Source organism: Zophobas morio, unplaced genomic scaffold (genome assembly GCF_036711695.1).
Source record: "Zophobas morio isolate AGI-343-1 ecotype UQ-CSIRO unplaced genomic scaffold, CSIRO_AGI_Zmor_V1 ptg000021l, whole genome shotgun sequence".
NCBI lineage: Eukaryota > Metazoa > Arthropoda > Insecta > Coleoptera > Tenebrionidae > Zophobas > Zophobas morio.
The window spans coordinates 25287156-25527262 of NW_026972126.1; the positions used below are offsets into that span (position 1 = coordinate 25287156).

The 240107-nt window shown below is 33.4% G+C and overlaps 15 protein-coding genes and 3 non-coding genes across 19 annotated transcripts; 17 read left to right on the plus strand and 1 right to left on the minus strand.

The window, feature by feature from the left end:
- The first annotated feature begins 23931 nt into the window (after positions 1 to 23931).
- On the plus strand, positions 23932 to 229851 carry LOC135132064 (synaptotagmin-15-like). Of its 2 annotated transcripts, none has more exons than XM_064059990.1 (10): positions 23932 to 24024; positions 75325 to 75564; positions 91901 to 92066; positions 92123 to 92259; positions 92308 to 92518; positions 99098 to 99191; positions 99339 to 99500; positions 99549 to 99656; positions 221014 to 221224; positions 229343 to 229851. In XM_064059990.1, the coding sequence occupies exons 2-10, from the start codon at positions 75369 to 75371 to the stop codon at positions 229468 to 229470; spliced, it is 1413 nt and encodes a 470-aa protein (XP_063916060.1). In that variant the 5' UTR covers positions 23932 to 24024; positions 75325 to 75368; the 3' UTR covers positions 229471 to 229851. The 2 variants fall into 2 exon arrangements, with proteins under 2 accessions (XP_063916060.1, XP_063916061.1); XM_064059991.1 differs by having other exon boundaries at positions 221014 to 221218.
- Trnag-ucc (transfer RNA glycine (anticodon UCC)) lies at positions 25378 to 25449 on the plus strand. The gene has a single exon. It is a non-coding gene; the product is annotated as a tRNA-Gly (tRNA).
- Positions 31763 to 31834, plus strand: Trnaq-uug (transfer RNA glutamine (anticodon UUG)). The gene has a single exon. It is a non-coding gene; the product is annotated as a tRNA-Gln (tRNA).
- Positions 48390 to 53430, plus strand: LOC135132255 (uncharacterized). The gene is made up of 2 exons (XM_064060282.1): positions 48390 to 48550; positions 48906 to 53430. The coding sequence occupies exon 2, from the start codon at positions 48982 to 48984 to the stop codon at positions 53416 to 53418; it is 4437 nt and encodes a 1478-aa protein (XP_063916352.1). The 5' UTR covers positions 48390 to 48550; positions 48906 to 48981; the 3' UTR covers positions 53419 to 53430.
- Trnag-ucc (transfer RNA glycine (anticodon UCC)) lies at positions 53507 to 53578 on the minus strand. The gene has a single exon. It is a non-coding gene; the product is annotated as a tRNA-Gly (tRNA).
- Positions 123772 to 125525, plus strand: LOC135132403 (aldehyde dehydrogenase, dimeric NADP-preferring-like). Its single transcript, XM_064060478.1, has 2 exons — positions 123772 to 124216; positions 124282 to 125525. The coding sequence occupies exons 1-2, from the start codon at positions 123772 to 123774 to the stop codon at positions 125382 to 125384; spliced, it is 1548 nt and encodes a 515-aa protein (XP_063916548.1). The 3' UTR covers positions 125385 to 125525.
- LOC135132148 (aldehyde dehydrogenase, dimeric NADP-preferring-like) lies at positions 131184 to 132781 on the plus strand. Its single transcript, XM_064060123.1, has 2 exons — positions 131184 to 131602; positions 131650 to 132781. Exons 1-2 carry the CDS (start codon positions 131221 to 131223, stop codon positions 132729 to 132731), a joined length of 1464 nt encoding a protein of 487 aa, XP_063916193.1. The 5' UTR covers positions 131184 to 131220; the 3' UTR covers positions 132732 to 132781.
- Positions 137529 to 139400, plus strand: LOC135132932 (aldehyde dehydrogenase, dimeric NADP-preferring-like). Its single transcript, XM_064061153.1, has 3 exons — positions 137529 to 137559; positions 137868 to 138278; positions 138328 to 139400. The coding sequence occupies exons 1-3, from the start codon at positions 137529 to 137531 to the stop codon at positions 139380 to 139382; spliced, it is 1497 nt and encodes a 498-aa protein (XP_063917223.1). The 3' UTR covers positions 139383 to 139400.
- Positions 143910 to 145535, plus strand: LOC135132934 (aldehyde dehydrogenase, dimeric NADP-preferring-like). The gene is made up of 3 exons (XM_064061154.1): positions 143910 to 144291; positions 144340 to 145414; positions 145481 to 145535. The coding sequence occupies exons 1-3, from the start codon at positions 143910 to 143912 to the stop codon at positions 145533 to 145535; spliced, it is 1512 nt and encodes a 503-aa protein (XP_063917224.1).
- On the plus strand, positions 150705 to 152334 carry LOC135132632 (aldehyde dehydrogenase, dimeric NADP-preferring-like). The gene is made up of 2 exons (XM_064060775.1): positions 150705 to 151086; positions 151135 to 152334. Exons 1-2 carry the CDS (start codon positions 150705 to 150707, stop codon positions 152211 to 152213), a joined length of 1461 nt encoding a protein of 486 aa, XP_063916845.1. The 3' UTR covers positions 152214 to 152334.
- On the plus strand, positions 158741 to 160572 carry LOC135132150 (aldehyde dehydrogenase family 3 member B2-like). Its single transcript, XM_064060127.1, has 2 exons — positions 158741 to 159396; positions 159442 to 160572. Exons 1-2 carry the CDS (start codon positions 159012 to 159014, stop codon positions 160548 to 160550), a joined length of 1494 nt encoding a protein of 497 aa, XP_063916197.1. The 5' UTR covers positions 158741 to 159011; the 3' UTR covers positions 160551 to 160572.
- Positions 168092 to 170532, plus strand: LOC135132822 (aldehyde dehydrogenase family 3 member B1-like). The gene is made up of 2 exons (XM_064061023.1): positions 168092 to 168530; positions 168582 to 170532. The coding sequence occupies exons 1-2, from the start codon at positions 168146 to 168148 to the stop codon at positions 169676 to 169678; spliced, it is 1482 nt and encodes a 493-aa protein (XP_063917093.1). The 5' UTR covers positions 168092 to 168145; the 3' UTR covers positions 169679 to 170532.
- On the plus strand, positions 175955 to 178057 carry LOC135132469 (aldehyde dehydrogenase, dimeric NADP-preferring-like). Its single transcript, XM_064060579.1, has 2 exons — positions 175955 to 176877; positions 176931 to 178057. The coding sequence occupies exons 1-2, from the start codon at positions 176493 to 176495 to the stop codon at positions 178013 to 178015; spliced, it is 1470 nt and encodes a 489-aa protein (XP_063916649.1). The 5' UTR covers positions 175955 to 176492; the 3' UTR covers positions 178016 to 178057.
- Positions 178155 to 179765, plus strand: LOC135132468 (aldehyde dehydrogenase family 3 member B1-like). The gene is made up of 2 exons (XM_064060578.1): positions 178155 to 178610; positions 178664 to 179765. The coding sequence occupies exons 1-2, from the start codon at positions 178226 to 178228 to the stop codon at positions 179761 to 179763; spliced, it is 1485 nt and encodes a 494-aa protein (XP_063916648.1). The 5' UTR covers positions 178155 to 178225; the 3' UTR covers positions 179764 to 179765.
- LOC135132467 (aldehyde dehydrogenase, dimeric NADP-preferring-like) lies at positions 179925 to 181574 on the plus strand. The gene is made up of 2 exons (XM_064060577.1): positions 179925 to 180311; positions 180366 to 181574. Exons 1-2 carry the CDS (start codon positions 179930 to 179932, stop codon positions 181490 to 181492), a joined length of 1509 nt encoding a protein of 502 aa, XP_063916647.1. The 5' UTR covers positions 179925 to 179929; the 3' UTR covers positions 181493 to 181574.
- LOC135132249 (aldehyde dehydrogenase family 3 member B2-like) lies at positions 190653 to 193188 on the plus strand. The gene is made up of 2 exons (XM_064060273.1): positions 190653 to 191257; positions 191312 to 193188. Exons 1-2 carry the CDS (start codon positions 190873 to 190875, stop codon positions 192403 to 192405), a joined length of 1479 nt encoding a protein of 492 aa, XP_063916343.1. The 5' UTR covers positions 190653 to 190872; the 3' UTR covers positions 192406 to 193188.
- On the plus strand, positions 211489 to 220922 carry LOC135132063 (aldehyde dehydrogenase, dimeric NADP-preferring-like). Its single transcript, XM_064059989.1, has 2 exons — positions 211489 to 212160; positions 219753 to 220922. The coding sequence occupies exons 1-2, from the start codon at positions 211755 to 211757 to the stop codon at positions 220859 to 220861; spliced, it is 1515 nt and encodes a 504-aa protein (XP_063916059.1). The 5' UTR covers positions 211489 to 211754; the 3' UTR covers positions 220862 to 220922.
- A 9010-nt stretch (positions 229852 to 238861) lies between the features above and the next one.
- On the plus strand, positions 238862 to 239736 carry LOC135132146 (troponin C). Its single transcript, XM_064060121.1, has 3 exons — positions 238862 to 238972; positions 239115 to 239535; positions 239585 to 239736. Exons 1-3 carry the CDS (start codon positions 238970 to 238972, stop codon positions 239611 to 239613), a joined length of 453 nt encoding a protein of 150 aa, XP_063916191.1. The 5' UTR covers positions 238862 to 238969; the 3' UTR covers positions 239614 to 239736.
- The last annotated feature ends 371 nt before the right edge of the window (positions 239737 to 240107 follow it).

The following is a 240107-nucleotide window of genomic DNA, read 5'->3' on the forward strand; positions in this document are numbered from 1 at the left end:
TTTCATCGCATTTTTTCTCCTAGTTCTTCACCATTTGTTTTGTGGATTTTTCACCGCCTTTTTTGTGTTCTTTTTCTCGTATTTTTGTTTTTTTTCTTACTGTCCTTTTTCGCGATTTTCTCCACTTTTTTTGTCGTTTTTTTTCGCATTTTTGTGAATTTTTACCATCCCTTTTTTACGTCTTTGGTTGTTTTTTTCTTCACTTTTTTTTTATTAACTTTTTTGATTTTTTGTGGGTTTTTTCGTCCTCTTTTTACGGACTTTTGCATTTTTATTTTGAATTTTGTTATTGTTTTTCTTTTGTCAGCTCTTTTTTTTTCGTTTTTCTAACGTCGTTTTTTTTCGCTTTTTTTTCTTTTTATTTGAATTTTTTGTGGACCTTTTTTTTAATCATCTTTTTTATCGCTTTTTTATCTTTTGTTCCATTTTTGTCGCTTTTTTGTCGCCTCTTTTTTGGCGTTTTTTGCCACCTTTTTTCTCGGATTTGTTTGTTACCTCTTGATTCGTCGTTTTTCATTTGTCGGCTTTTTCTTTGTCACCTTTCTTTTGGTTTTTTTGTATCCTTTTTTGGACTTCCCACAACAAAAAATAAGCAAAACAAGCAGAACCATGAGCTTTTCAATGTTTTTTAACATTTTTTTTCTTTTTATACATATTTGCTTTTCTTTTGCCACTTTTTACTTCCCGAGCGTAAGCAAAGGAAGTATTGTAATCGAGTCCGTCGGTCGACTCTCTACTTTTACGTTTTCTCGATCTTTCATGACCCCTAGAAGACGAAGAAATAGGTCTCCCATTTCCGTCTGTCTGTCCGTCTGTCCGTCTGTCCGTCTGTCCGTCTGTCCGTCTGTCCGTCCGTCTGTCCGTCTGTCCGTCTGTCCGTCCGTCTGTCCGTCTGTCCGTCTGTTGTCCCGGATTTTTATTAGACAGATAATCTCCGAAAGTACTCGACCGATTGTTGTGAAATTTTGTACTTATATTAAGAATATCATGTAGATGGTAAAACGCTAACCAAAATTTGTCTAATCATCCCCACCACTAATGCGATGACGTCACTTCAAAATTGTACATAGTAAATGGGTTTTCAATTGTATAAAATAACATAGTCCTACACATGTAGTTTACAACTCTGAATCGACTTTTCACCCGAAACGTCCAGATTTTTGGAAAAAAAATCAAAATTATAAAACAATATTTTGAAATTTAATTTTTAATCTGCTAACCAGAATGCTTTGAAATGTTGCAGATGTTTTAAGGCTATAAAGAGCATCATAAATCTTTAGTCAAAAAATATTTACTTATCCCCTCCAAAAACTTGATGACGTCAGCTTAAAAGTTCGTGGAATAAATCATATCTAAAATGTACAAAATATGATGAGTCTGTACTTGTGATCTATCACTCCATTCATATTTTTTGGATTTGCATATACAGGGTGACTCAAAAAAATTAATGAATGCGTAAATATATTTTATTGATTTAATCAGGAACTACAAAACCGAATGCTCTGAAATCTTGCAGATGTTTTAAGGCTATAAAGAGCATCATAAATGTTTACTCAAAAAATATTTGCTTATCCCCTCCAAAAACTTGATGACGTCAGCTCAAAAGTTTGTGGAATAAATCATATCTAAAATGTACAAAATATGATGAGTCCGTACTTGTGATCTATCACTCCATTCATATTTTTTGGATTTCTATATACAGGGTGACTCCAAAAAATTAATGAATGCGTGAATATATTTTATTGAGTTAATCAAGAACTACAAAACCGAATGCTTTGAAATCTTGCAGATATTTTAAGGTTATAAAGAGCATCATAAATCTTTAGTCAGAATATAGTTGGTTATCCCCTCCAAAAACTTGTTGACGTCAGCTCAAAAGTTTGCCGAATAAATCCTATCTAGAATATACAAAATATGATGAGTCTGTACTTGTAATTTATCATTCCATTCATATTTTTTGAATTTGCATATACCGGGTAACTCAAAAAAAAAATATATGAAATCTACTGCGAAAAAAAACACAATAGGCATGCAGTCGTCACGTTTCCAACAGCGAGGGAAGTACTGGCTAAACTCTTTAGACCAATTTTTTTCTGATATATTTTTGTGGCCTTTTTTAGTATTTTTTGACGTACCTTGTGGTGTTTTTTTCTTTTTACTTCCCGAGCGTAAGCAAAGGAAGTATTGTAATCGAGTCCGTCGGCCGACTCTCTACTTTTACGTTTTCTCGATCTTTCATGACCCCTAGAAGGCGAAGAAATAGGTCTCCCATTTCCGTCTGTCTGTCCGTCTGTCCGTCTGTCCGTCTGTCCGTCTGTCCGTCTGTCCGTCTGTCCGTCTGTCCGTCTGTCCGTCTGTTGTCACGGATTTTTATTAGACAGATAATCTCCGAAAGTACTCGACCGATTGTTGTGAAATTTTGTACTTATATTAAGAATATCATGTAGATGGTAAAACGCTAACCAAAATTTGTCGAATCATCCCCACCACTAAAGCGATGACGTCACTTCAAAATTGTACATAGTAAATGGGTTTTCAATTGTATAAAATAACATAGTCCTACACATGTAGTTTACAACTCTGAATCGACTTTTCACCCGAAACGTCCAGATTTTTGGAAAAAAAATCAAAATTATAAAACAACATTTTGAAATTTAATTTTTAATCTGCTAACCAGAATGCTTTGAAATGTTGCAGATGTTTTAAGGCTATAAAGAGCATCATAAATCTTTAGTCAAAAAATATTTGCTTATCCCCTCCAAAAACTTGATGACGTCAGCTCAAAAGTTTGTGGAATAAATCATATCTAAAATGTACAAAATATGATGAGTCTGTACTTGTGAACTATCACTCCATTAATATTTTTTGGATTTGCATATACAGGGTGACTCAAAAAAATTAATGAATGCGTAAATATATTTTATTGATTTAATCAGGAACTACAAAACCGAATGCTCTGAAATCTTGCAGATGTTTTAAGGTCATAAAGAGCATAATAAATGTTTAGTCAAAATATATTTGCTTATCCCCTCCAAAAACTTGATGACGTCAGCTCGAAAGTTTGCCGAATAAATCATATCTAAAATGTACAAAATATGATGAGCCTGTACTTGTCATTTATCACTCCATTCATATTTTTTGGATTTGCATATACAGAGTGACTCAAAAAAAATAATGAATGCGTAAATTTATTTTATTGATTTAATCAGGAACTACAAAACCGAATGCTTTGAAATCTTGCAGATGTTTTAAGGTTATAAAGAGCATAATAAATTTTTAGTCAAAATATATTTGGTTATCTTCTACAAAAAACTGATGACGTCAGCTCAAAAGTTTTCCGAATAAATCGTATCTAAAATGTACAAAATATGATGAGTCTGTACTTGTGATTTATCATTCCATTCATATTTTTGGATTTGCATATGCAGGGTGACTCAAAAAAATTAATGAAGGCGTGAATTTATTTTATCGATTTAATCAGGAATTACAAAACCGAATGATTTGAAATCTTGGGAATATTTTAAAGTTATTATAAGCATGGCAAACTTTTGTTCAAAATGTATTTGTTCATCCCTCCTAAAAAAATTGATGACGTCACCCTTAAATTTTGCTGAATAAATCCTATCTAAAATGCAAAAAATATGATGAGTTTGTACTTGTGATTTATCATTCCATTCATATTTTTTAGATTTTCTTAAGAGGTGGTTCAAAAAAATTAATGAAGTCAATTTATTTTATTGATTAAATTAAAGGCAACACTTATTATTAGTATTACACCCCAACCAACCCAATTTGGTAGACACAAAATTTGTTAAAGGAAAAACTCGGTTGAAACATAAGGGTAGCACGCTTATTTACATCGACTTTAACATTACAGACCTGCATTTGTTTTATGCGTTCACTTGATTCCGCGAATGTGAAATAGACATGTTTATAATCAACCAATTGTGAATTTCACCGTCAAGAATTAAAATAAAACCCAATGTTTTATATAATAAGCGGAAGTCGAAGCAATAAAACCGACGGTCGTTTTGTTTACAGTTTCTGTGTTTGGCTCTCACGTATGCTGTTACGCCTGTCATCTTAAATTAACAATGTTTATACATACACGATTTTCAGTTGCCTCTGATACGTAGGTATACGTGAGTAAATTGTTTCGTTATTTTATTGATTATTACAAATCAATATTCAAACGACCCAATTCATTTTCCCGAAAATTTGAGAATATAATAATTTTATTCTTAGTATTACACTACATCTATCCCAACTGATATACGTGTCTTTGCAAAAATGTTGATGACGTCATCGCAATTTTTTTTTAAATTCCCACTACAAAAATGTAATGAGAAAAAAAACACAATAGGCATGCAGTCGTCAAGTTTCCGACAGCGAGGGAAGTACTGTCTAAACTCTTTAGACCAATTTTTTTTTCTCGTATCTTTATCATCGTGTTTTTTCGCCTTTATTGTGTGGCTATTTTATAGCAGTTTGTGATTTTTTTTGTTGTACTTTTTTACATTTTCTCACATTTTTTTAGATTATCTTGTTGTGTTTCTTTTGGCGCATTTTCTGTCTTATTTTTTTTAGCATTTTTGCGGACTTTTTTCGTGTTCCTTTCATGTTTTTTTACTTCCCGAGCGTAAGCAAAGGAAGTATTGTAATCGAGTCCGTCGGCCGACTCTCTACTTTTACGTTTTCTCGATCTTTCATGACCCCTAGAAGACGAAGAAATAGGTCTCCCATTTCCGTCTGTCTGTCCGTCTGTCCGTCTGTCCGTCTGTCCGTCCGTCTGTCCGTCTGTCCGTCTGTCCGTCCGTCTGTCCGTCTGTCCGTCTGTCCGTCTGTCCGTACGTCTGTCCGTCTGTCCGTCCGTCTGTCCGTCTGTTGTCCCGGATTTTTATTAGACAGATAATCTCCGAAAGTACTCGACCGATTGTTGTGAAATTTTGTACTTATATTAAGAATATCATGTAGATGGTAAAACGCTAACCAAAATTTGTCTAATCATCCCCACCACTAATGCGATGACGTCACTTCAAAATTGTACATAGTAAATGGGTTTTCAATTGTATAAAATAACATAGTCCTACACATGTAGTTTACAACTCCGAATCGACTTTTCACCCGAAACGTCCAGATTTTTGGAAAAAAAATCAAAATTATAAAACAACATTTTGAAATTTAATTTTTAATCTGCTAACCAGAATGCTTTGAAATGTTGCAGATGTTTTAAGGCTATAAAGAGCATCATAAATCTTTAGTCAAAAAATATTTGCTTACCCCCTCCAAAAACTTGATGACGTCAGCTCAAAAGTTTGTGGAATAAATCATATCTAAAATGTACAAAATATGATGAGTCTGTACTTGTGATCTATCACTCCATTCATATTTTTTGGATTTGCATATACAGGGTGACTCAAAAAAATTAATGAATGCGTAAATATATTTTATTGATTTAATCAGGAACTACAAAACCGAATGCTCTGAAATCTTGCAGATGTTTTAAGGTCATAAAGAGCATAATAAATGTTTAGTCAAAATATATTTGCTTATCCCCTCCAAAAACTTGATGACGTCAGCTCGAAAGTTTGCCGAATAAATCTTATCTAAACTGTACAAAATATGATGAGTCTGTACTTGTAATTTATCACTCCATTCATATTTTTTGGATTTGCATATACAGGGTGACTCAAAAAAATTAATGAATGCGTAAATTTATTTTTTCGATTTAATCATGAACTGCAAAACCGAATGCTTTGAAATCTTGCAGATGTTTTAAGGTTATAAAGAGCATAATAAATGTTTAGTCAAAATACATTTGCTTATCCCCTCCAAAAAATTGATGACGTCAGCTCGAAAGTTTGCCGAATAAATCATATCTAAAATGTACAAAATATGATGAGTCTGTACTTGTGATCTATCACTCCATTCATATTTTTTGGATTTGCATATACAGGGTGACTCAAAAAAATTAATGAATGCGTAAATTTATTTTACTGATTTACTCAGAAACAACAAAACCGAATTCTTTGAAATCCACTGCGAAAAAAAAAACATAATAGGCATGCAGTCGTCACGTTTCCGACAGCGAGGGAAGTACTGTCGAAACTCTTTAGACCAATTTTTTTCTCGTATCTTTGTGGCGTGTTTTTTCTGATCTTTTTTTGTCATGTACTTTTGTTGCTTTTTTAGCGTTCTTTTTGTCTTTATTTGGGCCGTTTTTATCTTTTTTGTCGCTTTTTATGTCCTTTTGGTGGCTTTTTTCGCAATTTGTAGACTTTTTGCCGTCTTTGCCGTTTTTTAGTACCTGTCAAGATAAGACCGATTTTGGTAGATGACGTACCTTTTAAAAAATAAAGGGTGGGTGGGTGGGGCTAGTACTTGCTAAGATAAGATTTATTTTGGCAAATGACTTATCCTCCAAGAAAACAGAGGGTGGGTGGGCGGGGCCAATATTTGCTAAGAGAAGACTAACTTTGGTAAATGCCATACCCTCTAGGAAAATAGAGGGCGGGTGGGCGGTGCTAGAATTTGGTAAGGTAAAACTGAACACTATTAAGAATAGTCACTGGAATGAATAAGGGGTGGGTGGGCGGGGCTATTGTTTGCTCATAAGACTAGAAAAAATGCTAAACTTAGCCCCGCCCTGAACTTTTTCAATTATATTTAAGTACATAAAAAATAAAAAATATAAAATATTAATGTGTATTTTCATCTGGAAGTTACGATTCTGCTTTTACTTTACCAATTACAATTATTTTTCCTCCATACTCTTCTTAATTTTTTAGACGTCATTAATTTCTCCCAAGAATTAACAAATAATTTAAGCAAAATTTTTGGACGTCATCAATTTTCGTAAAATAAATAAAATAATTTTTTAAACTTTGTTCTGGATATCCAAAGTAAAAATCGAAGCGAATTCATAAATCACAAGTATGTTATTCCAAAATTTAAATAAGATTTACGTTGCAAGATCTTGAGATCACGAAAAAAGAAATAAAAAATGCGAAAAAAGGTGGCAGAATTTCAAGAGAAAGTTGAACAGGGAGAAAAATATGCAACAAAAAGAAAATCGACAATAAACGACTCAAATAGAGAAGTAAAAAAGGCGACAAAAAATTAATCTTTTTTTTGAAAATTTTTGAAAATTTTGAATTAACTTTTAGTGTTTATTGGAATAGTTATCGTGGCGGCGAATTCAGATCTACAACTGGCGGAAGATCTTCTACAATTTGACACCAATTTTCGGTCGATTGAACCTATTTTTACCATGTTTTTGGAAAATTTTTGAAAATTTTGAATTCATTTTTCACGTTTATTCGACTAAATGTCATGGTGATGATTTCGGATTTGTAAATGGCGAAAGATTATCTACAATAGAATCAGTTTTTGGTCGAAATTTTTGAAAATTTTGAGTTCAGTTTTCATGTTTTTGGAACAGATGTCGTGACGGTGATTTCAGATTCGTAACTCGCGGAAGATTATTATCTACAGTTTGACACCAATTTTCGGTCGATTGAACCAATTTTGAACATTTTTTTGGAAATTTTTTGAAAATTTTGAACTCATTTCTCGTGTTTATTGCATCAGATACCGTAACGGCGATTTCAGATTTGTAAATGGGGGTAGATTATCTACAATTTGACACCAACTTTCGGTCGATTGAACCAATTTTGAGCATTTTTTTGAAAAATTTTTGAAAATTTTGAACTCACTTCTCGTGTTTATTGCATCAGATACCGTAACGGCGATTTCAGATTTCTAAATGGGGGAGGATTATCTACAATTTGACACCAATTTTCGGTCGATTGAACCTTTTTTAACCATGTTTTTGTAAAATTTTTTAAAATTTTGAATACATTTTTCACGTTTACTCTACTTAATGTCATGGCAATGATTTCGGATTTGTAAGTGGCGAAAAATTATGTACAATAGACATCAGTTTTTGATCGAAATTTTCGAAAATTTTGAGTTCACTTTTCATGTTTATTGGAACAGATGTCGTGACGGCAATTTAAGATTTGTAACTAGCGAAAGATTATCTACAATTTGACACCAAGTTTCGATTGATTGAACCAATTTTGAGCATTTTTTTGGAAAATTTTTGAAAATTTTGAACTCACTTGTCCTGTTTATTGCAACAGATATCGTAACGGCGATTTCAGATTTGTAAATGGGGGAATATTATCCACAATTTGACACCAACTTTCCGTCGATTGAACCAATTTTGAGCATTTTTTTGGAAAATTTTTGAAAATTTTGAACTCACTTGTCGTGTTTATTGCAACAGATGCCGTAACGGCGATTTCAGATTTATAAATGGGGGAAGATTATCTACAATTTGACACCAATTTTCGGTCGATTGAACCTATTTTTACCATGTTTTTGTAAAAATTTTTGAAAATTTTGAATTCATTTTTCACGTTTATTCTACTTAATGTCATGGCGATGATTTCGGATTTGTAAGTGGCGAAAAATTATCTACAATAGACATTAGTTTTTGATCGAAATTTTTGAAAATTTTGAGTTCACTTTTCATGTTTATTGGAACAGATGTCGTGACGGCAATTTAAGATTTGTAACTAGCGAAAGATTATCTACAATTTGACACCAAGTTTCGGTTGATTGAACCAATTTTGAGCATTTTTTTGGAAAATTTTTGAAAATTTTGAACTCACTTGTCCTGTTTATTGCAACAGATATCGTAACGGCGATTGCAGATTTGTAAATGGGGGAATATTATCTACAATTTGACACCAACTTTCCGTCGATTGAACCAATTTTGAGCATTTTTTTGGAAAATTTTTGAAAATTTTGAACTCACTTGTCCTGTTTATTGCAACAGATATCGTAACGGCGATTTCAGATTTCTGAATGGGGGAATATTATCTACAATTGGACACCAATTTTCGGTCGATTGAACCAATTTTGAGCATTTTTTTTTGAAAATTTTTGAAAATTTTGAACTCATTTGTCGTGTTAATTGGAACATATATGGTGACGGCGATTTTAGATTTGTAACTAGCGTAAGATTATCTTTTTCAAAAATGAAATTTTCCGCAATTCGACGATTTTCGAAATTTTTAAAAATTTCACAAAAATCGAATGTTTCGAAAATATTGCTCTGTGACCCTAAAGGCGCTATATTTCTCGACGTGCTGATGCACGTCGAGATCCATAAAAACATCTTTCGTAACATATTTACCACTTAATTTATCATTTGATAATAGTGAAATTTTATTTACATTTTCCTTATTGGTGAATGAAATGACGTCACCGATTTTTTGCAGTATGTGCATTCCAATCCAAGTTCAGCGAACTAAAAAAAACGAGTACGGCGATAATTGCAAACAGTGTGTAGCGCCTAAGGTCAGCGGAGAAAGTGCCACATTTCCCCGCACTTACTCTCATTGCCGACGTCACCGCGTCCACTGCCCCACTCGACCTTACGCGATTTTCATCGGCTTCGTTAAGCCTCCTTTGTGCCAAGAGTCGAGCGGTCCTTTCACTTCTGATTGGTTTTTGTAAATCAATTACTTATTTTATCGCTCCTAAAGCGGCTTTATTACCATGAAATGATCGCTCTCGTAACTCCCGCCCGAAAAAGTTCCCTTTCGCGCCATTGCGCCTTGCAAAATCGCTAAAAATAGACGACTCATATTTATTTAAAATTCCGCCGGCTCCGCGCCAAGTAATTACAATATGCATTAGCGAATTAATTATTTATGGAACCATCTCGGGCATGATTAGGACGACGCGACATTCGCTGTCGCAATAAATGTCCATCGGGGCGGAAAAACAACGACGAATTATCTTGTTACGTTGTGTTGTTATCGGCGTCGTAGGTTATGCGGTGCCGGGCCGGGAGGAGGGTTAATAAGGCCGGGATTAGGCTTCATTAGTGGCGAAAAATCCCAAGCCGATGTTCGATATTCGCGTTTGCAGCTTTTAAGCTCGTTTGGGGCCCGGGACCTGTTTGAACCACTTTCGGGCCTTATTGTTATGGTAATGGCGACTCTCGAGCGTTTATTTAAAGCTCATCTTTTGTTGGAAAGTTGAACTTTTTTAATAACATGTTGGAGTTTTCGACTTGGCGAACGGCGGTTTGGAGGCGGGGAAATTTAGCGATGGGGAAAAAAAGAAGCGGAGTTTGGGGAGGTTTGCAGTTTTGGTTGGTAGGATGGGTTTGGGGCGCTTGGATGCTCGGGAAATTTTAGCGCGGGTCCCGTTTCCGTCTGACCGTCCGCGGTTATCGATCATATAAGTTAATCTTTAATAACTTATAATAAAAATTTGATGTTACGATAAATTAAGAAGAGTTTCCAGGAAAAATAATCTCTTTTTTTAATGGTTTTTTGTCACTTTTTTCTGTTCTTTACTGTGTTTTTTTGCTTACATGTTTTCCCCCTTTTTTCCTCGTTTTTCTCTTCGTTTATAATTTATCGCCCTTTTTCGGAACGTTGTTTGTTGCTTTTCAGTCGCGTTTTTTGTTGATTTTTTCATCGCTGTTTTTTGTCCACTATTTTCAAAAATTTTCAAAAAAAAATGGTTAAAATTGATTCAAACGACCGAAAATTAGTGTCAAATTGTAGATAATTTCCCGCTAGTTGCAAATCTGAAATCGTCGCCATGACATCTAGTCTAATAAAGTGAAAAATGAATTGAAAAATTAAAAAAAAATAAAAAAAAATGTAAAAATAGGTTCAATACACCGAAAATTGGTGTCAAATTATAGATAATCTGAAGATCTGAATTCGCCGTCACGATAACTATTCCAATAAAAGTTAATTCAAAATTTTCAAAAATTTCTCAAAAAAAAAGATTAATTTTTTGTCGCCCTTTTTACTGCTTTATTTTTGTCATTTTTTCTCGTTTTTCTTTTTGTTGCATATTTTTCTCCCACTGAAACTCTATCTTAAATTTCTGCCACTTTTTTCGCATTTTTTGTTTTTTTTTCGTTTTTTATTTTCTCCTTCTGATAATTTTGTTTGTAGTATTTTGTCGCATTTTTTGTGCCGCAAAAAACGACAAAGGCGGCAAAAACTCTACAAATTGCGAAAAAAATAAAAATGACCTCAAATAAAGACAAAAATAACACTAAAAAAGCAAGAAAAGTATACATATGATAAAAAAAGATCAGAAAAAACACGGCACAAAATTACGAGAAAGAAACAAAAAAACAGGATAAATGTCCGTAAAAAATGATAAAAAATGCGACAAAAGAAACACAACAAGACGGCAAAAAAGAGTCATAAAAAGTCCTCAGAAAACGCCAAAAAAGTTCGACAAAAGACGCCATCAAGACGAGAAAAAAGTTAGTAATAAAAAACACGTCACAAAAAATACAAAAATACGACAAAAAGACTAAAATATGATATCCAAAGCGGCAAAACAAAGCGTCAAAAAACTCCAAAGAAAGGTCCTTGAAATTGGAAAAAAAGGCGAAGAAAAAAATTATGTTACAAAGACGAGAAAAAATGTGACAGAAACGAAGACGACAAAAAAACGACAAAAAAGACTGTAAAAAAACAAAACAACAACAAAATTCGAAAAAAATGCAAAAAAAAACATTAAAAATAATGAAAAAACATTTTAAAAAACTACCAATAAAAACACCACAAAATTTTACAAAAAAAAAAGATTAATTTTTTGCCGCCCTTTTTACTTCCCTATTTTAGTCGTTTTTCTTTTTGTTGCATATTTTTCTCCCACTTAAAATTTTATCATAAAATTTTGCCACCTGTTTTTTATTTTCTTTATATTTACTCCTAATTTAGTCGGTTTTTTGTCACAAGTTGATTACGTGATCTCAAAATTTTGCAGTGTAAATCTTAATTAAATTTTGAAATAACACACTTGTGATTTATGAATTCGTTTCGATTTTTACATTGGACATCCAGAAAAAAATTAAAAATTTGATTTTATTTATTTTGCGAAAATTGATGCCGTCCAAAAATTTTGCTTAAATTATTTGTTAATTCTTGGGAGAAATTAATGACGTCTAAAAAATTAAGAAGAGTTTGGAGGAAAAATAATTGTAATTGGCAAATGAAAATACGCATTAATATTTTATATTTTTTTTTTTTTTTAAATATAAAATAAATATAAGTAGAAAATTTCATTTTTTGAAAAAGTCGTCTGAAAATTCTCAAAAAATTCAGGGCGGGGCTAAGTTTAGCTTTTTCTAGTCTTATGAGTAAGTAATAGCCCCGCCCACCCACCCCTTCTTCATTTCAGTGACTATTTTTAATACTGTTCAGTTTTATCTTACCAAATTCTTTATTTTCTATTTTCTTAGAGGGAAAGTCATTTGCCACCTTCAATCTTATCTTAGCAAATATTAGCCCCACCCACCCACCCTTTATTTTTTTAAATGGTTTGTCCCTTACCACAATCGGTCTTATTTTGACAGGTACTAACCCCACCCACCCTCTTCTCATTCTAAAGAATTTATTTTATTTCTGTTCAGTATAAGATCCACCTTTAATTCTGACTAGGTAAAATGATCACTGAAATACAGGTGGGGTGGGTGGGCGGGGCAAAGTTTAATTTTTTCCTTGAGTTTTTTTATAAAGGTATTGCTCCCTCCCAACCACCCCCTCCTCATTCCAATGACCACTATTAATATTATTATTAAGTCAGTTATCTAAATCAGTCTTATTTTAGCAGACACTAGCCCCGCCTACCCACCCTGTTCTAATTCTAACGATCTTTTTTCAGTTCAGTACAAGATCCACCTTTGATTCAGTCTAGATAAAGTAAAGTAAATCACTGAAATAGAGGAGGGGTGGGTGGGCGGTGTTAGTTATATGTTCTTTTCTAGAATGGAAAAGGGAACTAACAGAACGTGGGCTGATGAGAAAACGGGTGTGTGGGAGGGGTTAAGTTTATTTTTTTCCTATAATCTTTTATAAGCAACCAATAGCTCCTTCCACCCACCCTTTTTTCATTCCAGCGACTGTTCTTAATAGTGTTCAGTTTTCTCTTAGCAAATATTAGCCCCGCCCATCCGCCCTATATTATCTTAGAGGGTTTGGCATTTCCCAAAATTAGTCTTCTCTTAGCAAATATTAGCCTCGTCCACCGGCCCTCTAATTTTTTAGAGGGTAAGTCATTTGCCAAAATCAATCTTACCTTAGCAAGTACTAGTACTACTTTGAAAAAGTCGTCTAAAAATTCTCAAAAAATTCAGGGCGGGGCTAAGTTTAGCTTTTTCTCTAATCTTATGAACAAGCAATAGCCCCGCCCACCCACCCCTTCTCCATTCCAGTAACTATTCTTAATAGTGTTCAGCTTTATCTTACCAAATTCTTTATTCTCTATTTTCTTAGAGGGTAAGTCATTTGCCACCTTCAATCTCATCTTAGCAAATATCCTATTTCCTTAGAGGGCATGGCATTTGCCAAAATTAGTCTTCTCTTAGCAAATATTAGCCCCGCCCACCCGCCCTCTATTTCCTAAGTGGGTAAGTCATCTGCCAAAATCAATATTATCTTAACAAGTACTAGCCCCACCCACCCACCCTTTATTTTTTTTAGAAGTCTCTCATTTACCAAAATTGGTCTTATCTTAACAGGTACTAACCCCACCCATCCTCCCTGTTCTCATTCTAACGAATTCATTTCTGTTCAGTATAAGATCGACATTTAAGTGTGAGTAGATAAAAATAATCACTGAAATAGAGACGGGGTGGGTGGGCGGGGTTAATTATGTGTTCTTTTATAGAGTGGAAATGGAAAAACGGATGGGTAGGCGGGGCTAAGATTAGTTTTTTCCTACAGCCTTTTTTGAGCAACCAATAGCTATTTCCACCCACCCCTTTTTCCTTCCAGTGACTGTTCTTAATAGTGTTCAATTTTATCATAGCAAATTCTAGTACCGCAATCCGCCCTCTATTTTCTTACAGGGTGTGACATTTGCCAAAATTAGTCTTCTCTTAGCAAATATTAGCACCGCCCACCCGCCCTCTATTTTCTTAGAAGGTAAGTCATTTGCCAAAATCAATCTTATCTTAGCAAGTACTAACCCCACCCACCCTCCCTGTTCTCATTCTAACGAATTCATTTCTGTTCAGTATAAGGTCGACATTTAAGTCTGAGCAGATGAAATGAATCCCTGAAATGGAGTGGGGTGGGTGGGCGGGGTGAATTATGTGTTCGTTTGTAGAGTAGAAATGGAAACTAATAGAACGTGGACTGATGGAAAAATGGATAGGTAGGCGGGGCTAAGTTTAATGTTTTCCTACAGTCTTTTTTAAGCAACCAATAGCTCCTTCCACCCACCCCTTTTTCATTCCAGCGACTGTTCTTAATAGTGTTCAATTTTATCATAGCAAATTCTAGCACCGCCCATCCGCCCTCTATTTTCTTACAGGGTTTGGCATTTGCCAAAATTAGTCTTCTCTTAACAAATATTAGCCCCGCCCACCCACCCTATATTTTCTTAGAGAGTAAGTCATTTGCCACAAACAATCTTATCTTAGCAAGTACTAACCCCACCCATCCTCCCTGTTCTCATTCTAACAAATTCATTTCTGTTCAGTATAAGGTCGACATTTAAGTCTGAGCAGATTAAATGAATCCCTGAAATGGAGTGGGGTGGGTGGGCGGGGTTAATTATGTGTTCTTTTGTAGAGTGGAAATGGAAACTAATAGAACGTAGGCTGATGGAAAAACGGATGGGTAGGCGGGGCTAAGTTTAGTTTTTTCCTACAGTCTTTTTTGAGCAACGAATAGCTATTTCCACCCACCCCTTTTTCCTTCCAGTGACTGTTCTTAATAGTGTTCAATTTTATCATAGCAAATTCTAGCACCGCCCATCCGCCCTCTATTTTCTTACAGGGTTTGGCATTTGCCAAAATTAGTCTTCTCTTAGCAAATATTAGCCCCGCCCACCCACCCTCTATTTTCTTAGAGAGTAAGTCATTTGCCAAAATCAATCTTATCTTAGCAAGTACTAACCCCACCCACCCTCCCTGTTCTCATTCTAACGAATTCATTTCTGTTCAGTATAAGGTCGACATTTAAGTGAGTAGATAAAATGAATCCCTGAAATGGAGTGGGGTGGGTGGGCGGGGCTAATTATATGTTTTTTTTATAGCGTGGAAATGAAAAACTAATAGAATGTAGGCTGATGGAAAAACAGATGGGTAGGCGGAGCTAAGTTTAATTTTTTCCTACATTCTATTTTAAGCAACCAATAGCTCCTTCCAAACACCCCTTTTTCATTCCAATGACTGTTCTTAATACTGTTCAGTTTTATCTTAGCAAATTCTAGGACCGCCCATCCGCCCTCTATTTTTTTACAGGGTTTGGCATTTGCCAAAATTAGTCTTCTCTTAGCAAATATTAGCCCCGCCCACCCACCCTCTATTTTCTTAGTGAGTAAGTCATCTGCCAAAATCAATCTTATCTTAGTAAGTACTAACCCCACACACCCTCCCTGTTCTCATTGTAACGAACTAATTTCTGTTCAGTATAAGGTCGACATTTAAGTGAGTAGATAAAATGAATCCCTGAAATGGAGTGGGGTGGGTGGGCGGGGCTAATTATATGTTTTTTTATAGCGTGGAAATGAAAAACTAATAGAATGTAGGCTGATGGAAAAACAGATGGGTAGGCGGAGCTAAGTTTAATTTTTTCCTACATTCTATTTTAAGCAACCAATAGCTCCTTCCAAACACCCCTTTTTCATTCCAATGACTGTTCTTAATACTGTTCAGTTTTATCTTAGCAAATTTTAGGACCGCCCATCCGCCCTCCATTTTTTTACAGGGTTTGGCATTTGCCAAAATTAGTCTTCTCTTAGCAAATATTAGCCCCGCCCACCCACCCTCTATTTTCTTAGTGAGTAAGTCATCTGCCAAAATCAATCTTATCTTAGCAAGTACTAACCCCACCCACCCTCCCTGTTCTCATTCTAACGAATTCATTTCTGTTCAGTATAAGATCAACATTTAAGTCTGAGTAGATAAAATGGATCCCTGAAATGGAGTGGGGTGGGTGGGCGGGGCTAATTATATGTTTTTTTATAGCGTGGAAATGAAAAACTAATAGAATGTAGGCTGATGGAAAAACAGATGGGTAGGCGGAGCTAAGTTTAATTTTTTCCTACATTCTATTTTAAGCAACCAATAGCTCCTTCCAAACACCCCTTTTTCATTCCAATGACTGTTCTTAATACTGTTCAGTTTTATCTTAGCAAATTCTAGGACCGCCCATCCGCCCTCTATTTTTTACAGGGTTTGGCATTTGCCAAAATTAGTCTTCTCGTAGTAAGTATTAGCCCCGCCCACCCACCCTCTATTTTTTTAGTGGGTAAGTCATCTGCCAAAATCAATCTTACCTTAGCAAGTACTAACCCCAGCCACCCTCCCTGTTCTCATTCTAACGAATTCATTTCTGTTCAGTATAAGATCAACATTTAAGTCTGAGTAGATAAAATAGATCCCTGAAATGGAGTGGGGTGGGTGGGCGGGGTTAATTATGTGTTCTTTTGTAGAGTGGAATTGAGAACTAATAGAACGTAGTCTGATGGAAAAACGGATGGGTAGGCGGGGCTAAGTTTAGTTTATTCCTACAGTCTTTTTTGAGCAACCAATAGCTCCTTCCAAACACCCCTTTTTCATTCCAATGACTGTTCTTAATACTGTTCAGTTTTATCTTAGCAGATTCTAGGACCGCCCATCCGCCCTCTATTTTTTACAGGGTTTGGCATTTGCCAAAATTAGTCTTCTCTTAGCAAATATTAGCCCCGCCCACCCACCCTCTATTTTCTTAGTGAGTAAGTCATCTGCCAAAATCAATCTTATCTTAGCAAGTACTAACCCCACCCACCCTCCCTGTTCTCATTCTAACGAACTCATTTCTGTTCAGTATAAGGTCGACATTTAAGTGAGTAGATAAAATGAATCCCTGAAATGGAGTGGGGTGGGTGGGCGGGGTTAATTATGTGTTCTTTTGTAGAGTGGAAATGGAAAATAATAGAACGTAGTTTGATGGAAAAACGGAGGGGTAGGCGGGGCTAAGTTTAGTTTTTTCCTACAGTCTTTTTTGAGCAACCAATAGCTCTTTCCACCCACCCCTTTTTCCTTCCAGTGACTGTTTTTAATAGTGTTCAATTTTATCATAGCAAATTTTAGCACCTCCCATCCGCCCTCTATTTTCTTACAGGGTTTGGCATTTGCCAAAATTAGTCTTCTCTTAGCAAATATTAGCCCCGCCCACCCACCCTCTATTTTCTTAGTGAGTAAGTCATCTGCCAAAATCAATCTTATCTTAGTAAGTACTAACCCCACACACCCTCCCTGTTCTCATTGTAACGAACTAATTTCTGTTCAGTATAAGGTCGACATTTAAGTGAGTAGATAAAATGAATCCCTGAAATGGAGTGGGGTGGGTGGGCGGGGCTAATTATATGTTTTTTTATAGCGTGGAAATGAAAAACTAATAGAATGTAGGCTGATGGAAAAACAGATGGGTAGGCGGAGCTAAGTTTAATTTTTTCCTACATTCTATTTTAAGCAACCAATAGCTCCTTCCAAACACCCCTTTTTCATTCCAATGACTGTTCTTAATACTGTTCAGTTTTATCTTAGCAAATTTTAGGACCGCCCATCCGCCCTCCATTTTTTTACAGGGTTTGGCATTTGCCAAAATTAGTCTTCTCTTAGCAAATATTAGCCCCGCCCACCCACCCTCTATTTTCTTAGTGAGTAAGTCATCTGCCAAAATCAATCTTATCTTAGCAAGTACTAACCCCACCCACCCTCCCTGTTCTCATTCTAACGAATTCATTTCTGTTCAGTATAAGATCAACATTTAAGTCTGAGTAGATAAAATGGATCCCTGAAATGGAGTGGGGTGGGTGGGCGGGGCTAATTATATGTTTTTTTATAGCGTGGAAATGAAAAACTAATAGAATGTAGGCTGATGGAAAAACAGATGGGTAGGCGGAGCTAAGTTTAATTTTTTCCTACATTCTATTTTAAGCAACCAATAGCTCCTTCCAAACACCCCTTTTTCATTCCAATGACTGTTCTTAATACTGTTCAGTTTTATCTTAGCAAATTCTAGGACCGCCCATCCGCCCTCTATTTTTTACAGGGTTTGGCATTTGCCAAAATTAGTCTTCTCGTAGTAAGTATTAGCCCCGCCCACCCACCCTCTATTTTTTTAGTGGGTAAGTCATCTGCCAAAATCAATCTTACCTTAGCAAGTACTAACCCCAGCCACCCTCCCTGTTCTCATTCTAACGAATTCATTTCTGTTCAGTATAAGATCAACATTTAAGTCTGAGTAGATAAAATAGATCCCTGAAATGGAGTGGGGTGGGTGGGCGGGGTTAATTATGTGTTCTTTTGTAGAGTGGAATTGAGAACTAATAGTACGTAGTCTGATGGAAAAACGGATGGGTAGGCGGGGCTAAGTTTAGTTTATTCCTACAGTCTTTTTTGAGCAACCAATAGCTCCTTCCAAACACCCCTTTTTCATTCCAATGACTGTTCTTAATACTGTTCAGTTTTATCTTAGCAGATTCTAGGACCGCCCATCCGCCCTCTATTTTTTACAGGGTTTGGCATTTGCCAAAATTAGTCTTCTCTTAGCAAATATTAGCCCCGCCCACCCACCCTCTATTTTCTTAGTGAGTAAGTCATCTGCCAAAATCAATCTTATCTTAGCAAGTACTAACCCCACCCACCCTCCCTGTTCTCATTCTAACGAACTCATTTCTGTTCAGTATAAGGTCGACATTTAAGTGAGTAGATAAAATGAATCCCTGAAATGGAGTGGGGTGGGTGGGCGGGGTTAATTATGTGTTCTTTTGTAGAGTGGAAATGGAAAATAATAGAACGTAGTTTGATGGAAAAACGGAGGGGTAGGCGGGGCTAAGTTTAGTTTTTTCCTACAGTCTTTTTTGAGCAACCAATAGCTCTTTCCACCCACCCCTTTTTCCTTCCAGTGACTGTTTTTAATAGTGTTCAATTTTATCATAGCAAATTTTAGCACCTCCCATCCGCCCTCTATTTTCTTACAGGGTTTGGCATTTGCCAAAATTAGTCTTCTCTTAGCAAATATTAGCCCCGCCCACCCACCCTCTATTTTCTTAGTGAGTAAGTCATCTGCCAAAATCAATCTTATCTTAGTAAGTACTAACCCCACACACCCTCCCTGTTCTCATTGTAACGAACTAATTTCTGTTCAGTATAAGGTCGACATTTAAGTGAGTAGATAAAATGAATCCCTGAAATGGAGTGGGGTGGGTGGGCGGGGCTAATTATATGTTTTTTTATAGCGTGGAAATGAAAAACTAATAGAATGTAGGCTGATGGAAAAACAGATGGGTAGGCGGAGCTAAGTTTAATTTTTTCCTACATTCTATTTTAAGCAACCAATAGCTCCTTCCAAACACCCCTTTTTCATTCCAATGACTGTTCTTAATACTGTTCAGTTTTATCTTAGCAAATTTTAGGACCGCCCATCCGCCCTCCATTTTTTTACAGGGTTTGGCATTTGCCAAAATTAGTCTTCTCTTAGCAAATATTAGCCCCGCCCACCCACCCTCTATTTTCTTAGTGAGTAAGTCATCTGCCAAAATCAATCTTATCTTAGCAAGTACTAACCCCACCCACCCTCCCTGTTCTCATTCTAACGAATTCATTTCTGTTCAGTATAAGATCAACATTTAAGTCTGAGTAGATAAAGTGGATCCCTGAAATGGAGTGGGGTGGGTGGGCGGGGCTAATTATATGTTTTTTTATAGCGTGGAAATGAAAAACTAATAGAATGTAGGCTGATGGAAAAACAGATGGGTAGGCGGAGCTAAGTTTAATTTTTTCCTACATTCTATTTTAAGCAACCAATAGCTCCTTCCAAACACCCCTTTTTCATTCCAATGACTGTTCTTAATACTGTTCAGTTTTATCTTAGCAAATTCTAGGACCGCCCATCCGCCCTCTATTTTTTACAGGGTTTGGCATTTGCCAAAATTAGTCTTCTCGTAGTAAGTATTAGCCCCGCCCACCCACCCTCTATTTTTTTAGTGGGTAAGTCATCTGCCAAAATCAATCTTACCTTAGCAAGTACTAACCCCAGCCACCCTCCCTGTTCTCATTCTAACGAATTCATTTCTGTTCAGTATAAGATCAACATTTAAGTCTGAGTAGATAAAATAGATCCCTGAAATGGAGTGGGGTGGGTGGGCGGGGTTAATTATGTGTTCTTTTGTAGAGTGGAATTGAGAACTAATAGAACGTAGTCTGATGGAAAAACGGATGGGTAGGCGGGGCTAAGTTTAGTTTATTCCTACAGTCTTTTTTGAGCAACCAATAGCTCCTTCCAAACACCCCTTTTTCATTCCAATGACTGTTCTTAATACTGTTCAGTTTTATCTTAGCAGATTCTAGGACCGCCCATCCGCCCTCTATTTTTTACAGGGTTTGGCATTTGCCAAAATTAGTCTTCTCTTAGCAAATATTAGCCCCGCCCACCCACCCTCTATTTTCTTAGTGAGTAAGTCATCTGCCAAAATCAATCTTATCTTAGCAAGTACTAACCCCACCCACCCTCCCTGTTCTCATTCTAACGAACTCATTTCTGTTCAGTATAAGGTCGACATTTAAGTGAGTAGATAAAATGAATCCCTGAAATGGAGTGGGGTGGGTGGGCGGGGTTAATTATGTGTTCTTTTGTAGAGTGGAAATGGAAAATAATAGAACGTAGTTTGATGGAAAAACGGAGGGGTAGGCGGGGCTAAGTTTAGTTTTTTCCTACAGTCTTTTTTGAGCAACCAATAGCTCTTTCCACCCACCCCTTTTTCCTTCCAGTGACTGTTTTTAATAGTGTTCAATTTTATCATAGCAAATTTTAGCACCTCCCATCCGCCCTCTATTTTCTTACAGGGTTTGGCATTTGCCAAAATTAGTCTTCTCTTAGCAAATATTAGCCCCGCCCACCCACCCTCTATTTTCTTAGTGAGTAAGTCATCTGCCAAAATCAATCTTATCTTAGTAAGTACTAACCCCACACACCCTCCCTGTTCTCATTGTAACGAACTAATTTCTGTTCAGTATAAGGTCGACATTTAAGTGAGTAGATAAAATGAATCCCTGAAATGGAGTGGGGTGGGTGGGCGGGGCTAATTATATGTTTTTTTATAGCGTGGAAATGAAAAACTAATAGAATGTAGGCTGATGGAAAAACAGATGGGTAGGCGGAGCTAAGTTTAATTTTTTCCTACATTCTATTTTAAGCAACCAATAGCTCCTTCCAAACACCCCTTTTTCATTCCAATGACTGTTCTTAATACTGTTCAGTTTTATCTTAGCAAATTTTAGGACCGCCCATCCGCCCTCCATTTTTTTACAGGGTTTGGCATTTGCCAAAATTAGTCTTCTCTTAGCAAATATTAGCCCCGCCCACCCACCCTCTATTTTCTTAGTGAGTAAGTCATCTGCCAAAATCAATCTTATCTTAGCAAGTACTAACCCCACCCACCCTCCCTGTTCTCATTCTAACGAATTCATTTCTGTTCAGTATAAGATCAACATTTAAGTCTGAGTAGATAAAGTGGATCCCTGAAATGGAGTGGGGTGGGTGGGCGGGGCTAATTATATGTTTTTTTATAGCGTGGAAATGAAAAACTAATAGAATGTAGGCTGATGGAAAAACAGATGGGTAGGCGGAGCTAAGTTTAATTTTTTCCTACATTCTATTTTAAGCAACCAATAGCTCCTTCCAAACACCCCTTTTTCATTCCAATGACTGTTCTTAATACTGTTCAGTTTTATCTTAGCAAATTCTAGGACCGCCCATCCGCCCTCTATTTTTTACAGGGTTTGGCATTTGCCAAAATTAGTCTTCTCGTAGTAAGTATTAGCCCCGCCCACCCACCCTCTATTTTTTTAGTGGGTAAGTCATCTGCCAAAATCAATCTTACCTTAGCAAGTACTAACCCCAGCCACCCTCCCTGTTCTCATTCTAACGAATTCATTTCTGTTCAGTATAAGATCAACATTTAAGTCTGAGTAGATAAAATAGATCCCTGAAATGGAGTGGGGTGGGTGGGCGGGGTTAATTATGTGTTCTTTTGTAGAGTGGAATTGAGAACTAATAGAACGTAGTCTGATGGAAAAACGGATGGGTAGGCGGGGCTAAGTTTAGTTTATTCCTACAGTCTTTTTTGAGCAACCAATAGCTCCTTCCAAACACCCCTTTTTCATTCCAATGACTGTTCTTAATACTGTTCAGTTTTATCTTAGCAGATTCTAGGACCGCCCATCCGCCCTCTATTTTTTACAGGGTTTGGCATTTGCCAAAATTAGTCTTCTCTTAGCAAATATTAGCCCCGCCCACCCACCCTCTATTTTCTTAGTGAGTAAGTCATCTGCCAAAATCAATCTTATCTTAGCAAGTACTAACCCCACCCACCCTCCCTGTTCTCATTCTAACGAACTCATTTCTGTTCAGTATAAGGTCGACATTTAAGTGAGTAGATAAAATGAATCCCTGAAATGGAGTGGGGTGGGTGGGCGGGGTTAATTATGTGTTCTTTTGTAGAGTGGAAATGGAAAATAATAGAACGTAGTTTGATGGAAAAACGGAGGGGTAGGCGGGGCTAAGTTTAGTTTTTTCCTACAGTCTTTTTTGAGCAACCAATAGCTCTTTCCACCCACCCCTTTTTCCTTCCAGTGACTGTTTTTAATAGTGTTCAATTTTATCATAGCAAATTTTAGCACCGCCCATCCGCCCTCTATTTTCTTACAGAGTTTGGCATTTGCCAAAATTAGTCCTCTCTTAGCAAATATTAGCCCCGCCCACCCGCCCTCTCTTTTCTTAGAAGGTAAGTCATCTGCCAAAATCAATCTTATCTTAGCAAGTACTAACCCCACCAACCCTCCCTGTTCTCATTCTAACGAATTCATTTCTGTTTAGTATAAGATCAACATTTAAATCTGAGTAGATAAAATGGATCCCTGAAATGGAGTGGGGTGGGTGGGCGGGGTTAATTATGTGTTCTTTTGTAGAGTGGAAATGGAAACTAAGTACCTAATAGAACGTAGGCTGATGAGAAAACTTTTAAGCAAGCTATGGTCCCTCCCATCCAGCCCCTTCTTATTCCAATGACTACTCTTAATGTTGTTTAGTTATTTATCAAAATCTGTCTTACTTTAGCAGATACTAGCCCCACCCACCCACCCGGTTTTCATTCTAACGATCTTATTTCTATTCAGCATAAGACCCATCTTTCATTCAGACTAGATAAAGTAGATCACTGAAGTAGAGACGGGTGGGTGGGCGGGGTTAATTATATGTTCTTTTGTAGAGTCGGAACGTAGACTGTTAAAAAAAGCGCTAATCGTAAATTTTTTGAACATATTGTGCATTATTTTATTTACCCTCAAATATCCACCTAATTACTCCTAATCAGTATAGCTTTGTTAAGGATTTTTTGGATAGACTTCTTCAAAGCTTTCGATATAAAAATAATTGTTTAGTTAAAAAACGTGAAAAACTAGGACTTTCAGGTTCTCTTCAGCTTTGGTGGAATAGTATTTAGAAAATCGTTCTTAGTATGTAATACGATGTGGAGTAGCACAAGGTTAAGTGCTGAGACCGCTCATCTTTAATATATACGTAAGCGACATCATAAACAAAGTGACATTCAAGCGTTTAATGTATGCAGACGATTTAAGTTTATTTTTAGAAAGTCATTCATCTCAGCCCCTAATCGGGACTAATTCCCTAAATCCCTTCGCAACGACCCATCTTGTACCTTTCACTTCCTGAAGACCGCCACAAATTGGGCAGTATTTACCCAAAATTAGCCTAAGCAAACGTTTTCCGAAGGTCGTATCGTTCCGGAGTGTTTCGACTCCGGCCGCTCCGGCAAGTGCGTGGGCGGTAAATCTCAGTCGACTCCGGACTCCGGCGCTCGCAGAGTATCACCCTTCGTTCCGGCGCGACGGTTCTGCGAAACTCCGGGCGCACTTCCGCGAAACAGAAACTTTTCTTCCAGGCGTCAAAGGTAAGAAGCATTTTACGAGAAATACGACTTTTTTAACATTTTTCATGCTTCAATAAGCGATTTAATTTACTACAAAAAAAAATTGTGTTTGTAACGTACAATGGGAATGCATTTTCGGGAAAAATTCTTCCGGGAATACATGATGACACAAGTTCCGGTGGCTTAATTATCTACACACGTAATCTAGGTTGGCAGACGAGCTAATTAATTAGGGGAAGTTTATAGCGGAGATTTATTAGCCGGGTTGATTTATAATTAAGTTATTAGTTAATTGCTGCGGTTCAAGATGGCGATACTCCGCAACAATAAATAATCGCGCTCTGACGGGTTCAAAGTTCCGTTTACCGTTTATCAGCGATTGATCGCTTCGTTTGCGTAAACGCGGCTTTGACAAGTCCTCAAGTTTCATGTGCATCTGCCTGTGACAGTCTCATTTGGGTTATTGTGGAAGAAGTCCGTTTTTCGTGTCGCTTTAATGAAAAGCGACGCAGTAATAATTTTACGGCTCTGCGTGGGGGTGGAGGTTTAATCATGTTTTTATGGGGGCGGTTAAACTCTTGTGTTCGTATAGCAACTTAGACGATGATAATATTTTCGGCGATCACGGATCCAATAAAAAAATTTATTCTAACACTCCACCTAAATTAGTTACCTTCACACCGTGACAAAGCATCTCCAAAATTCGCAATTTAATTTAATGAAGAGATTAGCGATTTCATTTCGCCGTTTCCAAGTCACTAACCGTCTCACCACTTCTGCGAATGGCGCGCGATATCGTCTTTCGCCCGGATTTGGACTTTTAATTAGGATTTAAATAATTACGCGAAAACAGAACAATTCGCGCGGGAGCGGTAATAATCATCGGAAAAAGAGGTTTTTGGTTGCGTCGAAGCCGTAAACGCACTCCATAAAGGTTAATCAAATTACCGAGTCGTCGAAGGATCAAATTCGAAATTTAAGTTTACGGATTGCGTTTCGTGACCCAATTTGGAAGAGATATAAAGTTTTGGTGAAACGCTCCAACTGTCGTAAAGCTGGAGCGTACACAAGCCGTGCTAAGCTACGGTGCGTTGTAATTGGGATGATTTAAATGAGCTTTACGCACGTGGGATAAAGTTAATTGGTGCAGTAAGAGGGATATTTTGAGACGGTTTGTGAATATTGTGGACTAATTCGGAGTTAGTGCTGGTTATTAATGGATCAAAGAGGAGTCTATTGGTGTTAAATTGAGAGAAATAGTTGCTGTGATTACATCTTGTACTTATAATCATTGATGTTGAAAATCTGAAATCTGCTTCTTCCACCGCTTCCACGGTTCTTGCATTACGTACTAAGATTATACCAAATAAACGTGCGATGGTGGTGTAATGGTCAGCATAGTTGCCTTCCAAGCAGTTGATCCGGGTTCGATTCCCGGCCATCGCATCTTTTTTTCTTATTTAAAAAACCTATATTATATGCTTACAACAATTTATAAACTATCTACATAATAGTTCTTTATTTTTTTTTTACAATAGACTAAATAGTCTCGTAATCGTACTATAGCCCCGCTCACCCACCCCCTTCTCATTCCAGTGACTACTCTTAATATTTATTGTTCAGTCATTTACCAAAATCAGTCTTATCTTAACAAATACTAGCCCCGCCCACCCGCCCTCTATTTTCTTAAAGAGTACGTCATTTGCTACAAGCAAGTACTAGCCCCGCCCACCCGCCCTGCTCCATTCTCATTTTGTTTCAGTGCAGTATTATATTCCAAAAATGGTAGAAATTGGTTCCAAAGATTCCAGAGAATCTTCTAGATTGTAGAGTATTTAAAGGTTCTAAATTTTGAGTCTATCGATTCCAGCCATTCTAGAAATTCTAAAAATTCTGGATACTTTAAAGACTGTAAAGATTTTGGAGAGTCTAGAGATTCTAGAAATTGCAGATATTCCAAATATTCAAGTATTCCTAGACATTCTGAAGATTCCAAAGATTCTAGAGATTCTAAAAATTTGAGAAATTCAAATTAAATAATTAAAATTAATTATTTTTAAAATTCTAGAGGATATTCTCGAAATTTTGAAGATTCTGAAGTTCTAAACATTCAAAAAAAAATCCGGAGATCCAAAGATTTTGATTTTTTGGAGAATTTAGAGATTTTGGAGATTCTTAAGGTTCGAGAAATTCGCGAAATTCTAAATATTCTAGAGATTGTGAAGAGTCTGGAGGTGCTAAATATTCTAGAGATTCTAAAATTTTCATGAAATCTAAAATTTTCGAGGCTAATGGCGCCAGCAATTCTATAGATTCTAGAGGTTCTGGAGATGTTGTGGATGCTACAGATTTTGGAGATTCTAAAGAAGTAGTAGTTTTCAGAAACTTTAAAATCTTCAGAATCATTAGAATCTCTAAAATCTAGAATCTCTAGAACTTCTAGAAACTCAGAATTTTAAGAACTTTTACAATTGCTGGAATCGTTAGATTCTAAAACTTCGAATTTTTGGATTGTTTAGAATTTATAGAATTTTTAGAACCTTCTGATTCTCAAAAATCTCTAGAACCTGTAGAATTCCTAGAATCTTTAGAATCTCTATAATTGGAATTTTTAGAATCTGTAGAATATTTAACATTTTAGAGATTTTAAAAATTCGAGAAATTCGAGAATTTCCCAAAATTCTGGAGATTCTAAAAATTCTAGAGGTTTTAGATATTCTCGAGATTCTGAAGATTCTGGAGTTTTTAAAGATTCTACAAATTCAAAAAAAATCCGAAGATTGCAGAGATTTGGATTTTTTGGAGATTCAAATGATTCTGGAAATGTTAAAAATTTTAAAGATTCTAGAGGTTCTAGAACTAGAAATTCTCTAGAGGTTCTGAGGATTCTGGAGGTGCTAAATATTCTAGAGATTCTAAAGATTTCAAGGAATCTAAAGTCTTACAGTCTAGTGGTTCCAGCAATTCTAGAGATTCTAGAGGTTTTCGAAATTCTAGATGTTCTGGAAATTTTGAAAATGCTACAGATTTTGGAGATTATAAAGAAATAGTAATTTTCAGAAACTATAGAATCTCTAGAATCTTTAGCATCTACAGAATCTCTAGAACTTCTAAAATTTACAATCTTTAGAATCTTTCGAATCTTCAAAATGTCTAGGACTGCTGAAACTGTTAGACTCTAAAATTTGTACAATCTCTCGAATCTCTAAATTCTTTACAATGTTGAAAGTTTAGAATTTATAGAATTTTTAGAATCTCCTGATTCTCAAGGATCTCTAGAACCTGTAGAATTCCTAGAATTTTTAAAATCTATAATCCTTGAAAACTTCAGAATCTTTGGAATCTTTAGAATCTGTTGAATATTTAACATCTTAGAGATTTTAAAAATTTGAGAAATTGAAGAAATTCCAAAAATTCTAGAGGTTTTAGATATTCTCGAGATTCTGAAGATTCTGGAGTTTTTAAAGATTCTACAAATTCAAAAAAAATCCGAAGATTGCAGAGATTTGGGTTCTTTGGAGGTTCAAGAGATTCTGGAAATGTTAAAGATTTTAAAGATTCTAGAGGTTTTAATGCTAGAAATTCTCTAGAGGTTCTGAGGATTCTGGAGGTGCTAAATATTCTAGAGATTCTAAAGATTTCAAGGAATCCAAAGTCTTAGAGTCTGGTGGTTCCAGCAATTCTAGAGATTCTAGAGGTTTTACAGATTCTAGATGTTCTGGAGATTTTGGAAATGCTACAGATTTTGGAGATTCTAAAGAAATAGTAGCAGAATCTTTAGCATCTACAGAATCTCTAGAACTTCTAAATTTAGAATCTCTAGAATCTATTGAATGGTCAGAATGTCTAGGACTGCTGAAACCGTTAGGCTCTAAAGTTTTTACTATCTCTAGAATCTCTAAATTCTCTCCAATGTTGATTGTTTAGAATTTATAGAATTTTTAGAATCTCCTGATTCTCAAGAATCTCTAGAATTCTTAGAATCTTTGGAATTTTTAGAATCTCTAGAATATTTAACATCTTTGAAATACCTAGAAAGTTTAAAATCTCTAGGATGTTTAGAATCTCTAGAATTGCAAGAACCGGTATACCCCAGAACTGTGAATTGCTTTGAACCTTTAAATATTTAAAATCTCCAAAATTTTTAAAAAGATTTGGAATGTTCCGAATATTCCCGAAACTGGTTTAAGATTTGGAAGATACCAGAGATTTCGAAGATTCTAGTAGTTCTAGAGATTGTGGAGTATTTAGAGATTTTTAATTTAGTACAAACTTTGGACTCTAGCGGTTCAAGCCATTCTAGAGATTCTAGAAATTTTCTAAAGATTTTGGAGAATCTAGAGATTCTAGAAATTCCAAATATTCCAAATATTCAAGTATTCCTAGAGATTGTGGAGAATTTAGAGATTCTAGAGATTGTAAAAGTTTTAGAGTCTAACGGTTTCAGTAGTCCTAGACATTCTGAAGATTCGAAAGATTCTAAAGTTTCTAAAAATTTGAGAAATTCAAGAAATTCCAAAAGTTCTAGAGAATCTGACGATCCTGGGCTTTCTAAAGATTCTAAAAATACAAAAAAATCCGAAGAATGCAGAGATTTGGAGTTTGTGGACATTCTAGAGATCTTGGAGATTCTTAAGGTTCGAGAAATTCGCGAAACTTTAAATGGTCTAGAGATTCTGGAAATGTTTACGATTTTAAAGATTCTAGAGGTTCGGGAGATTCTGGAGATGCTAAATATTCTAGGGATTCTAAAAATTTCAAGAAATCCAAAGTTTCAGATTCTAGTGGTTCTAGAGATTCTAGAGATTCTAGAGGGTTTAGAAATTGTAGAGTTTCTGGAGATTTTGGAAATTCTAAAAAAATAGTAGTTTTCAGAAACTTTAGAATCTCCAGAATCTCTAGAACCTCTAAAATTTTGAATTTCTAGAACCGTTAGAAAACTCAGAATTTTAAGAATCTTTACAATTTCTGGAATCGTTAAGACTCTAAAACTTTTGGAATTTTTAGAATGGTAGAATTTACAGAACCTTTAGAATCTCCTGATTCTCAAAAATCTCTAAAACCTGTAAAATAGAATATTTAGAATTTCTAAAATTGCAGGAACCGCTATTTCGAATGTTCCAAACATTCCAAATATTCCCGAAATGGTTTAAAGCTTTGGAAGATTCCAGAGATTTCGAAGATTCTAGTAGTTCTAGAGATTGTGGAGTATTTAGAGATTTATAATTTAGTACAAACTTTGGACTCTAGCGGTTCTAGCCATTCTAGAGATTCTAAAAATTCTAGATACTCTAAAGATTCTAAAGATTTTGGAGAGTCTAGAGACTCTTGAAATTCCAGATATTCCAAATATTCAACTATTCCTAGAGATTGTGGAGAATTTAGGGATTCTAGAGATTGTAGAAGTTTTAGAGTCTAATGGTTGCTGTAGTCCCAGACATTCTGAAGATGCGAGAGATTCTAGAGATTCTAAAAATTTGAGAAATTCGGGGAATTCCAAAAATTCTAGAGATTTTAGATACTCCCGAAATTCTGAAGATTCTGGGATTTTTAAAGATTCTAAAGATAGAAAAAAACCCGAAAAATGCAGAGATTTGATTTTTTTGGAGATTCTAGAGATTTTGGAGATTCTTAAGGTTCTGAAGATTCTGAAGATGCTGATTTTAGAGACTTCAAGAAATCCAAAGTTTTAGGGTCTAGTGGTTCCAGCAATTTTAGAGGTTCTGGAGGCTCTGGGGATTTTGGAGATTCTAAGGAAATAGTAGTTTTCAGAAACTTTAGAATCTCCAAAAACTCTAGACGCTCTCCAGAATTTTTAAAAAGATTTCGAATGTTCCAAATATTCCAGATATTCCTCAAACTGGTTTAAATATTCGGAAGATTCCAGAGATTTAGAAGATTCTAGTAATTCTGGAGATTGTAGACAATCTAGAGGTTCTAACTATAGCAAAAGTTTGGGAGTCTAGTGATTCCAGCCATTCTAGAGATTCTAAAATTTCTAGATACTCTAAAGATTGTAGCGATTTTGGAGATTCTAGGGATTATAGAAATTCCGGGGATTCCAAAGATTTTAGTATTCCTAAAGATTGTAGATCGGTTCTAGAGATTCTGAAGTTTTGAAAAAACCTAGAGAACCTACAAATTTGAGAAATCTTAGAAATTCCAAAAATTCTAGAGATTCCAAAGATTTTAGATGCTTTTTCTGGAATTTCGTTGACGTCCGGATCACTGTTCACAGTCTATTTTATTCCCGGAGATTCCTCAAACGTGGCATTTCCACCAATTCTCGAACGCCTTTCGCCTCTTCCACATTCTCTGGATCTTTATCCGCGTTTTTCACCCTTTGGGGAATCGGATCCACGTCAGTTTGGACCCCGGAACACCGAATTTCGTCCGCTTGGTGATAAAACACCAACTCGTCTTCCGTTTTCTTCGGGATGTTGTCCAAGTCTTCGGCGTACCGAAGGGGCGAGTACGGGTTGATGGTAGGGTCGTTGTAATAAGGGTACTTCGGCTTGGTTACAACTTGTTCGATTTGGGGAAGCCGGTGGTTGATCTTGTCGATGAAGTCCGTATCGACGACCATTTTCGGAAAGTCGTTGGTGTATTGTTTTTGGCGGTTTCTGTTGTAGTTTACGACACTTTGCGTTTTTGCAATACCGTCGTTAGTCTCAGGCGTCACTTTATCGTACCTATACACTTTGGGAAAAATTTTGACAAACTTGTGCGTCTTGGTTTCGTTATTAGGAGTGTGCAAAACTTTAACTTGACTCGAAACTTCCAATTCCGTGTTCTTGTCGTCTTTTTTCAATAGTAGTACTAGTTAAGATAAGACTGATTGTGGCAAATAATATACTCTCTAAGAAAATAGAGGGCGGGTGGGCGGGGCTAACATTTGCTAAGATAAAAAGGCAGGACAAAATGTTGTAAGTCTTCGATTTGAAAGACATTTTTAAAAATCAAAATAATTGTCAAATTACTCGGGAACTTCCTGGAAAATGGTAGGAATGGATAGTTTGACCTCAACTCCGGAAAAACTCTTTACCTGAAAATGTTGTCAAAGCTCATGTTTGTGCAACAGCGAAAAATAATCCAAAGTCAATACGCGTTCCAACACACTCTGATCATATTTAAAACACATTATTTAATTAGTTAATCACTATAAAAAAAGTCATGTGTCTGTTTAAGCGTGATTTATGTTCATACCAGAACTTTCTCCGCGACCTCTGACATATCAAGCCGCCATAACATAATTACGCTCGAGTTTTATCATAAGCGAGTGGGATGCGATGTGTCTGTGCTAATTTATGGCCACCGATTAATTTGACGAACGAGCGTTTCTTAATTCCAGTAATTAATGCCGCCAAATGAAGTTTTCGTCTGTTAAAATCGCCGAAGCGGGTTTCACTTAGCCGACTCGGAAAGTTCGAAGGCTGAATCGGGTCGCCACATTTTTCTGTCGAATTTAATTAAGGGGGAAAAAGGACGTCAACCGCCGTTACTAATTTGGTTTTGACGTAACGAGATGGGGTTTTTTCGGACCGTAAAAAGAGATTGCACAAGAACTTGTCAAATGGGTAATGGGGTTGAGGCTGCAGATGAAGTCGAAATCGTTTCGGTTAACAGCGGCGAGATAAAAATCATTCTCGAGAGCGGCGTTTAATCAAGAAATTTCAGTTGTTTGTGTCAAATTTCAATTTTAGTTTGGAGCATCGTGCGTGAGCCTGAATACAAACACTGACGATGCGACCAATCAACAGGTTCCATGGTGTAATGGTTAGCACTCTGGACTTTGAATCCAGCGATCCGAGTTCAAATCTCGGTGGAACCTCAAATTTTTTTTTCGTTTTTTGTTCAACTCAGCCTCCCATCAATCACCTCAAAACAAATAAAACCACCCACGCTGCTCAATATTTCAGACGCGTATTACATTATTCTTGTTTACCTGTTCTTTTGACAAAAACAAACCCTCAAGAAATTTATTTTGTTGGATGGATGTTGTGCAATTAGATTAGCCGCCTCCGGGCGCGCAAATAGACTCGATTCACCTCGTACCGGCAACCCACGTCCCGTCGGCACCTGTTTGCAAAAATTTCAGGAATTTATAATTACGAAGATTGGGGTAATAAACTTGATGATTTTATGGAAGTGAGGTGTTAAATTAAGTCTGCGAAGTGTCGGTTCGCGTCAAAGGTAATTTCAATTAGGTGCTCGCTTTGCTTGAAATTATTTTAATTTTTTACTCGGCTTTGGTGCGAAGGGGAAGTGCGAACAATGGACGGTGCGGAGATAAGGCGTGTTCCGAGGATTTCTCGGTTTAGAGTGGACGGAAAAAGTTATCAGCTCGACAAGATAAATATCCACTTATGGAAGTAAATAAAAGAGGATTATTAAAGTGGAATTTCTGCTTTTCTCTTTGCTGTGAGAAAATAGCAAATAAGTCGTGTTTTGTTTTTGTTTTTTGCGTCCAGAGCTAGAGGTTGTTAGACGATGTGACAGGAAAAAATTACACATTTATGGCGTACTTAATTGAAACTTGTTTAATGTGTAAAAATTACCGCGATGACGTCACGCATGAACCCTCGGGAACCGAAACCAAAATTTTGGTCCCTTTATGAAATTTTTGGTTCCATTTAGGGTTTTTTAAGAAAATAGACTTGAAAATACCAGAATTCTTTTGCAATTTTTAGGCAATTTTTTCATAAGCTCAAGCTCTTATGAAAATTTCGGCCCTTTTTCGACCATTTTGGAAATTAGGTGAAGACATTTTCTTGTAGATTTCGATTTCTAGAAGTTACTTTCAGTTTATTTCCCCGGAAAATCCCTACCTTTTTTCCAGAATCGCCTTCATGAATAATTGCAATTTTTAGGATTTTTAAAAATTCGGGTCTCAAATCTCCTAAATTTTAGTCCCTTTATGAAATTTTTGGCTCCATTTAGGGTTTTTTAAGAAAATAGACTTGAAAATACCAGAATTTTTTAGCAATTTTAAGGCAACTTTTTCATAAACTCAAGCTCTTATGAAAATTTCGGCCCTTTTTCGACAATTTTGGAAATTAAGAGAAGACATTTTCTTGTAGAGTTCGTTCTATAGAAGTTACTTTCGGTCTATTTCCCTGGAAAATTATTACCATTTTTCCAGAATCGTCCACAAGAAAAATTGCAATTTTTAGGATTTTAAAAAATTTTGCATTTCAAATCTCGAAAATTTTGGTCCCTTTATGAAATTTTCTACCTTCTCGGAAATTAGCGAAAGAGATTTTCTTGTAGATTCCGACTTATAGGAGTTATTTTTGGCTCCACTTAGGATGTTTTAAGAAAAGAGAATTTCAAAATACCAAAATTTTTGGGAATTTTTAGGAAACTTTTTCATTAGCTCAAGCAGTTATGAAAATTTCGGCCCTTTTTCGACCATTTTGGAAATTAGGTGAAGACATTTTCTTGTAGATTTCGATCTCTAGAAGTTACTTTCAGTTTATTTCCCCGGAAAATCCCTACCAATTTTCCAGAATCACCTTCATGAATAATTGCAATTTTTAGGATTTTTAAAAATTTAGATCTCAATTCTCCAAAATTTTGGTCCCTTCATGAAATTTTTGGCGCCATTTAGGGTTTTTTAAGAAAATAGACTTGAAAATATCACAGTTTTTTAGCAATTTTTAGGCAAATTTTCATAAGCTTATCAAAATTTCGGCCCTTTTTCGCCTATTTTGGAAATCAGGTAAAGGCATTTTCTTGTAGAATCGATCTCTAGAAGTTACTTTCAGCCTATTTTCCTGGAAAATTTTTACAATTTTTCCAGAATCGTCCACCAGAAAAATTCCAATTTTTAGGATTCTAAAAAATCTTGTATTTCAAATCTTGAAAATTTTGGTCCCTTTATGAAATTTTCTACCTTCTCGGAAATTACTGAAAGAGATTTTCTTGTAGATTCCGACTTACAGAAGTTATTTTTGTCTCCACTTAGGGTTTTTTAAGAAAATAGAATTTCAAAATACCAAAATTTTTGGGAATTTTTAGGAAACTTTTTCATTAGCTCAAGCAGTTATGAAAATTTCGGCCCTTTTTCGACCATTTTGGACATTAGGTGAAGACATTTTCTTGTAGATTTCGATCTCTAGAAGTTACTTTCAGTTTATTTCCCCGGAAAATCCCTACCAATTTTCCAGAATCACCTTCATGAATAATTGCAATTTTTAGGATTTTTAAAAATTTAGATCTCAATTCTCCAAAATTTTGGTCCCTTCATGAAATTTTTGGCGCCATTTAGGGTTTTTTAAGAAAATAGACTTGAAAATATCACAGTTTTTTAGCAATTTTTAGGCAAATTTTCATAAGCTTATCAAAATTTCGGCCCTTTTTCGCCTATTTTGGAAATCAGGTAAAGGCATTTTCTTGTAGAATCGATCTCTAGAAGTTACTTTCAGCCTATTTTCCTGGAAAATTTTTACAATTTTTCCAGAATCGTCCACCAGAAAAATTCCAATTTTTAGGATTCTAAAAAATCTTGTATTTCAAATCTTGAAAATTTTGGTCCCTTTATGAAATTTTCTACCTTCTCGGAAATTACTGAAAGAGATTTTCTTGTAGATTCCGACTTACAGAAGTTATTTTTGTCTCCACTTAGGGTTTTTTAAGAAAATAGAATTTCAAAATACCAGAATTTTTGGGAATTTTTAGGCAACTTTTTCATTAGTTGAAGCACTTATCAAAATTTCGGCCCTTTTTCGCCCATTTTGGAAATCAGGTAAAGGCATTTTCTTGTAGATTTCGATCGCTAGAAGTTATTTTCGGTTTATTTCCCCGGAAAATTTCTATCATTTTTCCAAAATAGCCTTCATGAATAATTGCAATTTTTGCCCCCCTTTATGAAATTTTTGGTTCCATTTAGGGTTTTTTAAGAAAATAGACTTGAAAATACCAGAATTTTTAAGCAATTTCTAGGCAACTTTTTAATAAGCTCAAGCTCTTATGAAAATTTCGGTCCTTTTTCGACCATTTTGGAAATTAGGAGAAGACATTTTCTTGTAGATGGATGGAAAATTATTACCATTTTTTCAGAATCGTCCACAAGAAAAATTGCAATTTTTAGGATTTTAAAAAATCTTGTATTCAAATCTTGAAAATTTTGGTCCTTTTATGAAATTTTCTACCTTCTCGGAAATTACCGAAAGATATTTTCTTGTAGATTCCGACCTAAAGAAGGTATTTTTGGCTCCATTTAGGGTTTTTTAAGAAAATAGAAAACTAAAAAGCGAGAAACTTAAAAATCGCAAGGAATTAATGAATCGGAAAATTGGAATGATGAAAAACCGAATCAAATCGAAAAACTAGAAAACCTAAAATCGAAAAGTTATAGAATCGCCAAAACTATAATAAAAAAACATTGAAAAATCGAAAAAATAAAATATCGGAAAAAATTGAAAAATCGGAAAAAATTTAAAAATAAAAAAAATGCCAAAATCCAAAGAGTGGAAAATCGAAAAAATGGAAAGAAGAACATAAGAATCGAAGTTTTCATTTTATACTCTTTCGTTTTTCATTTTTGATTTTCCAATTCTACAGTTTTGCATGTTTGTAGATTTTTTGATTCGAAAAGTTGAAAAATCAAACGGAAAAACTAAAAAATTGAAAAATCTAAACACTGAAAAAACGAAAAATTGTAAAATCGAAAAAGTGGGAAAACAATTGAAGAAACAAAAAATTGAAACATTAGAAAACTAAAAATCCCAAAGAATTAGTGAATCGGAAAATTTGAATGAAGAAAAACCGAATCGAATTAAAAATTGGAAAACCTGAAATCGAAAATTTAGAGAATCGTCAAAACTGCAGTCGAAAAAAATTGAAAAATCGAAAAAAATTGCAAAATCAAAATGTGGAAAATCGAAAAATTGAAAAGAAGAAAAAACGAATCGAAGTCTTCATTTTACACTCTATCGATTTTTCATTTTAATTTTTAAATTATATAATTTTTCAATTTTTTCCGTTTTTTGATTCGAAAAGTTGAAAAATACAAAATTTCAAATGGAATTGAAAAATCTAAAAACTGAAAAAACCAAAAATTGCAAAATTGAAAAATTGGAAAATCTAAAATCGAAAAGTTATGGACACATCAAAATTGTAGTCAAATAAATTGAAAAATCAAAAAATTGAAATATTGGAAGACATCGAAAAATCGACAAAAAATCGGAAAAATATTGCAAAATCGAAAAAGTGGAAAATTGAAAAATAGGAAAGAAGAAGAAAATACTCGAATCGGGAAGTTGAAAAACCTAAAATCAAAAAGTTATAGAATCGTGAAAACTGTAATAAAAAACATTGAAAAATCGAGAAAATAAAATATCAGAAGAAATTGAAAAGTCGGAAAAAATTGAAAAATCAAAAAAAAAGGCAAAATTCGAAGAGTGGAAAATTGAAAAATTGGGAAGAAGAACAGAACCGAAGAATCGAAGTTTTCATTTTATATTCCTTCGTTTTTTCATTTTTGATTTTTCAGTTTTACAATTTTGCAAATTTTCCAGTTTTTTTGATTTTGAAAATTGAAAAATCTAAAAACTGATAAAACGAAATATTGCAAAATCGAAAAGTGGAAAAACAATTAAAGAAACAAAAAATTGAAACATTAGAAATCTAAAAATCCCAAAGAATTAGTGAATCGGAAAATTGAAATGAAGAAAAACCGAATCGAATTAAAAATTGGAAAACCTGAAATCGAAAATTTAGAGAATCGCCAAAACTGCAGTCGAAAAAAATTGAATAATCGAAAAAAATTGCAAAATAGAAAATGTGGAAAATCGTAAAATTGGAAAGAGGAAAAAACGAATCGAAGTTTTCATTTTATACTCTTTTGTTTTTTCAAGTTTGATTTTTAAATTATGCAATTTTACAATTTTTCCAGTTTTTTTTATTCGAAAAGTTTTAAAAAATTTTAAATCGAAAAACTAAAATATTGAAAAATCTAAAAACTGAAAAAACCAAAAATTGCAAAATTGAAAAATCTAAAATCGAAAAGTTATGGACTCATCAAAAATGTAGTCAAAAAAATTGAAAAATCAAAAAATTAAAATATTGGAAGACATTGAAAAATCGAAAAAAAATCGGAAAAATATTGCAAAATTGAAAAAGTGGAAAATCAAAAAATTGTAAAGAAAAAACGATCAAAGTTTTCATTTTATACTTTTTCGTTTTTTGATGGAAAAACTAGAAAATTGAAAAATCTAAGAACTGAAAAATTGAAAAATTGAAACACCCAAAATCGAAAAGTTATAGAATCGTCCAAAATTTGGGTCAAAACACATTTAAAAATCGAAAAATTAAAATATCTTAATCAAAATTTCGGCCATATTTTGTTGATAACTTTCATCATTTTTCCTGAATCGGCAAGTGAAAAGTGGCAAATTGTAGAATTATTTGAAAAAATTAAATTTTCAACCAGATATTTCTAAATTTTCACTCCGGGACTGTAAACACGCCTTGTTTTTGAAATCAGAATTGTTTGGAAATTTGAGAAATTGTCTCAAAAACTCAATTTTAAAATATTTTATGAAAATCTCGAGCCTCTTCCAACCATTTTGGAAATTTAGTCAAAGAAAATTTTGCTCTGGAATTATAAACACTATATATTTTTGGTAGATTTCGATTTCCCAAAGGAATTTTCGGCTTGACTTTTCCAAAACTTCCTACCCATTTTTCCAGAATCGCCAAAACCAAATGCCACAAATTTTGAGAAATTTTAAATATTTGTCTTTGAACCCAATTATCTACACAATTCCTTAATTCATACAAGTCATTAAAAAAATCACCGGTTTTTATACCGTGTGTGCTACTAATAGTAGCAAAACTCCACGTGTTAACATTCCACCTCGCCTTCTCCGCGCTCCACAACCCGAACCCCGACCCGACCTCTCCGGAGCGCGATCTGTGTTAATCTCCGGGCGATTATCCGGCGCAGCTTTTCCGTGCAATGTAAACGTGTCACTTCTTATGTCGCACATCTAACGGTAACGAATGCAGCGTTTATTATCCGTACCGAAATTGCATCATGCAGTGACGACCCGCCAATCCCCGTTATTTTACAATTACCCCGGAATTTCTAGACCCGGAGCAATTAACTTATTCGCCTCGACTTTTGTCCAACACATGGCGCGAATTTACATTTCAACGAATCCAATTACAAATGGTTGAATAGCAACCTGGGACAATGGGTCTGGACGGCCGCTGGTAACATTTTCCGGGGCGTCAGTCCGATTTGACAGGAGAGCGGTTGTTGGTGGAACAATCTCGTCCGGTTAATTACTGTATTTATCGGAATTGTCGGGAATGCGGTTTTTATTGCTGAGGGTCGTTGTGCCCTGAGGGTGATGGTTTTTATAATCTAAATGAAAGTGAAAATAACAATAGATTAAAATTAATAAACGTGTGTTGTCGATAGGTTTTTAAAGAATTTAAAATTCCTCGTCATTATTGTTGTGTCCTGCCTCTTCACGGCTTGTTGAGGACGCGGAAGTGCGCCAAGCGGTCGTTTTCGGCTCGGCTGCCTCGGCAGGACGCTTTCCTGCTGTCGCCCGCTTCGCAGGAAAAGTAAACGTGCATCGTTCGATCGCTCTGATTTGAATTGTTGGAGCAAAAACGAGTGATTGTTTGGCTGTGGAGGTATCTGAAGCGTGGCGCTTGTCGGATGGAATCGGAGGAATGTTTGTCAAAGAGATATTCGGGCGCTGGAGGTGGCCGCGGAATGTTGTAATTATTGCCATTTTTGAGATGGTTTCTTATTTGTGGGATTACGTAAGCGTTTTTTCGATCGGTAAATTTCGTTTCTAATACATAACTTTCATCGACGAGTGGTAATGTCAAGACGAAGCGTCCGCAAATGCTGGCCAGGGGCGACTCGAGTTTCGGTAGAAAAATGTTTCCTTTGTTAGGACAGTTTTATACCTAGAGGAGGATCTCTCAACATCACACAATATTAAAGGAGAATATGTAAAATTAGAAATTTCGTCTTTTGTCCGTTGCTGTTCACTCGACAGAACATAATTAGCCCCGCCCACCACCCCTTCGTGATTAATTTTATCCGATCTGAATGGATTTGATTAGATAAGTCTGTTTTTGGCACTTTTGACATTTTAGACCATTTTTCAACTATTTCTATTGTTTTTCCAAAATCGCTAATTGAAGTACAGCAATTTTACTTCCCGAGCGTAAGCAAAGGAAGTATTGTAATCGAGTCCGTCGGCCGACTCTCTACTTTTACGTTTTCTTGATCTTTCATGACCCCTAGAAGACGAAGAAATAGGTCTCCCATTTCCGTCTGTCTGTCCGTCCGTCTGTCCGTCTGTCCGTCTGTCCGTCCGTCTGTCCGTCTGCCGTCCCGGATTTTTATTAGACAGATAATCTCCGAAAGTACTTGTGAAATTTTGTACTTATATTAAGAATATCATGTAGATGGTAAAACGCTAACCAAAATTTGTCTAATCATCCCCACCACTAATGCGATGACGTCACTTCAAAATTGTACATAGTAAATGGGTTTTCAATTGTATAAAATAACATAGTCCTACACATGTAGTTTACAACTCTGAATCGACTTTTCACCCGAAACGTCCAGATTTTTGGAAAAAAAATCAAAATTATAAAACAACATTTTGAAATTTAATTTTTAATCTGCTAACCAGAATGCTTTGAAATGTTGCAGATGTTTTAAGGCTATAAAGAGCATAATAAATTTTTAGTCAAAAAATATTTGCTTATCCCCTCCAAAAACTTGATGACGTCAGCTCAAAAGTTTGTGGAATAAATCATATCTAAAATGTACAAAATATGATGAGTCTGTACTTGTGATCTATCACTCCATTCATATTTTTTGGATTTGCATATACAGGGTGACTCAAAAAAATTAATGAATGCGTAAATATATTTTATTGATTTAATCAGGAACTACAAAACCGAATGCTCTGGAATCTTGCAGATGTTTTAAGGTCATAAAGAGCATAATAAATGTTTAGTCAAAATATATTTGCTTATCCCCTCCAAAAACTTGATGACGTCAGCTCGAAAGTTTGCCGAATAAATCATATCTAAAATGTACAAAATATGATGAGCCTGTACTTGTCATTTATCACTCAATTCATATTTTTTGGATTTGCATATACAGACTGACTCAAAAAAATTAATGAATGCGTAAATATATTTTATTGATTTAATCAGGAACTACAAAACGGAATGCTCTGACATCTTGCAGATGTTTTAAGGTTATAAAGAGCATAATAAATGTTTAGTCAAAATATATTTGCTTATCCCCTCCAAAAACTTGATGACGTCAGCTCGAAAATTTGCCGAATAAATCATATCTAAAATGTACAAAATATGATCAGTCTGTACTTGTGATCTATCACTCCATTCATATTTTTTGGATTTGCATATACAGGGTGATTCAAGAAAATAAATGAAAGCGTAAATTTATTTTACTGATTTACTCAGGAACTACAAAACCGAATGATTCGAAATCTTGAAGATATTTTAAAATTATCATAAGCATGGTAAATTTTTGATCAAAACGTATTTGGTCGTCCCCCCTAAAAAATTTATGACGTCACCACAAAATTTTGCTGAATAAATCCTATCTAAAATGTACAAAATATGGTGAGTCTCTTCTTGTGATTTAACATTCCATTCAAATTTTTTCGATTTGCATATACAGGGTGACTCAAAAAAATTAATGAATGCGTAAATTTATTTTATTGATTTAATCAGGAACTACAAAACCGAATGCTTTGAAATCTTGCAGATGTTTTAAGGTTATAAAGAGCATAATAAATTTTTAGTCAAAATATATTTGCTTATCCCCTTCAAAAACTTGATGACGTCAGCTCGAAAATTTGCCGAATAAATCGTATCTAAAATATACAAAATATGATGAGTCTGTACTTGTGATTTATCATTCCATTCATATTTTTGGATTTGCATATGCAGGGTGACTCAAAAAAATTAATGAAGGCGTGAATTTATTTTATCGATTTAATCAGGAATTACAAAACCGAATGCTTTGAAATCTTGGGAATATTTTAAAGTTATTATAAGCATGGTAAACTTTTGTTCAAAATGTATTTGTTCATCCCTCCTAAAAAAATTGATGACGTCACCCTTAAATTTTGCTGAATAAATCCTATCTAAAATGCAAAAAATATGATGAGTTTGTACTTGTGATTTATCATTCCATTCATATTTTTTAGATTTTCTTAAGAGGTGGTTCAAAAAAATTAATGAAGTCAATTTATTTTATTGATTAAATTAAAGGCAACACTTATTATTAGGATTACACCCCAACCAACCCAATTTGGTAGACACAAAATTTGTTAAAGGAAAAACTCGGTTGAAACCATAGAAATAATATTATATGGAAGTAACTTAGAGAGAGACGCCCGTTGTCAACACAGTGGGACAGAGATAGGGCTCTCTTTTTTTTACTTTTTTACATCCTAGATTCTATTATTGGTTGCCACTCCCACTCAACAGAAGAACATGATTAGCCCCGCCCATCTTCCTGTCTCCTTCTCAATGATTAATTTTATCCGATCCGAATGAAATCAATGATCTTATACTGAACAGAAATAAAACTAGTCGTCAGAATGAGAAGAGGGGGTGGGCGGGGCTAGTACTAGCTAAGATAAGACTGATTTTGGCAAATCACATATTCTCCAAGAAAACAGAGTGTGGGTGGGTGGTTCTAGTATTTTGTAAGATAAGACTGACTAACTTGGCACTTTTGACATTTTCGACCATTTTTCAACCAGAAGTCATTTTCGGCTGCGTTTATATTATTAGTTGTCACTCCCTCTCGACATAACAACATGGTTAGCCCCGCCTACCCCCCTGCCTCCTTCTCAATGATTAATTTTATCCGATTCGAATGAAATGAATAATCTTATACGGAACAGAAATAATATTAGTCGTTAGAATGAGAAGAGGGGAGTGGGCGGGGCTAGTACTAGCTAAGATAAGACTGATTTTGCCAAATCACATATTTTCAAAGAAAACAGAGGGTGAGTGGGCGGGGTTAGTATTTGATAAGGTAAGACTGATCTTTGCACTTTTGTCATTTTCGACCATTTTTCAACGAGAAGTCATTTTTGGCTTCGTTTCTATTATTAGTTGCCACTCCCTCTCGACAGAAGAACATGATTAGCTCCGCCCAGCCTCCTGCCTCCTTCTCAATAATTAATTTTATCCGATCCGATTGAAATGAATTATCTTATATGGAACGGAAATAAAATTAGTCGTTAGAATAAGAAGAAGGGAGTGGGCGGGGCTAGTACTTGCTAAGATAAGACTGATTTTGCAAATCACATATTCTCCAAGAAAACAGAGGGTGGGTGGGCGGGGCTAGTATTTGATAAGACAGGACTGATTTTGGCAAATCACATATTCTCCAAGAAAACAGAGGGTGGGTGGGCGGGGCTAGTATTTGATAAGATAAGACTGATTTTGGCAAATCACATATTCTCTAAGATAACAGAGTGTGTGTGGGTGGTTCTAGTATTTTGTAAGATAAGACTGATTAACTTGGCACTTTTAACATTTTCGACCATTTTTCAACCAGAATTCATTTTCGGCTTCGTTTATATTATTAGTTATCACTCCCTCTCGACAGAAGAACATGATTAGTCCTACCCACCCCCTCTGCCTCCTTCTCAATGATTAATTTTATCCGATCCGAATGAAATGAATGATCTAATTCGGAACAGAAATAAAATTAGTCGTTAATGCTAAGATAAGACTGATTTTCACAAATCACGTATTCTCTAAGAAAACAGAGGGTGGGTGGGCGGGGCTAGTATTTGATAAGACAAGACTGATTTTGGCAAATGATATACTCTCTAAGGGGCCAATTCCAAGTTGGTGGCGCAAGTCACTGGTGCAGCGCAACTTTATAATGCTAATTTGGGTATCAAATGCTGGTTGCTAGGGGTGACGGAATAAACAAGCGCAATTTTTCGAGATAAATTGCGCCAACTTGCACTGCCTACTAGAGGTGCCGCAACTCCATGGTGCAAATTTCAATGGAAAGTTCGACAAAACTGCGTTTGTTGATTCCGTCACCCCTAGCAACCAGCATTTGATACCCAAATTAGCATTATAAAGTTGCGCTGCACCAGTGACTTGCGCCACCAACTTGGAATTGGCCCCTAAGAAAATAAAGGGTGGGTGGGCGGGATTAGTATTTGATAAGATAATACAGATAAATCTTTAGTAAGATTTGTTTTGTGAATGTTCTTATTTTCATGTTGATGAAGATGGCACTTTTTGGCATACAATGTACAACAACACATTTTAATTATTTATTTATTTATTATTCAAAAATTGATATATTATTATGAGAATTTATGGAATTAATTTCACAACTAGTTTTGCAATTTGCGAATTGTCCTACATTAATAATTTATATTTGCAAATTTCCCACGTCTTTTTTTGTCGTGTTTTCATTCCCTTAACTTGTGCTTTAAATACGATTTGAGTTGGACCATTTTTAAAAATTGCACAAAATACTAGATGATAAACAATTTCTAAAACACTCTTACACCTATGAACTTCACTTTACGAAAACGCAACAAGAACTAATTGATACAGGAAGAACTCGAAAAGAAAGTTGTAGGAGGGCTTGGTGTATTTAACACGTCAAAGCTCTTGCTACAAAAGCAAGAGACAACTTCTATTGGGGTTTTTGCATTGAGAAATTAGTTTCTAATTCACTGATTTGCACATTGGCGGAATGAACGAAATAAATTTCAATATTAATCAATATTCATTTTATAACTCTTCTGTAATATTATCTACTATTGTCTCAACTGCTTCTTTTTAATGTAAAACCTCATCAGGGGCCCCAAATGGCTTTTTTTTTATGTAAAACTTTTTCGGAGGTCCCATCTGTTTTTTTTTTAATGCAAAATCTTCTCAAAATGGTCTTTTTTAGAATGTGAAACTTTCTCGAAGGTCCCAATTGTCTTTTTTTTAATGTGAAATCTTCTAGGGAGTCCCAAATGGCCGTTTTTAATGTAAAACCTTCTCGGAAGCGCCAAATGGTTTTTTTTTAAATGTGAAACCTTCTCGAGGGTCCCATTTGTCCTTTTTTTAATGTGAAATCTTCTTGGGTGTCCCAAATGGCTTTTTTTTAATGTAAAACCTTCTCGGAGGTCCAAAATCGTTTTTTTTAATGTGAACCCTTCTCGGGTGTCCGAAATGGCTTTTTTTTTAATGTAAAACCTTCTCGGGAGTTCCAATTCGTTTTTTTTTTAATGTAAAACCTTCTCGGGGGCGCCTAATGTAAATTTTTTTTTTAAGAATGTGAAACCTTCTCGAGGGTCCCAATTCTCTTTTTTTTTAATGTGAAACCTTCACAGGGGTCCCAATTTTTTAAATGTAAAACCTTCTCGGGGGCCCCAAACGGCTTTTTTTTAATGTGAAACCTTCTTGGAAGTCCCAACGGTTTTTTTTTTTCTAATTCAAAACCTTCTCAGGAGGCCCAAACGGTTTTTTTTTTAATGTGAAACCTTCTCGGGTGTCCCAAATGGCGTTTTTTTAATGTAAACCCTTCTCGGAAGCGCCAAATGGTCTTTTTTAAAATGTGAAACCTGCTCGAGGGTCCCATTTGTCTTTTTTTTAATGTGAAATCTTCTCGGGTGTCCCAAATGGTTTTTTTTTAATGTAAAACCTTCTCGAAGTTCCCAAATCGTTTTTTTTTAATGTGAAACCTTCTCGGGTGTCCGAAATGGCTTTTTTTTAATGTAAAACCTTCTCGGGGGTTCCAATTCGTTTTTTTTTAATGTAAAACCTTCTCGGGGGGCCCAAACGGCTTTTTTTTAATGTGAAACCTTCTTGGAAGTCCCAACGGTTTTTTTATAATTCAAAACCTTCTCAGGAGGCCCAAACGGTTTTTTTTAATGTGAAACCTTCTCGGGTGTCCCAACTGTCTTTTTTCTAATGCAAAACGTTCTCGGGGACCCCAACCGTCTTTTTTAAAAATGTAAAACCTTCTCTGGGGCCTCAAACGGATTTTATTTTAATGTGAAACCTTCTCGAGGGTGCCAACTATTTTTTTTTTAATGTAAAACCTTCTCAGGAGCCCCAAACGGCTTTTTTTTATGCAAAATTTTCTCAGGGGCGCCAAATGGTCTTTTTTAGAATGTGAAACTTTCTCGAAGGTCCCAATTGTCTTTTTTTTAATGTGAAATCTTCTCGGGTGTCCCAAATGGCCTTTTTTAATGTAAAACCTTCTCGGAAGCGCCAAATGGTCTTTTTTAAAATGTGAAACCTTCTCGAGGGTCCCATTTGTCTTTTTTTTAATGTGAATTCTTCTCGGGTGTCCCAAATGGCTTTTTTTTTAATGTAAAACCTTCTCGGGGACGCCTAATGTAATTTTTTTTTAAGAATGTGAAACCTTCTCGAGGGTCTCAATTCTCTTTTTTTTTAATGTGAAATCTTCTCGGGGGTCCCAACTGTTTTTTTTTTTAATGTAAAACCTTCTCGGGGGCCCCAAACGGCTTTTTTTAATGTGAAACCTTCTTGGAAGTCCCAACGGTTTTTTTCTAATTCAAAACCTTCTCAGCGGCCCCAACCGGCTTTTTTTTAATGTGAAACCTTCTCGGGTGTCCGAAATGGCTTTTTTTTAATGTAAAACCTTCTCGGGGGTTCCAATTCGTTTTTTTTAATGTAAAACCTTCTCAGGGGCCCCAAACGGCTTTTTTTTAATGTGAAACCCTCTTGGAAGTCCCAACGGTTTTTTTTATAATTCAAAACCTTCTCAGGAGGCCCAAACGTTTTTTTTTTTAATGTGAAACCTTCTCGGGTGTCCCAACTGTCTTTGTTTAATGTAAAACCTTCTCGGGAGCTCAACCGACTTTTTTAAAAAAGTAAAACCTTCTCAGGGGCCCCAACCGGCTTTTATTTTAATGTGAAACCTTCTCGAGGGTGCCAACTATCTTTTTTTTTAATGTAAAACCTTCTCAGGAGCCCCAAAGGGCTTTTTTTTATGCAAAATTTTCTCAGGGGCGCCAAATGGTCTTTTTTAGAATGTGAAACTTTCTCGAAGGTCCCAATTGTCTTTTTTTTAATGTGAAATCTTCTCGGGTGTCCCAAATGGCCTTTTTTAATGTAAAACCTTCTCGGAAGCGCCAAATGGTCTTTTTTAAAATGTGAAACCTTCTCGAGGGTCCCATTTGTCTTTTTTTTAATGTGAATTCTTCTCGGGTGTCCCAAATGGCTTTTTTTTAATGTAAAACCTTCTCGGGGACGCCTAATGTAATTTTTTTTTAAGAATGTGAAACCTTCTCGAGGGTCTCAATTCTCTTTTTTTTAATGTGAAATCTTCTCGGGGGTCCCAACTGTCTTTTTTTTTAATGTAAAACCTTCTCGGTGGCCCCAAACGGCTTTTATTTTAATGTGAAACCTTCTTGGGAGTCCCAACGGTTTTTTTTCTGATTCAAAACCTTCTCAGGGGACCCAAACGGCTTTTATTTTAATGTAAAACCTTCTCGGGTGTCCCAATTGCCTCTTTTTAAATGTAAAACCTCCTCAGGTGCCTCAAACGGCTTTTTTTTAATGTGAAACCTTCTCGGAGGTCCCAACTGTCTTTTTTTTTAATATGAAACCTTCTCGGGGGTGCCAACTGTCGTCTTTTTAATGTGAAACCTTCTCAGGTGTCCCAACTGTCTTTTTTCTAATGCAAAACGTTCTCGGGGACCCCAACCGTCTTTTTTAAAAATGTAAAACCTTCTTTGGGGCCTCAAACGGATTTTATTTTAATGCGAAACCTTCTTGGGAGTCCCAACGGTTTTTTTTTTCTAATGCAAAACCTTCTCAGGGGGGCCAAACGACTTTTTTTTAATGTAAAACCTTCTCAGGCGCCCCAAACGGATTTTTTTAAATGTGAAACCTTCTCAGGGGCCCCAAACGGCTTTTTTTTAATGTGAAACTTTCTCGGGTGCCCCAACTGTCTTTTTTCTAATGCAAAACCTTCTCAGGGATCCCAACCGTCTTTTTTAAAAATGTAAAACCTTCTCAGAGGCCCCAAACGGATTTTATTTTAATGCGAAACCTTCTTGGGAGTCCCAACGGTTTTTTTTTTTTCTAATGCAAAACCTTCTCAGGGGGCCCAAACAACTTTTTTTTTGTAAAACCTTCTCAGGGGCCCCAAACGGCTTTTTTTTAATGTGAAACCTTCTCTGGGGTCCCAACTGTCTTTTTTAAAAATGTAAAACCTTCTCGGGGGTCCCAACCGTCTTTTTTTGAAAACGTGAAGCCTTCTCGAGGGTCCCAATTGACTATTTTTTCATGTAAAACCTTCTCGGAGCCCCAAATGTATTTTTTTAAGAATGTGAAAGTCGCGGCGGTCCCAACTGTCTTTTTTAAAATAAGGCGAAACCTTCTCGGGGTCCCCAAATGTCTTTTTTAAGAATATTAAATCTTCTCCGGGCTCCCAACTGTCTTAGAGACGCAGTATTTGTTGGACTGTACTTCCGAAGCCAGGGAAGTTCTGTCGAAATAACTACTGACCATTTTTGTAAGTAACCCGATTCATTTGTTGCCGAGCCGCCACTGGCTGGGAGTTGTGGTTTGCGGTGTTGGTATTGAAATTACTTCCGTTGTTGTATGTAATTATGTGTAAGTGGATTTTTTGAGGAGGATGTAAAGGTTTTCATTGTTTTTGTTGGTTTATTAATTTTTCGTTTAGAAGAACGGACGCACTTTAAATTGGTTTGGAATTGGGGTTCAGCAGGGGTGGGGTCTGGGACATCCGCTTTTTTTTATATAGAGCGGTGACTTTTCTACACTGCGACAATTACTGCACCGGTCTAAACCGACTGGCATTTACTCAGCATATAATTTAATCAACCTTCAGCCACTTTCTACGATTGCTAATAAATAACGCTAATTTGGAGCTCAGGTGGAAATGCGGTAATTTGGTCTCCAATTATTCAAGAATGAGTTTAAAGTAACGGATTTTATCACTGCATTATTGCAATTAAAGTAAAAAGGATGACACAAAATCAACACAACTACATATATGTTTAATTTTTTTCTACTTTTGTAACGACAAACTTCCGTGTTAATTTTAATTTAGAAAATGACCAAAAGGATTTGATGATCAAGAACTAAAAGTGCTAAGATAAGACTCGTCGAGTCATCCCCACTACAAAGTTAGTGACGTTATCACTAAATTTTGCTAAGTATTCCATTAAAATTGCACAACAATGCCGTCGTAATATAGCATAATAATGCAAATACCCGAAAATGGGCAAAAATCGGCTCCCCCCGCCTCCAGATAAATATTATTACGAGTCACTTTCACCTCACTCGGCTACCGTTCCACATAAACTAAACTCGCTTAAGGCTTTTTGTCGGTCCGCGTTTCCTCCAAGTAGACCGTGAACCTACATAAACCACTACTTTATTCTAAACTTCTCATTTTCGCCAGAGCCAGTTGCCGGTCAGTTTATTATGTGACACGCCGCGAAAGTGATAGTTGCAGCCTTTGGACAGTGCAATCGCCGTCGAGGTGTGTACGACCTTCTCTGGGATTGTTCGAATTTTTCCGCAAATCGGCACCGCGTGACGCAGCTGCCAGCCCGCCAAATCCGGCTCGCGCCGCCCCCGGTCGCTCCGGCGGCGTCCCCGGGGACTTGTGGCGGCGCTCGTTGAAACCGAGGAGAGTGTGCTTCCCAAGTGGGGCACTTTTTCGGGCGCGGCTTACTTCACCCGAGGCGGCGATGCGTAAAACACAAATTGATTGTGATAATAATAGGCGTCGAAATCGAGTCGAATCAATTACGACAAGTTGCCGCACGAGTGCCGATTTCGTCGAAATTCGAACAATCCCCGACTTTCGCTGGACTAAGTGGTGGTTGTTGCAGGGTGCCGTCGCCATGTTGGATTAGGGCGGCCTTGAACTTGTGTCCCGGTTAATGATGAACAGTGACGCTTTCTAAAATGAAGTTAGCTGTCGTGATCATAATCGGTGTGTTTACCGTGACGTCGGCCATCCGAGTGCCGACTTCTTGGAAGAAGAATGGACAGACGCATGCTAGATTCAGGACGGGGGAAATCGCGCCAAATGTGCAAACACACGAACGAGTCAATAGGAACGAAGAGGCTCGACATCATAACCTCAAAAAGCCAGAGGTTAAGAAGGAGTTTAGAGCTAGTGCAACGTTGGGGGAGTGGAAGCCGGTTTTTCCCTCGTTCCATGGGTTTCTACCAGCGCCGACTTTCCCTGGATACCGAAAACAACAAAAACCGGCCAAAACGTCACCGTTGTATAAAAACTACCGCGATGACGTCACGCATGAACCCTCGGGAACCGACGAACACGTAGGTTACGAAAAACCGAAACCGATAAGTGTGCACGAAGTACCTCTGGACGTTCCAACGCGTCCCATATACCCAGGGGAAGGACAGTGGGCTAAAAAGGGCAAAAAACATAGACCTTTTATTAGTAAACACGTGTTCACCCCACCCGAGCGCGAAGAAAACGAAGAAAAACCAGACGGCTACGAAACGTTCGAGAAGAATAAGCAACTCTTCGAGCGACATCGCCAGAAATTCGGGCACGCCAAAGACGACGACAATGAAGAAGACGAAGAAGACGAATACGACGACGACGACGAAAAACAGGAGTTCGTCCCGACGAAATTGTACACCCAGGTGCGACGCAGCGAGTCCGAACAACACCTTCCGACGTTAGTCGAAGACCCACGACTGCGCGAAGTGATCAAAGATTCGAAGATACAGACTGTGTACACCGAAGAAGGGTACGAAGATCTGGCTTATGATCACGCCGGCCACGAGAAGACGGCCGAAGAAGATGAAGGCTACGCCGAGTTTGATAAAGAAATCGAAAGCGAGAAGACCAAGAGTGGCAAGACCGGCGACAGTGAAGCGCAAGGGTCGCACCACCACGTCGTCAAAAAACCCAAAATGAAGAAAAACAAGTTGATGAAGAGCGAAGAAAGCAAAACTCTGTCTGTGAAAAAAGACGACAAGAACACGGAATTGGAAGTTTCGAGTCAAGTTAAAGTTTTGCACACTCCTAATAACGAAACCAAGACGCACAAGTTTGTCAAAATTTTTCCCAAAGTGTATCGGTACGATAAAGTGACGCCTGAGACTACCGACGGGATTGCGAAAACGCAAAGTGCCATAAACCACAACAAGAGACGCCAAAAACGCTACACCAACGACTTTCCGAAAATCGTCGTCGACACGGACTTCATCGACAAGATCAACCACCGGCTTCCCCAAATCGAACAAGTTGTAACCAAGCCGAAGTACCCTTATTACAATGACCCTACCATCAACCCGTACTCGCCCCTTCGGTACGCCGAAGACTTGGACAACATCCCGAAAAAAACGCAAGACGAGTTGGCGTTTTATCACCAAGCGGACAAAATCCGGTGTGCCGAAGTCCAAACTGACGTGGATCCGATCCCCCATAGAGTGAAAAACGCGGACAAAGATCCCGAGAACGTGGAAGACGCGACAGACGTTCAAGAATTGGTGCAAATGCCACGTTTGATGAATCTCGGGGACAAAATAGACTGTTTTAAGATCAAGTTCTTCGGGGAAGATCCTCTAGACAGCCCGATTTTTAAAGAGGAGATTGGTCCGGTCCTTCCGATTTTCAAAGTTTTCAAAAAGGTGAACACCGACCCGGACGTCAACGAAACCCGAGAGAAGAAAAAGTACTCGGCGAAGATTCCTCAACCCGTTGACGATAAGTCGGGGCTTAGAGACCACGAGTTGACTATTTTGGCGGACGTGATCAACCAGTTTAACAAGTCGCGGGAGTCGCGGGAGACCGAAGTGACCACGGTACGACCTGAAGTTACCGAAAACCAGACCGAGGTTTCCGTCATTTCGATAATCACGACTCCGAAGTACACTATCGATTTGAAACCGAAACACATATATCACCAGATCGAGTTACTAGAGTACTTACCGCAGTACTCGAAAATCGACAATAGCACCGACAACGACGCTCCTATCGTCGATCGCATGGGTAAAAGTCTGGACGAACCGACAACCACGAGCGCACCAATCGAAGAATCTCCCCCCGAAAGTCAAGCTTTGAAACACAGGAGACGACCAAGACCCAGACGCCCCTACTACCAGGTTTTCGACGTCAATCAGTACCTTCCACGGAACACCTACTCGCTTTTGAATCGGGTCATCCGCACAAGCACGGTACTACCGCGCGGTGGTACCGACTACAAAAAAGATATTAAAGCTAGCGAACAACTCAACGTTTTTGCCGACGTCATCAACAACATCAAGAGTTCCGGCAAAAACCCCTACCAGGTGGGAGCGTCTTCGAATCGGGTGTCCGTCAAGACCAATCTTCTCGACAATTATCGAAAAATCCCGGTTTTTGAAGCCGTTGACGATATCGAAGAGAGCGCCTATTCCACGACTGTGGCTCCCAGAGGCACGATCAAGTATTCCTCCTACAAAAACAAAGAGCAACTGTTTGAAAACATGGCCAACCGCGACAAAACCAAGTACGAGAATTTGGAACTCTTGAAGATCAAGAAGAGGTTGACGACGACGACTGAACCGTACGCGTCGGATACAAGAGTGTCTTCGTCTGTCGAAGACGAGGACGACGACGAAGAGGAAGAAGACGATGACGAGGAGTCAGTTGTGGGTTTGGTGCCTCCAGTCCCGAACAAATACACGACGATTTTCACTAAACCGTTGTCAAAAGAAACGAGAATGAATCTCTTCTACGTTCTAGGAATGAAGCCGCCGTCTCCGAAACAGAAAGTTTACGTCTACTCTGATTTTAAGCGACCGTTGAAAAGCAAGTACCGTAGAAGCAAACGCAGCGCTGTCAGACCCGCCTACTCCGAAGTGGTCCGAAATAGAAACAAACCCATAGATGTAGACGACGTAACTGAAGCTGTAATTGAAGAAGACGACGATTATGTTCCTCATCGTCCGAAAAATTATCACTATGACGAAAAAACGGGACGCATTGTTTACGATAAAACGGAAAAGGAGACAGAAGCGCCTGACGAAGAGTACATAGAGGTGACAGAAGCGCCGATACCGAAACCGACGAGACGAAACTCAGTGACGACGGTGAAGTTTGAAGAATTCACTGGTCCTTCGTACGTCGAGTTTATTAAGAAGTTGAAAAGTAATCCGAATTATCAAGAAATCACTGATCCTCCTCCGACGGAAAAAGGGGAAGAGGTGACCACCACGAGTACGACTACGACGAAACCGGTTTCCACTGATCCTCCTGAGTTTTTGAGCTTTCTGGCAAAGGTTAGAAGCGACTCTAGCTATAAAGCCATCCCTGATAAAACGACGAGTAAGACGACGACGACGACCGAAGCCGCTGAAGTGGTAGAAGACGAAGAGGAAACGCAGCTCGAGAACGTGCAGAATTCACCTGGAGGACAGAGCAGCGGACAGGGATTTCAGATTTTCGACATCAACGACTACTTGCCCAAAGTCAAAAATTACACCCCTACTACTTCCATTGACTATTCCAAGTATAAAACGATCGAACGGACACACGTTCCCTTGCGCCACAATTTGAGCAGTCGTTACAATTCCGACGAAGAAGACCCGGAGGACGTAAGAACCAGTAGAGTACCAGTTATTTTGGAAGACAAAGACGACACGAAAGACGACAATTTGGAGATTAATCCCGTGATGAGTGAGAGTAAGAGGGAGGAAGTGGAACCTAGTACTACCACTAGTACGACGACGACGACAACCGAACCACCGCCAAGTACTAGACGAAGAACGCGCCCGAAAAGCAGAGGTACTAGAAGACCTACGACTGCCACCACGTCGTCCTCCACAGAAGACAACAACCCGGCGGTCCACAGCAAAACCAAGCGCGTTTTCCCCAGACGCCGTCCTTCTCGAATCAAACTCAACAGAGCCACAACCGAAGCACCTGACTCAGAAATAGAAGAATCCGCTTCAGCTAAAGTCGTACGACGACGACACCAAAAAAGCGACAATCTAACCACCAAAGCAGAAGTACCAGAAGACACCAAAACGAACCAAACCCAAAATGCGACGTTGAAGAAAGACGGCGACGTGCAAGTTTTCCAGAAGTACGACCAGAAGAAGAGGCACGGTGGTGCTTATACGAAAGAATTGGAAGAAAAAAGACTGACCGACGTCGTCGCTAAACCTTCTTCTTATTTTACAGATCCGAAGCTTCCGAAGAAGATTAATCAGCTGGTGGAGGGCAAAGGGGGCGGGGTGGAGGAAGAGGTGACCGGGAGCGATGAGACAGAGGAGGAGTACGACTATGAGGGGTCGGAGGAGAAGGCGGCGACGACGAAGAAGCCGGTTTTTGTTAAAGATCCCGCCAAGAGGTTGTACTATTATGCGCCTATTTAATTTAATGAAGAACTGTTATGTAGATAGTTAATAAATTGTTGTTAATATAATAATAGTGTTTTTAATTGAGAAAAATTAAAAAAAAAGATGCGATGGCCGGGAATCGAACCCGGATCAACTGCTTGGAAGGCAACTATGCTGACCATTACACCACCATCGCACGGTGCTTGGGTACCACGTTAGTACCGTCTTACGAAATAAACAGTGGTGGTACCTTCACCCGCGACACCAGAATACTTTTCAATGAACATATTCGGCGTAATGATGTTGTTTCAAGTTCTTCATTTTTTTTATATCATTTTCCCGATTTTTTAATTTTCATTTTCTGGATTTTATATCACAATTTTTCGTTTATTCAATTTTTCACATTTTCAATTCCTCGATTTTCCAATTTTCAATATTTAGATTTTACCATAATTTTCGTGTTTTCGACCGCAATTTTTAGATCTTCAAGTTTCTCAATTTTTAATCTTTCGATTTTTGAATTTTCCGTTCCTTCAATTTCTCAAGTTTTTAGATTTCTCGAAGCTTTCCTTTTATACTTTTGCGTTTTTTCATTTTGAGTTTTCAATTTTACAATTTTTCTATTTTAGAACTTTTCCATTTTGTTTATTCGAAAAGTTAAAAACTCAAAAAAGTGAAAAATTGAAACAATGCAAAACTAAAAACCGAGAAACTTAAAAATCTAAAAAAAATTAATGAATCGAAGAATGGGAAAGAAGAAAAACCCTTCGAATTGAAAAATTGGAAAATCCAAAAATTGTAAAATCGAAAAATTATAGAATCTTGAAAACTGTAAAGTCCAAAAACTGTGACATTCAAACACCGAAAAATTGAAAAATTCCAAAAACGAAAAACTGAAAAAGTGAACAACTTTAAAAATTATAATTATTAGAAGTGTTACATAATTAAAATAACTCTAAAATTTGAGACATCTAAAAGTTGCAAAATCTAAAACTGAAAAATCGAGAAATCGAAAATTTTCAAAACTGAAAAGTCGAAAGATTGAAAAATCGAAATTTTGGAAAATCGAAAAACCGAGGAATTCAAACTGAAAAAAGATCGAGAATTGAAGATGTCGAAAAATCTAAATATCTAAAATTTAAAAAATAGACAAATTACAATAACGAAAAATTTAACATTAAAAAAAAACACAAAATTAACAAGTCGAAAAATCGAGAAATCGAGAAATGGAAAAATGAAAATTTAGAAAAACCAAAGATTGAAAAGCATAACAAAAATTAAAATCGGGAAATCGGAACGTAAAAAAAATTAAATCGAAAAATTGAAAAATTTTAAATTTAAAAATTCGAAAACTTGAAAAACCGAAAAACTGAAGAAATGAAAAACTAAAAAATCGACAAATTGAAAAATCTCAAAACTGAAAAGTCGGAAAATTGAAAAACCCAAAAATTGATTTCCGGGAAGTCGAAAAATCAAAATTTAAAAAGTTAAAAAATGAAAATATCAAAAAACTGAAAAATGTAAGACATTCTCAAAATTGAAATGTTGAAAAATTGAGAAATCGAAAACTTGAAAAATCCAGAAATCGAAAAAAAGAACGAAAAGTAAAAACATTTTAAAATCGAAAAAACGAAAAATTAAAGAAACGGAAAACTGAAAGTCGAAAATTGAAAAAATAAAGAAAATTAAAAACCCACACGAAAAATTGCAAATCGAAAAATTGACGAAATTAAAAACTGAAAACTCGTGAAATTTGCAAACTCTAAAATTTGAGACATCTAAAAGTTGCAAAATCTAAAACTGAAAAATCGAGAAATCGAAAATTTTCAAAACTGAAAAGTCGAAAGATTGAAAAATCGAAATTTTGGAAAATCGAAAAACCGAGGAATTCAAACTGAAAAAAGATCGAGAATTCAAGATGTCGAAAAATCTAAATATCTAAAATTTAAAAAATAGAAAAATTACAGTAACGAAAAATTTAACATTAAAAAAAAACACAAAACTAAAAAGTCGAAAAATCGAGAAATCGAGAAATGGAAAAATGAAAATTTAGAAAAACCAAAGATTGAAAAGAATAAAAAAAATTTAAATCGGGAAATCGGAATGTAAAAAAAATAAAATCGAAAAATTGAAAACTTTTAAATTTAAAAATTCGAAAACTTGAAAAACCGAAAAACTGAAGAAATGAAAAACTAAAAAATCGACAAATTGAAAAATCTCAAAACTGAAAAGTCGGAAAATTAAAAAACCCAAAAATTGATTTTCGGTAAGTCGAAAAATCAAAATTTAAAAAGTTGAAAAATGAAAATATCAAAAAACTGAAAAATATAAGACATTCTCAAAATTGAAATGTTGAAAAATTGAGAAATCGAAAACTTGAAAAATCCAGAAATCGAAAAAAAGAACGAAAAGTAAAAACATTTTAAAATCGAAAAAACGAAAAATTAAAGAAACGGAAAACTGAAAGTCGAAAATTGAAAAAATAAAGAAAATTAAAAACCCACACGAAAAATTGACGAAATTAAAAACTGAAAACTCGTGAAATTTGCAAACTCTAAAATTTGAGACATCTAAAAGTTGCAAATCTAAATCTAAAAAATTGGAAAAGTGAACAACTCTAATAAAAATTATAATTATTATTACATATCTAAAATGAAAACTAGAAAACCTGCAAATCAAAAATTGAAGAAACGAAAAATTGCAAAATCGATATAACGGAAAATCGAATGGAATTTGTTTTTACGATTTTTTAACTTCGATTTTTTTTTTAATTTTTCAATCTGTATTTCAATTTTTCGATTTTTGGAATTTTCTGTTTATCGATTTTGTTAGTTTTTCCATTTTTCCGTTTATCTTTTTTTTAAGTAAATATTTCAATTTTGAATTTTCCGATTTCGGCCTATTTCGATTTCTCGATCTTTTGAAGTCTCAAGTTTTCGATTTCGATTTCTTGGTTTTTCGATTTTCAAAATTTTCGATTTTTCTAGTATATATTTTAAATTTTCGATTTTTTTAATTTTCCATTTTCGCTTTTATAATCTTTATGTTTCGATTTCCCGATTTTTATTTTTTAATGTGTTTCAATTTTTCCATTTTTGGAATTTTCGATTTCTCTCAATTTTCCAATTTTAAAAATTTTTCGATTTCTCGATTTTTAAATTTTTGGCGATCTCAATTTTTCAACATCGCAATTTTGGGAATTTTTCAATTTCTATATTTTTCAGATTTTCCATATTTTCATTTTCCCGATTTTGAATTTTCATTTTCTTGATTTTATATCACAACTTTTCATTTTACCATTCCCTTTATTTTTTCAATGTTTCTTTGGATTTTATAATTTTTTGTTTATTCAATTTTTTACATTTTCAATCTTTGATTTTTTAAGTTCTTGATTTACAATTTTTTTATTTTCCGAAGCTTTCATTTTGTACTTTTTCAGTTTTACAATTTTTCTATTTTATAATTTTTCGATTTTGTTTATTCGAAAAGTTAAAAACTCGAAAAAGTGAAAAATTGACACAATGCAAAACTAAAAACCGAGAAACTTAAAAATCTAAAAAAAATTAATGAATCGAAGAATAGGAAAGAAGAAAAACCATTCGAATTGAAAAATTGGAAAATCCAAAAATTGTAAAATTGAAAAATTATAGAATCTTGAAAACTGTAAAGTCCAAAAACTGTGACATTCAAACACCGAAAAATTGAAAAATTCCAAAAACGAAAAACTGAAAAAGTGAACAACTTTAAAAATTATAATTATTAGGAGTGTTACATAATTAAAATGAAAACTAGAAAAACTGTAAATGAAAAATTAAAGAAACGGAAAACTGAAAGTCGAAAATTGAAAAAATAAAGAAAATTAAAAACCCACACGAAAAATTGCAAATCGAAAAATTGACGAAATTAAAAACTGAAAACTAGTGAAATTTGCAAACTCTAAAATTTGAGACATCTAAAAGTTGGAAAATCAAAAACTGAAAAATCGAGAAATCGAAAATGTTCACAACTCAAAAGTCGAAAGATTGAAAAATCGAAATTTTGGAAAATCGAAAAACCGAGGAATTCAAACTGAAAAAAGATCGAGAATTCAAGATGTCGAAAAATCTAATTATCTAAAATTTAAAAAATAGAAAAATTATAGTAACGAAAAATTTAACATAAAAAAAACACACAAAATGAAAAAGTCGAAAAATCGAGAAATCGAGAAATGGAAAAATGGAAATTTAGAAAAACCAAAAATTGAAAAGCATAAAAAAATTAAAATCGGGAAATCGGAACGTAAAAAAAATAAAATCGAAAAATTGAAAAATTTTAAATTTAAAAATTCGAAAACTTGAAAAACCGAAAAACTGAAGAAATGAAAAACTAAAAAATCGACAAATTGAAAAATCTCAAAACTGAAAAGTCGGAAAATTGAAAAACCCAAAAATTGATTTCCGGTAAGTTGAAAAATCAAAATTTAAAAAGTTGAAAAATGAAAATATCAAAAAACAACAGAAAAATATAAGACATTCTCAAAATTGAAATGTTGAAAAATCCAGAAATCGAAAAAAAGAACGAAAAGTAAAAACATTTTAAAATCGAAAAAACGAAAAATCGAGATGTAAGAAATCGAAAATTCCAAAATCGAAAAATCGGAATACACATTAAAAAGGTTAAAATCGGGACATCGAAGCATTACAAAACATAAAATCTAAAAACTTGAAGAAATAAAAAATTGAAAAATGGAAAAGCCGAGAAATCGAAATTAAAAAATTGAGACATCAAAAGATCCGTGAGATGGAAAAATCGAAATAGCCCGAAATCGAAAAACCGGAAAATTTAAAACTGAAATACACATTTAAACTTAAAAAAAAACGATAAATCAAAATATTCAAAATTCGAAAAATCAGAAATTTTAAAAATCGAAACATCGAGAAATCGAAATATCAAAAAAGTGAAAAATTTTAAATTAAAAAATTGGAGATATTGAAAAATCCCAAAATTGGAACAACGAAAACTTCAAAAATCGATAAATTGGAACGAGGAAAAATCGAAAAATCAAAGAATTGATTAATAGAGAAATTGAGAAATGTAAAAATGAAAATTTAAAAAAGGCAAAAGTTGAAAAATTGTAAAACTGAAATATCGAAAAATTAAGTAAACTAAAAATCGAGAAATCAAGAAATCGAAAAATTGTAATTCAATTTTGTTTTGTTTTTCAACAAAAATTTCGATGTCGAAGATAAAAATTCAACACGGATGCATAAACCATAGGTACACTGTTACTTTTTTTTAATTTATATAACATTTATTTGACAAAACTGTAGAACTGAAGAAACGAAAAATAGAAACATTGAAAAACTAAAAATCGAGAAAAAATTAATGAACCAAAGAACGAATTAAATCGAAAAATGTGAAGTCCAAAAACTAACATTCAAAGATCGAAAAATTAAAAAATTCCAAAAACGAAAAATTGAAAAAGTGAACAACTCTAATAAAAATTATAATTATTATTACATATCTAAAATGAAAACTAGAAAATCTGCAAATCAAAAATTGAAGAAACGAAAAATTGCAAAATCGATATAACGGAAAATCGAATGGAATTTGTTTTTACGATTTTTTAACTTCGATTTTTTAAATTTTTTAATCTGTATTTCAATTTTTCGATTTTTGGAATTTTCTGTTTATCTTTTTTTTTAAGTAAATATTTCAATTTTGAATTTTCCGATTTCGGCCTCTTTCGATTTCTCGATCTTTTGAAGTCTCAAGTTTTCGATTTCGATTTCTTGGTTTTTCGATTTTCAAAATTTTCGATTTTTCTAGTATATATTTTAAATTTTCGATTTTTTTAATTTTCCATTTTTCGCTTTTATAATCTTTATGTTTCGATTTCCCGATTTTTATTTTTTAATGTGTTTCAATTTTTCCATTTTTGGAATTTTCGATTTCTCATATCTCAATTTTCCAATTTTAAAAATTTTTCGATTTCTCGATTTTTAAATTTTTGGCTATCTCAATTTTTTAACATCGCAATTTTGGGAATTTTTCAATTTCTATATTTTTCAGATTTTCCATATTTTCATTTTCCCGATTTTGTAATTTTCATTTTCTTGATTTTATATCACAACTTTTCATTTTTCCATTACCATTATTTTTGCAATGTTTCTTTGGATTTTATAATTTTTTGTTTATTCAATTTTTTACATTTTCAATCTTTGATTTGTTAAGTTCTTGATTTACAATTTTTTAATTTTCCGAAGCTTTCATTTTGTACTTTTCCAGTTTTGCAATTTTTCTATTTTATAATTTTTCGATTTTGTTTATTCGAAAAGTTAAAAACTCGAAAAAGTGAAAAATTGAAACAATGCAAAACTAAAAACCGAGAAACTTAAAAATCTAAAAAAAATTAATGAATCGAAGAATGGGAAAGAAGAAAAACCATTCGAATTGAAAAATTGTAAAATCCAAAAATTGTAAAATCGAAAAATTATAGAATCTTGAAAACTGTAAAGTCCAAAAACTGTGACATTCAAACACCGAAAAATTGAAAAATTCCAAAAACGAAAAACTGAAAAAGTGAACAACTTTAAAAATTATAATTATTAGAAGTGTTACATAATTAAAATGAAAACTAGAAAAACTGTAAATGAAAAATTAAAGAAACGGAAAACTGAAAGTCGAAAATTGAAAAAATAAAGAAAATTAAAAACCCACACGAAAAATTGCAAATCGAAAAATTGACGAAATTAAAAACTGAAAACTCGTGAAATTTGCAAACTCTAAAATTTGAGACATCTAAAAGTTGGAAAATCTAAAACTGAAAAATCGAGAAATCGAAAATTTTCAAAACTGAAAAGTCGAAAGACTGAAAAATCGAAATTTTGGAAAATCGAAAAACCGAGGAATTCAAACTGAAAAAAGATCGAGAATTCAAGATGTCGAAAAATCTAAATATCTAAAATTTAAAAAATAGACAAATTACAATAACGAAAAATTTAACATAAAAAAAAACACAAAACTAAAAAGTCGAAAAATCGAGAAATCGAGACATGGAAAAATGAAAATTTAGAAAAACCAAAGATTGAAAAACATAAAAAAATTAAAATCGGGAAATCGGAACGTAAAAAAAATAAAATCGAAAAATTGAAAATTTTTAAATTTAAAAATTCGAAAACTTGAAAAACCGAAAAACTGAAGAAATGAAAATCTAAAAAATCGACAAATTGAAAAATCTCAAAACTGAAAAGTCGGAAAATTGAAAAACCCAAAAATAGATTTCCGGTAAGTCGAAAAATCAAAATTTAAAAAGTTAAAAAATGAAAATATCAAAAAACTGAAAAATATAAGACATTCTCAAAATTGAGAAATCGAAAACTTGAAAAATCCAGAAATCGAAAAAAAGAACGAAAAGTAAAAACATTTTAAAATCGAAAAAACGAAAAATCGAGATGTAAGAAATCGAAAATTCCAAAATCGAAAAATTGGAATACACATTAAAAAGGTTAAAATCGGGAGATCGAAGCATTACAAAACATAAAATCTAAAAACTTGAAGAAATAAAAAATTGAAAAATGGAAAAGCCGAGAAATCGAAATGAAAAAATTGAGACATCAAAAGATCCGTGAGATGGAGAAATCGAAATAGTCCGAAATCGAAAAACAGGAAAATTTAAAACTGAAATACACATTTAAACTTAAAAAAAAACGATAAATCAAAATATTCAAAATTCGAAAAATCAGAAATTTTAAAAATCGAAACATCGAGAAATCGAAGTATCAAAAAAGTGAAAAATTTTAAATTAAAAAATTGGAGATATTGAAAAATCCCAAAATTGGAACAACGAAAACTTCGAAAATCGATAAATTGGAAAGAGGAAAAATCGAAAAATCAAAGAATTGATTAATAGAGAAATTGAGAAATGTAAAAACGAAAATTTAAAAAAGGCAAAAATTGAAAAATTGTAAAACTGAAATATCGAAAAATTAAGTAAACTAAAAATCGAGAAATCAAGAAATCGAAAAATTGTAATTCAATTTTGTTTTGTTTTTCCACAAAAATTTCGATGTCGAAGATAAAAATTCAACACGGATGCATAAACCATAGGTACACTGTTACTTTTTTTTTATTTATATAACATTTATTTGACAAAACTGTAGAACTGAAGAAACGAAAAATAGAAACATTGAAAAACTAAAAACCGAGAAAAAATTAATGAATCAAAGAACGAATTAAATCGAAAAATGTGAAGTCCAAAAATTAACATTCAAAGATCGAAAAATTAAAAAATTCCAAAAACGAAAAATTGAAAAAGTGAACAACTCTAATAAAAATTATAATTATTATTACATATCTAAAATGAAAACTAGAAAACCTGCAAAGCAAAAATTGAAGAAACGAAAAATTGCAAAATCGATATAACGGAAAATCGAATGGAATTTGTTTTTACGATTTTTTAACTTCGATTTTTTAAATTTTTTAATCTGTATTTCAATTTTTCGATTTTTGGAATTTTCTATTTATCGATTTTTCCGTTTATCTTTTTTTTTAAGTAAATATTTCAATTTTGAATTTTCCGATTTCGGCCTATTTCGATTTCTCGATCTTTTGAAGTCTCAAGTTTTCGATTTCTTGGTTTTTCGATTTTCAAAATTTTCGATTTTTCTAGTAGGTATATATTTTAAATTTTCGATTTTATAATCTTTATGTTTCGATTTCCCGATTTTAATTTTTTAATGTGTTTCAATTTTTCCATTTTTGGAATTTTCGATTTCTCATATCTCAATTTTCCAATTTTAAAAATTTTTCGATTTCTCGATTTTTAAATTTTTGGCTATCTCAATTTTTCAACATCGCAATTTTGGGAATTTTTCAATTTCTATATTTTTCAGATTTTCCATATTTTCATTTTCCCGATTTTGTAATTTTCATTTTCTTGATTTTATATCACAACTTTTCATTTTTCCATTACCTTTATTTTTTCAATGTTTCTTTGGATTTTATAATTTTTTGTTTATTCAATTTTTTACATTTTCAATCTTTTGTTATTTTCCGAAGCTTTCATTTTGTACTTTTTCAGTTTTACAATTTTTCTATTTTATAATTTTTCGATTTTGTTTATTCGAAAAGTTAAAAACTCGAAAAAGTGAAAAATTGAAACAATGCAAAACTAAAAACCGAGAAACTTAAAAATCTAAAAAAAATTAATGAATCGAAGAATGGGAAAGAAGAAAAACCATTCGAATTGAAAAATTGGAAAATCCAAAAATTGTAAAATCGAAAAATTATAGAATCTTGAAAACTGTAAAGTCCAAAAACTGTGACATTCAAACACCGAAAAATTGAAAAATTCCAAAAACGAAAAACTGAAAAAGTGAACAACTTTAAAAATTATAATTATTAGGAGTGTTACATAATTAAAATGAAAACTAGAAAAACCGTAAATGAAAAATTAAAGAAACGGAAAACTGAAAGTCGAAAATTGAAAAAATAAAGAAAATTAAAAACCCACACGAAAAATTGCAAATCGAAAAATTGACGAAATTAAAAACTGAAAACTCGTGAAATTTGCAAACTCTAAAATTTGAGACATCTAAAAGTTGGAAAATCAAAAACTGAAAAATCGAAATTTTGGAAAATCGAAAAACCGAGGAACTCAAACTGAAAAAGATCGAGAATTCAAGATGTCGAAAAATCTAAATATCTAAAATTTAAAAAATAGAAAAATTACAATAACGAAAAATTTAACATTAAAAAAACACAAAATTAAAAAGTCGAAAAATCGAGAAATCGAGAAATGGAAAAATGAAAATTTAGAAAAACCAAAGATTGAAAAGCATAAAAAAAATTAAAATCGGGAAATCGGAACGTAAAAAAAATAAAATCGAAAAATTGAAAAGTTTTAAATTTAAAAATTCGAAAACTTGAAAAACCGAAAAACTGAAGAAATGAAATTTAAAAAATCGACAAATTGAAAAATCTCAAAACTGAAAAGTCGGAAAATTGAAAAACCCAAAAATCGATTTCCGGTAAGTCTAAAAATCAAAATTTAAAAAGTTAAAAAATGAAAATATCAAAAAACTGAAAAATATAAGACATTCTCAAAATTGAGAAATCGAAAACTTGAAAAATCCAGAAATCGAAAAAAAGAACGAAAAGTAAAAACATTTTAAAATCGAAAAAACGAAAAATCGAGATGTAAGAAATCGAAAATTCCAAAATCGAAAAATTGGAATACACATTAAAAACGTTAAAATCGGGAGATCGAAGCATTACAAAACATAAAATCTAAAAACTTGAAGAAATAAAAAATTGAAAAATGGAAAAGCCGAGAAATCGAAATTAAAAAATTGAGACATCAAAAGATCCGTGAAATGGAGAAATCGAAATAGCCCGAAATCGAAAAACCGGAAAATTTAAAACTGAAATACACATTTAAACTTAAAAAAAACGATAAATCAAAATATTCAAAATTCGAAAAATCAGAAATTTTAAAAATCGAAACATCGAGAAATCGAAACATCAAAAAAGTGAAAAATTTTAAATTAAAAAATTGGAGATATTGAAAAATCCCAAAATTGGAACAACGAAAACTTCAAAAATCGATAAATTGGAAAGAGGAAAAATCGAAAAATCAAAGAATTGATTAATAGAGAAATTGAGAAACGTAAAAATGAAAATTTAAAAAAGGCAAAAATTGAAAAATTGTAATTCAATTTTGTTTTGTTTTTCCACAAAAATTTCGATGTCGAAGATAAAAATTCAACACGGATGCATAAACCATAGGTACACTGTTACTTTTTTTTAATTTATATAACATTTATTTGACAAAACTGTAGAACTGAAGAAACGAAAAATAGAAACATTGAAAAACTAAAAATCGAGAAAAAATTAATGAATCAAAGAACGAATTAAATCGAAATATGTGAAGTCCAAAAACTAACATTCAAAGATCGAAAAATTAAAAAATTCCAAAAACGAAAAATTGAAAAAGTGAACAACTCTAATAAAAATTATAATTATTATTACATATCTAAAATGAAAACTAGAAAACCTGCAAATCAAAAATTGAAGAAACGAAAAATTGAAAACAAAAAAAAATGAAAAATCCAAAAACTGAAAAATTTCAAATTGAGAAAAAGAAAAATATAAAAACTCGTTCCTCGCGCGTTAAAATATCTCGATTATTAATCGCCTTTATTAACAAACTTGTTCGTTAAATAGCTGTTAATTTACCTGATCTCATTTTCAATTCCAATGAAAACCCCTTCTTTAAAAATTGCATATTTTAAAAAAATATATCGGTTACGATTTGCGGGGTCTGCGGGGGTGCTATTTACGCTATTGCAAACCACACAGATTCCTCGGTCACACTTATAATAAATTTATAATTACAACTTTTACTCTTGGATAATGATAAGTTTTGCGAGAAAATGCCAACACAAAGAGTGTGGGAAAGAAAAAGTAGGCAAGAAATAAAAAGTACCGTTATGTCGATTCCCGTACTATCTAAGTACTCATTTAAATCTGCTTCCACATAAATCGTGCGTTTTCGATTTCTCCAAGAATTCCATCGAGTTTCAACCAAGTCCTCGCCGCCGTCCCCGGGAAATAAAAATAACACCGCCCCCGTTACACAAACACGACGTGCACGGAGCCGCCTCACACGGCCTCTCCATCAATAAAAACCGCTTAATCTAATCACGGCGTAACGCGAGAGAAATTGCCTCCAAGTTCAATGCCGTCTATTGATTTATGAAAGTACATAATCACACATTGCACAAAACCGCGTTCGTTTCATTTCACTGCGAGAAAATCGTAAGAACGTGAGGGAAAAAAGCGCCTCGAATGCGATAGTTTTTGCATTATGGATAGTTAGATCGGAAAATCGGCGCTTCGTATGCGACTCGACGATTTTCTTTGTTTGTTTGATGGGGGTTTGATGGGTGAAGTTGCAGGTCGGTGGCGGCTGGAGTGAAACATTTATGGGGGCGCTTTGAAGTGTGGGAGGGTGGAGTTTAGTTTGGGGCGAAGTGAGGCGTGGGAATTTGTAAGGGCTCGAGTGGCGGCTCGAGGAGGCGGTGCAAAAAATAGACATACATGGAGAAGACGTTCAAATTAACGTACATAGGTTGAGTTTCAAAAGGTTCTTTTACAGTATAGTAAACTTCGTAGATTTACTAAATCCTCTCTAGCTTCTCCAATTTCTAAATTGTCCAGATGGTCTAGGTTTTTTTTGAGTCTCCATATTCTCTAAAATCTGTAGACCGTTAATCGATTTTATAGATTTTCTGGGATTTCTAACTCCTGCAAACTCTTTAACGCATCTAGATTCTAGATCTTTCAAACTATCTCGACAGTTTATCGATTTTTCAGTTTTTCGTTTGTTCAATTTTTGATTATCAATTTTTCTAGTTTTCATTTTAAATATGTAATAATAGTTAAATAACTTACAAAATTCTTCACTTTTTTAATGGAATGTAATGTTTATTAATGGATGGTTAACATAGTTAAATTTTTGATTTTTCAATTTCTCACTTTCTGGAATAAATGATTTTTTGGTTTTTCGACTTTTAATTTCACGATTTTAGAATTTTTTCATTTCTCAATTAGTGGATTGTGAATTTTATCATTTATTCGATTTTTCACTTTTTCGATTTTTAATTTTTCACTATTTTTCACTTTCTCGATATGTCGATTTTACAATTTTTGGTTTTTCCAATTTTTCGATTCGATTCGTTAACTTTTTTTGACTTTTTAAGTTTCTCGATATTTAGTTTTTCACTGTTTCAATTTTTCAGTATTTTTCGATTTACTTACCTTTCGATTTTTCGACTTCTCGGTTTTAGGTTTTTCGGTTGTCCAGTTTTTCGATTTAAAAAATTTTTCATTTTCCGATTTTTCAATTTTTGGTGTTTCTCAATTTTTGATTTTTCAATTTCTCAATTTCTGCAATAGTTTTTTGGTTTTTCGACTTTCTAATTTCTGGACTTCTCGAGTTCCCGATTTTTCAGTTTTTGTTCGATTGTTCCATTTTTCGAATTTTCAGTTTTGGGATATTTTATATTCCTATTTTTCTGTTTTTCGATTTCTCGATTTTTTACTTTTTCGATTTTTAAATATTAGATTGTTCAATTTTTCGATTATCCCATTTTGGATATTTTAATTTTTCATGTCTTCAATTTTTCCATTTGCAATTTTTCCGTTTCGATTTATATTTTCTTTATTTTATTCAGTTTGTCGGTTTTCCAATGTTCTGATTTTATAATTTTTCTTTTTTCAATGTAAAATTTTTCAATTTTTCGTTTGTTCAGTTTTTGGTTTGCAATTTTTCTAGTTCTTGTTTTAAATATCATGTAATAATAATTACAATTTAAAAAATTCTTCACTTTCGCAATTTTACGATCTTAGAATTTGTTGATTTTTCGATTATTGGATTGTTAAAATTTTTTTATTTATTTTTCGTTTTCGATTTTTAATTTTTCACTTTCTCGAAATTTCGCTTTTACAAATTTTGGTTTTTCCAATTTTTCGGTTCGATTCATAAATTTTTTGCGATTTTTTAAGTTTCTCGATTTTTAGTCTTTCAGTGTATCAATTTTTCGGTATTTTAGTTTTGAGATTTTTTAATATTTTGATTTTCCAACTTTCCGAGTTTTCGATTTCTCGAATTTTTATTTTTCCGATTTTTAAATTTTAGATTTTTCAATTTTTTCTATTATTTTTGATGTTTCGATTCTCTTCCGATTTTTCGACTTCTTGGTTTTAGATTTTTCGGGTTTCAGTTTTTCGGTTTAAAAAATTTTTTGTTGCTCCGATTTTTCAACTTTTCATGTTTCTAAATTCTCGATTTTTCAGTTTTTCAATTTCTGGAATAAACGATTTTTTGGTTTTTGGCTTTTTCAATTTTTCGATTTCTCAATTTTTGTTCGAATTTTTATTCTCTTTATTTTTTTCAGTCTGTCGGTTTTCCAATGTTCTGATTTTATAATCTTTTTTTTTCAATGTGAATTTTTAAATTTTTGGATTTTTCAATTTTTAAATTTTTCGTTGTTTCAATTCAAAATTTCCCGATTTATCAGTTTTTCGTTTGTACAATTTTTTTTCTAAAACCAAGAAGTCGAAAAATTGAAAGATCCACAAATCGAGACATTAAAAAATTGAGAAATTGAAAAATGAAAGAAAATTTTAAGGATCGAAATGTTGAAAAATTATAAATCAAAAAACTAAACATTTGCAAAAAACTGGAAAATATTCGATTCTTCGATTTTTCAGGTTTCTCGATTTTTCAATTTTTCAATGTTTCAGTTTTATGAATTTTCAATTTTTGGACTTTGAAATTTTTTTGATGTCAGTTTTGGGATTTTTTTAATATTTCGATTCTTTATATACTCGACTTTTACTTTTTCAATTTTTCAAAATTTTGATTTTTTAAGTTTTCAATTTTTAAACTACTACACTTTTGAATTTTCCGGTTTTTCAATTCTTCAATTTTATTTTACAATATTTAGAATTTCTAAAATTTAGATTTTTAAATTTTTCAGTTTCTCGATTTTTAAGTTTTTCGTTCATTTTAAATATGTAATAATCATAATTTAAAAAATTCTTCATCTTTTTAATTCTTAGATTTTTCAATTTTTCAATCTTCTTGATGATTGGATTCTTGATTTTCCGACATCTGGATTTTAGATTTTTCGGTTTTTCAGTTTTTCGATTTTTAGAATTGGCAATTTTTCGATTTTTCAATTTTAGTCGTTTCTAAATTTTAGATTTTTCAATTTCTCGATGTCTGTAATAATTGGTTTTTCGATTTTTACATATTAGATTTTTCAATTTTTCGTTTGTTCAGTTTTTGGTTTGCAATTTTTCCAGTTCTTGTTTTAAATATCATGTAATAATAATTATAATTTAAAAAATTCTTCAGTTTGGCAATTTTACGATCTTAGAATTTGTTGATTTTTCGGTTATTGGATTGTTAAAATTGTTTTATTTATTTTTCGTTTTCGATTTTTAATTTTTCACTTTCTCGAAATTTCGCTTTTACAATTTTTGGTTTTTCCAATTTTTCGGTTCGATTCATACATTTTTTCCGATTTTAAGTTTTTCAGTGTATCAATTTTTCGTTTTTTCAGTTTTAGTTTTTAGATTTTTTAATATTTTGATTTTCCAACTTTCCGAGTTTTCGATTTCTCGAATTTTTATTTATCCGATTTTAAATTTTCGATCTTTCAATTTTTCAATTATTTTTGATGTTGCGATTCTCGATCTTCTGATTTTTCGACTTCTTTGTTTTAGATTTTTCGGTTTTTCAGTTTTTCGACTTTAAAAATTTTGTGTTGCTCGGATTTTTCAATTTTTCGCGTTTCTAAATTCTCGATTTTTCAGTTTCTCAATTTCTGGAATAAACGATTTTTTGGTTTTTCGACTTTTTCAATTTTTCGAATTTTTATTCTCTTTCAGTCTGTCGGTTTTCCAATGTTCTGCTTTTATATATTTTTTTTCCAATGTGAATTTTCCAGTTTTTGGATTTTTCAATTTTTAAATTTTTCTGTTTCAATTTAAAATTATTTAGTTTCTCGATTTTTCAGTTTTTCGTTTCTTCATTTTTTTTTTTTTTTCTAAAACCAAGAAGTCGAAAGATCGAAAGATCCACAAATCGAGACTTAAAAAATTGAGAAATCGAAAAATTGAAAAATCGAGAAACCGAAACATCAAAAAAATTGAAAAATTAAAATATATAAAAAATCGAATAAGTACCTAAAAAACCAAAAAATTGAAGAATCGACATATTAAAAAATCGCAAAATTGAAATACCGAAAAACTGAAAAATGAAAGAAAATTTTAAGGATCGAAATGTTGAAAAATTATAAATCAAAAAACTAAACATTTGCAAAAAACTGGAAAATGGAAAAATTGCAAATCGAAGAACTGAAGAAACGAAAAATCTAAAACCTGAAAAACTGATTAAATGAAAAAATGATACAATCCAATAATTAATTGCAAAATCAAAAAAATTCCAAAATCATAAAATTGAAAAAGTCAAGAATTTTTTAAATTATAATTATTATAACATATTTAAAATGAAAATTAGAAAAAAATTGCAAATCAAAAATTGAACAAACGAAAATCTCAAAAATCGAGAAACTGAAAAACTTTAAATTGAAAAAAAAAATAAAATTAAAAAAATTAATATTGAAAAAGTTCACGTTGAAAAAAAGAATAATTATAAAATCAGAACAGTGAAAAAGGGGCAAACTGAAAAAAGTAAAGGAAATAAAAATCCGAAAAATTGAAGACATGAAAAATTAAAATAGCCAAAATGGGATAATCGAAAAATTGAAAAAAAGTAAAAAACCGAGAAATCGAAGAACCGAAAAACTGAAGAATAGAAATATAAAAAATCGAAAAACTGAAATTTTGAGAAATTGATCAATCGAAAAAAAAATTGAGAAATCGGAAAATGCAAAAATCGAGAAATCGAGAAGCCCAGAAATCAAATAATCGAAAAACCAAAAAATCGTTTCTTCCAGAAAATGAGACAATGAAAAATCGAAAATTTAGAAACGTCAAAAATTGAAAAATCTTAAAATCAAAAATTTTTAAAATCGAAAAATCTAAATCCGAAAAGTCGAAACATCAAAAAAAATTGAAAACTCTCAAATATAAACCTCCCATAAATAAACAATCAAAAAGTCGAAGAGTCGAAAAATCGAAAAACTGAAGAATCGAAATACTGAAAAATCTCAAAACTAAAATACCGAAAAATTGAGAAATCAAAGAAAAATTTAAGAATCGGAAAAAACTGAAAAAATGAAAAATTGCAAATCGAAGAAAAACTAAAACACTGAAAAACTAAAAATCAAAAAATTCTAAAAAATTGAAAAAAATAATGAATCGAATCGAAAATGTATGTTTACAAATATGACGTGTACAAAACCAATGTAGTGTTAAAGTACAAACAAAATTATTTTATTTTATTTTATTTTAAAAATTGGAAAAACCGAAAATTGTAAAATCTAAATATCGCGAAAATGAAAAATTGTAATCGATTTTTCACTTTTTCGATTTTTAATTTTTCACTTTCTTGATATTTCGAGTTTAGAATTTTTGGTTTTTCCAGTTTTTCAATTCGATTCGTTAATTTTTTCGATTTTTAGTTTTTCAGGGTTTCAATTTTACGTTTCTTCAGTTCTTCGATTTTCAATTTTTCGTTTTTTCAGTGTTTTCCATCCTTAAGTTTTTCTTTGATTTTTCAATTTTTCGGTATTTTGGTTTTGAGACTTTTCAATATTTGGATTCTTCAATTTTTCGATTTTCCGACTTTTCGATTTTTCGATTTCTCGATTTTTTACTTATCCGATTTTTCAATTTTTCAATTTTTTTTTGATCTTTCAGTTTTAGATTTTTCGGTTTTCCAGTTTTTTGATTTAAACATTTTTTGATTTTCCGACTTTTCAATTTTGACGTTTCTAAATTTGCTATTTTTAATTTCTCAATTTCTGGAATAAATGATTTTTTGGTTTTTCAACTTTGATCTCTGGACTTTTCGTTTTCTCGATTTTTCAATTTTTGGATTTCTCAAAATTTGTTCGATTTTTCAATTTTTCGATATTTCAGTTTTGGGACTTTTATAATATTTCTATTCTTCAGTTTTTCGATTTTTTACTTCGATTTTTAAATATTAGAGTTTTCAATTTTTCGTTTATCCAATTTTGTATATTTTAATTTTTCTAATTTTAAAATTCATATTAAACTTGGATTCTCGAATTTTCAGTTTTTGGATATTTCTATTTTTCAGTTCTTTGGATTTTTAAATTTTATATTTTTTCATGTTTCTAAATTTTAGATTCTTCGATTTTTCAGGTTTTTGGCTTCTCAATTTTTCCGCTTTTTAATTTTCGATTTTTCGATTTTTCGATTTCTCAATTTTTCAATGTTTCAGTTTTATGAATTTTCAATTTTTGGACTTTTGGAATTTTTTCAATGTCAGTTTTGGGATTTTTTTAATATTTCGATTCATTATATAGACGATTTTTACTTTTTCAGTTTCGAAATTTTAAATTTTTCAATTTTTCAAAATTTCGATTTTTTAAATATAAGATTTTGTAATTTTTCGATTTTTTGATGTTTTCATTTTTAAAATACTGCACTTTCGGTTTTTCCGGTTTTTCGGTTCTTCCATATTTCGATTTTACAATAATTAGAATTTTTAAAATTTAGATTTTTAAATTTTTCAGTTTAAGTTTTTCGTTTGTTCAATTTTTAAATGCAATGTTTCTAGTTTTCATTTTAAATATGTAATAATAATTATAATTTAAACAATTCTTGACTTTATTTTACGATTTTTTGAAGATTTTTCGTTTTTTAAATTTTAGATTTTTCAATTTTTCAATCTTCTTGATAAATTTCCGAATTTTCAGGTTCTCGATTTCTGTAATACTTAAATAATCGGTTTTTCACTTTTTCCATATTTCGATCTGTAATTTTTGCTTTCTATTTTTTCCAAATTTTTGTTTTTCGACTTATAATTTTCCGACATTTCTAAAATATGGAAAAATACAAAATTATAAAATTGAAAATTTCAAAATGAAAAAGGAAAAAGTATAAATTGAAAAATCCAAAAAATAGAAATCGAGAATTTGAAAAACTGAAGAAACGAAAAATTCAAAAATCGAAAAATAAAATGTGTCGTAAAATGGAAATATTCACAATTAAAAAAATCGGAAAATCCTTATTTATGAGTATTTTTGGGGGAAAAACTGAGTGTGGCTAATTAATTAAGTCATTTCATTTTACCACTGATGCTTGTAATCTGAACGTGCTAACAGTCGAATTTTTACGAAGTATAAACATAAACAGTCGAAGTTAAGCATGTATTCAGGCACTGAGAAAATATTTCTATTCTTCAGTTTTCGGTTCTTCGATTTCTCGGTTTTTTACTTTTTCGATTTTTACATATTAGATTTTTCAATTTTTCGATTATCCCATTTTGGATATTTTGATTTTTCATGTCTTCAATTTTTCGGATTTTTATTTTTTTATTTTTTCAACGTGAAGTTTTTCAATATTAAATTTTTTAATTTTATTTTTATTTCTATTTAAAGTTTTTCAGTTTCTCGTTGTTTCAGATATTCGTTTGTTCAATTTTTCATTTGCAATTTTTTTTCTAATTTTCATTTTAAATATGTTATAATAATTGTAATTTAAAAAATTTTTCACTTTTTCAATTTTATGATTTTGGAATTTTTTTGATTTTGCAATTAATTATTGGATTGTAACATGTTTTCATTTATTCAGTTTTTCAGTGTTTCAATTTTTCGTTTCTTCAGTTCTTCGATTTGCAATTTTTCCATTTTCCAGTTTTTTCCAAATGTTTCAACAAACGAAAAACTGAAAAATCGAGATACTGAAAAATTTTAAATTGAAACAACGAAAAATTTAAAAATTGAAAAATCCAAAAATTGAAAAATCAAAAACATTGTAAAACCGACAGACTGAAAAAAATAAAGAGAATAAAAATTCGAAAAATTGAACAAACAAAAATTGAGAAATCGCAAAATCGAAAGATCCAGAGTCGAAACATCAAGGAAAAATCTAAAATTTAAAACTCGCATAAGTAAAAAATCCAGAAATCGAAGAAAAGTCGGAAAATCGAAAAACTGAAGAATCGAAATACTGAGAAATCTCAAAACTAAAATACGAAAAATTGCAAATCGAAGAAAAACTAAAACACTGAAAACTAAAAATCAAAAAAATTACAAAATTGAAAAAAAATAATGAATCGATTTTTCAATTTTTCAATTTTTTTTGATGTTTCAGTTTTAGATCTTTCGGTTTTCCAGTTTTTTGATTTAAAAATTTTTTGATTTTCCGATTTTTCAATTTTTGACGTTCCTAATTTTGCTATTTTTAATTTCTCAATTTCTGGAATAAATCATTTTTTGACTTTTCAACTCTTTGATCTCTGGTCTTTTGATTTCTCGATTTTTCAACTTTGAATTTCTCAAAATTTGTTCGATTTTTCAATTATTTGATATTTCAGTTTTGGGATTTTTTAAATATTTCATTCTTCAGTTTCTCGATTTTTTACTTCGATTTTTAAATATTAGAGTTTTCAATTTTTCGTTTATCCAATTTTGGATATTTTAATTTTTCTAATTTTAAAATACATATTAAACTTGGGTTCTCTATTTTTCAATTCTTCGGATTTTTAAATTTTTAATTTTTTAATTTTTTCATGTTTCTAAATTTTAGATTCTTCGACTTTTCAGGTTTCTAGTTTTTCAATTTTTCGGCTTTTTAAGTTTTCGATTTCTCGATTTTTCAATTTTTCAATGTTTCAGTTTTATGAATTTTCAATTTCTGGACTTTGGAAATTTTTTCGATGTCAGTTTTGGGATTGTTCAATATTTCGATTTTTGTTTTTTGAATTTTTCAAAATTTCGATTTTTTAAGTTTTCAATTTTTAAATTTAAGATTTTGTAATTTTTCGAATTTTTGATGTTTTAATTTTTAAAATACTACACTTTTGGATTTTCTGATTTTTCAGTTCTTCGATATTTCTATTTTACAATATTTAGGATTTTTAAAATTTAGATTTTAAAATTTTTCATTTTCTCGATTCTTAAGTTTTTCGTTTGTTCAATTTTTGAAATGCAATTTTTCTAGTTTTCATTTTAAATATATAATACTAATCATAATTTAAAAAATACTTCACTGTTTTAAATTTACGATTTCTGAAGATTTTTTGCTTTTTCGGATTTTTAATAAGGAAAAAAAAATACAAAATTATGAAAAATTAAAAATGAAAAAGTATAAAATTGAAACATCTAAAAAATAGAAACCAAGAATTTGAAAAACCGAAGAAACGAAAAATTCAAAAATCGAAAAAGTGTAAAATCGAAAAAATAAAATGTGTCGTAAAATGGAAATCGTAAAAATAAATCGGAAAATCCTTATTTATGAGTATTTTTGGGGAAAAAACTGAGTGTGGCTAATTAATTAAGTCATTTCATTTTACCACTGATGCTTGTAATCTGAACGTGCTAACAGTCGAATTTTTACGAAGTATAAACATAAACAGTCGAAGTTAAGCATGTATTGAGACCCTGAGAATATCTACACATCGAGCCGCCCCTGCATTCCACTAATCTAATTTTGATAAAATATGTCCGCCTGTCCCCAAAATCGCCCATTTATATTCACAAATCCCCATCCATTCCAGGTACAATCTGTCCTCGCCCGACTAAAGAGTCATTGAATTTTTGCGGACGCCAGTTTATTCCCAATATTCCCGAAAACCGATCTTTTCTCTCAAAGGGTCTGAATTTTAATCAAAGCATAAGAAACTCGATCGGTCCTCCGAGATTTCAAGGAAAGGAACGCCCCACCATTTCCAACCCGACAAAACAAAGCCGGTCGACAAAAATCGCGTAATTATCAGGACAAACGAAAGCAATTAAACCGTTTTTAAATTATGCAACTCGACCAAAGTAAGAGTTTAATAAAAATTCGCCCGTTTCAGCAATCCGTCGATATCGCCACCTCACCTCGCGAAAAAAACAATTAAAAGAATTAAGAAAACGACAGTGTAGGTGTGCACTATAGGAAATTACGGTGGCAATTACGGAAATGGGAGCGCTTTTTGCGACGACGTAAAACGCGAAAATCGCAAAATTACAATACTTCACACCTCCCAATCCGGAAACGCGGCACAATGTCGCGGAATGAAACCGTGCAGCGGCTTTCGATAATGGCTTAATTGACTTTAAACGAAATCGCTAAATTTCCATTTCGAAATTAATTAGAACCCGGAAGATGAAAAGCGCGAAACGATTTAGTTTGCATTGTAACCGCGCGGCCTTGAACCCGCAACCACGCAAAAATCCGTGCGTATCTCTGGTTGCCTACTTGATTCAGTCCGACTGGATTGAGTGCTCTTATCTTGTTTGATTGTTTCAGATTTGATTAAAATGTGAATCTCTAATGAGGCTCGAGTGAACACAATGGAAAATCAATTGTGGAAACGAGAACTATTCACCACTTGGCATAAAGATCAACATGGCGCTAACAAATGGCCGATTCTGAGGAGTGCGAGGTCGTCGGCGACCCCTCCGGGGGACTATCCGGCGGCTCCCACGGGAGAGACCTTCAAGGAGTACGTGGTGTCGGAACAAACGCCGGGGGATTACCAGGGGCATGGTGAGTAGGGTAATGAATGGGGGGTGTTCTGGCTGTGTTCCGAAATCCGACAAAAAACTTTCTAAATTATGTATGAATCGATCAAAGTTACCCCATTTTTGTCCCATTGTGTTACTGGCGCACGACCTGTGAATTTTCCGCTCCGAGTGTCAGGTATTAATAAGCATTGGGAACTGTCTCACATCGCATTCCTTTAACTTCGCCCGAATTCCAATTCGGGTTTATTGGGCCGAAACGAAGACAGGGGATGGCGGAATCGGATAAAGGGCGGTCTTTCTGTCCTGGTTCAGGTATCCATCAGGGAGTTCTAATTAATTCCCTCAGAAAGTGTTTTTAAAATTAAACAGTGAAAGTTCTAAAATTTAAAATTCCCTCTAGATATACTTACATTAAAATTGGTAAAATACCTAATTCTAAAGTTTATTCATTTATTTTCCAAAAAGTTAAACTTTGAAAGTTTTAAAATCTAAAATACTCTGTATTAAGGGGATAAAATTGTTGACAGTCATTAAGAAAACGGACATTTTTTTCAATCTTTACCAAAAATATATAACTGCAAAATTTCCTTAAAAAAACATGGGAATATCGATAAATCGAGAAAAATCGAAATCCAGAAGCTGAAAAATTCCCGAATTTGAAATGTTGAAAAACTGAGAAATCGAAAACTTGGAGAAATCGTAAAATCGAAAAATTGAAAAGTCGAAAAATGTAATATTGAAAATATGGAAAAATGGAAAAATCAAACTGAAAAGTCGAAAATTTAAAAGTTCGAAAAATTGAAAATTAGACATCGAAGAAATGAAACATCGAAAAATATAAAAATCGAGAGAGGGAAATCAAAAAATTTTAAATCGAAGTATCGAAAAACTGAAAACTCCAGAAATTGAAAAGTCGAATATCGATAAATCGAGAAACTGAGAAATCAGTATATTTTAAAAATTGAAAATTTTAAAAACCGAAATTCGAAAAGTCTAAAAATCGAAAGACTGAGCGATTGAAACATCAAAATATCGAAAAATTGGGCAATCTAAAAATTGAAAAATTCTCAAAATTGAAATGTTGAAAAACCAAGAAATTTAAAAATCGAAAAGTCGAAAAATTTTTAAAATCGAATTTCAAGAAATCAAATCAAAAAATCCTAAAATCGAAAAACTGATAAATCCAAAACTTAAAAATTTGGAAAATTGAAAAATATACATCGAAGAAATGAAAAATCGAAAAATTGAGAAATTGTAAAATCGACAAATTGAGAAATCGAGATATTGAAAAAACTGAAAAATCTAAAAATTGAACAATCTAAAATTTAAAAATCGAAAAATTGAATATACCTAAGTAAAAACTCCAGAAATTGAAAAGTCGGATATCGATAAATCGAGAAACTGAAAAATCAATACATTTTAAAAATTGAAAATTTTAAAAACCGAAATCCGAAAAGTCTAAAAATCGAAAGACTGAGCGATTGAAACATCAAAATATCGAAAAATTGGGCAATCTAAAAATTGAAAAATTCTCAAAATTGAAATGTTGAAAAACCAAGAAATTTAAAAATCGAAAAGTCGAAAAATTTTTAAAATCGAATTTCAAGAAATCTAATCAAAAAATCCTAAAATCGAAAAACTGATAAATCCAAAACTTAAAAATTTGGAAAATTGAAAAATATACATCGAAGAAATGAAAAATCGAAAAATTGAGAAATTGTAAAATCGACAAATTGAGAAATCGAGATATTGAAAAACTGAAAAATCTAAAAATTGAACAATCTAAAATTTAAAAATCGAAAAATTGAATATACCTAAGTAAAAACTCCAGAAATTGAAAAGTCGGATATCGATAAATCGAGAAACTGAAAAATCAATACATTTTAAAAATTGAAAATTTTAAAAACCGAAATCCGAAAAGTCTAAAAATCGAAAGACTGAGCGATTGAAACATCAAAATATCGAAAAATTGGGCAATCTAAAAATTGAAAAATTCTCAAAATTGAAATGTTGAAAAACCAAGAAATTTAAAAATCGAAAAGTCGAAAAATTTTTAAAATCGAATTTCAAGAAATCTAATCAAAAAATCCTAAAATCGAAAAACTGATAAATCCAAAACTTAAAAATTTGGAAAATTGAAAAATATACATCGAAGAAATGAAAAATCGAAAAATTGAGAAATTGTAAAATCGACAAATTGAGAAATCGAGATATTGAAAAACTGAAAAATCTAAAAATTGAACAATCTAAAATTTAAAAATCGAAAAATTGAATATACCTAAGTAAAAACTCCAGAAATTGAAAAGTCGGATATCGATAAATCGAGAAACTGAAAAATCAATACATTTTAAAAATTGAAAATTTTAAAAACCGAAATCCGAAAAGTCTAAAAATCGAAAGACTGAGCGATTGAAACATCAAAATATCGAAAAATTGGGCAATCTAAAAATTGAAAAATTCTCAAAATTGAAATGTTGAAAAACCAAGAAATTTAAAAATCGAAAAGTCGAAAAATTTTTAAAATCGAATTTCAAGAAATCTAATCAAAAAATCCTAAAATCGAAAAACTGATAAATCCAAAACTTAAAAATTTGGAAAATTGAAAAATATACATCGAAGAAATGAAAAATCGAAAAATTGAGAAATTGTAAAATCGACAAATTGAGAAATCGAGATATTGAAAAACTGAAAAATCTAAAAATTGAACAATCTAAAATTTAAAAATCGAAAAATTTAATATACCTAAGTAAAAACTCCAGAAATTGAAAAGTCGGATATCGATAAATCGAGAAACTGAAAAATCAATACATTTTAAAAATTGAAAATTTTAAAAACCGAAATCCGAAAAGTCTAAAAATCGAAAGACTGAGCGATTGAAACATCAAAATATCGAAAAATTGGGCAATCTAAAAATTGAAAAATTCTCAAAATTGAAATGTTGAATAACCAAGAAATTTAAAAATCGAAAAGTCGACAAATTTTAAAAATCGAATTTCAAGAAATCAAATCAAAAGATCCTAAAATCGAAAAACTGAAAAATCCAAAACTTAAAAATTTGGAAAATTGAAAAATATACATCGAAGAAATGAAAAATCTAAAAATTGAGAAATTGTAAAATCGACAAATCGAGAAATTGAGAAATCGAGATATTGAAAAACTGAAAAATCTAAAAATTGAACAATCCAAAATCGAAAAACTGAGCGATTGAAACATCAAAATATCGAAAAATAGGGCAATCTAAAAATTGAAAAATTCTCAAAATTGAAATGTTGAATAACCAAGAAATTTAAAAATCGAAAAGTCGAAAAATTTTAAAAATCGAATTTCAAGAAATCAAATCAAAAAATCCTGAAATCGAAACACTGAAAAATCCAAAACATAAAAATTTGGAAAATTGAAAAACATACATCGAGGAAATGAAAAATCTAAAAATTGAGAAATCGTAAAATCGACAAATCGAGAAATTGAGAAATCGAGATATCAAAAAACTGAAAAATCTAAAAATTGAACAACCTTAAATTTAAAAATCGAAAAATTGAAAAATGGAATAAGTAAAAACTCCAGAAATTGAAAAGTCGGATATCGATAAATCGAGAAAATGTCCATCGAAGAAATGAAAAATCGAGAAATTGAGATATCGAGACATCGAAAACCAGAAAAATTGAAAAATCTAAAATTTAAAAATCGAAAAATTGAAAAATGAAAAAAGTAAAAACTAAAGAAATTGAAAACTCGAATATCGATAAATCGAAAAACTGAGAAATCAATTAATTTTAATAACTGAAAATTTTTAAATCGAAAAATCAAAAATTTTAAAAATCGAAAAACCGATATACCAAAAAATGGAATAAAAAATCCTAAAATCGAAAAATTGAAAAATGTAAAATTTAAAACATCGAAAAAGGAAAAATTAAACCGAAAAATCAAAAATTTGAAAGTTTGAAAAATTGAAAAATATGCATCGAAGAAATGAAAAACCGAAAAATCGGGAAATTAGGAAATCGTGATATCGAAAACCAGAAAATTGAAAAATGGAAAAAGTAAAAACTCCAAAAATTGAAAACTCGAAAATCGATAAATCGAGAAACTGAGAATTCAATTGATTTTAATAACTGAAAAATTTTAAATCGAAAAATCAAAAATTTTAAAAATCGAAAAACCGATATACCAAAAAATGGAATAAAAAACCCTAAAATCGAAAAATTGAAAAATGTAAAATTTAAAACATCGAAAAAGGAAAAATTAAACCGAAAAATCAAAAATATATAAGTTTGAAAAATTGAAAAATATGCATCGAAGAAATGAAAAACCGAAAAATCGGGAAATCGTGGTATCGAAAACTAGAAAAATTGAAAAATGGAAAAAGTAAAAACTCCAAAAATTGAAAACTCGAAAATCGATAAATCGTGAAACTGACAAATCAATAGATTTTAATAACTGAAAAATTTTAAATGGAAAAATCAAAAATTTTAAAAATCGAAAAACCGATATACCAAAAAATCGAATAAAAAATCCTAAAATCGAAAAATTGAAAAATGTAAAATTTAAAACATCGAAAAAGGAAAAATTAAACCAAAAAATCAAAAATTTAAAAATTTGAAAATTGAAAAATATGCGTCGAAGAAATGAAAAACCGAAAAATCTGGAAATTAAGAAATCGACATATCGAAAAACTGAAAAATGGAAAAACTTAAAAATTTAAAATTTAAAATTCGAAAAATTGAAAATACGAAAAATTGAAACTCCAGAAATTGAAAAGTCGAATATCGATAAATTGAGGAAAGTGAGAAATCAATAAATTCTAGTAAACCGAAAACCCTTAATACCAAAAATTCGAAAAATTGAAAGACCGAGCGATTGAAACATCAGAAAGTCTAAAAATTGGAAAATTTTAAAAATCAAAAAATCCCAAAATCGAAGTGTTGAAGAATCGAAAAATGTAAAATTTAAAACATTGAAAAATGGATAATCAACTGAAAAATCAAAAATTAAAAAACTGAAAAATTGAAAAACATTCATCGAAGAATCGAAAAATCGAAAAATTGAGAATTCGAAAAATCGAGAACTCGAGAAGTTGAGAAATATCGAAAAATTAAAAAACTGAAAAGTCAAAAAATTGAAAAATCTAAATTTTAAAAATAAATAATAAAAATATCCGGGAAATTAAGTGATTTTTTAAAAACTGAAACATTAAAAAATCGAAAAATTGAAAAATCCTAAATCTAAAAGTCGAAAAATTGAACAAGTTAAAGAGCGAGAAATTAAAGCGAAAAACTGAAAAATCGAACAAAAATTCAAAAGTCGAAAAATTAAAAATTTCCAAAACTGAAACATCGAAAAATTGGGAAATCGAAAAACTGAAAAATCGAAAAGTTGAAGAATCCAAAATGTAAAAAACCGAAAAATTGTAAATCATAGACTTGAAAAAACGAAAAATTAAAGAATTGAAAAATCAAAAAGTCGAAAACCCAAAAAATCGATTATTTCAGAAATATAGAAATCGAAGAATTGAAAATTTAGAAACGTCAAAAATTGAGAAATCAAAAACTGAAAAATCGATATATCGAAAAATCCTGAAATCAAAAAGTCGAAAAACCAAATAATCGTTTATTCCAGAAATTGAGAAATAGAAAAATCGCAAGCTTAGAAATATCAAAAATTGAAAGACCGGAAAATCAAACATTTTAAAAATCGAAAAACTGAAAAACTGAAAAATCTAAAACCGAAAAGTCGAAAAATCCAAAAAAATCGGGATTTCAAAGACGGAAAAATCTAAAACTTAAAAATCCGAAAAATTGAAAAATTAAAAATTCAAAAATTGAAAAAATTGGAATAGAAAATTGAAATATTGACAAATTGAAAAATCTAATAATTAAATTAAAAAATCGAGAAATTGAAGAATCGAAAAGTTAGTCGATAAACCAAAAAATCGTTTACTGCAGAAATTGAGAAATTGAAGAACTGAAAAGCGGAAAAATCTAATACCGAGAAGTCGAAAAACCGAGAGATCAAGAAATGGAAACATCAAAAATTGAATAAAAAAAAAAATCGAAAAATCGAGAAATTGTAGAATCGAAATATTGAAAACCCCAAAATTGAAATATTGAAAAACTGAAAAATCAAAGAAAAAACTGAAATAGTGAAAAATCAAGAAATCGAAAGTTAAAGAATCGACAAATCAAAAGATTGCTCTACAATGTTGACACTCTTTCGATGTTTCAATTTTTCGATTTTGCACCATTTCGAATAAAAAATGGAGAAATTGCAAAATTATAAAATTAAAAAAGGAGAACGTATAAGATGAAAACTTTGAAAAATCCAGAAATTGGAAATCAAGGTATTGAAAAATGGCGGAAACGAAAGAATAAAAATTGAGAAACTGAAAAAGGAAAAATGAAAAATTGTAATATTGAAAAATTGAAAAATTGAAAACTTGCAAATCGAATAGTTGTAGAACCGAAAAATTGAAAAAGTTGGAACTTGAAAAATTGAAACTGTTACATTTAACCAATATAAAATCCCATTTGATGAAATATTGGACCCTATTCAGTTACAACTGGCTTGCAGATTCCAAGACTTTGAAAAACTAAGATTTTATATCTCGTGGATTCAGAATATTCAAATAAATTTTCCAGTTTATTATTAACAGAATTAACACGGATTCTCAGTTTTAAAATTCAAACCTTGTAAAACAGTTGAATTTAATTTGCTCTGCTTTTAAACACACATTTAATGAAACTCAAAAACTTTTATCGCTGATTATAATTATTCCAGTTACCAGTGTTACGAGGAACAGAATTCAAGATTCTTGGCTCACTCGGCTCGAACCTCCCGAGCCGCCACTGTTTTGTTCTTGGAGTGTTGTTGACTAAGTTGACTTGTAGGGTGTGTTAAAAGGTCGTCGCGGGGTGTCGTACAATCTATTTCTATTTGTCTGGTTAGCTTCACTCGAATACCAATTACTCACTTCTGAACTGGAACGCAAATCCCTTAAGTCTTTTATCTAGATTTAAACTCCATCTGGATCTATTTCTGGCTGAGGAAATGGCTCGTTGGTGGCAAATCGAGGGAAATCGTTTCAATTTCGAATCGAACGTGTCCCCGTGGCCTTCACTTCGCTTATTTTAGAAGGCTAGATTGGATTGTGTTCGAGCGAAGCAACAACAAATGCACAATAGACAGACATTCCAAAAATTTCCAAAGAGATTAAACGCCATTTCCAGGAGGACTAGGTGACCGTAATTAGAGACTCTAAATGTAAATTGGTCCATTTCCATTATGTCCCGGAATTGTGGATCTCTAAAGAGTTTTACATGTTTTCACCGCATTCAATTACGTGTTGTGGGGAAAGGGAAAAACGGGAACAGATTGCGGTAATAAAGTAATAGCGTGAGTAAGCAAAATCCATTAAAAACGGACTTTAACGATCGATCAACATGATACGGTTTGTAAAATGCGCAAACGGCTTTATGAGGCTGCAGTTATCGGCGATGATATTAATTCTGGCGCAGGTAATTTTGCGTCCACTAAAATTTTATGATCTGATTACGAGCTGTAAGAGTTGAGAAAATCCTTCAAGTCAGCCGAACCTCGTATTTTGCCTCATCAGCCGCCTCTGTTCCTACAAATCCCTCGAATAATTTCACAATATCCGGAGATCAATGGAGCCGGGCTGCTACTAAAATCTGATTCTTCCAATCCCCGATTTACTGTGGCCCGAACTCCGATAAATGACAAGCCGGTGATTCAGTTTTAATTTCACGGTGTTTCCGCTACAAATCCACAGGTAAACACCCCTATGAAATAATAATCGATGAACCTTCACCACATGCTCGAGTTTTTATTTTTACTATAAATTTTATAGGGAACTTGTGTAAATTTTTTAAAATTTCTCTATTCATTGCATATTCAACGTTTTTTTTAGGAAATTTTGTGTTAGGCATAGAACAAGAATGTTGGATTAAAAAAGTTGTCTAAAAATTGCGAAAAAATTCATGAACGTAGATCTCGACATGCTGATTACAAAAATATAGTGTATTGATGGTCACGGAGCAACATTTTCGAAAGAATCGGTACGGAATTCGAATTTTTGAGGATTTTAAAAAATTTCGATATTTCAACAGTCGATTCCGGAAAAACGGTTGCAGTTATCAAAGAAACGAGGCCGGAAGTGAGTTCTAGAGCTCGAAATCTACAAGAAAATGTGTTTAGTTAAGTTTCGAAAATGTCAAAATTTGGCCGAAATTTGAAGAAGGGGGGACCATTGGAAAAATTTCACTTTTAAAAAAGTTGTCTAAAAATTGTGAAAAAATTCAGGGACGTGGATCTCGACATGCTGATTCCAAAAATATAGTGTGTTGATGGTCACGGAGCAACATTTTCGAAAGAATCGATACGAAATGCGAATTTTTGAGGATTTTTAAAAAATTCGATATTTCAACGGTCGATTCTGGAAAAACGGTTGCAGTTAACAAAGAAACGAGGTCGGAAGTGAGTTCTAGAGCTCGAAATCTACAAGAAATTGTGTTAAGTTGAGTTTCGAAAATGTCAAAATTTGGCCGAAATTTGAGGAAGGGGGGACCATTGGAAAAATTTCACCTTTAAAAAAGTTGTCTAAAAATTGTGAAAAAATTCAGAGACGTAGATCTCGACATGCTGATTCTAAAAATATAGTGTGTTGATGGTCACGGAGCAACATTTTCGAAAGAATCGGTACGAAATGCCAATTTTTGAGAATTTTTAAAAATTTCGATCATTCAACAGTCTACTCCGGAAAAACGGTTGCATTTAACAAAGAAACGAGGTCGGAAGTGAGTTCTAGAGCTCGAAATCTACAAGAAAATGTGTTTAGTTAAGTTTCGAAAATGTCAAAATTTGGCCGAAATTTGAAGAAGGGGGGACCATTGGAAAAATTTCACTTTTAAAAAAGTTGTCTAAAAATTGTGAAAAAATTCAGGGACGTGGATCTCGACATGCTGATTCCAAAAATATAGTGTGTTGATGGTCACGGAGCAACATTTTCGAAAGAATCGATACGAAATGCGAATTTTTGAGGATTTTTAGAAATTTCGATATTTCAACGGTCGATTCCGGAAAAACGGTTGCAGTTATCAAAGAAGCGATGCCGGAAGTGAGTTCTAGAGCTGGAAACCTACAAGAAAATGTGTTTAGTTAAGTTTCGAAAATGTCAAAATTTGGCCGAAATTTCAAGAAGGGGGGACCATTGGAAAAATTTCACTTTTAAAAAAGTTGTCCAAAAATTGTGAAAAAATTCAGGGACGTGGATTTCGACATGCTGATTCCAAAAATATAGTGTTTTCATGGTCACGGAGCAATATTTTCGAAAGAATCCGTACGAAATGCTAATTTTTGAGGATTTTTTAAAATTTCGATATTTCAACAGTCGATTTCGGAAAAACGGTTGCAGTGATCAAAGAAACGATGCCGGAAGTGAGTTCTAGAGCTGGAAATCTACAAGAAAATGTGTTTAGTTAAGTTTCCAAAATGTCAAAAATTGGGCGAAATTTGAAGAAGGGGGGACCATTGGAAAAATTTCACTTTTAAAAAAGTTGTCTAAAAATTGCGAAAAAATTCAGGGACGTAGATCTCGACATGCTGATTCCAAAAATATAGTGTGTTGATGGTCACGGAGCAACATTTTCGAAAGAATCGGTACGAAATGCGAATTTTTGAGGATTTTTAAAAATTTCGATATTTCAACGGTCGATTCCGGAAAAACGGTTGCAGTTATCAAAGAAACGATGCCGGAAATTAGTTCTAGAGCTCGAAATCTACAAGAAAATGTGTTTAGTTAAGTTTCGAAAATGTCAAAATTTAGCCGAAATTTGAAGAAGGGGGGACCATTGGAGAAATTTCATTTTTGAAAAAGTTGTCCAAAAATTGTGAAAAAATTCAGAGACGTAGATCTCGACATGCTGATTCCAAAAATATAGTGTGTTGATGGTCACGGAGCCACATTTTCGAAAGAATCGGTACGAAATACGAATTTTTGAGGATATTTTAAAATTTCGATATTTCAACAGTCTATTCCGGAAAAACGGTTGCAGTTATCAAAAGAACGAGGCCGGAAGTGACTTCTATAGCTGGAAATCTACAAGAAAATGTGTTTAGTTAAGTTTCGAAAATGTCAAAATTTGGCCGAAATTTGAAGAAGGGGGGACCATTGGAAAAATTTCACTTTTAAACAAGTTGTCCAAAAATTGTGAAAAAATTCAGGGACGTAGATCTCGACATGCTGATTCCAAAAATATAGTGTGTTGATGGTCACGGAGCAACATTTTCGAAAGAATCTGCCCGAAATGCGAATTTTTGAGGATTTTTAAAAATTTCGATATTTCGACGGTCGATTCCGGAAAAACGGTTGCAGTTATCAAAGAAACGAGGCTGGAAGTGACTTCTAGAGCTCGAAATCTACAAGAAAATGTGTTTGGTTAAGTTTCGAAAATGTCAAAATTTGGCCGAAATTTGAAGAAGGGGGGACCATTGGAAAAATTTCACTTTTAAAAAAGTTGTCTAAAAATTGTCAAAAAATTCAGGGACGTAGATCTCGACATGCTGATTTCAAAAATATAGTGTTTTCATGGTCACGGAGCAATATTTTCGAAAGAATCGATACGAAATGCGAATTTTTGAGGATTTTTAAAAATTTCGATATTTCAACAGTCTATTCTGGAAAAACGGTTGCAGTTATCAAAGAAACGATGCCGGAAGTGAATTCTAGAGCTCGAAATCTCCAAGAAAATGTGTTTAGTTAAGTTTCGAAAATGTCAAAATTTGGCCGAAATTTGAAGAAGGGGGGACCATTGGAAACATTTCACTTTTAAAAAAGTTGTCCAAAAATTGTGAAAAAATTCAAGGACGTAGATCTCGACATGCTGATTCTAAAAATATAGTGTGTTGATGGTCACGGAGCAACATTTTCCAAAGAAGCGGTACGAAATGCGAATTTTTGAGGATTTTTAAAAATTTCGATATTTCAAAGGTCGATTCCGGAAAAACGGTTGCAGTTATCAAAGAAACGAGGCCGGAACTGAGTTCTAGAGCTGGAAACCTACAAGAAAATGTGTTTAGTTAAGTTTCGAAAATGTCAAAATTTGGCCGAAATTTCAAGAAGGGGGGACCATTGGAAAAATTTCACTTTTAAACAAGTTGTCCAAAAATTGTGAAAAAATTCAGGGACGTAGATCTCAACATGCTGATCCCAAAAATATAGTGTGTTGATGGTCACGAAGCAACATTTTCGAAAGAATCGGTACGAAATGCGAATTTTTGAGGATTTTTAAAAATTTCGATATTTCAACATTCTATTCCGGAAAAACGGTTGCAGTTATCAAAGAAACGAGGCCGGAAGTGAGTTCTAGAGCTCGAAATCTACAAGAAAAGGTGTTTAGTTAAGTTTCGAAAATGTCAAAATTTAGCCGAAATTTGAAGAAGGGGGGACCATTGAAAAAATTTCACTTTTAAAAAAGTTGTCTAAAAATTGCGAAAAAATTCACGGACGTAGATCTCGACATGCTGATTCCAAAAATATAGTGTGTTGATGGTCACGGAGCAACATTTTCGAAAGAATCGATACGAAATGAGAATTTTTGAGGATTTTTAGAAATTTCGATATTTCAACGGTCGATTCCGGAAAAACGGTTGCAGTTATCAAAGAAGCGATGCCGGAAGTGAGTTCTAGAGCTGGAAACCTACAAGAAAATGTGTTTAGTTAAGTTTCGAAAATGTCAAAATTTGGCCGAAATTTCAAGAAGGGGGGACCATTGGAAAAATTTCACTTTTAAAAAAGTTGTCCAAAAATTGTGAAAAAATTCAGGGACGTGGATTTCGACATGCTGATTCCAAAAATATAGTGTTTTCATGGTCACGGAGCAATATTTTCGAAAGAATCCGTACGAGATGCTAATTTTTGAGGATTTTTTAAAATTTCGATATTTCAACAGTCGATTTCGGAAAAACGGTTGCAGTGATCAAAGAAACGATGCCGGAAGTGAGTTCTAGAGCTGGAAATCTACAAGAAAATGTGTTTAGTTAAGTTTCCAAAATGTCAAAAATTGGGCGAAATTTGAAGAAGGGGGGACCATTGGAAAAATTTCACTTTTAAAAAAGTTGTCTAAAAATTGCGAAAAAATTCAGGGACGTAGATCTCGACATGCTGATTCCAAAAATATAGTGTGTTGATGGTCACGGAGCAACATTTTCGAAAGAATCGGTACGAAATGCGAATTTTTGAGGATTTTTAAAAATTTCGATATTTCAACGGTCGATTCCGGAAAAACGGTTGCAGTTATCAAAGAAACGATGCCGGAAATTAGTTCTAGAGCTCGAAATCTACAAGAAAATGTGTTTAGTTAAGTTTCGAAAATGTCAAAATTTAGCCGAAATTTGAAGAAGGGGGGACCATTGGAAAAATTTCATTTTTGAAAAAGTTGTCCAAAAATTGTGAAAAAATTCAGAGACGTAGATCTCGACATGCTGATTCCAAAAATATAGTGTGTTGATGGTCACGGAGCCACATTTTCGAAAGAATCGGTACGAAATACGAATTTTTGAGGATATTTTAAAATTTCGATATTTCAACAGTCTATTCCGGAAAAACGGTTGCAGTTATCAAAGAAACGAGGCCGGAAGTGACTTCTAGAGCTCGAAATCTACAAGAAAATGTGTTTAGTTAAGTTTCGAAAATGTCAAAATTTGGCCGAAATTTGAAGAAGGGGGGACCATTGGAAAAATTTCACTTTTAAAAAAGTTGTCCAAAAATTGTGAAAAAATTCAGGGACGTAGATCTCGACATGCTGATTCCAAAAATATAGTGTGTTGATGGTCACGGAGCAACATTTTGAAAGAATCGGTCCGAAATGCGAATTTTTGAGGATTTTTAAAAATTTCGATATTTCAACAGTCTATTCCGGAAAAACGGTTGCAGTTATCAAAGAAAGGAGGCCCGAAGTGACTTCTAGAGCTCGAAATCTACAAGAAAATGTGTTTAGTTAAGTTTCGAAAATGTCAAAATTTGGCCAAAATTTGAAGAAGGGGGGACCATTGGAAAAATTTCACTTTTAAAAAAGTTATCTAAAAATTTTGAAAAAATTCAGGGACGTAGATTTCGACATGCTGATTCTAAAAATATAGTTTGTTGATGGTCACGGAGCAACATTTTCCAAAGAATCAGTACGAAATGCTAATTTTTGAGGATTTTTAAAAATTTCGATATTTCAACGGTCGATTCCGGAAAAACGGTTGCAGTTATCAAAGAAACGAGGCCGGAAGTGAGTTCTAGAGCTGGAAATCTACAAGAAAATGTGTTTAGTTAAGTTTCGAAAATGTCAAAATTTGGCCGAAATTTGAAGAAGGGGGGACCATTGAAAAAATTTCACTTTTATAAAAGTTGTCCAAAATTGTGAAAAAATTCAGGGACGTAGATCTCGACATGCTGATTCCAAAAATATAGTGTTTTCATGGTCACGGAGCAATATTTTCGAAAGAATCGATACGAAATGCGAATTTTTGAGGATTTTTAAAAATTTCGATATGTTAACGGTCGATTCCGGAAAAACGGTTGTAGTTATCAAAGAAACGATTCCGGAAGTGGGTTCTAGAGCTCGGAATCTACAAGAAAATGTGTTTAGTTGAGTTTCGAAACTGTCAAAATTTGGCCGAAATTTGAAAAAGGGGGGACCATTGGAAAAATTTCACTTTTAAACAAGTTGTCCAAAAATTTTGAAAAAATTCAGGGACGTAGATTTCGACATGCTGATTCCAAAAATATAGTGTTTTCATGGTCACGGAGCAATATTTTCGAAAGAATCGGTACGAAATGCGAATTTTTGAGGATTTTTAAAAATTTCGATATTTCAACGGTCGATTCCGGAAAAACGGTTGCAGTTATCAAAGAAACGATGCCGGAAGTGAGTTCTAGAGCTCGAAATCTACAAGAAAATGTGTTTAGTTAAGTTTCGAAAATGTCAAAATTTGGCCGAAATTTGAAGAAGGGGGGACCATTGAAAAAATTTCACTTTTAAAAAAGTTGTCCAAAAATTGTGAAAAAATTCAGGGACGTAGATCCCGACATGCTGATTCCTAAAATATAGTGTGTTGATGGTCACGGAGCAACATTTTCGAAATAATCGGTCCGAAATGCGAATTTTTGAGGATTTTTAAAAATTTCGATATTTCAACAGTCTATTCCGGAAAAACGGTTGCAGTTATCAAAGCAACGAGGCCGGAAGTGACTTCTAGAGCTCGAAATCAACAAGAAAATGTGTTTAGTTAAGTTTCGAAAATGTCAAAATTTGGCCGAAATTTGAAGAAGGGGGGACCATTGGAAAAATTTCACTTTTAAAAAAGTTGTCCAAAAATTGTGAAAAAATTCAGGGACGTAGATCTCGACATGCTGATTCCATAAATATAGTGTGTTGATGGTCACGGAACAACATTTTCGAAATAATCGGTCCGAAATGCGAATTTTTGAGGATTTTTAAAAATTTCGATATTTCAACAGTCTATTCCGGAAAAACGGTTGCAGTTATCAAAGACACGATGCTGGAAGTGAGTTCTAGAGCTGGAAATCTACAAGAAAATGTGTTTAGTTAAGTTTCGAAAATGTCAAAATTTGGCCGAAATTTGAAGAAGGGGAAAAATTTAATTTTTAAAAAAGTCGTCCAAAAATTGTGAAAAAATGCAGGCACTTTGATGTCGACATGCTGATTCCAAAAATATAGTGTGTTGATGGTCACGGAGCAACATTTTCGAAAGAATCGGTACGAAATGCGAATTTTTGAGGATTTTTAAAAATTTCGAATTTTTAACGGTCGATTCCGGAAAAACGGTTGTAGTTATCAAAGAAACGATTCCGGAAGTTAGTTCTAGAGCTCGAAATCTACAAGAAAATGTGTTTAGTTAAGTTCCGAAAATGTCAAAATTTGGCCGAAATTTGAAGAAGGGGGGACCATTGGAAAAATTTCACTTTTAAAAAAGTTGTCTAAAAATTTCGAAAAAATTCAGGGACGTAGACCTCGACATGCTGATTCCAAAAATATAGTGTGTTGATGGTCACGGAACAACATTTTCGAAATAATCGGTCCGAAATGCGAATTTTTGAGGATTTTTAAAAATTTCGATATTTCAACAGTCTATTCCGGAAAAACGGTTGCAGTTATCAAAGACACGATGCTGGAAGTGAGTTCTAGAGCTGGAAATCTACAAGAAAATGTGTTTAGTTAAGTTTCGAAAATGTCAAAATTTGGCCGAAATTTCAAGAAGGGGGGACCATTGGAAAAATTTCACTTTTAAAAAAGTTGTCTAAAAATTGTGAAAAAATTCAGGGACGTAGATCTCGACATGCTGATTCCAAAAATGCAGTGTGTTGATGGTCGCGGAGCAACATTTTCGAAAGAATCGGTACGAAATTCGAATTTTTGAGGATTTTTAAAAATTTCGATATTTCAACGGTCGATTCCGGAAAAACGGAAGAAACGAGGCCGAAAGTGACTTCTAGAGCTCGAAATCTACAAGAAAATGTGTTTGGTTAAGTTTCGAAAATGTCAAAATTTGGCCGAAATTTGAAGAAGGGGGGACCATTGGAAAAATTTCACTTATAAAAATGTCGTCTAAAAATTGTGAAAAAATTCAGGGACGTAGATCTCGACATGCTGATTCCAAAAATATAGTGTGTTGATGGTCACGGAGCAACATTTTCGAAAGAATCGGTCCGAAATGCGAATTTTTGAGGATTATAAAAATTTTGATATTTCAACAGTCTATTCCGGAAAAACGGTTGCAGTTATCAAAGAAACGAGGCCGGAAGTGACTTCTAGAGCCCGAAATCTACAAGAAAATGTGTTTAGTTAAGTTTCGAAAATGTCAAAATTTGGCCGAAATTTGAAGAAGGGGGGACCATTGAAAAATTTTCACTTTTAAAAATGTTGTCCAAAAATTACGAAAAAATTCAGGGACGTTGATCTCGACATGCTGATTCCAAAAATTTGTGTGTTGATGGTCACGGAGCAACATTTTCGAAAGAATCGGTACGAAATGCGAATTTTTGAAAATTTCTAAAAATTTCGATATTTCAAGGGTCGATTTCGAAAAAATGGTTACAGTTATCAAAGAAACGACGTTGGAAGTGAGTTCTAGAGCTCGAAATCAAAAATTGCAAATCAAAAAACTGCTTTGAGAAATCGGCTTTAATGTGCATCATCCGACGAGCCGCCGCTGAAACCCCCAAAAAACCCACTCCGAGCCCCATCTGCATAATTGGTTGCCTACATTACCCACACGTGCCTATCCCATCTCAATTCCCATCGAAATAACTTCATTATCCGCCTTTCTTTCGCCAGATCTGCTCTACGTTTCGCTGGCCGTGGGCGCCATCCTCCTCCTCTTCGGCGCCGCGGCCGCCCTCGCCGTCATCCGGCGCCGAAGGACCAAGAACGCCGACGAAGAGCACGCCGCCGCCAGCATCCTGGTCTACCCGTCGCAGCAGGGGACGGCGCCCCAGTTCCTGTAAGTATTCAACCCAGAAGAAAGAAGTGCCCTAAGTGAGAAAAAATTTGTGGCAGGACCAAGGAAATCCACTTCAGTCTTCCGCCGCTGAGGAGCACGTCGCTGGGGGACCTCACTGAGCCCGACGACTCCGACGTGGACACGGAGTCGCTGCTGGTGCCGACGGTCAGCAACCAGCGCTCGAACTCTTTCAGTAAGGCCTGAAAATGGGTCCCAATTGGGGTTAACTGTCGGTTCGCAGGTTGCTACGGCCTGGGGGTGATAGAGCCGGCGCTGTACAAGAGCACGTTGGACCTGGACGAAATCCACTGGCCGGAGGGGCACATCGGCCGGATTTGGTTCTCGCTGCGCTACGAGCCCTCGACCGAGAAACTCCTCGTGTCGTTGCTGAAAGCCAAGAACTTGCCGTCTCGGACTCTGGGGACTGTGAATAGTTGCGATCCTTTCGTGCGGTGAGTTTGACCCACATCTTGTTAAATCGTAATCAGGTGGCTTTGTGGGGGCAAATTCGATTTTTGCGGGCGGAGGAGGCAGGCCGAGTCGGTCTATGGTTGTAAGTTGTAATGAAAAGATGAGGGAAGCATAGTGGAAAGGCTTTGTATGGGTTCTGTTAATAAAAAGAAAGGTTAAAGGTTATTTTGGCAGAGCCAAAATCAACAAAATCAGTGACGTTAACTCCTGCTTCCGAGGCTAATATGTAAAGCATAAAAAAAAATCAATAAATCGAAAAATAGAAAAATAGAAAATAGACATACATATGTATGTAAAATTTGAAAATTCGAAAAATTGAAATAATAAAAAATTAACAAATCGAAAAACCGAGAAATCAGAAAATCTAAAATTTAAAAAATGGAAAAATTGAAACATCAAGAAGGCAAAACATGAAAACATCTAGAAATTGAAGAGTCGTCAGCTCAACAAAATGTGAAATCGGAATGCCCCAAAATCGAAAATGTAGAATTAAAAAAAAAAAAATACCGAAAAATTAAAAAACCTGGAAATTGAATAATCGAATAATCGAAACGTCGAAATCTTGGTAAATCGAAAAAGTGAACAATTAAAAAATCGAAAACTCAAAAACCGAAAAATATAAAACCGAGAAATCGAAAGATCAAAAATTCTAGAAATTGAAAAACAGAAATATCAAAGAACAGAAAAATCGGGAAATCGAAAAATGAAACCATCAAAAAATGGAAAAATTTACAAATCTAAAATTTAAAAATCGAAAAAAATTGAAAAAGCGGAAAAGTAAAAAATCGAGAATTTGAAAAGTCAACAAATCGAAAAAAAAAGAAGAAACAAAATATTGAAAAATCCGAAATCTGAAAAAACAAAATATTAAACAATACCAAAACCGATAAATCAGAAAATCTAAAATTTAAAAAATCGAAAAATTGAAACATCAAGAAGGCAAAACATGAAAACATCTAGAAATTGAGAAGTCGTCAGCTCAACAAAATGTGAAATCGAAATGCCCCAAAATCGAAAAATTAGAATTAAAAAAAAAAATACCGAAAAATTAAAAAACCTGGAAATTGAATAATCGAATAATCGAAACGTCGAAATCTTGGTAAATCGAAAAAGTGAACAATTAAAAAATCGAAAACTCAAAAACCGAAAAATATAAAACCGAGAAATCGAAAGATCAAAAATTCCAGAAATTGAAAAACAGAAATATCGAAGAACAGAAATATCGAAGAACAGAAAAATCGAGAAATCGAAAAATTAAACCATCAAAAAATGGAAAAATTTACAAATCTAAAATTTAAAAATCGAAAAAAATTGAAAAAGTGGAAAAGTAAAAAACCGAGAATTTGAAGTCAACAAATCGAAAAAAAAGAAGAAACAAAATATTGAAAAATCCGAAATCTGAAAAATCAAAATATTAAACAATACCAAAACTGAAATATCGAAAAATTGCAAACTCAAAGAAAAATTGAATAATCGGGAAATCGAAACATAAAATTGAAAAATCGAGAAATTGAAAAATTGAACTCAAAAATGTAAAACCGAGCAACCGATAGATCGGACAAAATTTGTTTTTGACAAATCGAGAAATCGAAACATCAGAAAATCGAAAAATTGAAAAATCGAGAAATCCAAAAATGGGAAAAGTAAAAAATCTGAGTATAAAAATTCAAAATTTAACAGATCGAAAAACTGAAAAATCAAAAACGTGAAAAATCGAAGAATTGAAGAATCGAAATATTGAAAAATTCTTAAACTGAAATATTGAAATAATGATAAATCGAAGAAATATTGAGGATTCGAAGACTGGAAAATCGAAAAATTGAAGAATTGAAAAACTGAGAAATCGAAAAAAATCACGAAATCGGGAAGTCCAGAAATCGAAAATTCGAAAAACAAAACAAAAAATAGATTAATCGAGAAATCGGGAAAGTTTGGGAACGTCAAAAATTGTAAAACTGTAAAATTGAAAAATTGGGAAATCTAAACATGAAAAAATAAAAAAATCGAAAAGTCAAAAATTTAGAAACGTCAAAAATTGAAAAAACGTAAAATCGAAAAATTAAAAAATCAAAAAATTCAAAAATCCAAAAATGAAACAATAAAAAATCGAAAAATTGAAAAATCAAAATTGTGAAAAATCGAAAATTTGAAGAATCGAAATAGTGAATAATCCCAAAATTAAAATATCGAAAAATTGAGAAATCAAAAATCTGAAAAATTGTGAAATCAAAAATCTGAAAATCTGTGAAATCGGAAAGCCAAAAATCGAAAATCAAAAAAGGAAAAAATTCAAAAATATGAAAAATCAAAGGATTGAAGAATCACACTAATGAAAAATCCTAAAACTGAAATATGGAAATACTTGATGAAAAATCAAAGAAAAATTGAAGTTTCGAAAACAGAAAAATCGAAAAATTTAAGAATTGGAAAACTAAAACAACGAAAAAATAGCGAAATTGAAAAGTCTAGACATCGAAAACCAAAAAAATCAATTAATCGAAAATTTAGAAACGTCAAAAATTGAAAAATTGTAAAACTAAAAAATTTAAATATCGAAAAATTGAAGCATGAAAAATTCAAGAAACCGAGAAATCGAAAGATCAAAAAATGGAAAAATTGAAAATTCGAAAAACGAAAATTTGAAAAAACGAAGAAGTGAATAATTAGGAAATCGAAAAATTGTGAAATCGCAAACCTGAAAAACTGTGAAATCGAAAAGTCAAAAATCGAAGTCAAAAACTCGAAATTTAAAATACGGAAAAATTGAAAAGTCAGAAACCTGAAAAATCGAAGAATTGAAGATAATGAAAAATCCTAAAACTGAAATATGGAAATAATGAAAAATCGAACAAAAACTGAAACTTCGAAAACAGAAAAATCTAAAAATTGAAAAACTGAAACACCGAAAAAATAGTGAAATCGAGAAGTCGAGAAATTGAAAATTCGAAAAACCAAAAAATCGATTAATCGAGAAATTAAGAAATCGAAAATTTAGAAACGTCAAAAATTGAAAACGAACAATTTAAAAATTGAAAAACTGAAGAACCGAAAAATTGAAAAATCGAAAAGTCGAAAAATCTAAGTATAAAAATCGAAAATTTAAGATCGAAAAATTGAAAAATCAAAAACGTGAAAAATCGAAGAATTCAGGAATCGAAATAATGAAAAATCCTTTAACTGAAAAATTGAAATAATGAAAAATCGGAGAAATATTGAAGATTCGAAAAGTGGAAAATCGAAAAATTGAAGAATGGGAAAACTGAGAAATTGAAAAAATCGCGAAATCGGGACGTCGAGAAATCGAAAAACAAAACAAATAATAGATTAAACAAGAAATTGAGAAATACAATAAATCGAAAGTTTGGAAACGTCAAAAATTGTAAAATTGTAAAATCGAAAAATTTAAGAATCGAAAAATTGGGAAATCGAGAAACCGAAACATCAAAATATCAAAAAATCGAGAAATTGAACAATCGTAAATTTGAAAAACGAAAATCGAAAAATAGAAGAATTTCAAACCTAAATATCGAAAAATTGCGAAATCTAAAAAATAAAAAATCGTAAAATCGAAAAGTCAAAAATCGAAGTCAAAAAATCGAAAAATCGCAAAATTGGAAAATCATAAGCCTGAAAAATTGAAAAATGGAAAAACTGAGGAACTAAAAAAATAAAAAGTTGGAAAATAGAGAAATCGAAAACTGGAAGACCAAAAATTAATCAATCCAGAAATTCAGAAATCGAAACATCGAAAATTTAGAAACATCGAAAATTGGAGAAACGAAAAATTGAAAAATCAAGAAATGAAAACATCAAAAATTGAAAAATCAAAAATTTAGAAAAGTCAAAAATTGAAAAATTGCGAAATTGAATAATTAAAGAATCGAAAAACTGGCGAGTTGAAAAATCGAAAATTTAAAAAAATAAAAAAAATTGAGAAATCGAAAAGTGAAAATATTGAAAATTTAAGAATCGAAATAATGAAAACTCTTACAACTGAAATATTGAAATAACGAAAAATCGAAGAAAATTGGAGATCGGAAAACTCAAAAATCGAAAAATTGAAGAATTGAAAAAGTGAGAAAGTGAGATAGTCGCGAAATCGAAAAATCGTAAATTCGAAAAACAAAAAAAATCGATTAGTCGAGAAATTGAGAAATCGAGAAGTCGAAAGTTTGGAAACGTCAAAATTTGTAAAATCGAAAAGTTGAAGATTCGAAGAATTGAAAAATCGAGATATCGAAATATCAAAAAATCGAAAAATTGAAAAATCAAAAATTTAAACACCTCAAAAATTGAAAAAATCAAAAAATTGAAGAATCGGATTATTGAAAAATCCAAATATTGAAATATCGAAGAATTGCGAATTCGAAAAACCGAAAAATCGTGAAATCGAAACGTCAAAAATCGAAAAATCGCAAAATTGAAAAGTCATAAACCTGAAAAATTGAAAAATGGAAAAAATGAAGAATTAAAAAATAAAAAGTCGGAAAATCGAGAAATCGAAAACTGGAAAACCAAAAATCAATCAATCCAGAAATTCAGAAATCGCAATATCGAAAATTTAGAAACGTCAAAAATTGGAGAAACAAAAAATTTAAAAATCGAGAAATTGAAAAATCAAGAAATCAAAATATCAAAAATTGAAAAATCCAAAATTTAGAAAAGTCAAAAATTGAAAAATTGCGAAATTGAAAAATTGAAGAATCGAAAAACTGACGAATTGAATAACGGAAAAAGCGAGAAATCGAAACATCAAAAAATTTAAAAAATTGGGAAATCGGAAAGTCGAAAAATCGAAAATTTAAGAATCGAAATAATGAAAACTCCTACAACTGAAATATTGAAATAACGAAAAATCGAAGAAAAATTGGAGATTGGAAAAACAAAAAAAAAAAAATCGATTAGTCGCGAAATTGAGAAATCGAAAAGTCGAAAGTTTGGAAACGTCAAAATTTGGAAAATCGAAAAGTTGAAGATTCGAAAAATTGAAAAATCGAGATATGGAAATATCAAAAAATCGAAAAATTGGATGGAAAAATCGGATTATTGAAAAATTCAAAAATTGAAATATCAAAGAATTGCGAATTCGAAAAACCGAAAAATCGTGAAATCGAAACGTCAAAAATCGAGAATTTAAGAAATAAAAAATCGAAAAATTAAAAAATTAAAAACCTCAAAAATGAGATATCGAAAAATTGAAAAATCGAAAAGCCGAAAAATCGAAATTAAGAAATACAAAAATTGGTATATATCTACAATTTTGATTTTTTTCCCAAAAATCTCGACGCCTCGGGTAAAAATTCAACACGTATTCATAAAGCACAAGTTCAGGATAAAATTTGATTAACAATGTATAACGTTTCTGATAACCTTAAGAGGTTTGAAGATTTAAAGATTCGATTTTTTAAAAAATGCGGAAGGTAAAAACTCCATTGTTGGTAAGGATGAGCAGACAAATTTTGGTTAGCGTCTTACCATCTAGGAGGTATTTCTAGCATATATACAAAATTTGAAAACAATCGCTCCGGTGGTTTCGGCGATTATCTATCTAATAAAAATCGGGACAAATGGAAACGGAAGACCTATTTTTTCGCACCCCAGCGGCCATAAAACATCGAGAAAACACGAAACTAGCCAGTCGCCTGAATTACGTTACTTCGTTATCTTACATTCCGGAAGTAAAAAGAAGCGTCGGAGGTGAAAATTCCTTCAATCAGTCCATTCGTGTCCCTAAAGGGATTACTGCCGGATTGCTTCAAAGAACCTCCTAGAACTAGGCCACGACTGTCTGGACTCAAATACGAGATCTGCCCACACGAATAATTAGGCAGCTTTTCCGTCCCGCGGAGCAAAGGGAGGAATTTGTTGATGTTTTATTTTCGCTTGAGACGTGGGTAACGACTAAATTACACGAAACAGAATGTGAAATTTTTATTATGGAACCGTGCCTCGCTCCGGAATTTGTATCCGGGCTCGGGACATCACACTCTAATTTCAGCTGACGTTCTTGTGATGTTTTTTTAACGATCGAGATAGCGTTGTGTTTTTGCCCGACGCAGACGGTTTTATCGCGAACAGTTCGTTCCTGGAAGGGTTGCTATCAAAATAAAATAAAATTTCCAAAAGGAAAAAGTTTGGCAAGCACTGATGTTGATTGAGGACTCCGAGGACCGTTCGACACTCCTTTTCCAGCGACATTACTGGACGATCGCCCACGATCGCCTTCCTCTTGAAACTTTCATTCTTTCCAGCCAAGCGGAAGTTCCTGAAAGTCGTCAAATAACATGAACTTCCGGGTCGAACCGCCCCCGGCGCTGCAAAACTAATTAGCGACGCATTGGGGCCACGCAAAAACACTAAAACAGCCCCACGCCAAAGACCGTTCTAAATTAATAACTTGTCTCTCATTTTCCGCAAACCGCGCTCTAATAAAATCCGCCATAAATAATTTATCGTCTGAATTTGCACAAATTCGTCTTCTCCGAATGGAAATGTGCTCACTCGCCCCTCTTTAATATTTATCGCGAGACGAACACTCATCTACGATTTTCTCCTTTCAGCTTACACTTAATGCCCGACGAACGACGCTACTTACAGTCCAAACAAAAGAAGAAAACTTGCAACCCCTACTTCGACGAAACTCTGGTCTTCCAAGTAAGTACACGGGCACGTCCTTATCGCTCGAACCGAATTTAAACCGAATTTAAACCGCACGTACAGCGTAAGCGGCAATCGAGTTGCGAAAATGGCGCAGTCGGTAGGATTCGATTCGTATTTTTCGTTAATTTGGTAAAATTTCAGGTTTCTCAGCGGGACATGTCGGACCACATCCTCAAACTCACCGTGATCGACGGCAGCCGCGCCAAGAGGCGCTCTGAAATCGGACACGTCACGTTTCCACTCAAGGAACTCGAAATCGGAGACGGCACCGAGCAGCAACTTTTTAAATTAGACTTGGAGAAGGTCGGTTGCGCTAGTTCGAGGGGTAATAATTCGGGGGTTTTTCTTTAGGAGCCTCAGGAGATCAAGTCGAACTTGGGGGAGCTGCTGGTGTCGCTGGTCTACAACGAAAATCTCGGCAGGCTGACGGCCACGGTCATCGAAGCCAGAGGGCTTAAGGTAAGTTACGACGCGCTCAATTTTTTCGAAAAAAATGTGTGTAATAGTGCGATAAATACTGTTATTAAAGCGGCACTTGTTGAGGCGCTCATCACCCTCTTTGTTTACGGAGCGTCGTAAACAAATTAAATTAATTACGTTCCGGACTTCAGCAATCTGCGGAATGCATGTCGTAGTAAAAAATTCCGGTTCATCCAAGTCTAATTTGACGCCGGATCAATAAACTCAGTGTTCTCGCTCCTTCATTTATCATTCAGTGTGTTTTCCGCTATTCTTTGCGTCAAACTCCGGTTTAGACAGATACAGTCATACGCGGTTGTATTAATGGCGCGGGATTTAGCTTTATTTATTATACCATGTGTCTGGAAAAAGGCGGATTAACTCTTCAAAAAAAAAATAAATAAAAAAATGAAAACCATACGAAAACCATTTAATTATTTATAAATTATAAACAAAAACAAAACCAACAAAAGAAAAATCCATTCAAGCTTAAGCAACTAAACACTAGAAAAGATGCTCAAAATTCCTGGCTTGTTCATATAAGCTCGTAATATTGCCAAATTTTGATCATTTTTTGTAAAAGTTAGTCATCAGTAAGACTAATTTTGGCAAATGAGAGATCCTTTAAGAAAAGAGAGGGTGGGTGGGCGGGGATACTACTTGCTAAGATAAGACTAATTTTGGCAAATGAGATAGCCTCTAAGGTGGGCGGGGCTAGCACTTGCTTAGATAAGACTTATTTTGGTGAATGACATACTTTCTAAGAAAAGGAGGACGAGTGGGTGGGGCTAGTACCCGTTAAGACTGATTTTGGAAAATGACATATTCTTTAGGAAAATAGAAGCAAGTAATGAAGTAAATTAGCGTCAAAAAAGGAGCAAAAATATCGTTATAGTTGGTCAGGTCAAGTCAAGACAAGTCAGGCCAGGTCGGGGCAGATTAGGCCAGGTCTAATCAAGGCAGGTCAAGTCAAGTAAAGTCAGGGCAATTCAAGTCAAGTTAAGTCAGGTCGTTTCAAGTCATGATTCCTTCCGAAAATGTTTCAGATCAGGCCAAGTCAGGTCAAATTAATCCTTTCAGAGATTTTTTCATGTTAGATCAAGTCAAGTCGGGTCGGGTCAGGTTAGACCATAATTTCTTCTGAAATTTCTTCAATCAGGTCAGATCATAATTATTTTTGGGATTCTTTCAGGATGGTGCTAAACTAAGTACTGTTTCAGAATCACGAATCTGTCCTTATTTTTGCTCTACGGGTTAGAACAGAGAAAATCCCACTTTTGGAAAGTTTGAAATATATAGCTGAAATCGGTCCGAAAACTGAAAATTTCATCAGGATCAAGAATCTGTGCTTCTAGATCCGTCTATATCCTTCCATATCCGTCTATATCTGTCAATATACGTTTGTGTGTTTTTATGTCCTTGTTGATCCGTCTCTATCTTCATCTATATCGATCTATGCCCATCTATTTCCATCTCCCCATGTCCGTCTATATCTATCTAAATCCTTCCATATCCTGCTAAATCTTTCTATTTTTCTATTTCTTACGATCTGTGCTTGTATATCCTTCTAAATTACTCTATATCTTTCTATATCTGTCTATATCCTCCTATATCTATGTGTATCCTTCTATACTCTTCTATGCCAATCTATACCTTTGTATATCTTTCCATTTGCGTCTTTTTATTTCGGTCTATATCTTCTATATCATACTATATTCTTCTATATCGGTTCGAAGGCACTTTTATCCTATCGGAATTCTTTTAAGATCATGAACCTGTGGTTCCATTTCCTTCTATATCCATTTGTACCCTGCTATATCAATCTATATCCGTTTATATTCTGGTATATCGTTGCAGAGAAACGTTTATCTTCTCGGAATCTTTTTAGGATCACGAATATCTACTTCTATTTCTTTCTATATCCATCTGTTTCGATTTATATCCTCTCACATTCTTCTATATTTCTATATCTGTATCTGTCTATATCCTTCTCCATCTGTTTATATCCTCCTATACCGGTCCGGAGAGACGTCTGTCTTATTGGATTTTTTTACAATCACGAATCTGTACATCTATTTCCAAAAAAAATCGAAAATTTAAAAGACCGAAAAATTGAAAAATCAAAAACCTGAAAACTTGAAGAATTGAAGAACTGAAATAATGAAAAATCCTAAAACTGAAATATTGAATTAATTGAAAATCGAAGAATTGGAGAACTGGAAACCAAAAAAAATGGATTAATCTAAAAATTGAGAAATCGAAAGGTCGAAAATTTAGAAACATCCAAAATTGAAAAATTGTAAAATCAAAAATTGAAAAATTGAAAAATGGAAAAATTTAAAAATCGAGAAATTGAAAATTTGAGAAATCGAATCATTAAAAAATCGAAACATTGTAATAATCGAGATTTCGAAAAGTTGAAAAATCCAAGTTGAAAAAAAAAAATCAAAAACCTGAAAAATTGGAGAATTGAAGAATCAAAAACATAATGAAAAATCTTAAAAATGAAATATTGAAATAAGGAAAAATCGAAGAAAAATTGTTGATTCGAAAACTGAAAAATCGAAAAAATCCCGAAAACGAGAAATCGGAAGTTTGGAAACGTCAAAAATTGTAAAATTGTAAATTCGAAAAATTTTGAAAATTGAAAAACTCAAGAATCCAAAAATTGAAAAATCGAGAAATCGAAACATAAATTGAAAAATTAACAATTTAGAAATGCCAAAAATTGAAAAAATGGAAAATAGAAAAATTTAAAATCGAGAAATTGAAAAATTGAAAAGTTGAAAAATCTAAGCCTAAAATCGAAAACTGAAAAATCAAAAACCTGAAAAATTGGAGAATTGAAGGATCAAAATAATGAAAAATCCTAAAAATGAAATATCGAACTAATGAAAAATCAAAGAAAAATTGTCGATTCTGAAAAATCGAAGAACTGAAAGACTGAGAAATCAAAAAAATCGCGAAAAAGAGAAATCGTAAATGAGAAAAACAAAAAAATCGTTTAATCGAGAAATTGAAAAATCGAAAGTTTGGAAACGCCAAAAATTGTAAAATTGCAAAATCGATAAAATTTTAAAAACTGAAAAAAAGAATTCAAAAATCGAGAAATCGAAACATAAGAAATTGAAAAATCAACAATTTAGAAATGGCAAAAATTGAAAAATTGAAAAATAGAAAAATTTAAAAATCGAGAAATTGAAAAATCGAAAAATTGAAAATTCGGGAAATCGAATGATCAAAAAGTCGAAAAATTGAAATAAACGAGATATCGAAAAGTTGAAAAATCTGAGTCTAAAATCGTAAATTGAAAAATGAAAAACCTGAAAAATTGGAGAATTGAAAAACTGAGAAATCGAAAAAATCGAGAAATTGAGAAATCGAAAGTTTGGAAACGTCAAAAACTGTAAAATTGTAAAATCGAAAAATTGAAAAATCAAAAATTTAGAAACGCCAGAAATCGAAAAATTGTAAAATCCAAAAATTGAAAAATCAAAAAATTGAAAAATCGTGAATTTGAAAAACGAAAATTTGAAAAATCGAAGTAAAAATTCAGGAAATCGAAAAATCAAAAATTGAAGAATTCAAAATCAGGAAATCGAAAAGTCAAAAATCAAATTTAAGAATCGAAAAATCGAAAAATTGATAAATCAAAAATCTGAGAAATTGAAAAATTGAAAAATGGAAAAATTGACAAACTGAAAATTCTAAAATCCAGAAATCGAAATATCGAAAATTTAGAAACGTCAAAAGTTGAAAAACCCCAACACTGAAATATGGAAAAATTGAGTAATCAAAAAACTGAAAATTGGAAAACTGAAGAATAAAAGAACTGAAAAATTCCAAAACTGAGATCGAAAAATTGAGAAATTGAAAAATCGAGAAATTGAAAATTCGGGAAATCGAATCATCAACAAATCGATAAATTGAAATAATCGAGAATTCGAAAAGTTGAAAAATCTAAGGCTAAAATTGAAAACTGAAAAATCAAAAACCTGAAAAATTGGAGAATTGAAGAATGAAAATAATAATGAAAAATCCTAAAACTGAAATATTGAAATAATGAAAAATCGAAGAACTGAAAGACTGAGAAATCGAAAAAATCGCGAAAAGGAGAAATCGTAAATTCGAAAAACAAAAAAAATTCGGTTAATCGAGAAATTGAGAAATCGAAAGTTTGGAAACGTCAAAAATTCTAAAATTGTAAAATGGAAAAATTAAAAAATCAAGAAATCGAAATGTCAAAAATCGAAAAATTGAAAAATCAAAAATTTAGAAACGCCAGAAATTGAAAAATTGTGAAATCGAAAAATTGAAGAATCAAAAAATTGAAAAATCGATAAATCGTAAATTTGAGAAACGAAAATTTGAAAATCGAAGTAAAAATTCAGCAAATCGAAAAATCAAAAATCGAAAATTTAAGAATCGAGAAATCGAAAAATTTTAAAATCAAAAACTTGAGAAATAAAAAAATTGACAAACTGAAAAGTCAAAAAATCGAGAAATCGAAAACTGAAAAAACCGAAAATCGATTAATCTAGAAATTGAGAAAACGAAATATCGAAAATTTAGAAACGTCAAAAATTGAATAATTCCAACACTGAAATATGGAAAAATTGAATAATCAAAAAACCGAAAATTGGAAAACTGAAGAATAGAAGAACTGAAAAATTCCAAAACTGAAATCGAACAATTGAGAAATTGAAAATTCGAAAAACTGAGAAATATAAAACTTGTTGTATAAAAATTCAACACGGATTCATAAACCACAAGTTCGGGACTATGTTAATTTTAACATTTAAATAACATTTATTCTACATAATCGTAAGACGACGTCATCAATTCCTGGGGAAGAGGGTATGAACGAGTAAAATTTGAGCAGACAAATTTTTGTTAGCGTTTTACTATCTACATGATATTCGTAACACACATTTTTATCCAGTAATTTCGGACCGATTGTTAATGTCTGTCTAATAAAAATCCGGACAAGTTAGTGGAAACAGGGGACCTATTTTTTCGTACTCTAGCGGTTATAAAACGTCGCAAAAACACGAAATTAACCAGTCACCCGATGTACTGAAATATGTTACTTCGTTATCTTACATTTTGGAGGTAAAAAGTCCATCATTCTTCCATATACATCTATATCTTACTATATTCGTCTATATGATTCTACATTTGTCTGTATCTTTCTATATCATATTATATATCCTTTTATATTGGTTCGGCGAGACGTTTATCTTATCGGAAAGTTTGTTAGGATCACGAATCAGTGTTTTTATATCTATCTATATCCTTCCATATCCGTCAATATCGGTCTTTACCATTTTATGTCTTGCTGTATTCTTCTATGTCTTTCTATAACCATCTATATCCTTGTACTACTACTATATTCGTTCATAATCTTCTATATCCATCTATACCTTTGTATATGTTTCCACTTCCGTCTAAACCTTATTATACGCGTCTATATCTTTCTATTTTAGCAAGTACTGATGACAAAATTTTACAAAAAATGATTTGGAAACATTACAAGCTTTAATGGATTTTTCTTTTGTTGGTTTTGTTTTATTTTTGCTTATAATTTATAAATGTCGTATTAAATGTTTTTTTGGATTAATTATTTATTAATGACAAATTATATACAATGAGTGATATTCATAATGATTCATTAATCTTCATATGTTTAAGATATACTCTTATTATAACTATTATTATTAATGGCGCAGTCGGTGGGATTCGAACACGATTTATTTTTCATTTTTAAATGGCGCAAATTTTCGCTGTCGCAGGGATTTTCGTCTCAAAAGACACTGTCACGCCGGATCAATAGGACTTTTCGCGTTTCACACGTCCATTTATCATTCCTTCGTACTTCGGCTTCCTTTTCCCGTCCATTACCTGCAAGAATTTGCAGTTTTGTTGTGCTTTAATTTCCCGTTTTTATGAAGAAGACGCTCAGCGGACTTGCGAATTTGTGCTTTTATTCGCATTATGTGAATAAAATATCAAAGGGCTTGCATTTTTCCATTGTTTTCTATTCATGTCGGCGGTTTTAAATTAAACTTTTTTGTGTTTGTGGCGGATTTGTATGAACAAATATTTTCGGAAGAGATTGTACGTAAACAACAAAAACAGTGGCGAATTTCAGGTCCGTGTATATTCCTGATGCGATTTTGCGGGTGAATTGTGTTCTCGTGAAAATCCGGCGTGATGTTCCTAATAGGTATCCATTAACGGTAACATAATTTGTCGAATACTCCAATAGAGAAAATCGATGCCGAAACAGAGCACGATTTAATTCAGTTTTGGCTGTTATCGTTCCTAATATATAACACTATAAAAATGCGATGTTATCGCTTAATTTCCCGTAAAACGACTTTCCATAACCTTGCCTATAACTCTTCTAATCTCGATCTACAACTCGTAACAAATTACGTGGAATAAAACCCTAATAATAAACTCTAATAACATAGAAGGTTTATTTTTCCACACATCCTTCACTTTTGCCAAGGGACTCATTAGGAGCGAGTTTGTTGTCATAGAAATATGAGCGTCACAGACAGCAAACAGAAAAGTCTCGCTTCATGTTTAAAAACCCGTTTTTACTATTGTGCACAACGCTGTTGCCATGTAAATCGAGTTACAAGTGTTTTCTGGCGCAATCGATACAAAGCGGGTTTGCTTGTTGCAGTCGTTTATTAAAAATTTTTCATGGAGGAGCTGTCACTGGCGGAAGAGACTTCATAAATCTTACACCTTAATCTCGTCCAAAAAACTGTTTACTCTAACAAGGGATTGCGTTTTGATGAATTGGGGAAGGTGAATTGGCATAACGTGAATTGTGAGGGATGGAATTAAGCGCTCGAATGCGAAATGATAGGGATGAAATTTTAAAGAGGATTGATAATAGGATGGATGCGAAACAGATCGATTATTCATGTTAAACTTATGTTGAAGTTGAGTTGGATAGAATATTTTCAAAGGGGTTATTTAACTTTGAAACTTCCTCAGGTGGTTGTGGGGGTGAAGGCGGAGGAGTTAGTATGCGTAGGATTTTATATTTTCAGGAAATCGATGGAAATGTTTGTGGTGTAAGAGAAATGTCGACAGATTAAAAATCTGAAGCTTCTTTTGCTATAATTTTCGAAATAACTAAGGAAATTTTAATAAAAGCTCAAACAAAATAAAATGTTAAAGTTTGCTAAAACTTTTCCACTCTACGAGTAATATGAATAAATAATTTCGAATTTTTTTTCAAAAATATAATCAAGTGTATTCTATTCGAAAAAAATTACTACAATTACAAGGAATAGTTCCTAGGGTGCGTGTCGCCTATAATTTCTTCTAGAATTTCCCTCATAACTAAAACAATGTTGGAAAATATTTTTCCAAAATTTTTCAAAAAATATAAAATGTCTCTCTATTCCAATTTTGGAAAATGCTAATTTAAACAAAATTCTCGACAGATTAAAATATCTGAAGCTACTTTTGATATAGTTTATCAAATAACGAAGGGAAATGCAAATAATCCAAAATTTTCCAAAAAAGTACTAAATTACAATGGAATAAAAAGACATTAGGTTTAAGAGAATTCTTTATCGATTAAGAAATTAATATCATTTTTGCTATAATTTTTCCATCACATGGGGAAAACGAATTAATAATTTCAAAATTTTTTCAAAAAAATAGCCACATGTACTCTGTTCCAAAAAAAGTTACTAAATTACAAAGATTTTGACGTCATTTTCGTTAGACTTTTCCTTACCGATATCTAAGAAAAATTGCAGAATATTTTTCCCAAATTTTTCAAAAAAATATTTAATCTGGCTTTAGTCCGATTACGAAAATGCTAGCTCAAACAAAATTCTTGTCAGACTAAAAATTTGAAGCCACTTTTGCTATAATTTTCGAAATAACTAAGGAAAACGTAACAAAGATCAAACAAAAAAAAAGTTAGAATTTGCTAAAACTTTTCCACTCTACGAGGAATATGAATAAATAATTTCGAAATTTTTTTCAAAAATATAATCAAGTGTATTCTACTCGAAAAAAAGTTACTACAATTACAAAGAATAGTTCCTAGGGTGCGTGTCGCCTATAATTTCTTCTAAAATTTCCCTCATAACTAAGACAATGTTGGAAAATATTTTTCCAAAATTTTTCAAAAAGTATAAAATGTCTCTCTATTCCAATTTTGGAAAATGCTAATTTAAACAAAATTCTCGACAGATTAAAATATCTGAAGCTACTTTTGCTATAGTTTATCAAATAACGACGGGAAATTCAAAAAATCAAACATTTTCCAAAAAAGTCCTAAATTACAATGGAATAAAAAGACATTAGGTTTAAGAGAATTCTTTATCGATTAAGAAATTAATATCATTTTTGCTGTAATTTTTCCATCACATGGGGAAAACGAATTAATAATTTCAAATTTTTTTCAAAAAGATAGCCACATGTACTCTGTTCCAAAAAAGTTACTAAATTACAAAGGTTTTGACGTCATTTTCGTTAGATTTTCCCTTACAGATATCTAAGAAAAATTGCAGAATATTTTTCCGAAATTTTTCAAAAAAATATTTAATCTTGCTCTAGTCAAATTACGAAAATGATAACTCAAACAAAATTCTTGTCAGACTAAAAATCTGAAGCCACTTTTGCTATAATTTTCTAAATAACTAAGGAAAACGTGAAAAAGATCAAACAAAAAAAATGTTAAAGTTTGCTAAAACTTTTCCACTATATGTGTAATATGAATAACTAATTTCGAAATTTTTTTCAAAAATATAATCAAGTGTATTCTACTCGAAAAAAAGTTACTACAATTACAAAGAATAGTTCCTAGGGTGCGTGTCGCCTATAATTTCTTCTAGAATTTCCCTCATAACTAAGACAATGTTGGAAAATATTTTTCCAAAATTTTTCAAAAAATATAAAATGTCTCTCTACTCCGATTCTGGAAAATGCTAATTTACACAAAATTCTCGACAGATTAAAATATCTGAAGCTACTTTTGCTATAGTTAATCAAATAACGAAGGGAATTGCAAAAAATCAAAAATTTTCCAAAAAAGAACTAAATTACAATGGAATAAAAAGACATTAGGTTTAAGAGAATTCTTTATCGATTAAGAAATTAATATCATTTTTGCTGTAATTTTTCCATCACATGGGGAAAACGAATTAATAATTTCAAATTTTTTTCAAAAAGATAGCCACATGTACTCTGTTCCAAAAAAGTTACTAAATTACAAAGATTTTGACGTCATTTTCGTTGGACTTTCCCTTACCGATGTCTAAGAAAAATTGCAGAATATTTTTCCGAAATTTTTCAAAGAAATATTTAATCTGGCTCTAGTCCAATTACGAAAATGCTAGCTCAAACAAAATTCTTGTCAGACTAAAAATCTGAAGCCACTTTTGCTATAATTTTCTAAATAACTAAGGAAAACGTGAAAAAGATCAAACAAAAAAAATGTTAAAGTTTGCTAAAACTTTTCCACTATATGTGTAATGTGAATAACTAATTTCGAAATTTTTTTCAAAAATATAATCAAGTGTATTCTACTCGAAAAAAAGTTACTACAATTACAAAGAATAGTTCCTAGGGTGCGTGTCGCCTATAATTTCTTCTAGAATTTCTCTCATAACTAAGACAATGTTGGAAAATATTTTTCCAAAATTTTTCAAAAAATATAAAATGTCTCTCTACTCCGATTTTGGAAAATGCTAATTTACCCAAAATTCTCGACAGATTAAAATATCTGAAGCTACTTTTGCTATAGTTAATCAAATAACGAAGGGAATTGCAAAAAATCAAAAATTTTCCAAAAGAGTACTAAATTACAATGGAATAAAAAGACATTAGGTTAAAGAGAATTCTTTATCGATTAAGAAATTAATATCATTTTTGCTATAATTTTTCCATCACATGGGGAAAACGAATTAATAATTTCAAATTTTTTTCAAAAAAATAGCCACATGTACTCTGTTCCAAAAAAGTTACTAAATTACAAAGGTTTTGATGTCATTTTCGTTAGATTTTCCCTTACAGATATCTAAGAAAAATTGCAGAATATTTTTCCGAAATTTTTCAAAAAAATATTTAATCTGGCTCTAGTCAAATTACGAAAATGATAACTCAAACAAGATTCTTGTCAGACTAAAAATCTAAAGCCACTTTTGCTATAATTTTCGAAATAACTAAGGAAAACGTAAAAAAGATCAAACAAAAAAAAAGTTAAAATTTGCTAAAACTTTTCCACTCTACGAGGAATATGAATAATTAATTTCAAAATTTTTTTCAAAAAGATATTCAAGTGTATTCTATTCGAAAAACATTAGTACAATTACAAAAAATAGTTCCTAGGGTGCGTGTCGCCTATAATTTCTTCTAGAATTTCCCTCATAACTAAGACAATGTTGGAAAATATTTTTCCAAAATTTTTCAAAAAGTATAAAATGTCTCTCTATTCCAATTTTGGAAAATGCTAATTTAAACAAAATTCTCGACAGATTAAAATATCTGAAGCTACTTTTGCTATAGTTTATCAAATAACGAAGGGAAATGGAAAAAATAAAAAAAAATCCAAAAAAGTACTAAATTACCATGGAACAAAAAGACATTAGGTTTAAGAGAATCCTTTATCGATTAAAAAATTAATATCACTTTTGCTATAATTTTTCCATCACATGTTGAAAACGAATTAATAATTTCAAAATTTTTTCAAAAAAATAGCCACATGCTCTCTGTTCCAAAAAAGTTACTAAATTACAAAGATTTTGACGTCATTTTCGTTGGACTTTCCCTTACCGATGTCTAAGAAAAATTGCAGAATATTTTCCCGAAATTTTTCAAAAAAATATTTAATCTGGCTCTAGTCCAATTACGAAAATGCTAGCTCAAACAAAATTCTTGTCAGACTAAAAATCTGAAGCCACTTTTGCTATAATTTTCTAAATAACTAAGGAAAACGTGAAAAAGATCAAACAAAAAAAATGTTAAAGTTTGCTAAAACTTTTCCACTATATGTGTAATATGAATAACTAATTTCGAAATTTTTTTCAAAAATATAATCAAGTGTATTCTACTCGAAAAAAAGTTACTACAATTACAAAGAATAGTTCCTAGGGTGCGTGTCGCCTATAATTTCTTCTAGAATTTCCCTCATAACTAAGACAATGTTGGAAAATATTTTTCCAAAATTTTTCAAAAAATATAAAATGTCTCTCTACTCCGATTCTGGAAAATGCTAATTTACACAAAATTCTCGACAGATTAAAATATCTGAAGCTACTTTTGCTACAGTTAATCAAATAACGAAGGGAATTGCAAAAAATCAAAAATTTTCCAAAAGAGTACTAAATTACAATGGAATAAAAAGACATTAGGTTTAAGAGAATTCTTTATCGATTAAGAAATTAATATCATTTTTGCTATAATTTTTCCATCACATGGGGAAAACGAATTAATAATTTCAAAATTTTTTCAAAAAAATAGCCACATGTACTCTGTTCCAAAAAAAGTTACTAAATTACAAAGGTTTTGACGTTATTTTCGTTAGACTTTCCCTTACCGATGTCTAAGAAAAATTGCAGAATATTTTTCCGAAATTTTTCAAAAAAATATTTAATCTGGCTCTAGTCCATTTACGAAAATGCTAGCTCAAACAAAATTCTTGTCAGACTAAAAATCTAAAGCCACTTTTGCTATAATTTTCGAAATAACTAAGGAAAACGTAAAAAAGATCAAACAAAAAAAATGTTAAAGTTTGCTAAAACTTTTCCACTATATGAGTAATATGAATAACTAATTTCGCATTTTTTTTCAAAAATATAATCAAGTGTATTCTACTCGAAAAAAAGTTACTACAATTACAAAGAATAGTTCCTAGGGTGCGTGTCGCCTATAATTTCTTCTAGAATTTCCCTCATAACTAAGACAATGTTGGAAAATATTTTTTCCAAAATTTTTCAAAAAATATAAAATGTCTCTATTCCAATTTTGGAAAATGCTAATTTAAACAAAATTCTCAACAGATTAAAATATCTGAAGCTACTTTTGCTATAGTTAATCAAATAACGAAGGGAATTGCAAAAAATCAAAAATTTTCCAAAAGAGTACTAAATTACAATGGAATAAAACGACATTAGGTTAAAGAGAATTCTTTATCGATTAAGAAATTAATATTATTTTTGCTATAATTTTTCCATCACATGGGGAAAACGAATTAATAATTTCAAATTTTTTTCAAAAAATTAGCCACATGTACTCTGTTCCAAAAAAGTTACTAAATTACAAAGGTTTTGACGTCATTTTCGTTAGATTTTCCCTTACAGATATCTAAGAAAAATTGCAGAATATTTTTCCGAAATTTTTCAAAAAAATATTTAATCTGGCTCTAGTCAAATTACGAAAATGATAACTCAAACAAAATTCTTGTCAGACTAAAAATCTAAAGCCACTTTTGCTATAATTTTCGAAATAACTAAGGAAAACGTAAAAAAGATCAAACAAAAAAAAAGTTAAAATTTGCTAAAACTTTTCCACTCTACGAGGAATATGAATAATTAATTTCAAAATTTTTTTCAAAAAGATATTCAAGTGTATTCTATTCGAAAAACATTAGTACAATTACAAAAAATAGTTCCTAGGGTTCGTGTCGCCTATAATTTCTTCTAGAATTTCTCTCATAACTAAGACAAATTTGGAAAATATTTTTCCAAAATTTTTAAAAAAATATAAAATGTCTCTCTATTCCAATTTTGGAAAATGCTAATTTAAACAAAATTCTCGACAGATTAAAATATCTGAAGCTACTTTTGCTACAGTTTATCAAATAACGAAAGGAAATGCAAAAAATCAAAAATTTTCCAAAAAAGTACTAAATTACAATGGAATAAAAAGACATTAGGTTTAAGAGAATTCTTTATCGATTAAGAAATTAATATCATTTTTGCTATAATTTTTCCATCACATGGGGAAAACGAATTAATAATTTCAAAATTTTTTCAAAAAAATAGCCACATGAACCATGTTCCAAAAAAGTTACTAAATTACAAAGGTTTCGACGTCATTTTCGTTGGACTTTCCCTTACCGATATCTAAGAAAAATTGCAGAAATTTTTCAAAAAAATATTTAATGTGGCTCTAGTCCAATTACGAAAATGCTAGCTCAAACAAAATTCTTGTCAGACTAAAAATCTGAAGCCAGTTTTGCTATAATTTTCGAAATAACTAAGGAAAATGTAAAAAAGATCAAACAAAAAAAAAGTTAAAGTTTGCTAAAACTTTTTCACTCTACGAGGAATATGAATAAATAATTATGAAATTTTTTTTAAAAAGATATTCAAGTGTATTCTATTCGAAAAAAAAAATACTACAATTACAAAGAATAGTCCTAGGGTGAGTGTTGCCTATAATTTCTTCTAGAATTTCCCTCATAACTAAGACAATGTTGGAAAACATTTATCCAAAATTTTTCAAAAAATATAAAATGTCTATTCCAATTTTGGAAAATGCTAATTTAAACAAAATTCTCGACAGATTAAAATATCTGAAGCTACTTTTGCTATAATTTATCAAATAACGAAGGGAAATGCAAACAATCAAACATTTTCCAAAAAAGTACTAAATTACAATGGAATAAAAAGGCATTAGGTTTAAGAGAATTCTTTATCGATTAAGAAATTAATATCATTTTTGCTATTATTTTTCCATCACATGGGGAAAACGAATTAATAATTTCAAAATTTTTTCAAAAAAATAGCCACATGTACTCTGTTCCAAAAAAAAATTACTAAATTACAAAGGTTTTGACGTTATTTTCGTTAGACTTTCCCTTACCGATATCTAAGAAAAATTGCAGACTATTTTTCCGAAATTTTTCAAAAAAATATTTAATCTGGCTCTAGTCCAATTACGAAAATGCTAGCTCAAACACAATTCTTGTCAGATTAAAAATCTGAAGCCACTTTTGCTATAATTTTCGAAATAACTAAGGAAAACGTAAAAAAGATCAAACAAAAAAAAAGTTAAAGTTTGCTAAAACTTTTCCACTATATGAGTAATATGAATAATTAATTTAGAATTTTTTTTCAAAAATATAATCAAGAGTATTCCATTCGAAAAAAAGTTACTACAATTACAAAGAATAGTTCCAAGGGTGCGTGTCACCTATAATTTCTTCTAGAATTTCCCTCATAACCAAGACAATGTTGCAAAATATTTTTCCAAAATTTTTCAAAAAATATAAAATGTCTCTCTATTCCAATTATGGAAAATGCTGATTTAAACAAAACTCTCGACAGATTAAAATATCTCAAGCTTGTTTTGCTATAATTTATCAAATAACGAAGGGAAATGCAAAAAATCAAACATTTTCCAAAAAAGTACTAAATTACAATAGACATTAAATTAATATCGTTTTTGCTACAATTTTTCCATCACATGGGGACAACGAATTAATAATTTCAACATTTTTTCAAAAAAATAGCCACATGTACTCTGTTTCAAAAAAAGTTACTAAATTACAAAGGTTTCGACGTCATTTTCGTTAGACTTTCCCTTACCGATATCTAAGAAAAATGTTTTGATTTGATTTCTTCTAAAAAAAAAAAGGCAAAATGTAGCCCCGCCCACCCAGCCTGTCTCAATTGTGATGATTTTTTTTTTATTCGTTTCTACGAGAAAATAAAAACATATTTTTGAGTATCGTGTTGTTCAAAGAATAATGTTTTCTTAATATACGGCATGTTTTTAATTTTTTATATATAGAAATAAGTATTTTGCAGTTAAGCTCCGCCCTCTTGGTTAACGGCGAATAAAAAAAATCATCACAATTGAGACAGGGCGGGTGGGCAGGCTTACTTTTTGCCTTTTTGTTTTAATATGTGTGTAGACTTTTTTGCACAAGATGAAACTTCAAACATGTTTAAAATGAAAAATTTGTGTAAAAAAATATCGATTTGGCAATTAGGCTCCGCCTCATAATTGCAAAATCCATTTTTTCCTGGAAAATTTACCATTTTAGAATTGTTTTAAGTTTCCTGTTTTCGAAATAAGTCTACACATATTAAAAAAAAAGGCAAAATAAAGCTCCGCCCACCCACCCTAGCTCAATTGTGATGATTTTTTCTGTATTCGTCGTGAGCCAAGAAAGCGGAGCTTAACTGCAAAATTTTTTCTTAATGTACGTGGTATTGTTTGAAAAACACGATATTAAAAACGTGTTTTTAATTTCTTGTATAGAAATAAGTGTTTTGCAGTTAAGCTCCGCCCTCTTGGTTGACGGTGAATAAAAAAATTCATCACAATCGAGACAGGGCGGGTGGGTGGGCTTTCATTTTGCTTTTTTGTTTTAATATGTGTAGACTTCTTTTCACAACATGAAACTTAAAACATGTTTAAAATGGAAAATTTGTGTAAGAAAATATCGATTTTACAATTAAGCTCCGGCTCATAATTGCAAAATCCATGTTTCCTTGCAAAAATATACCATTTTAACCATGTTCTAAGTTTGAAAGATGGCTATGTATATTAAGAAAAAAAAGGACAAAATATAAGCCCCGCCCACCCACCCTATCTCACTTGCGATGATTTTTTTTAATTCGTCGTGAACCTAGAGGGCGGAGCTTAACTGCAAAATACTTATTTTTCTAAGAGAAATTACCACTTGAAATATGTTCTTAAGCAGTCGTGTTATACAAGGAAAACTAGATGTATTAATTTAAAAAGAATTGTCAAAAAAAAATTCAAATATACTTTGTTCGAAAAAAGTTACTAAGTTACAAAGAATACTTTCTAGGGTGCTTGAAATATATCATTAAACAAAATTCTCCTTGGTTTAAAGCTACTTTTACTATAGATTTCCAAATAATTGGGGTAAATTTTACAAATTATTCCAAAAAATGGTTAAAATCGGAGCCAAATTGTAGATAACCGTCCGACAATTTCAAATCCGAAATCTCCGTCTATTAAAACAAACGTGAAAAGTGAGTTTACAATGTTGAATATGTTTCCAAAGAAAACCGCTTAAAATGGGTTTAATCGACTGAGAATCGGGTAAAAAGTCGAAACATTTTCCAAAAATATTAAAGTTCAATCGGAAAAAACACTTGTTTTAAGAGAATTCTTGTTCGATAAAGAATAACAATTTTTTATACTTTTTCCACCAACCGAGAAAAACGAATCAATATTTTCAGTCATGTTAGGTTAAACCTGTACTCTATATTACTTTCAAAATTTTTGTTTCAGCCTGGTCTGGTGTCAATTTTTGGGTTATATCATTTTACGTTTTTTAGCTTTTCTGAATTAAATGTTACAATGTTCGTTGATTTAATTAGAAATAAAATGTTGATTATAATTAAACACACACGTAAATAATGAATTTCTCAAAAAATCGTTTCCATTTTAATTATTCTAAAGTGGGTATGTTGTTGTTTTATCGTGATACAAATCAGTAAAACCATAACATGCATACAAATATTTTATACCAAACATTCATAAATTGTTTACTACCGGAAAAAGATAAAATACATAGGCAGCTATTTATCCGAATAATTACGTAAATAAAAAGAGACAAAAATAATAAATATTTCACTCTTACATACATAAACCGATAAATCAAAACCACACCATCTGTGGTAGACGTCAGACTTGTCGAAATTAATCCCCACAACCCCGATTTTTAGCTCATCCGCAAAAACCCCGGACTTTCATCTCCCGGAAAACGTGTCCGGTCTTACCACGCGTCACCTTGCATGTCGCACCCCACCCCCAGCGACCTTTTTTCTTATTCATTCGATCGATTCCACTCGCAATACGTTAATTACAGACCATAACACACTAACTTGCCTGAAATATTAATTACTCCCCTGACCTCTACGTAATAAGCGAGAAAATTGCGACACGATATTTCTCCCCTGCTGTTTACGATGTTTTCAGCACAGAATAGAAGCCGAAGTGTCATTTTATACGTGGAGTTATGATGGGCGCGCCCGTAAATCACGTCTAATGTGGATGTATATCGCCGAAAAAATTACCAGGAGGGTTCCGGTGGAAATGATTCCGTTTGTGCAGGAGTTATTCTATGTAGGCCAACAAATAATTTTCGTTGCGATGTTTGCTCGCGAATTGAGTTGCTCGGGCTTGTTTACCGACAGAGTGGTGTATTTGATAAGGTAATTGCGACTAAACAACGGGCTGGATTGAGGTTTAGTTCAATTGGGGGCTGCGAAGTGTGCTTGGGTAGGACTTGGTCTCGTATTACTAGAACTTGAGTCGCCTTTGAAGTACTATAATCTCAACAAATTCAGAGTTATAGATATTGACGTGCTAATTCCAAAAATATGTCGTTTTTATGGTAATGGGGCAATATTTTCGAAAAATTCGTAATTTCTATCAGTTCCCACTCTCTTTCTACAGAAGAACATATAATAAACCCCACCCACCCACCCCCTGTATTTTGGTGATCAATTTTATATAAAAAAAATGTACTACCAAAATTTATTGAAGTAGAAAGAAGACGAAATTTATTATTTAAAAGAAAAAAAAAACAGTTTAAATTTAGAGAATTTAAAAATTAATGACAAACTGTCCAAAATTTAACGTAAAATCTAAATTTCGTCCAATGAAATAAGGGATTAAAAAGAAAACGGAGTGGGTGGGCGTTTCCACATTGAAATTTTTTTTATTAAATCTGACGACTGGCCAAAATAAAACTCAATTTCCATCTAACGGTAAATAAAATAAACCAAGTTTACATTTTATTTTGTCTAAATTCCACTGTTTATGTAATAAAATCCATTTTTGTCAAAAGAAATGAGTGATCAAAAATAAAAATTGGTCGAAGGGTACACATAGTAGAAAATTTCATTTTTGAAAAGGTGGTCTAAAAATTCTCAAAAAATTCAGGGTTATAGATCTTGATGTGCTGATTCCAAAAATATAGCGTGTTTAGGGTTACGGAGCAAGATTTTAGGAATATTCGGTGTCAAATTCGAATTTTTTGGAATTCTTCTGGAGTTATCGAAGAAATGAGGCAGGAAGTGACTTCTGCGACCCGAAGTACACAAAAAGTGTATTTAGTTAAATTGAAATGAAAATGGGTCAAAATTTGCATAAGGTACTTGATGAGATAAGACTGCTTTTGGCAAATGACATATCATCAAAAAAAAAGAGAGGGTGGGTGGGCGGGGCTAGTACCTGCTAAGATGAGAGTGATTTTGGCAAATAACATACCTTCTAAAAAAACAGAGGGCGGGTGGGTGGGGCTAGTACATGCAACGGTAAGACTGAAAAATATTAAGAGTAGTAAATGGAATGAAATGGAGGTGGGCGGGGCTATTGCTTGCTTATAAAAGACTGTAGGAAAAATACGCTTTTTTCACAGCCTTATTTCTATCAATTACCGCTCCTACTCTACAGAAGAACGTTTAATAATCCCCAACCCACCCACCCGCCTCTATTTCGGTGATTAATTTTTTTATAAAAAAAATGTACTACCAAAATTTATTGCAGTAGAAAGAAGACGAAATTTATTGTTTAAGAGAAAAAATTAACAATTAATTAATTTAGAGAATTTAAAAATTCATGACAAACTATCCAAAATTTAACGTAAAATCCAAATTTCGTCTAATAAATTGAGCAAGCAAAACGAAAACGGGGTGGGCGGGCGGTTCCACTTTTAAGCTTTTTTTTAATTAGATTGGACCGTTTGCCAAAATAGAAGTCAACTTTTATTTCATAATAAATGAAATAAGCCAATGAAATTCAGAAGCGGAAGAAGGTGGGGTTAGTTTTACCTTTTTGGTCTACATTCCACTGTTTATTAATATAAAATCCACTTTTCGACCAATAAAATAAGTGGTCAAAAGGAGAACTGGGTGGGTGGGCGGGGCCACTTTGAATTTTTTTTTATATAATTTGATGACTTGCCAAAATAGAATTCAATTTTCATCTCACGCTAAAAAAATAAATAATAGTAATTTTACATTTTATTTTGTCTAAATTCCATTGTTTATGTAATAAAATCCATTTTTGTCAAAAGAAATTGAAGTGATCAAAAATAAAAATTGGTAGTTGAAAATTTCATTTTTGAAAAGGTTGTCTGAAATTTTTCAAAAAAAATCAGGGTTATAGATCTTGATGTGCTGCTTCCAAAAATATAGCGTGTTTAGGGTTACGGAGCAATATTTTAAGAATATTCGGTGTCAAATTCGAATTTTTTGGAATTCTTCTGGAGTTATCCAAGAAATGAGGCAGGAAGTGACTTCTGCGACCCGAAATCCACAAAAAATATATTTAGTTAAATTTCGAAAATCGTCGAAAATGGGTCGAAATTTGCTTAACGTACTTGCTGAGATAAGACTGGTTTTGGCAAATGACATATTCTCTAAGAAAAGAGAGGGTGGGTGGGTGGGGCTAGTACCTGATAGGATAAGAGTGATTTTGGCAAATGAGATACCTTCTAAGAAAACAGAGGGCGGGTGGGCGGGGCTAGTATTTACTAAGATAAGACTGATTTTGGCAAATGACATACCTTGTAAGAAAATCGGGAGCTGGTGGGCGGGGCTAATCTTTGCTAAGATAAGAGTGATTTTGGCGAATAGAATACCTTCTAAGAAAATAAAAGGCGGGTGGGCGAGGTTGGAATTTGCCAAGATAAGACCGAATAATATTCCACGTCAAAAGTGACCCCGCCCACCCACCCCTATTCTGTTTTGCTCACTTATTTTATTGGCTCTGAAACAGAAGTTGGATTCCTATTGATTGCTTATAAAATTAAAAGGAACTGATAAATTGATAGTTAACACAACCAGCAAAACTCGAACTGGGGATCAAGGTACAATTTGATGTAATAATCTTGTACAGACTGGGGCGGATTGGACCTACTGAAATTTTACTTCATTTGAAAGTACCTATGTAAAATTTGGATTAGGACATTGTTTTGAAATTTTTTAAAATTTGGATATTTCAATGAGCGATTCTGCAAAACCGGTTGGAGGTATTGAAGAAATGAGGCCGGAAGTGACTTATGCGGCCCGAAATCCACAAGAAAAAGTTTTTAGTTAATTTTCGAAAATCGTCGAAAATGGGTCGAAATTTGGACAGGGTACCTGTTAAGATAAGACTGATTTTCGCAAATGACATATCCTCTAAGAAAAGAGAGGGTGGGTGGGCGGGGCTAGTACCTGCTAAGAAAGACTGATTTTGGCACATGAAATCCTTATAAGAAAGTAGAGGGCGGGTGGGCGGGTTTTAGTACCTGCTAAGATAAAACTGATTTTCGCAAATGACACCCTATAGAAAATGAAGAGTAGAGGGTATATCATTTGGCAAAATCAGTCTTACCTGGGCAAGTAGTAGCCCCGCCCACCCGCCCTTTATTTTCTTAGAGGATATACCATTTGCCAAAATCAGTCTTATCTTACCAAGTACCTTATGCAAATTTCGACCTACTTTCGATGATTTTCGAAATTTAATTAAATACATTTTCTTCTAGATTTTGGGCCGCATAGTTTGAAAGAATCACGGGAACTTCTTGTGTTCGTTTTTCAAGTAGTTTGAAAGAATCTCGAAGACACCTTATGTTTTGAGTTTGAAATATGTCGTTAGAAAAAACCTCGAGGATCCTCTGTGGGTCCCATTCGAAAGAATCTTGGGAATCTCTTGTTTTGTTTTTGAAGTAATTTGAAAGAATCTCGGGGATCCCCTTGCGTTTTGTTCTTGAAAACTGGAAAATTTCATTTTTGAAAAAGTCGTCTGAAAATTGTCAAAAAATTCAGAGTCATAGATCTTCACGTGCTGATGTCAAAAATATAGGGATTTACGGTCACATAGCAACAATTTTGAAATATTCGGAGTGAAAATGCGATTCTGGAAAAACCATTGGAGAAATGAGACTGTAAGTGACTTCTGTCGCCCGAAATCCACAAAATAATGTACTTCGTTAAATTTCAAAAATCGTCGAAAATGTGTGGAAATTGGCACAGTGGAAAATTTCATTTTTGAAAAAGTCGTCTAAAAACTATGTAGCGCGTTTAGGATCGCGGAGCAATATTTTCGAAATATTCGGAGTGAAATTGGAACTTTCGGAAATTTTTAAAAATTGCGATATTTCAATGGACAATTCTGGAAAAACGGTTGGAGGTATCGAAGTAATGAGGCCGTAAGTAATTTCTGTGACCCGAAATCTACAAGAACATGTATTTAGATAAATTTCGAAAATTGTCGAAAATGGGTCAAAATTTGCATAAGGTACTTGGTGAGATAAGACTGCTTTTGGCAAATGACATATCATCTAAGAAAAGAGAGGGTGGGTGGGCGGGGCTAGTACCTGCTAAGATAAGAGTGATTTTGGCAAATGAGATACCTTCTAAGAAAACAGAGGGCGGGTGGGTGGGGCTAGTACTTGCAACGACAGAGGGCGGGTGGGTGGGGCTAGTACTTTCAACGATAAGACTGAACAATATTAAGAGTATTAAATGGAATGAAATAGAGGTGGGCGGGGCTATTGCTTGCTTATAAAAGACTGTACGAAAAAGGGGCTTTTTTCACAGCCTTATTTCTATCAATTACCACTCCCACTCTACAGAAGAACGTTTAATAATCCCCACCCACCCACCTCTATTTCGGTGATTAATTTTATTAAAAAAAAATGCACTACCAAAATTTATTGCAGTAGAAAGAAGACGAAATTTATTGTTTAAAAGAAAAAAATAACAATTAATTAACTTAGAGAATTTAAAAATTAATGACAAACTGTCCAAAATTTAACGTAAAATCCAATTTTCGTCCAATAAAATTAGCAAGAAAAACGAAAACGGGGTGGGTGGGCGTTTCCACTTTGAAGCTTTTTTTTAATTCGATTGGACCGTTTGCCAAAATAGAAGCCAACTTTTATTTCACAATAAATGAAATAAGCGAATGAAATTCAGAAGCGAGGAGGGTGGGGTCAGTTTTACCTTTTTGGTCTACATTCCACTGTCTATTAATGTAAAATCCACTTTTCGACCAATAAAATAAGTGATCAAAAGGAGAACTGGGTGGGTGGGCGGGGCCACTTTGAAGTTTTTTTTTAAATTAAATTTGATGACTTGCCAAAATATAATTCAATTTTCATATCACGCTAAAAAAAATAAACCTATGAAATTCAAAAGTGGAGGTGGGTGGAGAGTCTTACATTTTTTTATTTTGTCTAAATTCCACTGTTTATGTAATAAAATCCATTTTTCTCAGAAGAAATAAGTGATCAAAAATATAAATTGGTCGAAGGGTATACATAGTAAATTTCATTTTTGAAAAGGTCGTCTAAAAATTCTGAAAAAATTCAGGGTTATAGATCTTAATGTGCTGATTCCAAAAATATAGCGTGTTTAGGGTTAAAGAGCAATATTTTCGAAGTAAGTATTCGGTATCAAATTTGAATTTTTTGGAATTCTTCTGGAGTTATCGAAGAAATGAGGCAGGAAGTGACTTTTGCGACCCGAAATCCACAAAAAATGTATTTAGATAAATTTCGAAAATTGTCGAAAATGGGCCAAAATTTGCATAAGGTACTTGGTGAGATAAGACTGTTTTTGGCAAATGACATCATCTAAGGAAAGAGAGGGTGGGTGGGCGGGGCTAGTATTTACTAAGATAAGACTGATTTTGGCAAATGACACACCCTATAGAGAATGAAGAGTAGAGGGTATATCATTTAGCTAAATCAGTCTTACCTGGGCAAGTAGTAGCCCCGCCCACCCGCCCTTTATTTTCTTAGAGGATATATCATTTGCCAAATTCAGTCTATCGTAGCAAGTGCTAGCCCCGCCCACCCGCCCTTTATTTTCTTAGGGGATATATCATTTGCCAAAATCAGTCTTATCTTACCAAGTACCTTATGCAAATTTCGACCTACTTTCGATGATTTTCTAAATTTAACTAAATACATTTTCTTCTAGATTTTGGGCCGCATAGTTTGAAAGAATCACGGGAACTTCTTGTGTTTGTTTTTGAAGTAGTTTAAAAGAATCTCGGGGATCCCCTTGTGTTTTGTTCTTGAAAACTGGAAAATTTCATTTTTGAAAAAGTCGTCTGAAAACTGTCAAAAAATTCAGAGTCATAGACCTTCACGTGCTGATTTCAAAAATATAGCGTGTTTACGGTCACATAGCAACAATTTTGAAATATTCGGAGGGAAAATCCAATTTTTGGAAATTTTAAAAAATGCGATACTTCAATGGGCGATTCTGGAAAAACCATTGGAGAAATGAGACTGTAAGTGACTTCTGTCGCCCGAACTAAACAAAATAATGTATTTAGTTAAATTTCAAAAATCGTCGAAAATGTGTCGAAATTGGCACAGTGGAAAATTTCATTTTTGAAAAAGTCGTCTAAAAATTCTGAAAAAATTTAGGCTTATAGATTTCGACGTTCTGATTCCAAAAATATAGCGTATTTATGGTAACAACGGAGCAATAATTAGGAAACATAATTTCTTTTCGTAAACAACTTATTACCAACTCGTTACGTGTCAAGTTCCAGCAACCTACTTATCAATACCTGAACTGCTGTGAATGCACTTTAAATAAGTCCAACCTGCTACAAAAATCAATTCGCTCGTTCCATTAACTCGCTGCCACTTCGCAACGACCAAGTACTTTTCCAGTGTGCGAGGTCAAGAAACCCGACTCAAAATAGATAACTCGTTTTTATGCAACAACGAGGAAATGCCACCTTGTTCCCGTCTGAAAACTCGCCCCCAGCCCGCTCATTCACCCCCAATTTCCGCCACGTCTTCTCGACTCATCAACTCTGTAATTGAACGCGGACCTTGAACTTGCCTCCGAACAACAAATATTGTCTCGGGAGTCCTTGCAAGGCCACTCTCACTCGCGTTCATTCAAATTTCGTTGCGTAAGCTCGATATGCGGAATAAACAAGCGAACCGTTACGTGAATCCAGCGTAATTTTCCACGACCAGATTGAAAAATAACGAAAAAATGTCCTAATCGCACAGGAGTTCAATGCATAGTGGTGGGTGCAAGTGCGGGGCCTTGCGACACCCATGCGCGTTATCTGATATTTCAAGCGACAACCAGTTCAGTCCGTGGTAATCAGTGGCGAAATGACGCATGAGGTGCAACCCAATGGGTACAAACCCTTCGTGATTGACGTGGAGGAGGCGAAATTGGAAAAAACGCACGAAGAAGTGGTGGAAGCGGCGAGGAAAAGTTTCAAGAGTGGGAAAACTAAACCCTTGAAGTTCAGACTGGAGCAACTAAAGGGGTTGGAAAAATTTTTGACTGAGTGCGAAAATGAATTGGTGAAGGCGCTAGACCAGGACCTGGGGAAGCACCGCCAGGAGGTGCTAATGACAGAGATTGACTTGCTGAAGCACGAGTTACGTCAAACCGCGATGGAGCTGTCGAAGTGGCTCAAACCGGAAGCACCTCCAAAGAGTTGGGTGAACTTTTTAGACGGGGTGCTGGTATATAGTGACCCCTATGGAGTCGTGTTGGTGATAGGAGCCTGGAACTACCCCCTCTTGTTGTTACTAGGACCCTTCATAGGTAAGTAACGTGGTGGAACATCACCACCACCAAGTCACACTTTCGGTTTGGTTTGATTACTCCAGGTGCTATCGCTGGTGGCAACTGCGTCATCCTCAAACCCTCAGAACTGGCGCCAGCTTCTGCCAAAACCATCGCCACGTATCTCCCCCGCTACCTCGACCGTGACTCCTACCAAGTGGTCTGTGGAGGCGTCCAAGAAACCACCCACCTTCTCAAAATCCAGTTCGACTATATCTTCTTCACAGGGTCCACTTCCGTGGGGAAAATCGTTCACCAAGCCGCGTCAAAATTTTTGACTCCCGTTACGCTCGAACTGGGGGGTAAAAGTCCGGTGTTTGTGGACGACACAGTGGACATCGTCACCACAGCGCGACGCATCCTCTGGGGGAAGTGTTTGAACGCCGGGCAGACCTGCATCGCCCCCGACTACCTCCTCTGTTCCAAAAACGTAGAGGAGAGGTTCATCGAAGCTGCGAAAACCATCCTAGACGAGTTCTACGGAGAGGGCGTCAAAGTGTCTCCTTACTGGAGCAAGATTGTGTCCGAGCGCCACTACAAGCGTCTCATGGGGATGGTGTCCGACGGCGAGGTGGCCATCGGAGGGTTTGGGGACCCGATGGAACGCACCATCACTCCTACCATCCTGATTAACGTTAAACCAGACGACTTGGTAATGAGGGAGGAAATTTTCGGGCCCATTTTACCCATAATCAACGTAAATTCGGCCCTAGAAGCTATCAATTTTATCACTGAGGGTGATAAACCTCTAGCTTTGTATGTCTTTACGAAGAGGAAGGACGTGAAGGATTTGTTCTTGAATGGGACGTCGAGTGGGAATGTAACCATCAACGACACCATCATGCACATTATGACTGAAAATTTACCCTTCGGAGGGGTGGGGGCGAGCGGCATGGGTAACTACCATGGTAAATACGGGTTTGATACCTTCACCCATAAGAAAGGGGTTTTGGTTAGGGGGTTGGGTGCTCTGACTGAGAAGCCCCAATTTATCAGATACCCACCCTACTCTGATTTTAAAACCACCCTTTCGAGTATTGTTACAGCTAAACGAAGATCTATTCCGGGTTGGTGGTTCAAGTGGATTTTGGTTTTTGGGTTGGGGGTGGCTTTTGCCTATGGTGTCCAGTGGGTGCGGAATGGGTAACCACTTTGTCACATTCATAGCTGCATAGTCACGACTTCTTAGGAAACTGTGTTCACGTTGCAACCGTAGTTACAGATTGATATATAAATAAGACTGTGATGATCTAATCTGTGCGTGTTTTAATAAATTATTTTTGTTGCACTGAGTGTTACTTTCTTCGAGAACCGGTTGTTTGGAAAGGAGGAAATCTGGTCTATGTTGCGTAATGAGAGGGACTACAGTTGTGTCAGATTTTTCCAACCTAACAATCTCGCGGTTGAATATTCAGCCACAAGTCAAACAGCAATTACGCCAATTAAACAAAATCTCGTTTCGAGTTACTTGATCAAAAGCTCCACATTCGGTAAACAAGCCATGTTAGTCGGTAAACACTACGTGAAGTTGTTTGCTGGCTTGTGGAATTAATACTCGTATTGAAAGGCTTTTCCAGGAATGAAATTATTTTGAAAGCGTATTTTCGAGCTGTCAAGATCCAGGTTAAACGATTATTTATGTTCGAAGTGGGTTTACGACGTGTATTTGGGGGGTAACAGGTCCAAAGTCAATAATTGAAAGAATCGAGTGTTGGGTTTGTGCTCATACTCGGTTCACTGAAAATTATTTAAAACAGTTATTCGGCTTTTTCTAAGTGTTTATTTCATATATAAGGGACAAACACTAAAATTTCACTTAAAAAAAAAATAATGAAAGGACGTATAAATTCGTACGAAAGATTTCCCATATTTTTCCCCAATCTGCCCTAATAAGTTTTTCACAATGTTTACAAAAATTTTGCCACATGCTTGGAGTACATTTAGAAAGCGCCTCAAGCCACAAATTCTCCACCCTATTTTTTAACGAAGGTTAACAATTTATATGCTTGTTGTAATAGTTCTTACAAAATCCCCACGCCATTTCAGTTGGATTATATTGACAATGGTACGGAGATAATCTAAGAACTTCCTCTTCGTCTACCAAATATCTTTTTTTTCTATTGTTTCTGAAGGGTGTAATTAAGCTAACACTTGTTACGATAAGACTGATTTTGGCAAATCACATACCCTCTAAGAATGAGAGGGTGGATGGGCGGGGCTAGTATTTGATAAGATGAAACTGATTTTGGCAACTTTGGCATTTCGACCATTTTTTAAAACTATTTCCGAAAACAATTTTTTGTAGATTTCGACATCCAAAAGTCATTTTCGGCGTCGTTTTCAAAAATCGACAATTGAAATATAGCAATTTTTACAGTTCCGTCAAAATCGCTCGGTATAAAATTTTTATGGATAAAAAAGTAAATTATTAATAATAATTTGTGTTTTACAAAATACAGTAGTTGTAAGAGTGTACTTTGTGGTTTTCATATATTCACAGAAATGTTTAAAATTTGTTTATTTGGGACAATGAAGAAGTCATAACAGGTCAGATCACGTTAGGTCAAGTCAGGTCGAGTGCATGAAATAAGTGATAAATTTTTTAACAAATAGCACAACAAAAATTAGTCCCGCCCACCCACCCTGTCTTCTTTCCAATCATTGATTTTATACGATTTGAATAAAAGTAGTAGTACTTATAAACAGAAATAAAATTAGTCGTTAGAATGAGAAGAGGGGGTGGGCGGGCGGGGCTAATATTTGCTAAGATAAGAGTGATTTTGGCACTTTTGACATATTCGACCAAACAAAGTTTGGATTAGTGCTTTTTTTTACTTTTTTCACATCGTAGATTCTATTAGTTGCCACTTCCACTCGACAAAAGAACATAATTAGCCCCGCCCACCCACCCGGCCTCTATTTCGGTGATTGGTTTTATCCGCTCCTAATGGATGGAATGATCTTATATTGAACAGAAATAAAATTAGTCGTTATAATGAGGAGAGGGGTGGGTGGGTGGGGCTAATATTTTCTAAGATAAGACAGATTTTGGCAGATGACAATCCTACAAGAAAATAGAGGGTGGGTGGCGGTGCTAGTATTTGACAAGATAAGACTGATTTTGGGATTTTTGACATATTCGACCAAAAAAAAGTTACGATTAGCGCTTTTTTTATTGTTTTTACATCCTAGATTCTATTAGTTGCCCCTCCTACTCGACAGAAGAACAAAATTAGCCCCGCCCACCCACCCTGTCGCCATTTCGGTGATTGGTTTTATCTGCTCTGAATAGATGGAATGATATACTGAACAGAAATAAAACTAGTCGTTAAATGAGGAGTGGGGGTGGGTGGGCGGGGCTAATATTTTCTAAGATAAGACAAATTTTGGCAGATGACAATCCTACAAGAAAATAAAGGGTGGGTGGGCGGGGCTAGTATTTCATTAGATAAGATGAATTTTGGGATTTTTAACATATTAGACCAAAAAAAAGTTACGATTAGCGCTTTTTTTACTGTTTTTACATCCTAGATTCTATTAGTTGCCCCTCCTACTTGACAGAAGAATAAAATTAGCCCCGCCCACCCACCCTGTCTCCATTTCGGTGATTGCTTTTATCCGCCCTGAATAGATGGAATGATCTTATACTGAACAGAAACAAAATTAGTCGTTAGAACTAGAAGAGGGGGTGGGCGGGCGGGGGTAATATTTGCTAAGGTAAGAGTGATTTTGGCACTTTTTACATATTCGACCAAACAAAGTTTGGATTAGTGCTTTTTTTTACTTTTTTCACATCGTAGATTCTATTAGTTGCCACTCCCACTCGACAAAAGAACATAATTAGCCCCGCCCACCCACCCGGCCTCTATTTCGGTGATTGGTTTTATCCGTTCCGAATGCACGGAATGATCTTATATTGAACAGAAATAAAATTAGTCGTTATAATGAGGAGAGGGGTGGGTGGGTGGGGCTAATATTTTCTAAGATAAGACAGATTTTGGCAAATGACATATTCTACAATAAAATAGAGGGTGGGTGGGCGGGGCTAGTTTTTGATAAGATAAAACTAATTTTGGCACTTGACATATTCGACCAAAAAAGAGTTACGTTTAGCGCTTTTTTTACTTTTTTTACATCTTAGATTCTATTAGTTTCCACACCCACTCGACAGAATAACAAAATTAGCCCCGCCCACCCACCCTGTCTCCATTTCGGTGATTGGTTTTATCCGTCCTGAATCGATGGAATCATCTTATACTGAACAGAAATAAAATTAGTCGTTAGAATGAGAAGAGGGGGTGGGTGGGTGGGGCTAATCTTTTCTAAGATAAGACAGATTTTGGCAAATGACATATTCTACAATAAAATAGAGGGTGGGCGGGCGGGGCTAGTTTTTGATAAGATAAGACTGATTTTGGCACTTGACATATTCGACCAAAAAAGAGTTACGATTAGCGTTTTTTTCACTTTATTCACACACTAGATTCTATTAGTTTCCACTCCTACTCGACAGAAGAACAAAATTAGCCCCGCCCACCCACCCTGTCTCCATTTCGGTAATTGGTTTTATCCGCTCTGAATAGATGGAATGATATACTGAACAGAAATAAAATTAGTCGTTAAATGAGAACTGGGGGTGGGTAGGTGGGGCTAATATTTGGCAAGATAAGACAGATTTTGGCAGATGACAATCCTACAAGAAAATAGAGGGTGGGTGGGCGGGGCTAGTATTTGACAAGATAAGACTGATTTTGGGATTTTTGACATATTCGACCAAAAAAAAGTTACGATTAGCGCTTTTTTTACTGTTTTTACATCCTAGAGTCTATTAGTTGCCCCTCCTACTTGACAGAAGAACAAAATTAGCCCCGCCCGCCCACCCTGTCTCCATTTCGGTGATTGGTTTTATCCGCTCTGAATAGATGGAATGATATACTGAACAGAAATAAAATTAGTCGTTAAATGAGAAGTGGGGGTGGGTGGGCAGGGCTAATATTTTCTAAGATAAGAGAGATTTTGGCAGATGACATATTCTATAATAAAATAGAGGGTGGGTGGGCGGGGCTAGTTTTTGATAAGATAAGACTGATTTTGGCCCTTGACATATTCGACCAAAAAAGAGTTACGATTAGCGTTTTTTTTTACTTTATTCACATCCTAGATTCTATTAGTTTCCACTCCTACTCGACAGAAGAACAAAATTAGCCCCGCCCACCCACCCTGTCTCGATTTCGGTGATTGCTTTTATCCGCCCTGAATAGATGGAATGATCTTATACTGAACAGAAATAAAATTAGTCGTTAGAACGAGAAGAGGGGGTGGGCGGGCGGGGCTAATATTTGATAACACAAGACTGGATTTTGGCACTTTCGACATATTCGACCAAAAAAAGTCACGATTAGCGCTTTTTTACTGTTTTTACATACTAGATTCTATTAGTTCCCACTCCTATTCGACTGAAGAACATAATTAGCCGTCCACCCACCCTGTCTTTATTTCAGTGATTAATTTTAACCGAACTGAATGTAATGAATGATATTATAGTGAGCAGAAATAAAATTAGTGTTTAGAATGATAAGGCTGGGGGTGTTCCCTAGAATATCCCAAAAGAGTATCTACAGTGAAATATTCGTTTTTTTTCATTAAGTTGCCAAATTTGTCGTTGCAGGTCTTTCCGAAACATATAATTTGTAAATAAATCCGTTGGTTTTCGCTTGCCAGGTAGTGATGTTTTTAAATTTTGGTCCCCTGTTGATAAAATTTTCGCCACAGTTGATGTTCCCACCTATGTATGAGAAACAAAATTAAAAAATATTTTACAGCGTATTTTTGCATTATAGAAAATATGTTCGAGACCCTCATGGTTACTTCTTCGAAAGACATATCGGAATAAGGTTACTTACTTTGTTTTGTCAAATTTCTAGTTATTTTATTTTTGTTAACGATGTCCATTGCATTACATGGATGTACTATGGGTTGCACACTTCAAAGCCTCGTTAATTTCTGAAAACTGCGAACACAACACAATTAACTTTTTTTTCGAGTTAAAATTACAGGTTAAATATGTTTATCGTCAGTTGAACTGACTAAAAAAAAGCACGTGTTGAATAGCTGTTTTGCACTTTAGGTAATTTATTTACGTCGGTAAATATTACTTGTAGGATTACTAATCTGATGAATACTTAAGAATGAAAGTTGAGTCAGCTTTCGTCAAGGTCAAGTGCAGTGGAAGATCCAGGTCTTTGACGTTACATTTACCAAAATTCATCCAAAGCGACGAAAAGTTCAAAGGTAGTGCGAATTTTAATTTACTCACAACCATTTTTTTTTATTTTCATTCGTTACCTCTTTGACAACGAAGAAAAAGTGGGTCCAAGGTTGTTTAGAGTGAGTTTTCATAATAAAATTTTTCAATTAGCAAGGGTTTCGGGGATTATGTGTCTAATAAAAATCGAAACGGACGACAGACAGACCGACAGACAGACGGAAACGGGAAATCTTACGCATAGACGGCAAATAGGTGACAGACACGGAAACAAAGACCCATTTTTTCGTACTCTAGACAAATGACAACAATAATAACAAATTTTTATTACCGATAAAATATTAATCCCCACACAAGGACAATAGAACGTCGACTACAGAAAAACGTGTAGAGGAGACACGTGTAGACACTATTATTAATTATGAAATAAAAACTAGTCAAACTGAAACAAAAAAAATCAGAGGATACTCGAACGACCGTGATCCATGCACCTGCATGTTTACCAAGCGCGACCAACACTAAACAATTCATTTAAAACATGTAAAATGAACAAATTAAAACCAAAAAAATGGGCTCTGCAATAAAACGACCTGCCACAAATGAACAAATTCCGCCACAAAACGAGCAAAACTCTAATTATTCCCGCCAAGTTTCCATTGGGAAAAAAGTGGGGACGTACAACGCACCGATGTCTTAAACTAGTCTTAATTGTACCACGATGCTGAAAGAACCGAATCCGGCCGACGTTGTGGCGAAAGCCCGACGCACTTTCAATAGTGGTACGACCCGGAGCCTGCAGCACCGCAAGAAGTACCTCCGAAGCTTCGTTACCTTCTTCCAAGAAAACGAGGACGCCATCATCGAGTCCATCTTCGCAGACTCGCGAAAGGACCGCCAAGAAACGCGATGGGAAATTTACTCGGCGATTTTTCACACCCAGTACTTGATCGACAACGTGGGCACATGGGTGAGCGAGGAAAACGTGCCGAAGCGATGGGTCGACACGCTGGATAAAATTTACGTGCACTGCGACCCATATGGGGTCGTTCTGGTGATGACTTGCTGGAATATGCCCATCTTGACTTTGGTACCGCTGGCAGGTTCGTCGTTTTTTTATTTTGGTTCGGGTGTTAATGGTTGGTTTTAGGAGCTATAGCTGCGGGTAATTGCGTCGTGCTTAAACCTTCCCATAAAGGACCCAGTTTTGGGACTTTATTGGCAACTGTTTTGCCTAAGTACTTGGATCCTGCGTGCTACACAATTTTTGGTGAAAATAACGACTACGTGGAGAAGCTCCTGGAGGAAAAGTTCGACTATATCTACTTCACGGGGACGGCTTCAGTTGGGAGGATTATTCACAGGGCTGCCAACAAATATCTAACACCTACTACTTTACAGTTGGGGGGTAAAAACCCGGTTTATATTGATTCTAGTGCTGATTTGGAGCAAGCGGCTGCTCGGATAATTTGGGGCAAGTGTTTGAACTCGGGGCAAGCTTGTTCGTGTCCGGATTATGTTCTTTGCTCGAAACCAATCAGAGAGCGCTTCGTCGAACATGCCAAAACTGCCATCGAACGATTTTACCCAGACTCCCAATACTGTCCCATACTTAACGACCACGAGCTCCAGAGATTGTCAAATTTGCTCAAAAACCTGGACATAGCACTAGGAGGCGGAGTCGACTTTACGCAAACAACCATGCAACCCACCGTTGCAATTAACGTCTCCCCGGATCACCCCATCATGGAAGAGGAGATCTTCGGTCCCATCTTACCCATCGTGACGGTTAACAGTGCGGAAGAAGCGGTTAACTTCATCAACACACGGGAAAAACCTCTGGTGATCTATCTCTTTTCGAGGAAATCAAGCGTGAAGAAGTTTTTTATCGAGAATACTAGTTCTGGGGCTGTTACGGTTAACGATACCATAGTACACGTGATCGTGGAGAGCTTGCCCTTTGGTGGGGTGGGTTCTAGTGGCATGGGACGTTTCAAAGGGAAGGATAGTTTTGACACCTTCGTCAACAGGAAGAGCGTTCTGGATAAAAACACCTGGGGAATTGGGGAAAGAGTGAATGAGTTGAGATATCCGCCTCTCACGAAACGCAAGACTGACGTGGCTAGATTTTTGCTTCAGTATAGGAAGGGACCATCATGGGTTACGGTGGTCACTTCGATGATTTTTTTACTGGCGTTGGGTGCAAGTTTTAACTTGGATTTTTGGCAATAATTACATAATTGTAATGTATATGGTTTTATTATTAAAGGAAATAAATCACAGCTCTTCCGTATTATTTAATTATCGGTGAAGTCGGGATCTCCAAAGTCTCTACAATGTTAAAAAATTGGTCGAAGATTATTTCGACAGAACTTTTTTCGCGCGATCCGTACAAGTGCGGACAATGTAAAATATATTTAAGACAATCAACGGGACAAAAGGTTTTCGAAAAATCCAAAAACTGAAAAATCGAAATATCGAAAAATCAAAAAATTACAAAAAAAAAACCGGAAAATCCAAATCCGAAAATTCGAATGGTGAAAAATTGAGAAATCGAAAACTTGAAAAATCGAGAAATCTAAAATTCGAACAATTTTTAAACTCTTAAAACCAAGATGTCAAGAAATCAAATTTAAAAATTGTAAAATCGAAAGATGTAAAATTCAAAAACCGAATAATTGAAAAATCAATAACATAAAAATAAAGAATTAAAAATCGAAATACTGAAAAATATAATTATCGATGAACTGAAGAATTGAAAAATCTAGAAATCGAGAAACTGAAAAATCGAAAGCCGAAAAGTGTAAAAATCGAGCAGTCAAAAAGTCTAAAAATTAAATTATCGAAAACTGTTCAGAAATTGAGAAATTCCCAAAATTGAAATGTTGAAAAATCGAAAAATTTTTAAATCTTAAAAGCGAGATTTTTAAATACATATAGAAAATATTACAATCCAGATGTCAAGAAATAGAGTCAAAAAATTGTTCAGTCATAAAACGTAAAATTTCAAAAATCGAAGAACTGAAAAATCAATAAAATGAAAAATAAAGAATTTAAAGAATCGCAATTCTGAAAAATAGAAATATGGATGAACTGAAGAACTGAAAAATCGAGAAATTGAAAAACTGAAAAATTGAAATCCGAAAAGTTGAAAAATCGAGCAGTCAAAAAATGGTAAAATTAAAATATCGAAGAACTAAACGATCCAGAAATTGAAAAATTCCCAAACTTGAAATGTTGAAAAATTGAGAAATTCCAAATATAATACGATGAAAAATTGAGAAATCGAAAACTTGAAAAATCGAAAAAATTTTAAAATCTTAAAACCGAGATCTCAAGAAATGGAACAAAAAAATCGAACTGAAAAATCGAGAAATCGAGAAACCGAAAAATCGAAATCCGAAAAGTGGAAAAATCGAGCATTCAAAAAATCGAAAAATAAATCAAAACTCAATGATTCCGATTTTGAAAAATTTACAAAATTGAAGTGTCGAAAAATTTTAAAAATCTTAAAACCGACATGTCAAGAAATCGAATAAAAAAATCGTAAAATCGAAAAATGTGAAATTTCAAAAATTGGAGAATTGAAAAATCAATAAAATAAAAATAAAGAATTTAAAGAATCGAAATTCTGAAAAATAGAAATATGGATGAACTGAAGAACTGAAAAATCGAGGAATTGAAAAACTGAAAAATTGAAATCCGAAAAGTAGAAAAATAGAAAAATTAAATTATCGAAAAACTGAACAACCCAAAAATTAAAAAATTTCCAAAATTGAAATGTTGAAAAATTGAGAAATTTCCAAATTGAAATGTTTTAAAAGTTAAGAAATTCCCAAAAATAGTATGTTGAAAAATTGAGAAAGCGAGAAATCTAAAAACCCAAAAATTGAAAATTTTTTAAAATCTTAAAATCGAGATATCAAAAAATCGTAAAATCGAAAAATGTAAAATTTCAAAAATTTGAGAATTGAAAAATCAATAAAATAAAAAATGAAGAATTTAAAGAATCGAAATTCTGAAAAATAGAAAGATGGATGACCTGAAGAATTGAAAAATCGAGAAATTGAAAAACTGAAAAATCGAAATCCGAAAAGTGAAAAAATCGAAAATTTAAATTATCGAAAAACTGAACAATCCAGAAATTGAAAAATTCCCAAAATTCAAATGTTGAAATATTGAGAAATTCCCAAAATTGAAATGTTGAAAAATTAAGCAATTCCTAAAAATTGTATGTTGAAAAATTGAGAAATCGAGAAATCTAAAAATCCAAAAATTGAAAAATTTTTAAAAACTTAAAATCGAGATATCAAGAAATCGAATAAAAAAATCGTAAAATCGAAAAATGTAAAATTTCAAAAATTGGAGAATTGAAAATTCAATAAAATAAAAATAAAGAATTTAAAGAATCGAAATTCTGAAAAATGGAAATATGGATGACCTGAAGAATTGAAAAATCGAGCAATTCGAAAACTGAAAAATCGAAATCGGAAAAGTAGAAAAATCGAAATATTAAATTATCGAAAAACTGAACAATCCAAAAATTGAAAAATTTCCAAAATTGAAATGTTGAAAAATTAAGAAATTTCCAAATTGAAATGTTGAAAAATTAAGAAATTTCCAAAAATAGTATGTTGAAAAATTGAGAAATCGAGAAATCTAAAAATCCAAAAATTGAAAAATTTTTAAAAACTTAAAATCGAGATATCAAGAAATCGAATCAAAAAATCGAAAAATCGAAAAATGTAAAATTTCAAAAATTGGAGAATTGAAAATTCAATAAAATAAAAATAAAGAATTTAAAGAATCGAAATTCTGAAAAATGGAAATATCGGTGAATTGAAGAATTGAAAAATCGAGACATTGAAAAACTGAAAAATCGTAATCCGAAAAGTGGAAAAATCGAAAAATTAAATTATGGAAAAACTGAACAATCCAGAAATTGAAAAATTCCCAAAATTGAAATGTTGAAAAATTGAAAAATTTCCAAAATTGAAATGCTGAAAAATTAAGAAATTCCCAAAAATAATATGCTGAAAAATTGAGAAATCGAAAACTTGAAAAACCGGGAAATCTAAAAATCCAAAAATTTAAACATTTTTAAAGTCTCAAAAGCGAGATGTGAATAAATCGAATTAAAAAATCGTAAAATGGAAAAATGTAAAATTTCAAAAATCGGGTAATTGAAAATTCAATAAAATAAAAATTAAGAATTTAAAGAATCAAAATTTTGAGAAATAGAAATATGGATGACCTGAAGAATTGAAAAATTGAGAAATTGAGAAATTGAAAAACGGAAAAATCGTAATCCTAAAAGTGGAAAAATCAAAAAATTAAATTATGGAAAAACTAGACAATCAAGGAATTGAAAAATTCCCTAAATTGAAATGTTGAAAAATTAAGAAATACACTAAAATTGAAATGTTCGAAAATTAAGAAATTCCAAAAAATAATATGTTGAAAAATTGAGAAATCGAAACCTTAAAAAAAGAGAAATCAAAAAATCCAAAAATTGAAGAATTTAAAAAATCTTAAAACCGTGATGTCAAGAAATGGAGTTAAAAAATCGTAAAATCAAAAATTGTGCAATTTTAAAAATTGAAGAGTTGAAAAGTCAGTAAAATAAAAATAAAGAATTTAGAATTGAAATTCTGAAAAATAGAAATATCGGGGAATTGCAGAATTGAAAAATCGAGACATTGAAAAACTGAAAAATCGTAATCCGAAAAGTGGAAAAATGGAAAAATTAAATTATGGAAAAACTGAACAATCCAGAAATTGAAAAATTCACAAAATTGAAATGTTGAAAAATTGAAAAATTTCCAAAATTGAAATGTTGAAAAATTAAGAAATTCCCAAAAATAATATGCTGAAAAATTGAGAAATCGAAAACTTGAAGAACCGGGAAATCTAAAAATCCAAAAATTGAAACATTTTTAAAGTCTCAAAAGCGAGATGTGAATAAATCGAATTAAAAATTCGTAAAATCGAAAAATGTAAAATTTCGGATAATTGAAAATTCAATAAAATAAAAATTAAGAACTTAAAGAATCGTAATTCTGAAAAATAGAAATATGGATGAATTGAAGAATTGAAAAATCGAGAAATTGAAGAACTGAAAAATCGAAATCCAAAAAGTGGCAAAATCGAAAAGTGAAATTATGGAAAAACTGAACAATCCAGAAATTTCCAAAATCGAAATGTTGAAAAATTAAGAAATTCCCAAAAATAACATGTTGAAAATTGAGAAATCGAAAACTTGAAAAATCGAGAAATCTAAAAATCCAAAAAGTGAAAAATTTTTTAAATCTTAAAACCGTGATTTGGGAGTTGAAAAATCGTAAAATCGAAAAATGTAAAATTTTAAAAAATGAAGAATTGAAAAAGCAATAAAATAAAAATAAAGAATTTAAAGAATCGAAATTATGAAAGATATAATCTGGATATACTGAAAAATCGACGAATTGAAAAACTGAAAAATCGAAATCCGAAAAGTGGCAAAGTCGAAAAGTTAAATTATCGAAAAACTGAACAAACCAGAAATTGAAAAATTAAGAAATTCGCAAAAATCGTAAGTATGATGAAATAAAAAATTTAAAATATTGAAAAATTGAAAAATAGAAATATGGAAAGAAGATATTGAAGAATTGCAAAATCGAGAAACCGAGAAATCGAGAACTCAAGAACTTGGCAAATCGAGAAGTCGAAAAATCTTACATTTAAAAAATTGAAAAATTAAAATATCGAAAAATAGAAGAACCGAGAAACCGAAAATTTCAAAATTTTAAAAAATCTAAAAATTTAAAAATCGGATCATCCGAAAATTGGAAAGTCGAAAAATCGAAAACCAAGAATCAGCATATCGTAAAATTGAAAAACTGAAAATTAAAAGATCGCGAAATCGAAAGTTGGTAAAATCGATTAATCGAAAAATCATAAATCAAATCATAAATTAAAATAACAATAAAAATAATAACTGTACAAAAGTAACTTTTTTTTATGATTGAAAAATATCAGGACATTAGAACGATGACTGCAGAAACACGTGTGATGCAGACAGGTATAGACACTATTATTAATGATTACATAAAAACTAGCCAAAATGAAAACAAATTGGAGAATATTCACACGATTGTGCATGCATGCTTCCCAAGCGCGACCAACAACAAAAAAATGCATTTAAAACAATTTATCCGAATAAATTAGGCCCGAAAATGATGAAATCTGCAATAAAAGTAACTCATCAAGCCATATACGAACAAATTCGGCTGCAGAAAACCAAAAACCCATTCAGTCTCGCCAATTTCCCATAAAAAAACAAAAAGTGGGGACTTGCAACGAATCATAGAGCCAATCCTCTCAATGTAGTGGTCAAACTAGTCTTAACTGCACCAACGATGCTGCAAGACCTGAATCCGGTCGACGTGGTGGCCACAGCCCGCCGTACTTTTAACAGTGGTACCACCAGAAACCTGCACCAGCGCAAGAAGTCCCTCCGAAGCCTCGTTAACTTCTTCCAGGAACAGGAAGACGCCATCATCGAATGTGTCTTCGCAGACTCGCGAAAGAACAGAGAAGAAACGCGGTTGGAAATTTACGCGGCGATTTCTCACATCCAGCACTTAATCGACAACGTGGGCAAATGGGTGAGCGGGGAAAATGTGCGGAAGCGATGGGTCAACACGCTGGACAAAATTTACGTGCACAGCAAACCATATGGGGTGGTTCTTTTGATGCCTTGCTGGAATAAGCCCATCTTGAGTTTGCTACCTCTGGCAGGTTCGTCGCTTGTTTTTATCTTGGTTCGGGTATTAATGGGTGGTTTTAGGAGCTATAGCTGCGGGTAATTGCGTCGTGATTAAACCTGCCCATAATGGACACCATTTTGGGAAATTTTTGGCAACAGTTTTGCCTTCGTACTTGGATCCTGAGTGCTACCCGATTTTTTGCGAAAAAAACGACTGTGTGGACAAGCTCCTAGAGGAAAAGTTTGATTATATATATTTCACGGGGACGGCTTCAGTTGGAAGAATTATTCACAGAGCGGCCAACAAATATCTAACGCCTATTAGTTTGCAGTTGGGGGGTAAAAACCCGGTTTATATTGATTCTAGTGCTGATTTGGAACAAGCGGCTGCCCGGATAATTCGGGGCAAGTGTTTCAACTCGGGACAAACTTGTTCGTGTCCGGATTACGTCCTTTGCTCAAAACCAATCACAGAGCGCTTCGTCGAACATGCCAAAACTGCCATCGAACGATTTTACCCAGACTCCCAACACTGTCCCATAGTTAACGACCACCAGCTCCAGAGATTGTCAAACTTGCTCAAAGGCCTGGACATAGCACTAGGAGGCGGAGTGGATTTTACCCAAAGAACCATGCAACCCACCGTTGCAGTTAACGTCTCCCCGGATCACCCCATCATGGAAGAGGAGATCTTGGGTCCCATTTTACCCATCGTGACGGTTAACAGTACGGAAGAAGCGGTTAACTGCATTAACAGACGGGAAAAACCTCTGGTGATCTATCTCTTCTCGAAAAAATCGAGCGTGAAGAGGTTTTTTATCGAGAATACTACTTCTGAGGCTGTTACGGTTAACGATACCATAGTGGAGAGTTTGCCCTATGGTGGGCTGGGTTCTAGTGCCATGGGACGTTTTGATAGTTTTGACACCAACAAGAAAATTGGTCCGGATAAAAACACCTGGGGAATTGTGGAAAGAGTGAATGAGTTGAGATATCCGCGTCCGACGAAACCCAAGACTGACTTGGCTAAATTTTTGCTTAAAAATAGGAGGCGACCATCATGGGTTTTAGTGGTTACTTCGATTGTCGTTTTACTGGCGTTGGGTGCAAGTTTTAAGTTAGATTTATGGTCATAATTACATAATTATAATGTATATGGTTTTGTTATTGAAGGAAATAAATGACTTTCCTCGCTCCACTGGCATAAATAAAATTCCCACGGGGGCAAAGTCCAAGGGGGAGCTGTCCGTTCAAGTGCGAATAATGTAAAATATATTTAAGGCAAACAATCAACGGGAAAAATGGTTTTCCAACAGTCGAGAAATTTAAAAACCGAAACATCGATAAATCAAAAAATTCTTAAAATCAAAAAATTGAAAAACCGAAAAATCGAAATCCGAAAAATTGAAAAATTAAAATATCGAAAAACTGGACGGTCAGAAATTGAAAAATTCCCTGAAATGTTGAAAAATCGAGAAATCTAAAAATTGAAAAGTCGAAAAAATTTTTAAATTTTACAAGCCAGAAGTCAAGAAATGGAATAAAAAAATCGGAAAATGCAATAATTGTAAAATTTACAAATAGAAGAATTGAAAAATCAATGAAACATAAAAAATTTAAAAATCCGAAAATTAAAAAATCGAAGAACTCAAGAATTATAAGAACGAGAAATCGAAAAATCTAGCAATTAAAAAATAAAAAAATTGGTAGAAACTTATTTCGACAGGACTTCCCTCGTCTCGTCTCTTTGAAAAATTCAAAGTGGGATTTGTGGCACTTTGAATTTTTTGTGGAAAGGTGGTTCAAACAATTTAATTAATCAATCAATTTCTTTTATTGATTAAATCAGTATCAGTATCGCTGTGTTTTTCCAGAAAATGTTGGGTATTCGATACTGTTATTTTTCAATTTCCATTTTACCCTAAATAAAATAAGTCAGTGAAATGAAGAAAGTAGGTGGGCGGGGCTAAATTTAGTTTTTTTCTAGTTTTATCGTCAAGCAGTAGCCCCGCCCACCCACCCCTTCTTCGTTCCAGTGACTACTATTTATCTTGTTCACTGCTATCTTTGCAAGTTTTAGACCCACCCACCCTCTATTTTCTCAGAGGGTATGGCATTTGCCAAAATCAGTCTTGTCTTATCAAATACTTGCCCCGCCCGCCCACCCTGTTTTCTTAGAGAGAATGTCAAAAGTGCCAAATTCAGTCTTATCTTACCAAATACTAGCCCCACCCACCCACCCTCTGTTTTCTTGGAGAATATGTGATCTGCGAAAATTAGTCTTATCTTAGCTAGTACTAGCCCCGCCCACTCCCCTTCTTCTCATTATAACGACTAATTATATTTCAGTTCCGTATAGGATCATTCATTTCATTCGGATCGGATAAAATTAATCGTTGAGAAGGAGGAAGGGGGGTGGGTGGGCGGGGCTAATCATGTTCTTCTAGCGAGAGGGAGTAGCAACTAATAATAGAAACGAAGTCGAAAATAACTTCTGGTTGAAAAATGGACGAAAATGTCAAAAATGCCAAAATCACTCTTATCTCACCAAATACTAGCCCCGCCCACCCACCCTCTATTTTCTCAGAGGATATGGCACTTGGCAAAATCAGTCTTGTCTTATCAAATATTTGCCCCGCCCAGCCCGCCCACCCTCTGTTTTCTTAGAGAGAATATCAAAAGTGCCAAAATCAGTCTTATCTTACGAGATACTAGCCCCGCCCACCAACCTCTGTTTTCTTGGAGAATATGTGATTTGCGAACTTTAGTCTTATCTTAACTAGTACTAGCCCCGCCCACTCCCTTCTTGTCATTATAACGACTAATTATATTTCAGTTCCGTATAAGATCATTCATTTCATTCGGATCGGATAAAATTAATCATTGAGAAGGAGGAAGGGGGGTGGGTGGGGCTAATCATGTTCTTCTATCGAGAGGGAGTGGCAACTAATAATAGAATCGAAGCCGAAAATGACTTCTGGTTGAAAAATGGTCGAAAATGTCAAAACTGCCAAAATCAATCTTATATTACCAAATACTAGCCCCGCCCACCCACCCGTATTTTGTCAGAGGATAATTCATTTGCCAAAATAAGACTTATCTTAGCAAGTACTGGCAAGTACTACCCTCTGAGAAAATAGCGGGCGGGGCTAGTACTTGGTAAGATAAAACTGATTTTGGCAAATGACATATCCTGTGGGAAAATAGAGGGCGGGTGGGCGGGCCTAGTATTTGTTAAAACTGATTTTGCCCCTATTGATCTTGTAAAAATTGATGAAATTTAAAGGTGTCAAATTGCAAATTTCCATAGTAACGAGTTAAATTCCTAAATCTACCCGAAATGTGCAAAATATGATGAGTTTTACTTGTGATTTATCATTGCATTCATACTTTTTAGCTCTGCTGAGACAGGTGGTTCAAAAAAAATTAATGAATCAGTCAATTTATTTTATTGATTAAATTAGCATCAGTATGGCTGTATTTTCCCAGAAAATTTTGGGTACACAACACCGTTATTTTTCAATTTCCATTTTAACTAAATAAAATAAGTCAGTGAAATAAAGAAAGTAGGTGGGCGGTGCTAAATTTAGCTTTTTTCCAGTTTTATCGCCAAACAGTAGCCCCGCCCGCCCACCCCTTCTTTGTTCCAGTGACTACTCTTTATCTTGTTCAGTCCTATCTTTGTAAGTTTTAGCCCCGCCCACCCACCCTCTATTTTCTTAGAAGTATGACGTTTGCCACAATGAGTCTTATCTTAGCCGATACTAGCGCCGCCCACACATGCTATTCTCATTCAAACGATTTTATCCCTCTTCAGTTGAGATTCAACTCTCAGTCGGAGTAGACGAAATGAATTACTGAAATCAAGGCGGGGTGGGTGGGCGGGGCTAAGTTAAACTTTTTCGTACAGAATATTTCATAAACAAACAATAGCGCCGCCCAACCACCATCTCTTCATTCCAGTGATTATTTTTAATCTTGATCAGTCCTACCTTTGCAAGTATTAGATCCACAAACCCTCTATTTTCTCAGAGGATGTGGCATTTGCCAAAATCAGTCTTGTCTTACCAAATACTAGCCCCGCCCACCCACCCTCTGTTTTCTTGGAGAATATGTGATTTGCCAAAATCAGTCTTATTTTATCAAAAACTAGCCTCGCCCACCCACCCTCTGTTTTCTTGGAGAACATGTGATTTGCCAAAATCAGTTTGATCTTAGCTAGTACTAGCCCCGCCCTCTCCCTTTTTTTCATTATAACGACTAATTATATTTCAGTTCCGTATAAGATCATTCATTTCATTCGGATCGGATAAAATTAATCATTGAGAAGGAGGAAGGGGTGGGCGGTGCTAATCATGTTCTTCTATCGAGAGGGAGTAGCAACTAATAATAGAAACGAAACCGAAAATGACTTCTGGTTGAAAAATGGTCGAAAATGTCAAAAGTGCCAAAATCAATCTTATCTCACCAAATACTAGCCCCGCCCACCCACCCGTATTTTGTCAGAGGATAATTCATTTGCCAAAATAAGACTTATCTTAGCAAGTACTGGCAAGTACTACCCTCTGAGAAAATAGCGGGCGGGTGGGCGGGGCTAGTACTTGGTAAGATAAGACTGATTTTGGCAAATGACATTCTGTGGGAAAATAGCGGGCGGGTGGGCGGGGCTAGTATTTGTTAAAACTGATTTTGCCCCTATTAATCTTGCAAAACTTTAAAGGTGTTAAATTGCAAATTTCAATAATAACGAGTTAAATTCCCAAATCTACCCGAAATGTGCAAAATATTTTGAGTTTTTACTTGTGATTTATCACTGTCTTCATATTTTTTTAGATTTGCTTATACAGATGTCTCAAAAAAAATAATGAAGGTGTCGATTCATTTTATTGATTAAATCAGGATCGCCTCACTCTATTTTCCCAGAAAATTTGGGGAATACAATACTGTTATTTTTAGTATTACAGTGCACCAATTATCTGAGATTATCTGCCTAATAAAAATTTGAACAGACGGTAGACAGAGTGAACCAGGAGACCTAATTTTTCATACTCTGTGGGTCATGAAATGTCGAGAAAACATAAAAGTAGCCAGTCGTAATTTTAGTGACTTAAAGTGTACTGTCAAAATGCCAATATATTAACTTTGAAAAACCTTTCCCTAAACTATAACCCGCCGCATCGCGTCGAGTTCTTAGCCAATCGACGCATACATCAACGATTGATATAATATATTTTTGTAGTTTATGATGTTACTATTAAAATTAACTAGTCTTCCTTTAAAAAATAATAGAAACTTAAAAGGACATTAGAACGTCGACTGCAGAAACACATGTGGTTCAAACACGTGTCGACACTAATTCATTATTCGATAAAAACTAGCCAAAATGAAAAAAATTGGAGGATCTTCAGACAATTGTACATGCATGCTTCCCAAGCGCGACCAACAATAAAAAAATGTATCTAAAACACTTTAAATGCATACATTAGAACCGAAAATGATGAATTCTGCATTAAAATAATTCATGCCGCATACGAACAAATTCCGCCTCATAAAACCAAAAATCTATTCAGTCCCGCCAAGTTTCCCCAAAAAAACGAAAAGTGGGGACGAAACATAAAGTCAAACTTCTCAATGCAGTGGTCGAATTAGTGTTTGCACCAACGATGCTACAACAACTGAATCCGGTCGACGTGGTGGCCAAAGCCCGCCGTGCTTTCAACAATGGTACCACCAGGAGCCTGCAGCAGCGCAAGAAGTACCTCCGAAGCCTCGTTAACTTCTTCCAAGGACAAGAAGACGCCATCATCGGATGCGTCTTCGCAGACTCGCGAAAGAACAAAGAAGAAATGCGATTGGAAATTTACATGGCGATTTTTCACACCCAGTACTTACTCGACAACGTGGACAAATGGGTGAGTGGGGAAACTGTGCCCAAGCGATGGGTCGACACGCTGGACAAAATTTACGTGCACAAGGAACCATATGGGGTGGTTCTGCTCATAGCTTGCTGGAATAAGCCCATCTTGAGTTTGCTACCTCTGGCAGGTTCGTCGTTTTTTTTATCTTGGTTGGGGTATTAATGGGTGGTTTTAGGAGCTATAGCTGCGGGTAATTGCGTCGTGATTAAACCTTCCCATAATGGATACAATTTTGGGACTTTTTTGGCAACTGTTTTGCCTACGTACTTGGATCCTGAGTGCTACCCGATTTTTTTTGAGAAGAACGACCGTGTGGAGAAACTCCTGGAGGAAAAGTTCGACTATATCTACTTCACGGGGTCGACTTCAATAGGGAGAATGATTCATAGAGCTGCCAACAAATACCTGACACCTACTACTTTACAGTTGGGGGGCAAAAATCCGATTTATATTGATTCCAGTGCTGATTTGGAGCAAGCGGCTGCTCGGATAATTTGGGGCAAGTGTTTGAACTCGGGGCAAGCTTGTTCGTGTCCGGATTACGTCCTTTGCTCGAAACCAGTCAGAGAGCGCTTCGTCGAACATGCCAAATCTACCATCGAACGATTTTACCCAGACTCCCAACACTGTCCCATAGTTAACGACCATCAGCTCCAGAGATTGTCAAACTTGCTCAAAGGCCTGGACATAGCACTAGGAGGTGGGGTGGACTTTACCCAAAGAACCATGCAACCCACCGTTGCAGTTAACGTCTCCCCGAATCACCCCATCATGCAAGAAGAGATCTTCGGTCCCATTTTACCCATCCTGACGGTTAACGGTGTGGAAGAAGCGGTTAACTTCATCAGTAGACGGGAAAAACCTCTAGTGATCTACGTCTTCTCGAAGAAATCGAGCGTGAAGAAGTTTTTTATCGAGAAAACTAGTTCTGGGGCTGTTACGATTAACGATACCATAGTACACGCGATCGTGGAGAGCTTGCCCTTTGGTGGGGTGGGTTCCAGTGGCATGGGTCGTTTCAAAGGGAAGCATAGTTTTGACACCTTCGTCAACAGGAAAAGCGTTCTGGATAAAAACACCTGGGGAATTGTGGAAAGAGTGAACGAGTTGAGATATCCGCCTCTCACGAAACGCAAGACCGACGTGGTTAAATTTTTGCTTAAATATAGGAGGGAACCATCATGGGTCACGGTGGTTACTTCGATTATTTTTTTACTGGCGTTGGGAGCAAGTTTCAAGTTGGATTTCTGGTAATAATTATATAATTATAATGTATATGGTTTTGATATTAAAGGAAATAAAAAACAAGTCCTTAGGATCCTAGACGAAATCGTGATCAGCATTTGTAAAACTACGTCTAAAAAGTTTTGAATACCACCCCCTTCTAACGTGTGCATGTTACGCTACTGACTGACAGTCCGTTGTCAGATTCGGATGACTCACCAAGTTGAACTTATAATAATCCACCTGTAATAACCCTTGTCCTTCAACACTAGGTAACAGCAATCTGACGCTCAAGTGTTTATTTATGTTTATTTTTTTTGAAAATTGGAAAAAAAATCTAAAAATTCAAAATAACGCCGAAATATGAAAAAAAAAGCTGAAAAACCGGAAAATCGAGAAACTGAAAAAAGTTGAAAAATCAAAACATTGAAAATTCGAAAAATTATAAAATAAAAATCGAAGAATGGAGCAATTGAGATTATTGAAAAAGCCGAAAAATGCAGCAACTGAAAAATCAAAAAATTTAAAAACCGAAAAATTCAATGGTTGAAAAATCGAAAAAAGAAAATTTGTAGAACAGAAAGATTGCTAAATAAAACTCGAAATAAAAAATGTAAAATGGATAAATTAAAAATCGGAAAAACGAACAACCGAAAAATTAAAATTGAAAACTAGAAAAGTTGCAAATCAAAAAATTAAAAAATCCCAAATTTGGAAAATGGGTTAAATTACAAAATAAAAATCGAAACACCAAAAAATGGAATGATTAAAAAAACAAAAAATCAGAAAGAAAGAATAACAGGAAAACTGAAAACCAAGCCGAAATATTAAAAAACAGAAAAAATGTGAAAAAAACAAAAAAGTTGAAAATTCAAAAGACTGAAAACTCGAAAATTGAAAATCTATAATCGAAAAAATTGCAAAATAAAACCGAAAAATAAATTATTAATAAAAAAAATGCAAATTAAGAAATTGTAAAATCGAAAAATTACAAAATGAAAATGGAGTAATTAAGAAATCGAAAAATCAAATAACTGGAAAATCGAAAAATTGAAAAGTAGAAAAACCGAAATTTTGAAGAAATTAAAATTGAAACTCAAAAAAATTGCAGTTCAAAAATGAAACGATTGAGAAACTGAAAAATCAAAAAATTGAAAAACCGAAAAATTCAAAAATTGAAAAATCGGAAAAAGAAAATTTGTTAAACAGAGATTGCAAATTAAAACTCGAAATAAAAAATGGAAAACGATAAATTGAAAATCGGGAAAGCGAACAACCGAAAAGTTGAAAAGTTGGAAAACCGAAAATTTTAAATTGAAAACTCGAAAAACTGCAAATCTAAAAATTAAAAAATCGAAAGTTCGAAAAACGGGTTAAATTGAAAAATAAAAATCGAAACACTAAAAAATCGAATGATTGAAAAATTGAGAAATCGGAAAAAGAGAAATCAAAAAATTCAAAATTAAGCCGAAATGTGAAACACAAAAAAGATATGAAAAAGCAAAAAAGTTGGAAATCGTAAAATCAGGAAATCGAAAAATTAACGAAATTAAAAATTTGTAACATCGAAAAATGACAAAATAAAAATCGAAGAATGGAGTAACTAGAAATCGGAAAAATAAAAAATTAAATAATTGGAAAATCGAAAAATTCAAAAGTTGAAAAATCAAAAAATGAAGATTTGGTTAAACAAAGTTTGCAAAATGAAACCCGAAATACTGAAAAATGGAAAATGGAAGTATTAAAAATTTGAAAACAAGAAAAATTGCAAATCAAAAAATTTAAAAAATCGAAAAGTTGAAAAATGAAAATTTTGAAAACTCGAACTTGTAAAATTGAAAAATTCTAAAATACAATTCAAAACACTGAAAAATCAATTATTAATCTAAAAAAAGAAAATAAAAAAATTGTAGAACAAAAAAATTGCTAAATAAAAATCGAAGAAGAATAATGTAATTAAGAAATCTCAAGAATAAAAATCGAGGAACTGAAAAATCGAAAATTAAAAAGTAGAAAAATCGAAATTAAGAATTTAAAATTGTAACTCAAAGAATTTTCTAAAAATCAAAAAAAAGGAGAAACTGGAAAACCTGGAAGCAGGAAATTTGCAAAATGAAATTAGAAATACTAAAAAATTGAAAATCGAAGAATTAAAACTTTCAAAAAAGAAACAACCGAAAATTTAAATTTGAAAATTGGAAACATTGCAAATCAAAAAATGTAAAAATCGAAAAATTCAAAATCAAGGGGAAACATGAAAAAACAAAAAAGTTAAAAAATCAAAAAACTGGAATAAGGAAATTATGAAATGTACAAGTTGAAAATTGAAGAACTGAAAAATCGAAAAATTGGAAAAACTGGAAAATTTAGAAGCAGAAAAGTTCCAAATGAAGTTCGAAATACTAAAAAATGCTAAATTGGAACAAAGAAAAATTGAAAAATTCAAACAAAGAAATTACAAAATGAAAAAACAAAATAATTTGAAGTTGAAAATTAAAAATTGCAAAATCGAAAAAATTTTAAAATAAGAATCGTAAAACTTGAAAAAATTGAATAATGTAAAATTGAAAACTCGGAAAATTGTGAAAGAAAAATATAAAATCGAAAAGGAAAAATCAGGAAAAACTGGAAAACTAAGAAATGGGATGATTGAAAAATCAAAAATATCGGAAAAATTCAAAATCAAGCTGAAATAATATATAGAACAATTCCAAAATTGAAAAACCGACAAATCGAAAAAACTGAAAACACCAAAAATGAAAACTTGAAAAATTATAATGGAAAAGTTGAACAATTAAAAATCCAGAAACTCGAAAATCGAATGTGTGATAATTGAAAAACGAAGCATTAAATTATCTAAAAATTGAAAATTCGAAAAATAAATCCAAAAATCAGAAAGTGGAAAAACTGAGGAATCGTAAAATTCAGAAACTGAGAAATAGAAAAGTTCAAAAAATATTGCTAAATAAAATTGGAAAAATAAATTAAATAACTGGGAAATCGAAAAATTGAAAGGTATAAAAACCGAAAATTTGAAGAATTGAATCTCAAAAAAAATGTAAATCAAAAATGAAATGATTGAAAAAGCCAAAAAATGCGAAAACTAAAAAATCAAAAAATGAAAACTTGTAAATACAAAAAGTACAATATCCATAAATTAAAAATCGGAAAAACGAACCTCAAAAAATTCGAAATCTGAAAAACCGAAAATTGGAAATTGAAAACTCGGAAAATTGCAAATCAAAGAAGTAAAAAATCGAGAAGTTGAAATAAAAATTTAAAAACAAGAAAAATTGCAAATCAAAAAATTTAAAAAATCGAAAAGTTGAAAAATGAAAATTTTGAAAACTCGAAAAATGGCAAATCGCATTTGTAAAATTGAAAAATTCTAAAATAAAATTCGAAACATTGAAAAATCAATTATTAATCTAAAAAAAGAAAATAAAAAAATTGTGGAACAAAAAAATTACTAAATAAAAATCGAAGAAGAATAATGTAATTAAGAAATCTCAAGAATAAAAATCGAGGAACTAAAACATCGAAAATTAAAAAGTAGAAAAATTGAAAGTTTAAAGAATTTAAAATTGTAACTCCAAGAATTTTCTAAAAATCAAAAAAAAAGGAGAAACTGGAAAACCTGGAAGCAGGAAATTTGCAAAATGGAATTAGAAATGCTAAAAATTGAAAATCGAAGAATTAAAACTTTCAAAAAACAAACAACCGAAAATTTAAATTTGAAAATTGGAAACATTGCAAATCAAAAAATTTAAAAATCGAAGCACAAAAAAATGTAATTATTGAAAAACCAAAAAATCGGGAAAAGAAAAATCGAAAAATTCAAAATCAAGGGGAAACATGAAAAAACAAAAAAGTCCAAAAATCAAAAAATTGGAATAAGGAAATTATAAAATGTACAAGTTGAAAATAGAAAATTGAAGAACTGAAAAATCGAAAAATTGAACCTCAAAAAATTACAAATCAAAAATAGAATTATTGATAAATAAAAAAGGAGAAACTGGAAAATTTAGAAGCAGAAAAGGAACAAAGAAAAATTGAAAAATTCAAACAAAGAAATTACAAAATGAAAAAACAAAATAATTTGAAGTTGAAAACTCTAAAAATTGCAAAATCGAAAATATTATAAAACAAGAATCGTAAAACTTGAAAAAATTGAATAATTTAAAATTGAAAACTCGGAAAATTGTAAAAGAAAAATATAAAATCGAAAAGGAAAAATCAGGAAAAACTGGAAAACTAAGAAATGGGATGATTGAAAAATCAAAAATATATGGGAAAAATTCAAAATCAAGCTGAAATATATATATAGAACAATTCCAAAATTGAAAAACCGACAAATCGAAAAAACTGAAAACACCAAAAATGAAAACTTGAAAAATTATAATGGAAAAGTTGAACAATTAAAAATCCAGAAAGTCGAAAAACTGAGGAATCGTAAAATTCAGAAACTGAGAAATAGAAAAATTCAAAAAATATTGCTAAATAAAATTGGAAAAATAAATTAAATAACTAAATCGAAAAATTGAAAGGTATAAAAACCGAAAATTTGAAGAATTGAATCTCAAAAAAAATATAAATCAAAAATGAAATGATTGAAAAAGCCGAAAAATGGGAAACCTAAAAAATCAAAAAATGAAAATTTGTAAATACAAAAAGTACAATATCCATAAATTAAAAATCGGAAAAACGAACCTCAAAAAATTCGAAATTTGAAAAACCGAAAATTGAAAATTGAAAACTCGGAAAATTGCAAATCAAAGAAGTAAAAAATCGAGAAGTTGAAATAACCAATTTCAAAATAAAAATCGAAACACTTAAAAATCGAATGATTAAAAAATTTAAAAATCTGGAAAAAAAAATAGGAAAATTCAAAATCAAGCCGAAATATGAAAAACACTCTATATGCAAATCCAAAAAATATGAATGGAATGATAAATCCCAAGTACAGATTCGTCATATTTTGGGGTGACGCATCAATTTTTTAGGGGAGATGAGCAAATACATTTTGATCAAAAATTTACCATATATATTGGACAATGTTCAGACGATTGTGCATGCGCGACCAACAATAAAAAAGTGCATTTAAACATGTTATCTGAATAAATTAGACCCGAAAATGATGAAATCTGCAATGAAAGTAACTCAAGCCACATACGAACAAATTCGGCTTCAGAAAACCAAAAACCTATTCAGTCGCGCCAATTTCCTGTAAAAAAAAACAAAAAGTGGGGACTTGCAACGAACCATAGAGCCAATCCTCTCAATGCAGTGGTCAAACTAGTCTTAACTGCACCAACGATGCTGCAACAACTGAATCCGGTCGACGTGGTGGCTAAAGCCCGCCGTACTTTCAACAGTGGTACCACCAGGAGCCTGCAACAGCGCAAGAAGTACCTCCGAAGCCTCGTTAACTTCTTCCAAGAAAAGGAAGACGGCATCATCGAAAGCGTCTTCGCAGACTCGCGAAAGGACGAAGAAGAAGTGCGCTGGGAAATTTACACGGCGATTTTTCACACCCAGTACTTAATCGATAACGTGGGCAAATGGGTGAACGGGGAAAATGTGCCGAAGCGATGGATCGACACGCTGGACAAAATTTACGTGCACAGCGAACCATATGGGGTGGTTCTGCTGGTGACTTGCTGGAATATGCCCATCTTGACTTTGCTACCTCTGGCAGGTTCGTCGTTTTGTTTATCTTGGTTGGGGTATTAATGGGTGGTTTTAGGAGCTATAGCTGCGGGTAATTGCGTCGTGATTAAACCTTCGCATAACGGACACCATTTTGGGACTTTTTTGGCAACTGTTTTGCCCTCGTACTTGGACCCTGAGTGCTACTCGATTTTTTGTGAAAACCACGACCGTGTGGAGAAACTCCTGGACGAAAAGTTCGATTATATCTACTTCACGGGGTCGGCTTCCATTGGGAGAATGATTCACAGGGCTGCCAACAAATACCTAACACCTACTACTTTACAGCTGGGGGGCAAAAACCCGGTTTATATTGATTCTAGTGCTGATTTGGAGCAAGCGGCTGCTCGGATAATTTGGGGCAAGTGTTTGAACTCGGGGCAATCTTGTTCCTCTCCGGATTACGTCCTTTGCTCGAGACCAATCAGAGAGCGCTTCGTCGAACATGCCAAATCTGCCATCGAACGATTTTACCCAGACTCCCAACACTGTCCCATAGTTAACGACCATCAGCTCCAGAGATTGTCAAACTTGCTCAAAGACCTGGACATAGCACTAGGAGGCGGAGTGGACTTTACCCAAACAACCATGCAACCCACCGTTGCAATTAACGTCTCCCCGGATCACCCCATCATGGAAGAGGAGATCTTCGGACCCATCTTACCCATCGTGACGGTTAACAGTGCGGAAGAAGCGGTTAACTTCATCAACACACGGGAAAAACCTCTGGTGATCTACCTCTTTTCGAAGAAATCAAGCGTGAAGAAGTTTTTTATCGAGAATACTAGTTCTGGGGCTGTTACGGTTAACGATACCATAGTACAGGTGATCGTGGAGAGCTTGCCATTTGGTGGGGTGGGTTCTAGTGGCATGGGACGTTTCAAAGGGAAGGATAGTTTTGACACCTTCGTCAACAGGAAAAGCGTTCTGGATAAAAACACCTGGGGAATTGTGGAAAGAGTGAATGAGTTGAGATATCCGCCTCTCACGAAACGCAAGACTGACGTGGCTACATTTTTGCTTAAATATAGGAGGGAACCATCATGGGTTACGGTGGTCACTTTGATATTTTTTTTACTGGCGTTGGGTGCGAGTTTTAGGTTGGATTTGTGGTAGAATTACATAATTATAATGTATATGGTTTTGGTTTTAAAACAAATCAATAACAAGTCTTCTGGATTATTTAATCGACGAAATTAATACGTAGTTTTTACATTAATTATTTACAAATGTCAAATGTTCTAATCTCATGTTGAAGAGTCACACTATAATGAGTTAATTCAAGTTGTTTAAATTACAATAAAAGACAACAAAGTTGCTGCTCGTTGTAATATTTGTAATAAAGTTTTGAAAAATGCTTAAAACAAAGACTTCGTTCTCATACGTAGATTTGCAATAACGCTAGTTAAAAAATTCATTAAAATCTTACATAATTATTATTACCACTTTTTATCTTAAACAAGTTCTGGCTTTTGACAACTGAACATGAAACCGATATTTATTTGGGCAAAAAATTAAATCTGCTATATGTAAGAATTAGCGTCATTAATTGTGTAGTTTATTGAGAATTAATGACATCAAAAACTTAGCATAATTATACTGTATAATGTGTAATAAGTATAAACTCATCGTATTTTACATATTTAAGGTAGTATTTATTCATCAATATTTCGAGGTGACGTCATCAATTTTTTGGAGGGGACAAGTGAATATATTTTGAATAACAACTTATCATGCTTATCATAACTGTAAACCATCTGCAAAATTTCAAAGCATTCGTTTACCAGATTCCAAATTAAATGTCAAAATGTAGCTTCCTAATTTTGACTTTTTTTCCAAAAATCTGGACGTTTTGGGTAAAAAATCAACACGGAGTCATAAACTACATGTGTAGGACTGTGTTATTTTATAGAATTTAAAACCCATGAGATTTATCCCTAATACAAATACAAAATTTGACAACAATCGGTCCAGTACTTTCCAGATTATATGTCTAATAGAAATCCGGACGGCAAACAGACGAACAGACGGACACACAGATAGACAGACGGAAATGGGAAATTTATTTCTTCGTACTCTAGGGGTCATTAAAGGTCGAGAAAACGTAAAAGCAGAGAGTCGGCGAACGGACTCGATTACTATATGTACATACTTTCTTCGCTTACGCACGGGAAGTAAAAATTTTAAAAATTGAAAAATTGTCAAACTGAAAAATCGAAAAATCCAAATTTTTAAAAACCGAAAAATTGTAAATCGAAAAATAAGCTGAAACACCCGCAATTTAAAAATGATAAAAATTGAAATGTAGAAATACCGAGGAACTGAAAAATCGAAGAATCCAGAAATCAAGAAATTGGAAATCAAGAAATCGCAAAATTTTGAATTTAAAAAATCTAAAAACTGAAAAACCGGAAAATTTAAAACCCAAAAAAGTAAAAAATCGAGAAACCGAAAACTCCAAAAACCCAAAAGTCAAAATATTGAGAAATTAAAAAAAATTGAAGAATCGAAACAGAGAAAAATCGAGTAATTGAAAAATTCAAAACTCAAATAACAAAAAATCAAAAGATGGATATATCGAGAAATTGAAAAATTGGGAAAGCAAAATATCCCAAAGTCGAAAAATTCAGAAGTTTCAAATTAAAAGGAAATGATAAATCCAAAAATTTAAAAATGAAAAAATCGCCAAATTGATCAATTGAAAAATCGGAATATTTTAAATAGAGAGAAATTGAAAAGTTGACAATTCGAAAGTTTTAAAATTCGAAAAATTGAAAAATTTAAAACCGAGAAGTCGAAAATCGAAAGTGCGAAAACCCGAAACATTAAAAACTGAAAAATCTAAAATTTAAAAATTCGACAAATTTACACAGAAATATATCAGAACTGAAAAATGTAGACAAAAAATCGAGAAATCGAAACATCAAAAAGTAAAGTTTAAAAATTAAAAAACTGAAAAACCGAAAAAGTCAAAAATTCACAATTGGAAAATTCGAACAACGAAAAGTGGAAAAATAGAGAAATTGAATAAACGAAAAATTTAAGAATGGAGAAACGAAACATCAAAAGATCGAAAAATGAAGAAATTGAAAGTCGAGAAGTCGAAAAATCAAAAAAGTGAATAACTAATCGAAATTTAAATAAATCGAAAACTAGAAATATCGAAGAACTGAAAAATCAAGAAATTGAAACCTCGAAAAATTAAAAATTGAAAAATTTGAAATTCAAAAATTTTAAAAATGGAAAAACCGATGTCAGGAAATTGAATAAAAATCGTAAAATTTAAAAGTTTAAAAAATTGAAAAATAAATAAGCTGAAAAATTCGAAATTGAGAAATCGAAAAAATTTAAATTTAAAAATTCTAAAAGTTGAAAAAACGAAAACGTAAAAAGTGGAGAAATTGAAAAATCGAAAAACGCAGTCAAAGTCAAAAAATTGTGAAAATGAAGAAGAATTGACGAATTGAAACAAAAAATTAGAGTAATTGAAAACTTAAAAAATTCAAAGGACGAAACATCAAAAGATCGAAAAATCGAGAAATCGAAAGTCGAAAACTCGAATAATCGAAAAATCTAAAAGTCGAAAAATCGAAAAATTGGGAAATCCAAACAGCCCAAAGTAAAAAAAATGAGAAGATTTGAATAAAAAAAAAATGATAAATCCAACAATTGAAAAATCCGAAAATTGACAATGAACAATCGAAAAATCAGAAAATTTAAAAGCCGAAGAATTGAACAACTGAAAATTGGCAAATTTTAAAAATCGAAAATCGAACCATCAAAAAACTGGGAAATCTAAAATCTTGGAAATTCGAAAATTTGACAAATCAGAACTGAAAAATCGACACATCGAAGAATTCAAAATTTTAAAAATTGAAAATTAAAAATATCCCAAAATTAAAGAATCAAAAATTGAAGAATCGACAAATCGACACATCAAAAACTAAAATTTAAAAATCAAAAAACTGAAAAAGTGAAAACATCCACAAACGGACAATTCGAAAAACGAGAATTCGAAAAATGGAGAAATTGAAAAAACGAAATTTTGAAAAATGCCAAAACTGAAATGAAAACATTGAAAAATCGAAACATGGAAAATAAAAAATTGAAAAATCGAAAAGCCGAAAGTCGGGAAATCGAAAAACCAAGAACAAATCAACACGAGAAATCGAAAAATCGGAAAATCAAAAAATTGAATAACTAATCGAAATTTAAATAAATCGAAAAATAGAAATATCGAAGAACTGAAAAATCAAGAAATTGAAACCTCGAAAAATTAAAAATCGAAAAACCGAGATGTCAGGAAATTGAATAAAAAAATCGTAAAATCTAAAAGTTTAAAAAATTGAAAAATAAATAAGCTGAAAATTCGAAATTTAATAATTCGAAAAATTGAGAAATCGAAAAATTTTAAATTTAAAAATTCTAAAAATTGAAAAAACGAAAACGTAAAAAATGGAGAAATTGAAAAATCGAAAAACGCAGTCAAAGTCAAAAATTGTGAAAATGAAGAAGAATTGACGAATTGAAACAAAAATTTCGAGTAATTGATAAATTAAAAAATTCGAAGGACGAAACATCAAAAGATCGAAAAATCGAAAAATCGGAAAATTTAAAAGCCGAAGAATTGAACAATTGAAAATTGGCAAATTTTAAAAATCGAAAATCGAACCATCAAAAAACTGGGAAATCTAAAATCTTGAAAATTCGAAAATTTGACAAATCAGAACTGAAAAATCGAGACATCGAAGAATTCAAAATTGTAAAAACTGAAAATTAAAAATACCGCAAAATTAAAGAATAAAAAATTGAAGAATCGAGAAATCGACACATCAAAACTAAAATTTAAAAATCAAAAAACCGAAAAAGTAAAAACATCCACAAGTGGACAATTCGAAAAACGAGAATTCGAAAAGTGGAGAAATAAAAAAACTAAATTTTGAAAAATGCCAAAACTGAAATGAAAAAATTGAAAAATCGAAAAGCCGAAAGTCGGGAAATCGAAAAACCAAGAACAAATCAACACGAGAAGTCGAAAATTCGGAAAATGGGGGAATCGACATAGCCCAAAATCGAAAAATCAAAAAATTGAAGAATCTAAATTTAGATAAACAAACATATAAATTTTTAAAAATCGAAAAAATCAAAAACTGAAAAATCTAAAGTTCGAAAATTTTTAAAATAGAAAAACCGAGATGCCAAGAAAGTTAACTAAAAAACCGTAAAATCAAAAATTTAAAAAACCCAAAAATTCAAAAATCAAGCTAGAAAAACTGAAAATTCGAAAAATTGGAAATCGTGAAACTGAAAAAGCGAAAAATCGAGAAATCTAAAAATATTACATTTAAAAAATCTAAAAATTGAAAAATCGGAAAATTGGAAACCCGAAAAAGTAAAAAATCGAGAAATCGAAAAACCCGAAAGTCAAAATATTGAGACAATCAAGAAAAACTGAAGGAAAAATCAATCGCAAAATTACAAAATTCAAATGACGAAATATCAAAAGATCGAAAAATCGAAAAATTGGAAAATCAAAACAGCCCAAAATCAAAAAATCGAGAAGATTTGAATTGAAAGAAAATGCTAAACCCAAAAATTGAAAAATCAAAAAATTGAGAATGAACAATCGAAAAATCGTAAAATTTAAGCCGAAGAATTGAAAATTCGAAAATTTTAAAACTCGAAAAATTTAAAACCGAGAAGTCGAAAATCGAAAGAACGAAAACCCGAAGCATTAAAAAACTGAAAAATATAAAATTTAAAAATTCGACAAATTTACACAGAAATATATCAGAACTGAAAAATCTAGACAAAAAATCGAGAAATCGAAACATCAAAAAGTAAAGTTTAAAAATTAAAAAACTGAAAAACCAAAAAAGTCAAAAACTCACAAATGGAAAATTCGAACAACGATAAGTGGAAAAATAGAGAAATTGAATAAACGAAAATTTAAGAATGGAGAAACGAAACATCAAAAGATCGAAAAATTAAGAAATTGAAAGTCGAGAAGTCGAAAAATCGGAAAATCAAAAAATTGAATAACTAATCGAAATTTAAATAAATCGAAAAATAGAAATATCGAAGAATTGAAAAATCAAGAAATTGTAACCTCGAAAAATTAAAAATTGAAAAATTTGAAATTCACAAATTTTTAAAATCGAAAAACCGAGATGTCAGGAAATTGAATAAAAAAATCGTAAAATTTAAAAGTTTAAAAAATTGAAAAATAAATAAGCTGAAAAATTCGAAAAATTGAGACATCGAAGAATTCAAAATTTTAAAAACTGAAAATTAAAGAATCAAAAATTGAAGAATCGAGAAATGAAAAAGTAAAAACATCCACAAATGGACAATTCGAAAAACGAGAATTCGAAAAATGGAGAAATTAAAAAAACGAAATTTTGAAAAATGCCAAAACTGAAATGAAAAAAATTGAAAAATCGAAACATGGAAAATCAAAAACTGAAAAATCCAAAGTTCCAAAAATTATTGAAAAATAGAAATATCGAAGGACTGGAAAATCGAGAAATCTGAAAATTGAAAAGTCGAAAAATTTTTAAAATAGAAAAACCGAGATGCCAAGAAAGTTAACTAAAAAAATCGAGAAATCTAAAAATTGAAAAATCGGAAAATTGGAAACCTGAAAAAGTAAAAAATCTAGAAATCGAAAAACCCGAAAGTCAAAATATTGAGAAAAGCAAGAAAAACTGAAGGATCGAAAGACAGAGAAATCAAGTAATCGCAAAATTACAAAATTCAAATGACGAAATATCAAAAGGCCGAAAAATCCTGAAATCGAAGGTCGAAAAATCGAAAAATTGGAAATTCAAAACAGCCCAAAGTCAAAAAAACTGAGATGTGTAGATTTTAAAAATTCCAAAGACAAACAAATCAGAACTGAAAAATCGAGACATCTAAAAATTTTAAATTTTAAAAACTGATAAATAAAAAAAAACTTAGTCAAAAATACAAAAAAACGATTATTCCAGAAATATAGAAAATTCGAAAAGTTGAAAAATCGAAAATTCAAAAATTTTAAAAATCAAAAAACTGAAAAAGTCGAAAGATCGAAAGATCGAGAAATCGAAACATCAAAAAACTGAAAAATCTTAAATTTAAACATTCGAAAAATTGAAAACTTGAAATATCGAAGAATTGTCTAATATTTTAAAAATTGAAAAATTAAAATTTCCAAAATTGGATAATAATCGAAAAATCGAATATTTAAAAATCGAAAAAGTAAAAAATCGAGCGAAAGAAAAATCTGAAAAATGCCACAACTGAAATGAAAAACTTGAAAAACCGGAACATGGAAAATAAAAAATCGAAAAAACTAAATGGCGAAAGTCGAAAAATCGAAAGAACAAAGAGAAATCAACACACTGAAAAATTGAGAAACCGAAAGATCGAGAAACGAAACATTCAAAGATCGAGAAATCAAGAAATCAAAAGACGAGGAATCGAAAAATCGGAAAATTGAAGACTCGAAATTTAGATAAATCGAAAAATATAAATCTTGAAAAATCAAAAACCGAAAAATCTAAAATTCGAAAAATTATTGAAAAATAGAAATGTCGAGCAACTGAAAAATCGAGAATGGTTATATATCTACAATTTTGACTTTTTTTCCAAAGGTTACATTACAGACAAGACAGACAGACGCAAAACGAGAGACCTACTTTTTCTTACTCTAGGAATCAAGAAACAAAAAGCACGAAAATAGCCACTCGCTCAATTCGATTACATTTCCTCGTCACTCTACGCTCGTACGTACTAAACCAATAAACAAACAACTTCGTTATCTGAATCGTCGGTGTTATCTCTAAACCGTACGCATGTGTGACTTTTAATTCAAAACTTCACTGCATAAAAATAGACCACTTTACGTCCAAACGTCGCGCTTCGCCGGTCACAATGTCGCAACCCGAAAACACCGCCGCAAAAACCGTCACCACAGTGCGCCAAACTTTCAACAAAGGCACCACCAAAGACCTAAACCACCGAAAAACCGCCCTCACAAACCTCGTCAATTTTTTCAAAGACCACGAACAGGCCATCATCGACTCGATTTTCGCCGACTCGCGAAGACACAAAGAAGAAGCAAGGTTCGAACTATTCACGGCTGTGGGTCACTTCAGACACGTCGTCGACAATTTCGCGACGTGGGCGAAACCGGAAAAAGCCTCAAAACGACTGGTGGATTTTTTCGATGGGTTATGGGTGTACAACGAGCCATACGGCGTCGTTTTATTGATGACTTGCTGGAATATGCCCATTTTGACTTTAATCCCGATCGCAGGTTGGTGGTTGTTGTTTTAGTTTTTGTACCAAGGGGTGTTTGTAGGGGCTATAGCTGCTGGTAATTGCGTCGTGGTCAAACCGTCACACAATGGACCGAATTTTGGCAGGCTTTTGGCCACTGTTTTACCCAAGTATTTGGATCCTGAGTGCTATCCAGTGTTTTGGGGGAAGCATGACGATGTGGGTGAACTTTTGGAACAACGATTTGATTATATTTATTTCACGGGGTCGCCTTCAGTGGGACGAATTATCCACAGGGCTGCCAATAGACATCTTACCCCGACTACGTTACAGTTGGGGGGCAAAAACCCAGTTTTTATCGATTCTAGTGCCGATTTGGAGCAAGCAGCGGCTCGAATAATCTGGGGCAAGTGTTTAAACTCGGGGCAAGTTTGCTCAGCTCCGGATTACGTCCTCTGTTCAAAACTGGTTAGAGAAGGGTTCATAAAACACGCAAAACTCGCAATTAGACGTTTTTTCCCCGACTCTGAGTATTGTCCAATCGTCAACCACCACCACTTCCACCGACTGTCGAAATTTCTCCAAGGTCTCGACGTTGAAGTCGGAGGTGGGGTGGACAATTCCGACCTAACCATCCAACCAACCATCGCAATTAACGTATCCCCGGACCACCCCATCATGGAAGAGGAGATCTTCGGTCCCATTTTACCAATCGTCACCATCGACAACATGGAAGAAGCCGTTGACTTCATCAACAAACGCGAAAAACCGTTAGTCGTCTACGTCTTCGCCAAGGAGACTTCGGTCAAGGACTTTTTCATCGACAAGACTTCCTCTGGGGCTGTTACCATCAACGACACTCTAGTGCACGTGATCACGAAGAGTTTGCCCTTCGGTGGAGTCGGTTCTAGTGGAATGGGGCGCTACAAAGGGAAATACGTAACTGAGACCTTCGTCAACAAGAAGAGCGTCCTGGATAAGAACACCTCCAGGTTGTTGGAAAATTTCAACGAGTTGAGATATCCCCCTCTGACTAGACGCAAAAATGATCTGGCGAGGTTTTTCCTAGACTATAGGTGGGGACCGTCGAGCAGCTCGATTCTACATACGACGATTTTTGTGCTAGGATTAGGTGCAGGTTTTGTGCTTTTTTATATCGCGTTTGTGTTAAATCCAAGGTTTTATCAATAAATAAAAGTTATACGTAGTAGCACCCAGTTGCATTTCATTCTATTTTGACGACAAGTTATTTCAGTCTCCGAAGGACGGTCAGCTTTCAAATTTTGTCATTTTCTTTTTATCAACTCTAATTAATTTACGATTAAACCTACTAAGCTTCATCAAATACGCCAATATTGTTCTAAAATGTGTATTACATAAGAAGTAATATAAAAAAGTCATTAAAAAACAGTTTCCACGTAGCTCTTAACGAGATGAAGGTTTGGAGCGTTTTTTGTTTTGTCATTGAGGGAATTATTGATGTGGCCCACAAAAAATGTAATGAGTCGAAGAACAATTACGCAAGGTCGACGGAAATGTTTGTGTCGAGGTAAATGACCTTTCTTAGTTGTGGTCCAGATAACCCGAAACCCAAATATTTTATTGATTGTAAATATTTAATTAATGTATTGTTTAACCGACAATATAATAATCAATATTTTTGTCGGTTAAGAATTAAAAGTGTTATTGAACCAACACAAAGTACAACAGGACAGAATTAAAAATGAATTTGGAGAAAGAAAACGCGGTTCTACTTGGCACCAATTTTGAATTTTTAAAGATTTTTGTTCTTTCAGTTTTTAAAAAATTCGAAATAGTTTACCATTTTTACATTTTCAATTTTTCGGTCTGTAGCTTTTCAGTTTTAGTTTCAAGATTTTATTTTCTTAATTTATTTTTCGAATTGTCAGTTTTTCGTTTCATTAGTTTTATCAATTTTTTGGTTTTTTCGGTCTTCCATCTTCTGAATTTTTCGATTTTTCAATTTAATTATCGAGTTTTATTGAATTTAAATTTTTTCTATTTTTCTGATTTATCATAATTCCTTTTTTGATTTTTGAACTTTTCGTTTCTTTAGTTTCTCGATTTTCAGTTGCTCGATTTGGAATTTTCAGATTTTTTACTTCAGAATGTTTAAAATTTGTGAGTTTTCAAATTTACACTTTTGGATTTTCAAAATTCCAAATTTAAAATTTCCCAATTTGTACAAATTTGAATTTTTGGATTTTCCAAATTTTTTAATATTCCAGTTTTCAATTTATTGGTGTTTCGAGGTTTTGGAGATTTTGAGGATTCATGGATTTGAGGATTTGGGTTTGAGGATTTGGTTATTTTGGAGATTCGAGGATTTTGGTGTTTTGGGGATCAGAAGATTTTGAGGATCTAAAAGTTTTGAGATTTTCGATTTTTCAACCTCCGAATTTTTCAATCTTTTGATTTTCCAGTTTTTGTATTTTTTGTTACCGATTTTTCAATCCGTTATTGTCCATGTTTTTAATTTAAAATTTTTCGATTTTTCGATTAATTTTTAGACTTCTATTCAATTTAAAATTTTCTCCATTTTTGATTTTTTACCTTTTCTGGATCAATTCTTACATTCCAAATTTTCCATTTTACTGGTTTTCGCTTTGCAATTTTTCGAGTTTTCCGTTTTCAGATTTTCGATTTGAGTTTTTAATATCAAATTTTTGATTTTGAGTTTTAAATTTTTGATTTTTCAACTTTAAAATTTATGAAATCTTTCAGTTGCTCGATTGGCACTTTTTGATATTTAAAGTTTCGTTTTTATAAAATTTCCGAGTTTTCACTTTTAAATTTTTGGATTTTCAGCTTTTCGAATTCATTTTCTCGAATTTTCAATCATTCGATCTTTTGGTTTTTCGTTTTTCATTTCACAATCTTCCGAATTTGCAATTTAGAGTTTTTCAATTTGTGGATATTTTAATTTTTTGATTTTCCTAATTTTTTCTATTTTTTGGCGTTTTGAGGATTTGGAAAATTTGAGGATTTGGGAATTTGAAAATGTTTGTATTTTGGGGATTTGATGATTTTGGTGTTTTAAGGATTTGACTGTTTTAGTGTTTTGAGGATTTGAGGATTTTGCTGTTTTGAGGATTTGGGGATTTTGATGTTTTCATGATTTTTGAAATTTGTTGTTTTGAAGATTTGAGGATTTTGGTGTTTTGAGGATTTAGCGATTTTGAAGGTTTGAGGATTTTGGTGTTTTGAGGATTTAAGGATTTAGCGATTTTGGGAATTTGAGGATTTTGGTGTTTTGAAGATCTGAGGATTTGAGGACATCAGGATTTTGGTGTTTTGAGGATTTGATGACTTGATGATTTTGGTGTTTTGAGGATTTGGGGATTTTAGTTTTTTGAGGATTTGAGCTATTTGGTGTTTCGAGGATTTGAAAATTTTGGTATTTTGAGGATTTGACGATTTTGTTGTTTTGAGCACAAATTTTTAAACTCTTCTTTTTCTCAACTTTTGAATTTTTAAATTTTCTGTTTTCAATTTTTGGATTTTCATTTTGCAATATTCCGAATTTGCAATTAAAAATTTCTCAATTTGTAGATATTTTAATTTTACGATTTTCCCAATATTTTAAATTTGTTGGTGTTTTTGGATTTGAAGATTTTGAGGATTCAAGGATTTGAGGATTTTGTTGTTTTGACAATTTGAGGATTTTAATGTTTTGAGGCTTTTGGTATTTTGCGGATTTGAAGATGTTGGTATTTTGATAACATCAGGATTTTGGTGTTTTGAGGAGTTAAGGATTTGAGGATTTTGATGTTTTGAAGATTTGAGGATTTTGGTGTTTTGAGGATTTGAGGAATTTTTGGATTTAAGGATTTTGATATCTTGAAGATTTAAAGATTTTGTTATTTTTAAGTATTAGAGCATTTTGAGGATTTAGGGATTTTAAGGATCTAAAATTTTTGAGATTTTCGTTTTTTCAACTTCTGAACTTTAAAATTTTTGAACTTTTCTTTTACTCAACTTTGGAATTTTTCAAATTTTCTGGTTTTCAGTTTTAAATTTTTGGATTTTCATTTTGCAATATTCCGAATTTGCCATTTCAAATTTCTCAGTTTGAAGATATTTTAATTTTTCGATTTTCCCAGTATTTTAAATTTTTTGGTGTTTTGAGGATTTGAAGATGTCGAGGACTCAAGGATTTGAGGATTTCGTTGTTTTGATAATTTGAGGATTTAAGGCTTTTGGTATTTTGAGAATGTGAGGATGTTGGTATTTTGAAAACATCTGGATTTTGGTGTTTTGAGGAGTTGAAGATTTGAGGATTTTGGTACTTTGAGAATTTGGGGTTTGAGGATTTTGGTGTTTTGAGGATTTGAGAATTTTAGAATTTTGGATTTTCAGTATTAGAGGACTTTGAGGATTTAAGGATTTTAAGGATCTAAAATTTCCGTCTCTTGAACTTCGAAAAGTTTAAATTTTTTAACTCTTTCTTTTCTCAACCATAGAATTTTGCAAATATTCCGAATTTGCAATTTAAAATTTCTCATTTTCTTGATAATTTCATTTTCCCAGTATTTTAAATTTTTTGGTGTTTTGGAGATTTGGGGATTATGAGGATTCAAAAATTTAAGGATTTTGTTGTTTTGACAAGTTTCGAGAATTTGAGGATTTTGATATTTTGAGGATTTGAGGATTTCGTTCTTTTGAAGATTTGAGGATTTTGTGATTTTGTTGTTTTGAGGATTTGGGGATTTTGGTGTTTTGAGAATTTGAGGATTTTTATTTTGCAAATTTTCCTAGTTTTCGCTTTGCAATATTTCGAGTTTTCCGTTTTTGATTTTCAATTATTCAAGCTTTTAATTTAAAATTTTTGGGTTTTCAAATTCTGAATTTTTGAACTCTTCGTTTTTTTGCTCGATTTGGAATTTTCTGATTTTTTACTTCAGAATTTTTAAAATGTGTGAGTTTTCAGTTTTAAACTTTTGGATGTTCAAAGTTTCAAATTTAAAATTTCTCAATTTGTATAAATTTTAATTTTTGGATTTTCCAAATTTTTTATTTACTTTATTCGAGTTTTCAATTTTTTGGTGCCTTGAGGATTTAGAGATTTTGAGGATTCAAGGATTTGAGGATTTTGGTGTTTTGAGGATTTGATGATTTTGGTGTTTTGAGGATTTGAGGATTTTGATGTTTTGAAGATTTGAGGTTTTTGGTGTCTTTATCTGAGGATTTTGGTGTTTTGAGGATTTGATTATTTTGGGAATTCGAGCATTTTGGTGTTTTTTTTGGATCAAAAGATTTTGAGGATCTAAAAGTTTTGAGATTTTCGATTTTTCAACTTCTGAATTTTTCAATTTTTTTATTTTCCAGTTTTTGGATTTTTTGTTTCCGATTTTTCAATCCGTTATTTTCCGTGTTTTTAATTTAAAATTTTTCGATTTTTCGATGTATTTTAGACTTTCATTCAGTTTAAAATTTTCTCCATTTTTGATTATTTACATTTTCTTTATCAATTCTTACTTTACAAATTTTCCATTTTACTGGTTTTCGCTTTGCAATTTTTCGAGTTTTCCGATTTCTGATTTTCAATTCGAATCTAAATCTTACATTTTCGATTTTGAGTTTTAAATTTTTGATTTTTCAACTTTAAAATTTTTGAAATCTTTGATTTTTCAGTTCTCAATTTTCAGTTGCTCGTTCGCATTTTTTTGATATTTAAACTTTCGGTTTTATCAAATTTTCGAGTTTTCACCTTTAAACTTTTGGATTTTCAGCTTTTTGAATTCATTTTCTCGAATTTTCGATCATTCGATTTTTTGGTTTTTCGTTTTTCATTTCGCAAAGTTCCGAATTTGCAATTTAGAATTTCTCAATTTTTAGATATTTTAATTTTTTGATTTTCCTAATCTTTTCAATTTTTTGGTGTTTTGACGATTTGGAGAATTTGAGGATTCAAGGATTTGAGGATTTTGATGTTTTGAGGATGTGAAGATTTTGGCGTTTCGAAAATTTAAGGATTTAGCCATTTTGAAGATTTAAGGATTTAGCGATTTTGAGAATTTGAGGATTTGGAGATTTGAAAATTTTTGTGTTTTGAGGATTTGATGATTTTGGTGTTTTGAGGAACTGAGGATTTTACTGTTTTGAGAATTTAGGGATTTTCACGATTTTTGGAATTTGTTGCTTTGAAGATTTGAGGATTTTGGTGTTTTGAGGATTTAAGGATTTAGCGATTTTGGGAATTTGAGGATTTTGGTGTTTTCAGATTTGAGTATTTGAGGACATCAGGATTTTGGTGTTTTAAGGATTTGGGGGTTTTAGGATTTTGATGTTTCGAGGATTTGATGACTTGGTGATTTTGGTGTTTGGAGGATTTGAGGATTTTATTGTTTTGAGGATTTAAGTAATTTAAGGATCTAAAATTTTTGAGATTTTCGTTTTTTCAACTTCTGAACTTAAAAATTTTTGAACTTTTCTTTTTCTCAACTTTTGAATTTTTAAAATTTACTGGTTTTCAGTTTTAAATTTTTGGATTTTCATTTTGCAGTATTCCGAATATTCTAATTTTTTTGGTATTTTGAAGATTTGGAGATTTTGGGAATTCAAGGATTTTAGGATTTTGTTGTTTTGACAATCTGAGGATTCAACTTTTGAATTTTTAAAATTTTATGGTTTTCAGTTTAAAATTTTTGGATTTTCATTTTGTAATATTCTGAATTTGCAATTTAAAATTTCCCAATTTCTAGATATTTTAATTTTTCGATTTTCCCAATATTTTCAATTTTTGGTGTTTTGAGGATTTGAAGATTTTGGGGATTCAAGGATTTGAGGATACTGTTGTTTGACAATTTGAGGATCTTGATGTTTTGAGGATTCGAGGACTTTGGTATTTTGAGAACATCAGGATTTTGGTGTTTTGAGGAGTTGAGGATTTTGGTATTTTGAGGATTTGAGGTTTGAGTATTTGAAGATTTGAGGATTTTGGTGTTTTGAGGATGTGAGGATTTTGGTGTTTTGAGGATTTGAGCATTTTAGTGTTTTGAGGATTTGAGGAATTGGGTGGTTTGAGGATGTGGGGGGGGGGGTTTAGTGTTTTGAGAATTAAGATTTTTGAGAATTTGAGGATTTTGGTGTTTTGAAGATTTTGGTGTATTGAGGATTGAGAATTTTGGTGTTTTGAGTATTAGAGGATTTTGAGGATTTAAGGATTTTAAGGATCTAAAATTTTTGTGATTTTCGTTCTTTCAACCTCTGAACTTTTAAAGTTTTGGACTCTTCTTTTTCTCAACTTTAGAATTTTTAAAATTTTTTGGTTTTCAGTTTTAAATTTTTTTGGATTTTCAGTCTGCAATATTCCGAATTTGCAATTTAAAATTTCTTAATTTGTAGATATTTTAATTTATCGATTTTACCAATATTTTCTATTTTTTGGTATTTTGAGGATTCAAGAATTTGAAGATTTTGTTGTTTTGACAATTTGAGGATTTTGATGTTTTGAGGATTTGAAATTGTTGGTGTTTAGAGAACATAAGGATTTTGGTGTTTTGAAGAGTTGAGGATTTGAGAATTTTGGTATTTTGAGGATTTGAGAATTTTGGTGTTTTGAAGATTTATTATTATTATTTTTACTATTTGAGGATTTTGGTGTTGTGAGGATTTGAGAATTTTGATGTATTAGGTATTAGAAGATTTTGAGGATTTAAGGATCTAAAATGTTTGAGATTTTCGTTTTCTCAACGCTATAAATTTTAAAAAATTTCTAATTTTCAGTTTTAAATTTTTGTATTTTCATGTTGCAATATTTCGAATTTTAAAATTTAAAATTTCTCAATTTATAGATAATTTAATTTTTCCATTTTCACAATATTGTCAATATTTTGGTGTTTCGAGGATTTGGAGATTTTGAGGATTCAAAGATTTGAAGATATTGTTGTTTTGACAATTTGAAGATTTTGATATTTTGGGAATTTGAGGATTTTGTTATTTTGAGGATTTGAGGATTTTATTCTTTTGAGGATTTGAGGATTTTGGTGCTTTGAGAATTTGAGGATTTTGGTGTTTTGGGGATTTCAGGGTTTTGGTAACTTGAGGATTCGAGGATTTTGTTGCTTTGAGAATTTGAGGATTTTGGTGTTTTGAGTGTTAGAGGATTTCGAGAATTTAAGGGTTTTGAGAATCTAAAACTTTTGAGATTTTCGTTTTTTCAACTTCTGAATTTTTCAATTTTTCAATTTTTCACTTTTTGGATATTTTATGTTTCCGATTTTGAAATCTGTCATTTTTCGAGTTTTTAATTTAAAATTTTTGAATTTTTCATTTTCCGATTTTAAATTTTTTTATTTGCAATTACCTGAGTTTTTAATTTAAAATTTTTCAATGTTCCAATTTTCAATTTATTAATTTTCCAATTATTATTTTTGTGTTAAATTTCTTTATTTTTTATTTGTCGTAATCTCGAGTTTTAAAAGCAAAAAAATAAATTAAAAACATAACTAAAACTGAAAAAGTGAAAAATCGAAGAATTTTAAATTTGGGAGACCTTGATAGCAGGAAAAACGTAAAAATCTTGCAATAAAACGGTCATCTTAAATGACAGACTATGAATATGCGAAAACTAATAAATAAGACGTCATAAAATGTTAAACAAATTTTGCAACAAAAAATAAAAAGTGCAACTTTGTTGTTTGACCAGTAATCATGCTTCATAATTAAGGTCATCATCATTGGGATAAAGCATTATAGTAATTACCTTCAATAAAGTAACAGTGTGGACACACGTCTTTTATTCAGTCTACCGTCGACCAGCCATGTCGCAACATGCAACCACCGCCTCAAAAATAGTGACCACAGTGAGACAAAATTTCAACAAAGGCACCACGAAAACTCTACCCCACCGAAAAAGCTCCCTCAAAAACCTCCTAAAATTTTTCGAAGAAAATGAAAACGCTATTGTTGACGCAGTCTTCGCGGACTCCCGACGACCCAGAGAAGAAACTCGAGTGGAAATATTCACTGCACTCTCTCACTTGAAGTACTTACTAGATAATGTGCAAAAATGGTCAAGGCCGGAGAAAGCGTCAAAGCGATGGGTCGACCTTCTGGATGGGGTTTACGTGTACAACGACCCATTTGGAGTCGTTTTGGTGATGACTTGTTGGAATATGCCCATTTTGACTTTAATCCCGATAGCAGGTTTGTGTTAATTATTTTATTTATTTGTACCAAGGTAGTGGGTGTTTGTAGGAGCTATAGCTGCGGGTAATTGTGTCGTGGTTAAACCGTCACACAACGGACCGAATTTCGGCCATTTCTTAGCCACTACTTTACCTAAGTATCTGGATCCTGAGTTCTGCCCCGTGTTTTGGGCTAGTCGTGACGATACCCCGAAGCTTTTGGAACAACGATTTGATTATATCTACTTCACGGGGTCGCCTTCAGTCGGCAAAATTATCCACAACGCTGCTAGTAAACACCTCACCCCGACTACGTTACAAATGGGGGGCAAAAACCCCGTCTATATCGATTCTACTGCCGATTTGGAGCTCGCAGCGGCTCGAATAATCTGGGGCAAGTGTTTAAACTCGGGGCAAGTTTGCTCAGCTCCGGATTACATCCTGTGTTCGAAACCAGTCGAAGAAGGCTTCATCAAACACGCCAAAACCGCCATCGAGAAATTTTTCCCCGACTCCAAACACTGTCCCATAGTCAACGACCACCACTGCTACAGACTGTCAAAACTCCTCCAAGGTCTAGACATAGCGCTAGGCGGCGGCACCGACCTCCCCCAAAGAACCATGGAACCCACCATCGCCGTCAACGTCTCCCCTGACCACCCCATCATGCAAGAGGAGATCTTCGGCCCCATCTTACCCATCGTCACGGTCAACAGTCTCGACGAGGCGGTTGACTTCGTCAACCGCCGGGAAAAACCGTTAGTGATTTATCTCTTCACCAAGAACAAGTCGGCGAGGGAGTTTTTCATCGACAATACGTCGTCTGGGGCTGTTACCATCAACGATACCCTAATGCACGTGATCGTGGAAAGTTTGCCCTTTGGTGGGGTGGGTTCGAGTGGCATGGGGCGCTACAAAGCCAAGTACAGTTTTGACACTTTCGTCAACAAGAGGAGCGTTCTGGTCAAGAATTCGTGGAGGGTGGTGGAGAAGGTGTACGAATTGAGATACCCCCCATACACGAAACGCAAAACTGACATGATCAATTTTTTGAACAAGTATCGGGGAGGGCCGTCCTGGGAGTCGGTGTTCTGGTTGGTGGTGTTTTTACTGGGGGTGGTGGCTGGGTTTGTGTTATTTTACGTGGTGGTTGGTTTACGCGCCTGAGGGTTTAATAAGTCAGTACCTAGTTTTAGGAGTTAAAAATTTTACTTTACAAAATTAGTTTTCATCTACCTTTAGATACATTTTTAAAAATGTCCGTCTGTCCGTCTGTCTGCCGTCAGATAATCTCCGAAAGTACTGGGCCGATTGTTGTCAAACTATACAGAGTGTTTTTCAAGTGGAACGCCTCGATTTTCTTAATGAGTATGTCATTTGTCACTATAAAATCTGCCAAAATCAGTCTTATCTTAGCAAGTACTAGCCCCGCCCACCCGCCCCGTTTTTATTGTAACGATTAATTTTATTTCGATTCAGTATAAGTTGCACCTTTCATTCAGAGCAGATCGAATTGATCACTGAAATGGAGGCGGGGTGGGTGGGCGGGGTTAATTAAATTTTCTTTTGTAGAGTGAAAGTGGGAACTAATAGAACCTAGGCACTAAAAGTAAAATAAAGCGCCAACCGTAACATTTACGAGAATTTCTTATCTCAGAAGAAAAAAATGAGAGAATGGGTGCGTGGGAATGACTGAGTTTATCTTTATCAAGTGATTATGATGGACGTGTTATCAGCTCCACTATTCCAGGGTTATCAATTATCATTGGTATCAAGTTAGTGTGTCATGTACGCATATCAAACCAACTCACACTTTCATTTTCAGGTTATTTATTTGTATTGTTTTAATTCTGATGATATTTCTATACACGATAAAACATCTGCCAACATACCTACTAATTTTTCCTTTAATATAAATATTTGATTGTAAATTCATTTTCTTAAAGAGTTAGTCTAAATTTTGTTCAACGACTACTCACTTAGATACTGTAAAATTGATGGTTTCAGTAAAGCATTTTTCAATGTTTATTGGCGCTGCTATGTTTTGTAAAATAAAGTTTAAAATTTGAAAAATTTTTCTCTGTTTGTTCCCCAATTTTTCTCATAACAAAATATTAATGCTTCAAAGAAGTTTCACTCCGTACTTTCTTGTACAGAAATATGGATTTTGCAGTTAAGCTCCGCCCCTCGGTCTCACGACGAATAAAAAAATTCATCACAATTGAGATCGGGTGGGTGGGTGGGGCTTATTCAGTTCAACAATAAAAAACTTAAAATATCAAATGATGAATTGTAGAAAGTAAACTCTATACATTAAGAAAACAAAGATAATGATTATGCCCCACCCACCCACCCTTATCTCGATTGTGATGAATTTTTCATTTGTTATCAGATCGACGGGCGGAGCTTAATTACAAAATCCACATTTCTCTAAAAAAACGACTACGTATATTAAGAAAAAAGGCAAAATATAAGCCCCGCCCACCCGCCCGATCTCAATTGTGATGATTTTTTTTATTCGTCGTGAGCCTAGAGGGCGGAGCTTAACTGCAAAATCCTTATTATTTCTCTAAGAAATCATCATGTACATGTTTTTGAGTATCGTGTTATTCAAAGAAGACTATGTATATTAAGAAAAAATTAAAGCCAAAGATTAAGCCCCACCCATACCTGTCCGGATCAAAATATCTGTTGTAGGGGAGGAGCCTAATTGCAAAATCCATGTTTCCTTACAAAAATTTACCATTTTAAACGTGTTTTAAGTTTCTAAGAATAAAAAAAATCGTGAGCATTGAAATGGGGTGGGTGGGTGGGGTTTATATTTAGCCTGTGTTTCTTAATGTACATAGTATTCTTTGAACAACGCGATACTCAAAAACATGTTTTTAATTTCTTGTAAAGAAGTATTTTGCAGTTAAGCTCCGCCCTCTTGGTTCACAGCGAATTAAAAAATCATCACAATTGAGACAGGGCGGGTGGGCGGGTTTTACATTTTGCCCTTTTGTTTTAATATGTGTAGACTTCTTTTCACAACATGAAACTTAAAAGATGTATATATAAAGTGGAAAATTTTGTAAGGAAATATTGATTTTGCAATTAGGCTCCACCCCATAATTGCAAAATCCATATTTCCTTGGAAAAATTTACTACTTTGACCATGTTTTAAGTTTCTTGTTGCGAAAATATGAGTCGTATATTAAAGAAAAAAATCTAAGCCCCGCCATTTCAGTTGTAGTGGTTTTTTTTTATTAGTCGCGAGTCTGGAGGCGGAGCTTATTTGCAAATTTTTTTTCTCTAAAAAAAATTATTATGTGGAATATGTTTCAAGTGGCGTGTTATTGAAGGAAAGCTGTATATATTAAGAAAAGAAGAAAATGATTAAGCCCCACCCACCCGCCCCTATCTGAATTGTGGTGAATTTCTCATTCGTTGTCAGATCGAGAGGCGGAGCTTCATTGAAAAAACCATATTTGTCTAAAAAAATTTCCACTTCAATTGTGATGATTTTTTTATTAGTCGCTTGTCTGGAGGCGGAGCTTATTTGCAAAATCTTTTTTACACTACAAGAGATTACCATGTGGAAAATGTTTCAAGTATCGTGTTATGGAAAGAAAACTGTATATGTTAAGAAAAGAAGCGCATGATTAATCCCCTATCTGAATCGTGATGAATTTTTCATTGGTTGTTAGATCGAGGGGCGGAGCTTAATTACAAAATTCATATTTCTCTAAAAAATCGACTACGTATATTAAGAAAGAAGGCAAAATATAAGCCCCGCCCACCCGCCGGATCTCAATTGTGATGATTTTTTATTATTCCTCGTGAGCCTAGAGGGCGGAGCTTAACTGCAAAATCCTTATTATTTCTCTAAGAAATTATCATGTACATGTTTTTGAGTATCGTGTTATTCAAAGAAGACTATGTATATTAAGAAAAAATTAAAGCCAAAGATTAAGCCCCACCCATACCTGTCCTGATCTAAATATTTGATCTAGGGGAGGAGCATAATTGCAAAATGCATGTTTCCTTACAAAAAATTTACCATTTTAAACGTGTTTTAAGTTTCTAAGAATAAAAAAAATTGTGACAATTTAGATGGGGTGGGTGGGCGGGGTTTATACTTAGCCTGTGTTTCTTAATGTACATAGTATTCTTTGAACAACACGATACTCAAAAACATGTTTTTAATTTCTTGTAAAGAAATAAATATTTTACAGTTAAACTCCGCCCTCTTGGTTTACAGCGAATTAAAAAATCATCAGAAATGAGACAGGGCGGGTGGGCGGGTTTTACATTTTGCCGTTTTGTTTTAATATGAGTAGACTTTTTTTCACAACATGAAACTTAAAAGATGTTTAAAATGGAAAATTAGTGTAAGGAAATATCGGTTTTCCAATTAAGCTCCGCTCCATAATTGCAAAATCCATATTTCCTTGCAAAAATTTACTACTTTAACCATGTTTTAAGTTTCTTGTTGCGAAAATATGAGCAGTATATTAAAGAAAAAAGGCTCAATTTAAGCCCCGCCATTTCAGTTGTAGTGTTTTTTTTATTGGTCGCGAGTCTGGGGGCGGAGCTTATTTGTAAAATCTTTTTTTCTCGACAAGAGATTACCATGTGGAATATGTTTCAAGCATCGTGTTATTGAAAGAAAGCTGCATATATTAAGAAAAGAAGTGAATGATTAAGCCCCACCCAACCGCCCCTATCTGAATTGTGGTGAATTTTTTATTCGTTGTCAAAGCGAGGGGCGGAGCTTAACTGAAAAAACCATATTTGTCTACAAAAATTTCCACTTCAATTGTGATGATTTTTTTTATTAGTCGCGAGTCTAGAGGCGGAGCTTATTTGCAAAATCTATTTTTCTCTACAAGAGATTACCATGTGGAATATGTTTCAAGCATCGTGTTATTGAAAGAAAGATGTATATGTTAAGAAAAGAAGCGCGTGATTAATCCCCTATCTGAATCGTGATGAATTTTTCATTCGTTGTCAGATCGACGGGCGGAGTTTAATTACAAAATCCATATTTCTCTAAAAAGACAACTACGTATATTAAGAAAAAAGGCAAAATATAAGCCCCGCCCACCCGCCCGATCTCAATTGTGATGATTTTTTTTTATTCGTCGTGAGCCTAGAGGGCGGAGCTTAACTGCAAAATCCTTACTATTTCTCTACAAGAAATTACCATGTACATGTTTTTGAGTATCGTGTTATTCAAAGAAGACTACGTATATTAAGAAAAAATTAAAGCCAAAGATTAAGCCCCAACCATACCTGTCCTGATCTAAATATTTGATCTAGGGGAGGAGCCTAATTGCAAAATCCATGTTTCCTTACAAAAATTTACCATTTTAAACGTGTTTTAAGTTTCTAAGAATAAAAAAACCATGACAATTGAGGTGGGGTGGGTGGGTGGGGTTTATATTTAGCCTGTGTTTCTTAATGTACATAGTATTCTTGGAAAAACACGATACTCAAAAACATGTTTTTAATTTCTTGTAAAGAAGTATTTTGCAGTTAAGCTCCGCCCTCTTGGTTCACAGCGAATTAAAAAATCATCACAATTGAGACAGGGCGGGTGGGCGGGTTTTACATTTTGCCCTTTTGTTTTAATATGTGTAGACTTCCTTTCACAACATGAAACTTAAAAGATGTATAAAGTGGAAAATTTGTGTAAGGAAATATTGATTTTGCAATTAGGCTCCGCCCCCTAATTGCAAAATCCATATTTCCTTGCAAAAATTTACTACTTTAACCATGTTTTAAGTTTCTTGTTGTGAAAATATGACTCGTATATTAAAGAAAAAAGGCTCAATTTAAGCCCCGCCTTTTCAGTTGTGGTGATTTTTTTATTGGTCGCGAGTCTGGAGGCGGAGCTTATTTGCAAAATCTTTTTTTCTCTACAAGGAATTATTATGTGGTATATGTTTCAAGTCTCGTGTTACTGAAAGAAAGCTGTACATATTAAGAAAAGAAGCGAATGATTAAGCCCCACCCACCCGTCCCTATCGGTATTGTGATGAATTTTTCATTCGTTGTCAAATCGGGGGGCGGAGCTTAATTGAAAAAACCATATTTGTCCACAAAAATTTCCATTTCAATTGTAATGATCTTTTTTATTAGTCGCGAGTCTGGGGGCGGTGCTTATTTACAAAATCTTTTTCTCTCTACAAGAGATTACCATATGAAATATGTTTCAACTACCGTGTTATTGAAAGTAAACTGTATATATTAAGAGAAGAAGCGCATGATTAATCCCCTATCTGAATCGTGATGAATTTTTCATTCGTTGTCAGATCGAGGGGCGGAGCTTAATTAGAAAATTCATATTTGTCTACAAACATTTACCATTATAAACACGCTTTAAGTTTCTTGTTGACGAAATAAGTCTACACATGTTCTGAAAAAAAGGCAAAATGCAGCCCCACCCTATCTCAATTGTGATGATTTTTTTATTCGTCGTAAGCCTAGGGGGCGGAGTTTAACTGCAAAATTCTTATTTCTCTATGAGAAAATTTTAAACATGTTTTAAGTTTTTTGTTCTGAAATGACGACTATGTATATCAAGACAAAAGAGAAAATGTAAGCCCCGCCCACCCGCCCTATCTCAATTGTGTGATTTTTCTTTTAATCGTCGAGAGCCAAAGGAGCTGAATTTAATTGCAAAATCGTTATTATTTTTCTACAAGAAATTACCAGTCTTTGAGTATCGTAAAGAAATACTATGTATATTAAGAAAAAATTAAAGCCAAAGGTTAAGCCCCACCCATACCTGCCTTGCTCTAGATAGTAACAGTTATGAAGTTTTCATTCGTTGGCAGATTTCGGGGTGGAGCTTAATTGCAAAATTAATGTTTCCTTAGCAAAATTTACCATTTTAAAAGCATTTTAAGTTTCTAAAAATAAAAAAAATCATCACAATTGAGATGGGGTGGGTGGGCGGAGTCTATATTTTGCCTTCTTTTCTTAATGTACATAGTATTCTTTGAACAACACAATACTCAAAAACATGGTTTTAATTTCTTGTAAAGAAATAAATATTTTGCAGTTAAGCTCCGCCCTGCCCTCTTGGTTCACAGCGAATTAAAAACATTTTACATTTTGTTTTTTTGTTTTAATATGTGTAGACTTCTTTTCACAAGATGAAACTTAAAACATGTTTAAAATTGTAGCTTAATGATTAAATTTAATGAAAAAATTGTTTAATAAATTATGTTTCTTACTTTATGAATATCACCTCTGAAGTTGTTATTATAATTGCCTCTATACAAACTGAAAATTTGTCGTGACTGTTTAGAAGTATTTTCGTTTTTGGATCCACGATTGGATACGATTCACTTATCGTCCCACTGCCTCATTATTTCCATCAGCTTGGGCAACTTTTTGCCCAAAATCCTTGAAATGTTTTTTTTTATACTAATCGAGTGGATAATGACGCAACTGACTTTTTAGTTAGTAAAAAAGTCGCTTATCTTGGAGCACTGTTTGATTTTTCAGAGTTTTTGAAGAAAATTAAAATTTGGGCCCAATACTGAAAAATTTTCCTCAAACTTACGAATCTTTCGCAAATTCTTTTCCGCAGCTGACGGATCTTGGCATCGATTGCATGTCGTCCTTGCCTAAATCGGTTGTAAATATTTTCATGTCTCGTCTTTAGGTGACCTTTTACCCCATTTATTGTATTACTGCGCCAGACGACAGTGCATTCACGACTAATCGCTAATTTTTTCAGTCTAATTTGGCAACAATCGCTAATTTAGCCACCTACACTAATAAATACCTACAAACGGAATTTTTCTACAGGCACAAAATATTCAAAAAACGGTGACCTTTGTCTGGTGCAACAAAAAGCAGCCAAAACTTGTTTTAACCATTATAGCTGATTCTGCTTTACCTTGAAATAGTGTGCATTTCGATTCTACTCTAGACACAATATCCAGTTTGATCAAATAATTACTAATCAGTTACACATGCGACGATGTCAGCGCAACGACCCAAACCCTCTAAAATTGTCGCCACAGCCAGACAAAACTTCAACAAAGGTGTGACCAAATCCCTATCTCGACGCATAAACTTGCTGAAAGGTTTCTTAAAATTCTTGAAAGAAAATGAAGAGGCGATTATCGCAGCGATGTTCCAAGACATGCGAAAGCACAGACAAGAAGCTCGTTGTGAAATTCACACCGCCTTGAACCACGTTAAGTACTTGATTGATAATTTGCCAAAGTGGGTGGTTTGTGTTAAACGGTCGAAACGATGGGTGGATGTGTTGGATGGGTTGTACGTGTACCCGGACCCATACGGTGTGGTGCTGGTGATGTCTACTTGGAATGTGCCGCTTTTGACGCTGCTACCAGCAGCAGGTGAGACTTTGGTGGTGGTTGGAAAAAAACATATAGTTGAAATTTGGTTGTAGGAGCAATTGCGGCGGGTAACTGCGTCGTGATCAAACCCTCACACAATTCACACAATTTTGGCCACCTTTTGGACACCACTTTACGCAAGTATTTGGACCCGGAGTGCTTCCCAGTGTTTTGGCGCAACGCAGACGAAACGAAGGAGCTTCTAGAGGAAAAGTTCGACTATATATATTACACGGGGTCCGCGAATTTTGGCAAAACTGTCCATTTAGCTGCGAATAAGTATTTAACACCTACTACGTTAGAAATGGGGGGGAAAAATCCCGTTTATATTGACCCCAGTGCCGATTTGGAGTTAGCAGCGACGCGGATAATGTGGGGCAAGTGTTTCAATTCTGGACAAACCTGTATAGCTCCGGATTACGTCCTATGCACGAAATCTCTCCAGAAAAATTTTATAAAACACGCTAAAGCTGCATTGTCCCGTTTTTACAAAAACGACCCGAATTCGTGTCCCATTGTTACCCACTATCATTTCAAAAGAGTGACTGGGTTGCTGCACGGTCTTACCGTAGCAGCAGGAGGGCGCACAGACCCTCTACTAAAGTGCATCGAACCGACTATTGTTGTTGACGTTCCTTCGAACCACCCCATCCTGCAGGAGGAAATCTTCGGACCCATTTTACCCATTATCACTATCAAAAATTACGAAAAAGCTGTAGAGTTCATCAATGGGGGTGAAAAACCTCTGGCTCTGTACGTTTTTACGGAAAATACGACAGTTAAAGACTACTTTATTGAAAATGTGTCTTGTGGAGGAGTCACGGTAAACGACACCTTGATGCATCTGGTGGTGGAGGAACTACCATTCGGAGGAGTGGGGATGAGTGGCATGGGGCGCTACAAAGGTCGGGACAGCTTTGATACTTTCAGCCACAAGAAGAGCGTCCTGGTCAAGAATTCCTGGAGGATAATCGAACAATTTAACGAATTGAGGTACCCTCCATATTCGGAGCTCAAAACCAACATAGCTGCTTTTTTGCTTCAGTACAGACGAGGGCCAACGTGGATCTGGATTTTCTATGTTTTGGTTGTTTTGATGGGTATTTGCGTCGGTTGCCTGGTATACTCGATTTTATAACCTCTGGACTGTTATTTTATAAATAAATCCATTGCACTATTATTATCATAGAAATTTAATTTCAAAACAAGTTTATTATAGCTCCTAATTAAACATGTCGCCACACGCACTGACTAAATTTTTGCGTCGCCTTGATTAAAATGCAGTGTGCATCCTCATTCACCGTACGCAACTTTCCAACACTTGGCTTCAGTCCCACATTATTCGACAATGTCACAACACCACAAAAACCCCTCGAAAATAGTGGCCAAAGCGAGGGAGAACTTCACCAAAGGTCTCACCAAAACCCTGACCCAACGCACCAACTTCCTCAAAAGTTTCTTCAAATTTTTGAAAGATAATGAAGAAGCGATTATCACGGCGATATTCCAGGACGTGCGAAAACACAGGCAAGAGTCCCGTTTGGAAATTTCCATGGCTCAGAGTCACGTCAGGTACTTGATTGATAATTTGCCGAAGTGGGTGGTTTGTGATAAACCGCCGAAGCGATGGGTGGATGTGTTGGATGGGTTGTACGTGTACAGTGACCCATATGGTGTGGTGTTGGTGATGTGTACTTGGAACGTACCGCTTTTGACGCTGCTACCAGCCGCAGGTGAGACGTTGGTGGTGGTTGGAAAAAAACATATAGTTGGAATTACGTTATAGGGGCTATCGCAGCGGGTAATTGCGTCGTGATCAAACCCTCGCACAACTCACCCAATTTGGGGCACCTTTTGGACACGACTTTACGCAAGTATTTGGACCCGGAGTGCTTCCCAGTGTTTTTGGGGAATACAGACGAAACGAAGCTTCTTCTGCAGGAACGCTTCGACTATATTTACTACACAGGGTCCACGAATTTCGGCAAAATTGTCCATTTGGCTGCGAATAAATTTCTAACTCCGACTACGCTAGAAATGGGTGGAAAAAACCCGGTTTATGTTGACCCCAGTGCCGATTTAGAGTTAGCAGCGACGAGGATAATGTGGGGGAAGTGTTTCAATTCGGGACAAACCTGTATAGCCCCAGACTACGTCCTGTGTCCCAAATCTCTCCAAAACAAGTTTGTCAAATACGCCAAAGCTGCATTGTTCCGTTTTTTCAAAAACGACCCAAATTCCTGTCCCATTGTTACCGACCAACATTTCAAACGACTGGTGGAGTTGTTGCGCGGGCTTACCATAGTAGCAGGAGGTCACACAGATCCTTTGCAAAACTACATAGAGCCGACCATTGTTGTCGACGTACCTTCGAACCACCCCATCATGCAGGAGGAAATCTTCGGACCCATTTTGCCCATTATCACTATCAACAATTGCGAAAAAGCTGTAGAGTTTATCAATGGGGGCGAAAAGCCTCTAGCTCTGTACGTTTTTACTAAAGATATGGCCGTTAAGGACTATTTTATTGACAATGTGACTTGTGGTGGCGTCACGATCAATGACACCTTGATGCATCTGATGGTCGAGGAACTACCATTCGGAGGAGTGGGGATGAGTGGTATGGGGCGCTACAAGGGTAGGGACAGTTTTGATACCTTTAGCCACAAGAAGAGCGTCCTGGTTAAAAATTCCTGGAGGATCGTCGAAAAAATCAACGAGTTGAGGTACCCTCCTTATTCGGGGCGCAAAACCAACATAGCTGCTTTATTGCTTCAGTACCGACGGGGACTATCTTTGAACTGGGTTACGTATGTTCTGGTGTTCCTGATCGGTCTCTGCGCTGGTTTTCTCCTGTATTATGTTCTTGATGTACATTTGTTGTAAGACCAATAAATAGCTCACTATTCCAGACACGTTTCCATTGCAATGCACGTGACGTCCCATAACCTAATTTAGAATCACCTTCGTCGCCACGTGCATTTCCTCTTACCCAAAAAGGCAACCATCAGCTCAGATGCACCCATCCAAGTCAGTCTAGCACAGTCTAGCCATGTCTCAACCCAGAAACCCCACCGAAGTGGTCGCCAAAGCCCGTGAGTGCTTCAAAAAAGGCCTCACCAAAAGCTTGAAGCAACGCAGAACCAACCTGAAGAACTACCTCAACTTCATCAACGAGAACCAGGAAGCTATCATCCAGACGAACTACGACGATCTTCGCCAACACCGAGAGGAGGTTCGCTTGCAGATCGGCCTTGTCGTAGCCCACGTCGAGGTTACCCTTGACAATTTGACGAAATGGGTCAAGCCGGAGAGCAAACCCAAAAGATGGGTAGATGCTTTGGATGGGTTGTACGTGTACAAGGACCCGTTGGGCGTGGTGCTCGTTGTGGGTACGTGGAATGTGACCCTCCTAACCCTAGCACCAGTAGTAGGTTGGTATTGGTTATGGTAAGAAACGGGTTTGACTATGGTTAGAATGGTTCTAGGAGCGATAGCCGGTGGCAACTGCGTCGTGATCAAACCCTCACACAACTCACCCAGTTTTGGTCAACTACTAGAGACCGTTTTGCCGAGGTACTTGGACCCGGATTGTTTCCCAGTGTTTGTAGCCGACATCGACGCAACCACTAAACTCCTGCAGGAACGGTTCGACTATTTGTATTACACAGGCGCGACCACCGTGGGCCGACTTATCCACCAGGCAGCTAACAAACACCTAACACCCGTGACGTTGCAACTGGGGGGCAAAAACCCAGTTTATATCGACGAGAGTGCCGATCTTTTCTTAACCTCCCGTCGACTCATGTGGGGGAAAACCTGGAACTCCGGCCAAATCTGTCTTTCTCCGGACTACGTCCTCTGCACTAAATCCACCCAAGACAAACTAATCAAATACTGCAAGGTCGCTTTAGACCACTTCCACAATCAAGACCCCCACTGTTGTCCCATCGTCAACGACTTCCACTTCAAGAGGCTCCAAAACCTCCTCTCAGGTCTAGAGATAGCAATCGGAGGTCGCGTCGACCCCCTAGACAACCACATCGAGCCCACTATAGCTACCAACGTCTCTCCTGAGCACCCGATCATGAAAGAAGAGGTCTTCGGGCCAATTTTGCCCATCGTACCCATCGACGGGTACAAAGAAGCAGTCGATTTCGTCAACAAGAGGGAGAAACCCCTGGCCTTGTACATTTACACCATGAAGAAGTCCATCGGGGACTACTTTCTGGAAAATACGTCCAGTGGGAGCGTGGTCGTCAATGATAATTTGACGCAGCTGATTACTGAGAGTTTGCCCTTCGGAGGGGTGGGCTATATTGGGATGGGTCGTTACAAGGGTAAGGATGGGTTTGATACCTTCGTCCACAAGAAGGCGGTCTTGGTGAAGACCACGTGTCCAATTGTGGAGAAGTTGCACGAGTTGAGGTACAGGCCCTTCGTGCCCTATAAGTTGGGTGTTGTCGAGTTTTTCTACAAATATAGGAAGGGAATCTCGTGGGGTTGGTTGGTATATGTGGGGATTTTCCTACTGGGGTGCGCGGTGGGGTTGCTGTTGTTTTATTTTGCCCATGGAATATGGGAGGAATTGCCACCCAAGTACCTAAATACATAGATAAAGGGCGAGTTGTCTCCCATAACGCGCAAGTGTTGTCATAAGTACTAAAGTACTAATTTTTTGTGATGGAAAAGAGGAGAAGTACTAAACAACTTCAATATTTTAAAACTATGTTTAAATTACTTATGTAATAGTAATAATCGCAACAGGTAAATACAATAAGTATATAATTATATTATATATTTATAACTTTGTAATAATATTTAACATTCCGTAATTAGAAATTTTAATAAACGATTTACAAATTATGTCCTTTTTTAAAGGTTCTTATGTGTTTGGATTTTACGATTTTCCGGTTTTACGATTTTGGCGATTTTTTGAGTGATTCCATTTTTCGATTTTTCGGTGTTCTTGTCAAATTAAAAAAAAAACTTTACCGGGAAAAACGAAAATTAGAAAATCCAATAAAAGTTTTAAAACTAAAAAATTGCAGAATGGTAAAATTGACGACAGAAAGAATGAAAAATCAAAAATGCAGACTCTAAAGTAAAAATTAATAATTAAAAAAGCTAAAAATCGCAAAATTGAAAAATTGACATCTGAAGAAATGAAAATGAAAATGTCTATAAATTAAAATATCGAAAAAGTGTAAAATTGTAAAATCAAAATATTGTAAAATTAACAAATCGAGAAACGGCAATGGAAAAATTGATGAAAGAAAGAAGTGAAAAACCTAAAAATTACATTGAAAAATTAAATCATGTAATCAATGATTTGAGAAATCGAAACATTTAAAAACGAAAAATAAAAATCGAAAAATTGAAAACTCGAGAAAATCAAAAAATTAAAACTGGAGCAAAAAAATCGATAATCGAAAAATCGCAAAATTGAAAAAAAAACAAAAAGAAAACATCCAAATTTTGAAAAATTGTATATTCAAAAATTATAAATCGCAAAATTGTAAAATCGAGGAAACGAAAATAAAAATCGAAAAACTTAAACATTAAACAATCGAAAAGTCCAAAGATACAAAAATGACACCTAAAAAAATTGATAAACGAAAAATCGCATATTTGGAAAATCGAAAAGCTAAAAAAAACAAAAATAAAACAAAGATATTGAAAAATTCTACAATCAAAAACCTAAAAATTAAATTGAAAAACTAAATAATGTAATCAATGAGTTGAGAAATCGAAAAATTTAAAACCGAAAAATAAAAATCGAAAAATTTAAAACTCGAGAAAATCAAAAAATTAAAACTGGAGCAAAAAATCGATAAACGAAAAATCGCAAAATTGAAAAAAACAAAAAGAAAACATCAAAGTTTTGAAAAATTGTATATTCAAAAATTATAAATCGCAAAATTGTAAAATCGAGGAAACGGAAAATAAAAATCAAAAAACTGAAAAATTAAAAATGGCAACATTAAAAAATTGAAAAATTGTAAAAGTGCAAAACCGTAAAATTCACAAATCGGGAAATTGCAAATCTGAAAATTGAGGAAATGGAAAATAAAAAATCGAAAAACTTAAACATTAAACAATCGAAAAGTCCAAAGATACAAAAATGACACCTAAAAAAATTGATAAACGAAAAATCGCGTATTTGGAAAATCGAAAAGCTAAAAAAAACAAAAATAAAACAAAGATATTGAAAAATTCTACAATCAAAAACCTAAAAATTAAATTGAAAAATTAAATCATGTAATCAATGATTTGAGAAATCGAAAAATTTAAATACGAAAAATAAAAATCGAAAAATTTAAAACTCGAGAAAATCAAAAAATTAAAACTGGAGCAAAAAATCGATAAACGAAAAATCGCAAAATTGAAAAAAAAAAAAAGAAAACATCAAAATTTTGAAAAATTGTATATTCAAAAATTATAAATCGCAAAATTGTAAAATCGGGGAAACGAAAAATAAAAATCAAAAAACTGAAAAATTAAAAATGGCAACATTAAAAAATTGAAAAATTGTAAAAGTGCAAAACCGTAAAATTCACAAATCGGGAAATTGCAAATCTGAAAATTGAGGAAATGAAAAATAAAAAATCGAAAAACTTAAACATTAAACAATCGAAAAGTCCAAAGATACAAAAATGACACCTAAAAAATTGATAAACGAAAAATCGCATATTTGGAAAATCGAAAAGCTAAAAAAAACAAAAATAAAACAAAGATATTGAAAAATTCTACAATCAAAAACCTAAAAATTAAATTGAAAAACTAAATCATGTAATCAATGAGTTGAGAAATCGAAAAATTTAAAACCGAAAAATATAAATCGAAAAATTTAAAACTCGAGAAAATCAAAAAATTAAAACTGGAGCAAAAAATCGATAAACGAAAAATCGCAAAATTGAAAAAAAACAAAAAGAAAACATCAAAATTTTGAAAAATTGTATATTCAAAAATTATAAATCGCAAAATTGTAAAATCGAGGAAACGAAAAATAAAAATCAAAAAACTGAAAAATTAAAAATGGCAACATTAAAAAATTAAAAAATTGTAAAAGTGCAAAACCGTAAAATTCACAAATCGGAAAATTGCAAATCTGAAAATTGAGGAAATGAAAAATAAAAAATCGAAAAACTTAAGCATTAAACAATCGAAAAGTCCAAAGATACAAAAATGACACCTAAAAAAATTGATAAACGAAAAATCGCATATTTGGAAAATCGAAAAGCTAAAAAAAAAACAAAAATAAAACAAAGATATTGAAAAACTCTACAATCAAAAACCTAAAAATTAAATTGAAAAATTAAATCTTGTAATCAATGAGTTGAGAAATCGAAAAATTTAAAAACGAAAAATAAAAATCGAAAAATTTAAAACTCGAGAAAATCAAAAAACTGAAACTGAAGCAAAAAAATCGATAAACGAAAATTCGCAAAATTGAAAAAAAAAACAAAAATAAAACATCAAAATTTTGAAAAATTGTATATTCAAAAATTATAAATTGCAAAATTGTAAAATCGAGGAAACGAAAAATAAAAATCAAAAAACTGAAAAATTAAAAATGGCAACATTAAAAAATTGAAAAATTGTAAAAGTGCAAAACCGTAAAATTCACAAATCGGGAAATTGCAAATCTGAAAATTGAGGAAATGAAAAACAAAAAATCGAAAAACTTAAACATTAAAAAATCGAAAAGTCCAAAGATACAAAAATGACACCTAAAAAAATTGATAAACGAAAAATCGCATATTTGGAAAATCGAAAAGCTAAAAAAACAAAAATAAAACAAAGATATTGAAAAATTCTACAATCAAAAACCTAAAAATTAAATTGAAAAATTAAATCATGTAATCAATGAGTTGAGAAATCGAAAAATTTAAAAACGAAAAATAAAAATCGAAAAATTTAAAACTCGAGAAAATCAAAAAACTGAAACTGAAGCAAAAAAATCGATAAACGAAAATTCGCAAAATTGAAAAAAAAAACAAAAATAAAACATCAAAATTTTGAAAAATTGTATATTCAAAAATTATAAATTGCAAAATTGTAAAATCGAGGAAACGAAAAATAAAAATCAAAAAACTGAAAAATTAAAAATGGCAACATTAAAAAATTGAAAAATTGTAAAAGTGCAAAACCGTAAAATTCACAAATCGGGAAATTGCAAATCTGAAAATTGAGGAAATGAAAAATAAAAAACCGAAAAACTTAAACATTAAACAATCGAAAAGTCCAAAGATACAAAAATGACACCTAAAAAAATTGATAAACGAAAAATCGCATATTTGGAAAATCGAAAAGCTAAAAAAAAAACAAAAATAAAACAAAGATATTGAAAAATTCTTCAATCAAAAACCTAAAAATTAAATTGAAAAATTAAATCATGTAGCCAATGAGTTGAGAAATCGAAAAATTTAAAAACGAAAAATAAAAATCGAAAAATTTAAAACTCGAGAAAATCAAAAAATTAAAACTGGAGCAAAAAAATTGATAAACGAAAAATCGCAAAATTGAAAAAAAACAAAAAGAAAACATCAAAATTTTGAAAAATTGTATATTCAAAAATTATAAATCGCAAAATTGTAAAATCGAGGAAACGAAAAATAAAAATCAAAAAACTGAAAAATTAAAAATGGCAACATTAAAAAACTGAAAAATTGTAAAAGTGCAAAACCGTAAAATTAACAAATCGGGAAATTGCAAATCTGAAAATTGAGGAAATGAAAAATAAAAAAACGAAAAACTTAAACATTAAACAATCGAAAAGTCCAAAGATACAAAAATGACACCTAAAAAAATTGATAAACGAAAAATCGCATATTTGGAAAATCGAAAAGCTAAAAAAACAAAAATAAAACAAAGATATTGAAAAATTCTACAATCAAAAACCTAAAAATTAAATTGAAAAATTAAATCATGTAATCAATGAGTTGAGAAATCGAAAAATTTAAAAACGAAAAATAAAAATCGAAAAATTTAAAACTCGAGAAAATCAAAAAATTAAAACTGGAGCAAAAAAATCGATAAACGAAAAATCGCAAAATTGAAAAAAAACAAAAAGAAAACATCAAAATTTTGAAAAATTGTATATTCAAAAATTATAAATCGCAAAATTGTAAAATCGAGGAAACGAAAAATAAAAATCAAAAAACTGAAAAATTAAAAATGGCAACATTAAAAAATTGAAAAATTGTAAAAGTGCAAAACCGTAAAATTCACAAATCGGAAAATTGCAAATCTGAAAATTGAGGAAATGAAAAATAAAAAACCGAAAAACTTAAACATTAAACAATCGAAAAGTCCAAAGATACAAAAATGACACCTAAAAAAATTGATAAACGAAAAATCGCATATTTGGAAAATCGAAAAGCTAAAAAAAACAAAAATAAAACAAAGATATTGAAAAATTCTACAATCAAAAACTATAAATTGCAAAATACTTAAATCGAATAAACGGAAAATAAAAAATCAAAAAACAGAACAATTCCAAAATCGAAAATTCAAAAATTTAAAATTGGAATTTTTAAAAATTCAAGAACAAAAAACCAAAAAATTGAAAAAAAACACAGATTGAAAAATTCAAAAACCAAAAAATATTTAAAATTGAAACCTCGAAAAATGGAAAATGGCAACATTAAAAAATCGAAAAATTCAAACAAAAAATTGTAAAATTAACAAATCACCAAACTGCAAATCTAAAAAACCCAAAAATTAAAAACCGAGAAAGTTAATAATTTAATTATCAATTAATTTGAAAAATCAAAAAATTGCAAAATTATGAAATTGAAGAAACGAAAAATAAAATATCGAATAAGTGAAAAATTCAAAACCAAAAAATCGAAAAATTTTAGACCAATAAACGAAGAATCGCAAAATTAAAAATCCTAAAATATGATAAATCAAAAAATTTAAAAATTGTCTATCAAAATTATAAATTAGAAAACAGTAAAATTGAAAGAACGAAAAAAAGGGAAAACTGAAAAATTCAAAAAATTGGAAATTTCAAAAGACGAAAAACTTAAAATTGATACCAATAAAAATTGATAAAAATGGCAAAATAGAAACAAGAAAAAATTAAAACACTGAAAAATTGTAAAATAAAAAACTGTAAAATTAATAAACCTAGAAATTAATGAAACGAAAGATTAAAAAAAAAAATCGAAAAACTCGAAAGCCAAAAAATCGAAAAATTTAAAATGGAAACCTAGAAAAATGAAAAATGGCAAGACTGAAAAATCGAAAAATTAAAGCAAAAATTTAAAAATTGAAACATAAAAAATCGTAAAATTAACAAATCAAAAATTGCTAAAAATCTAAAAATTGAGAAATCGAAAAACTCAAAGAATAAAAATAAAAAATCTAATATTTTGGAAAATCGAAAAATTGCAAAATTATGAAATTGAAGACGAAAAATAAAAAATTCAAAACCGAAAAATCGAAAAATTTTAAACCAATAAACGACAAATCGCAAAATTGAAAAATGTAAAATCTGATAAAACAAGAAATTAAAAAATTATTGTATGATCAAAAATTATATATTGGAAAATAGTAAAGTTGAAAAAAAGGGAAAACTGAAAAATTCAAAAATAAAAAAATTGGAAATTTCAAAAAACGAAAAATTTAACATTGAAACCAATAAAAATTGATGAACAAAAACAAAATAGAACAAACGAAAAATCAAAACATTGTGAAATTGTAAAATAAAAAACTGTAAAATGAACAAATCTAAAAATTGATGAAACCAAAAATAAAAAAATCGAAAAATTTAAAAACTCGAAAGCCAAAAAATCCAAAAATTTAAAATGGAAACCTAGAAAAATTAAAAATCGCAACATTGAAAAATCGAAAAATTGAGAAAGCGGAAAATTAAAACAACGAAATATAAAATTCAAAAAATCGCAAAACTATAAAATTATAAAATTAAAATATCGAAAAAATAGTAGAATTGAAAGAACGAAAAAAAGGGAAATTTCAAAAGACGGAAAGCTTAAAATTGATACCAATAAAATATTTATAAAAATGGCAAAAACAAGGAAAAATTAAAACGCTGAAAAATTGTAAAATAAAAAAATGTAAAATTAACAAATCTAGAAATTAATAAAACGAAAGATTAAATAAATCGAAAAATTGAAAAACTCGAAAGCCAAAACATCGAAAAATTTAAAATGGAAACCCAGAAAAATGAAAAATGGCAACACTGAAAAATCAAAAAACTCAAAGAAAAAAAATTGAAAATCGAGAAAGTTAAAAATTGAATTATCTAATATTTTGAAAAATCGAAAAATTGCAAAATTATGAAATTGAAGAAGCGAAAAATAAAAAATTCAAAACCGAAAAATCGAAAAATTTTAAACCAATAAACGACAAATCGCAAAATTGAAAAATCTAAAATCTGATAAAACAAGAAATTAAAAAATTATTGTTTGATCAAAAATAAAAAAATTGGAAATTTCAAAAAACGAAAAATTTACCGAAACCAATTAAATTGATGAACAAAAACAAAATAGAACAAACGAAAAATCAAAACATTGTGAAACTGTAAAATAAAAAACTGTAAAATTAACAAATCTAAAAATTGATGAAACCAAATAAAAAAATCGAAAAATTTCAAAACTCGAAAGCCAAAAAATCCAAAAATTTAGACCCCTAGAAAAATGGAAAATCGCAACATTGAAAAATCGAAAAATTGAGAAAGCGGAAAATTAAAACAACGAAATATAAAATTCAAAAAATCGCAAAACTATAAAATTATAAAATTAAAACATCGAAAAATCCCAAATTTGAAATTAAAAATCACGAACAACCAAAAATTGAAACATCGAAAAATTTTGAAAAATTCAATTGTTGCAAGACTGAAAAATGAAAATTAGAAAAATTGCAAAAACAAAAAACTGAAACATCGCAAAATTAATTAAATATCGAAAAATTTACAAAACCGTAAAATTGTAGGAACGAGAAATAAAAAAATAAAAAATTTGAAAATTGAAAAATAAAAACTTGAAAAACTGAAACATCAAAAAATTGAAAAAACTCGAACATTTAAGAATTCAAAAAACGCGCTCAAAAAAAAATTCTCAGAAAATAAATTAACACGATGAAAGTAATAAAATTCGATCTTGCACTAGTTTGAATTTGGGGTCAACGTGCCGTGTAGTGAATGGTTTTTGCGCCGGTGTCGCTGTTAACCAATCCGGAGTTGTTTTCACTTGGTGTAGATATGGTTGCATATACCTCCAGCCTATGGAATTTTATATCCAACCTTCCTGGTCGGTGATACGGAACCAGTGAACCATAATCAGGCGCGGATACAGGATTTCGTTCAGGGGGGGGCAATTTTTGTGTGATTTTATCTATCTACCAGAAATTCGTTCTAAACAAAAAAATTTATAAAATTTTACCTAGTATACTCATTTTCACATAACATGGGTGACATTTGGTTCTTTTTACACGTATAGTGTACAGTAGAACCTCGATAATCCTAATTCCTAATTGGGAAAAAGGTGTGTTCGGATTAACGATTTGTTCGGATCAGCAATTTTCGCAAAAATCTGAAAGGGAATTGAATAACAACTTCATACACAACTGAAAACAAACTTCAAGAAATAAACCTAAATTTTATTAAACAAAAATTAAAGAATTCTTAACCAACAATGGATAATAGATACATTCTAAAAAAATATTACTCCGTGACCATAAACACGCTATCTTTTTGAAATAAACACCCCGGGATCTATAGCCTGAAATTTTTCAGAATTTTTAGATGAATTTTTCAAAAATGAAATTTTCCATTATGTATTTGTATTACCTCCATTACGCAAATTTCGACCCATTCTCGACGATTTTCGAAATTTAACTAAATATATTTTCTTGTAGATTTTGGACCTCAGAAGTCACTTCTGGCTTCATTTCTTCGATAACTTAAACCATTTTTCCAGAATCGTCCAGTTGAAATACCGCAATTTTTAAAAATTTCGAAAAATTCGAATTTCACAGCGAATTTTCCGAAAATATTGCTCCGTTACCATAAACATGGTATATTTTTGGAATCAGCACGTCGGGATATATATCCCTGAATTTTTTCAGAATTTTTAGGAAAATTTTTCAAAAATGAAATTTTTCTCATGCAAATTTCGACCCATTTTCGATGATTTTCGAAATTTAACCAAACACTTTCTCTTGTAGATTTCGGGTCTCCGATAACTTCATCCGTTTCTCCAGAATTAGTTAATTGATTTAGTGCTTTGAAATATCGCAATTTTTAAAAAATTCAAAATATTCCATACAACATATACAGAAAGATCTTGCGTCATTTTTGGAAGTAGATGCATGTTTTCAAGTTCAGTTCGGATTGCAGAGTTTTTGTTCGGATTAAAGAGGCATGGACTTCAAATAGCCTCTGTTCGGATTACTGGATGTTGAGACAATCGTGAGTTCGGATTATAGAGGTTGTACTGTATTTACAAAATGAAATATGATTTCAAAATTTTGAAATTGGTCAAAATAAAGTACCTCGCTCGTATGTCAGGGGGGGGCAATTGCACCCATTGCCCCCCCCCTGGATCCGCGCCTGACCATAATACGACCCCATCACGCAGGAGGAAATTTTCGAACCCATGAATATTGCGAAGGGGTTTTGGGTTCACCAATTGCGACAGCTTTGATCATTTTACCTACAAGAAGAAGGTCCTGGTCAAGAATTCTTGGAGAATAATCGAGAAACTAAAAAATCCAAAAAACTTCCAAATCTAAAAACAGTTTAGCCATATCAAGACACCAAATCTCTGTTGTTCATATCGCTCTAAACACCCACCAGTAATTACATTCCAATCACTTACCCATTATCACCCAAACGTGACGTCCACACATCTATAAACAGCCCAAAACCCATTAAACATAAACAAATTTAGAATCACCTTCGTGGCTACATACAAGTCCCCTTACCCAAAAAAGCAACAAAATTCAGTCTCGCACGGTCCAGCCATGTCGCAGCAACCCAAAAACGCCTCCGAAGTGGTCACCAAAGCCCGCGATTGCTTCAAAAAAGGCCTCACCAAAGGCTTGAAGCAACGCAAAACCAACTTGAAGAACTACCTCAAGTTCATCACCGAGAACCAGGAAGCCATCATCCAGACCAACTACGAAGACCTGCGCCAACACCGAGAGGAAGTCCGCTTGCAGATCTACGTCGCCGTGGGCCACATCGAGCACCTCTTGGACAACTTGACCAAGTGGGCTAAGCCGGAAAGCAAACCCAAGAGGTGGGTGGACGCTTTGGATGGGGTGTACGTGTACAAGGACCCGCTGGGGGTGGTGCTGGTGGTGGGGACGTGGAACATGGCGCTCCTTACACTGGCACCAGTGGCAGGTGGGTATTGGTTTTGGTAAGAAAGGGGTTTGACGGTGGTTGGAATGGTTCCAGGGGCGATTGCTGGTGGTAACTGCGTCGTGATCAAACCCTCGCACCACTCACACAGTTTTGGTCAACTACTAGAGAGGGTTTTGCCGAGGTACTTGGACCCGGATTGTTTCCCGGTGTTTGTAGCCGATATTGACGCAACCACTGAGCTCCTGAAGGAACGGTTCGACTATTTGTATTACACGGGTCCGACCACCGTGGGCCGGATTGTCCACCAAGCAGCTAACAAACACCTAACTCCCGTGACGTTGCAACTGGGGGGCAAAAACCCGGTTTATATCGACGAGAGTGCCGATCTTGTTTTAACCGCCCATCGACTCATGTGGGGGAAAGCCTGGAACTCGGGCCAAATCTGTCTTTCTCCGGATTACGTCCTGTGTACTAAATCCACCCAGGAGAAACTAATCAAACACTGCAAGGTCGCTTTAGACCGCTTCCATAAACAAGACCCCCACTGTTGTCCCATCGTCAACGATTTCAACTTCAAGAGGCTCCAGAACCTCCTCTCAGGGCTCGAGATTGCTATCGGAGGTCGCGTCGACCCTTTAGACAACTACATCGAGCTCACCGTGGCCACCAACGTCTCTCCTGAGCACCAAATCATGAAAGAGGAAGTCTTCGGACCGATTTTGCCCATCGTACCCATCGAGGGCTACAAAGAAGCCGTCGATTTCATCAACAAGAGGGAGAAACCCCTAACTATGTACATCTACGCCACGAAGAAGTCCATCAGGGACTACTTTCTGGAAAATACGTCCAGTGGGAGCGTGGTCATCAACGATAACTTGATGCAACTGACTACGCAGAGTTTGCCCTTCGGAGGGGTGGGCTATAGTGGGATGGGTCGGTACAAGGATAAGGATAGCTTTGATACTTTCGTCCACAAGAAGGCGGTCTTGGTGAAGACCACGTGTCCGATTGTGGAGAGGATGCACGAGTTGAGGTACAGACCCTTCGTGCCCTATAAGATGGATGCCGTCGAGTTTTTCTACAGGTATAGGAAGGGAATCCCGTTGGGATGGTTAATCTACGTGGGGATTTTCCTACTAGGGTGCGTGGTGGGGTTGCTGCTGTTTTATTTCGCCCATGGGATTTAAGACGGGTTATAATGGTGAAGGGTTAATGAAGTATTTAAATTGTATCGATTGACTCACAAAATAATATATGTTAAGATAAATGTTTACCAGTGCATTTAGTTGATTAATATTCCATTCGCGTTCACTTTCAAGTCAAATAAAACTACGATATTAAAAGGGTAGAATCTTCAATGTTATTACGCAGTTTTAGAGCGGCAATAAATTATTACAGCGACGGCGAACAAAGCATTCCTTTTAGAGCAAAATGTGTCAAAATGGAAAGTGGAATACTAATAAGAATCGATAGGTGATGATGTATGCTTTCGATGGAGTATGAATTTAATGCAGCATGCATCGCTCACTCATAAATATAATATATACAGAGTGTCGTTTTAATGCTTACTTAAATCAAACTTGATTTAAAATAAAACACTTAGTACAACCATTGTTTAAGTATATTATAGTTGGACAACCTAATACAAATTTTACTTCGCCTAAATAGTGAGCTTTAGGACAAGGAATCCAGGGGCGTGGGACAAAATTTTTCGTCAACGCGCATTTTCACTACAGTGAGCCAACGTATTAGATTTATTTTACTCTACATCAGATGGCGCCATCAAACATTAGCAAAGGCAAACACCCTTCACTCTGCTCTTATACGAGGAGTTATCCATAAATCCATAATTAACATTGTTCCGTAAACAGTAATGTGTATAAACATATATGTACAAAATATGAAAATATACTTGACATAAAAAATATGAAGCAACGCGTTGTAACGTGATACGAAAGAATTGTATTTAAATGAATTTGACGCCTATTTTTATTTGACAATATCTGAAGACTGACAGAAACTTACCAAGGGTTTTTAAACTGGTATAATTGTTTAGTTTTACAAGATTAAAACAAGATTTTAAGTAAAATTTAGATTCGTGGTGTTACAAAAATATTAACACAAAATGAAAATATATATTCAAAGTAAATAACAGAATGACATAAATTTTCGGCGTTGACATTACAAATAATTACAAGACAGAAAAAAACGCATGAAGAACTTAAGAGGCATGTTTGTAATATCGAGTTGTTAAAGGTTGCTTTGAAGACTGTTTGTTTCTATGAAAATCAATTGCTGTCTTCCGACGTTTTGGTAGATTTTGTTTCAAAAATACGAGATAACTAATTGTTTCTTGAACTAGTTTCCGCAACTTCTAAAATTTAAAAAGGACACGCCGTTCTGCTGTAATAAAATCTAGAATAAGGTCAAAATTTTACAATAGTATATCCTCCGTTTACGGTTTATGCATCCGTGTCGAGTTTTCACCTTAGACATCAAGATTTTTGGAAAAAAAATCAACATTTTCCAATTTATAATGTTATTTAAATTTTAAAAAGTAGCATAGTCCTGATTTATAAATACGCTATTGGGATTTTTTGGCTTGTCGATTTCTCGATTTTTCAACTTTAAATCTCTCAATTTTTCAATATTTCAATTTTGGGTTTCTCCGATTCTTCCATTCTTCAAATTTTCTATTTCTCGATTTTTTTATTTTTCGATCTCTCAATCTTTCGATGTTTCAATGATACGATTTCTCAATTTTTATCCCCTTCAATTTTACGGTTTTTAAATATTTCGATTTCTCAATTTTTTAATTTCTCAATTTTTTGAACATTTCTTTCGGTTATGAGATTTTTCAATATTTCAATTTTTAGACTTTTCGATTTTTGAATTGATGGATTTTTTTTGATTTCTCGATTTTTTACTTTTTGGATTTTCAATTTATTGTAAACTTTGGATTTTTCAATTCTGCGACTGTTTAATGCTTCGATTTCTCAATTTTTCAACTTTTCGATGTTTTAATTTTTCATTTTTTAAAATTCTAGGTTTTTCGATATCTCGAGTTTTCAATTCTTCTATATTTCAATTTTTCAATTTTTCGATTATTTTAATTTTCGATTTTCCAGTTTTTCTTTTTTAAAATTTCGATGATTCAATTTTTTAATTTCTCAGTTTATCGAATTCAGATATTTCGTGGTTTTGATTCTTCAATTTCTCAATTTTTCAATTTTTAACTTTCCTTTTCGGCTTCCGACTCCTCAATTTCTCGATCCTCCGATTTTTCGATTTCTCGAAGTCTCAGTTTTTGAATTTTTCGATGTTTAGATTTTTGGATTTCTCGGTTTTTCGATTTTTTTCTTTTGAGCTTTTCAATTTCTGGATTTTCCAATTTTTCAATGTCCCGATTTTTCAATTTTTCAAATTGAATTGGATTTCTCGATTCTTCAATTTTGCGATATTTTAATTATTCAATGTTTTAAATTTTAGATTTTTCGATTTCTCGATTTTTGACTTTCCAGTTCTTCAGAATTTAAATTTTTCAATTTTTCAAATTTTTGCGTTAAATTTTCAGTTTTCTGATTTCTCAATTAATCTATTTTTGATTTTCTCACTTCTCAAAGTTTCGATTTTTCAGTGCTTCAATTCGTCGATTTTTCGACTTCGCTTCATTGGTTTTCAAATTTCTCAATTTTTGGATATTTCTTTCAGTTTTGATATTTTTCAATACTTCGATTCTTAGATTTTTCGACTTCTATTTTTTACTTCCCGAGCGTAAGCAAAGGAAGTATTGTAATCGAGTCCGTCGGCCGACTCTCTACTTTTACATTTTCTCGATCTTTCATGACCCCTAGAAGACGAAGAAATAGGTCTCCCATTTCCGTCTGTCTGTCCGTCTGTCCGTCTGTCCGTCTGTCCGTCCGTCTGTCCGTCTGTCCGTCCGTCTGTCCGTCCGTCTGTCCGTCTGTTGTCCCGGATTTTTATTAGACAGATAATCTCCGAAAGTACTCGACCGATTGTTGTGAAATTTTGTACTTATATTAAGAATATCATGTAGATGGTAAAACGCTAACCAAAATTTGTCTAATCATCCCCACCACTAATGCGATGACGTCACTTCAAAATTGTACATAGTAAATGGGTTTTCAATTGTATAAAATAACATAGTCCTACACATGTTGTTTACAACTCTGAATCGACTTTTCTCCCGAAACGTCCAGATTTTTGGAAAAAAAATCAAAATTATAAAACAACATTTTGAAATTTAATTTTTAATCTGCTAACCAGAATGCTTTGAAATGTTGCAGATGTTTTAAGGCTATAAAGAGCATCATAAATCTTTAGTCAAAAAATATTTGCTTATCCCCTCCAAAAACTTGATGACGTCAGCTCCAAAGTTTGTGGAATAAATCATATCTAAAATGTACAAAATATGATGAGTCTGTACTTGTGATCTATCACTCCATTCATATTTTTTGGATTTGCATATACAGGGTGACTCAAAAGAATTAATGAATGCGTAAATATATTTTATTGATTTAATCAGGAACTACAAAACCGAATGCTCTGAAATCTTGCAGATGTTTTAAGGTCATAAAGAGCATAATAAATGTTTAGTCAAAATATATTTGCTTATCCCCTCCAAAAACTTGATGACGTCAGCTCGAAAGTTTGCCGAATAAATCATATCTAAAATGTACAAGATATGATGAGCCTGTACTTGTCATTTATCACTCCATTCATATTTTTTGGATTTGCATATACAGAGTGACTCAAAAAAGTAAAGAGCATAATAAATTTTTAGTCAAAATATATTTGGTTATCTTCTACAAAAAACTGATGACGTCAGCTCAAAAGTTTGCCGAATAAATCGTATCTAAAATGTACAAAATATGATGAGTCTGTACTTGTGATTTATCATTCCATTCATATTTTTGGATTTGCGTATGCAGGGTGACTCAAAAAAATTAATGAATGCGTGAATTTATTTTATCGATTTAATCAGGAATTACAAAACCGAATGCTTTGAAATCTTGGGAATATTTTAAAGTTATTATAAGCATGGTAAACTTTTGTTCAAAATGTATTTGTTCATCCCTCCTAAAAAAATTGATGACGTCACCCTTAAATTTTGCTGAATAAATCCTATCTAAAATGCAAAAAATATGATGAGTTTGTACTTGTGATTTATCATTCCATTCATATTTTTTAGATTTTCTTAAGAGGTGGTTCAAAAAAATTAATGAAGTCAATTTATTTTATTGATTAAATTAAAGGCAACACTTATTATTAGTATTACACCCCAACCAACCCAATTTGGTAGACACAAAATTTGTTAAAGGAAAAACTCGGTTGAAACATAAGGGTAGCACGCTTATTTACATCGATTTTAACATTACAGACCTGCATTTGTTTTATGCGTTCACTTGGTTCCGCGAATGTGAAATAGACATGTTTATAATCAACCAAATGTGAATTTCACCGTCAAGAATTAAAATAAAACCCAATGTTTTATATAATAAGCGGAAGTCGAAGCAATAAAACCGATGGTCGTTTTGTTTACAGTTTCTCTGTTTGACTCTCACGTATGCTGTTACGCTTGTCATCTTAAATTAAGAATGTTTATACATAAACGACTTTCAGTTGCCCCTCATATTACTAGACAGCGGATTTCTGTCGGGCTACGACGTGCTGGATCGCCGGGTGATAGATAATCACTGAATTTAATCGGTACTAATTCCATAAATATAATTAACGATTTATTAATCAAACGGCTAAGTAAATGAGAGCGGGAATTAACAGCAGAGTGCAACGAAACAGCGTTATTCTAATCTCAAATAAACGAAGTGCAGTCCACAACCGCAATGAATTCGCATCCCGTACGAGCCGTACCGAGTTTGGCCTTGCCTAGCCCGACAGAAATCCGCTCTCTAGATATTACACACCGGCGCCGCATACGTGAGTAAATTGTTTCGTTATTTTATTGATTATAAGAAATCAATATTCAAAACGACCCAATTCATTTTCCCAAAAATTTGGGAATACAATAATTTTATTCTTAGTATTACACTACATCTATCCCAACTGATATACGTGTCCTTGCAAAAATGTTGATGACGTCATCACATTTTTTTTTTAAATTCCCACTACAAAAATGTAATGAGAAAAAAAAAACACAATAGGCATGCAGTCGTCAAGTTTCCGACAGCGAGGGAAGTACTGTCTAAACTCTTTAGACCAATTTTTTAAGTTTGCGATTTTTCGACTCTGCTTTTTTGACTTTTCTGTTTCTCAATTTTTTAATTTCCTAATTTTTGGATATCGTTCAATTTTGTGATTTTTCAGTTTTTCGATTTCTCAATTTTAACTTTTCAATTTTTAAATTATTAATTTTTTTCGATTTTTTGAGTTTTCAGTTTTTCTATATTTCAATTTTTCAATTTTCGGAATTTTTAAATTTTCGATTGTCCAATTTTTTTTTCGATTTTCCAATTTTCGATGTTTCGGTTTTTGAATTAACCGACTGTTCAATTTCTCGATTTTTAAATTTTAGATTTTCCAATTTTTGTTTTTTCATATTTGAATTTTCCAATGTTTTAAATTATCGATTTCGAGGATTTACTGTGTTACAGTAGAATAGTCATCAGTCATTACTCATCAAGAACGATTATTGCTGTGCGTTAAAATGCCTACATATTGATAAGCATGTACATACAAGACGCATTTAAGGCTGTTTTAAGTTTGCTACATTTAATTTTGGCGATTTTAAATTTATTTCTTGATGTCTAAATCGTATATATTTAAATGGTGGTAAATAATTTGTGATAAAATGCATTTTAGTTTCAAAGATAATATGTATTTAATGATTTGACTACTGTTAATAAAAAAAAAAATACTAAGAAGATGTTCATATTGTATTAATTTTGTGTTCATAGTTTGATGATAACCCATAGTTATATAACAGCTTAATTTAAATTTACCTACCTTTCGCAGTGCGCAAGACAAATTTAACTGCGTCAAGGTTGGTGACTGGAATATCACGATCATCACTAATTCACTATAATACTACAGAGTGTTGACAAAACTTCACCCTATCTCACACTATCTTATTAACTAATCAACTAATAAAAAATTAAAAATTCGCAACACCTACCCTATAATTAAATCAAATGAACTCTGCCGTATCTATGCAACCAGTAATACACCCATGCGCATTAATGGCACGCGTCAAACATCGAACCGACACCCCATATCCCAAATCCCCTCGTAATTTAAAACTCGCTACCTCCACCTGACAAGGCGTGACGGGTGTCGGAATTTCATGAATTTTTGAGGCGCATTCTCAGGGAAAAATCGAACTTGACGTAATGCGTTATGAGCGCTTCCGATAGAAACGGAATGTAAGCGGGCGATTCTTGGAGTGTTTAATAAAGTGTTGGTAGCTTTACGGTTGGTGCGACGTCGCTGAAAGGGCAAGACAGGCACAAAAGGGCTGTATATCACCGAGACAAAGTGGAACAAATCCGGGAGGACAGCGTAATTTGTGGCGCGGGGATTTTCGGAATATGGGCGCGTTGCGTGACGTAATGGGAGGCGTGAATAGGGGATGGTATTGTGCGGCGGAGGTTGGGAGGTATGGGTGTGATGCAGGGAGTCGGGATCGGGTTTGGGGGAAGTTTTGTTTGGGGGTGGTGAGATAGTTTCGGGTCGGTTGTTTTATGTTGTGGAAGTTTTACATGGGGTTGGGGATTATGAAGGTTTTTATGCGGGAATGTTGATATTGGTTGGACGATAAGGGGTGGACTTAGGTGGATTTAAATGAAAAAGTCTTGATAGCTTCGTATTTTTTCCTTTTTTTCCTTTTTCAGTTTTAATTTTTTTTATTTATTCTTTCGGTTTTTCGATTTTTTAGTTTTTCAATTTTTCGAACAACATGGAAAAATATCAATCTGAATACATTTGCCCTTTTCGTGGAAAAATTAAAAATCGAGATTAGAAAAAATTAAGAATCACGAAAATGAGCACATAAGAATCGAGGAACTTCGAAAATTTCAAAGGGTATTTAAAAATTCATAAGTTGAAAAACCGAAAAATTGAAGATTTTCAAATTGAAAACTAAGAATTTCAAAATGAAAATCGGATATTTAAAAACCACCAAAGGACTAACTGAAAAACCGAAAAAATTAAAAATCGAAAAATTAGAAAATGGGAAAATTGCAAATCGAAAAACTGAAAACTGGAAAAATGAAAATTAGAATATTTAAAAATTGAAAAATTGAATATTGAAAAATTTAAAATTGAGAACTCGGATAATTGTAAATAAAAAAAATTGAAAATCAGAAATTGAAAAATTCAAAAATTTTAAATTAAAAACACGAAAAATAACAATAGATTGAAAAATCCAAATGATAAAAAGTGTAAAAACTGAAAGTGGAAAAGCTGAAAATTGCACAAGTTGAAAAATCGAAAATCTTAAAAATTTTAGATCCTTAAAATCCGCAAGTCCTCAAATCCTCAAATCCCCAAAATCTCCAAATCCCCAAAATACAAATAATTAAAAACTCGAATACTTGTAAACCAAAGATGCGAAATGAAAAACGAAAAACTCAAAATCGAACAGTGTAATGATTGACAAATCAAGAAAGTGAATGCGAAAAGTTGAAAATCCAAAAGATTAAAGTGAAAACTCGAAAATTTTGAAACTTCAAAGTTGAGAAATCGAAAAATTGCAAATCGAGAAACTGAAAAATAAAAGAATTCAAAAATTCTAAAGTTGAAAAATTAAAAATTTAAGGTCATAAACTCGAATAATTGATAATCAAAAAGCGGAAAACCCGAATAATTCCAAAACGAAGACTAGTAAAATGGAAAATTTGAAAAAGGAAAATCAGAAAAATGGAGAAACTAAAAAACTGTAAACTTAAAAATTGAAAAATCAAAAAAATGAAGAAACGGAAGAAACGGAAAAATTGCAAACTTAAAATATGAAAAATCAAAAAATTTTAAATTGAATAAAAATCGGAAACAAAAAATTCAAAAGCTGGAAAATCAAAATAACAAATTCAGAAGTTGAAAAACGAAAATCTCAAAACTTTTAGATCCTCCAAATCCTCTGGTCCTCAAAACACTAAAATCTTCAAATCCTCAAAACTACAAAATCTTCAAATCCTCAAAATCCTTAAAACATCAAATGCTTTAAATCCTCAGTTCCTGAAAACACCAAACTCCTCAAATCATTGAATCCTCAAAATTTCCAAATCCGCAAAACACCAAAAATTGAAAATTCGAATAATTTTGAATCAAAAATTGGAAAATCAAAATAATAAAATATGTACAAACTGGGAAATTTAAAATTTGAAATTTTGAAAATCCATAAGTTTAAAACTGAATAATCAAAACTTTTTAAAATTCGAAAATTGAAAACTCAAAATTTTAAATTAAAAACACGAAAAACAACAGATTAAAAAATCGGGAACAAAACTTCCAAAAACTGAAAATCTCAAAACTTTTAGATCCTCAAAATCCTCACATCGTCAAAACATCAAATTGCTGAAATCCTCAAAACACCAAATTTTTCAAATCCTCAAAACACCAGAATCCTCAAATCTTCTAATCCTCAAACCAAAATCTCCAAATCACCAAATTCCTCAAATCTTGTACACATTAAAATTCCCAAATCCTTGAATTTTCAAAATCTCCAAATCCTCAAAACAATAAAATTCTCAAATCCTCGAAATAACAAAATCCTCAAATTCTCAGATCCTGAAAATTCTCAAATTCTCAAAACACCAAATTCCTAAAAACTTCAAACCACCAAAATCCTCAAATCGTCAGAACACCTAAATCCTCAATTACTTAAAACAACGAACTCCTCAATTCCTCAAAACACCAAAATCCTCAAATTTTCAAAATTCTCAAATCCTTGAAATCTCAAAATTTCCAAATCCTCAAAACACCTAAAAATTGAAAACTGGATTAATATTGAAAATCCAAACGTTCAAAACTGAAAACTCAAAAATTTAGTTTTTTTTCAAAACTTCGAAAGTTGAAAAGTCAGAAAAATTTCAAACCGAGTTCAAACCGAGCAAATAATTTTGAAAATCCAAAAGTTTAAAATTGAAAACTCAAAAATTTTAACAAATTTTTAAAAATTCTAAAGTTGAAAATTCAGAAAATTTCAAACCGAGCAATTGAAAATCATGAAACTGGAGAAACGAAGAGTTCGAAAATTCAAAAGTTGAAAATTCAAAAATTTAAAATTAAAAATTCGAATAATAATTGAAAATTAAAAAACGGTAAACTCGAAAAATTGCTAAACGAAGACTAGTAAAATGGAAAATTTGCAAAATAAAATTCCGAAAAGGAATTATGAAATTCAGAAAAATCAAGAAGCTGAACAATTCCAACCTTAAAAATTAAAAAATCAGAAAATATTAAACTGAATAAAACTCCAATAGTAATCAATCGAAAAATTTTAAATTAAAAACACGAAAAATAACTGAATGAAAAATCGGGAACAAAAAATTCAAAAACTAGAAAATCAAAAAATTGAAAAATTCAGGAGTTGAAAAAACCAAAATCTCAATCAAAATTTTTAGATCCTCATCATCCTCTGATGCTCAAAATACCAAAATACTCAAATCGTCAAAACAACAAAATCCTCAAAGTCCTCAAATCACCAAATTTCTCACATCCTCAAAACATCAAAATTTTCAAATTCTGAAAACATAAAAATTCTTAAATTCTGAAAATATCAAACTGCTCATATCCCCAAAACACCAAAATCCCCAAATCCTCAAAACGTCAAAATCCTCAAATCTTCGATACTCCAAAATCCGCAAGTCCTCAAAACGACAAAATTCTTAAATCCTTAAAACACGAAAATCCTGAGATCCTCAAAACATCAAAATCCTCAAATTCTCAAAACTTCAAAACATTAAAATCCTCAAATCCTCAAAATCTTCAAATGCCCAAAATACTAAAATCCTCAAATCCTCAAAACACCAAAATCACCAAATCCTCAAAACATCAAAATCTTCAAATCGTTAAATCCTCAAAATCCTCAAATTCTTAAATCCTCAAAATTTCCAAATCCTCGAAACACCAAAAAATTGAAAACTCGAATGATTTTGATTGAAAATTTTGGAAAATCGAAAGAATAAAGTATGTACAAACTGAGAAATTTTAAGTTTGAAATTTTGAAAATCCAAAAGTTTAAAATTGAAAACTCAAAAGTTTTTAAAAATTTTAAAAATTCTAAAGTTGAAAAATCAGAAAATTTCAAATCGAGAAATTGAAAATCATGAAACTGTAAAAATGAAGAGTTCAAAAATTCTAAAGTTGAAAACTCAAACATTTAAAATTAAAAATTCGAATAACTGAAAATTAAAAAACGCTAACTCGAAAAATTGCAAAGCGAAGACTAGTAAAATGGAAAATTTGCAAAATAAAATTCCAAACTTAAAAATTGAAAAATCAGAAATCATTAGACCATTGAAACGATTAAATCGAGAGAAAACTAGAAAAAAAAATGAAAAATGTTAAATTAAAAACACGAAAAATAACATATTGAAATGTCGGAAACAAAAAATCCAAAACTGGAAAATCAAAAAATTGAAAAAATTCAGAAGCTGAAAAACCGAAGATCCCAAAACTTTTAGATCCTCAAGATCCGCTGATCCCCAAACACAAAAATCCTCAGATCCTCAAAATTATCAGAACATCAAATTCCGAAAGTCTTCAAAACACCAAAATCCACAAATAAAAACACGAAAAACTTCAAATTCTCAAAATCCCCAAGTCCTCAAAACACCAGAATCTTCAAATCCTAAAACCAAAATCTCCAAGTCCTCAAATCCTCAAATCCCTAAATCCTCAAATCCTCAAATCCTTAAACCAACAGAATCCTCATATCATTGAATCCTACAAAGATTTGGAAAATTGCAAAATTAAAACTGAGAAATTTTAAATTGCAAATTCGGAACACTGCGAAACGAAAAACGAAAAACTAAAAAATCCAACAATGAAATTTTTGAAAAATCAACAAAACTTTACTCAAGAAGTTGAAAATAAAAATCAACTTGTGAAACTGAAAACTCTAAAAGTTGTGAAAAATTGTTCTTGAAAATGTGAAAAAAAAACGTTCAAGTCGAGTCGGAAAAAATACTTGCATGGAGATAATTTCTGATAAATTCGTAATCTAAAGTCAAAATCTAGTTCTCAATTTTTATTTAACAAGAACTTATTTTTGTGATAAGATAACTCACCATTGTTTTTATAACCGTATCTCGAGTAGTTTCTTGTTGACTAAATTGACCTCTCGACCAGATACCGATGCAATTTTAAATCTCGATTTTTATCTAACAATACCTAAATCTTTACGAATTCGTGACCATTGGCCATGTTCTGTTTAATTCAGAACTAAAATATTAACGACATCTAAAAGTATCGAATTTCCCGCTTTACTTTTGCGGAAAATATAACGCTTTTCATCATTTTTGCACTCCCTCGTTCGATAAAGCAAACAGTGACATTCAACTTGCTTTCCCTTCGGCCAAAGTTTTAAAAAATAATGAAATTTATTCGTCAAGGCAGGAACGGTGTAGCGAACTTTAAATTTTGATTAAGTTTTACTTAAATATTGTGTTGTACCTAAATATTAGATTTAAAAGTTTTCAAAGCTTTGTTGGCTCTCTACTTTGTCTCTTGTACAATTTTTAAATCTTTTGGAAATATTTCCAGAGATAGAGTTCGCAGTGCAGATGCTGGTCTAATTTTTGTGTCTTAAGAATTTGGCAACAGATAGGTGAAAATGTTGTCCCTGTTTCTACAGACTATAAGTTTAATGAAATATCGACTGAAACATGCAGCACGACTGGATTCAATCATTTAAAAATATCCGCATTGCCCATAAAAATCCAGGACAATAAATTTTCTCTGTTTGCAGCAAACCGTATTCAATTTCCAGGAAAACCATTTATATTACACCTATAAAAGAGAAATTTCTCTTCATATTGTTACGAAACGTAAACCTTGCTCACGCATTTGAACCGAAAACATCCACCTTCCAGACTTTCGGACCGCAAACGAATTCCAGGTAGATAATTCGCGTTTAAGAATGCACTTTGTGGCGAATTCCGCAAATATTTAAAACCCATAAATCAAAATTTATAGCGCGTATAATAAAGCACGCAGCGGTTAACTTGCTTACTCATACATAACACATTTTATGTAACACTAAAATAACAATTATCAAATAAACGCCAACAAAAATACACTCGGGCGCATTTAATTATCGCGAATTCTCACACCATCGCTCCATTTCCGAGATTAAGAAAACTTGTGTACAGTAAATAAGCCACAATTTGAATTATGCAAACAATGTTTGCGAACTTTCTTGGAGCTTCGCTTGGTTTTAATTACGTCGGAACTGGATAACCGAGGACGTGGCGTTTTTGCCTAGAAACAACGGCGTTCACGGAATATCACACTCGTTTCGAAAACGCGAAAAAGCTAATGCGAAACACGTGTTCATTATCACCGTTTCAGATCGTTTTCCACATTCAATCTTGATAAAAAACGTCCGGTCGTTTTTTACCGAAAAACTATATTTTAATTTATAAATATTACAAGAAACCGCTGAAGGCCAACCGGTGGAATGATCGCCAGCCTGAATTCTTAAACAAACGCAAATTAATATTCTCCTGAAATTAAAAAGTGTGACAACGCTCCAACAATTCATGGCAATTTAAAAAATGAATAATTTATGTGCTGCGAACACATAATAATAATAACCTAGAAAAGTTGGAACTACACGTTTAACAGTCGCTGAACTCGGAAATAAAATCACCGCTGACGGCAATTTTACAAGAAATCGGCCATCGTTGCACAGATCATTTGAACAATGAAGTTCTGACGAGAAAGGGAAACTTAAATTGCAGTCAGATCTAATCGGGCTTAAATTGCCCGGGAGAAAGTCGGCCCTTTAACAGTATTTTCAATCTTAATTATTCTGATAGGAGGAATAATGGAGTTATTTTAGTGCGAGCTGCTTCGGTTAATTGTGTCTGAAGTTTCATTTCCTTGATGTGTCGTAGGTTTTTCGAAGAGCGTCAGCTTGAGGCACAATTTCTTCATTGATTGATGTTGGATGTCTTATGTCTTTTTCTGGTTTTAGAGAGAATTGGTTCCGTTCGTGTAGTTTCTAGTTAATCGGGAAAGATTACGTAGGAAGCCTTGTTATTAATTGTTTGGATGGAGGATGAAAGGTTGTAGAACATTATTTAAGTGCTTCCACCTTGATTTACTTAGAAGTTATACTATTAATTTATAATTTGTCCATGGACGTGTTTTCATTGTCGCTATAAATAAAAAGTACGTAATTTACGATTTTACAGCTCGCTATAACAACATTCGAGGCTTTTTTGTTACTAACTTACGTTCGTTTTTAGAATTAAATACGTGTTAAATTATGCCGACACTAACTCAATTGATTGAAGTTATTTTTTGATTTTTTTTTGTCGAGCTGAAATCTGGTCGTGTCAAATCAGTTAAATCTTGTCAAGTCAGATCATGTTAAATCAGATATCGTCAAGTCAGGTTGTGTCAAATCAGGTGTGTCAAGTCAGCCACGTCTTGTCAAGTAAGTGAGATCTTGTCAAATCAGATCGTGTCAATTCAAGTCGTGTTAAGTCAGTCAGATCTTGTCAAATCATGTCGTGTTAAGACAAATTCTGTCAACTCAGGCTTTGTCAAGTCAGGTCATCTCAAGTCGCATCGTCAAATCAGGTCAAGGAAAGCCGGATCACGTCAAATTAGGTCATGTCAAATCAGGTCAAGTAAAGTTGGGTCATGTTAAGTCAATTCCTATCAAGTGAAGTGAAGTCAAGTCAGTTCAGATCATGTCAAGTTTGGTTGACAAAACTGATTTTGTCAAGTCAGGTTATATCAATTTAGGTCGTGTCCAAGTCAGTCAGCTCTTGTCAAATCAGATCGTGTTAAGCCATCTTATCAACTCAGGCTTGTTGTCAAATCGGGTCTTATTAACTCAGGTCGTGTTAAGTCAGATCTTGTCAGCTCAGGCCTTAAGTCAGTTTATCTCAAATTAGGCTGTGTTAACTCATGTCGTATAACATAGGATCATGTCAAGTCAGTTTATATCAAGTGAGGTCAAGTCAAGTCAAGTTAGGTCATGTCAAGTTAGATCCAGTTAGGTGTGAACTTGTCAAGTCAGGTTGTGCTAGTGAGATTGTGTCAAGTGGGTCAGATTTAGTCAAATCAGGTCTTGTCAAATAGTCATGTCAAGTCAAGTCATATCAAATCAATTTATGTCAAGTGAGGTCAAGTCAAGTCAGATCATGTCAAGTTAGGTCGTGCCAAGTACGGTCATGTCAAGTCAGGTCAAGTGAAGTCATGACAAGTCATTGAGATCTTATGAAATGAGGTTGTACTAAGTCAGATCTTTTCTACTCAGGTCTTATCAAGTCACGTCACGTCACGTCAGATCTAACATTACCTTACTTGACACCAGTTAAATATATACGATCCGCCTTGACTTGATTAAATAGGATCATGTCAAGAGAGATCAAGACAGATTTTGTCAAGTGAAGTTAGGTCGTGTTGAGTCAGTTAGAACTTGTCAACTCAGATCTTGTCAAATCAAGTCGTGTCCAGTGGGGTCATTTCAAGTCTAGTCGTGTGAAGTCTGTTAGATCTTGTCTAATTAAGTTGTGTCAATCAGATCTTGTCAACAAATCTTGTCAAGGCAGGTCATCTCAAGTCATGTCATGTCCAGTCAATCCTTGTCAAGTGAGGTCAAATCAAGTCAAATCCAATCATGCCAAGGTAATTCATATCAAACAAGGTCATATTACGTCTGGTCCTGTCAAATCAGGTCTTGTCAAATCAAGTCCCATCAATTCAGTCACGTCTTGTCAAGTAAGTCAGATCTTGTTAAATCAGATCTTGTCAAGTCAACTGGATCTTGTCTAATTAACTTGTGTTAATTAGATCTTGTCAACAAATCTTGTCAAGGCAGGTTATCTCAAGTCAAGTCTTCCCAAGTCATATCATGTTAAATCGGGTCAAGTCAAGTCAATTCATGTCAAATTAAGTCATGTCAAATAAGGTCATATTAGGTCTTGTCCTGTAGAGTCAGGTCATTTCAAGTCTGGTGATGTTAAGTCAGGTCAGGTCAGGTCAAGTTAAATCCAATCTTGTCAAATAAGGTCATGTTAGGTCTGGTCCAGTCAAGTTAGGTCTTGCCAAGTCGTGTCAAATCGAATCAAGTCAAGTCGAGTCAGGGGAAGTCAATTAATGTCAAGTTAAATCATGTCAAATAAGGTCATAGTAGGTCTTCTCCTGTCGAGTCAGGTCATAAGTGTGGTGATGTCAAGTGAGCTCAGGTCAACTCAAGTCAAGTCCAATCATGTCAAGATAATTCATGTTAAATAAAATCAAATTAGGTCTGATTCTACAAAATTGGATTTTTGTCGTTTCGAGTCAAATCAGATCAGTTACGTCGTGGCAAGTCAAACAGGACTTGTCAAATTAGGTTCTGTCAAATCAGATTTTGTTGACTCAAGTCTTGTTAAGCCAGGTCTTGTCAAGTCGTGTTAAGTCGTATGTCAAGTCGGGTCAGGTCAAGTTAAATCATGTCAATTAAGTTCGTATTAGGTCTTGTCCTGTCGTGTCAGATCTTCTCAAGTCAGATAATCTGAAGGCTGGTGATGTGAAGTCAGATCAGTTCAAATCAAGTCAAGTCCAATCGTGTCAAAGTAATTCATGTCAAATAAGATCATATTAGGTCTGGTCATGTCAATTCGGATCTTGTCAAAGGAACAAAAAAAACAAAAAGGATAAAAAGGATAAAAAGGATAAAAAGGATAAAAAGGATAAAAAGGATAAAAAGGATAAAAAGGATAAAAAGGATAAAAAGGATAAAAAGGATAAAAAGGATAAAAAGGATAAAAAGGATAAAAAGGATAAAAAGGATAAAAAGGATAAAAAGGATAAAAAGGATAAAAAGGATAAAAAGGATAAAAAGGATAAAAAGGATAAAAAGGATAAAAAGGATAAAAAGGATAAAAAGGATAAAAAGGATAAAAAGGATAAAAAGGATAAAAAGGATAAAAAGGATAAAAAGGATAAAAAGGATAAAAAGGATAAAAAGGATAAAAAGGACGAAGAGGACAAAATGGCGGAGAAGGGCGAAAAGAACAAAATGGCGGAGAAGGACGAAAAGGACGAAGAGAACAGAAAGGACGAAAAGGACGAAAAGGACGAAAGGACGAAAAAGACGAAAAAGACGAAAACGATAAAAGGATAAAAAGTATAAAAAGGATAGAAAGGGTAAAAATCATAAAAAGGATAAAAAGGATAAAAAGGATAAAAAGGATAAAAAGGATAAAAAGGATAAAAAGGATAAAAAGGATAAAAAGGATAAAAAGGATAAAAAGGATAAAAAGGATAAAAAGGATAAAAAGGATAAAAAGGATAAAAAGGATAAAAAGGATAAAAAGGATAAAAAGGATAAAAAGAATAAAAAGGATCAAAAGGATAAATAGGTTAAAAAAAATAAAAAACGAAAAGGACGAAATGGACGGAAAGGACGAAAATGATGAAAAGTAAGAAAATGACGCAAAAAGACGAAAAAAACGAAAAGGACGAAAAAATGAAAAGGACGAAATGGCGGAGAAGGACAAAAAGGACGAAAAGGACGAAATGGCGGAGAAGGACGGAAAGGACGGAAAGGACGAAAAGGACAAAAGGACGAAGAGGACAAAAGGACGAAAAGGACTAAAAGGACGAAAAGGACTAAAAGGACGAAAAGGACTAAAAGGACGAAAAGAACTAAAAGGACGAAGAGAACGAAAAGGACGAAAAAGTTGGGTCTTTCAGTCAGATTTTGTCAAATAAATAGGATAAAAAGGATAAAAAGGACAAAAGGGACAAAAAGGATAAAAACAACGAAAAGGACGAAAAGGACAAAATGGCGGAGAAGGAGGAAAAGGACGAAAAGGACGAAAAAGACGAAAATGATAAAAGGATAAAAAGGATAAAAAGGATAGAAAGGGTAAAAAGGATAAAAAGAATAAAAAGGATCAAAAGGATAAATAGGTTAAAAAAAATAAAAAACGAAAAGGACGAAAAGGAGGAAAAGGACGAAAAGTACGAAACGGATGCAAAGGACGAAAATGACGAAAGGGACGAAAATGACGAAAAGGACGCAAAGGACTAAAAGGACGAAAAGTACGAAACGGATGAAAAGGACGAAAATGACGAAAGTGACGAAAAGGACGAAAAAGACGAAAAGAACGAAAAGGACGAAAAGGACGAAAAGGACGAGAAGTATAAAAAGGATAAAAAGGATAAAAAGGACAAAAAGGACAAAAAGGATAAAAACAACGAAAAGGACGAAAAGGACGAAATGGCGGAGAAGGACAAAAAGGACAAAAAGGACGAAAAGGACGAAAAGGACTAAAAGGACGAAAGGGACTAAAAGGACGAAAGGGATTAAAAGGACGAAAAGGACAAAAAGACGAAAAAGGACGATATGGACGAAAAGGACAAAAATGACGGATAGGACGAAAATGATGAAAAGGACGAAAATGACGAAAAAGACGAAAATAACGAAAAGGACGAAATGGCGGAGAAGGACAAAAAGGACGAAATGGCGGAGAAGGACGGAAAGGACGAAAAGGACAAAAGGACGAAAAGGACAAAAGAACGAAAAGGACTAAAAGGACGAAAAGACTAAAAGGACAAAAAGACTAAAAGGACGAAATGGACGAAAAGGACGAAAAGGACGAAAAGGACGAAAAGGGCGAAAAAATTAGGTATTGTCAAGTCAGATTTTGCCAAATCAAGTCGTGTCAGTTCAGTTACGTTGTAGCAAGTCAGAGAGAACTTGCCAAGTTAGGTCGTGTAAAGTCAGATTTTGTCGACTCAACCCAGGTCTTCTCTAGTCAAGGCATATAATGTCAAATTGGGTCAAGTCAACTTATTTCATGTCAAGTTAAATCATGTCAAATAAGGTCATACTAGATCATGTTCTGTTGAATCAAGTCTCTAGTTTGGTGATGTCAAGTCAGGTCAGGTCAAATTAAGTCAAGCCCAATCAGATCAAGGTAATTCACGTCAAATAAGGAAAAATTTGGAAACATTACGAGCTTACAAGGCAGGAATTTTGAATATTTTCTCGATAAATATTCGGTTTGATTTTTTTTAAATCCAAAAAACTGTAAAACTTGTATTTTTTAGTTTAGAGTCGATTTTTCATGATTTTGAAATGAGAATATAATTCTTAATAAAATTAATTAAATTGGTCCAAATATGTGTCTAAAATTTAACGCTAAACTAATAAAATAAATATTCTTATTTATAAACTTTGTTTCATCGTTCCTCTTTGAATATGCAAAACGTACTTCTTACGAAATTATTATAAATTAGAAAGGTAATGAATTTTTTACGTAGTTCTACGAAATTGCGTAGTTATTAATTGTTGTTTTTGGTACTACAATCTCTGGATCACCCATAAGTTAAAAAATATTTAAAGCAGTAAACGACCAACCGATTTTGTAAATATTTTAAAGAGATTGGAAAGTTTTAATATTAGAAGTAATGGATTCAATCGGAGCTTAACTTTATTAATTATGTAATAATAACCTTGAGAAACATTTGTTGCTTCTTTTGTATAATAAATCATTCCTTTATCTCTAACGTGAACACTGGTCGTCCCACACGCTACTTCTATCAAATGCGGCCTTTCAGTGCTCCATACAGGTGGACTTTATTTTCGTTGTGATTAAATTATTCCCATTTTTATAGTTTTATTTACTATCCCAATAAAATTCTTAAAAAAATCATTCCTGACATTACTACAACACTTGGATTGTTTACACATAAATTTTTTATCGCTGTAATAAATTAATACCCGAAAAATAATCTCTCGACCTTCCCATACGTGCTTATTAATCCACCCACCTCCTCGTTCCATAAAAATAAACAATGACACTCTACCCCGCATCGATTCATTCATTCAGTTGTGTTCAACTCTGAGCCCTTCCCACATGCCAAAAAATTATTGACAGCTTCAAAGAAAATGACAGGTGTCAAAAGTTCACACTGATACAATACAATATTGCCAATTCTGCCATTTCTACACTCGCAAGTGACAAAGACGAAGTAATCTGGAAAAAGTGGAAAAAACTCAAGAACCCGGGCACCAGGTCCAAATTCCTATCCTCCACGCCATCGCCCCTTGACCTTCCCCCCCAATCTCTTATCACCAACCGACTCGTTCGATAACAAACAATGACATTCACTGTCACCTCAGTGCTCGCCTCTCGGCCTATCCACGCTCCCGAACCCCATCCCACCACTCCGCGTCCTTAACCGAACCCTCCTCACGGTCATTGCTGTCGCCAAGGCGAACCGCTGCACCGCCACAATCGGCAAGAACCACCGTTCCACTACAGTTCCTCCGGTTTATCTAACAGTTGCATCCATGCAAGCTAGAAAGTGAATCGAGAGTGAAATGGCAGCGGACGCAGTCATCGATCTGACGCTGAGCGCCCCCCAGGTGGTGCAAAGCGCCCGCGACAGGTTCAACGAGGGCCGGACGCGACCTCTGCGCTTCAGGAAGAAGCAGCTCAACGGCCTCCTCGAGTTCGTCAAAGAGAACCAAAATGCCCTGTTGGAGGCGATGCACCAGGACCTGAAGAAACCGAAACAGGAGGTGATGGTGCTGGAGATCATCCCGTTCGTGAAGGACGTGGAGCATGTGTTGAACCACCTGGACGAGTGGGCCAAGCCGGAGAAGCCCAGGAAGGCGATGGTCAACTGGATGGACGGGGTGATGGTCTACAACGACCCGTACGGGGTGGTGCTGGTGATGGGCGCGTGGAACTACCCCCTGCAGCTGACGATGACGCCGGTGATCGGTGAGCGAGGGGTTGGGAAGGTTCAAGGTTCGTGAGACTGAGGTGATTTTTGATTACGTTTATTAAAAAAAAAGTTGCTCATTAAAGTGCATTTAATGGAATTCAGTGCAATTATCACCATTAAAGTTAATTTAATTACAATTATTCTGCGATTATTGCCAATCCTGAAGGTCACACCGACGTCAATGGTCCCATCTAAGTTGCTATTTTTTTCGCGAAAGTGAAAAGTTGTTCTAAATACGTGTTTGGCGTGTTTTCGGACCTTCGCCGAAGTAATTATTAATTTAAGTGATCTGCGTGCTTTAAACCTAATTAACATTTCATTGTTTCGCTTTTTGTACGTAAATTTGGTTCCGATGGAATATATTATTCATATTCCGTGAGATGTTGTCCTCCTGTATAATTCATGAGGCTGAAATTTACATTTACATTGATCTATCATTCGATATTTTTTTTTTCATTTAAAGAGTTTTCTCGCCACTGGTTTTATTTAGATTTATTGACTTGGCGTTTTTAGGTTGCTTTGGTCGGTAAAATTGGAATATCTGAATATGTTTTTTCGGTTGTTGTTCTAGAGGTAGTACTTGGTTTTTCAAAAATCTCAAAAGCTTCTGCGGATCAGTAGAAACCGGTTTTATCGTAATCGTAGTCGTGGTGGTCAGATCTTGTCCTTCTTCAGTAGGAGGAGGATCAATGATCTCTTGATAATTCGGATCACTTGTCAGCTTCTTTATTTACTCGACATACGAAGGACCAGTGAATTCTCCAAACTTTACAGTCGTCACTTCTATGTACTCTTCCTCAGGTGCTTCTTGAAATTGGTTTAAAGATTCCAGAGAATCTTCGAATTCTAGTAATTCTAGAGATTATATAGTATATATTTAAAGATTCTAAATATAGTACAAACTTTAGAGTCCATCGATTCCAGCCATTCTAGAAATTCTAAAAATTGTAAATATTCTAAAGATTGTAAAGATTTTGGAGTGTCTAGATTCTAGAAATTCCAGATATTCCAAATATTCAAGTATTCCTAGAGATTGTGGAGAGTTTAGAGATTCTAGAGATTGTAAAAGTTTTAGAGTCTAAAGCTTTTAGTAGTCCTAGACATTCTGAAGATTCTGTAGTTTTCAAAGTTTTAGTGTCTAATGCCTCCAGCAATTCTAGAGATTCTAGAAGTTTTAGAGATTCTAAAGAAATGGTATTTTTTAGAAACTTTAGAATCTCTAGAATCTTTAGCATCTCCAGAATCTGTAGAGCCTCTAAAATTTACAATCTCTAGAACCTTTAGAAAACCAGAATCTTAAGAATCTTGACAATTTCTGGAATCGTTAGAATCTAAAACTTTTGGAATTTTTGCAATGTTTACAGTTTATAGAATATTTGGAATCTCCCGATTCTCAAGAATCTCTAAAACCTCTAGAATTCCTAGAATCTTTAGAATATCTAGAATCTTTAGTTAGAATCTTTAGAATCTCTAAAATATTTAACATCTCTGGAATCTCTAGAACGTCTACAATCTCTAGAACGTTTAGAATCTCTAGAACTGCAGGAACCGCTATACTTTAGAGCTCTGAATTACGTTGAACATTGAAACATTTAAAATCTTCAGAATTTTTAAAAAGATTTTGAATGTTCCAAATATTCCAAAAATTGTTGAAATTGGTTTAAAGATACTCTAAAGATTGTAAAGATTTTGGCGAGTCTAGAGATTCTAGAAATTCCAGATATTCCAAATATTCAAGTATTCCTAGAGATTGTCGAGAATTTAGAGATTCTAGAGATTGTAAAAGTTTTAAAGTCTAACGGTTTCAGTAGTCCTAGACATTCTGAAGATTAAGATTCTAGAGATTCTAAAAATTTCAGAAATTCCAAAAATTCTAGATACTTTAGATATTCTCGAGATTCTGAAGATTCTGGAATTTTTAGAGATTCTAAAAATTTAAAAAAAACCGAAGAATGTAGAGATTTGGATTTTAAAGCAGATTCTAAAGATTTTGGAGATTCTTAAGGTTGGAGAAATTCGCGAAATTCTAAATCTTAAAGGGTCTAGATGTTGAAATTCTCTACAGGTTTTGAAGATTCTGGAGGTGCTAAATATTCTAGACATTCTAAAGATTTCAAGAAATCCAAAGTTTTAGTGTCTAATGTTTCCAGCAATTCTAGAGATTCTAGAGGTTTTAGAGAAGAATTTTAAGAATCTTTACAATTTCTGGAATCGTTAGACTCTAAAAGTTTTGGAATTTTTGCAAGGTTTAGAATTTATAGAATCTTTGGAATCTTCTGATTCTCAAGAATCTCTAAAACCTGTAGAATCCTTAATTAGAATCTTTAGGATCTCTAGAATATTAATATCTCTGGAATCTCTGGAACGTCTAAAATCTCTAGAATGTTTAGAATTTCTAGAAGTGCAGGAACTGCTATACTCTAGAGTTGTGAATTACGTTGAACCTTTAAATATTTAAAATCTCCAGAATTGTTCCAAATATTCCAAATATTCCCGAAAATGGTTTAAAGATTCGGAAGATTCCAGAGATTTCGAAGATTCTAGACAATCTAGAGGTTCTAAATGTGGCACAAGTTTGGGAGTCTATCGGTTTCACCCATTCTAGAGGTTCTACAGATTCTGAACATTCTAGTAATTCTAGAGTTTGTAGAGTATTTAGAGATTTTAAATCTTCTGGGTTTCAAAGCTTGACTTTCGGGAGAAGATTGCGAAAGATTCCTCAAGATTGCAAAAGAATCTCCGGGGCTTCTACTGTCTTTTTTTAAATATGGGATAGGATTTCAGGGGTTTCTAGTGTCTTATTTATGGATGAATAAGAATCTCGAGGGCTCCTAGTGTATTTCTCTTCAGGATTGCGAAAGAATCTCAGGGGCTCCTATTTTACGTATTCTTCCTTAAAATTGCAAAAGAATCGCAGGGGCTTCTAGTGTCTTTTTCTTTAAGATTGCGTAAGAATCTCTGGGACCCTTAGTGTAATTTTCTTCAAGATTGCGAAAGAATCTCAGGGGTTTCTATCGTATGTATTCATCCTCAAGATTGCGAAAGATTCTCAGGGGCTTCTAATGTCTTTTTTTAAAATTGCGTAAGAATCTCAGGGGCTTCTAGTGTGTTTTTCTCCAAGATTGCGAAAGAATTTCATTGGCTTCTATTGTATGTATTCTTCCTCAAGATTGCGAAAGAAAATCAGGGGCTCCTATTATATATTCTTCCTCAAGACAGCGAAAGAATCTCAGGGGCTTCTAGTGTAATTTTCTTCAAAATTGCGAAAAAATCTCAGGGGTTCCTACCGTATGTATTCATTCTCAAGGTGAGAAAGATTCTCAGGGGCTTCGAATGTCTTTTTTTAAGATTGCGTAAGAATCTCAAGGGCTTGTAGTGTATTTTTCTTCAATTTTGCGAAAGCATCTTAGGGGCCCTTATGGTATGTATTCTTCCTCAAGATTGCGAAAGAATCTCGGGGGCTCCTAGTGTATTTTTCACCAAGATTGCGAAAGAATTTCAGGGACTTCTATTCTATGTATTCTTCCTCAAGATTGCGAAAGAAAATCAGGGGCTCCTATTGTATATTCTTCCCCAAGATTGCGAAAGAATCTTAGGGGCTTCTAGTGTATTTTTCTTCAAGATTGCGAAAGAATCTCTAGGACCCTTAGTGTAATTTTCTTCAAGATTGCGAAAGAATCTCAGGGGTTCCTACCGTATGTATTCATCTTCAATAATGCGAAAGATTCTCAGGGGCTTCTAAAGTCTTTTTTTAAGATTGTGTAAGAGTCTCAGGGGCTTCTAGTGTATTTTTCTTCAATTTTGCGAAAGCATCTTAGGGACCCTTATGGTATGTATTCTTCCTCAAGATTGCGAAATAATCTCGGGGGCTCCTAGTGTATTTTTCTCCAAGATTGCGAAAGAATTTCAGGGGCTTCTATTGTATGTATTCTTCCTCAAGATTGCGAAAGAATCTCAGGGGCTCCTATTGCATATTCTTCCTCAAGATTGCGAAAGAATCGCAGGGGCTTCTAGTGTATTTTTCTTCAAGATTGCGAAAGAATCTCTAGGACCGTTAGTGTAATTTTCTTCAAGATTGCGAAAGAATTTCAGGGGCTTCTATTGTATGTATTCTTCCTCAACATTGCGAAAGATTCTCAGAGGCTTCTAATGTCTTTTTTTAAGATTGCGTAAGAATCTCAGGGGTTTTTAGGGCATTTTTCTTCAATTTTGCGAACGCATCTTAGGGACCCTTATGGTATGTATTCTCCCTCAAGATTGCGAAAGAATTTCTGGAGCTGCTAGTGTATGTTTTTTTTTCAAAATTGCGAAAGAGTCTCAGGGGCTTCTAGTATCTTTGTCCTTAAGATTACGTAAGAATTTCGAGGGCTCATAGTGTTATTATATCTAAGCTTGGGAAAAAATTTCAGGGGCTCTTGGTGTATTTTTTTAGGAATGCGAAAGAATCTCAGAGGCTTCTAGTGTCTATTCCTTAAAGATTGCGAAAGAATCTCGGGCGCTCCAAGTGGATTTCTCTTCAAGATTACGTAAGAATCTCGAGTGCTCATAATGTTATTTTATCTAAGACTGCGAAAGAATTTCAGGGGCTCGTGGTGTATTTTTCTTCAAGATTGCGAAAGAATCTTAGGGGCTCCTATTATATGTATTCTTCCTCTAGATTGCGGAAGAATTTCTGGGGATGCTAGTGTGTTTTTATTTTTCAAGATTGCGAAAGAATATCAGGGGCTTCTAGTATCTTTTTCCTTAAGATTACGTAAGAATCTCGAGGGCTCATAGTGTTATTTTATCTAACATTGCGAAAGGATTTCAGGGGCCCTTGGTGTATTTTTTTAGGAATGCGAAAGAATCTCAGAGGCTTCTAGTGTCTTTTTCTTAAAGATCGCGAAAGAATCTCGGGCGGTCCAAGTGGATTTCTCTTCAAGATTGCGAAAGAATCTCAGGGGCTTCTGGTACCTTTGCCTTTAAGATTGTGTAAGAATCTCGAGGATTTCTAGTGCCTTTGTATTTAAGATTGCGTAAGAATCTCGGGACTTCCTAGTGTATTTTTCTTCAAGATTGCGAAAGAATCTCAGGGGCTCCTATTGTATGTATTCTTTTTCAAGATTGCGAAAGAATTCTGGGGCTGCTAGTGTATTTTTTTTTCAAGATTGCGAAAGAATCTCAGGGGCTTCTAGTATCTTTGTCCTTAAGATTACGTAAGAATCTCGAGAGTTCATAGTGTTATTTTATCTAAGATTGCGAAAGAATTTCAGGGGCTCGTGGTGTATTTCTTTTAGGATTGCGAAAGAATCTCAGAGGCTTCTAGTACTTTTTCTTAAAGATTGCGAAAGAATCTCGGCCGCTCCAAGTGGATTTCTCTTCTAGATGGTGAAAGAATCTCGGGGCTTCTGGTACCTTTGCCTTTAAGATTGTGTAAGAATCACGAAGATTTCTAGTGCCATTGTCTTTAAGATTGCGTAAGAATCTCGGAACCTCCTAGTGTATTTTTCTTCAAGATTGCGAAAGAATCTCAGGGGCTCCTATTGTATGTATTCTTTGTCAAGATTGCGAAAGAATTTCAGGGGCTGCTAGTGTTTTTTTTTCAAGATTGCGAAAGAATCTCAGGGGCTTCTAGTATCTTTGCCCTTAAGTTTACGTAAGAATCTCGAGGGCTCATAGTGTTATTTTATCTAAGATTGCGAAAGAATTTCAGGTGCTTTTGGTGTGTTTTTTTAGGATTGCGAAAGAATCTCAGAGGCTTCTAGTGTCTTTTTCTTAAAGATTGCGAAAGAATCTCGGGCGCTCCAAGTTGATTTCTCTTCAAGATTGCGAAAGAATCTCAGGGCCTTCTGGTACCTTTGTCTTTAAGATTGCGTAAGAATCTCGGGACCTCCTAGTGTATTTTTCTTCAAGATTGCGAAAGAATCTCAGGGGCTTCTATTGTATGTATTCTTCCTCAAGATTGCGAAAGAATCTCAGGGGCTTCTAGAATCTTTTTCCTTAAGATTGCTTAAAAAATCTTGGGGGCTCCTATTTTATGTATTCTTCCTCAAGATTGCAAAAGAATCTCAGGGGCTCCTAGTGTGTTTTTCTTTAAGATTGTGAAAGAATCTCAGGGGCTCTTGGTGTATTTTTTTTAGGATTGCGAAAGAATCTCAGAGGCTTCTAGTGTCTTTATCTTAAAAATTTCGAAAGAATTTCGGGCGCTCCAAGTGGATATCTCTTCAAGATTGCGAAAGAATCTCAGGGGCTCCTATTGTATGTATTCTTCCTCAAGATTGCGAAAGAATATCAGGGGCTTCTAGAGTCTTTTTCCTTAAGATTGCTTAAAAAAATCTCGGGGGCTCCTATTTTATGCATTCTTCCTCAAGATTGCGACAAAATCTCAGGGGCTCTTGGTGTATTTTTTTTACGATTGCGAAAGAATCTCAGAGGCTTCTAATGTCTTTTTCTTAAAAATTTAGAAAGAATTTCGGGCGCTCCAAGTGGATTTCTCTTCAAGATTGCGAAAGAATCTCAGGGGCTCCTATTGTATGTATTCTTCCTCAAGATTGCGAAAGAATATCAGGGGCTTCTAGAGTCTTTTTCCTTAAGATTGCTTAAAAAACCTCGGGGGCTCCTATTTTATGTATTCTTCCTCAAGATTGCGAAAAAATCTCAGGGGCTTCTAATGTGTCTTTCTTTAAGATTGTGAAAGAATCTCAGGGGCTCTTGGGGTATTTTTTTTAGGATTGCGAAAGAATCTCAGGGGCTTCTAGTGTCTTTTTCTTAAAAATTTCGAAAGAATCTCGGGCGCTCCACGTGGATTTCTCTTCAAGATTGCGAAAGAATTCTAGGGGCTCCTATTACATATATGTATTCTTCCTCAAGGTTGCGAAAGAATCGCAGGGGCTTCTAGTGTGTTATTCTTTAAGATTGTGAAAGAATCTCAGGGGCTCTTATGGTATGAATTCTTCCTTCAAACTTCTTGCTTCAAACGTGGCATTTCCAAAAAATTTTTGACGTAACTTTGACCTATAGCAGCTTCTACAAAAAAGTTTAGGAACTTTCTAGAATCAACTACATTTAAAAAAGAAAAATGTCAATTGTCCAACACGACGTTTGCCAAAAATTGCGTCGTATCTAAACCGAACCGGTCCCAAATCTGGTCAAATTCCGCATCCGCTCTCGGTCACCCAAATTACCCGAATTAAACCCATCATCATACTTTCGTTACGTAACTGAGAGAGTAATAAGAGATGCAAAAACGCTTCTAAATTACCAGTCGCGATACTTAATAACAACTTTTACCCACTCCTCTCTCTCTAAATACCACACAATACATCTCTAACTATCATTTCGAGTAAAAATAATTACACCCAAAGTTCCGCTTCCAGAACATTAATAACAATCGCGTGCATGCAAACAAACCCATCGCACGTCAAACAAAATTGAAAAACTTGTTTTGCGTAATAAAAGAAACAAAATTCTTCCAGACCTGTTTACCTCTCATTGTCAGATAAACAAAGTGCATCGTCGGACAAGGTTGCCCTCTTTTTTAATCACGAACCTTGAATCTTAATGACTATTAATTGACTTTTAATTTAATACTAATGCGATTGTAATGTAGGTGCCATAGCAGCTGGGAACAGCGTGGTGATTAAACCGTCTGACCTCTCCCCGGCCACCAGTCAACTCATGTACGACCTCCTCCCCAAATACCTGGATAGAGAATGCTACCCTGTGTACCTCGGCGGGGTTAAAGAAACCACCGAGTTGTTGAAAGAGCGCTTCGACTATATTTTCTACACCGGGGGCACAGCGGTGGGGCAAATTATTCACAAAGCGGCCAATCGCTACCTCACACCTGTCACGCTAGAACTCGGCGGGAAAAGCCCCGCCTACATTGACGCCTCCGCTGACCTTGACAAAACCGTCAAGCGCGTCCTGTGGGGTAAATGCATCAACTCGGGGCAAACTTGTGTAGCCCCGGATTACATTCTCTGCACGAAGGAAGTCCAAGATAAGTTCGTCAAGTGTGCCCAAAAGGTCATGCTTGAGTTCTACGGACAGGACATCCAGGATTCGCCTGATTACTGCCGGATTGTCACTGATAGACACTTCACTCGCTTGGTTGGACTTCTGTCAGGACTTAAAGTAGCACTTGGAGGTCGCTATGAAGCTAAAGACCGCTTCATAGAACCTACGATTGCCATAGATGTAAGTCCGAACCACCCCATCATGCAGGAGGAGATCTTCGGACCCATTTTGCCCATCATACCCATCAGTAGTGTGGACGAAGCCATCACCTTCATCAACAAGAGGGACAAACCTCTAGCTTTGTATATCTTTTCGACGAAGAAGAGAGATCGGGAGAAGATGCTTAAAGAGACGTCGAGTGGTGGGGTTTGTGTTAATGACACGATTATGCATATAGCGGTGGAGGATTTGCCCTTTGGGGGCGTGGGACAAAGCGGCATGGGGGCGTACCACGGGAGCAAGACCTTTGATACCTTCACCCACAAGAAGACGGTTCTGGTCAAGGACTTCCAAGCCCTACCCGAGAAGATCCTAGCTAGTAGATACCCACCCTACTCGGATTCGAAAATCGCTTTTATCAACCTAGGGATGAAAGAGAGGAGGCGGCTCTCGCTCAAGTACTTGCCACACATAATCATGTTCTTACTGGGGGCGGCGGTCACAGTCGCCGTGTTTTACCTCTGCAAGTACGCGAAGTGATGTGATATTTTTTATTTTTGTATTTTTGGTGTATAAGTTTTTAAATAAATAGTGAGTTGGATTGTTGTTTCGTTACTCCCACATTAGTTTTCAGGGCTGGATCACCACACCGTTGCTATTTTCCCTTTTCGTTAGTGACATCCTAGTGTCAGTTCCAGGGGGACAAGCACGAGGCCTACGTCCGGCTCACCCTCAACCAGCACTACCGCAGCGTGAAGGAGAAGCGCACGGGCATCGCGCGGCCCTCCCGCGACGGCGCCGTCACCTTCACCGAGGGGTTCAACTTCAAGCTGGCGCCGTCCCAGGTGGACATCAGCAGCCTGGCGTTCCACGTTTTCCAGGCCACTTCCGGCTACGGTAGGGGTACGTGTTTCGTATCGCTGTGCTCGCCATCTTCATTTTTGCATGGTTTGTTACTTTCGCTTGTTACGTGAGCCGCGGAGATTAGTTTCCGCTAAGCACTTTCACCGGTGTTGTGAAACTGTTCCTTGATCTTCGGCGGCCAAGATCAAGCGGGTCTTGGGATTGTTTTGGTGTTTACTGGTTTTTATTTAGCTTCGCATGTTAAAAGTATTACTTTTTTTTTTAGCAGAATATAAGTAGTTTGTGATGTTTTTTTAAGTGTAATTAATAATCCAAAGAAAAGAAATGCTCCATAGCCTACAAAAGTTCTTCCACATTACGAACTTGAAGTCGTTTTGTAAAAGGAAAATCTAATAAAGTGACTAAAGTTTGATTTAAAAAAAATCGAATTAATAAAAATCAATAATGGCACTTAAAATTACATACTTGGTTATACTATAAATTTCCACATCAACGCGAAAACAAAGAAATAAAAAAAAATTCCAAAGCCAGAGACGATTCCATTTTTTTTTTTCTAAAATTGATTAATCGTGAATTATATAATAAGAAACAAATTAAGTTTCGAGTGTGATGACGATATTTATGAAATGGATTTCACAAATCTTTAAACAAAACAAAAAAAAATATTTATAATACATATTTTGAAAATATCAACAGTTTTTTTTTCTTTTTTCAATGATATTTATTTTTTAGACAAATTTATCGGAAAATGTGTCATCTGCTTGTACACGATTCCACATCACAGCAGCGACAACACAAAAATTTTTTTCACAAATTTTCCAAAGCCGAATTTGATCCTATATTTTTTTCCTCAAAATATTTAACTGTGAATTATCTAATAAGAAAAAATTAGGTTTCGACTGTGATGATGAAATTTATGAAACTGAAATGGGTTTCACCATAAATCTTAAAACAAAATCAAAGAAAAATAAAAAATTTACAATACTTTGAAAATATCACCAGCTTTTTTTTTCTTTTTTAAATGATCTTTATTTTTTAAATAAACAAATGGAAAATGCGTCTCAGGCTTGTGAATGATTCCATATCATGGCAGCAACAACACAAAAAATAATTGAAAAATTTTTTCAAAGCCGGAGACGATCCTATAATTTTTTTTCTGGAATTGTTTAACCTTGAATTCTCTAATAAGAAAAAATTAGGTTTCGACTATGATGATGAAATTTATGAAATGGATTTCACCACAAATCTTTAAACAAAACAAAAAATATACAGAAACATTTTTAATACATATTTTGAAAATATCAACAGTTTTTTTTTCTTTCTTCAATGATATTTATTTTTTAGACAAATTTATCGGAAAATGTGTCATCTGCTTGTACACGATTCCACATCACAGCAGCGACAACACAAAAAAATGTTTCACAAATTTTCCAAAGCCGAATTCGATCGTATAATTTTTTTTTGAAATTGTTTAACTGTGAATTGTCTAATAAGAAAAAAATAGATTGCGACTGTGATGATGAAATTTATGAAACTGAGATGGGTTTTACCATCAATACAAAGAAAAATTAAAAATTCATAAACTTTTGAAAATGGCGCCAGTTGTTTTTTCTTTTTTAAATGATCTTCAAGGTGTTTTTTGGACAACTTATCGGAAACTCAGTCTCAGACATGTAAATGATTTTATAACACAGCAACGATAACACAAAAAATAATTTTCAAGAATTTTTCCAAAGCCGAATTCGATCCTATATTTCTTTCCTGAAATTATTTAACTGTGAATTCTCTAATAAGAAAAAATTAGGTTTCTATTGTGATGATAAAATTTATGAAATGGATTTCACCCCAAATCTTTAAACCAAACAAAAAAAAATAAACATTTATAATACATATTTTGAAAATATCAACAGTTTTTTTTTCAAAGATCTTTATTTTTTAGACAAATTTATTGGAAAATGTGTCATATGCTTGTACACGATTCCACATCACAACAGGGACAACACAAAAAATTATTTTCACAAATTTTCCAAAGCCGAATTCGATCCTAAAATTTTTTTCTAAAATTGTTTAACTCTAATACGAAAAAATTAAGTTTCGACTGTGATGATGAAATTTATGAAACTGAAATGGGTTTTACCATAAATCTATAAACTAAAACAAAAAAAAAACAGTCACAATATTTTGAAAATGTCACCAGCTGTTTTTTCTTTTTTTTTTTTTAATAATCTTCACTGCGTTTTTTGGACAAACTTATTGGAAAATGCGTCTCATACTTTTCATGATTCACATAGCGAAAATCAAAAAAAACATTTTTCCAAAAATTTTTCCAGAGCCGGAGAGATCCTATATTTTTTTTCTAAAATTATTTAACTATAAAAATTTATGTCTAATAAGAAACAAATTAAGTTTCTAGTGTGATGAATGATGATGAAATTTATAAAACTAAAATGTGTTTTACCATAAATCTTTAAACAGAAACAAGGAAAAATAAAAAATTCACAATATTTTGAAAAGAGCACCAGCTGTTTTTTTAATTTATCTTCACAGTGGTTTTTTTGGACAAACTTATCGGAAAATGCGTCAGAGGTTCATATATGCAAGAAATTGCAAGAAATAATTTTTCCAAAGCCGGAGACGATCCTATAATTTCTATCTAAAATAGTTTATCTGTGAATTCTGTAATAAAAAAAATGTTTCGATTATGATATGTATTTTACCATAAATCTTTAAACTAAAACAAAAAAAAATAAATTATTCATAATACTTTGAAAACATCAACAGTTTTTTTTTTTTTTTAATAACCTTCACAGTGTTTTTTTTTTTGGACAAATTTATCGGAAATTGGGTCTCAGGCTTGTACATTGTTCCACATCACAGCAGCGACAACACAAAAAATAATTTTCAAAAATTTTTCCATAGCCGAATTCCATCCTATAATTTTTTTCTGAAATTGTTTAATCGTGAGTTCTCTATTACGAAAAAATTAGGTTTCGACTGTGATGATGAAATTGATGAAACTAAGATGGGTTTTAACATAAATCTTTAAATTACACAAAGAAAAATAAAAAAATTATAATATTTTCAAAATGTCACCAGTTGTTTTTTCCTTTTTAAATGACCTTCACTGTGTTTTTTTGAACAAATTTATAGGAAAATTAGTCTCAGGCTTGTAAATAATTCCATATCACAGAAACGACAAAAAAATATTTTCATAAATTTTTTCAAAGCCGAATCAGATCCTATAATTTTTTTCTGAAGTTACTTAACTGTGAATTCTCGAATACGAAAAAATTAGGTTCCGACTATAATGATGAAATTTATGAAACTGAGATGGGTTTTATCATAAATCTTTAAATTAGGCATACAAAGAAAAATGAAAAAAAATCATAAAATTTTGAAAATCCTACAAGTGGTTTTTCTTTTTTAAATGACCTTCACGGTTTTTTTTTTTTGACAAATTTATCGGAAATTGCGTCTCAGGCTTGTAGATTGTTCCAGATCACAGCAGCGACAACACAAAAAATAATTTTCAAAAATTTTCCAAAGCCGAATTCGATCCTATAATTTTTTTTGAAATTGTTTAATCGTGAATTCTCAAATACGAAAAAAATAGGATTCGACTGTGATGATGAAATTTATGAAACTGAGATGGGTTTTACCATAAATCTTTAAATTACACAAAGAAAAATGAAAAAATGTCACTTGTTGTGTTTTCCTTTTTAAATGACTTTCATTGTGTTTTTTTGGACAAATTTATCGGAAAATGCGTCTCAGGCTTGTAAATGATTCCATATCACAGCACCGACAAAAAATAAATTTTTTAAAATTTTCCAAAGCCGAATCAGATCCTACAATTTTTTTCTGAAATTATTTAACAGTGAATTCCCTAATAAGAAAAAATTAGGTTTCGACTGTGATGATGAAATTTATAAAACTGAGATGGGTTTTAGCATAAATCTCTAAATTAGGTATACAAAGAAAAATGAAAAAATCATAAAATTTTGAAAATCCTACAAGTTGTTTTTTCTTTTTTAAATGACCTTCACAGTGTTTATTTTTTGGAAAAATTTATCGGAAATTAGCTCTCAGGTTTGTACATTATTCCATATCACAGCAGCGACAACACAAAAAAATAATTTTCAAAAATTTTTCCAAAGTCGAACTCGATCCTATAATTTTTTTCTGAAATTGTTCAACTGTGAATTCTCTAATACGAAAAAATTAGGTTTCGACTGTGATGATGAAATTTATGAAACTGAGATGGGTTTTATCATAAATCTTTAAATTAGGTATACAAAGAAAAATGAAAAAATCATAAAATTTTGAAAATCCTACAAGTTGTTTTTTCTTTTTTGAATGACCTTCACAGTGTTTTTTTTTTTGACAAATTTATCGGAAATTGAATCTCAGGCTTGTACATTACTCCATATCACAGCAGCGACAACACAAAAAAAATAACTTTCAAAAATTTTTCCAAAGTCGAACTCGATCCTATAATTTTTTTCTGAAATTGTTCAACTGTGATTTCTCTAATACGAAAAAATTAGGTTTCGACTGTGATGATGAAATTAATGAAACTGAGATGGGTTTTATCATAAATCTTTAAATTAGGTATACAAAGAAAAATGAAAAAATCATAAAATTTTGAAAATCCTACAAGTTGTTTTTTCTTTTTTGAATGACCTTCACAGTGTTTATTTTTTGGAAAAATTTATCGGAAATTAGCTCTCAGGTTTGTACATTATTCCATATCACAGCAGCGACAACACAAAAAAATTATTTTCAAAAATTTTTCCAAAGTCGAACTCGATCCTATAATTTTTTTCTGAAATTGTTCAACTGTGAATTCTCTAATACGAAAAAATTAGGTTTCGACTGTGATTATGAAATTTATGAAACTGAGATGGGTTTTATCATAAATCTTTAAATTAGGTATACATACAAAGAAAAATGAAAAAATCATAAAATTTTGAAAATTCTACAAGTGGTTTTTCCTTTTCTGAATGACCTTCACGGTGTTTTTTTTTTGGACAAATTTATCGGAAATTGCGTCTCAGGCTTGTACATTGTTCCATATCACAGCAGCGACAACACAATAAATAATTTTCAAAAATTTTCCAAAGCCGAATTCGAGCCTATAATTTTTTTCTGAAATTGTTTAACTGTGAACTCTCTAATACGAAAAAATTAGGTTCCGACTGTGATGATGAAATTTATGAAACTGAGATGGGTTTTACCATAAATCTTTAAATTAGATGTACAAAGAAAAATGAAAAAAATCATAAAATTTTGAAAATCCCACAAATTGTTTTTTCTTTTTTGAATGACCTTCACAGTGTTTCTTTTTTTGGACAAATTTATCGGAAATTGGATCTCAGGCTTGTACATTATTCCATATCACAGCAGCGACAACACAAAAAATAATTTTCAAAAATTTTTCCAAAGTCGAATTCGATCCTATAATTTTTTTCTGAAATTGTGAATTATCTATTAAGAAAACAACTTAAGTTTTGAGTGTGATGATGGAATTTATGAAACTGAGATGGGTTTTATCATAAATCTTTAAATTAGGTATACAAATATAAATGAAAAAATCATAAAATTTTGAAAATCTCACAAGTTGTTTTTTCTTTTTTGAATGACCTTCACAGTGTTTTTTTTTTTGGACAAATTTATCGGAAATTGGATCTCAGGCTTGTACATTATTCCATATCACAGCAGCGACAACACAAAAAATAATTTTCAAAAATTTTTCCAAAGCCGAATTCGATTCTATAATTTTTTTCTGAAATTGTTTAACTGTGAATTCTCTAATACGAAAAAATTAGGTTTCGACTGTGATAATGAAATTTATGAAACTGAGATGGGTTTTATCATAAATCTTTAAATTAGGTATACAAAGAAAAATGAAAAAATCATAAAATTTTGAAAATCCTACAAGTTGTTTTTTCTATTTTGAATGACCTTCACAGTGGGTTTTTTTTTTTTTGGACAAATTTATCGGAATTTGGATCTGAGGCTTGTACATTATTCCGTATCACAGCAGCGACAACACAAAAAATAATTTTCAAAAATTTTTCCAAGGCCGAATTCGACCCTATAATTTTTTTCTGAAATGGTTTAATCGTGAATTCTCTAATACAAAAAAATTAGGTTTCGACTATGATGATGAAATTTATGAAACTGAGATGGGTTTTACCATAAATCTTTAAATTACACAAAGAAAATAAAAAAAATGATAATATTTTCAAAATGTCACCAATTATTTTTTCCTTTTTAAATGACCTTCACTGTGTTTTTTTGGGCACATTTATCAAAAAATGCGTCTCAGGCTTGTAAATGATTCCATATCACAGAACCGACAAAAACAATATTTTCAAAAATATTTCCAAAGCCGAATCAGATCCTATAATTTTTTTCTGAAATTATTTAACTGTGAATTCTCTAATACGAAACAATTAGGTTCCGACTGTGATGATGAAATTTATGAAACTGAGATGGGTTTTACCATAAATCTTTAAATTAGATGTACAAAGAAAAATTAACAAATCATAGAATTTTGAAAATCCCACAAGTTGTTTTTTCATTTTTAAATGACTTTCACAGTGTTTTTTTTTTGGGGTAAATCTATCGTAAATTGGATCTCAGGCTTGTTCATTATTCCATATCACAGCAGCGGCAACACAAAAAATAATTTTCAAAAATTTTCCAAAGCCGAATTCGATCCTTTATTTTTTTCTGAAATTGTTTAATAGTGAATTCTCTAATACGAAAAAATTAGGTTTCGACTGTGATGATGAAATTTATGAAACTGAGATTTGTTTCACCATAAATCTTTAAATTATACAAAGAAAAATGAAAAAATGATAATATTTTCAAAATGTCACCAGTTGTTTTTTCCTTTTTAAATGACCTTCACTGTGTTTTTTTGGTCAAACTTATCGGAAAATGGGTCTCAGGCTTGTAAATGATTCCACATCACAGAACCGAAAAAAAATATTTTCAAAAATTTTTCCAACGCCGAATCAGATCCTATAATTTTTTTCTGAAATTGTTTAACTGTGAATTCTCTAATACGAAAAAATTAGGTTTCGATTGTGATGAAGAAATTTATGAAACTGAGATGGGTTTTACCATAGATCTTTAAATTAGATATACAAAGAAAAATGAAAAAATCATAAAATTTTGAAAATCCTACAAGTTGTTTTATCTTTTTTAAATGACCTTCACTGTGTTTTTTTTTTTGGACAAATTTATCGGAAAATACGTCTCAGGCTTGTAAATGATTCCATATCACACAACCGACAAAAAAATATTTTCAAAAATTTTTCCAAAGCCGAATCAGATCCTATAATTTTTTCTGAAATTATTTAACTGTGAATTCTCTAATACGAAAAAATTAGGTTCCGACTGTGATGATGAAATTTACGAAACTGACATGGGTTTTATCATAAATCCTTAAATTAGATGTACAAAGAAAAACAAAAAAATCATAAAATTTTGAAAATCCCACAAGTTGTTTTTTCTTTTTAGAATGACCTTCACAGTGTTTTTTTTTTGGACAAATTTATCGGAAATTGGGTCTCACAAAAAATAATTTTCAAAAATTTTCCAAAGGCTAATTCGATCCTATAATTTTTTTTCTGAAACTGTAAATTATCTAATAAGAAACAACTTAAGTTTCGAGTGTGATGATGGAATTTGTGAAACTAAAATGGGCTTCGCCATAAATCTTTAAATTAAAACAACAAAAAATAAAAAAATTATAATACATATTTTGTAATTAGCACCAACTGTTTTATATTTAAACGATCTTCAAATGTTTTTTGGGAAAACTTATCAGAAAATGCGTCAGAGGCTTGTACATGTTTCCATATCACAACAGCGACAACACAAGAAATAATTTTCAAAAATTTTTGGGAAAACTTATCAGAAAATGCGTCAGAGGCTTGTACATGTTTCCATATCACAACAGCGACAACACAAGAAATAATTTTCAAAAATTTTTCCAAAGCTAGAGAGGATCCTATTTTTTTTCTAAAACTCTCTAACCGTGAATTATCTAATAAGAAAACAATTAAATTGAAATTTACGAAACTAAAAAAATCGACTTTCCTATAATTTTCCCTTTGAAATGATCTTCAGGTTGTTTTCCAGACAAACTCATCGGGAAATGCGTCCTGGGCTCTTACATGTTCGCCCGAGGCAAGGCCCTCATCCAGTGGAACACCGCCATCGCCAACCCCATGGAGCAGAACCAGCAGTGGCACATCCTGTGCGAATAGGCCGCCCCCAATTACTCAGTGTCCCGTAAACCGTAGAAACATCTCCATAAAATTAAGGAATATTCCGGAATGAATCTCATTCATGATAGAAAGCACACGCGAGTTGTTTATTAACGAGCTAAATTTATCCACCATCCGAAGGAATTTTTGACGACGAGTTAATGCGAAACACTTCTCATATTTTGCACGGGGGCGGCGGAGGGGACGCAGTGACGGCGGCGCGGGGGGCACGTTCCAAAATAGAGTCAACATAGTGGCGCCCCCGGAACGCCGCCACTGCCCAGCAGACTCGAACTCATTATTGTACCTTGCTAGGTAGCCATAGACTAGTCATAAATGATAAATGTAACATTATAAAGACTCAATAAACAATTAAAACAGCATTTGAGTTGGAATCGATTCAAGTGGGTCACGACTTTCGTGAAAATTGTGGATGCATCGACCGTGCGAAAAAAGCTTTTACGTCACTCGGATCTTCACATTCTCGTTAGTTTTGCCAAGGTCGCTTTAAAATAGCCGGTTTTGCTTTTTCTTTTACTTTGTTTTTTTGACTGCGTCTTTTCGCACCCACTTGCTCGGATGTCAGGTGGGTTTGGGCAAATATTTGGATAAAGATGTTGTTATCCAATCGCTTGTGCAGCGTCGGAAGTGTGCGAAAAAATTATTTTCGATTACGTTTGTTACATTCATCTGCGAAATTGTTATTCTAAGCACGAGAGATCGATAAATTGCTCAACGACTCTCAAACGAGACGGGATGAGAAATTCGCGGATAGTCACTGAAGGCTTTATTGCGTTTAGTCGTCCTACGTCTTGCTTTATTCTTTCGTTTCGTGTATTTGGGTTCGTGGTGTTTATTTTCTGTTCGACTTGAAAGTTCGAGATGTTTGTAATAATTGAGTTGGGTTTTAATTGAGAGTGCCGCATTTTATTTGCATGCCGATAATTACGACTAGCGAACCGATTACTTTGAAATTTCGGCTGCTTTAGATTGTGCATCCGCCGGAGTGGATAACATAACACGGCTATTTTTAACTTTATTCATTTCGACAGTCTTAAAAAAGTACAGAGCTATTTAGCGAACTGGTTTGGAGGTGTAATATGTACCTACTAAAAAATTATAAAATAAATGCTACTGACGCAGAGTACAAAAAAATGTATGAACCGATTTATTTTGTCGATTATCTCAGAAACGACTCATCTAATTTTCTCGAAACTTTGAAAGCGGTGGGTGGACTTCGTAAAAATAGGTAAATCTACGAGACTATCAATTTTCCTAAGCAGATGTTTATAAATTATGGATGAGATCCAGTTATCACCACGAAAATTATTAGAAGTTGGTCGGAAAATCAGTAGTAAATAATTTTATGGACTAAAATATGATTATTTTTCTTCAGATTTTTCTGGTAAAAAAATGGCAGAATGTGGGTCGCTTGCTATACTTATCGTGTCCCGTTTTCTAGAATAAAATAATATCATTAATTTCGCTAGCTAAAAAAATCCAGGTTCAACAGTCTTCAATGTTTAGAAGTACTGAAAAAATCGCCCGAAAACTGGTTTTTCTGACTTCACTGTTTTTTGAAGTGGTACATTGCATTTTATTTTATCAAAGAGTATCAAGGGTACAAGAGCGTTTCATTATTAGTAGCAGTTTATTTTTAGAAGTTGTGGACTCTCGGGAAAATTGGTGGTTCATTTTTAGCAGTAGCATACTAAACTTTGCTTCACAGGACTTCGTTCGCTTAAGAAACCTCGGGTAAACTAGTGGTTCATTTTTAGAAGTAGCGCACTAGAGTTCCTTTAGCTCACTGAATAGATGTTTGGAAAATTGATGGTTCATTTTTAGCAGTATCGTACTAAATTTTACTTGTGGGAAAAATCTGGTGGTTCTATTTTTGCAGTAGCATACTAGAGTTTGCTTCACTAGCACACAAATTTCGGGAAAAAATGTGGTTCATTTTTACAAGTAGTAAACTAGAAGTCGCTTCGTTAGCTAAAAAAATCTCGGGTAAACTACTGGTTTATTTTTAGCAGTGGAAAACTAGAATTTACTTTACTGCCACAAAAAATTTCGGCAAAAATTATGGTTCATTTTTAGAAGTAGAAAACTAGCTAATGAAATTTCTGTGAAACTCGTGCTTCATTTTTAGAAGTAGTACACTGGGCTTTGCTTCGTTAGCTTAAAAAATCTCGCGTAAAGTACTGGTTCATTTTTAGAAGTAATAAACCAGAGTTCACCTAACTTACCGTCATGATCTCGAAAAAACTGGTGGCTCATTTTTGGAACTAATGCACTAGAATTCAGTTCGATTGCTGAAGAAATTTTTGGAAAACTGATGGTTCATTTTTAGCAGTAGAACAGTACATTTTTCTTTCCTAGCACAAACATTTCAGGAAAAATTATTGATCATTTTTACTACTAATAAACTAGAGTTCATTTTGTTGGCTAAAGAAATCTCTGGAAAACTGATGGTTCATTTTTAGAAGTAGTATACTAAAGTTGGCTTAATTGGAGAAGAAATTCCGGGTGCAAATTTTGGTTTCATTTTAGACAGTATCAAAACAGTTTTCACCTAACTTACTGAAATAATCGCGGTGGTACATTTTAGAAGTAGTATGTTAGAGTTCGCTTATCTTGCTGAAGAAATTTTCCGTATACCGGTCCTTCATTTTTAGCAGTATCGAACTAAAGTTCGCTTTACTTGTGGAATGAATTTCGAGTAAACTCGTGGTTCATTTTAAGAAGTAGTACATTTGAGTTCGCTACGCTCCCTGAAGAAATTTCGGGGAAGTTAGTGGTTCATTTTCAGCAGTAGCACACTAGATTTTGCTTTGCTTGCGGAAAAAACCTCGAGAATACTGATGGTTCATTTTTAGAAGCAACACACTAGAGTTTGTTTTACTTTCGGAAAAAATCTGAAGTACAAGTTGTGGTTTCATTTCTTATGCAGCATTATACATCTCGTTTCGCTCGCTGAAGAAATCTCGGGTAAACTCGTGGTTCATTTTAAGAAGTAGTACATTTGAGTTGGCTACACTCACTACAGAAATTTAGGGGAAGTTGGTGGTTCATTTCTAGCAGTAGCACACTAGATTTTGCTTCATTAGCGGGAACCTCGAGAATACTGGTGGTTCATTTTTAGAAGCAGCACACTAGAGTTTGTTTTACTTTCGGGAAAAATCTGGAGTAGTACAAGTTGCGGTTTCATTTCTTATGCAGCATTATACATCTCGCTTCGCTCGCTGAAGAAATCTCGGGTAAATTAGTGGTTCATATTTAGAAGTAGCACACTAAAGTTGGCTGAATTGGAGAAGAAATCCTGGATACAAATTGTCAAACTAGAGTTCACTTACTCACGGAAATGATTTCTGGAAGCTGGTGGTTCATTTTTAGAAGTAATACACTATAATTCGTTTGACTTCCTGAAGAAATCTTTGGAAAACTAGTGGTTCATTTTTAGATATGGCAAACTAGAATTCGCTTTACTTGTGGAAAAAATTTCAATTAAACTGCTGGTTCATTTTAAGAAGAAGCGCTCGCTTCGCTCGCTGAAGAAATCAAGAGAAAAATGATGGTTCATGTTTAGAAGTATGTTGTTTACTCGAATTCGCTTCACTCCCTCGAGAATTTTCGAGGAACTGGCGGTTCATTTTTTGTAGTACACTAGGGTTCGCTTGGCTTGCTGAAGAAATTTTGGGAAAACTGATGGTTCATTTTTAGCAGTGGCAAACTAAAGCTCACTTTACTTGTAGAAAGAATTTTGAGTAAACTTGTGGTTCATTTTAAGAAGTAGCACACTAGTTTCTGCTCTACTTGCGGGACAAATCTCGAGAAAACTGGTGGTTCATTTTAGAAGCAGTATACTAAAGTTGGCTTCGTTCTTTGAGAAAATCTAGAGAAAAATGATGGTTCATTTTTAGAAGTGGTTTATTCGAATTCGCTTCCTTCGACAATTTTCGAGGAAACTGGTGGTTCACCTTTACAATTAGTAGCCAAAGTTCACTTTATATGCGTAAAGAATCTTGAGTAAACTAGTGGTTCATTTTTAGAAGTAGTATACAAGAGTTCGCTTTGTTTTGCTGAAGAAAATTTGGGAAAACTGGTGGTTCATTTTTAGCAGTAGTAAACTTGTTGTTCATTTTAAGATGTAGCAAACTAGTTTCTGCTGTACTTGCCGGACAAATTTCAAGAAAACTGGTGGTTTATTTTCAGAAGCAGTAGGTTCATTTTTAGTAGTTTACTCGAATTCGCTTGACTTCCTCGAGAATTTTCGAGGTGGTTAATTTTTACAAGTAGTAGCTAGAGTTCACTCTACCTGTGGAAAAAATCTTGAGTAAACTGGGGGTTCATTTTTGGAAATAGCAGATTAGTTTCTGCTCTACTTGCGGGACAAATCTCGAGAAAACTGGTGGTTCATTTTTAGAAGTAGTACAGTAAAGTTCGCTTCGTTCTCTGAAGAAATATGTAGAGAAACGATGGTTCATTTTTAGGACAAGTTTACTCTAATTTCTTCCACTCCCTCGAGAATTTTAGAAGAAACTGGTGGTTAATTTTTACAAGTAGTAGCTAGAATTTTTTACTTGCGGAATGAATCTTGAGTAAACTAGTGGTTCATTTTTAGAAGTAATAAACTGGAATTCATTTAGGTTGCTGAAGAAATTTTGGGAAAACTAGTGGTTCATTTTTAGCAGTAAGAAACCAAAATTCACGTTACTTGTGCAAAGAATTTCGCGTAAACTTGTGTTCATTTTAAGAAGTATTACACTACTTTCTGCTCTACTTGCGGGAAAAATCTCGAGAAAACTGGTAGTTCAGTTTTAGAAGTAGTTTACTCTAATTTCTTCCACTCCCTCGAAAATTTTCAAGGAAACTGGTGGTTCATTTTTACTAGTAGTAGCTAGAGTTCATTTTACTTGCGAAAGAAATCTTGAGTAAACTAGTGGTTCATTTTTACAAGTAGTAGCTAGAGTTCATTTTACTTGCGGAAAGAATCTTGGGTAATCTAGTGGTTCATTTTTAGAACTAGTAAACTAGAGTTTGCCTGACTTGCTGAAGACATTTTAGGAAGACTGGTGGTTCATTTTTAGCAGCAGCAAACCAAAGTTCACTTTCGTTGTTGGAAAAAATCTTGCGTAAACTTGTGGTTCATTTTTAGAAGTAGTATACTAGTTTCTGCTGTACTTGCGGGAGAATTCTTTAGAAAATTGGTGGTTCATTTTTAGAAGCAATACACCAAAGTTCGCTTCGTTGTCTGAAGAAATCTATAGCAAAATGATGATTCAGTTTTAGAAGTAATTTACTATAATTTCTTCCACTCCCTCGAAAATTTTCAAGGAAACTGGTGGTTCATTTTTACTAGTAGTAGCTAGAGTTCATTTTACTTGCGAAAGGAATCTTGAGTAAACTAGTGGTTCATTTTAGAAGTAATACACTAGAGTTCGTTTGACTTGCTGAAGAAATTTTAGAAAAAACTGGTGGTTCATTTTTAGGACTAATAAACAAAAGTTCACTTTACTTTTGGAAAGAATTTCAGGTAAACTTATGGTTCATTTTAAGAAATAGCACACTAGTTTCTGCTCTACTTTCAGGAGAAATGTCGAGAAAACTGATGATTCATTTTTAGAAGCAGTACGCTAAAGTTCGCTTGGTTCTGAATAAATCTATAGAAAAATAATGGTTCATTTTTAGAACTAGTTTAATTTCTTCCACTCTCTCAAGAGTTGTCGATGAAACTGGTGGTTCATTTTTACAAATAGTAGCTACAGGTCATTTTACTTGCAGAAGGAATCTTGAGTAAACTAGTGGTTTATTTTTAGAAGTAGTATACTAGAGTTCGCGTGGTTTGCTGAAAAAATTTTGGTAAACTGGTGGTTCATTTTTAGCTGTAACAAACCAAAGTTCACTTTACTTGTGGAAAGAATTTCAGGTAAACTTGTGGTTCATTTTAGGAAGTAGCACACTAATTTCTGCTCTACTTGCGGGAGAAATCTCGAGAAAACTGGTGATTCATTTTTAGAAGCAGTAGACCAAAGTTCGCTTCGTTCTGAAGAAATCTATAGAGAAATGGTGGTTCATTTTTAAAAGTAATTTAATTTCTTCCACTCTCTCGAAACTTGTAGAGGAAACTGGTGGTTCACTTTTACAAATAGTAGCTGGAATTCGTTTTACTTGCGGGAAGAATCTTGAATAAACTAGTGGTTCATTTTTAGAAGTAGTATATTAAAGTTCGCTTGGTTTTCTGAAGAAATTTTGGAAAAGTGGTGGTTCGTTTTTAGCTGTAGCAAAACCAAACTTCACTTTACTTGTGGAAGGAATTTCAGGTAAATTTGTGGTTCATTTTAAGAAGTAGCACACTAATTTCTGCTCTACTTGCGGGAGAAATCTCGAGAAAACTGGTGATTCATTTTTAGAAGCAATACACTAAAGTTAGCTTGGTTCTGAAGAAATCTATAGAAAAATAATGGTTCATTTTTCGAAGTAGTTTTATTTATTTCGCTCTCTCGAGACTTGTAGAGGAAACTGGTGGTTCATTTTACAAGTAGTAGATAGAATACATTTTACTCGCGGCAAGAATCTTGAATAAACTAGTGGTTCATTTTTAGAAGTCGCATACTTGAGTTCGCTTGGCTTGCTGAAGAAATTTTGGGAAAACTGGTGGTTCGTTTTAGCAGTAACAAACCAGAGTTCACTTTACTTGTGGAATGAATTTCGCGTAAACTTGTGGTTCATTTTAAGAAGTAGCACACTAGTTTCTGCTCTACTTGCGGGAGAAATGTTGAGAAAACCGGTGGTTCATTTTTAGAAGCAGCACACTAGGGTTCGTTTTACTTTTGGAAAGAATCTCGAGTACAAGTTGTGGTTTCATTTTTAAGGGTAAGTTTACTCTTTTTACCATCAGTTGATGGTCATTTTTAGAAGTAGTACACTAAAGTTAGCTGAATTGGAGAAGAAATCCCAGATGCAAATTGTCAAACTAGAGTTCACTTAACGTACGGAAATAATCTCGGGAAAATTAGTGGTTCATTTTTAGAAATAGTAAACAAAGAGTTCGCTTTGGGAAAACCGGTACTTCATTTTTAGAAGTATAAAACTAGAATTCGTTTCGTTCGCTAAAAAAATCTCGGGAACACTGATGGTTCATTTTTATCGTACTACTTTGCTTTACTTGTGGGAAACATTTCGAAAAAACTAGTGGTTCATTTTTAGAACCACTGAAAACATCTCGGGTAAAATACCGGTTCATTTTTATAAGTGGTACATTAAAGTTAGCCTAATTGGCGAAGATATCCCGAATATAAATTGTGAAAATATCTCGAAAAAACTCGTGGTTCATTTTTAGTACAACAGAGTTTGCTGAAGAAATTTTTAGTAAATTAATGGCTCATTTTCCATCTAGAACACTAAAATTTGCTTTCATGGCACAAAAAATTTCGGGAAAACGATGGTTCATTTTTAGCAGTAGTACAGTAGATTTTGCTGTACTTGCGGGAAAAATCTAGAGAAGACTGGTGGTTCTGTATTAAGAACACCACGCTAGAATTCGCTTCGTGCACTGAAGAAATCTCGGGGAAATGGATGGTTCATTTTTTAAAATAGTACACTTAAATTGGCTGCACTGGGCAAAAATTCTGAGTGTAGTTATGGATTCATTTTTGAAAATAGTACAAAAATTTGGGGAAAATTGGTGGTTCATTTTTAGCAGTAGCACACTGAAATTTCTATTAGTTGGAGGAAAAATCGCAAGAAAATTGGTGGTTCATTTTTAGAACCAGCACACTAGACTTTGTTTTGGTAGTTCTGGAAAAAATTTCGACTAAATTGTTGGTACATTTTTAACAGTAGCACACTATATTCTGCTTTACTTGCGGAAAAAACCTCAAGAAACTGAAGGTTCATTCTTAAAAGCAACACACTAGACTTCGCTTTGTTCGTTGAAAAAATCTCAAGAAAACTGATGGTTCATTTTTAGTGGAACACTTAAGTGGGCTTAAATGGGGAATAATTAGGGTACAAGTTGTGATTTCGCTCTGGAAATGTCAGGAAAACTAATGGTTCATTTTTAGCAGTAACACTAGACGCTTAACTTGCGGAAAACTTTTTGGGAAAACTGGTGGTACATTTTTGGAAGCATTATACTAGAGTTCGCTTCACTCGCTGAAGTAACTTCTGAAAAAATTATGGTTCATTTTTGAGAAGCATCACACTAAAGGTGCATAATTGGGGTAGAAATCCCAGGTACAAATTATTATTTCTTCTTTAAAAATAGCGTTAAGGAAATCTCGGGAAACGTGGTGAAAAAATTGCTGAAAAAACTATATAGCTCGCTTCGCTCGATGAAAAATCTAAAATACGCAAATTATGCTCGATGCATTATTCTTTATAGAAAGACAGCGACACGAATTCATATTTCTTCAACAAATCTCCTCCTCTCCGTACTAAAACACGTAATTTAAAGCGCCATCTACCCGCCACGTTTGAAGTAACCGCCGCCTTAAATTAATTGCGATAAACGGCGATAAACACAACACATAACATTCGCTGTAAAACACGCGTATGATCTCGCCCGAATTTATTGTCGTACAAAACTACAAACATAAAATGATCTTGGATGTTGATGGAAAAATAATGCCTCCTGCCAACAACACTAACAACTTTATAATCGCGAAAACGCTTTCATTCCGCGCCTTTTTGTTGCTTTTACTTAATTTTTGACCATTCGTAAAGATTTTATGGCCGTTCGACTCCAAATTATAGGAGTTATTTTCGATAGTTTGTTTTGCGAGCAAGCGGCGAGCTTGCGAAACGAGGCCAAAGACATGCTAAAAACGAGATAAGTCAAAATCGAGTTTTCCTGAAGCGGCGCACCATTTTGTAGATTCTCATTCCGTCTTCGTGAATTTTGAAGCAATAAATTATATAATATACGAGTACACAAACGTCGTAAATTCGCTGTCGGAGTCAATATCTGCGAACGACCAATCACGCGCTGTTGGAACAACTGTTGTGACTAAGTGGCTGGATTGGAACCCCAAAAGCGGTAAATCTCGGCTCGGTCCGCCCCTGCACGCCTGCGACACTATTCCCGCATAAATCCCGAATCGAAGGCTTGTAAATAGTGCACCCTTCTATTTTAAGCCGCGTACTTCGGTTATCTCGGCGTAAAAGTGTCCAAACCGTGATTCATCGACAATCGGAAAAATGCGCTCTAAAAAATTATCCTCGTTTCAGTTCTATTTTAATAATAGCGCGTGCAAACGACAACACTTCGCGAATAATGATGGAGGAGACTAATGATCCACTTCTTGACAGGTCTCGTTTTTGCACCTAACAATAACAATTTCTAGCCCGTTCAGACGTGAAATATTTTACACGTTTATAAAATTTTGCGTCGGGCTGCAGCGGAGTAGGGGAAATATATAATCGGAGGTTTACATAAATTTTGACAGTGTCTGTTGGGGTTTCATTTTTTGAGCTAACAGCATTCCAGAGGCATCTCGAGATGGTAAGTCGAACAACCGGCCGTTGCGTCACTCCAAACCAACCCTTTTTGATTGACGACACGTAAAAATGGTTTGGAGCGGCTCCAGGGCCCGCCTTAGCTCCTTATTAGTTCCGCGGCCTCGTCAACGAGCTTCGCGTTCCAGGACGGCGACGACCAGAAGATGGCCATCATGCGCAAGGCCTTCCAGATGTTCGACACCTCGAAGTCCGGGTTTATTGAGACGTCCAAGATCAAGACCATCCTCAACACCATGGGGCAGCTCTTCGACGACGTCGAGCTGAACAAGCTGATCACGCAGAACGACCCGGAGAAGAGCGGCACCGTCAACTTCGACGGGTTCTACAACATCGCGTCGCACTTCCTGGAGGAGGACGACGACGAGTCCACGCAGCAGGAGCTGAAGGAGGCCTTCAGGTTGTACGACAGGGAGGGTAACGGGTACATCACCACGGCCACGCTCAAGGAGATTCTGGCGGCGCTGGATGATAATCTTACCAGCAGGGATCTCGATGGGATTATCGCGGAGATTGATACGGATGGCTCTGGGACGGTTGATTTTGATGGTAAGTGGTGGCGGTGCAGTGGCTGGTGATTGTGTTGGTTTTTTTACAGAGTTTATGGAAATGATGACTGGTGACTAAAAGACATACTTCTACATCCACATCCAAAGACACGAGAGACTAGTGATACTGACAATGACGAAATAAACATGTTTTAGTATAATTGTTTTTTATTTGAGGACGCAAATACAAGTTTTTGGGAAAGGGTTGTTTTTTTAGACAACTTTCAGGTTTGTGGTCAGTTCTACGAATTTTGTAAAAAAAATTTCAGTTTTAATTCTGAATACAGTTGCTGTACTTCATGTCATTTTTGACATTTTTTGAACACACAAGCACAGTTTTTTAAATTTTGTGAAAGCAATTACCATTCTGGTAAACTGTTCTCATTTTAAAGTCAATTTTAACAAACTTCGAACTGTTATTTACGCTTCTTAATTCATAATTAAATAAAGTTAACCGTTGTAAACTATCTCAGTTTTGAGAAATTGAGAAATTAAAAAACAGGAAACCAAAAAAAATTAAAAATTGAGAAAACGGAAAGATAAAAGTCGAGACATTTCAAAAAATTTAAAAAA

What these genes read in the sequence shown, in the direction of transcription:
- LOC135132255 (XM_064060282.1), top strand. Translation starts at nt 48,982, where the DNA reads ATGAAGTTAGCTGTCGTGATCATAATCGGTGTGTTTACCGTGACGTCG.
- LOC135132064 (XM_064059990.1), top strand. Translation starts at nt 75,369, where the DNA reads ATGGAAAATCAATTGTGGAAACGAGAACTATTCACCACTTGGCATAAA. An exon ending in GGGACGGCGCCCCAGTTCCT is followed by an intron (nt 92,067 to 92,122) that starts GTAAGTATTCAA and finishes AATTTGTGGCAG; the next exon opens with GACCAAGGAAATCCACTTCA. An exon ending in TCGAAGCCAGAGGGCTTAAG is followed by an intron (nt 99,657 to 221,013) that starts GTAAGTTACGAC and finishes TCCTAGTGTCAG; the next exon opens with TTCCAGGGGGACAAGCACGA.
- LOC135132403 (XM_064060478.1), top strand. Translation starts at nt 123,772, where the DNA reads ATGACGCATGAGGTGCAACCCAATGGGTACAAACCCTTCGTGATTGAC. An exon ending in GTTACTAGGACCCTTCATAG is followed by an intron (nt 124,217 to 124,281) that starts GTAAGTAACGTG and finishes TGATTACTCCAG; the next exon opens with GTGCTATCGCTGGTGGCAAC.
- LOC135132148 (XM_064060123.1), top strand. Translation starts at nt 131,221, where the DNA reads ATGCTGAAAGAACCGAATCCGGCCGACGTTGTGGCGAAAGCCCGACGC. An exon ending in GACTTTGGTACCGCTGGCAG is followed by an intron (nt 131,603 to 131,649) that starts GTTCGTCGTTTT and finishes GGTTGGTTTTAG; the next exon opens with GAGCTATAGCTGCGGGTAAT.
- LOC135132932 (XM_064061153.1), top strand. Translation starts at nt 137,529, where the DNA reads ATGACTGCAGAAACACGTGTGATGCAGACAG. An exon ending in AACACGTGTGATGCAGACAG is followed by an intron (nt 137,560 to 137,867) that starts GTATAGACACTA and finishes CTCTCAATGTAG; the next exon opens with TGGTCAAACTAGTCTTAACT. An exon ending in GAGTTTGCTACCTCTGGCAG is followed by an intron (nt 138,279 to 138,327) that starts GTTCGTCGCTTG and finishes GGGTGGTTTTAG; the next exon opens with GAGCTATAGCTGCGGGTAAT.
- LOC135132934 (XM_064061154.1), top strand. Translation starts at nt 143,910, where the DNA reads ATGCTACAACAACTGAATCCGGTCGACGTGGTGGCCAAAGCCCGCCGT. An exon ending in GAGTTTGCTACCTCTGGCAG is followed by an intron (nt 144,292 to 144,339) that starts GTTCGTCGTTTT and finishes GGGTGGTTTTAG; the next exon opens with GAGCTATAGCTGCGGGTAAT. An exon ending in AGTTTCAAGTTGGATTTCTG is followed by an intron (nt 145,415 to 145,480) that starts GTAATAATTATA and finishes ACAAGTCCTTAG; the next exon opens with GATCCTAGACGAAATCGTGA.
- LOC135132632 (XM_064060775.1), top strand. Translation starts at nt 150,705, where the DNA reads ATGCTGCAACAACTGAATCCGGTCGACGTGGTGGCTAAAGCCCGCCGT. An exon ending in GACTTTGCTACCTCTGGCAG is followed by an intron (nt 151,087 to 151,134) that starts GTTCGTCGTTTT and finishes GGGTGGTTTTAG; the next exon opens with GAGCTATAGCTGCGGGTAAT.
- LOC135132150 (XM_064060127.1), top strand. Translation starts at nt 159,012, where the DNA reads ATGTCGCAACCCGAAAACACCGCCGCAAAAACCGTCACCACAGTGCGC. An exon ending in GACTTTAATCCCGATCGCAG is followed by an intron (nt 159,397 to 159,441) that starts GTTGGTGGTTGT and finishes GGGTGTTTGTAG; the next exon opens with GGGCTATAGCTGCTGGTAAT.
- LOC135132822 (XM_064061023.1), top strand. Translation starts at nt 168,146, where the DNA reads ATGTCGCAACATGCAACCACCGCCTCAAAAATAGTGACCACAGTGAGA. An exon ending in GACTTTAATCCCGATAGCAG is followed by an intron (nt 168,531 to 168,581) that starts GTTTGTGTTAAT and finishes GGGTGTTTGTAG; the next exon opens with GAGCTATAGCTGCGGGTAAT.
- LOC135132469 (XM_064060579.1), top strand. Translation starts at nt 176,493, where the DNA reads ATGTCAGCGCAACGACCCAAACCCTCTAAAATTGTCGCCACAGCCAGA. An exon ending in GACGCTGCTACCAGCAGCAG is followed by an intron (nt 176,878 to 176,930) that starts GTGAGACTTTGG and finishes ATTTGGTTGTAG; the next exon opens with GAGCAATTGCGGCGGGTAAC.
- LOC135132468 (XM_064060578.1), top strand. Translation starts at nt 178,226, where the DNA reads ATGTCACAACACCACAAAAACCCCTCGAAAATAGTGGCCAAAGCGAGG. An exon ending in GACGCTGCTACCAGCCGCAG is followed by an intron (nt 178,611 to 178,663) that starts GTGAGACGTTGG and finishes ATTACGTTATAG; the next exon opens with GGGCTATCGCAGCGGGTAAT.
- LOC135132467 (XM_064060577.1), top strand. Translation starts at nt 179,930, where the DNA reads ATGTCTCAACCCAGAAACCCCACCGAAGTGGTCGCCAAAGCCCGTGAG. An exon ending in AACCCTAGCACCAGTAGTAG is followed by an intron (nt 180,312 to 180,365) that starts GTTGGTATTGGT and finishes GAATGGTTCTAG; the next exon opens with GAGCGATAGCCGGTGGCAAC.
- LOC135132249 (XM_064060273.1), top strand. Translation starts at nt 190,873, where the DNA reads ATGTCGCAGCAACCCAAAAACGCCTCCGAAGTGGTCACCAAAGCCCGC. An exon ending in TACACTGGCACCAGTGGCAG is followed by an intron (nt 191,258 to 191,311) that starts GTGGGTATTGGT and finishes GAATGGTTCCAG; the next exon opens with GGGCGATTGCTGGTGGTAAC.
- LOC135132063 (XM_064059989.1), top strand. Translation starts at nt 211,755, where the DNA reads ATGGCAGCGGACGCAGTCATCGATCTGACGCTGAGCGCCCCCCAGGTG. An exon ending in GACGATGACGCCGGTGATCG is followed by an intron (nt 212,161 to 219,752) that starts GTGAGCGAGGGG and finishes ATTGTAATGTAG; the next exon opens with GTGCCATAGCAGCTGGGAAC.
- LOC135132146 (XM_064060121.1), top strand. An exon ending in TGGGACGGTTGATTTTGATG is followed by an intron (nt 239,536 to 239,584) that starts GTAAGTGGTGGC and finishes GTTTTTTTACAG; the next exon opens with AGTTTATGGAAATGATGACT.